General features: G+C 40.1%; 4 protein-coding genes and 1 pseudogene across 4 annotated transcripts; 4 read left to right on the top strand and 1 right to left on the bottom strand.

The window, feature by feature from the left end:
• The first annotated feature begins 2,815 nt into the window (after window positions 1–2,815).
• On the top strand, window positions 2,816–154,884 carry LOC135702523 (uncharacterized). The gene is made up of 8 exons (XM_065223600.1): window positions 2,816–2,967; window positions 38,434–38,613; window positions 53,520–53,932; window positions 136,081–136,657; window positions 152,493–153,525; window positions 153,589–153,778; window positions 153,844–154,080; window positions 154,149–154,884. Exons 3-8 carry the CDS (start codon window positions 53,836–53,838, stop codon window positions 154,196–154,198), a joined length of 2,184 nt encoding a protein of 727 aa, XP_065079672.1. The 5' UTR covers window positions 2,816–2,967; window positions 38,434–38,613; window positions 53,520–53,835; the 3' UTR covers window positions 154,199–154,884.
• Window positions 6,899–24,895, top strand: LOC135702561 (uncharacterized; annotated as a pseudogene).
• Window positions 154,885–158,110: 3,226 nt separating the features above from the next.
• On the top strand, window positions 158,111–163,928 carry ana1 (anastral spindle 1). The gene is made up of 5 exons (XM_065223591.1): window positions 158,111–158,356; window positions 158,422–159,617; window positions 159,680–159,812; window positions 159,873–162,002; window positions 162,066–163,928. Exons 1-5 carry the CDS (start codon window positions 158,231–158,233, stop codon window positions 163,452–163,454), a joined length of 4,974 nt encoding a protein of 1,657 aa, XP_065079663.1. The 5' UTR covers window positions 158,111–158,230; the 3' UTR covers window positions 163,455–163,928.
• Window positions 163,929–172,204: 8,276 nt separating this feature from the next.
• LOC135702450 (growth hormone-regulated TBC protein 1-A) lies at window positions 172,205–187,505 on the top strand. The gene is made up of 5 exons (XM_065223484.1): window positions 172,205–173,209; window positions 185,306–185,601; window positions 185,681–185,827; window positions 185,954–186,136; window positions 186,209–187,505. Exons 1-5 carry the CDS (start codon window positions 173,190–173,192, stop codon window positions 186,562–186,564), a joined length of 1,002 nt encoding a protein of 333 aa, XP_065079556.1. The 5' UTR covers window positions 172,205–173,189; the 3' UTR covers window positions 186,565–187,505.
• A 61,105-nt stretch (window positions 187,506–248,610) lies between these two features.
• Window positions 248,611–249,459, bottom strand: Ir67c (Ionotropic receptor 67c). Its single transcript, XM_065223652.1, has one exon. The coding sequence runs from the start codon at window positions 249,457–249,459 to the stop codon at window positions 248,611–248,613; it is 849 nt and encodes a 282-aa protein (XP_065079724.1).
• Between the last annotated feature and the right edge of the window lie 38,899 nt (window positions 249,460–288,358).

Here is a 288,358-nt window from a genome sequence, read left to right on the forward strand (position 1 = left end):
CCAACACGAGTCGATTCGACGTCACTAGAGTTGGAAGAGCATAAAGACTTTTTGTGAGGGTCATGGGCGATCTTGCCATATAACGATTCAACTGTTGTCGGGTCTCGTTGGACAGCACTGTTAGAGACGGAAAATTTGTTTTCCGGATCGTGTACAACACTGGGCGTTTCAATATCACTGGAGGGAGAAGAACTACAAAGTTTGTTGCGAGGATCGTGGGCGATCTTTTTACGTGGACCGTGCTCAACTCGAGGCAAATCTACGTCATCAGAGGTGGAAAACTTGATAGATTCGGTGCGAGGATCGTAGGCAATCTTTTCACATGACGATTGACTTGTCTTCTTGTCACGTGGGCCGGCTCCGGTGGATAACGAAGATTTGTTTTGCGGATCGTGCTCGACACGGGACGATTCGATATCAGAGGTAGATGAATTATAATACTTGTTGCGAGGATCGTGGGCGATCTTGTCACGATGGCCCTGCTCGACACCGACGGAATACCTGAACGATAAATACGGAAAAATTATTTTGGGGTCCGTGCTCGATGTTACTAGAGTTGGAAGAACAGAAATACTTGTTGCGAGGGTAATGGCCGATCTCATCACATGACGCTTGAACTGTCTTCGGGTCTCGTGAGCCGGATCTGATGGAAACGGATGATTTATTTTGCGGATCGTGCTCGACCCGGGACGATTCAAAATCACTATAGGTGAAAGAGCAGGAAGACTTATAGCGAGTATCTTGGCCGAGTTTGCCATGCAACGATTTGCAGGTTCTTAGATCTTGTGCAGCCAGTTCCTGACACTTTTGTGGCCATATTTTGTTGCTGGTAATGCTTTCCGTAGATTTTTGTTTACTCGTTGGACAGTACCTCAAATCAAGTGGCTCATGGTTTAGCAGCATTGGTTTCTTTGGAGTAGATGTATGTACCATTTTGAATGAAATGTCCTCCAAGGGTGTAGAATCTGGTTCATTAACTACAGACCAGGTCACAGATAAGTCGAGGGGACTTTCCTGAGGTGCACTGGTGCATACTTCTTCGTAACATCCTACCGACGGCATCGAATTAATTGGTGGGTTTGAGTCATTCCGAAGAGCTTCATCTTTGATGCATTGTGAGATATTTGTACATTCCGATACCAAAACAGCAGCATCTAACAAAATTTTAATTTTACTATCACGTTTCAATCTGTTTTTTTTTCTTACCGAGAAGCAGCTGGATTCCAGATAAATCCATGTTTTGTACTGTTTGTGTTACTTTTTTATGTCTCTCGAACAGTTAAGCAGTGGTTTCTTTTGATTATGATTTTTTAACAACCGGTAATTGCAAAAAATAGTAAAAATAACATCTTTCGCCTTGTTTTGAAAAAATATGACAGTTTCGCCCCAAATGTGTATACGCAACGAAGCGGGCGAAAGTGAAATCGCAATTTGTTAACAAAAAAACTTGTTTCCGCCCTTTTGTTTTTTACATATTTGAGGGATGTGTATTAATTTTCTCAAATTTTTTTCACATTGTATTATTGCATTTTAATAGTAATACAATGTGAAGCATTAATCTCAGTTTGTTTACATTTGCGACATTGGCCCTTATTCCAGCTCTATCTAGATATTTTTAACAAAATTTGAATAAATCTGGGACTTTTGTCCCCCTCGATTTTATATAATTACGACATAACTGACAACACTGTCTGCTTTGTGTTGTGCCCTACCCCTTAACTCAGAAATTTTTCTTCCGGATTTTGTTTTGATGCGTCCGTTCGCATTTTCCGTTTCGATGTTTGATTCCGCACACATCTCGCATACACGCAACCGAAAACAAACACAAACGAATAAAGCTGTCAAAAAATACCAAAATTCGTTCGCGAGCGCAGTGCAGAAGGGTCTTTTTTTCTTGTAGGATGTTGGGGAAGTGAAAAATTTACAGTTTTTCTCTGGTCGATGATCATTAATCACGGTTCGTGGCGGATATTAAATTTTGCGTGCGATCTTATCGCTGGCAGCAGTGATCTCTTTCTCTCTCTAGTCCGGTCTCCGCTTCGATCGTGGCAGTCGGAAGTCCGCAATAGTAGTGTTGTGTGTGCTGTGCGCTGGTGGTGGACCGTGTTTTGTGTGCTGCTTGCCTTCATACCTCCAGAAAAAAAAATAAAATAAAAATCTAACGGGAACGAGGTTCATTCCGCGAGTCGTCACCCACTTTTTTTTCCCCCAACTCGAAAACTGGTTTCGGTTTTTGGAACTTACGACTGACCGAGCGGTGGGTGTAGAGCAGTTTCGCGTCCGTTCTCAGGTTCGATTTTCGCTGGCATTTTGTTTGGCCATTTCCGGTGTGCATTATTTTATTTGTGGACGGTGATTTTCAGTGGTGTGTGGAAAAGCACCACCGAAGGTTTTTTTTTTTCATAGACGTTCACACGAAGGGGTCTCGCGCGCACCGCGGAAGGCGGAAGAGATTTTCGCGTTGCTGTTGAGGTGAACGAAACGAAATCCATAAAGGTACCCTTTAGCGCTGCCAAGTAGAGTGCGGTGGCGAAAAGCAGCAACATCGAGAGCAAAGGTGGAAAAGAAAAGCAACGGAAAAGGGAGCGAGGCGGGTGCTTCCGCGGAAAAAAAGTGGCCTCTTTATTTGGTAGTGGCAGTTTTTGATTTGCTACCGTTGGTTGCCTAGTCTACCTGGTGTGGCAAATTTACGCTGGTGATCTAAGCGGGAAGGAATTGCGAAAAACGAAAATCGACCCGAACTGTGTGCGGTGTGGATTGTGATCATCGTGATCGGCAGATAGAATTGAAAGAAGAGTAGATTCTCCGTGGGGTAGAGAGTACCTGCGGAGCGAATAGCGGGCGACCATCCGACGTCAAGCTGGATAATTCAATCGTAAACCGTTACCTTAGCGTGGCTGATGACGAGTTCGTCTGGGTGGTAGATCAGGACATTCGGGAGTTCATCGAGAAGGCGAACCAAAAAAGGTAAGCAAGAGAAGCTGCGAATGGCGAAGAACAGTGCCGCAGGGAAAGGGTTGTGGGAGTTAGCAGGCAACTGAAGGTGGCTCCACATTTCCGCTACATGAGCTTGTTGGAAGCCGGGTCCGTTCGGTTTTTGTTGTTGATTATAATGGCTGTTGTTGTAGTTTGGCCGCAACGGTTTGGTTTTGATGTGATTACTTTGGGGGAAATTGGGGTTCAGTGTTCACATGAGTTTGGTGTGGAAAAGAGTAACAACTGTTACGGGAGAATATTGCGTCAAAACAGATGCACATATTCGATGGACACAGAATTTGCGAACAAATTTAATTCAATGTCATTTAACTTCAGATAACTCTTGGGTCAACTTGAAAGGTTATTAAGGTGGTAGAGCACTAGTTCGTAGTCATCGCCTATTTTAGTTCTGTCGAGTTAAAAACATCAATAATATAAATGATTTCAAGGTGCACAAATCAACAATACGTATGTTTCTTACATCATCATACACATTCATTGTTCTCAAAAACAAAAGAAGCGCTCCTAGTGAATCCATTTGTTTGTACAAAACGTGTGCAACTACCCTACCCAAATACTCATATCAACACACAAGTGCCGCAAGCGTAGTGTTATCATGCCTACCGTTCTATTGTAAAGATTGCAAATAAATTCAATAGTTCGCATGCCTCTGCCATGGCAGGATGGCCCGATAAACGACCGTGTTTTATTTTCACCATCTATTCACACAACGTAGGGAAGTTCTGCCCGTGCGCGATCACCATTTTTTTTCTACCGTCATCCGTTTGACGAAGAAAATCTCCCCCTCCCCCTTTCGTGACGGTTTTTCCTATACCTAATGCATTGCTTGGCGCAAAATGAAAACCCCCTCCCCCCTTAGAGCGTGACATAATATGTGCATCACCCCTTACGTAACATTTTTTTTTTAATTTCACAACACCTTCCTCCCTTCATTGTAAGCTTTAGTAAGACTTAACACTTACTTACTTACTTAAGGGTCCTGTGCACCACCAGCGGTGCAAAGGGCCAACGTGAAAGACTTCCATCCTGGGCTGCTGCTCGCTTTTGCCTTGACCTGGTCCCAGGTCAGATTCCTATTGACTTGCTTAATTTCCTTGTTGAGGCTCCGCCTCCATGAGCCCCTGGGTCTGCCTCTGCTGCGATGTCCTGCCGGATTCCAATCCAGCACTTGCTTGCAAATTTCGTTTCCGCACCGTCGAAGTGTGTGGCCGACCCACCTCCACTTTCGCTCTCGAATTTCGGTTACTATCAACTTCTGATGACATCGACGATGGAGCTCGGCATTCGAGATCCAGCTGTGAGGCCACCAGGCTCGAATTATATACCGCAGGCATTGGTTGATGAAGACCTGCAGCTTTTGAGTGTTCTCCGCTGATACACACCACGTCTCGCTGGCGTATGACAACACAGACTTCACGTTCGAGTTGAAAATTCGGATTTTGGTGCGTTGACTTATCTGGTTGGATCTCCATACGTTTCGTAAACTCGCAAAGGCAGCCCTAGCCTTCTTGATTCGTGCACCTATGTCGCTCTTGGTCCCGCCGTCCGACGCTATTTGGCTGCCAAGATATTGGAAACTTTCGATCTTCTCCACTGCTTGCCCCGCTACCGTAAAGTTGGAAGGGTTGCCCGTGTTGATATCCAACGATTTGGTCTTGTTGACGTTGATGGTGAGACCCGCCGCAGAGGAGCGTTCGGCTAGGTCATTGAGCTTACTCTGCATATCAGAGCGCCGTTGTGCTAGTAGAGCAACATCATCAGCCAAATCGAAGTCGTTGAGATGCTCCATGGTGATAGGCTGCCAAAGCAGCCCACGGTTCGGTACACGGTCAATTGCACCTACCATGATCTCGTCGATTACGATGAGAAACAGTAGCGGTGATAGTATACATCCTTGTCTCACACCAGCGACTACCCGGATAGGGTCGGACAAGGCTCCGTTATTCAGAACTCTGCACGTGAAAGCCTAGCTTCGATGAGCTTGACGATTTTATCCGGGACTCCCTTGCGTCTCAGGGCGCCCCACAGATTCTCGTGATTGAGACGGTCGAAAGCTTTTTCGTAGTCAATGAATACCAAATAAAGTTAACGGCGCCGGTGGTGTAGTGGTAAGCGTGATTACCTCTCACCCCAGCAGGCCTGGGTTCAATACCAGTCGGCGCCGCCGGGATGTTCTGAGGCATAACATCTCTGATCACGCCTTCCTTCGGATGGGAAGTAAAGCCGTTGGTCCCCGGTTCATGAGTTGATGGGTCGATAGGTAGGGTCCAGGTGTGGGAGCTGCCTTCCTGGCACGTCGGTAGCATTGGTGCTCAGCACGGAAAACAAGACCAACGGAAAAAAAACCAAAGGAAAAAAAAAAAAAACCAAATAAAGAAACTCTTGGAATTCATTGTCCTGCTCCAGGATGATGCGGAGCGTGACAATATGGTCCACACAAGATCTTCCGGCACGGAATTCTGCCTGCTGCCGTCGGAGAGTCGCGTCGATCTTCTCCTGTATCCGATTCAGGATAACTTTGCACAGAACTTTGAGAACAATACACAGTAACATGATGCCTCGCCAATTGTCGCACATAGTCAGATCCCCCTTTTTTGGGACCTTCACTAAGATGCCCTGCATCCAGTCTGCCGGAAAAGTCGCGGTGCCCCAGATATTACAGAATAGTTGATGCAACATTTGTGCGGATGAGCATCTTTGCTGATATGCGATCGACCCCTGGAGCCTTGTTGGATTTCATGCCTCGGATAGCTGCTTCAATCTCCTGCAGTGATGGGGCCTGGGAATTGACGCGAGTGATGCGCCGCACCCTAGGCGGATCATGCCGAGATGTTGATGGCTGGTTGGCCGTCGAAACTTGAAGAAGTTGTTCGAAGTGCTCAAACCAGCGTTTCAGCTTGTCAGTGGCCTTGGTAAGCAATTGTCCAGTCGTTTCCTTCACTGGCATCCTCGGGTTCATCCTTGCTCCACTCAGGCGTCGTGAGATATCGTAGAGGAGGCGTATATCGCCAGTGTTTGCGGCTTTCTCCCCTTCGTCGGCCAGGGAGTTCACCCACGCTCGCTTGTCCCGTCTGCAAGAGCGCTTGACTTCCTTCTCTAGAGCCGAGTACCGTTAAAGGGCTTCGTTCTTGGCTCCTCTTGTTCTCGCCCGCTCTATCGCGGCTTTTGCTTCTCTACGCCCCTCAATCTTCCGCCAGGTTTCATCTGTGATCAACTCTTTCCTCTGGGTGCGCAGCTCACCCAAGTTGTTCTCGCTTGTTTCTATAAAGGCATTCTTGATGGCCGTCCATTGTTCTTCTACGCTGCCACCTTCTGGAACGTCCGCAGCTCGAGTCTAAAGTTCTTCAACAAAAGACCTTTTTACCGCTGGATCTTCAAGTCGGCGTGTGTTGAACCGCCGCCCGAGTCTCTCCTCCCGTCGCTGGATCCGCGCCATGCGTAGGTGGATTTCGCCAATTAGAAGGTGATGGTCAGTCGCGATGTCGGCGCTGCGTTTATTCCGGACATCTAGAAGGCTCCGTCTCCATTTTCGGCTGATGCAGATGTCTTCTTCTTTCCTTTATTTAACGTCGGTCTTTGTTCCACAATCTAGTGCCAATCACCGACGGACATCGATTGCCATCCATTGACGGCAATCGAATGTGCAGGAAGGCAGACTGATGCAGATGTGGTCGATCTAATTTTCGGTATGTCCATCACGGGAAACCCACGTGACTTTGTGGATCTATTGTGCGCCGGCTGTAACTAGCGTAAGTGTGCCTGCGATTTGCATTGAGTGTCCGAGATTGTAAGTAATCTGAAGGATGCCTCGCTGGATACGCCCAAGACTGGACGGGCAGTAGCTGGTGGCCTTGAACAGTTCCTGGGAAAGCACTAGATGCGACCCTCCTCCCAAATGACCATGGCAATACAGGAAGTATTACAACAAAGGTAATTGCTATTAGATATTTTGCAAACAGTGACAGATAGCGGACATGAAGAACCAGTGGAGGTGCCGGGCAAAGGTGTTTATCCTAGACAAATGGTAAGTTACAAATTCGCTGTTGTCGTTGTCGTAGGCGCCGTCGCAGTCGCTGTCGTAATCGCCGTCGTAGTCGTAGGCAGTACTGTTAGTATATTTAAAATTAACCACCAACCGCTGAAAATATGAATTATCGCGTATTTCTGTTGTTCATTACATGCCAAGTGAAATTCGAGAACGTAATTTCATTTGAATAGCTTGTTTAACCAGGTCTTAAACCATCGTCACGTCGGTCATAGCTTGTTATGATTGCCTGAATCATGCGTAAAGAGAAAATCGAAACATTTAACGTCGCGTGGTAGTGGATCTAAATGAAGGCCTCTTTCGTAGCTTTTAGTTTAAGAATTTCAAAGATCGTCGGTGGCAGTGGCTTAATTACTGAGCAGAAAAACGCGGTTCTTGGTCCTTTCATATTAAAAATGTATGGTAAGATCGCTTGTTTATCGTGTATTTTGTAAAACTTTTCGTTGTCGTCGGTGCCGGGTTTGAATAGTTATAAAATCTTGAGTAACGCTATAATGTGATATGAGGGGCTCGGTGGCCTTAGAACAACCGGTTTTGCTTACTGAGCAGAAGACCGTGGGTTCAATCCCAAGCTCCTTCGCGTTATATGATTGTTAGGACATCAATTCAGCTTATCGTTTACCAAAACGAACCCTGCTGCAAACCCAACCCTATTACCCAATATCATAGTGATTCCTCGTGGAAGTGCAGAGGTGTTCTCGGCTTCCATCAAAGCGAGTGTCACGTCAACACATTCCTACCCCTTCCTTTCTTGACCTGTGTTCGGGCGCGGCCGGCGCTGGTATTGCCTAGTTTGAGATCTCCAGTTTTAACACATTGAGGATGATTGCTAGTCCCAAGCATCGTCCATTGGTTCTCTGTGTAGCTGGTCTGGCAATAACAGAGTCGCAGCCGTGGGCGGTCAATCATGCTCATGCTCACGGGAAACCCACGTGACTTTGTGCACTGGCCGATGGGGGAAGAGCGAGCCCCCGATCACCATGTCGTTATTGCCACAAAATTCTGCAAACAGCTCACCGTTCTCGCTCATTTCGCCGAGACCATGGCGTCCCATGACACGCTCATAGTCCGTGTTGTCGGAGCCGATCTTCGCCAGTGTAGATCTTGATTTCACCCTTTGGAACCTTATCCACGACGGCATTCAGTTGGCTGTAAAAATTCTCCTTGTCCTGTAGCTCGGCAGCATCGGTTGGCGCATAACATTGGATTATGGTAAGGTTACGAACCCGTGTTCTAAATCTGGCAACGATTATCCTTTCATTAACAGGCTCCCACTTGATGAGCGCAGCACTTGTCAGGACGCTAAGTAGGAGACCAACTCCACGACGGCGGGGAGCGTTTTCACCTCGAATACCAGAGTATAGTAGTATCTGTCCCGACGGCAGTTTGTGTTCTCCAAAGTTTGGCCAACGAACTTCACTCAGTCCCAGGATTTCTAGCTTCATGCGTCGCGCCTCGTTGGCGAGTTGTGCCAGTTTACCCTGCTGGACTAACGTCAATACATTCCATGATCCAATTCGTGTCCGTTGTTGTGAGCTAAAAGTCGTTGCCGTTAAATCAGCTCGATGTCTTTCTCTGTTGGTTTCTGTAACAATTGTAAAGGTTTCAGAGACAGTAGGTGGTTGGCCTAAGGTCTCCTATCCGCCGTGATGGGGCTGCCATCTTAGGTGTAGCTTCCGGGGAAGAGCATTTCTTATTCAGCCGTTGGATGCCAGTCAGACGCTGTTTGAGCCGCACCTCCATGGTGAACAGACGCTCGGGTTGGCGAAGCATTTCCTCTAGCACCGTGCTATGGTTACCGCTCCAGTGTTCGCGTCGCAACCTCCTCACTCTGCTATTGTCGGATTGACAACATTACCCAGGCTACGCCAACCAGCTGTGTCCATGTTTCAGCTGGCAGTCTTTTGTGATCATATGACTCGTGGAGGCGTGAGGTAGGAACTTGTGAGGACCGGAGCTAGGTATATCGCTCCTTCCAGATTGTCACTCACCATTTTGTAGCCCAAAAACTCAACACCCATTCCCTAATTAATAAGATTTGATGTAGTCTGGGAAGCCTTTTCAAAGAATTCCTAAGGTATGATCGTAGATATTTTTGAGTCTAAGTATAGCGGAGAAAGTCCAGAGGAACACTCAGGAAGCTGGGCAACAAAACTCCAGACACTGTTGTTGAATGTCTTTCAGATAACAACTCTGTGGAATTGCTTATGTTGAGGGCAGGCGTAAATTTCAATCTGGGATGTAACTTCGAAAGCAATAGAAGATTTGTTCGTTTGCATTCTAGATACAACAAGTGCACATGACTCAGACCGTACCGCGTCGCATGTTATTAGATTCGTCTCATTTAAATTTGAAACAGCCCGCATTTGGCGCTGCTGCTGCTGCTGCCAGACGAATGGGCGTCACAACCAACCTTATTTGTCGGCGCCGCAAACAAAAAAACAAGGAAGAGCTGAGCATTTCTAACGATGTAATAATCACTGCACGTTATCGTATTGGCAATTGTAATTAGAGAAAAGAAAACGAAAACCCATTCGTGGGCTAATTTACATTGTATGCATTTTTTATCACTTTTGTGTGGGGTACAATCGGTAAATTCGTAACTAACTTCTAAATACTTTGTCTCCAAATCAAACCTTAGCTTAGTTTGAAAGCTGAATTTTAATCATTTTTTGTGAATTTGGACATCGGAGTTGAAACGAAAAAAAAAAACTACTGTCCGAATAGTTATGTCGTTAGCTCTGTGCCGATCGATATAATTAGATGTCGGAATTTAATTTCACTTTTCTTTGCTGTCGAAAGCAACAACAACAAAAATACTTTCTCGAGAGCTGACCAATTTTTTCATCATCATTTGAGTGGTGTATGTGTGTGTATATGTCTTTTACGTTCGGCTAATGAAAATAACAGAGTTTCGGAAGGAAATCATCTTCGAGATGAAGTGGCCGTATCCACTTGATACTTAAATCGGTCTTTATTGAGTTGAAAAAAAAAGACAAAAGACGATTATGATATTACCAGATGTTTGAACGCCCGTAATGTTTACTGATGGAAACTAGTTGCAGGAGATTTTTCAAAACCCATAATTAAATTAACGGCTTAGAATGAATGGACTGAAATTCGTTCATGATCTTACTATCCTCTTGCATCAACAATAACAGATGTGTGCAATAAGCACACCCAATCCTTTTTTTTAATGCGTTTATTTTTCCAGGCTCATTTGCCGTAGCTTTGCGGAGCCGATATTCATTGTTTAGGTTACAAAATTTCTTAAAATTAACGTTAGTAAAGCGTTGGCCGATTACTCGCGGCTATCTCGAGGTTATGGGTAACAAATTGTAACAAATGGATGCCAGGGTAGGGATTGAGAACACAAGGTTTGCAGAGCAATGTGCTCTTGATCTCGAACTAAGCGACCAACTGACGAAAAAGACAAACATGGGGGTACACCTATGGGCAGCTGACAACTTGGGGGAACACAAGATGACACTAACTACTAAATCCTCAGATCTATCCGTTTTAAAAACACATAAATTAAATTGCAATAGTCGAGATCTCGGCTCGCCAAGATGTCTCTTAGGTTGTTTTCCTCGGGCCCTGAGGGATGCGGATAACTCGGACCTAGCAACACAATGGAGGGTGCATGACCAAAGCACGTGGTCGATATCGTGATAGCCACTACCACAAGTGCACAAATTGCTGCCTGCGAGCTCGATTCGGAAGAAATGCGAGTCTAAGGAGTAGTGATTGGACATGAGCCTTGATATGACACGTATAAAGTCACGGCTCATGTCCAATCCTTTGAACCATGGCTTGTTCGATACCTGTGGGAGAATAGAATGTAACCATCTTCCCAGATCACTCTCATTCCATTTTTGTTGCCAGTTGGTGAGGACGTGCTGACGGGTAATTGAGAAAAATTCCGCAAAGGCGATTTGTCGATCAAAAATATCGCCTTCCATAGCGCCCACCTTAGCTAGCGAGTCCGCTTTCTCATTACCCGGAATTGAGCAATGAGATGGGACCCAAACTAAGGTGATAGTATAGGAGCAGTTAGATAAAGTACTCAATTTAGCTCGGATTTCGGTCAGGAAATACGAGGAGCGCTTCATCGGCCTCATTGATCGAATAGCCTCCAACGAGCTAAGGCTATCTGTAAAAATAAAATAGTGATCAGATGGTAGTGAGGCAATTTGCTCTACTGCGTAAAATATGGCTGCTAGTTCCGCAACGTATACGGAACAGGGTTTTTGCAGTTGATATGAGGCGCTATGAAATTCGTTGAATACTCCAAATCCAGTGGACGCGTTTATAGTTGACTCATCTGTGAAAAAACTCTTATTGTTACTAACATGGTGGTACTTGTTTGCAAAAATTAAGGGCACAACCATCGACCGATAGTGATCTGGTATTCCACGGATTTCTTGCAACATGGTCAGATCAAATTTACAGAGGAACTATAAAAGTCTTGGAGGCAAACACGAGAGGAATTTAATGAAAAAGGGCCAATCTCCAGCGTCATGTAATCGTAATAGAGACTCATGAATCTTGTTTGAGGATTTCTGTCGAGCAGCTTCTCAAAGTTTTCTATTACCAATGGGTTCATTACTTCACAACGGATAAGAAACCGAAAGGACAGCTCCGCGAAACGATCTGTCAGTGGGAGAACACCCGCGAGTACTTCGAGGCTCATCGTATGCGTCGAGTGCATACAGCCAAGCGCGATTCGGAGGCAACGGTATTGAACTCGTTGCAGCTTCAAGATATGTGTTTTCGCCGCGGATTGAAAGCAGAAGCTACCGTACTCTAGAACCGACAAGATGGTTGTTCGATACAACCTGATCAGATCTTCCGGGTGTGCTCCCCACCAAGTTCCAGTAATTGAACGAAGAAAATTGATTCTTTGTTGGCATTTTTATTTCACATACGCAATATCCAGAACAACATGTGAAAAGGGCATACAAGCTTTTTGTAAACAAACCTTCTTATGCCCTTTTCTTGCCACCCATATGACACCAACGCAAACCTTCAACATCACCGGGTAGGGGACACTTTCCCCTTCCCGATGATATTGCTGGTTTGCGTGGGCGACCCTCGGTTGGTGAAAAAAGGGCCTACAAAGGTTTGTTTACAAAAAGCTTGTATGCCCTTTTCACATGTTGTTCTGGATATGTTTTCGCCACGTGCTTTTGGAATCGAACCATACACCTAAATACTTGAAAGATATACTTTGAGTGATTGTTCTACCCTTTAGTTGAAGCTGTAACTGTGCAGGATGATGCTTCCTAGAAAAAATAACCAACTCAGTTTTCTCCGGAGAGAATTCGATTCCCAGCTTCAAAGCCCAAGTAGACAAGTTGTCTAAGGTATATTGCAATGGTCCTTGCAGGTCCGGTGCACTTGGCCCTATAACGGACACAACCCCGTCATCTGCAAGCTGCCTTAGCGAGCAATTTTCATCAAGACAACCATCAATGTATTTTACATAGAAATTATAAAGAAGGGGGCTTAAACATGAACCCTGGGGGAGACCCATGTAACTAATTCGTGAAGTTGTCGAGTTTCCATGAGAAAAGCTCATATATTTCTCAGACAACAAGTTGCTCAAATAGTTGTTCATAATTGGTGAAAGCCCACTATCGTGGAGTTTATCCGAAAGGACATCGATACAAACAGAGTCAAAAGCCCCCATAATGTCCAAGAAAACTGAACCCATTTGTTGTTTTTGCGCATAGGCCAGTTGAATTTCAGTTGAAAGCAACGCAAGACAGTCGCTCGTTCCCTTGCCTCTCCGAAATCCAAATTGCGTATCTGAAAGTAAACCATTCGACTCGACCCATTTGTCTAGACGAAAAAGAATCATTTTCTCCAACAATTTCCGTATACAGGACAGCATCGCGATGGGACGGTACGAGTTATAATCCGACGCGGGTTTTCCGGGTTTTCGAATGGCGATAACTCTTACTTGCCTCCAGTCATCCGGAACCATGTTGTGCTCCAGAAATTGATTGAATAAGTTCAACAAGCGTCTCTTCGCGACATCTGGGAGATTTTTAAGCAAGTTGAACTTGATTCTATCCATTCCTGGAGCTGAATTGTTACATGAAAGGAGAGCAAGTGAGAATTCCACCATCGAAAACGGGGAATCTATTTCGTTATTACCCGACGGACGATCACGAACGTTGGTTTGAACCGACACCGAATCCGGGCAAACTTTCCGCGCGAAGCTGAATATCCAACTGTCCGAGTACTCCTTGTCTTCGTTAATCGGTGATGACGCGTTTCGCATTCTCCTGCCGACATTCCAGAGTGTTCTCATGGAAGTCTCTCGCGACAAACCATCGACGAACCGACGCCAGTAACCGCGTTTTTTTGCTTTAATTAAGTCCTTAAAAGTTTTCTCGAGGTCGGTGCACCGCTCGAAATCCCCGACCTTGCCGTGTTTGCGGAAGCGTCTAAAAGCGGCGGACTTCTCGCTGTTCGCGTCGGTGCAATCCTTATCCCACCACGGGGTGGGAGGTCGCTTGCGAACGGAAACACCCGGAATACGTTTCGTCTGTGCTCGCAGCGTGCAATCGATGATGACACGCGCGAGAAAGGAGTACTCGTCCAGCGGAGGAAGTACGTCAACCGATTGACTGGCATCAAGAACCGAGGTCGCGAATTTTCGCCAGTCAATGTTTTTCGTAAGATCGTACGCGATGTCGACCGAGCGAGTAGAAGATGAACCATTGGTAATAGAAATTTTGATTGGCAAATGGTCACTACCGTAGGGATCTTGAATTACTTTCCACGAGCAATCCAACGATAGTGAACTCGAACAAAGTGAGAGGTCTAATCTGCTTATTTTTGCTGGAGGTTTGGCTACTCGTGTTGCTTCCCCGGTGTTCAGAATTGTCATTTTGAAGAAGTCGCACATGTCGTATATCAAGGTTGAGCGGTTGTCATCGTACAGTTCCCCCCAGCCTGTACCGTGAGAGTTAAAATCTCCCAAGATCAACCGTGGCTCCGGCATAGCCGTGCAGATATCCGAGAAACTTTGACGAGAAATCGCAGTTCTCGGTGGAAGATATACTGAGGCATTTACCTCGAATGTTAACCAGACATGCAACAACTTCAATGCCTGTCACCGAAGGCAGATCGATTCTGTAGAAGGAATGGAGCTTGTTGATCACCAGAAGCACCCCTCCATACGAATCTGCGCGGTCAAGGCGAATAATGTTGAAATCGTGGAAAGCAAGATCGTTGTCTGAAGAGAGCCATGTTTCACAAAGGGCAAATGCATCAGAAAGTGAGTTGTTAACTAAAAATTTAAATGTGTCAAGTTTTGGCATAAGACTTCTACAGTTCCACTGAAGAACAGAGATCATGTCCCCGACCTCATTCGGAGAATTATCCATCAAAGGATATGATCGAGCAAGGAAGGACCACCTAGAAGAGTTTTCACCATTGGCAGCACTAAATTAATAATGCTCCTCGTTGAGTCAGAGACATTGAATATACTGAAGAAGCTATCAACAATACCAGAACACGTGAACATGGGGGCATGTTCTTGCTGATTATTCAGCTGCTTTTTTGGCCGAAAAACTGGGACATCTGGGGTTTTAGATGCTCCTGGAAGTGACGGAAAGTTCTTGTCATAATTACAAGGTTGAAAACCCGGTGGAATGGGCTTCGGTGCATTTCCGTTACCTCTTGATTTTTCCAAGGTGGAAGGGTGGTCCGTACGAGTGGCCTTACGAGGCTTTTCGGTGGTGTGTTTTTTGCTCGTTTTCTCGTATTGCCTTTAAAGACAAACGGACTACCCTCACCGACCTCTGAGTCAGAGTCTAGATCATCAACTGGCAAAATGGAGAACGTGTTACTGCTTTTTGGTGTGGTCTGAGAAGATGAAGCGGTATTCTTCAAGAGTTCTGCTAGTGTTCTCTTGGAGCGAGCTTGCAGAGACCGCTTAAGTTTTTCTCCCTGCTGTTTATACCTCGGGCAGTCAGTCAGGGTATGTAGGCTTACCTTACAGTACACGCATTTTGGAGGAGCACCGCAAGGGCCCTCTTGATGTTGCTCGCCACACTGATCGCAGCGTGGTTTGTTCGAGCAGTAGTCCGATGTATGACCAAGTTGTTTATATTTCGAGCAGTTCATTACCCGAGGTACAAACAGACGTACAGGCAGCAGAACCTTGCCAATAGCGACGTAGTGAGGTAACGCTGAACCCGAAAAGGTCACACGAAACGAGTTTGACAAGGAATAAGTTTTTTTGGAGCCTACTACGGATACTGACTGCATTTGAAGGCAGTCCAATATCTTCACCTTCGGCAGAGCACGGTTTTTAAAGATTCCGAAGGAATCGGGACCCAAGAAATCATCACTAGTCAAACTCGCTTCGGTGACCACTCCTTCAATTTCTACCTCACTACTGGGTATGTAGACTCGGTATTCCAATGAAAAAAGCTCGCACGCAACAATTTGGTTAGCCTGCTTCCGGTCATCAACGGTAACGCGCAGTTTTATTGGTGTTACCTTGAAAATATCGGTAACGGCCGAAAAATGTGTTGTTAGATCCTTAGAGATCCTCGGAATGTTCAAAGGTTTTTGTTTGGGCCGGAAAAAAACAACCCATGGGCCTTTCGAGGCTTCTGGGTAAGCCTTTAGGCGGGGGAGCGCAGAGGTTTTTGGGGGCAATGGTGTGGGGGGTGCGGGTGGACGAGGAGGAGATGGTGGGGGAGAGGGTTGTGGGCGATACCTTTTCTTGGGATATGCTCCAGTATTTTTGCTGGAGAGCGAGTCAACTGGAACGGCAAGCGTTTCCATTTCCACAACTTCCTCGAGACTTTCGTGTGAGGTTGAATTGAGAGTTTCGTCGTCTGAGATGGAAACCGACCATCCCCCGCCTTTATCATTTTCATCCATTGCGGTTAAATATCGCCGCAATGGTGTTTTTGATAAATATTTTACAAATAATTACAGCAATTTCAAATAGTATAAAAAAATAAAATAAAAAATAAAATGCAAAAAAAAAAATAAAAAAATACAAAAAAAATTGATATAGTTTTACTCTACTAAAGAGTAACATGAAAGAAAGAAAAAAAAAACCAAGAAAAATGGCTCTACTTAAAAATAGTACGAAAAAAAATCAAGAAAAAAAAATAAAGATATATACTATTTACAAAATTTTGGATCACCCTAATTATGACCCAACCTAATCTAATATTGGACCATGCGGGGAGATGCGATACTGGTGAAAACAAAGCGACACGTTATACCTATTGCATTGAGGCGGCAGATGACTGGTGCGATGCTATTGGTATGCCTCGGTCGCCTCGGTAGGCAATTTAACGTGCTTTCGTTGTTGCTATCAATGGGATGATGTGATGATGCGATGATGATGAGTTAAAGCTGGACCGTAATCAAAGCGCTCGGCGTATGACTAACGGCTTCCTCACTCGCGCACTAGTTGTCTTAACACTATGCCAACTAACTTTGGCGAGAAAAAACCCTCGCGTGGGGAAAAACTCAAAAACTCAAATACGAGACCGATGCGACTTGACCGGCTCAGCGTGCGAGACGGAATGAAACACCCCCAATCCTGAATTATAAGATACTGTTACAGTTCAAGGATCATTTTTGAAAGGAACGTATCTGCTTTTGTAAACAAAGTTTCAAAAGTCAATTTGCCGAGACTCTTAGCTCTCCCAACACCCTTTCTGATGATAGCGTTAATTTGCGTGGGCGAGCTAAGAGTTTCGAAAAATTGACGTTTGAATATTATTGTTTACATAAAAATATACGTCCTTTTGAAAAATCATCCCTGAGTTTTATATAAAATAATCTGTGAAGAGCGGTGATTATTATGGAATGCGGTCCTCCGAAAACTTGTCAAATAATTCCACTGATAGGGGAAACGCTCCTATAGTTGTGTATGGAGTCTCCATACACAACTATAGGAACCTAACGCTTCTAACGTACCGCAACTATAGGAGCGTTTACCCTATATTGATTCTAGAAAAGTAATCTTGTGATATAATTTCGGACAAAAGTTGCTGGTTCGCTACATCCAATATACTACATTAGCAATATACTGCCCATAATCGCTGTCAAAGATCATTGCACACAAAATCAACTTTGTTCAAATCAAAACAAAAATACTAGCCCATCTGGTGGCTGATGACGCAAGCTTCTTGAGTTCGGACGCGCGTTCACAGCGTTCTTGTATATATTTTACCACTCAAACTTTATTTTATTTTTCATACCTTTTAATAACTGACCCGTGCGCGAGCCCCGCGTTAGCATTTTCAAGTAGCAAATCTTTACTTTTTTTTTATCACCCGACGCGAGTGCAATGAAGTGCGGTATCGTGAATTGCGTGCAAAATGACAATCGTTTCCTATGGCGCTGCCATGGTGCCTGCAATCGGACTTTCCACGCAGCTTGCGTAGGCGCACAGCGGAATCATGAAGAAATTTTGCGGACCTTCATGCTGCCTCTTTGCCAAGACTGTCAGGAAAAGTTCACCGCTGAACTTAACATGAAGGAACTGTCCAAGTCTTTCCAAAATATCACGGAAAACATCGGACATACATTGGCAGCAAACCACAAACTCCTCATGAATTTCAAAAGCCTAAGCGCGACTCATGACGAAACGCTCGACCACATTGAGAAAATGCTTGTCGACGTAAAACAAACCATTTCCAACCTCGCCAGCAGCAGCAAGACTAGTTCCACTCAGTGGCGTCGCGTAACCTCACTTTTTACCTGTTCAACAACTTTGAAAACGTTATTTAGGGTCATGTTTACATTCAAATCAGTTTCAAAAAGCATAGGGTCTTCTAGTTTCACTGATTTGTATCCATTGGAACCAATATTGTTTTGTTTGTTCACGGTTTAAGAGTTGTTGAACAGGTAGATTGAGGTTAGGGTGACGCCACTGGTTCCACTGAAATAAAAAGTAAACTGTTAGCACTTTTGGACACACCTCCAGCAGACGCCTGTATCGCTGTAGAAAAGGCGGTCAACTCGGCAGCAACAGCAGCAGTAGAAGCCATCACATCAACAACAACAGCAACAGTGCACTCAATTGACCTAATTCCACAATTAATTATGGAAATTAAGAACGACTTAGCGGACTTAAATGCTATTCTAGCTTCCTATGTAAAAGCACATATGGAAGAAATGGCAAAAACCTTTTCTAAAGCAATACATACTTGCAATCCAATTGCATGTAACAACATAGAAATTGAACTGCAGAACGTCGGTGACGAACCAGCCCCCAGCTGGCGAATGCTAGGAAATAAAAAAAATATGGAAACGCGACTGGACTGCATTTGACACCAAACAGCGTTCCCGTCGCCTTCAGGAAAAAGAAAAGGAAAAAGCCATACGTAGGCGAAAGCAACGAAAGGAACATCACCAGGAAAATTCATATGAGTACAACAACAAGAACAAAACAGACAACTACAACAATAACAACAACAGCAATAATAACACCACCAACAACAACAACAATCATAGCAATGGAATAAGAACGACGACACTTATTAACTCCACACATGCACATACGGCATTACCTCTAGACAAAGAGCTTTTGGCTGCTGCACATATACAATTTTCTCGTCCACCAAGCACAGACAATGGACTAAAATTCATTAACTTCGAAAAAGGGGAAACTATTCACCCTTATCGCGCCGAAAAGCCAACCGGACATGAACACCCTCCAATCCTGGACCCAATGCGTCCGCCTATAGTCAGACTCACGGAACAGTCTGCAATTGGCGACCGACGCTTTTTGAAGGCACGGCTGCGGGACCCCAACATTATGGACATTGTGCGGACTTATCTTTCATACTTGCACGACCAAGTGATCGCGGAATCACTAAAACTAGTGCAACTTTAATGCTGGCAGCAGAAGGACTACCAACGGAAACAGCCCTTTTACGCGAAATTTTCCTGGACGTTCACGAAGAACTCGGAATTCCACGCACCGACGCTTTGGCAGACCTGAATTCACACCGTGCGTTCCTGCTTAGTGAACGCACACAACGACTGCAGCAAACTAGGGAGGCCGCTCGCAAATTTTACAGTCCTCCAAATTTTCAACGGCACTGACGCACTCTACTAAAGGAAGTAACGACGGCTATTCCCATGCAAGGGAATTATTATTATCGAATGACGACACTCTACATGAGGTAGACCCTGCTAATGTAAGTAATACTGACCCTCCAAAAATCTCTTCACTTCCTCAACAGAATGCGATTGAAATTTTGGTGTATTGCCAAAATTTCAATCGCATGAAAAGCCCAGCTAAAATGAAAGAAATCCACCAGAACATTCTATCTTCTTCTTTTCAAATAATTCTTGGAACTGAAACAAGCTGGGACGAAAGCGTCAGAAGCGAAGAAATTTTTGGAAACAATTTTAATGTATTCCGGCACGACAGGAATTTTCAACTCTGTAATAAAAAGTCTGGTGGTGGAGTGCTCATTGCCATCAATGCTGACTTATTTACTTCTGAAGAAATCATAACAAATAAGTACAAGGAATTCGAAAATGTCTGGGTCAAAGCACTTATTGCCGGTGAAATACACATTTTTTCTTCTGTGTATTTTCCACATAAACATGCCCACAAGCAGTCTTTTGAACTATTTTTTTCAAATTAGAAACTATAATGTCAAATATGGAACCAGAAGTAAAACTGCATATTTATGGCGACTTCAATCAACGAAACGCAGACTTTATTACCGACATTGAAAATGAATCATTTTTACTCCCGGTCGTAGGTGAAGACGAAACATTACAATTATTATTCGACAAAATATCTTATTTTGGTCTTAATCAAATAAACCATGTAAAAAATCAACAAAACTCATATTTAGACCTTTTATTTACAAATTGTACTGAAGACTTCTGTGTGTGGATACATCATTAGCACCTTTATGGAAAAATGAAGTGTTTCACACAGCAATTGAATACTCAATCTTCGTTCAAAATTCTTCCTCCTCCAGCGACTGGGAATACGAGGAAGTGCCGGAATACCATAAAGCAAATTACGAAGAAGCCAAACGTAGACTATGTACAATAAATTGGCAAAATTTAATAAGTATTGAAGGAAATGTCGATACTGAAGTAGAAAAATTTCACTCAATTCTTCAAAGCCTAATTTTAGAAACTGTACCATCAAAAAAAAAAGAAGACGAACACAAAACAATAAACTACCCGCATGGTTAAATCTACAACTGAAAAATTTGAAGAATAAAAAACAGAAAGCTCATAAACTATACAAAAAAGAAAAAAACTGAAACCAATTTGCGAAACTATCACAGCTTATGCAACCAATTAAATACAGCCATCAACTCTGCATATGAGGACTATAACCGCAAAGTCGAAAATGAAGTCAAATCATGTCCTAAGAACTTTTTTAATTATGTAAACACGAAATTAAAAAGCAGCAATTTTCCTTCGCGAATGAATTTGGATGCAAATGTAGGTGAGAATTCTTCTGAAATTTGCAATCTCTTTGCAAATTTCTTCCAAGAAGTATACACCACATTTTCCGAAGAAGATCGTGACCGCGATTTCTTTGCATTCATTTCTGAAATTTCTAAAAACATCTCTGTCAACCAACTTTCTCAACATGAAGTCCTCAATGCACTAAAAAACTTAAACGCGCCGAAAGGGTCTGGACCTGACGGCATCGCACCCATATTTAAGAAAAACCTTTCTGAAGAACTCGCATTTCCTCTAGAGCGTCTTTTCAACATGTCTCTGAAAAATGGAAAATTCCCTGAAATTTGGAAATCATCTTATTTGGTACCTATTTTCAAATCAGGTGCAAAATCAGACATTCGAAATTATCGTGGAATTGCTATTATTTCGTGCATTCCAAAACTTTTTGAATCAATCGTAAACGGCAATATTTTTCAGCAGGTGAAAAATCTAATTACAAGTAAACAGCACGGCTTTTTTAAAGGTCGGTCAACTACCTCTAATCTTCTAGAATATGTATCTTTCATTATTAAAGCGTTGGACAGTGGCAAGCACGTTGAAGCGCTATACACCGACTTCAGTGAAGCATTTGACCGCAGCGACATACCATTATTAATCCTCAAATTGCCGAAAATAGGAATGGAGCCTGGACTTTTGAATTGGCTTCAATCATACCTAACACATCGTACACAAATAGTCCGCTTTCAAAATAAACTTTCAGAACCAATTTCAGTCACCTCTGGGGTACCCCAGGGTTCTCATTTAGGCCCACTTCTTTTTATTTTGTACATAAACGACATTTCCTACATACTGAAAAAATAAAATTGCTTGTATATGCAGACGACATGAAGCTCTTTATGGAAATAAGTAATTCTAGCGATGCAGAAGAATTTCAGAATGAAATCAATATATTCCACATCTGGTGTAGTAACTTGAACTGAACGTAAAAAAATGTACTGCAATAGCATTTAGCAGAAAAATTGAAACACCGCATATTGAAATATCATTAGGCAACCAAATAGTAGAAAAAAGCAAAATTGTAAGAGATCTAGGTGTAATCCTAGACTCCAAACTAACTTTTATAGAACATTATAATACTATCATTAGTAAAGCAAACAGAATGCTAGGCTTCATTAAAAGGTTCAGTCATAATTTCGAAGACCCATACACTATTAAGCTATTATATACCACATATGTAAGGCCAATTCTGGAATACTGCCACCTAGTATGGAATCCATACATTTCCATACACGAAGAACGCATAGAATCTGTCCAAAAACAATTCCTTTTATATGCTTTACGTAAATTGAATTGGCCTGCATTTCCATTACCATCTTATGAAGCGCGCTGCATGCTCATCAATATACAAACACTTAAGGAGCGTCGCCAATTTGCAATGCTTTTCTTCATCAACGACATTATTTCAATGCGCATAGATTCGGCAGAAATTCTCGCACAATTAAACTTTTACACACCTTGTCGATATCTTAGAACACTTAGAACACGGAATTTATTTTCAGAAAAATCGTACAGAACAAACTATGCAAAAAATAGCCCAATCAATCGAATGATGCGCCTATATAATTTGCATTGCGGAACTATTGACATCACTATGTCCAAGCAGCAAATAAAAACTAAGCTAAAACAGAATAGAATTAATGCATAGTATGTAAGTAAACATTGTAATACACTGGCTTGACGAAATGGAAATAAATTTCGAGAAATTCTATTACAGCAAACCACATTATGTTAATTCCTCCTTGAAAGTAGAATAAATTCCGAGAAGGTATAGGAAATTCCTCCAAGAAGTAGAAGAAATTCCTCCGAGAGGGTAGAATAAATTCCCTCGAGAGGGTTGATACAATGTCCACGGTGCTCCTCTGGCCGTTATTATAAAAAAATTAGTTCCATCAAATGTGAGTATACCAATCGATTAGTTAGATCATTCTGCATCTCTGAAACAAATAAAAAAATCGTAGGGCGCATTTTCGAGTTACGCCCTTTTAAAGGCGTAACTGCATAAATCTCACTAAAACAGGGAAATTCCATCACGTATTCTTATTTTACATGCACAAATCGCAACACTCGCTGTTTTTTTAGAGAACACAAGTAGGCATTGACAAACGTTATTGACAAACGTGCCTTTTGTAAGTTGCAGCGCGCTTTGTTTTGCTTGAAATTTTATAATGGATAATCACGCAATCAACAGAAGAAAAGTGTGCATTTTATGCCTTTCAAATCAAAAAAAACGTTAGACCGATCTCCAGTGCAATACGTCAAGTGATTAGGGATCATTACTTAAACGATATTTATGTTCGCGAGTGGTATCATCCGTCCTCAATATGTGCCAAGTGTCGGATTTATTGCAGCCTTGTAAATGGAAATAGCAGAAAAGTGGTCCTACATAAATACAAGTTTAACTATTCTAAGAGTACGAGAACAAATTCAAAGTGCACTTGTGAAGTTTGTGAGGCTACCCAGCTAAAGTATGATAAAAATCTACCGGGAACAGTTCCTAGAAAGGAAAACCAACGTAATTCAAAACCGAGCAATTTAAACATTACTAAAGTCATACGCGAGGTCATACGCATGTGTAATACTTGTCTAACGGAAATCGGACGAGGGAAGAATCACGTTTGTACTGTCACTGAGCGTTCAGAAAATTTAGCAAGAATTCTGAAAGAAAATAATTCTCCACCAAAGGCATCAGAAGCAGCTGTGTCAAAGTTTCTTGCCGAAAAAGTCTCAACTTCTGGTAAAACAGCAACTGATGTATTTCAGAATGTAGCTTTAACGTTTTATTTGATTCATACAGGTTCTGAAAACATTCGCTTATCAAATCGTCGAGGAAAACCATCCGTATTTCTAAAAGCTAATTCTACTGTATCTTTGAAAGAACGGAAGCGCATGCGGACGGAAGATATGTTCAAAGTGAAGACGGAGAATAACTTGAGCATGCGGAAGACTCTAATATTTTTTTTATGATTTGCCGAAGCTTTTGATTTGCTTATTGGTTAGTTGATTTACAGGCATCATGAAAGGTTTAAAACGAGGTGGAGTGAGCTTTGAAACTGGCTTAAAAAGAAAGCTTTCCAAGCTGAACTCACAGCTTGGAGATTTGTTTAGTATTGTAGAGCTAGGAGAAGTAGCCAAAGGTAAAACTCAAAATGGTACATATTTTAAAGAAATCTAAATTAAAATGCTCTTTTCTAGCTGAAAACGTCCATCTTGGTCAATGCGCTGATGTTCCAGTTATATTTTGTAATAATATACCTGAGTTGCTTCAACGAATCAAGAAAAGTAGACACGCCAGTGAGGAAGAACTTTTCATAAAGCTTGGTATCGACGGTGGAGGAAGATTTTTTAAGATCACTCTCTCTGTTGTATCCAAAACCCAAAATAATTCCGCAGATTATTTTAAAGACAGCGGCGTGAAACGCCTCCATATTTTGGCATTGGCTCCAAATCTTGCCGAAAATATGAATATATTTTTCTAATCTGGAATGGTCTTTTGAAGCTGAATCACTTGGAATCGATTATTGCCGGTGATTTAAAGATCATTAACGTGATTATTGAAATAATGGCGCATTCATCTACCCACCCCTGTCCATATTGTGTAACAGAAAAATCAAACCTTGCATTGCAAAGTGGAGTGCCCCGAACGATTGGAAACATTCGGGAAAATTCCAATAAAGACCCATGTTCCAAAAATCCTAAAAAAATATGCTAGCTGCATTAAACCACCGCTGGTTTTCGGCCAAGACAGCACTCCTGTTTTGCTGGTATGCCCTCCGCCTCCACTTCACGTGACACTTGGGTTTTTCAAGCAGTGGAGAAACAAAATCCAGACTGGGCAGATTTATGGATCGAAAAGGCTCATGTACGACATCAACAGCGAACAAAGGGTTTTACAGGACGAGCATGTCACAGTCTCCTTGATGCTGTCGATGTTCTCCGAGAAAACGAAGATTTGCTAAACTATGTTGATGTAAGGTACAGTTGTTTTTCGATCAGCAGGTATAAAACTAATGACTGTTACTTTTTATAGGTCCTGAAACACTTTCAAAATGCGTACAAGAAATGCTTCTCATTCGAACTTGTACCCGGATTTGAAGAAGATATTAATAAGTTTGTCGAATAGAAATGTTGCATCTACCAAAATCGTCCAAATACCATATAACCAAGTTTCACGTGAAAGAGTTTTGTAATGCAACTGGACAAGGTTTGGGTTGGCACAACGAACAGGCGTCCGAATCGGTTCACAGCGACTTTTTATTGACTTGGGAAAGATACAAGACCACGAAAACATCAATGATATACAAATCTCAACTTCTGCGTGCTGTCGTTGACTACAATAGTGGTTATTTGTGTTAAACCACTTTGAGATTCATTCATTATATTTAGGTTTATTAGTTTATAGTTAATTTAGGTTTATTAGTTTACAGTTAATTTAAATAAAACTTAACCTTAAATTAACGTACAAAACCCTTTTTAATTCCAAAAATTAGCAACCGTTACAAGTTATAACCATGCAATTAATATATAAACACTCTGCAATCGACATTTCATGTCATTTTTTTAAATTTGTTTCAGAGATGTAGAATGATCTAACGAATCGATTGGTATACTCACTTTTGATGGAACTAAATTTTTTATAATAACGGTCAGAGGAGCACAGTGATGTCCCGAGAGGGTTGATAAATTGCTCTCGATCCTCAATTAAGGAGAGTAGGAGAGGGGAAGAATGTAGTAGATAGAGTTAGTGTGGAATAGAAACCGTTCGTGAAACTTCTTCAAAGTTCTTTATACAGAAATAAAGATTTATGTCGGCAATTCTTTATTTTAAATTTTCTATGATTTCGATGTACACATTTAAAAATCTTTATTGATCGATACTTACATATAAGATTATTTCTTCATCGGTCATATGATAGTAATCTATAAAGGTGCCATACTAAATTTCTTTAAATTTCGATATGTCACATGGACTTTAGTATTCTTTACAAATATTCATCAATAAATATTTAAATACTGATATCATCGTAGCTTTGAACTTTGACAAAGAACAGCAAAGATTGCCTTCGATGCACATTTATAATCTCCTTGTTATCGATTTGCATCGCTGGTTAAAGAGAGTTCGAGACACACCAGGTGACAGATGGCAATGTTTATATTATTTATCGACATATTCGGCATTTCATCGGAAGAAGCAATCTGCCGGTAAATGAACGAGAAGACCGATGGCCGCGACGCACAGTGGCGTCACCCTAACCTCAATCTACCTGTTCAACAACTCTCAAAACGTGAACAAACAATACAATATTGGTTCCAATGGATACAAATCAGTGAAACTAGAAGACCCTATGCCTTTTGAAACTGATTTGAATGTAAACATGACCCTAAATAACGTTTTCAAAGTTGTTACACAGGTAAAAAGTGAGGTTACGCGACGCCAGCCCCGTAACGTGGGTAGATCACCTTTTTCGTGGTACGTTACGGGATGTAAGATCTACCACCGATTCCTAGTCCTGACTTCTTCAAACTAGGGGAACAGGTTTTTTTTTCAGTAATCAAAGGAACACATCTTAGTCCTTGTTACTTTTTATGCCTTGTTGATAGTGATAAGTCCTCGGGTTGCCTGAACCGAGGATGATCTTGAAACAAGGAAAAAATGAGTTAGTTAGTATTCACCTATGTATGTGATTCTTAATCTTCTATTCGTTATTCCCTAGTTTGAAGTGGTTAAGACTAGGGTTCTGATGCATGGTCATTATCGGTTTCATTGCTTGTTTTTGTTGTTAAGGAATCCAATTTTGACTGACAAAGGGGCGCGCCTTTGGCGGGTGTTTCAACACTCCGAAGGGTATAAATAGCGGAACCTTTCAGTTAGAATCGATTCCGTGCGATGAAGGCAAGAATGACAACTGTATCAAAACCGAATAGTTCATCATTTCTCAATAGTGATGGAGTAAAACGACATGTACTAAACTAAGGACACGGGATATACTACAATAGATCAAATTACTGGTCGCAGTGGTGTTATGTCCCGAACAGAGGAAAAAAAATACGCGACGCAGCAAATGTTTACCATTGTAGTTCTTCAAGTTTACGTCTATATATTTAATAACCCATGATAGCATGCGTGGTGGAATTCTCGGTATTTGGAACCCAATGAGGAAAATTGATACCTTTTTGATCTCTATTACACCGACATGGCTGACTGGTTGATGGTTATGACAAATAAATATTAAATTCATGTATGAAAAGATTTACAGAAATTTCAATAAACCACATACTAGAGTGTGTTTTCCTGTCGTTGAAGCTCATCAACAGCAGCCGGGGACCCGAGGATTAGCAACCAACAACGAAATCAGTACACCCCAGATGGCATGAGATCGAAACTAGAAATTATGCAGATAAAAAATCGCAAATAAAATCTGCAGTTGTGTATCGATATTTTGATTTTACAACAGCAATCGATATTTTAATCTGGCAACACAATCGATATTTTAACATTGGTAACGATTGGTAGCAATATTTTGAGAAAGATCTTTATAAACGATTCACGATTAGACTTTTAGCATCTTTACAATTATTCATGAAATGGTGACGATCGCTATCGATTTTTCTTATGAATGGCTTTGAAGATCGATGTATAGAAAATTAATGAAAATTAACGAAATGGTTGGTCGGGTAGTAGATAGAGTTAGTGTGGAATAGCAATGAGTGGAATCGAATTAGCGTGAAGCGTGATAGACCATATAGAGCTTTTTGACGTTTAATCGGCGCACACTACTGTACCATTTAAAGCGCACGAGTGCGAGCAAGAGGGAAACAGATTAGTGGGAAAACAAACCGTCCATTCATCCATGTGTGCTAGATAGAGAAAGATGATTAAACGTCTAAAAGGTCTATATAAACGGGATCTGATTGGCAGGGCTGTTACAACAGGCGCGGATTTCGCGATTTTCGTGGATTTGTGCGGATTTGAACTTTCAGTCGCGAAAATCGCGGAAACATTAAATGATGTCGCGAAAATCGCGAAGGGACTCATGTGCTGTCACAAAAATTGTGGAATTCATTGTGACCTTTCCGTCCCGGATAATTTTGCTCTCATCAATTGTGTTGTTCATTTGGCTCTCAATTTTTTACCGGTTCAAACCAAACACCCTGCACATAATCGAGAAATGATCTCAATTCCATAAGTCACACCGGATTTACACGGAAATTCCCTGGGTCTGTCCAATGTGAGACATTTTCATGGTTTTTTATTTCCAATATTTATCAACATTTTTCATTATAAAATCATAAACGAATCGTATATATGCGAGTAATCGCCATGTATACCAGATATTCCAGGTTCTCTAAATCGTCCTGGAGTTCAGTTGATTTGTTCTACTATATCAACCAGGACTGCAATACTGTCTGTAGTATCGAAATATGTCCAAAAAGATTCAAAGTGTCTATGTGGATCGTGTCCGACCTATTGCTACGTATACAAGATGTTATAGGTTTTGAAATCATTCTGGAGATCAGATTATTTTTCTACTAGATCACCCAAGACTAATTCAAAATCTGTAGTATCGAAATATACCCAAACTAATTTACAGTGTCTATGTGGATCATGCCAACCTATTTCCGTGTATGCCAAATGTTCTAGGATTTCCATATCAATATTTCGATACTACCAATATTATCCCAGTCTTTGTTGATCTAGTAAAACAGATCATCTGAACTGTAGGGCGATTTGGAAAACCTCGATCGTCTGGTATACGTGGAAATAATTAAACATTATCCGTATAGACACTATGAATCTGTTTGGATATATTTCGATACTACAGACTTGGTTGATCTAGTAGAATAAATCATCTGAACTCCAGAACGATTTGGAGTACCTAAAATATCTGGTATACATGGCAATAGTTCATGCATGATCCGCATAGACACTGTGCATCTGTCTGGAAATATTTTGATACTAAAGACATTGTCCCAATCTCGGTTGATATAGCAGATCAAATTATCAAAACTCCAGGACGATTTGAAGAACATAAATCATGCATGATCCACATAGATACTTTGAATCTGATTGGACATTTTTCGATACTACAGGCATTATTGCAGTCTTGGTTGATCTAGTAGATCAAATGATGTCCTGGATGATTTGGAAAATGTCTCACCATTAGACCCCAAGGAATATCCGTGTAAATACAGAACCACGACATGACCAACAAGTATGACATATGAAACTCTGGTAATTTCTCGATTATGTGCAGGGTGTTTGGTTTGAATCGGTAAAAAATTGAGAAAACTAGAGCCAAATTAACTACAACATTTAGGACAGCAAAATACGTCAGAGACGCAAAGGTGAATTTTCTCTCTGTCGAGTCGTTCGATAATTTATTCCGAACGTTTATTGAAAAATGCCCATCTTAATGAGCTCATCGCGGATCTAACGACGCTGGGCGTTAAAGCCGAATACAAGTTGGGCAGAGTCGGAACCAAGGTGGTGCTCCGTACCAAAGCGGAGTATGACTAGGTCGTCGCCCACCTGAGGACTTCCAAGGTGGAATTCTTCACCCACGACATTCCCGGTGAGGGGGGCGACCCCGGCGTAGCGGTTAACATCCATACCTATCACGCCAAAGTCACGAGTTCAAATCTCACCCCCGGACAAGTCACGAATGACCCAAGAGTGTTAAAGTGACTATAATGAAAAAAAAAAAAAAAAAAAAAAAATTCCCGGTGAGAAGCCATTTAAGGTCGTCATCAGGGGCCTACCAAACTTCGAATCGAAGTTTATCGAAGCTGAAATCAGCTGGCCCCAAGTGCCGTCTATCGGATGACAAGGAAGGATGAAAATGAAAAGGCGTATCCGGATTGCCTTTTCCTGGTACACTTCCAGAAGGGAACGGTGACGCTCAACGCGCTGAAAGCCATCCGCTCCATCAATTCCATCATCGTCCGCTGGAAGCCATACCGTGGCGGCCATTGTGATGTGACTCAGTGCCAACGGTGTCTGAACTTCGGACACGGCACCCGCAACTGCAACATGAAGCCACGCTGTGGCAATTGCGCTCAAGAACTCGCCACTTCCGACTGCCCTGCGGATGGAGCCGTGGCGTTAAAATGCGCCAACTGTGGTGGTGCTCGCCAAGGATCCAACAAGCAGTGCCCTAAACGCGAGGATTTCAAGCGCATCCGAAATCAGGCGTCCACCGACAATCAACCAGCACGAAGGAAGGAAAAGGCCCTGGATTTCAGGGCGGAGGACTTTCCGCCTCTTCATGGACAAGCGAATCCAAGGGTGCGAACCGCCCCCCTCAAGAAACGTCTGGATCTTCTGCTGGACAAAGCTCTCCATCCCCTTCTGGATTCTGGAGACAACCAACAGCTCAACCAAATAATCCCGATCTGTTCACAGCGGATGAATTGATGGAGATTTTCATCAACATGACCGGTGCTCTACGTAAGTGCCGCAACAAATCCAAGTGCTCGGTAAGTTCATCATCCAGTATGGTGTCTAAACCGCTAACCATCGCTACGTGGAACGCTTGCTCTGTAAGAGCAAAACAGATTGAGCTTGCCGACTTCCTCAGCAAGCATAGCATCGACGTGGGTCTTCTAACCGAGACCCACCTAAAGTCCGGTGACAGTTTCTGGTTGCCTGACCACAACATTATCCGGCTTGATCGCACCAGCTCCAGGGGGGGGGGGGGTGTAGCGGTCATCGTCAGAAACGGAATCAAGTTCTACACTCTGCCCCACATCCGCACTTCTATCATCGAGACCGTTAGTGTGGAGGTGGAATCACCAACTGGAGACGTCCGGTTTATCATTGTTTACTGCCCACGCCAGTGTACCACAAGCAATGGCCTAGACTTCCAATTCAAGAACGACCTGACCGCCATCACTCGCACTAGCTGCCGATTCATCGTTGGGGGCGACCTGAACGCCCGCCATGAAGCTTGGCGGAACTACCAGCGGAACCGGAACGGGTGTCTATTGTTCGACCACGCACTTTTTCCACGGACGAACCAACTTTCATCTCTTCGGCGGGAAATCCCTCCAGCCTGGACTTTTTCCTGTCCTTCCAACGTCCGGTCGATGTCATCTACGGAGTCGAGCGGTGGATTTTCATTGATGTTGCTGTGCACCATTCGTCCGTACTGCACCCAGTTGACATGGTGGTAATCTTTACGCAGGCAGCTTCTAGCAGGAACCACTTTGACACCGACATTAATTTTAGGATTACGATGAAGCAGTTGTTCGACCATCTTAAGGCTGCGCGACTCAACGATCATCTTAATAACCCGATGCTGGTACAGGAGTTGGTCGACCGACAAGTTACCACCGAGTTACAAACAAACAAGTTACCACGGGTGCGGTCCAAGCGAGGAAAGGAAGTTAGTCCGCTGAGGATGTTCACGGATTTCATGAAAAGAAGTGGAGAAGCAGAAACTCTGCGGAGTCTGCCTCAACAAACACGGTGGAAATCGATGCTTCTCTAAGATCCGATGTATGGTGCGGAATTGCCAAGGCAACCACCATTCTCTTTTGCATCGGGTTGAAGAATCGGTGCAATTGCAGAGAGCAAAATCAGATTGCACGGTGATTTTCCGGATGATGCCGGTGACGCTCCATGTCGGTAAGCGACAGTACGACACCGTCGCATTCCTGGACGAAGGATCGTCTGCTACGTTGGTGGATGATGGGGTGGCCACACGGCTGAAGGCAGAAGGGACTCTCGAGTCGCTGATAGTCACGTGGATCGGAAACATCAACCGGTATGAGAACGAATCCCGTAGTGTGGAAATGACGATGTCGGCGAAGGGATCTAAGGAGAAATTTCCGCTATTCAACACACGAACGGTGTCCGAGTTTCAGCTACCACAACAGGAAGTACGATATCATGACGTGGTGAACCGGTATTCGCATCTTACTGGAGTGCCAGTGAAGGATTTTCCGTCCGGACTGCCGACGATTCTGGTAGGTTTGGACAACCTCCATCTTTTCGCGCGGGTCACGGGTCACGGGTTGGGAAACCGAACGAACCCATCGCCGTGCGGTTGAAAATGGAATGGTCAATCTATGGTTCCGAGAAGCTGAAGCCTAGCGTGAAGACTTACCTGAACCTCCATTCTGTCACACCGGTAATCAATCAAGAGCTCCATGATTTGATGCGGGAGCAGTACGTGTTGGATGAGACGGCGATTACATCGTTTGCCGTACCAGAACCGGCGGAGAAGAAGCGGGCTCGAGAGATTCTCGAAACAACAACGAAACGAATTGGCGATCGTTTCGAGACGGGTCTGCTGTGGCGAGAAGACGTGCGGTGGTTTCCTGACAGCTATCCGATGGCCATGCGAAGAATGAAAGCACTTGAACGAAATCTAGAGAAGGATCCAGCGTTGAAACGAAATATGTGCTAACAAATTAAGGACTATCAGCTCAAGGGATACGCACATAAGATCAGCGCAGCAGAACTTGAAACACCAAGCTCGGCGGTTTGGTATCTGCCAGTAAATGTGGTGCGAAACCCAAAGAAACCTGAAAAGGTTCGCCTGGTGTGGGACGCTGCAGCATCGGTTGGAGGAGTCTCGTTGAACTCGCAGTTGTTGAAGGGGCCGGATATGTTAGTTCCTCTTCCGAAAGTTGTCAGCTGCTTTCGGGAGGGTCCGGTTGCATTTGGAGGAGACATCCAAGAAATCACCAAATGAAAATCCGAGCTGAGGACAAGCAAGCGCTCCGATTTTTGTTCGGAACAGACCCAAAAGGGGCACCGCAAGTGTACGTGATGGACGTGGCGCTACGTGCTGGCCTGCATCAGCGCAATTTGTAAAGAATCTGAACAATTTGCGGAAGAATTCCCTGAGACAGCAGCAGCGATTATAAAGAAGCACTATGTGGACGATTACTACGACAGTGTGGACACCGTCGAGGAAGCGATCCAAAGAGCCAAAGAGGTGAAACACATTCATTCGAAAGGAGGATTCCACATACGTAACTGAATGTTGAACTCGGAGAAGTTTCTATAGGAGCTTGGGGAGTGCACCGCAAACGCAGTAATTCACTTGATCCGGGATAAAGACTCGGAATACGAGCGTGTACTGGGGATCGTGTGGAATATGATCGAAGACGTCTTCTGTTTCGCAAAAGCTTCGAAATTAGAGCAGCTGAAAGTCCTCCGAGGAGAAGAACGTCTGACGAAGCGAATAGTACTCAGCATCGTGATGGCGCAGTTTGATCCGGTGGGTTTCCTCGCACCAGTCACCATCCTGGGAAAAATGTTAGTACAAGACCTGTGGCGGACTGGTTGCCAAAGGGATGACATCGTGGACGACGCATCGTTCAAGAAGTGGAAACGGTGGACGAACATCCTTATGGACACTCAAGCCTTCAAACTACCACGCAGCTACTTCGGCAGTGCGCGATCAGATGAGATCGATGACGTGCAGCTGCATATCTTTGCGGATGCAAGCGAGACGGCCTACAGATGCGTGGCGTTTTTCCGAGCCGTTGTACGAGGAGATGTGATGTGCGCAATGCTGATGAGTCGAGCGAAGGTAACACCATTGAAACAGCTGTCGATTCCGTGTTTGGAGCTCATGGCAGCGGTACTCGGTGTACGACTATCACAGACAGTGCGCGAAAACCATACCTTTTCCATTAGTCGAGTGGTCTTCTGGGTAGATACGGAGGTGGTGCTATCGTGGATTCGATCCGATCAGCGCCACTACAAGCAGTTTGTCGGTTTCCGTATCGGAGAGATCCTGAGTTCGACGAGGATTGAAGACTGGCGGTGGGTACGTGGCAGACCAGCTAACGAAGTGGGGCAAGGATCCGGAAATACAACCGAACAGCTCGTGCATAAAAGGACCGCAGTTTCTGTACAGCAGTAAGGAAGGGTGGCCGAAGAAGAATCTACCGCCGGCGAACACGACGGAGGAACTCCGGGTTCATCTCCTACTGCACGATGTGAAGGTGCCATCGAATCCGGTAGATGCAGACCGCTTCTTGAAGTGGACGGTGTTGGTTCGGACGATGGCGTGTGTATTTCGTTTCGTGTCGAACTGCAGGCGAAAGTTCAAAGGGCTGCCTATCGAGACATTGCGGGCGACGAGCGAGCAGATGAAGGTGCAAAAGTCAACCACGGTGGCGAGTAATCGCATACCGTTACAGCAGAACGAATACAAAAAAGCAGAGCGGTGCCTCCTAAAATCGGCGCAGTCGGAGAGTTTCATCAATGAATTGAAGGTGCTGTCGAGAAACAAGGAGCGTTCGGTGAATCAGTGGCTGCCAATCGAGAAGTCAAGTCCTCTGTATAAGCTGACTCCCATGGTCGATGAAGATGGGCTGATTCGAATGGAGGGTCGAGTGGAACGAGCAGAATTTTTACCGTTCGATCTGCGATTTCCAGTGATTCTGCCGAATGGCCATCGGATTACGAGATTGATGGTCCAGCACTACCACGAGAAGAGTGGCCACGGGTACCGCCAGGCGGTTAAGAACGAACTGAGGCAGCTGTATTATATTACACACATAGATGCAGTTGTCCGGAAGGTGTCAGCGTCCTGCGTGTGGTGTAAGGTGAATCGGTGTCGTCCTGAAGTTCCAATGATGGCCCCGCTGCCAGTACAGCGGGTCACACCGAATCTTTGAGCCTTTAGCTACGTCGGTGTCGATTACCTGGGACCATTTGATGTGACCATAGGACGCAGAACGGAGAAGAGGTGGATTGCGCTGTTTACGTGCATGGTAACACGTGCCGTGCATTTGGAGGTGGCACACGGGCTGACCACTCAGTCGTGTTTGATGGCGATTTACCGGTTTATGGGTCGCCGGGGCTGGATGATCGAATTCTTTTCGGACAACGGGACGAACTTGCGAGGAGCCAGTAAGGAAGTGCGGGAGGCTGTGCACGGCATTACAGACGACTGTGCAGACCAGTTAACAAACGCGAGAACGAAGTGGACGTTTAATCCTCCCGCTGCACCCCACATGGGAGGTGTTTGGGAGCGCCTGGTCCACTCTGTGAAGGAAGCGCTGACAGCACTCGACGATGGAAGGCGGCTAACGGACGAGATCCTGCAGACAGCAATCGTTGAAGCGGAGTCCAACGAAGTGGAAGCGCTCACCCCAAATCACTTCTTGAGTGGAGCGTCACCAAACCAACCAAGTGGCACTCTTCCACCTCCCCATCCTGCCGTGGCCCTTCGAGATGCGTTCCAGCGTTCGCAGCAATTGGTCAGCGTAATGTGGGAGCGGTGGATTAAGGAGTACGTGCCGTCGTTGAACCAGAGGACGAAGTGGTTCGGCGAGACACGACCATTGCGAGCAGGAGACCTGGTGTACGTCGTGGAGGGAGCAAATAGAAAGTGTTGGATCCGCGGAGTGGTGGAAGAGCCCATCGTATCCGGTGACGGTAGGATCCGTCAAGCGTGGGTGCGTACCAGCACCGGACGATACAAGCGAGCGACAGCGAAACTGGCCGTGATGGAGTTGGTTGAGGGTAACCCTGAGCCGGACGTGGCCCCTTGGACAGAGTTACGGGCCGGGGAATGTTCTGGCAACACGGACCGTTCCGCCTCGCGATCGGCCGATGAGGCGAGAAGCGGTTTGGCCGATGAGGCGTGACAAGGTGACAGGTGAAGTAGAAGTGACAGGTGAGAAAGAGATAGAAAAAATAGTTAGAAGTTGATCTGACAGAAGTCGTGCAGAGGAGAAGTAAACAAATAGAAAAGAAAGACTGAAGTTTAGTTTATTGTAGATTGAGATTTAGAGCGTATTTGTTGGAAAAAGTGAAGTTTCGGTGCGTTTTTTGAGAAGGTTAGTTCAACATACAAAAATTGAAACAAATTTAGAACGAAATAATTAAATAACAGTTTTTTACGACACATAGAGGAGGTTAGTCGATGATAGACGGATCGACAAGCTAGATTGGCAGACAGGTAAAACATGCAGAAACCGTTGAAAATAAATAATATTAATGGCGTGTGGATTGTGTGGAAGCGAGATTGGAAAGACAAGGAAAGTTTAGAGGAGGAAAACAAACTAAAATTGTGAGTAATACTAACACTAAAACTCGTGAAAATACTGTACTAATTTCAATGAATTTCTCATAAAATTGCAGTTTGATCTACCTGCAAGAAAAGGTTGATTCAAGAACGGTTTGTTTTATTCGATCTGAACAAGGATGTTATTGGAACAGTTAAAAGTAGCATATTTTATCACTTCCACAACATTGTGCATTACATCGGGGACATACCCCGTTCACATTACAGCGTATATCATGTGATATACGCTGTCTTACAATGAGCACTCATACATATATTTTTCACTGGAAATCCTATGTATGAGTGCTCATTGCAAGACAGCCTATATTACGTGATATAGGCTGTAATGTGAACGGGGTATTAGAGTGGTAGAATGCATCGTTTTTTTAAGGAAACGTTTTGAAAGTACGATTTTAAACTGTTTAATGAAAAACTAAACAATATATCTTTCAACAATATCATGAAAATGGATTGTTGGGAAACGGGAATTGAACGGTGTAGTGATCAACTTCTTCCCGTTCTACGATAATTATATTACGATGGAGATACTTAAACAGTTATGCATCCTATGGAACTCCCCTTATCGTAAACGTCCTCGTGGTAGAGATGAATTATGCGAAATGTCCTTGCAGAATGTCCATTGTGCCAAACGTCAATTATGCGAAATGTTCCGCCCCCACCTATAATTGTTTTTTTTGACGTAAGACTACGTCTGTGATTTCTAAAAGGGGGTACACTTTGTGAAAACGGAAAATGGAACATGTAACAAAATTATGAAAGATTTTGAACGTTAATAACTCAGCTGCCCCTGGACCAATTTCAATAATTTTATCACAAATCGATCAGAAATATTTCTACGCATCTGTTAAATCTAAGACATTATTATTTTTCAAAAATGTCACTATTGAAAATTGCACGGATTTTCAACTGTTGCTATGATAGTTAAAATTATCACCGATTGCCTGCGAAAAACGATTTCCCTAACAGAGATTTCAAAGTTGAATTCCATCCGGTCTCACTAAACGGTGTTTATTCAATCACCACGTGGTGAGTGGTGGTGTTCTCCAGTACACAACGAAAGGCTCCCCGCAAGCAGCTAGCTATCAAGGCTGGCCTCAACCGCTGATCGTATTCAGTTCCAATCACCGTGTGTGGTCGGCATCAACAGCATCAGCAGTACTTTCGGCACGTGGTATTGAACATTGTTCTCCAGTGCACAACGAAAGGCTGCCTGCAAGCAGCGAGCTGCAGCCCACTTGAGCATCCACAGAAGGCGGAAGAAGCCGCACCGCTATTGATCGGAATCAGTAGCTCTTCGTTTGCCGCTGTGGGCCATCTATGTCAAGCGCGTCATACTAAAGAGTATAAACAGAGAGAACCCCGCTCAAATTCCTATTCCTACACAAAACACAAGCTCCTGCTGCAGTTAACATTTATTATATAAGATCACGTAGTTCTACGTCACCATTGCGTACAACCCCATAGGGCTGTCCCTTGTAGTTTTTTGTAATTCAATATTACCAAAATAACAGAATATATCAATGTCGCACCGTACCCGCACTCAAGGCAGCTAACCGTTAATGAGAGCACGAACATGCGATTATCGAAGACACGCAGCGTCCCAACGACCAAACAAAACAAGTACTTAAGTGAGCCTGTTATGCTTCTGAACCGAATATCGTGACTTGGTCACGATCGAAATCACGGCAGCAGCTGTCTCTGATACAGAATCCGGTGCTAGCCACGCCATATTGTGTAACAGAAAAAAATAACACAAAATTACCCACTAGAAGAAAAATTCCTCAGCCGAAATTTGAAAACTTCAGTAGCAGCGGTCAACCATCCATCCCTGAAACGCCAGTTCAACAATCGTGGCGGAGTACGTGAGTTAATGTGTACTGTGGTGGTGGTGGTCAGTCATCGTGCTTAACGGGCAGCAGCAGTAAAAGATCCCGTTAGATTTGCTTGACCGACACACGTTTGTTCGTACTTTTCTTTTGTCTGCTTGCTTTGTGTTATTCTCGGCGAATGTGCACTGTTCTCGGAATAGCGAAACATGGGGTCAGGAGTTGTTTAAGTTTCAAAACTACATCCTTGAACTGGAATCTTCTCCATTACGGGAGAAATTTCTATCAGATTCTCCAATCCTCTGACCAAATTTCTGACATTCGTGTGCTGATTATCCCCATTAACGAAAGCCATTAATTGTAAAAATTCTCCTATTCAACATCGCTTTCCCGCTCGATTACATAATACCAGCAAAGCACTAATGTTTCATTAGTGACATTTTAATCGAACCGAAGATCAACCTACCAAGCATACACCCGTATCTCCACGCATTGATCACACAGTAAATGAAAAACCAGCCTTCCCCTGCACGCCACCTTTACTCTCCCTTTTTTCCCTGCTATCAGCCGACGCATTGAAAAACACGTACGTGTCTAATGTACATTAAATTGTTTGAAATTAATTTTACAGCGCACTCATTTCCTTGCGCCCGCCAATCTCGGCTGCACATGCGTATACGACTAGTACAGAAAAGTGCAGGACAGTGCTGGTAAAAAGTTTCCGAACCTACTGCCGGTAGCCAACGCACGAGACAGAATATCAACAACGCCGGCTGCCACCCCGTTGCTAAATCAATTGGTTTTACTGTGTAAACACCATTAAATAATCTGTGTTCCGTCAGCTCTGCCCCGGGGTAGCCATCGGCTGCGCGGAAATCCGCCCGCCCGACTCGGTTCGGTTGATTGTAAATTATTGCCCGCAAGGGCGCCTCTTTATCTCCATTAACGTCATCGTGCGTCATGGATTTTTGCACCTCATCTAATGATCTTTTCTTGTATTTCCATTTTGCAGCGTACTAATCTTCCCACCGGTGAACAACTATCGGCGGTTCCTGATCCACAAGGTGTGCGAGAGTCTCGCCGCGGACCATGAGCTGGTAACGTTCTCGATCGGTGTCGGCTGCGAACGGCGCACGGTGGTCTGCTATCGTCATCAGCTGCTGCGGGACGTCAAGGCGACTTCGAGCAAGAGGTGAGTCAGCGCCGCCCGCCAGTGGAATGTTTTGCTACTTTGAATACCCGCAAGTCGCAGCCGAAAAGTGTTGTCATCACCAATGAAATGTGCCATTCCTCGCTGGTAGTCGTTCGATAATTACGGCTAAACGGCTGTTTGTGTCTCATGTTTATGGCTCTGGCCATCAAAAATACTTTTCCAAGTTTAAAATTGAACCTCCCACCAGATATAGGCCGGCTCAATCGGTCTCCCCGAGAGCAACATATAGCTTGAGTCTCGCAGAATTACTAAAAATAGCGCACCATCATCGCACACATAAATAACCACCCGTGCGCGAGAAATCATTGGCATCTCACATTTCAATGACCTGTCGCTTGTCTTTCGTTGTTGGCAAACGATTTCTTATGACTCTATTACAATTTTTTTTCTCTACATTAGAGTATCACTTTTCTTGTGATTCGAAATTGACCCTCTCATCTCACAAATTGGTCAAAATGGCAATTAGTAATCGCTCTGATCTGGGTCAACTTTTTTTTTTTTTTGTGGTCGTTGCCGCATTCTGTCTAATTTTGTTACTTCTTTGGTCGAACTCCGATTGAACTACGGCATGGGACCAGCTGTGAAGGTAGTACCAAGCAGCAGCAGCAGCAGCACCGGGGTGTACTGAATTGCTCATTCCGCAGGCGTTTTTATTTCGTTCGCAAAGTATCTTTGTGTGAAGCCTGACCGGGCTAGGCTGGTTCGTTGGAATATTTTTCTCAAGCATTTTGAGTTAATTATTTGTTTGCACAGTTGATAATACACGGAACGAAAATGACACGTAAAAACCATTGGTTTTCATATAAAATTGCGTTATTGGAAAATCCTATAAAACGGATCTTTTTTTTCCAGGTGGCTACTGTTCTCCGCAATATGTCTTAAATGATGCTCATATGAAAATCATTGACACATAACTTTCATTTGTATTTTTGAAAGCGATATCTTCATTGGATATAATAGCTATTGAAGTTTTGCTTCAGTGTAGGTCTGCTTTTCTTACTTGCTTTTCTGTAAGCAAGCAGCAAAAAGCAAAAGTATGTTCTCATACTTTCTCCACCATATTACATATTTTCTTACACCAACTTATAGAAAGCTGCAGCATCTTACACTGAGGAAAATAGACTTAAGAATTTCATAAGGCTCGAATTATGAACGACACATATGAATTTCATAAGCACGACTTACGAAAAAATTTATTTCGTCTTACATGAGGTAGCTCTTCTATGCCATTAGTCATTTCATTTTCCCAAGCGATGACAGACTCGTAATCTCAACGTCCATGGTTCGGTTCCAGTCTGCTCAGTTTTATTATTTTTTTGTCGATATTATTTTTCATAAGGCAAATCAATGAAATTCATACCGATTTCTTGTAGCTAAAATTCATAAGTGGTTCTTATGGAATTCTTACGGTCTTTTGCCTCAGTGATACCAGCAAATGCAAAAAAAGCAAGTACACTGAACCAATATGACATATTCCTGTTATGTGGAAGTCTAATAAATTTGCGCTATAAGAAAATCCAATGAAAACGATATGATTGAAATTCTTTCAGGTCAATTTTATATCAATATCTGATACATTTACAATGGTAACTTTTATATGATCGTCATATGATAAATGAAAATTGGTCAACTTATAAGAATTAACTGAAATGGATTTGAAACCCATTAGCATAAGCTTTACTTTTCACCATAGTATCATATACATGTCATAAATCAATCTTATTAAAAATTATATGAAAATAACATGATATTTATTTCTTGTTTTGACACATATATTTTATCGGTTCTAAAAATAAATCGAAAAATAAACATCATGCAGTGGGAGGTGGTGCTTCGAGTGCTTTCACAGTTGCGCTTTATTTTATTTTATTGTAGCTGATTTGGGATTCGATCCAGGACTGTTGAGGTGTGTTGCTGTCGGTGTTTTCGGACGCTTTTTTTTTGGTTTTTTTTTTTAATTTCAATACATTCTCTTCTGGAACCCCTTATCTTATGGGACAATATCAAGTAAAGATTATAAGTACAGGGCTGGTAGCGAGTCACTTTTTTCAAGTCAGTCACTAAAAAGTCTCTTTTTTTTAAGGCCAAGTCACTAAAGTCACTTTTTCTTGAAATAAGTCACTATTTTCAACTTTTTTAGCGTTAATTTATTTCAAGATTGATTATTCTTTGCGTTGAGGCGTTTAATCGTCTTTCTCTATATACAGGATGTTTACTCATTTTTCTGGATAAAATTACCTGAGTTTTCCAAGCAAGTAAGTCTAAGATCTAAAAATATTCAATGTTTTGAAGTTTCGTATTCCATGTACAAGTTCAAGATATTGAAAAGATTCAAAGTGCCAGGATTAAGTAAGACAATAAATGATTTATTTCAAGTTCATAATTAACTTTATGAAAGATTAGAAATCTTCAATGCAGTCCCATTAACTGTACAACAATTGTAGGAACTTTGGAGAAGTTCTGAGGAATGAAAGGAAATGCTGAGAATATCAGTGAAGCTCTATAAACAAACTGCAGGAACATAAGGGAAGTTAAGGCCGGAACAAATCACAAGTTTTTTTCTTTTGTCACTCGATGCTCGCACCAGTCGAGGGGGGGGGGGGGGGGGTTTAAAAAATAACAAAAAAAAAAACATTTAAAATTCGTTTTACATTATATCTAAACCGTATATGGCAAACGCTAACATTTTTTCTTAGCCTCCGCTTTAGCCTTATACTTCTTTGAAGCCGTGATTTTTGACACTAAGGCCCCAAATGTTGACTTTATTATGTGTAACACTCGAGTTATCAACAAGATATTTCGCGCATAAGTTTTTGTATCCTTTCAAGAAAGAACATTGGTAATATTGTAGATGAATAGGATCAAAGCAATTGATTTTTAAGTATTGATAAATTCCGGATAAAACATCAAGAGGAATACCACAAACGTAACAGTTCTTATGAAAAAAACGATCTGTTTTCGATACTTCCTCCCTATCCAAATATAACTCAGTTTTCTCAACAATTGTTCGTGCTTCGAAAAATCTAACTAGACGGATTCAGGAAGTTCAAAGAAAGGAGCCAAAATCCATCTTGACTTAACATAAAAACCAAATTCTAATGAAAATACGAAGTTTTGTCAATTTAAACCTGGCTTTGGGTGTGCTTAAAAAAATAATCATCACATATAAATTCAGCAAGGTCAATTCTATAAAATCTAAGCATAACTTTCAAAGGACAGTATCAAAATCCAACGTAGCAGAAAAGGAAAACAAAAAAAAACCTTTTCGAATTACAAATCCGGTTCAACCTTCACGTATGGATTCAGCAAGGTCCATTCTAAAAAAATACAAGCCTATTTTTCAAAGATATGAGGCAAAATGCAATTTGGCAGAACCAAAAAACCAAACTTCTACGTACTTTTCAGAATTCAAACCCAGTTTTCTAAAAAAATTGTGCACGCTTCACCATGCATTACCATCACGTATGGATTCAGTTAAAATTTACCGTCACGTATGGATTCAGTAAAGTCCATTCTATAAAATTCAAGTCTATTTTCAAAGATCAGAGCCGAAATTCAACTTGGCAGAACAGAAAATCAAAGTTTTTATGAAAATACGTACTTTTGTGAATTACAACTCGGTATTCTCAAAAATTGAAGAAATTCAACCCTCACGTATGGATTCAGCAACTACTATTAAAATACAAGCCTATTTTTCAAAGATAGAAGCCAAAATTGAGTTAAAAAAACAGAAAAATTAATTTTTATGAAAATACCTTCTTTTGTGAATATTAACCAGGTTCGTCCTTCCGGTATTCAGCAAGTTCCATTCTATAAAATCCAAGCACAAATTTCAAAAGATTGAACCGAAATCCAACCTGGCTTCTAAAAAATCTAACATCACGTATGAACTCACAAAGGTCTATTCCATAACATCCAAGCCTGTTTTTCAAAGGACGGAGCCAAAATCCAACTTGGCTGATCAAGAAACCCAAATTTCTATAAAAATATGTACTTTTGTGGATGTAAACCCAGTTTTCTCAACAATTGTGCTTGCTTTAAAAAAAAATCAGATATGAACACACGAATCTACGTTAAAAGTTAGGTAAATCACTTCAGGAAAGCTCAGACTATCATTCAATATAATTCAATCACTCAACAGAAAAGTTTGGACTCCCTAAGGAAGGGTTTGAATCACTTCAGAAAAGGTTGGACACCATTTGGAAAATTTAAGCTCAAAAAATTGTCGGTTCACTTCGGAATACTTTCTACACTTTCACTAAGCAAGATTGTGTCCTTGCCAAATGCCAAAGCAGTTAACAAAAATCTGGAGCTCACTTAGGAAAATATCAAACCCGTTTTGACTAGTTTGGTTTCAGTTCGGAAAAAGTTAAATCAATGCAGGAAACCTTGGATTCAGTTAGGAAAAGGATTAATCAGCTAATGTTGCCTCACTTCAGAAAATGCGAAACCAATTCTTTAAAGATTGGATTTGGAATATGTTGTATCACTTCAGGATAGTTTTGACAACTTCAAAAAGGATTGAAAACATAACAGAAAAGTTTAAACTCAGTTAGAAAAATATTGATGATTTATTCGAAAGTTTAAACTCACTTCAAAAAAGTTCAGACTCAGTTTTGAATCTGCCTTGAAAAGTGTCACCTCAGTTAGGAATTTCCTGAATCGTTTCTGATTTGGTCTCACTTCTAAATTTTTTGAAAAGATTGGATTTAGCTCAGTTAGGAATTTCCTGAATCGTTTCTAATTTGGTCTCACTTCTAAAAATTTTAAACCAATTTTGAAAAGATTGGATTTAGCTCGGAAATTGTTGAACCACTGTAGAAAAGAAGTGAATCTTTAAGAATCATTTCAGAAGGTTTGTAAGTTAAGAAATGTAGATCGAATGTAAAAATCTGGCGACTACGGTGGGCTGGGCACATCGTAATGATGTCGGATAACGATCCACTGAAAATGGTTCTTAGTAGTGATCCGACTGGGACAAAATGAAGATGTGCGCAACGAACAAAAGGGATCGATCAGATTGAAGGTGGCTTACCTAGTGAGGTGCCAAACAAGATTAGGAATGATTTTCGATAAAACCTGTTTTCAACAACTGAAACCGGCTGTTCCGATTTAAAGGACCTGTTATGCCGTACGGGTCAAGTACCAATTTATGTGAAAATTCTTTGAAAGAACAAGGTAATTCAACAACAACAACAACATCAACAACAACAACAACATAATAAAATCTAGCAAAGCGAGTATCCATACCCAAATGAATTTGCGAAAAAGAAATATACACTGAAAGTTTTATTTTATTTCCCCCTTGGTGATATTCTAAAATTTTGAAGGCACACCCCCCCCCCCCCCCCGCCCCACCCATGCTTGATTATGTTCCGGCCTAACACGGTGAAATTATGGGAAACTTACTGGAAGCTGTAAGTACCTCAAAGCGGTTCTTTTAGCATCCGTGACTTTTCAGGAACTTTTATGAAGGTCCTAGAATTTCAGAGAAGTTCACAGGCGTGAAGCGAACTTGAGAAATATAGAAAACTTGAGGGGTATTGTGCAAATTTTTAAGAAGTTCTAAGCACCTCAGAAAAGCTAGATCTAGAGATCTTTGGGAATTTCAGATCTTAAGAGCAATTCCCGTAACTAAATCAATAATCGTAAATTTAGATAAATTCAAGATAGTTCCATGATGTGCAAGGAAATATTAGAAACCTTAAAGAAGTTTCGAAAAACTCAGTGAATCTCCAAAAACTTCAGAAAAGAGATAACTTCTGGAAATTTTATGAACATCCGGAAAACGTGAGAGTTTTTTAAGGGTGATGTTTCAAGAACTCAAAAAATGCGAAAATTTAGCTAAGTTGATTAGAGAACATCAACGAAGTTCCATTAATAAAAAAAAAAGCGAGAACTTTTAACAAGCAGCGATATCTTCAAAAAAATTCAGAGAACTAAATTTAGATATGCAGCGAAGTTCTGAGTGCTTCGAGGACGATCAGATAGCTTCAGAATAATCCCATTAACTTAAGCAAATTTGCAGCGACTTACAAGGAGTTTCGTGGAATTATAGGGTATTCCAAGAATTCTATGAATGATCCTTAAACGTCAGAAGCGTCAGAGAATTATGAATATATATCAGAAAATTTGCTGGATTATTTATAGAACTTCAGGTAAGCATAGATAAGTTCAGAGAAAATAAGCGAGTGTTAATAATGGCTATGATGCTTAAGGAACATTTTCGAAACTTCAAGGCAAGTTAATTGATTTCAGTAAAGTTGCGGGTTCTTAAAAATACTGATAAATTCTGGGCAGTCTAGAGAACTTTAAAGACATTCAGTAATCGTCTAGGCACCAGAAAAGTCTAGACTATTGAAGAAGTTTTAAATTAGTGTCGATAATTTAAGGGAAGTTTTATGAACTTCAGAACCTCATTGAAAATCTTAGAACTATATTAATTATTTCGTTCGAATTCCATGAAAATTGGGGGAGCACAAAAGTTCCAGAAGTTTAGAAAAAACTTCGAAAACTTTACAGAAGGACTTCTTCAGAAACATTACTTCATAGAAATCTATGGAGCTTAAGATGAGATCCGCGAACTTCAGGAAATTTTATGAACATTAGTAAATTGCGGGAGCATTTGAAAGAAGTTTAGTATTCTCCGAAAATTAGTTTCAGAGAATTAGTGGGGAATTTAAAGCAGTTCCCAGATTTTCAGACAACTTCAGAGACGTTAATAAGTTGTTTGAGGTCTTCGCATAAGTTCAGAAGTTCACTGAAGCTTAAACATTTGTAGGACGATTTAATTAAATTCAGCGCAGTACAATAAGCTTGATGAGAACTGCTATCACTTTAGAGAAGTTTTGAGAGTTTCAGAAAAAAAAACAGAGAACCTCAGAGCAGTTCCGTCAACATTAGAGAAGTCACATCCATTTTAAAGAAGTTTAGAGAACTTCAGTGAATTGAAGATCCATGATCGTTAAAACAATTGAGGAAACTTTAAGAAGCCCTATAAAGTTCCGAATTTGAGAAGAAGTATTGTGAGCATCAGGCTAGTTTATCAAACTACAAAAGAACTTCAAGGCAGTTTCATTAACTTCAGGAAAAAAATGAGAACTTTCAAGTGGTTCTGAAGACTTCAAAATAGTCCATTCCATGTTCAAAGGAGATTTCCTCAAAATCTCGATGAATCTATCGTCAGAATTAAATTTTCTTTCAGTTTTCCTCGGAATTACCTTGAAATTCTCCACAATTAGAAATCCTTTGGAAAGATTCTCCGAGTATTCATTGAATTCATTGAAATCTCACTCCTTCCCTTTGAATTCTACTTATATTGAAATTCTCATAAAAATTCATTGACTTTACTCCTCAGAAATTCCTTAGATTTCTTCTCATATTTTTTTTGGAAAACTCTCCTGAATTTATTTTCTGAACTCCTTTGAAGATGTTCTGGGGTTATTCTCACATTTAATTGTAATCCTCCTTTAAGAATTTTCAAAAAATGTCCAAGAACTTGTGCTCCGGATTCATTTTTCCCACAAACTTTATGAAATTATCCTCTGAATGCCATTGGAATTTTCCGGTGAAGTTCACAAGAGTTGTGCTCCTCAGAAATACCTAAGATTTTTCATTAAAATTTACTTTTAACTCAATTCAGGGTTTCTTTTTTTCGATCCGTCGATCTTGTTTTCCGTGCTGAGCACCAATGCTACCGACGTGCCAGGAAGGCAGCTCCCACACCTGGACCCTACCTATCGACCCATCAACTCATGAACCGGGGACCAACGGCTTTACTTCGCATCCGAAGGAAGGCGTGATCAGAGATGTTATGCCTCAGAACATCCCGGCGGCGCCGACTGGGATTGAACCCAGGCCTGCTGGGGTGAGAGGTAATCACGCTTACCACTACACCACCGACGCCGTTATTCAGGGTCTCTTGGAATTCTACTTAAAACTAAGGCTTCACATGAAATCTAAAATTCATAAGAAACAACCTCGAAAGCAGGTTGCATTTGATGTTTTTCTGAATGACTTTTTCCCAGAGCTCCCTTAGACTCATTCCTTAGAAATTATAATAAAATTCCTCGAGTCTTTAAAACTGTGAATGGAATTTGACTCAAGATTCTTGAAAATTTCTTGAAGTATAATAGCTTTTAATTCCAGAACTAGTTCAAATTTTTTTAGTAAATATGCATGTTCCAAAACCCAAAAAAAAAATATTAATTTTATTAAATTTTTTCGTAACTGAAGATTAATCCACTGGAATCTTTAAAGTTCAAAGTGTGAATGAAAATATTATTTTTTTTTAAATATTTTTTTTAAATTATTTGAGCCTTTTAGGTATTTTAAGGAAAAAAAAAATTTCCTGAAGATTCCCGGTTTTCCAGATTTTTGAAGCTAGTAGACTAATACCGTGGGTTTGGTTATAAACTTTCTATTGAATCTTTCGCTTTAAAAGTGCATATCGTGTTAATGAGATAATAATTGAATAAGTCTAAAACATCATATATTTATTTTATGTGGCTTCTCTTAGGTCACGTTTAATCACAATTTTTACAACTATAAGTCACTATTTGGTCACTTTTTTATTCAACATGGTCACTAAAAACACTATTTCTGACAGCAGTGATCGCTACCAGCCCTGTAAGTATGATTATAGTAAGCAGTATTTAGTTCGACTAAATACTGTTCAATAAGTACGATAACATCGTTGAAAATTATTTCAATAATTTGTACAGAACAATCATATAATGTGTATTTTATTGGGAGCAATATTAATCCTAACAACCATGTCACAACAAATGTTTGCTGTTGTATTCCTTAAAAGGCAAATCCATATGACTATTTAATGACTGGGATAGATCTGTCAACAATCTACAAACTTCAAAAATATAGCGGCGCCGGTGGTGTAGTGGTAAACGTGATTACCTCTCACCCCAGCAGGCCTGGGTTCAATCCCAGTCGGCGCCGCCGGGATGTTCTGATGCATAGCATCTCTGATCACGCCTTCCTTCGGAAGGGAAGTAAAGCCGTTGGTCCCCGGTTCATGAGTTGATGGGTCGATAGGTAGGGTCAGGGTGTGGGAGCTGCCTTGCTGGCGTCGGTAGCATTGGTGCTTAGCACGGAAAACAAGATCGATGGAAAACAAACCAAGGAAAAAAATCTTCAAAAATAGTCGGAAGCTATTCCAATGCGATATAAATGTTTTCCTATAATGCAAACTTAAATGAATGTCCAATAGTTTTTACATGTCTTTTTACACGCGACATATCAACAAATGTCAAAAATCGTTAAAAGCAACTCCAATCATATATACATGACTGTCATATAAGATATATCTTTAGTGAGCAATATTCATCACGAAAACAGGTTTGTTTTACTGGATTTTCTTAAAGTGCAAACTTATATGAATTTCCATTAGTTTCTAGATATCCGTTCCAACCCATGACATATCAATAGGGTTTCACTCAGAGGCGTCGCGTGCCTCATTTGTTTACCTGTGCACCTAGCTTTGTTCGCTATAGTTTACCACCACCATGAACTCGAGGGACATATTCTCAATTACTATATTAATCACTACCTAACGTAACATTTGAAGGGCCTATCATCTTGTGTAAACAAAACTTGTATGGCCCTTTTCGCGCTAACCGAAGCAGGAGGAATTGCAAAACCTAACTAATTCTCGTTTTTATCACAAGGCTAACTCTTTCGACTGAAGTGTAATGAAGAATATCCGTCAAACACTTCCGAAAACAATGTTTGATACAAAACCGTGTCAAAATCTAGAGAAAATTGATGTAGTCCCCTGGGTAGCAAACTTGAATTAATCAACTCTTTAGTCATCAAAACAACACTATCAGAATGAGCCAGGGGAAGCTCATAAGTTTTGACAGGCGCACGGCGCACCGGCGCAACCATCGGTAATTGAGAGATTTACAACTGTAAATAGAGTGAAAGCGAGCTTTTGCGCTCTCTTTCTCCATTACTCTCTTTGCCTGCAATCAGATATCCAAGTGCACTGCGAGAATTGCACACTTTAGGCACCCATACATCATAAATGTTCTTCTAATTTAAACTTACACATTCAAACCGGTCTGCAAGTATGATACACATCCAAAGCGTACCAGACCACTGTTTCCGTGTTGCTCCCGTTTGATGCGTGACTGCTGAAAATTTCAATTACAACTAGTGGTGCAAACCGCCATGTATCGTGGAAAATTTGTAGTATGTTTCAAGAGGTGATAGAAGGTCTGCTTGGCTTACATCAGGCATTTGACCATTCACAAACTTGCCACCCGCCACCCAAAAAATATCGCTTTTAGGTGCACTATTTGACGAGTTTTGTCATGGTAGTAATATCGACTATAAAATAGTGTATTCATGGTCATGGTCTGGAGCAGGCTTCCAAAAAGTACAGCCTCCTCGCGACAGTTGGTTTATACCTGAATTGACTGTTGCTTTGTGTGCTTTACTACCGCTTGCTACCGTACGTTCAGATCTGAATTCGAAGTGTATTGGTAACAGCGCACACACGAACGAATGAAAGCTGTATTAGAACAGTCGCATCTATACCCGCTTTGCTAAAATCATCGTGCTTGGAACGTAGTGAACCGAATGGGCTGTATTTATGCATTTCTTTATGACCAGGTTCTCAATGTTTCTGTCGTCATAACAGCCTTCACAAACCGACGACATCCCTCAGCTTACCCAAGTGGCTGTCACAAAAAGGCTGTCACGAGACATTATATACAATTGATATACGGCAGTGGAGTATAGAAGAAACCCAGAAGAATGATCCCGAACAGATATGTCGGCCCGATGTCGGATCAATGTAAGGTCAATTTATGGTCGACATCGGCCAAATGTCGGGTCGATGTCGGGTCAATTCTGTGTTTATATCGGGTCAATGTCGGGCCAACATCGGGTTGGGGTTTGGTAGAAGTCAGGTTGGTGTCGGGTAGGCTTATATTTTTCGCCGGAGACCGTGCGTTTTAAAAAAAAATATCGGATGAAAATTTTGCAATGGGCAGCACGAACGTGATAGCAACCGAATGAGCTCCGGCGCCACACTGGTAGTGTAGTAGCAGTCTTACGACACACAAACAAAATTTCAAAGACAGCAGCAACGAATCGGCAGTTTGACGGACTGCTTGTTGTATGTACGAGGAAAGTTACGAATGACCATCCGAGGCTGTCATAGCCGAACGAACAAAATACATGACTAAGAACAAGCTGTCGTGAGCAGCACAAGACGGCAACGTTGCATGTCGTATAACAGCCTCACTGTGGGCTGTCGCTTATAGCTCAATCTCAAGGCTGTCGTAGGGAAAAGAAAGCGACAGCCGTTGGAATACTGTCATGAGGCGGTACTTTTGGTATGCCTGGTCTGGAGTAAAGAAGTACATACAGCTATAATGGGACCATCAAATCTATAAAAATCTGAACGCATTTTTTTATTAAATTATTTACACCTGTGTCACGCACAGGTTGCACATGTGGACGCGACGCCACTGGTTTCACTATAAAATATATTAGACAATATTCATATACATCTTACCCATCGCTAACCACGTCCGAAGCAGGGGAATGTCATGTACTAAGTATGTGAAATTACGATAGAAATCATTCCATATCGCAGTCATAGTTTTCAAGTGATAATCCAATGGATTCTATCAATCATCACATAGAATGAATAAATCTTCTGACATCCTGGAAAAAAAAACATACAATTACCATACAATAAAATACAATTACAAGGAAATCTATTGCCAACAATCGATCTTATTGTGCGTATATAGATGTACAATAGACAATAGATGTAATAGATGTACAATACGTCCCATATAGCAAGAGTTTTCAACATTAGAACAACACTACAATTAATGGTAAACGGCTCAAGTTTGTTCGGGAAAAAGTGATATTTCTTATGGTTAATATACATAACGACCCCCTTGTTTTATTGTGTATTCCCCCATTTACCATAGATTCTATTGTAGAAACAATACATTCTAATGTAATTTTATCGTTGTGGAGAATACGATTAAACTCTATTGTATGGTTACAGTACATTTAATTGTACCTCTACGGTTCTTTTTTTGCGGGATTGCTATGTTATAAGAAGGATCCAATAAACCATACATGTCGATTTGTTTCAGTGTACGAGAACAGACCAAATATTATTACCTACACGGAGAAAAAAATGCTACCCAAAATTTGAGTTATTTTTACTTAATTTTGAGTTGAGCCTCTCGCTTGCACTCGTTATTGTTGTCAAAAAAGAAATGAGTAAATTGAATATTCTCAAATTTACGTGAATTAAACTTAATTTGGGTAGAATATACTTAAGAGTGAGTAATTTTTTTGTTGGTGATCAATTGAAACTACTGTACAGGGTGTTTGGTTCTGGGTTTTACATATTTTCAGAATAGATAGAGCTCCTAAAGTTATGAAAAAATCCCCATGAAACATATGGTCATAGGTTGAGTTATTCAACATTCTATGTTTTCTTTTATTTCCAACTTTGGATAGCTATATATTTTTAATCTTAATGTGGTTTTCTGATTTCAACATACCAAATGAAAGATTAAATTGTTAGCTATCAATGCTCTTAAAAAAAGAACTCGATTAAAGTTAATTATCATACATTAAAATTGAAAAGTATGTTGAAAGTACCAAAAAACTGGTGAAATATATGGTAATGAAAATTTTCAACTTAAAAACACTAAAATGTACGAAATTACACCAGTTTTTTTTGTACTTTCAACATACTTTTCAATTTTAATGTATGATAATTAACTTTAATCGAGTTCTTTTCTTAAGAGCGTTGATAGCTAACACTTTAATCTTTCATTTGGTATGTTTAAATCAGAAATCAGTTAATTTAGTTGTTCTACAGAACATTCTCGAAGCAGTTCCCTAGATTTGTGCTTTTGGTAGTAACCTAGTAGGCTTTACGATTTCCTCATAATTATTGATTTAAAACAGTCATAACAACTTGCGCCCTCCCCTTGGCTAGTTTTTTAACCTGGACGTTGGTGGGCGGGCCTAATCTTATGCTTCATAGTGGAGCGTTGGAGACGGTTGGTTTAGGTCCGGCATCGTTGGCTCATGCCGTGACAGAATAGCGTCATGAGCATGCGATGAGGATTACTGAGCTTCCCCTCTCTGATGAACCATTGCATAAGAGAACCAAAGTTCTAGCCTGAAGTGATAGTATCACACTTGTTACTCCTTTATTTGAAAGCCGCGTTGTAGTACGCTTACGTATAGACACTGACGTTGGGTGCGATACTGGCGGGTTTTGCCGCAAATCACTCTTATTTTATTTATTTTTACGCAGATAGATTATTTTGGGTTTGCAAGGGAATACTAATGAAATATTTCAGAAAGTGCCCAACAGTGATCCTTCTACTTGCGTGACAAGCTTTCGTTGTTGTTTTCATTGAGATATTACTCAGGAAACAATGTTAAACACCATTTTTGTACATGGTATTGCAATTAATCTTATATGTGCTTCATTTTGATTTGGGATAAGTGTTTGAACTATGGCTCGGGATTTCCACTGTGGCGTGCTTCTATTGTGACATAACCATCCGTATTTTTGTGGTGCGACATAGTGGAAACGTGTGAAACGTTGAAGCATATACCCTGTGTAATTTAGAAATCGGCTAGGAAACTAACTTCAAAGTGAAGCATTTGAGTCACTTGAAGGTGTCACCAGGGACGAACATATATATATTAAATATAGGTCAAAGTCAAAAACAACTTGAAACACGTTAAATTTTGGATTACATTCACAAGTGCAGGTACTTAATAAAGCATGGTAGGTAGATTAGAGATTTCAATTATTTATTAAATTAGACTAGAGATATCATAATCATCAAACGAACTTAAATAAGAAAATTTAGACAGCCTAGTAGCATTAAGTGGATTAACAGAAGAGTTAGGATGCGGAGGGTCCGCTTAGGGAGGCAACTAGCCTTTAAAGCAACTGGCAACTAGCCTTTTCATGTATTGTCTGTTTGTTTTGATTATTGCTTTAAAATATCAATTTGGTATATATGTGAAAGGATGAATCAGTGGGAGATGGATTTTCGGTTTCTTTACATTTAGCATCACTATGTGTCATTTCCTCAAAACCCCCCAATAACCGGCCTCTTCAATCCCTTCCTTTTCCCATGGCGTTCAAGTGGTCCGCATAGACTATTCAGCCATTACCCGTCCTTTATCCCCGGCTTTGGATTGACTTGCGCTCCCATTGCCCCACCAAACGCTGCAAAATGAAAATGAAAATGAAATGAAAACAGTCATAAAAACTTGTAACGTTTTCTTAAAATGCGCTATGGTCACCCTATAAGTTCGTACGTTTGGTTGAAAACATGAAAATTTGGTAGAATGTTATTGTAAATGTTGAGCAAATATCCAACATCTGTTTTAATCAAAAAAAAAGAACTCCGTTGTCATTTCACCGATCGAGAAAATAATTAAAAAAAAAAACACTATATCCACTTGTTCACATTTTCCTTTCCTTTTTGAACCTGCCTATCCACCCAGTGGCATTACGCTCTAAACACATCTGTGTGGGTGCGGTGCGTACTGTTGCAGAGCCTCACTATCCAATTGCCGAAAGTGCCGAAATAAGTGACCACCATCGCACCACCACGAAGCAATGTGGCACGCGTCTTGGCATGCCATTGACAGCGCAACGGAGCGACTTAGCCATTAGTCATTCATGAGACGATCGGATTCACCGCACGCACCTCACACGTTGTCCTTGAGAAAGCTGCCTCTGCGAGCGATTGGCAAATAGTTTGTGTACCATGTACCTATTCTCGATTCGGTTGAAATGTATTTTTAACTTAAACTAACTTTTGCCTTTACTTTCTGTGTCCAATTTGCAGTTTCGAAGAATCAACCGAAAGCGCTCACCAGAGCTGGCGAAGTACGACCGTCGGACCGGCGGTTGTAGCGACGAGTACCTGTTCTACGGCGGCGGCGGCAGCGACTGTCAGTGTTGCCAGTAGCTGTAACAATAGTAATTGTAGTGCTTCAACGAACAGTAACAGCGGTGGGGCTTCTATAGTGAGTGGTAGTAGTGTGAATAGTGGTACAGGTACAAGTGGCAAGAAACGTGCGAAACGTGACCCGACGACCTCGGTGGTTAATGCTGGAGGTACCGCCAGCAGCAGTGCTAGCAGCGGTGATAGCAATAGCAAAATGGGTGTAGAAGCGGCTGCCGTTAATCATCAGCTTCATCATCACAACAACCATGGTCATTATTTCGGTGCTGGCAATGACTACGGATCGCTCAAAGGTGAGTCTTAGATCGGTTGTCTCAAACCAAGTAAAAGAGGATTTCAACATTTGCTGATTCAATCAAATTGGAAATTGGTCCATGGGTGATAAAGGCTCTGTTGAAAGAGTAATTTTAAATTTCAAAAACACATCAACTAATAATACCTACTTCGATAGCTGCGCAAAAATTATAGTCAATATAGCACGCACGGGTTGTAAAACATTGTTGCGCACCCATCTACCAACCGGTCACCAATTACATCATGTGGAGTGGATTCATCCACCGTACACCGGTGCTGCAGCGTTGCGGCAAAGCCGAGAGTAAAAGTGCAGCCTCTAGTTTTTAGTAACTACAACTAAGCTTAGCTTATAAATCTTACGTGTGGGTGCGCACGTTCACCCATCGACGGAATCATAGTCTGGTCATGCTAGACTAGAGACCAGGCGTGAAGCTCAACTGCATCAAGCATGAGATGGCTAGTGTGCGTTAGAGTCGTCCACTGCTTCTAACGGAGGCACTGTGTCACGATTAAATTGGTACCCTAATGCCGGCGGTTGGCATTCGAGCAATGACGTGCTGGGGCAGGGGCAGAGCTCACGAAGTTTGCTGATCTATTAGGATCGCTAAAAATAATAACATTTTGAGAAACCTGAAACTACTGGATCTTCGAAAGGGAGTCAAAAGAGTTCCATTATAGGGGATTCCAAATAATTCCCAAATCTTTTTTGATGAAGCTCGGACAGATTCGGCAGATGCTGGGACTGTTTTGTAAGGAAGTACTGGGGTACCGTAAACCGGGGTGTCTTTGATAATGCGGGTAACTTTGATAGTAGAAAATAATGATTAAATTTACTCTCTGTACTATTTCCGAACTGGAAACATTGTTTCCATTTTGTAGCCTGGGGTATTACCTTTTATTGAATCGAATAAAGTTTAATATATTTTCCAAATATTTGAAAAAAAAATTCTTGTTTTTCGCCTGAAACAATCACTTATTAAATGTATTTCCGATATAGCCCGTACAAATTCAATGCTTATGATGTTTTTGGTTATATAATCATTCGAAGTTTCTTATTTCTTGAACTAAATTGTTTGAGATTTACGCATGTTTTTCTACATTCATCGAGTATTATCAAAGTAACCCCAAAACAAAAAAAGTGATATAAGAGAGAGAGAGAGAGAGAGAGAGAGAGAGAGAGAGAGAGAGAGAGAGAGAGAGAGAGAGAGAGAGAGAGAGAGAGAGAGAGAGAGAGAGAGAGAGAGAGAGAGAGAGAGAGAGAGAGAAGGATTATTAATTTCCATTTAATTCCACTACCTTATTTGCTTGTCCTTGACAGATACGCGTATTTCGTGTACAATGTGCAGACTTCTTCAGTGGCTTGAACTAATACTCGACTTAGTACAAGACACTGAAGAAGTCTGCATATTGTAGACGAAATACGCGTATCTGTCAAGGATAAGCAAATAAGGTAGTGGAATTAAATGGAAACTTCTAATCCTTCTCTCTCGTTTTATACAGGTATTCCACTAAGACGCCCACATTCATCAGGAAAAAAGTTATGTTCGGGCACAGATCTAAAAAAATGTGCATCTAGAACACTAAGTTGAGAGCACGCAATAAGCTAATATGCAATAAGCAATAAGCTTGAAATGCGAAGAAGAAGAAGAAGTTACTCATGTATACGTTTCAAATTTAACCCATTATGCAGGGCTAATAGCGGGTCATCTTTTAGTGACTTTGTCACTTTTTTTAAGGTGGTTACTAAAAAGTCCCTATTTTCGACAAAAAGTCACTAAAGTCACTTTTTTCGCCATTCCCGCTTGAATTGCAACGTAAAATTCGTTAAAATATTGTTACAGTACTACAGTATGCTAAAATGCCGGAAATTCGATGTCACCGGGATAAACTCATGAACTTCGATGCCAAAATGTGCTTCTTCCTGTCTTTAAAAAATCTCAAGACCCTTGGAACATACTAGATTTTCAGGATACAGTTACTTTGTACAACTATTAAAAGAACTTTTTTTCCAAAGCAGTTTTGAACAGATTTTAGAATAGATTCTAGAGATAACTTCAGACAAAAAGTTCTAGGGATTTTTTGGGATTAACTATACGAGGGATATGACTAGAGCTCGAAGTCAATTGTGTGAGATCAGTGTTTTTTTTAGTAGCCCTGTGAACACTTTCTTGGGTACAACTTGGACTAGGAACAGAAAGCATTTCCAGATAATTTTAAGGAGAACTCCATGTGAATTTTCAGTAGATCTTAGAGGACAACTCCAAGACAACTCAGAGGCGAACTGCATGGAAATTTCTAAGGAGGTGAAATCTTAAAAAAAGTTTATAATTCAAAGAGAATTTAAGGACGAATTTCAGGATTTTCTTAGTGTTCTGCAGATAATTTCTGCACTGTTATTAATAAAATTCAAGGCACTTCCAGAGATAAACTCGAATTTATTTTTGAAGAACTCTATGAAAAGAAATTATTTTGAAAGAAATAAGGGATATGGATGTAATGTCGGCCTGAATGCCCCTAATTTGGGCCAATACATAAATTCAGCATTAAATACAGCAAGTTGGAATAAAAATTGTTACCCATAACCAGGGCTGGTAGCGAGTACCTTTTTAGTGACTTGGTCACTTTTTTCAAGCCAGTCACTAAAAAGTCTCCTTTTATAAGGCCAAGTCACTAAAGCTACTTTTTCTTGTAAACAGTCTCTATTTTAAACTTTTTTTAACGTGCATTTAGTTCAAGATTGATCATTCTGCTTGCAGTGTGTAGGAAAGGCCTACATTTTGTTCTAATTTTTGAAAAGTTTGAAGTTGACGACCTTGTATAGAGTTTTTTTTTACGTTTAATCGTCTTTCTCTATCTACAGGGTGTCCACTCATTTGGCTGAATATAGTTCCCTCAGTTTTCCTAGATTTTCCATAACTTTGGCGGATAATTTCCAGATATCTAATAAAAATGCTATTTATGAATTGCGTTAAAAATATGATTTTTTTTGTAAAACAACAACAATTAACGCAAACGTTTTTAAGACATGACAATCAGTTTTAAAGAAACAGCTTTACTTCATTTTAGTAAGTCTCAGATCACAACATTTTTAATTTCTTGAAGTTTCGTACTAGGAAAAGTTTTATTTATCTCAGAAAAACTAGATCTAGAGATCATGGGGAATTCCAGAGATCTTAAGCGTAAGTCCCCGAAATTTTAGCCCAAACTATTGGATTGGCTAAAAAATCTATAACCGTGAGTTTAGACAAATTCAGAATAATTCCATGATGTGCTGAAATAAAATCGAGAAACCTTAAGATGTTCCGATAGATTCAGTACAGAGACCTTCAGAAAATTTATGAAAACTTCAGAAATATTTCAGAAATTTCACAGAAATCCAGAGAATTCCATGGAAGTTTAAAGGTGTTCGAGAGGAGTTTCTTGGTATTCTGGGATGTTCCGAGAATTCTATGATTGATCTGAAAACTGGAGAAGATTCAGGGAATTATAAATATGTAAACATTTGATAAATTTAGAGAAATTAAGGTAAACATTGAAAACTTCAGGGCTAGACATTCCAGGGAAAATTAGTGATTTAAGGCAAAGCTCCGTGAGCGTTTATATACTTTATAAAACTTAAAGAAAATTGTAGAACTCAAAAGCATTTCAATCAATTCCAGTAAATTTTGGGTTTTTTCAACAAAATACTAAGATATTCAGGGCAGTCTAGAGAATTTTAAGAAAATTGAGGAATATTATGGCCAGTTTTCAAAGCATCAGGAAACTTTAGACTATTGAAGAAGCTATGAATTAGTTTCGAAAATTGACAAATCTTGAGAACTTCAATGAAAATCATAGAACTTTAGAGATGTTAAGAAAATTATTGAGGTTTTCACATAAGACCAGAAGTTCACGGAAGCTTAAATATTTTTAGAATTAAGTTCAATTAAATTCAGGATAGTGCACAAGCTTCATGAGAGCTGTAAACACTTTAGAGAAGTTTAGAGAACTTTATAAAAGACATTGATCTCGCTAAAATGCTAAAAAATAACTTCAAGAAAGAACAGACATCCTCAGAGCAGAGATATTCCAAAGCAGCAAAATTACATAATTTTAAAGAAATTTAGAGAATTTCTGTGAATTTATAAAACTTTCGAGAAGATTCATGATCATTAGGAAAATTGTGGAAACTTTAGGAAGTCCGAACAAGTTTAGAGATGTTAAAAACAATGGCTAGTTTCTCAAACTACAAAAGAACTTCAGGAATATTTTGAGAACTTTCAAGTTGTTCTGAAGGCCTCCATTACACATTCAACGGAGATTTCGCATTAAAATTCGCTTGGAGTTCGCATCATCATTCGCTCGTATTCTCCCGAAACTCTCATCGAATTATTTCAGAAATTCACTTGGAACGTTTGTCTGAATTCTCTAAAAAATATCATAGGAATATAGTTAGAATACTTCTCGAAACTATGCTTTTAATTTTTCTAGGAACTGCCTTCAAATTCACCTCAGTAAGAAATCCTATGAAAAGCTTCTCAGAATTTGTATTGAATTCTTTTCAGATTTCTTTTTTAATCTCACTCCTTACCTTGGAATTCTACTCCTACTTGATACTTGATACTTGAAAGCTGCCTAAGAATTAAATTTCATTTCTCCTTACAAATTCCTTAGATTTCTCTCCTTAATTTGTTTGGAAATCTCTCCTGGAATTATTTTTCGAATTTTTTTGAAGATCTCCTGGAGTTATTCTCAGATTTAATTGTAATTCTCCTTTTAGCATCTCCTTACCCCCTTAGTGTTCACCAAAAAATTACGAGGACTTATGCTCCGATTTCAAATGTGTGAATGAAAATAACTAGGAATATTGAATGTTTTTTTTTTAAATACATTCTTTTCTTTGGAAATTAAATTTCCTGAGTAATGAAAAGATTCCCTGAGACTTCCAGGTATTTTCAGGAGAAATAAAATTCCCGATTTTCAGGATATTCCAGGCAGTAGACACTTGGAAGTTGAATCAAAAACTTTCTATTGAATCTTTCCTTTTTAAGGTTCCTATCGTACATATATAAGTGTTTACGAGATTTGTCTAAATCATCAAACATTTATTTGGTATGCCATCAGAACGAGTAATTTTCTTCCCTTATGTCACTTTTTAGTCTCTTTTTTACAACTATTAGTCACTATTTGGTCACTTATTTCTTCAACATGGTCACTAAAATCACTATTGTTGACAGCATTGATCGCTACCAGCCCTGCATTATGTGCACCTTTGTGAATTTTAAAACCTAAGGGTACCTCGTTTTTAGCGTGTGTATTTTGTGTTCATGATTAATATTCCGGTCACAACTCTGAATTCATTCTGATAAGATGTCTTTAATAGGTTTAAAAAAAAACCGCGGAGCACTAGAATCAGTTTCGTAAATTGACCACTCATTCGATGGACCATCCCGTGATCGCTAGGATCCATATTCCAGTCATAACTTCGAATTCATTCTGATACGACGTCTATGAGCTGTTTCTATAAAACCCAAATGGTCTAGGATCAGTTTAATTAACTAACCACTTTTACTGATGTTCCGGATCTTCCGGTGGACCATCCCGTGGTGTCTAGCGTCCATATTCTGGTCACTCCGAAAGAGATAAACTAGCCTAAGGCTAAAAATCTCTTTAATAAAGCTTAAAAAAAAAAATGGCCACTCCGAATTCATTATGATAAGACGTTTATGAGTGGATTCGAAAAATAAGTAGAGGTCGATGATCATTTTCATGAATTGACCACTTTTATGGATGTTTCGGATCTTCTAGTGGACCATCCTGTGGTCCCCAGCGTTCATTTTCAAGTCAGATCTCCGAATTCATTCTGATAAGCCGTCTACGAGTGGTTTTGAAAAAGAAGCCGTGTAGATTTCTTCACGGTTTAATGAATTGACCACCTTTACGGATGTTCCGGATCTTCCGATGGACCATTACGTGGCCCCCTAAGTCCGTAATCAGATCACAACTCCGAGTTCATTCTGATAAGACGTATCTGAGCGGTTTAAAAAAAAAGAACGTGGAGGTCGAGGATCAGTTTTAGAATTGACCACTTTTATGGATCCCCAGGGTCCATATTCCGGTCACGTCTCTGAATTCATTCTGATAAGCGGTAGATGAATTTACCACTTTTGAAGATGTTCCGGATCTTCCGGTGGACCATTACGTGGTCCCCTAAGTCCATATTCAGGTCACAAATCCAAATTAATTCTGATAAGCTGGGGAGCTAGCTGGGAGGCTAACATTGTCTTCCCTAGAACCTCTTCCTCTCAAGTATTTCGTCTTCGATGCGTTGATGGCAAGTCCAATCCGCCTAGCTTCAACCTTCAGTCTGGATGTACGTTTCCGCCATCGTCTCAAAGTTCCGTGCCATGATGTTGATGTCATCGGCGAAGCCAAGAAGTGCATTCAGTTAAAAAAAATATTAACAAATTGGCTCTAGGATCCACAGTACTTGTTTGAAAAAATTAATTGTTGTAAAAAACATTTAGAATATACTTCAAAAAACTATCAAAGTTACCCTGTCTTACGGTATCCCAGATACATGTATGTAGAATCTCTGGAGAAAGTTTTGTTCAACTGTAGAATAAATTTATGGGGAATTCTAAAACAGGATTCTGAAGACAAACCTGGAATTCTGGGAATCTTCAGGGAATTGATTTTTTTTTCTGGAATCAGCTGAAATTTTCTGAAATTTCATCATCACACGGGGAATTTCCAAATTCTTATAAATTCTTATTCTTGGGTTCAATCTCAGTCGGCGTCGCCGGGATTTTCTAAGGCATATACAATCTCTGATCACGCCTTCCTTGGGAAAGGAAGTAAAGCTGTTGGTCCCCCGGCCATGAGTTGATGGGTAGGGTCCAGGTATGGGAGCTGCCTTGGTAGTTAGCACGAAAAACAAGATCGACGGAAAACAAATCAAGGAAAAAAATATATCAATATTTTGACAGCATTTCAAGCAGTGGCGTCCCGTAACCTCACTTTGACATGTTCAACAACTTTGAAAACTCTATTTACGGTCATGTTTACATTCAAATCAGTTTCAAAAGGCTCAGAGTCTTCTAGTTTACAGCTTTGTAGGCACTGGAACCAATATTGTTTTTTTTTTGTGTTTTGAGAGTTGTTGAACAGGTAGATTGAGGTTAGGGTGACGTCACTGATTTCAAGAGGAGATTACTTAAGTAATGCTGAGAGAATTTCTGTGGTAAGTTATTTGTGGAATTCTCGCGTCACTTTTCAAAAGGTCCTAAGTAACAAATGTAAACAAATCGAGCTAAGCGATACAAACTATTGCTCTTCTATCATTGTATATGACGCAAAAACACCCATACAAACTTACTTTCATTTATTTAAGATTATCATTCGTCAAAAATTGTCCAATGTACAGTTTGAAATGATGGGTACATGATTGTTACTTCGGTCATTCGGACTGCCTAACATGATTGGTGCTCATTTTCTAAAGTTAGGTACTCTACTATGAAATCTGTGAATGAGAATCTAGTATCATGTAGATCAAATCGTCCAATGTAACGCTAATTGATTATGTCATTGAGAAAAATCGTCCAATGTAACATGTCCAATGTACAACTTGCCTAGTCAAAACGTTCTATGTTGTTTTTTTTTTAATTTATTGTAGCATCAAATTCTAAGCAAAATTGTGATTTTACCGAATTTTTAACGTTATTATTCACTGACTACGTTAAAAAAATAGTATTGCAAAATGTATTGTTTCTAAACAGGTAAAATAATAATATGTCGAACTTCAACTTCGATTTTCTCAAAATGGTGGATATGTTACATTGGTATATTTGAAAAGTGACGCGAGAATTGGTGGAAGATAGTTGTGGCTCAGAACTCATGACAAGTATTTTGTGTAGATTGTAAGGGAACTCAAAGTAGAACGGAATTTTAAAGAAAAATTTTCTGAAAATTTATGAAAAAGTTCTACGGAAGTTTGAGAATAATTCCAAGGAAATTCGGATGAGTATTCCTAGTGAATTCTAACAAGAATTCCAATCCAATTCTGTCATAAATACCAAAGTCATTCTGACAAGAATTCCAAGCGGATTCTGATAACAATTTAAACGGAATATAATCTGAGGATAGTCCCAAAGAAATTGTACAGTGAAGTCAAATTCTGAAGAAGATACCATGCAACCAGCAGGATAACATTAAAGAGCTTCTGGAAGCATTCGGATGAACTTTTGATGAAGAAAATTATTAAGAAATTTTCAAGATAAATGCAATTTCAAGATAAATGCAAAGATTTCTGATTCATTGATTTAAATATATTTTTTGTAGTGAATTTGATGTGAATTTTGGAAGAATACGTAGAGAATGCCAGGGATTGTTGATAGGGAATTTACAGGAGAATTTTGTGCAAAATTCCCAGATAATTTTGAGCAGAACACCAAAGGAATTGTGCAGAGAAGTACATGCTTATTCTGAGGAGCTTTCGCAAGGAATTCAGAGAAATTTTCCAAGGATGTATAAGAGTGAATTGCGGAGAAAAGATTAAGAAAATACCAGAGAAATTCTAATAGAAAGGCTGTGGATTTTGCGGTTGGCGCGGAATTTGCGTTTCGTGCGTTGAAGAAAATGAAACCATTGTTATGATTGTATTTTTCCACTATCAATTCACTATTTGTTCAAGTTCAGGGAGTGAGGAGGTGGCCAAAACGACCAACGCCAAAGGTGACATCTCAGAGGGGCATTCCAGCGGCAGGGCGCAAGGCAAATTTCCGCTCTTGAAGGGTGTATTCGATAAAAATGGCACAACCATAAACAGCTGTAATTTTTTAACTATTATACTATACAACTTTAAATTTGCAGAGAAGATTCTTTAGGGGGTACTGAAGAAGTAAAAAATATGTCATGATTCAAACAAATTTTAAGAAAAAAGTCCTAGAGCTCTCACTGGAGAATTTCTAAGGAACTCTAAGAAAATTTGAAAAGTAAATTCTGAGGATAATTCCATAGAAACAGTTAATGGAAATCCTAAGGGAATTTTAGCCCCAATTTCAAGAAAATTCTGACATGAATCCCAAAGGAATTTTGACATGAAATCCAACGGGTCTCTGTCGAAAAGTGCCCCTGCCTCTGCAGATGCCTAACTACGACCCTGTGTATCAGCATTATTTTCCCTGCTTGTTATTACTGCTCGTGCTTTTTCTTTCGACCAAACAGCCAAGAACGAGCGTGGCTTCCAAGCCTTAAATTTCCTTCGAACAGTCTAGAAGACTGCTTTCTAGTGACCAACATTAATTTGAAACCAATTTTATCGGTCTACACTGCAGTTTGCCCAACGTGTGCTACAACTACCACATGTATGTGTGCGCTGGTGCCAAGCAGGGAGAATAGCACGAGCGCGCACGTGGGTCTGCTCAACTGTGGAGAACCGGCTTTTCAAGATTAACTTACTTAAGATGGAAAGATCGAGAATAGGGTAGGTACCATGGTAGTAGTAATAGTTGGTATTGCATTTGGTTGGGGTACACAATTAATGATGCAATTGCGACGAACGTCTGACTGAAGAAAAATACTTTGCCGGAGATACTAATCAACGAGGGGTCCACCGATTTAGCTATAGCCATGCGGTTTCAAACCGATTTACCAATCCAAATCATCGATCGACCCCCAGTGCAAAACGCACAGTTTAAGGCATATCTTTCTCATTTACTTCTGTTCGTTTTGTTTCTTGTTCACATTTGGGGCTCGTCACCGTCGTCGTCGTCACTTTGGTACTACTGGCCCCGATTCACACCGTTTGCTTTACAGTAGGTATAGATATCCATACCGAAGGATTTTTTTTTTAGTACTAATACTACGACTCTGACTGGTGGCACCCCCCATTATGTCATTTATTAGCGGCGGTGGATTTTTTCCGCCAGTGTTTATTTTTCGATTTTAATTTTTTGCCAACACGATTTCAGCAAAACGCACAAGTCAACCGAAAACATTTCAGCTCAGGCACACGATCAGGCAACAACAGTGGCGGCGCACATGCCAATATTGAATTAGGTATTGTCTTTCGAGTCACTCAATGTGAGCTCACTCGCAGCTGTCGTTGTTGCTGTTGTTGCTGGTATGCGGTCGACGGTTGGTTAATAATTGGGCAATCTAAGCAATACTCTCTCTTTCTCACTCCGTGTTCGGTTGTTTGGCCTGCCATCGAGTAAGAACTCAACCGCCCAAACTCCTGCCTGCTGTTTGAATCGATTGGCTTGCATTCAGCGGTACAAAATAGTTGCAAAGAAAATTATGCAGAGACAAGAAAAGTGAACGAGAGCTTGCTGTTGCTTAAAGGCATTGATTGGATTATTATGGAAGGCAAACGAGCTGGATCGATGGTTTTGTTTTGACTATTAGCAATGACGGGAAATCCAATCAGTCCTTTTAAAACGTTGCAGCTTTGGTTTCGATGGCGCAGTTGTTAATGAGTATTTTTTTTTTCTTCTAGCGGTGTATTTAAAAGAAGATTTTTAGTGAGTTGCATTCGTTGGCATGGTAGGACTTGTTTTGAAATTTGTTAATTGCTTGCTTATGATGTACACGGTTATGACATGCATAGGCAATAGCGAGCGCTATACTCGTTACATCTTCCTACTATCTGCTAGAGTTCAGGGTGGCCAGCGAACCGGGAAAACCGGGCATACCGGGAAATATCCGGGAATTTGAAAAGTAACCTGGAAAACCCCGGGAATTCGATGAGAGAACCGAGAAAAATTAATTAACCACACCATAGGGATAAATTTTCACACCAGAAGTTCAGAATTAACTTTTAAAACGGAGTGATTCTTTACCAAATGAATGTCTTGCTCTAGTTGCTGCATAATTTTCTTCAGGGAAATTATTAAGATTTGAACCGGGAAAACCGGGAAATAATCGGGAATTTAAAAATAAAAAGTCACTGGCCACCCTGAGTGGTTAGTGTTAGAGAGTTATAGAAGAGGGATGCTAATAAACATTTAGTTTGATTGTATGTTTCTGCTGTTTTATATAAACTTAAATTTTACATAAGTTCTTATTTGTTTTACCATCATTATTGATTCATTTATATTTACGTATCTCTAAAAGATACTCTGGGATGTAATGCTAATAGTGATGTGATGTTTGGAATAGGGTCTCGGAGGGAGAGGGTGATGCTGGTGAAGCCGTTCGTCACTTTATATATTCAAGCACAATCTGGTTCTAATGATAGTTTCATAACATGTTAAATTGTTAGTCTTAATCCTACAGTTTGAGATGCTCATGGATGAACAAAAGCTGCTAAAAATGTTGATGATAATAAAAAATCGGTGTATCGGTGTTCAGCTTGACAGCTCAGTCCAACTAACGAAAGCATTTCACTAAGTCGGCTATGGACTTAGCCCAACAAGCGAAAGTTGACTGTATGTTTTCTTGTTTCGAGGTCTTCAAGAATTTTTCCTAAATCTCATTTTTAATCAAGTTCAAGATGGCTAACACTGCTTCTGAATTCAGTTGTTAATAATAAACCTCTCTATCTACTTACATTTTGATCAAGTGACCCATTGCGAGGCCAAACGACTCTTGTTTCTCAGTAAATTATAGGGCTTTAAAAATATGAGCTGATGAGCAGCTTAAAAAAGCGATACAAATTGATTTTTTCTAAGTATGACTGCACAATAAGGTGGGTCAAGTTTGTATGGTAGATCCCCACCTTCTATTCTCCACTGCTCTTCCGATGTGTATTGAGATCCCAAAAATGGAGTTAAATTTAAACGAATTTACTTATGATCTGGATTTGAGGGAGAATTTTAAATTTTGAATGGGAAAATGTACGAAGCTATTAATTTGCTTGTTAAAAATTCAAATACCTACTGCTCAAATTTCAGCACCATCTCGGAAATAGATTGGGAATATTATGCAGAACAACTTTGTCTAAGACTGCAAATCGATTATCAACAGGCGTATATATGAGCTTGCAGTGTGGAACACTTGGTCTTAAGTTAATGATAAGTAACTTTATGTACAAAGATAAAATTGAAAAGTAGTCTTCTACAAAGTTGTTTTGTATAGTATTTTCAATCTTAGTCCGAGATCTGATGAAAATTGAGCTATATTTGGTTTTTTGATAAATAAATTAATAGGATCATTCGGTTTCCCATAAATTTCCCGCATTAAAAGAGCAGTGGGGAGCAGGGGGTTGTAAAGTTGGTCCACCCTACTCGTACAACGTACATAAAACATGATCGTTAAGAGTAATGTTTTCTTTTTTTTTATATTTAAAGTGATCCATTTATTCAGCCTAAAAAATGCTTCCTGTAGTTTTACTAGGGTTACGGGATGTAATGTCAGCCTAGCCTTTTACTTCGGCCTATCAAGCTAATAACTAATTTATTCAGCAATAATACAGAATAGTAATGAAAAACTAGTATCGCATCTGCTGTGAAATTGTAATCCGTAAATGAATTGCACTAATGAAAATCTACACTGCGGTGGCCATCTAAAAACCTGAAAATTTCATAAATTTTTGTAACATGATAGCCTAATAAATCAATATCACAATTTTCACTTGTATTGTTAATTCAGAATATTTAACGCAAATTGCGCTTTAAAACAATGGGCCAAACTTTAGGGACGTCGTTTTTAGACGTGTTTCTAATTATGGCCCACGAAATTTATCTGATGGTATTGGTGAAACCATCGTCTACTCAGCGGGTCTGCAACTCTTTACTCCTGTAAGAAAATCTCATAATCAAATTTCAGTTTCGAGAACATAGCGAATGGTTTCTTTACCTTTTCACTCCACTGAAAAGTCCCGAAGGCAAAACGGGTCGAAACGGTACGTCAATTCGCGTCTACAAAGCTTCTGTAGCTCGGAAAACCGATAAACGAACGTCACTGGATGCGTAAAACATGGCGACTTTTTTCTTATTCGCTCGCTCTACTGAAAAATCCCGTAGCCAAGTCAATCTTTGCGTGAAAATTCCATGTCCGTAAGCGTACTAGTTTTCTAAAAGGGTGTATAACCGTACATGAAAAAAACAAATCTACTCAACAGTTTAGTTATTTTATATTAGTATTTAGAAATGCCTCTCATGTTAAGAAATTCAGAACAGCCGGTGACATTTATAACTAACACGAATGTTTTCATTCGTCATGCATGCAGCTGATCGAATCTTCCGTCCCGAGCTGGCGACACAATAAACAACATAACCAACTAATGTAAAAATTCATTGCAGTGGTTCCTGAATTGATTGAAATTTTGGTATTTGCTACAAACTAACTAAAAATTGTTAAAAAGCACTGTAGGAAGGGATCCAACGTTTGGCTAATTAACTGAAGTATGATTCGGTTCATAGGTTTTGGGGAGAAACAACACCATTTCACAATACGTTTCTGATGAACTGATTTTTTTTTTCAATTAATTAATGAACTTTCACATTTACCTACCCGCTGAGAAAATTAACAACAATATTATCAGTTATGTCAGGCTGCTGTCATCGCGTAAAATAAACTATACCTCATGACTATAATTCCTTGTGCCTCAACAAAATTTTAAAAGATTTAGAACTAATAGGTATGTTTTTTAAATATAATTTAACTTAGAATTTGAGTTATATTTGAGTTCCATTCACTCAAATTTGCAAAAAACGCAGGTAAAATGTTCCTTGGTTTTCCAGAAAAAAACGTTTCGAATATGAGGTTTCACTCAGTTTATTAGTATACTCTTAGACTAAGTAAAATGTTCGTCCATTTTCTTCATTTTAGAGCAGATTTACGAAGAAAAGCGAGGTATATATTACTCAGTCATAAGTGACCTACATTCTTGCTATTATGAGTGAAAAACCACTCGATTTTGAGTCGATCTCATCGGCCGTGCATTAAAATTCCGATTTAGGCCCTTCGGACTATTACTTCTAGAGCAACACGTCATAAAGTTCTATGAGCCGAATGTAAATAATGACTTCACACGATTGCTCATGAATCACAATACGTCCACGCAAACTAACTACAACATTTTATAGAGCAAACTTACTCTGCCAGATGCTGCTGTTGGTTTGCCTGAATGAGTCTTAATCCGCGAGAAATCGACGTTCTAAGCCATTGTTTACATTTGGAACATAGGCCCATTTCACATGTTGATCTAGAATTGACTTAACAGTTCGTTATATGTGTGGTCGTGAGACGATCGATTTGGCATCGTGGCTTATGTTATCTGCACCGAGATGAAAAACTACCCAAAATTAAGTACTTTTCCCTCAATTGACGGGTTCAGCGCACCCAAATTTGAGTAAATCGCATATAGTAGTATAATAGAGTTAAGGCCCAAACGCAATGTGGACGGAAGCGGAACGAAAACGGAAAGTTTGACAGTTGTCACAAATGATATCAAGATGCCTAACCAAAGTCGGTTTGGTTCCAAAAAGGTTTCAATCCGACAAGTTGGCTTACTCCGTTCGGGCTTTTCCGCTGCCGTTGCCGTTCCGCTTCCGCTGTCATTGCGCTTGGTGCCTTACTTAATATATAGAGGAAGAATATCGCTGGTGTCTTTGTTCTAGTGCGGAAACATGTTGCAGGGTGTCGACTACCTGGAAAAAACCTGGAAAATCAGGGAATATCAGGGAATTCCTTTTTGGACCTGGAAAATCAGGGATTGTCAGGGAATTTTATTCAAAGTCAGGGAAATATTTCTTTATGACAGAAACATATTAATAAGTATGGTTGACTTCGCTAGTCGCAAACAACTTAAATACTCGTTGTAGTTTGAGGATGGTTTTCAATTTCAAATTTGAAATATAGTTGCGAAAGTGTGGTTGTTCAACTCTTGATGTTGCAGTTTTGCAAGGGGAGCAAAATATACTGAAATAAAAGGGTATTTCGATGATTTTGAGCCTGTTATAAATTCAGTTCCCACTGGGTGTTGTCACATTCCTGAGTTGAGACAAGATAAAAATTCAGTTCCGTATAGATGCTAGACGTTGTTCGTTGTTGCAAAATTAAGCTGCTTATGGGAATGTGCGTCTCTTAAAAGATGTTATACCTAATTGCGTCTGACAAAATTTAACCTTCAAGCTGTGTCCAACAAAAATCAATCCCTTGAGCGCATTGGAGCGCTTTTGAGTAAATGCAAGAATGATTAAGAGCTAAGCTGGGCAAGTCATTGATCAACTCAGTTGAATTCAATTGGCTTGAAAAGTTGAGCCTGGTTTAACTTTTTTCAATTTAAGTCAGTTAATAAATGGCATAGTTTACACGCTCAACTCAGTTGAATTCAACTGAGTTGATCAATGGACTTGCCTTGTCTAAACCCAGCTTTAAGAGAAGATTATGATTTTTTTCTGAATCATTCTAGTTCTTGTTCTTTATTGTGTTCTTAACAGCTTGATTAACTCAGAGAACTAGCTAATGAGAATTTAGGATAATGGTCTTGCTTGGGAGTTTTTTTTTATTGCTTGGAGTAGCACTTTTATGATCGAATAATGATTCAATGATACGTAGACAAGCATTGCTTTGACAGCATAGAGTGGCAGTAGTAAGTATTCTAGGTCTTCATTGTAAACCTGGTTAGCTCGTAAAATAAGCTGCACAGTAAAGTTTTAGTATGGTAATGTTGCTGCTATTGCAATTAAGATGGAGTTAACATACATAATTTTGGAGGTGAGATCTTTACGATTTCCCACTGGAGGAATCCGCCCGCGAATTAGCTTTAGGTTAAACATATTATCCGGAATAATTTTCTTACGGAGCTGGGTCTCAAAATGTGCTCAAGCAATACAAATATAATGGGATTAAAAACAAGTGTTTCATATGTGAAATGCAGAGTGACCAGTGAACCGAGAATTCGAAGTTACCGGGAAAATCCCATGAAATTTGTTGACAAATCTTGAAAAATTATACCTCCTCCTCTCTTCGAAAACAATAAGATTTCAAGACCCTTGAACTGGTCTAGATTTTCAGGATAACTACAGTCACTTTGAAGAACAATGAAGTGATTTTTAGAATTTTTTCCAAAGCAAATTTGAGCTGATTTTAGAATCAATTCTAGAGATAACACCAAGGTATTTCAGAGAATATTTTCTAGATCTCCCAAGAGTTAGAGGATTCCAGGAATATTGAAAAATACCAAGGAACGCAAATTTTGAGGGTACAATTCCAAAATAATTATGCGAAGATCTATAAGGATAGTCCGAGTATATTCCAAGCGCATTTCGAAAGGAATTTCTAGAGAATGTTAATGAGAATTCCATGCAATGTTCAGAAGAATTTAGAGGAGCATTCCAATATAAATCCGAGCAATATTGGAAAACGATTCTCGGCGGGAAGGCAGGGAAGGGGGATTACAAGTTTTGCTCACAAAAGCTAATAGGCTCTTTTCAGTTGTTGGTCTGAGGTGAATTCTACGGAGAATTTCATGCAAATTAAAAAAAAATTGAAGCTGCAGTGAATTCTTAGAAAGACTTTAAAATTCGATGAATTTTAAGAATTGTTTTGAGTGTTCTACAGAGAATTTCTGTACTATTATATAAACAATTTTACGGCATTTCCAGAGAAAGAATTCTGGAGAGATCTCTGTGAAAGGAAATTAATCAAAAGGAAAGGCTTGAGAACAATCAAATAAAAGCCTGTAAAGTTTTGAACGAATTTATCGTACACAAATTGTGAAGACTTCGAACCTGTCGCAGATCCAAATTCAAGATGCAGCAAAGGTGCTGCTGTCTTAAAAATTACTCATTTAACCTTCGGTTTCATCGCTTTCAGTTTTGTGCTTAATTGAAATACCTAAACCGCGATAATTTCCAAAATTCCGGGAGAAAAACGGAAAAATTGCTAATCAAGATTTGCTGGTCACCATGAAGATTTGGATGAATTTATGCCCCTTGGGTAGAATGCTGATCCTTTCCGTTTTTGGCAACATGAGATTTCTGTCTTTTTTGCAATCTATGAAATGTATGGAACGCTTTATTTAATTTGAAGTTGTACTGGACCGCTCTTCATGGGTTAGAGGTTCGTGTAGTATTTTTGAAAAAATGTCCATAAAGCACTAATATATTCTGAGGAAAGTTATAGCTGATGGCGTTGTGTTGCCAAAATCGGGTAAATACTGCATCTGGAATTTTTTGGAAATTACTGGAAAATCAGGGAATATCAGGGAATTTTGTTTTCTTCGTTGAGTCAACACCCTGTGTTGGGTACAGAACTGTCAAACTTTGTGCTATTTTGGGTAGTTTTAATGCACCGTGTTGTTTTGATTTGAGGAGGAAAACAGGTTGCTAATTTTATTTCGATTCTCGTTTTGATTGTGGACTTCGGTTCGCGAGAAAATGGCCTTACAAGGTTTGTTTACAAAATGGAGTTAAGGCCATTTCAATTGATGGTCTTGAATTGTGAAATTTGTCACTATGAGTGCGAACTATTCACGAGAAACTAAACATAGAGCTTGAAAACAACATAAATAAATTGCCTGAGCTGTATTCAACGAAGGTTTGCTTTAAGTCGTTGGAAGATAAATTTATAGTGGATGGTAAGTTGGTAACGTAATATATAATAGAACACGTATCCGAGGATAATATTCCAACGTTCAAGCGGTTCCTTATCAGCGATGGTTTATTAGAAAGTCAACCATTGTCAACCGGCTGGAGTCTTTGGCGAGTGTCAAAGAGTTTGTCTGGAGTACCGAAGTGTATTCCTTGTTGTTCCAGAGGAACAAAAGCCTCTCGATTCAATGTGTTGGACATGTCTGGATGTGGAATATGCGATGTGCTGCGATGAATCAATTATATTCCAGAACAGTATCATCATATTCGATGTGACGTCCTGTGTTACGTGCAAAAATACTCTGTGACCTACGGGTACTTCATAAAGGAATTCATCACATAGCTATTCTATGTAAGCTCTGACGAGGGTTCTGCTATCAGGTGATAATACCTGATATAATCTGTGTTGGAGCGACGCGTTAAATCGTAAATCGTGTGTGCAATTTATAGCTTATTATTGTTTTACTTATAGGGTGAATCGTTCTACATAACTTGGCAATGTTATTGTAATATGTAAAGAACACCAGGGTGATAATTACGACGGAAAAAACTGCGATATTTCGATTGACTGAGCTATAATAAAAGAAGTTCACATACATCGGTCCAAGCGCACCAAGTTCTACATGAGTTGTTTGTTGTGTTTTCCTGAAATTGACTAAGGTCGTTTGTTCCTTAAGTTTTTTGGAATTGGCCTTTCAAGTAAATGAGATGCTCACCTTTGGAGTATTTAGTGTCTTTTGAATTTAATTACGACTGAAGATTTTTTGGTCCACCGATGAACCAAAAGTCCTCAATTTCAACTCTGTTCCTACGTCTAAAGGGTTTTCATATGAAAAGCCAAAGTGTAAGAGCACATAAAATTTGGACAATATGTCAAACGTAAACTCAGCTCCAAAAGGGCCGTCAGTAAAATCAAAGCAAAAACGAAGCCCACCGAGATTCATCACTGTGACTCCAAAGGCCTATAATCATGATCCATAAAGTTACTAATCACATTCTCCAAAAAATCTCATGCAATAACTAGACCACCAGCACCAAGACCACTTTTCATTCCTAGCAGCACCACCTTCCATCAGTCAGTTAACTTCGGTCAATAACAGCACGATCGACCTAACATCTGCATGGCTGCCATACATGCATTTATCAGACCGGGACCACTCTTACAGTACCTCGCTCGGTTCGTTGCCTACAACCGGCTCAATCTCTCACCTTATATAGTTAGGGTTTGCGAAATGGTGTTTTAAACAGCATGAGTCGAGTGAGCCTGGCCGTATCGGTTCGACGACGCTGGATTATCACACACTCTTTGAGTCTGATCGTGAATAGTGTGCATAGTGCTCAACACCCAACACCAAAGCACACCAACGCGCGAAGATTTCATAATTTTGTTTTGGTTCCATCGAAACCACACCGGCTCAGCGCTGGAGCTGAAGTCATCCGAGGTCGTTCGGTTGTACAGTGGATGAAAGCACTTTTGCGGCATTTACTTGAACGTGGAAGATTTTATTCGTGCATCTCACGAATGGCCATAGAACCGCGCGGAGATACAATTATGTCGAAAGAACTGATGAAATCTTAACAGCAGAAGATCCAAATGATTTCTTATGCTGTTTGTGCGTTTGTGTTAATTTTGATTGATTGCTGTTAGAGCTGCATAGTTGAGAAACTGTTTGTTCAATTACTGCACTGCTTGGCATGTTTACTTTTGAAATGTGTCTCATACCCCACAGTTGCATCACCGAGTTTTGCCTCTTGGCGCTATCTCGTTGGATAGGGCAGGACGAGGAACAGAGTGTTGGCATTTCGGCATCATCCCCATCTACCTAATATCTACCGCAGCGACCTGGCGCTTGTTTTGCATTTGAGTCCACAGCAGTGTGACCAATTTAAGCTGAACAGGCATCCAATCGATAGGCTACGGCTTTGTGAGCTTGTTTCACCATGTGAATGCAAAATTTCATAGTTCCCAACCGAGCAAAGAACGGCGATTTGAGCTAATACAATAGTGATGCTGCTGCTGCCAAGAGGCTTTTGAAGAAAATTACGCCCAATGAATTGTGACCATTTATGCCGAAGCAATCACGTCGACGATAGATAATTAAACCACATTGAACGCTGCGTTTGCATATGTGCTGTGCATGGGCCTCGCATTCGATGAATATGTGAAACACCTGAAAGTGAGATCATGTTCCCATGATTAAGTTGTTAGAAGGCACCACACCACCGTCCGGGAGGCTGAGCGAAGCTATTTTACCTGTCTGCTGTCTTATTATGATAAACGGTGTCGCACATCGGGCAGATAGAGGAGCGCGGTTGTGTGTTGCAATAGAATGCGGATTATAAGTAACCGGTCGTTGTTAGGAGACGGCTTCGCTTTTCAGGTTTGGCTGGTTCGTAACAGAATGCAGATGGAGGCAAGATTTACGAAGTGATTTATTAGGATACAATTTCATGCATTGAACAAGGCGAGAACAAGTTCTCTTATGAAAGGCAAAACAAGGTCTTTAATGCAGCTCCTTGTAAAATTATTAAAAAACTTTTTTTGAGCTCACTAGATGACGTTAATTAATGTGCATTAAACCAGACATGCTACATTAACAATATAGCTCACTCTTCGATCTTCAAAACATCACTTAGGAGACAGAAACGTCCTGTTCGACACACCACCTAACGACAGAAAAGGAAACCAACAATTACAGTCGAGGGGTCAGTTAGTTGCAATTATTTTACATGAAAGGCCAATTTAATTTAATTACAATCAGACAAAAAAGTTGTGCCCATTGCTTAGACCTGTAGAAAACCCTATAGGAACTAGAGATGGGCGAACGCTCGCGAGCCGCTTATATGAACCTATGAAATTGAGCCGCGGCGGTTAAATGAACGTTCGCTTTCAAAATTGATCGGCGGCTCACTACGAGAATGACGCGCAAACACGAACGAAGAACAGCTTTAGCAAATTGAGCCACTGCTGCTGTCAAATTTTCTATTGTTGTAGCTTTGAACCATCCCTCGTAATGTTTATAGACTACATTAGCTGCCTTTTCTGACGCCGTGTCTCCGAAAAGACAAACTGATACCATTAAATTTAAGTTTAAAGCATTCTGAATAATAAGACGATGTTAAAGTTGTTACTTTTGCATAACAATAATCTTAAAATTGATCTTACACTTCTAGTTCCAGTGCCAGTTTTGGCATCACTTATTTCGTAGGAGTGCTTCAGTTTTTGGCCGTAGTGATTATTTCAACCGAGAATCCATCCACGGCAAAGAAATCACGCTGATTTTTAAATAAATTCGGCTCATAAATTTATAGAATTACAAAAACACGAGTAACAGCAAAGATCATTCCAGTACTCAAGGTAACTACAATATTCATATTTCCGAAAGTTGGACAGCAATTTTTTTTATACTAGGTGTATAGCACCAATTTAGAAGATGCAGGGCCAAATTCTAGACAGGGGTTTTGAGAGCAAGTTTTTGGATGGTATAGATGGTTGAAATAAGCAGAAGTTTTGGACTGAATGTCTTTCAGACGCCGACCACGACGACCTTCCTTCTAGCGCCAGCGGGTTGATTCCGTTAGGATTTTGGTTCAGGCTGACCACTTAACCGGGAATCGTAATAACCAGGAATTCTGTTTTATTTACTTTGCTCAACCTGTGTATGCAAACTGATTTCAGGGTGGCCAGCAAACCGGGAAAACCGGGAATACCGGGAAATATCCGGGAATTTGAAAAGTAACCGGGAAAACCCCGGGCATTCGGCGAGAAAACTGGGAAAATAAATTAACCATACCATAGGAACAAACTTTTACACCAGAATTTACCAGAATAAACCATAAAAACAGTGATTTTGGTCGTCTCAATTTCAGATGTAAAGTGGTCCTTAAAAGAAAATATTGAAGATGCTGGACTTTGGAAACAAATATTTGTAAAAACCGGAACTGAATTATTCTTTTCCAGAGGTTTAATTTTTCTTTGTTCAAAATTCTCATGACATGAATTCCATAATTACTTTGAATTCTGCTCTGAATTATCTTGAATTTGTTCTGAAATAAACCAAAAAACAATCCGCGTAATAAATTACCGTTGAATTCTTTTTGGAATTTCCTTGCAGCCCCTTCTAAGAGTATCCGTATCCGTACTATGATTTATTTGAAAATCTTTTTTTAACTGTATTCAAACCAGCAGAAATCTTTCGAAATTTTATTTAGAAGCCCCTTGGAGTATTTTAAAGAATTTCTTTCTAATTATCAGGAAATTTTTTGCAATCAATTTTGTTGGAGTTCTGTGATGAATCTTTCGCACTAGGGTTGAAACTATGCCCAGAACATTCTAATAACTCTGTTTCTTGTTGAATCATGATCATAATTCTCTTGGTATTCTTCTTAAAATTCATCTGTTATTTTCGTCACGATCCCCATACTAATCTCCTCAGAATCACGTAGGAATTTTCCTCAAAGTTTTGTTTTTCACAACTTTTAAAATTACCTAACAATTTAATTGAGAACTTGCATTCTTTTCCACAGAAATCCCTCCAAATTCATCTAACAATTTTTAAGGATTTCTTGTCAGAATAATTTTGTAATTCTGCTCAGAACTTCTCTTTCAAAAACTGTGTGGGAATCCTTCTCAATATTTGTTTGAAATCGCTACTTTGAATTCTTTTAAATTTTACTAAAAAATCCAGGATTTGTCCGCTAGTTTCTACAGATTGTTATGTAATTTGTTATAACTCTTAAAATGCTTCCTAGTCTCAGAGCGTGACAATTATGACTCCACGACTCATAAGTAACATATTTTCGTTATTGTTCTTGAATTTTTTTTTCAAAATCTCACATTTTAATTATTTTTTCTCCAAATCTTGCATCACGAAGATTGTTATTAATCACAAATTTTTTTAAAAAAAGTTCTTGTTACAGACTTTACACAAACACGCAGAAAAAACGCTCTGTAATGAATCAACAAAATATTTTGTTGTTTTTTAATACAATGCTTTGGTTTGTTTCTGCTCATAAACAAATTTTAAATTAAAAGAGCGCTCCATTCACTTTAAATATATTAATTTGATTGAATTGCATCATTAATGCGATTGATTTAAATAAACGATATTTGGTTTGTAACAATTATATATTTTTTCAATCGAAATGGTTACTTTGATTGTTTTAACTGAATATTTTTTTAAGTGCACGCTTCAAACTGTCAGTCTATATCGGCATCGTTTGGCAAGTTCCTCCTGCCTTTGCCTCCGTTATTATTGCTCTTAAAATGTAAGCCATAATTTTATTTAGTTGTGTAGATTCTTTCAAATTATTATCAAATTAATTCATGTAATTACAATTTCAGCGGTGACGTGAAAAAAACGCAGTAAAAACGCAATACCATAAAATTGTTACAAATTTGGTTCGTTAACGTTTTCATATTTGAATGATATGATTGAATTTGATTCCGACTCGAAGAATGCTTCTTATGCGAGCAAGCGTATTGTTCGCAATTTTCTAAAAACCTAAATTGTCATAGAATAAATAAGGGAAAAAAATATTTATTGATTTACATAAATTTGATTTTGATACAATAAAAAAATATGAATCGCTACAACTAAAATTATTCGTTGCTCTAAAAAATGCTGCAGGTTGATTCAAGTAAACATTTTTTTGAATCAATAAAAATCGATGTTTAACTCAATAAAGCTGGTGGCATTATTTCAATTCAATATTTTTATTGGATTACTCTATGGATTTTATTGATCTATATTCTATTCAAAATTTTGTTTGAAATGAATCATGCTTTATTTGAATGTACTATGTTTTTTTCTGCGTGAATTTTAAAGCCCCAGAATCTTGCGAATCTTCTTAAATCACATTTTTATCTTTTCAGTAAATTCTTTTCAGAACGTTTTTAAAAATGCGTTCAATTTCGTTTTTTTTTTGTTGAATATTAACAACCGGGAAATTTTTAAGATTTAAACCGGGAAAACCGGGAATTTCGAAATGAAAATTCACTGGTCACCCTGTGATTTGTACTTTTCAGCGGTGAAACACTTATGGCGGTAAGCTACAACGCAGATTAACTTTTAATACCGACCCTGTTTGGATGATCTGCGAAATGTTTGCTTAGAGTCGTGTTTATTTACTCTGATGTCGACATTCAACCAGCCGTACATTTTTGATTGGGATTTAATCCGAGCATTAATGATTTAAAAGTCCTTAGTCCGGGATTGAAAGTCAAAACCCTAAAAATTCTAAAGCATTTTGGCACCTCAGACATTTTCAAAGTCCTGAGGTGGTTTTACCAACCAGACTTAAATGGGGTTCGTATCGTGTCAGACTTTCTCTTTTGAATAATTTGCTTTTTTGACGTAGACTTCGTCTTACGGGAAGACACAAGGGGTAAATCTAAAATCTAAATTTGCGACCGTCACGAATAGGCGTTAGGTTTTGAACGCATATAACTTTGTCATTTATTGATGAAATTATAATCCAAATACAATAATCGATCGGAAATAACTCTACGAATCTGCTGAAATAAATACTTTTCCAATTTTCCATCAAAAAGTTAAGAAAAATGTACAAATTAAAAGTGATAATTTTGTCACTGTTTTCATGAAATAAACATTTTCCCTAACCCAGGCGTCATAATCGAGTACCATTTGGTTGCGCATCGTTCTACTTGAACATGTAAAGTTATAAAAGAGCGCTGCTGTCGCGCCTCCGCTCATTTTCGCATCGGACTATGATGGTTACTATCAAAACATTTAACAGGTGAGAAACTTGTATACGAGATTTTGCTTTGATTTTGAAATTGAATAACTGAATCCCCCTAATTTTCAATTAATGTTGCTCTAAGAACCTACTTATTGGGAACCAATCGTTTGAAGTGAGAATAAACACTCCTACTTCTACGGTATTTTAAATAATCATCCAGAAAAATACACGAGAAGTTCACTAAACAGCTTAACGTTGTCTACGTCAACCATACGGTCGTGTCTTGTATACAACGCAAACATATTTTGTTGTTGGGGTTTTTAAATTACTGTGTCTATTGATTCGAACTTTCGTAAAGTAAGTTTGCTTAGACCTTAAATCTTGCTTGGGTCTTAATTTATTGGCTGTAAGTATGAAATCTTGTAGCAGGTACACGAAGTGTACGTAGATGTTGTTCATATTTAATTAGCCATATATAAATTAGGATGAAATAGATCTAATCATTACGCCAAAAACTATGCCAGTAGCGAAACGACACTGGCTGATTTACTTCAGAACTGGAATGTCTCGCGAGTAACGCCACTCGACCTTGCGTAGTTTCTCCCAAGGCCGAGTCCAGGGGGTTTCCCTGGGAAAGTTGGGGAAAGAGAGAGTGTGGCTACACCCGACTTTGAACGAAGGGCCAACGATCAGAAAAATTTCTCGCATTACCGATCTCGTTCGAAGAAGTTCGCGGGAAAATCGAACTTCCGTTAAGTTCGGCCGAGGTCGCTTCACTTTCGTCCGAACCGCAGATTGCAGTGGAAGTGCTCCGTTTTGTTCGCGTGATAGTTCGTTTTGTAAAGTGAGTTAAAGCAACGTGGTTGTACTTTTATACTAAAATTCTAATTTCTCCTCGTTGTTAGTTCTGTCCAGTTAGAATCCGGAATCACTTATTGTGTTGCAGCGGCACGGAAAGTGACCGCTGAAAGAATTATTTTACAGTGGTTTGTTTACCTAGGCGCCCACTTTCTGTGGTATAAATTTCACGGTGTTTCGTGCAGTGAGTCAAAAATTATTCCAGATGGAAGCCGAGAGGAGAGGAAAAATTCTGCACACCCACGTTGATAATCCAATGTGGTCCACAATAAAAATCGCAAAAACGTTAAAAATCGCCAAATCAACCGTGTATGATGTGCTCAAACGTTTCAGGGAGCGAAAGAGCGTGAATCGATTGCCTCAAGGTAAGCGTCGTAGTGGAACATATGACTGCAAGCTGAACCAGAAGGTGTTGAGAACCGTCAAAGCAAACCCTGGACTATCAGATAATGAAATCGCACAAAAATACGCTGCTGCTCGCAGTACCGTTCGAAGAATTCGTTTGCGAGCAGGATATCGTTCTTATCGAGCCAGCAAGCAACCAAACAGAACGTTGAAGCAAAGTTTCGTCACCAAAACTCAAGCTCGGAAATTTTACCAGCAGGTTTTGACGAAGTACCAAGGATGCCTGCTCATCGACGATGAAATCTACGTCAAAATGGATTTTGGACAGCTTCCCGGCCAAAAATTCTACATGGCACGGCACGAGGAGATGTTCCTGCGAAGTTTAAGTTTGCTTTTATGGACAAATTTGCCAAAAAACTGATGATTTGGCAAGGGATATGCAGCTGCGGAGCAAAGACAAAAGTGTTCGTGACGAATAAGACGATGGACTCGAAGCTGTACAAGGAAGAATGCCTCAAAAACCGCGTACTATCTTTCATTAAAGCCTATAAAGGTCCCGTGAAGTTTTGGCCAGATTTGGCGAGTTGCCACTACAGCCGGGAAGTCATCCAGTGGTACCGTGATAATAACGTAGATTTCATCTATAAAAACATAAATCCATCCAACTGCCCGCAGTTCCAGCCCATCGAGAGATTTTGGGCAATAATGAAGCGGAAGCTTAAGAAAAGTGGAAAAACGGCTCGGGACGCGATTCAGATGAGTAAAATGTAGAACAAATGTGCCAAGGAAGTTGACTCCGGAGGTGTGCAGCGTTTGATGGAAAGAATAAAGAAGAAAGTGCGAATTTTCATTAGAAACGAAGAGAAATGATTTGTATTGATATTTTTTTCTTAAAAGTACAGTGAATTACCTTTGTTTTGATGTATTAACCTTATTTGTACGTCAATCCGTTACCGAGATACAGATGATTTTATTATTCCGGTTTCTAAATGGACATAGCTTTAGTTACAGTTATAAATCTTACCGTAGTGTGCGTCTTAGGCTAGACTTTGTTTGTGCGAAAAACAAGCTAGACTAGGTAGTGTGCTCGTTAAAGGAAATCTGTGCATTGTGTTCTTTTCAATAGCCGACGGCTACGTGTAACTTCCAACGCCATCATCTACATCCCCGGGACGAATAATCCCGGCAACCGTCACCTTGCAAGCAAGCCGCATCTACATCGCTGAGCTTTAAGGTTAACAACTGCCACTGCTGTTGAGATCACGTTCGTCCACCCACGTGGAAATCGTTGGCCGTTCAACACCAACGGTCGAACGCGCATCGATTGGCTTTGACGGCACCGTCGAAAAATTTGCTCTTCCAGCAAATATAGACAGTTTCTTATGGGAATTTTCGGTGGAGTGAAAGGATAGTACAAGGTCCGCCATGTTTCACGCACAGTCTGACGTTTGCTTATGGATTTTCTCATAAGAGTAAAGAGTTACAGAGTCGCCGTCAACGCCAATTGAGTAGCATCGTCGTCGTGCCAGTAACAGCAGCGCAGCAATCAACAGCAGCTAAATCAACTGGTGAGTCCGTTCTGTTTTTTTCGTTGAATGTGGCGTCCGGCGAGGGCGCCACGGAGGACCTTTTTTGTCGACCATAAGGTCGAAGAGCATGAATTGCTATGATTTGGATAACTCGAATAATTGTAAGGTTGGGTGTCAGCAAGACAAACGTGCGCACGTATCGTCATACATGGATGCCCACCCGACCCATCAATGTTAGACACCCGGATGCCAAGCTTTGCCGTTCTCCGCTTGCTGCATCGTCGTGGGATACGTCAGGAAGAAACACAAGAACGCAGCACAGATAGAAGGTAGTTGGTACGGTATCTCGGTACGTACGCACACAATAATAGGACTAGATAGAGAAATAGAATAAAGAGGAGTAGAAAAATACAAGCAATGAAAATTTCGTAAAAGCATTTAGTTAATAATAAATCTCAACTTACCGTTTTCCGTTGTAAAATAAATGTTTGATTTGAAAGCGATGTAATGTTGTTAATCAGTCCTATAAAAAAATTAGAATGAGAAGACTAAAGTATCTTAACGTTGTTTCAGGTCCGTGTAATTATGTATTGTTGTCTTCCGCTTGGTCGGAATTTGACTGTTATGTTGCGTGCCTCTTTTGCTGCAGCTGCGCCCCTGGCGAAATTTAAGTGAAACTACCGATGAGGAGAACTTGACGTGGAACGTCGTTTAGGGTTTGTGTATTCTCTTACCGGGAGCTTTTTGAAATTATTTCGATGTTGTGAGAGATTATGCTGTTTCGCAATAGAGGTTTCTACTCGATCAAATTCGGTAGTAGTCAAGCTGGCTCGATCTTTTCTTTCTAGGAAGATTTTCACTTGGACTCGCCCTGAGGCAGTCTCATCCGGGCAAACTCAACGTGGCCTGCGGTCTCCTTTACCGGAGTGGCGCTTAAGCCACAGGCTTAACCGAGATCGGCCAGTGTCGGCTACAATCTTGAAACCTGTTTGAAGTCGCAGAGTTTTGAAAATTTTACCACGTGAATCTTGAATTTATGTGCCCGGGAACTTCTAATATTTTAAATTTCTGAATGAACTAGATCATTGTTTGACTTCTAGAAGATAGTTCTTCGTGGGATATATAGGGAATTTTCTCAAGAAATTCATTGGGTGTCATCATATGTCCTTAGAGGTGCCCTCAGGATTCCCCTGAATAATATTATGATTAGCGGGTCCTGCTCGGGAAATCAGGGAAAATCACGGGATCAGAAAAATCTCGAATCCCGGGATATCTGAAATCTTCCGGAATTTCCAGAAAATTGAGAATTTATAAAAAAAGACTGCAACAAACTGCAAAACACAAGATGCTAGAGCGATTTATCAATCTACAATGATTTAGTCAAGGCTGCACACAATAGGCTTTTTTAATGCACCACCAATATAGAGGGCGCCAGGCGAGTTGAGGGGAAACGTCAACCAAACCGTTTGTTTACATCAGAATGAGGATTTTTCACAACGCAAATTAAAGCATTTTTCATTGAGCTTTTTGCCAATTTTCATTGGTAATTGTCTTATTTTTCGATTTTCCACAGATCTGAACTGATTTTATACCTCAACTATTCACACTCAAGATATCCAGAAGATCATAACCACTATTCTATTCTATTCTATTTTAATTTTTCATTTTTCTCAACAAAAATGAACACCATGATCCTGATCCTTGCAAAAACGATCCAGGATATACAAATTCCACTATAGATCAAGTTTTGGATCATCTCAATTTGTCAAAAAAAAAGTGTTCGACTTCCTATGTCACACGGTAAAAATGTCTGCTCACAACACTCTTTTTGACGGCATCATATTCACCACCAGAGGTTGAATCGAGCGTTTAGTTTCTATTAAAAAGGTGCATTGGGAAATCAAAGTTGGCCTCGGTGGAGAATAGAAGAACTATGAAAGTGATAATGGTTTCAAAATTTTGCATGGTGAGGTATACGAGTGCAATCTTAAAATGTATTTATTTTGAAAATGGAGCATGGTTTTTTTTTTAAATCTGGTTGTTACTGCAGTGAGCATGAGCATGATTGACCGCGCGTGGATGCAACTCCGGATAGGGGGGGGGGATATCCCTCTCCAACGGGGGAATTTGGTAAAGAGAGATGATTATCCCGACTCGTACCTTACTCAAAGTTGTCGTTGCTAGCTTTCTACTCTCTGTATACAATTGTCACACTGCCGTACTCTAACGGAACTATCAACTCTATATTTTCATCTCCTCATCTTTAGATAGAGCTGGAACTAGGGCGTAACAGCTTTTGTAAACAATGATTTATTTTGATGATTTAGAAAGTTAAGGCTTGCCAACGCAAATCAACAACACCATCGGGTAGGAGAAGACTTCCCCTACACGACGGTTATGTTGGTTTGCGTGGGCCTGCCTTGAGTTAATAGAAATCATTGATAGAAGTCATTTTTTACAAAAGCTGTTACGCCCTAATTCCAGCTCTATCTAGATCTATCGTATAAAATGACCACTTTAAGTCTGTTATTTGAAACTTGGCATCTTCAACTATGTAAAACTCCGTTATTGTCAGATCATCTGTAATTACATAGAGAACCAATGACGTTGCTTGGGACTAGCAATCATCCTCCGCTTTAATGAAAGCCGAGAACACCTCTACACTTCCACGAGGATTCACTGGGATGTTGGATAAAAGGGTTGGGATTGCAGCAGGATTCGTTTTGGTAAACGATATGCTGAATTGATGTCCTAACGATTCAATATCGCGAAGGAGTTTGGGTTTGAATCCGCCACTAGGCCACCGAGCTCCACAAAACAATTACGACGCCGATGACAACTGCTTTTGAGAAGGATTTGATATGGATTTCCGACCAACACGTCTTTCCTTAAACTCAAATATTACTTCTTTTACGTACCCGGTCCTCCAACCGATTTTCGTTACGCATATTATGAATTTAAAGTACAACTCTATAATGTGAAGGAACTTTTTATTGAACCCATGATTTTCTGCTCAGTAAGCATAATCGGTCGCCACAAGGGCACCGAGCTCCTTATTTCACAAAACAATTACGACCAAGTTTCTGTTCAACGTTATGGCAGATGGGCCCGAATCATTCTCCACGATACTCACCGAAAAATCGACATGCTTTACCATAATTCCGGGCACATCCTCCTCCAACTATTCCAATCCTACAATAACTCTTAAATCTGGTTCCTGCTGCGATGATAGAAAAACTGAAATCTAAGAAAACAACTAAAAATCTGAAAAGAAATTAAGTAGCCGTTAAGTTTTCTACAGTCGTAGCATTAACCAGATTTTATTAAAATAATGTGTTCCCAAAACAAATCCATTTTAAGGTTTCACTTGTATACCTCACCAATTCTTGCCAATTCTTCTTCGGTGGTTTGAAGCCTATTTGATTCGCTCATGAAGTTGAGGGCGTCGAAATGCTTGGTTATTGACATCTGAAATACCACCTTCAGATGTCAAGCTTTTATTTTTGACAAAACAGAAGTCCTTCCAAATCCATCAACATTTTTATAATATGGTTTTGGAGTGAATAATAGAAACACACACTTTTAAATTAAATTGTTTTCACTTACTATATTTCTTTATAACAACTATATATCAAGTTTGGCGGAGTTACCTGATATTTAACAATGGATGGATTGGTTCTTTTTAAGTCACAAAAAACTGTCATAGTTGAGTTACGATAAACAAAAACGATAAGTTGCTAAAATGTGAACAAGAACAACATCAATTTGCCGACGACGAGTTATCCAACGACCTTCTGGGACTAGGTATTTATAAGCGATAGATCAAGTTCATTCAAAAGAGCTTTCTCTCTGTGAGTTGATTTGAGGCTTGGCTTGGTTTGGAATTCGTATAAACTATTCCTCGAACATTTCAGGGCGTACTTTGGTTCGCGTGTAAAGAGCCTTAGAAAGTTTGTTTACAAATGCTTTTGTGCCGTTATCAAATGTTATGCCTGATTTACCCTAAAATGACATCATCTCTCTCCGATAAAAGCAACAATCAATTTTGCATTTTAAAATCTTATTTTAAGAAAACTGGATGCTAAGACGGAAATATGTCCAATTTTTTACTAGTAAGTAAAGTACTAGTATGTTTTAAGCACTTTAAAAAATTTCCCGGAATCCCGATATTTCGAAAAATAAAATCCCTAATCCCGGGATTTTTTTCAAACCCGGAAAACAGTCCCTCTAATTATGATTCATTCTGGCATTCTGTTGAAGTTTTTGATCATGACACCCTTCGTAATTCTCTGCATACCATTTTCGGTATCGCCTTCAGGAAGCTCTTCCAATTTAATCTAAAATTATCTTAGTACTCGCAATAATTATCGCGAGCATTGCTGCAAAATATCGACCATACACGGCGATATTGACAAAACAGCTTTCGTCACTCACTCGAGCTAAATATCGTCTTCAAGGGAAATCATGTCAATTGTCAGTCAGTGATGAACATGTGCAGTTTTTGTTATCACCTAAATTTGTATCGAAATTAGATGAATTAAGCTACATACATTCATGGAGCCGTCAAAGTGAAGTAAAGGTTGAGCACGAACATCTTGTTGGGGTTTAAAAATGCGTTTCATTTTTCATAGTTCAATGTAACAGCTATGTTTTTGTTTTGTTTATTAATTTATTTGATAAGGCTCAACCGAATTAACTTTACAGAGCCGAGGATTCTTGGTCACTATACAATAGATCTTAAAACTATAGTCAAAAGGTACAACACAATAAACACTTTATCTTCCGCTATCCAAAAAGCCTCCTCCATCAGAACTGGTGCCGCTTCCAGTGGTTTTATTGTATGGCAAATTGTTGTACGCCAACGAGGGTCAGAGCGCGTCCATTGCAGCAATGGACGCAAAACGTGGTCAGCACTCACACACTCATCACGAAACGGTTGCTTTTCAAAGTCGACGACGCATCGACCGAAAGAACTGCTGATGAAGAACAATGAGGAGCACCACACAATGGTTGCTGCCGAGAAAACAGACGATCGCGTAGCACACATCGAGATTGGCCTGCTTTTGTCGACAGCCGAGTGAACACTGGATGTAACAGCTATACATTAGAAGGTATTTTGCCTATTGTAGAACCATTGTTTCAGTTTTCCTTCTTACCATAGGCCATTGCTAGAACTTTTCTTCGTTCACGGCCCATCATCGTTTGCATGAGCACTGTTCCCACTTGTTTGGCTGCCAAATTCCATTACCGCTTGAAATCCTTCAGGTTAATGGCAGTTCCACCCTTTTTCTTCAATGTACTTCACGATCGACCAGTATTCCGCAATTGGCCTCAGTTCCGGAGTATTGGCCGGATTAATCTCCTAGGGAACTACTGTGACGCCATTTTCGCTGTTCCACTGTTTGGTGGAATTTGAGTAGTGGTAGCGTGCCAAGTCCGGCCAGAATAGGCAATCTACCTCATGCTGCTCCAGAAAATGCAGTGTAGTCTCTTCCGTAGGCACTCCTCCTAGTAAATTGTCTGGTTCATGGTCCCAGAAGTAAAGAAAGTTTCGCTTTTCAGCCCACAACTGCAGATTGCTTGCCAGACAAATAACCTTTGGGGGAACTTCGACTTCTTTTTGATTTTACATTCTGCCCAGGAATTTGATCGAAAACTTCCAGGAGCGGATAGACCGGGATTTTCGTTTCGAGCGTGCAGGATCGAAACGCGACGTACTTTCTCCGGTGAAGCCATGATGTGAACAAATAAACTTATCCTGACAATCAATGCCTACTGTGATTCTCTACACTCTTAGCTTGATTCAGTGAAATTTTGAAAAAAAATTACTCGAAAAATTCTTTAATGGCAGTGTTTTTAATGTGTCCGGATTTTTTCGTGTTCAACCTTTAGCATTACGTTTGTAACTGTCTAGATAGCAATAATGTAAAAGAGATTGTTACGAGGTGCATCTTTGTCATTAACGAACAAATGAATAAATTTTCGACGAAAGTTTATGTGAGAGTCATCATCTTCCAGTAATTATGTCAATCAATCTAAGTAGAATCATCAATCTAAGTAGAATTATCTTTTAATTCTAGCCAAGGTTTTTTTTCAGGAAATTTGTTTGAAATTTAGGTTAAACTTAAACTCGTTTTAAATTCTAATCAGAGTTTATCTGAATTTCTTCTAAAAATTTCGTTGAGTTTCTTCTCAAAACTTGCCAAGGATTCTCCTAGGGATTTCTTAACAATTCCCTTGAAAACTGCATATTTTTTATCTCACAACTACAGACCGCATTATTTAGGACTAAAAGTCATCCGAAATAATAATCTCTGTCCCAAGTAACAGTTTTGACTTTATCATAATCATCGCTCTTGTAGAACCTCGATAAAACTTGCAATGTTACTTGGGGTGTTTAGCTGTTTCAATAAATCCGGGAAAACTATGCTAGTCAACCGGGAAAAACGGGAAATCAAATTCGTTAATCCAGTGGCTTCCCTGGGGAAAACGTCGCCGTACGATCCGTGGACTTACTTCTGGAGTCTTGTTGTGATTATCGGTAACACGTAGTTCAATGTGCACTGCGGATTGCACTTCTTACAGACATCCAACAGAGTGGTGTAGGACGAAGCCTCATAACGATAAGCCTGACTTTTATTCCATCGGCGACACAAGAAATAGTTTCCTTTCTTTGGTGATACCGTGATTTCTGAACTGGCTGGCTTAAAATTTAAGTGTTTTGGTTTGAAGAAACGGAAGTGTAGACTGACACTGTCAAAACTCAAAACCATCACTTTCAACTCTAGTGCCAATAAGCGAACACTATAATTAGATGCTCCAGTTTTTTGTCGCACTATTACATCATGAAATAACGCTGAAAATAGTAATATTTTGTATTTCGAGGTTATGAGTGAATTTTTAACTTCACGTTTGAGCATAAATAGCATCAACATTTTGCCTATAGGGGAAATGGATGTAATTTCGGCCTAGCCCCTAATTTGAGCCCATACATAAATTCAGCAATCGACTAAATTTTCATTAGCGACCAAAAATATCCATTACTACCGTCCCAATGACGCGTTCATGTAGATAAAATTGATAAATATCAGATATTTAGCGAAGGGCCTAGAGCCATAGGCCAACATTAGAGTCATTTCCCCTATTGGTTAAAGTATCGCAAAAAACAATGTCCGACTGTTAAAGTACGACTAAACAAGCGACCCACCTAGAGAAACACTAGTTGGAAACCAATTTAATGCTACTGAATTGAGGAATTTTGATCTGAATTTTTTGTATTTCAACTCAATAGATGTTGGTCTGCTAAAATACAGTCCAACATATCCATGATATCTTGTTATTAGCTACAATTGCCACGTAGGCCAAATACTGGAGCTACTGCCAAAATTGGATCATCTACCCTATTAAACATTATTTGAACTTCATAAATAAACATCGTGAAATGGTGATTGAGAATGCCGGCTCTTCTCCAGTTTTCATTAATGGAGAAGCATGGTTGCTATTAATCAATGAACTAATCGCGCACCTCCATGATTTCGTTCTGGTTTGTAGACGAACTATCATTTATTTTCGTTTATTATAATATGATCGATATTTTTATGCAACGTTGCCTTTGTTGTTCACTCTTCAACTCAAGAACTAAATCTACTGGTGGCTTTTTGCTGTCAAGCTGCTGCCAAGCAAAGCGCACATAGCAATTGCTTAACTGTGGCAGCAGCTTTCGTCAAAGTATGAGTTTCATTCATACAACCTTGTCCCGCAAACCACCAACGAACGAACCAAAAACCCACGAGCGATCAAAACATACGACGAACACCATGTGCTCTCGTCGTCGAACTCGAAGCGGGCTAGAAGAAGCTGCCCCACACAACGCCACCACCAATCGTCAAAACAACCATCAAGGGACATACCGAGTGAGAGAATATGCTGTTCAAAGCGTCGCTTCACGGTAACCTAAAGCGCCGCTTTGCTCGCGGCCGTCCGATTGAACTCATCGTGCCCATATCTTGTGGGGTGCACTCCGTGTGTTTCATGTTGTCGCATATACCTACCAAGCAACACAACCACATTTTCTACTACTACTACTACGACGACGACGACGACGAGTTCAAATCGAAGCCTCCATAGCAGCCGTCTACTAGCCGTCAGAATATATTTACGGCGACTCGCCCGCCACAGTCTGAACCGATGCGATATACCTACTACTGCACTGTGCATACGGGTGGCGGGGGTTGAATTCGATCGGCGGCTTGTTTTTTGTGTGTTATTTCTTACCACTTAGGTTGCGTTAGTTAGCAAGTGCTTGTCGGTCGGTTCGGTTCCAAAAAGGGTTCTTTTGAGCATATAATTATTGTTTTTTTTGTACTGTGAGGTAAATCGTAGAGTCTGCCCGATTGTCAAAAGCTACCGAGTAGTGGTGGTGGTTTGTTGTGTACTACTGATCAGACAGAGCTGCACTCATTGAAGTCACGAACAGCACATTCAGATTGGTTCTGCCCTCTGTGGTGTTCTGTACACTAGCGACCGAGTGTGTTTCTTTCGAATCTGATTTTTGTTTGTGATTGATTTTTCATCTCTTTAATTTGTATTCAATATTGATGCTTGTTCTAGTTTCACGTGGAAAGTTGTGATTCACAGCGGTCGTGTCGGGGTTCTAAAAATATTGGTGAAAATTATTTCCTGAAAGGTAGATAGATAATAGCAATGAGGTTGAAGACGCACAAAGGAAAAAAGTCTTCCGAACGATGTTGTGTTAGTGAAAAGAACGTTCGCTTTTGCGCGTTACTTCTGTGTACATCTGAGTGACGGTGTATTTTTAGATTATTTTTTTGTGTGTAGTGGAATTCAGTGCTTCAGTGTGTATTTTTCAGGTTTCAATCATCTGGTTGTCTGATTGGGAGGCAGTGTTCAATGTGATTGCATTTTGTTTCATTCTTTGTTTTCATTTTTTCAACATTTGAATTTAGTCACACGTGTTGCCAAGTGTGCCTTTTAATAACCAATAATCAAACCGGCAGCGGAAGACCTAGTGCTGGAAAATAGAGTGCTCAAAGCCTCTTCCCCCTCGTGAAAGGGAAAACTACCCAAAACAAAACACCGGCAAATTAATACATTGTGGTGGTTGTTATTGGTGCCGTCGTTATTGTTTTTTTTTTTTTTTATGTGCCAGCGAAAAGTGCATTGTGTACAGTCTAGCTGCTTTGAATTCAGTGAATCAGTGAGAATTTGAGGAACGGGAAAAATAAGGTGCAAACTGTTTCAGCGGAACCGTGCGCTACGACGATAGCGGCAAACGACGCACACCAACCGACCGGAATACATACATAAACAGTACTTCTGCTTTGTGTACATCAGCATAATTTGTTGCTCTTTCAGAAGGCGTTTCGTTGCGGTATCTTCTGCTGGGGTGCTGTAATTTGTAGCACGCGAAAAAAAAGGAAGCCCCACGTGTGGCGCTAAGGTAAACCAATGTTTATTTTTTTTTATTTATGTTAAGAACTGTTACCCACAGAGTGCCTACTACCGGGAATCCCAGAAATCTCCAGGAAATTTTATTTTACGTGGAATTCTCAAAGATTTTTCCAATCCCTTTTAAGAATAGAATATATTGAAGTACACCAGAGAACCTTCGCAGTAATTTTAAAATATCTCATAAAATAACCAACTGTTTCTTCCTCGTTAGTTACTCTTTTTTTTGTTTTTCCTTGTCGGGTATTTTCATCACTGCGACCATTTTTCTGATCTATTGTGATGTATTCTCCATTTTTTTTCTTTAGCTATATCAAGATGCCGTATCACGTTTATTAGGAGTGATCGCCATCGTTTGACTAATAGCATTATCCCAGCACGGCATTATACTTCGAGTAAAGTGCACTGCCGTACTGGGAGTTGTTCTCCAAATGTCAAAGGGTTCTATCAGCCCCTTGTCGAAGAATTTACGCCTTTTATTGAAAATTGCCGGACAGTGGCATAGCAAATGTTCCGAGTCTTCCTTTTCTATGCCACAGAAGTGACATACATCATCTTGAAGTTTTCCAATCAGCTTCAAGTGATAACGGGTCGGACAATGACCTGTTATAAGACCTGCATATATACTAAGATCTTTCTTAGAAAGTTCCAGGATTTTGTGGGTCACAGAAATGTTTGGATTAATGAATCGCTTCGACTGTCTAGCAATAGAAGTGTTCTTGCAGTTTTCCTTCACTTTTGAAGATTCCCACGCTTTTAGCTCCATTCTAAGAGATGCAGCCGATAAGCCACAAAAGGGCTCTGGCCCGATGAACTTATGAGAAGATCCGAGTCTTGCTAGTGCATCAGCTCTTCCATTTCCCTCAATCCCGCAATAACCAGGAACCCAATATAAGTTGACTTGATTATGACAAGACAATTTTTGAAGTGATTGAACACACTCCCAGACAAGTTTTGATGTACATGTCGCCGACTTTAAAGCATTTAGAGCAGCTTGACTGTCGGACATGACGCATATATTTGCACTCTTATAGTTTCTACGCAAACATATAATGGAACACTCTAAAATTGCTTGGATTTCAGCTTGGAACACAGTTGGCCATCTGCCCATAGGAACCGATATTTCTATCCCTGGGCCAGTAACTCCTGCTCCCACTTGATTGTTCAATCTTGAACCATCTGTATAAAAAACAATCGATCCTGGACGAAGAACCGGGCCACCAAATTGCCATGAATTACGCCCAGGGTCAACTACTTGAAAAAGTCGATTGAAATTGTATCTTTTCTCCATCCAGTCTTCGTTGTTCCTTACTAGAGAGTTGATACTTACGGTTTTTAGAATCCTAAGATGTCCTCTAAGGTCTCCTTCAAAGAGTTTCACTGACCTTGTAATCCTTAGAGCACACTTTTCGACTTCTAATTGTACAAATTGATGCAATGGTAGCATATAAAGCAAAGCATCCAATGCCTTCGATGGTGTACTTCTCATTGCACCTGTTATTGAGAGAGTTGCTAACCTTTGGAGTTTTTCTAACTTTCTCTGAGCAACACTCTCTTTTGTTTTTGGCCACCAGACCAATGCACCATAAGTAATCCTGGGTTTCACAATTGCCGAGTAAATCCAATGGATCATTTTCGGTTTCAGTCCCCACTGTTTACCGAATGTTCTTTTACATATCCATAGAATATTAGTAGCTTTGTTTATTGCCTGCTCTAGATGCATATTCCAATTAAGTTTACTATCAAGGACTACTCCAAGATATTTGACAGCTAGTTACTCTTACTCTTTGAACAAAATAATTCTGGAGACGATTTACCTCCTGTAACAACATACACTCTTATATAGGCTTGGATTGTTTTATTCAAGGTTCTGGGCATGGATTTCTACAGATTTTAAACTTAGACTATTTTTTTATTCTTGGACCTAATGAAATCAAACTTTGAGAAATTTTCAAGATTCTGGAACGAAAATAAATATTCAAGACTACGTACATAGAATAAATTCCAAGAATCCAGAAATCAAATAAATAAAAGGGCCTTCCAATAGTTTCAAAGCTTATGAACTTTAATGAATTAATAAATTAGATGAGAATTTCCAAGGATCTAAAGGAATAATTGCAAGGAAGTTCAGAGGATGATTTGTTTTAGGAAAGTGAAACCGAGGGTTCCTTTCAAATTAGTTCTGTGGATCTCCAGACTGCAGGTGGAGCGTAAGAAGAATTCCAAGTTTGTTCTTGGTATAATTCCAAGATAATCCTGATCCTTAGTAGGCTTCAAAGTAAGTTTATAAGGGAATTCTGTGGATCATTCCAAGGCAATTCCAAAGAGAATTCAAAGAGAGTTCTGACAAAAAATTCAAAGTAATTTTAAGGAGACTTTTAATGGGATTTGTATGTAGATCTGATAGTGAATTCTCCAACTCCAAGATACTTGTAAGTAGAATTCCATGTGGAGAATCGAAACAGAAGTTTGAAAATAATTTAATGAAAATTCTATGGATGATTTGAAAAGTATAGGCTTAGATATAATTTATTTTACTCGTGACGGAATCCATCTTTGACATAATGGATGAGACTTAAACAAACATGTCATCTAAAATTAAGTGCTCCGAGTCCTGCAGTCACTGTCGGACCTGGTCTCTGGCTCTCTACAATGTGACCATTTGGGTGCTGCCCATTTCACTTTCGATCGGTTTTGAGGTTCCCAATGACTGCGCCAAATTTAAACAAATTTGATTTCGATCTGCATTTGTAGTAGAACTTTAAAGCCTCCGGAAAAAGATGCGGTCAAAATTTGACAAAAAATTCCTTGTTTGGCCGGCAATCTGTGGATGTGGTAAAATGAGTCAGTGCTTCATCTCATCTGGCACCATAAACGAGCAAATTTATGATGAATGCCTCCAGAAGCGCCTCCTGCCCTTCCTGAAGTCCCACGGAGGTCGGACGCTGTTTTGGCATCTTGCCATTACACACGACAAGTCTGTTTCTGAAGAAAGAAGTCAAACACGCCGGAACTTCACCCAATCGAGAAATATTGGTCTATAATGAAGGTAATACTTCGCGAAACCCCAAACAATCGATAGAACTGTTTCCGCACATCGGCGATCATCTCTTTTGCCAGTGGTGGCGGGGGGAGATACCCCTCATCAGCCCTCCCCAACAGGAGAGTTTGGTAAAGGAGATGATCAAGCCGATTCGTGCCATCCTCAAAATTGACCTTTGCTCGCTTTCTACTTTCTATATACAATTTTCACACTGCCGTACTCCAACGGAACTATCAATTCTATACTTTCATTTCGTCATCTATCGTATAAAAACACACCCTCCATGGCAATCCACTGAGCTACGGCGACTGAAAACAGTGAAGCGTGTCGCCCTGAGGAAGTACACGAAGCACCGCACTCTCTCACTCAGGAAAAACTACGTGACTTACTTACATAAAGGTCCTGTGACCACCAGCGGTGCAAAGGGCCAACGTGAAAGACTTCCATCCTGGGCGGCTGCTCGCTTTTGCCTTCCGTTGGCGTTGTTTTGCGCTAAAAGTCGTTGCCGTTAAATCAGTTCGATGTCTTTCTCTGTTGGTTTCTGTAACAATTGTAAAGGTTTCAGAGACAGTAGGTGGTTGGCCTAAGGTCTCCTATCCGCCGTGATGGGGCTGTCACCTTAGGTGTAGCTTCCGGGGAAGAGCATTTCTTATTCAGCCGCTGGATGCCAGTCAGACGCTGTTTGAGCCGCACCTCCATGGTGAACAGACGCTCGGGTTGGCGAAGCATTTCCTCTATCACCGTGCTATGGTTACCGCGCCAGTGTTCGCGTCGCACCTCCTCACTCTGCTATTGTCGGATTGACAACATTGCCCAGGCTAAGCCAACCAGCTGTGTCCATGTTTCAGCTGGCAGTCTTTTGTGATCATATGACTCGTGGAGGCGTGAGGTAGGAACTTGTGAGGACCGGAGCTAGGTATATCGCTCCTTCCAGATTGTCACTCACCATTTTGTAGCCCAACCACTACGTGAGACTCAATAAAAAGTTTAAACAAATCAGTAAACGTTGCTATTCACGCTTTCAACGTAGTATCCAACGCAAACTCAAGTATAAACCAAAGTCATTTTGGAAGTACGTTAACGAGCAACGCAAGGAACTTGGTATTCCGTCTTCGTTGGTACTGGAAGGGGAAACGGCTACCGATCCGGGCGAAACTTGCCGTCTATTTTACGTCAAGTTCGCCAACGTATTCACAGATACAAATCTATCTGATGAGCACGTCTCTGCTGCTGCCAGTAACGTACCATTAATTTAGCTGGCTTAATTTAGCCCACAATCCGGGGCCAGACGGAATACCGTCCATTATCCTGAAGAACCATATCGAATGCTTGCTGTCACCACTTCGTCATTTGTTCCAGCTGTCGTTATCTAGTGGGATCTTTCCATCGTGTTGGAAATATGCGCATATGTTCCCCGTGTACAAAAAATGGCAGTAGGCACACAATATCGATAACTACCGTGGCATCATTTCTCTGTGTGCTGTTTGAAAATTGTTTGAGTTGGTCGTAATGGAGCCTTTATTTGCTCATTGTAAACAGTATTTGAGCGATGACCAACATGGTTTCGTACCCGGCCGTTCAACAACTACGAACTTGCTGTGTCTTACGTCGCACACCACTACGAGCATGGCAGAACTGACACAAACAGATGTTATTTATACTGATCTATCGGCAGCATTCGACAAGATTAACCATGGTATCACTATTGCAAAGCTACAGAGACTAGGAGTACTCACTTCTGGGATGGTTCAACTCCTATCTCCTGTTATTTTTGTTGTACTTCAACGACGTGAACCTAGTGCTGAAAGGGCCTCGCCTATTATTTGCCGATGATCTAAAGGTTTTTTATCGGATCCGCTCAATTGCTGATGCTCTTTTCTTGCAAAATCAACTACACTTCTTTACCGGATGGTGCAAACTGAAGCAAATGGTAGTCAACCCAAGCAAAAGGCTCAGTGATTTCATTCTCACGGAAAACAATTATACCCTCTCGGAAGTGGAAATCGAACGCGTCAGTCATGTTAAGGATCTTAGATTTATACTGGATACCCAACTTACCTTCAAGCAACACGTATCGTACATCGTTGATAAAGCATCAAGAACAATGGGCTTCATCACACGCATAGCTAAGAACTTCACCGACGTATACTGTTCAAAATCGCTGTACTACTCTTTAGTGCGCCCAATCCTAGAGTTCAGTTCTGCAGTATGGAATTCAGTATACCTCAATGGCTCAGAAAGGATCGAATCCGTACAACGAAGGTTCGTAAGATTTGCCTTGCGTAGGCTACCTTAGCGTGATCCTTATCATCTCCCCAGTTACGAGAGCCGCTGCCAGCTTATCAATCTGGAGGCCCTGCGGTCTAGACGAACCGTATCCAGAGCCTTGTTCGTAGCAGACATTATTCAGAACAGAATCGATTGCCCCGCCGTTCTGCAGGATATCGCCATAAATGTCCAGCCCAGAGCCCTACGAAACAATCATATGCTGTGCTTACGCCGGACAAATTATGGGATGCATACCGCTATCGATGGCATTCAAAGGACCTTCAATAAAGTCGCCTCGGTATTCGACTACGATATCCGTCGCCTTACGCTACGCCGCCGATTTACTGAGGTCTTTTCTGAAGCGACGAACAATTGAGGAAAACTCTAAGATCTTCTTTTTTATTATTATTATTATTATTATTAGTGAAACAACTTTTCAAAACAGTAATTATCGAAAAATCAACCATGCTCGAAACGAAATGATCGTAAACAAATTTGACAATCAAAACAGAAACATATTCTACTCATAGCATGACAGTCTATGTTAGTGTGCATAACATTCTAGTGTTCGTGAGATTAGGCTTGAGATGCCAAAACTTTCCGTACCAGAAACCAAAAAAATACTTAAGCAATTTTGGAATTTTGTGGGTTTAATTTCAAAGGAATTATGAGAAAAGTTTGCAGACAATTCTAAGGATTTCCGAGAAAAAATTCCAGTGAATTCATTGCATAAAATGAACTAATCAAATTTCAAACGAATTCAGAGGAAAACTCCAAGATAATTATAAGCAGAGCAACTGAGCTTTCTGAGGTGAATTTCATGGGAATTCTCAGAAGAGTGCAAGCTTATTTTAATTTGAATTAAATATTATTTCAACAAAATTTGCTGTAAATAAAATCGACTCATGGAGATTAAAATAATGTCTATAAACTGTTTACATTTGTATGGATAGTTTTTCGATAAACATTATTCAAAAACTATCGGAATCGATCAATCATAATTCGGTCACTAGAGATATAACTTCTTACTCATAATAATCAATATTCAGTTCCAACATAGGTATGGTGAAACTTCTAAATATTTTGAGTTGCTCTAAAACCGACTAAGTTTTTATTTTTTAAATATCGAACTTCCGCTAATGACTTAAAATCACAAACATTTCTTCATTGCTGTGAACTTATGGATTCGTTTTTATTTTTTTTAAATTGGTAACAAGGCAAAATTGTTGATCTCATTGCATCATTCGCCATTCTCTGAATCCCAATCAGGCTATGTACCATTTGAGCAGTTCCACGTCAAATTTCGAATCGATCAGACTCGAACCTACCCGATTTGCATGGAACTGTGCCTTATTGTTTGTTTACGGGTAATCATTCACATTTGTGCTAAAATTCGGCCTTTCTGAAACTTGCAATTTTTCACGGAAACGTATGTTCTGCTTCTTAAATTTCAATTCTATTTAGTTGACGTTCAACAGCATACAATATCAGCATTCATACAAAGGGCATTATATTGGGCTGCAACGATAGTTGTTATTAATATAAAAGTAGCTTTGTTGGCTAAACGATGGTATCAATGAAGCCGTATAATGTAACAAAGATCGGTAAAATGGTTTCATTATCAACAACGGCGAAGAAGCTCCATTCTCTCAGGACATTTGCCGTCTGTTCTCAACCAAGTTTGCGAGTGTATTCTCGGATGAGAACCTACCTGACGAGCACGTTTCTCTAGCAGCCAGTAATGTTCCAATGTCTGGTCAATCTTTGGCAGCTATCAACATCGACCTCGCTATGATAACTAGGGCGGTTTCGCAACTGAAGTCTTCATTTAAGCCTGGACCTGACGGAGTTCCTTCCGTCTTTCTCAAGCAACACATCGATAGCCTGGTGGCTCCTCTTTGCCTTCTGTTCGAAATGTCCCTCTCCAGTGGGGTGTTTCCTTCCTGCTGGAAATCAGCTGAGATTGTTACAGTACATAAGAAGGGATGCAAAAGAAACATCGACAACTATCGCGGCATCACATCGTTGTGTGCCATAACTGTTCGAGTTGGTCGTTATGGAACCATTAGTCTCTCACTTCAAGACCAGCATGGTTTCATGGCAGGGCGGTCGACTACTTCCAACCTTCTGTGCCTCACCTCGTACATTACGGAGAGTATGACAGACCATATGCCAGATGTCATCTATACTGAGCTATCAGCCGCCTTCGACAAGTTGAACCATCCTATAGCGATCGCCAAACTGGATAGGCACGGTATAAACGGTAGTCTCATACGATGGTTTGCATCCTATCTATCTGATCGTCAGTTGGAAGTTGCAATCGATGACTGCCGATCTCCTTCGTTCCCTGCCACTTCGGGTATTCCACAAGGTAGCCACCTCGGCCCGTTGATATTTCTTGTGTATCTCAACGACGTCCTCGACGGTCCACGACTGTCGTTCGCAGACGACATGAAAATCTATCTCCGAATCCGAGCCATTGCTGACTGCCACCTTCTCCAACTCCAATTTAACGCTTTTGCTAATTGGTGTCAACTGAACCGCATGGTTGTAAATCCAAAAAAATGTTCAGTAATCACGTTCTCACGGAAGAAACAATCAATTACATTCAGTTAAATCCTAGAAGGCGTTGACGTACATCAAGGATCTGGGAGTCATCTTAGATTGTCAATTTACATACAGCCAGCATATCTCGTACGTGATCGACAAGGCATCCAGAACGCTCGGCTTCATTTGCAGGACAGCTTAAAGTTTCACGGACATCTACTGTTTGAAGTCGCTTTACTGCTCCCTCGTCCGGTCGGTGTTAGAATACTGCTGCCCCGTATGGAATCCCAATTACCAAAACAGTGTACAAAGAGTAGAGTCTATTCAACGACGGTTCATCTGGTTTGCCCTTCGACGATTGCCTTGGAGGGATCCTCATCGCCTTCCAAGCTACGAAAGTCGGTGTCAGTTAATTCACCTGGATCCTTTGTGGAGTCGAAGAGATACGACAAGGGCCCTGTTTGTGGCAGACATTCTACAGGACAGAATCGATTGTCCTTCTATTTTACAACAAATCGACGTTAACGTTCAACCACGAGCACTTCCTTATTTGATTTTCACTTGGTACGCGAGACGCTGCGTCAGAGATTCCGTGATTTTTTTTTTTCTTTTATTATAGTCACTTTAACGCTCTTGGGTCATTCGTGACTTGTCCGGGGGTGAGATTTGAACTCGTGACTTTGGCGTGAGAGGTATGGATGCTAACCACTACGCCGGGGTCGCCCCCCGAGATTCCGTGATATATTTTTAAGAATTAGGAATTAAGTTGGACTTCACGGCCTTTGCAGCTTGTTAACTTTTTGACTATATTGTATTTATACTATGAAATGACTTAATCCATCATTAGGACTAAACCGAAGACAACAAATCAAGAAGACTGGCAACTCTTCCATTTTCTCATACAAACGCTATGAGACAGGTACAATCGCGTCATCTGCCGCTCAAAGGTAAATGCTTCGAACGAATTTGATAGCAAAGATTACATCCTCAGAAGAAGGGTTTGTGTATTTGCTCATTTTTCTATGCGTTGCTTCCACATTCACTCAAGTGCAGCGCTACTGTATCTGCCGCTTGGATTCTGGCAAAGTTGCCAGTCTTATTGATTTGTTGTCTTCGACTAAACCCAGTCTGTTGATGTAGAACCAAATAAACAAATAAACAAATTCAAGGATTCCCGTAAAATTTCATTTGATATTAAAGAAATTGCCTACATTTAGGCGCAACTGTGATTTTTATGACATTTATTTAAACAATTCTGCTTATAATACGACATAGATCTAATTTAGGGCCTACTAAGCACAACCGGCCCTTTGCTTCTATTTTTCAGACGAATTATTTTTTTACAAAATGGAATGTTTTTACTGCAGATGCCTTCTAAATGTATTTACCTCTCCGTACGTACAACAAGATTTGATGAAGAGTAACAAATTGTTGAGATATTGTTAAAAATCTAACATTGCTTCTTGACCCCAAACTCGGTCTAACGCATTAAAACGCAATTGAATTCGCTTCGGCCTATCGGATGAAGATAAAAATTAATTCGGTCGGAGTGCTTCTTCTGTTTTTGAGAATAATGGGTGCAACCATTCAGATCACGCGTTCTTATTACGTTCGTTCGGTAGCTTTTCAGCTGAAGTATCGTACCAAACGCATAATTGACTTATTAATGCCGAAATCATGGTTTTATTTGATGTTTTCTGCTCGATAGGCCCAAATTGGGCGATTAGACTGAAGTAGTTCTCTACCCTACACTTGGCACAAGGATTCTTACGTTTAATCTAGATCCAGGGAATTCAAATTCATAATGAATATTTACTATAAATTCACTGGGAAGCTATTTGAAGAGCTGATCAATTTAATCCACTATCTAAATTTTCAAATTTGAGATTTCTAAAATTTCCTAAAAATAAACAAAACATCCAATATGATAAGTTATCATGTAGACCGATATAGTACTCATAGCTACTGATTTCAATGCTGTTAGTTGGTCAGTGTCCTTTTGTGTGGAAATTTATTTCGATTTTCACGTTAAATAGTGATAAATTCCCCCTGGTTTACGGTACACCTAATTGCGTCTGACAACATTTAACCATAGAGGTAACTCTAAGACTAGAAGGTCCCGAAATAACGTGCTCAACTTTTTGGCTCAGCTCTGGTACTCTCTTCGGTCCCAAGCTAATCGATTCACCCCTCGAAACATAGGAAAAACCAATAACCCCTCATTTTATCCGTCAAACTTTCATAGCGAATCAAAATAAACATTGCGTAGTACTAGAATTTCGACTAGAATGGGGTACGTTAATCGTTTGCTTGGGACCAATAGGCTAATCAAGTAGTGAGCCAATTTCAAATCGTTAGTTTCATATTGATTGTTGATTTAACCTTTGAGTGGTGCCTCTGCTCGATCCAGCTGTGTCTAGCAAAAATCAATCCTTTGATCGCATTGCAGAACTTTTGAGTAAATGTAAGAATGGTAAAGAGTTAAGAGCAGGGGATATTTTTTTCTCTGAATAGTTACTTGTTCTTGTTCCTTATTGTGTTCTTAACAGCCTGATTAGCTCAGAGAATCAACTAAATGATAATTTATAATAATGGTCTTGCCTGGATAGATTTTTTTGATTGCTTGGAGTTGCACTTTTATGATTGAATAATGCTTCAAAGATACGTAGACAAGCAACAAGTAACATCTCTGATCACGCAAATCCGTTGGTCCCCGGTCTATAAGTTGATGGGTCGTTAGGTAGGGTCCAGGTGTGGGAGCTGCCTCCCTGGCGTCGGTAGCATTGGTGCTCAGCACGGAAAACAAGATCAACGGAAAACAAATCAAGGAAAAAAGTTGCTGCTCTTACAATTGAGATGGAATTAACTTACAGAATGACGATCCAGCCAATGGCTAAAAGCCTTTTTAATAAAGGAAAAATGAAACTTACAGAATGTTGGAGGCAAAGGCGATGTTTTTTACGATTTTCCATCGGAGGTATCTGGCCGTGAAATAACGTTTGGTTAAGTGTATCTGGAATAACTTTCTTGCTGTGCTGGGCCTCAAAATGTGCTCAAGGAAAAACAGTATAAAGGGAATAAGGACAAGTGGTTCATATGTAAAATGCAGGAGAACTGAAACAGTCAGAAAAGAACTTCTAAGGGTGAGAAAATTGCCATGCCAAGGACCGCTTCTCGTATCATGGCGTAAATCGAGGTAAGAAACAGATCATGAACTCGCTGAAAACTTAATGCGATTAAACAAGCCTTTTTTGTATAGAATGTGTGAATATCTGTCTAATAAGGAGTTTGGTGATGAACCACGTCCTTGTGGTCACCGGGAAAAGGAAGAATTGTTAGTTCGACAACGGAAGAGACCGAATACTCCTCTCCATCTCCACTGTCATCACGGGAAAGACTTTCCTGTTAGTAGGAAGGGTGAATTAGATCTGGCTTCACTTTGAAAAGTGCTGCGATGTTCTAAAGCATGGTAAGCCAATGGTACGATCCTATCAGCTATGTAATGTAAAAGGGCGTGAGATAGAACCCACCATCTTCTGCTCAGTAAGCAATAACGGTTGCTCTAAGTCCACCAAGCCCCTTACACTATAGTAAACCACTGCGAGTCCTCGGTCGGTTCGGTTCAAGCCCGGAAGCATGGTTGTATTAAAATGAAATGACGTCTTCTAAAGCGGACAATAATGTTTTCGAAACTTTTTTATCAGATAGAAAAAAAGCTATACGGCTTTTAATAGAAACTAAGCCACTGGTGATGAATACGAGAACGTCAAAAATAGTGTTGTGAGCAGAAATTTCTGCCGTGAGACATAGGAAGCGGAACACTTTTTCACTTTTCCTGATAAATTGATTTGACTGAGATCCTCCAAAACTTTATAGTTGAAAATTTTAATTCTGTATCGGTTTTGCATGGATCCTGTTGGTGTTCAGGAATATTTTTGTTGAGAAAAATGGCAAATTAGAATAGTGCCTTAGTGGTTATGATCTTCCGGATTTCTTGTATGTACATAGTTTGAGTGCAAATTATTTCAGATCAGTGGAAAATTATGCAATAAGGCAGTTACCGATGGAAATTGGCAAGATGTTGCATTGTGAATAATTCTTATTCTGATGTAAACAAACGGTTTGGTTGAGGTTTCCTCTTGAACTCGCGGGGCGTACTCTACGTTGGTGGTGTATTAAAAATCAACCAGCAGCCAAGATTTCATTAAAGATTTTGTTTCCATCTGATTTCATATAAGCACAGCTAATCGAGCGATTTATTGATACACTGTTGGGAAATTGGCTCTAATGTTGGCCAATGGATCTAAAATTAGGACCATCGCTAAAATCTGCTATTTATCAATTTTATCTAGATGAACACGTCATTGGAACGGTACTTCTGGATATTTTTGTTCGCTATTGAAAATTTAGTCAATTGCTGAATTTATGTATGAGCTCAAATTAGGGGTATTTAGGCCGACATTACATACATTTACCCTATATCGCTTCTTATGTTTTCATTCGACCCACAAATTAGAAAGTTTGTTTTTCAATCAATAGTTATGAAAATAGCCACTAATAAATGCTACTAGAAGTAATACATTGCGTCGACTTTAACTCCGCTTTAATAGATTTATTTCCGGTAAATAAAATTGTTTTCATATTACAAAGGTAATTTCAAACTTTGTAAGATTATTTTACCGAAATCTGTGAAATTTTACCGAAATCTCAACAGCTGGACGTTCGGTAAACAGTTCGGTGATTTTTCACAGATTTCCTGTAATTTTTAAACGAATATTTGTAAAAAATCACAGAAAATCTGTGAAAAAACCAAACTGTTTACCGAACGTTCAGCTGTTGAGATTTCGGTAAAATTTCACAGATTTCGGTAAAATAAGTTTAGTGTGTAGTTGTAGTTGCAGCTTTGTCAGTTTTTCAATTGACGTAAACCTCAATTAAAAGTAATAACAACACAGAAAGTAAGAAATGTAGATGAAAAATTGCGTTGAGTCATTTGCCAATGCATTTCAAAGATCAACAACAGAAGTATTCCTGCATGTAAATAATTTTGAATATTCTGTTTCGTTGCGCCAAATTTTACCTTGTAAATTTAGTTAGCGTATCGTTGCTGTTTTGTAATTTTCGTTTAATTTCGAATTAAACTTGCAAATGCCAATCCATAATATAAGTTTCATACCTCAAATACTTCTTCCTTACTTTACAAATTTATTCCAAGTGCATCTACTCAAATCAACAGTGGAAGTACCCACCTAAGAGGCAACAATAAGCCCCCACACCTCCGCCCAGTTTTTCAGCGCTTACAATTTCATTAGCGTTACAAATAACTTCCTTGGTTTGCCTCGATGCCAGCACCCGATCGGCGCAAATTATGATGAGTAACTTCAACCGTCTTCTTCTATTATTATTTTTCAATTTCCGGTAAACTCCACACTTCAAGCTGTACTCCTACGAAAAAAAAAGAGTCATTATCAACCATTTAGAGTTAAAACCCATTCACAGGCCGCTTCCATGCTTGCAAATTGCTCTTCATTTTGCGAGCACTACGGGCAGCATTTTTGGAAGGTGACCGCTCGAAAAGGGGTCCTGCCTTTGTTGTTTGCTTTTTGTTGTGGTCGCTATTTCGCGCACAATTGTTCGCAATGACCACCTCAGACTCGCGCTCTGGTTTGGCCATTTTAATGAGTCACGGCACGGGAGCCGCTCGAAATATCATCATCATCATTGTACGTTGACCTTCAACAAGAGGGTGAATACTGGCGTGCCGCCTTTTAATTTTTTTTTCGTTAAACAGTGGCAAGTAATGAACCGAATAATAGTTCAATTTATTGGTTGGATGGATCCGGTCGGAAGTGGCAAATTGGTGAGCATTTTATTTATGATAAAAAATATATATTACGCAACTGCCAGTCGGGTATGGAAGCGTACGTCAAGGTGAACAACAAAAGTCTATAAAAGACCATCCACAAATGACGTAGCATTTGAGGGGAGAGGGGTTTCAGAAGTGACAGAGCCATTTATTAGCTATAGCAAAATACGCTACAAATGGGTAGGGGTGTCTGAAATTGTCGAAAAATATGCTACGTCATTTATGGTCCCTAAGACTCACACAAAATGTCAACCACGATATATAGATGCCATCCCTTGCCTAATGCGCAGCTACAAAGCATGACCATGCTGGAGATAGCTGGGTTCGATTCCCAGTCCGGTCTAGGAATTTTTCGGATTGGGAAACTTCTGACTCCCCTGGTCAAATGTACTTGTCACACAATTGCACTAATGCAAATATGATACAAGCATTGATTGCTCTCAAATAGTGGCGTCACGTAACCTCACTTTTTACCTGTGCACCAACTTTCAAAACCAGATTTAATGCCATATTCATACTCAAATCGGTTGAAAACCACACTTAATCTTCTAGTTTACTCAATACCTATCTATTACAAGCAACATTTTGATAATTGTTTGTGTTTTGAGAGTTGGTGCACATGTAGATTGAGGTTAAGGAAACACCACTCTCAAATAATAACTGTGGAAGTGCATCTAGAACACGCAATAAGCTAATATGTGATAAGCAATATGCTTGAAATGCGAAGATTGCCATCCTTGCAGAATCCTCACCCATGGCATAGTATAGTTACCTGCAACTGAGCGTGCACAGGTGTTACGGAATTAATGCCACCTACAATAGATCAAATTACTGATCGTAGTGAATTTATGTCCCGAACAGAGTGAAAAAAATGCCACCTTCCAGCATGCTTCGTCAACTGCAACGCTCTTGTTTTGTGCCTACACAAATTTATTGTACTCCTACTTAGGTACATCATCCGTGGCCATTATGTAGTACGTAAACGATGATTGTTTTCTGTGCGTGCGTAAGACATGAATCGACGTTGGTGGTAACACGGGTTCGAGCAACTGCACTAAAAAATTGCCTGATTATCGTCACTCACGAATTGAAGATGATGCCGTTCGGATAGAGATGAAAACATTTTAGTAGGTGTATGCTCCGGCTGATACCGCTGTTGCTTCAAGGTAAATGGGTCTGAAAAACGATTGCAGTTATGACGTAAACCGTGGATCCGCTTATTTCTGAGTTGATTTATCACGAAGTGTAAACGGGAAAATTGCACTGTGTGGAAATATGATCGTTACGCGTATGTGCACAGTCAAGGAGTTACGAATCAATTTTGGATTGAGACGCAATGGAATCAATAAATCCTCTTTTTGATATTTATGTCTTCATCGGAAAGTAACTTGGGTTCCATTTTTTCACAAATTATTCTATGAATTAATACAACTATATTCCTATTCAGGCCCCTTGGTTCTGTTTGGTCATTAATGTCCTATCTTTACTTGCTTTCTTATTTATATTGTATAGTTATGCTTTTATGGGTAATAATAGTCATGTCTATTCTTCCTAGTCAACAAATTGTCCTTCGTCCATCAACAAATTAATAAATTAAAGTACGCACTTTTTCCTATTATAATGCATGTGATTGTGATACTTGAAGCTACCCCTTAGATAGGGGCTAATTTTTAAAGATATCTAGTTGGTATTTCCAAAGTGTAGCAAGTAGAGTTTTCTTTCTCCTCTCAAGCATCTACGAAGTTTATAAAATTTGTTGTCAGAGAGAATCGTCGAACATTGTTTGCACTTTTAAGGGAATTGTCCTTTCGTAGAGGCTACATAAATACCGCGTCAGTCACGGTAGTCACTCTAGGGTAGAGGGAAATTCATGGCAGGAAAGTCAATTAAAGATGGACGAAAAATATGTAACCGTGTGCACATCACACAGGAAATTTACTTGGGGAAATAAGAAGACCTATCCAAAGTAACCGGTAGAAACTTCCGGGAGAATTTCGTAAAAACATCATGTTTGATTTAGAGGATGCTTCCGGAGGGGAGCAGTTCTGGGCAACTCTGGAAAAACTTCTTGTGTAAATCGGAAAGATGAAGACAGTAGGACGTCTGGGGCAAGTCGCTGACGAAACCGGGAAAATTGAATAAAATTTCCGTGCGAAGTTGAAAGAAATTGTCAGAAGAAGAAGGGAGAACAATCCGAGGAAAGATGGAACAAACTACTTAGAAATGTCAGGAAAAACCAGAAGACTCTTTCCAAAGAGACCGGCAGAAACTTCTAGAGGAAGCCGGTACAAGTTTCCAGGGGAAGCTGACATAAACTTCTGGAGGAAGTGGGATGCAATCTTTGACAAAACTCTAGAAGCTGGAAGACACTTCCAGCCAAAGCCAGTAGAACTTATGGGGGAAGTCGAAAGAAGCTTCCTGAAGAAGTCAGTAGAATATTCCAGTAATAGTCAGAAGAAACTTGTGGGAGAAATCAAAGTATTAAAATTTATTGATTAAAAATAGTTGCGTCATGAATCGCTTGGCAGAAGTTGGAAAATGAATATTCGAATGAATAACTATCCAAAATGTAACGTATCCATGGTGGTCTAGGCCTGAAGACAACAGTGACAGTGCGACTACCGCGAAGAAGCTGCTCGACAACAATAGGTTCTCCGTTCTGAAGGACGGTGCAGAACCGGTGACGGTAACAACAGGATCGCCGCAAAAGGACAGAATGCCGCCCTTCTACGTGAAAGGCTTCCCTCCCGGACTACGGGAAAAAATAAACTTCTACATCACGAAGGGCGTCTGGTGCACCATCCAGCTGTGCACGGAAGGATATAAATTTATGGTTCCTGCGTTGAACCATTACAACGCGGTTCAGGCCATGCTGGACCAAGCACAGGTGGAGTATTTCTCCCACGACATCGAGGCTGTTAAGCCGTTCAAGGTGGTCCTGCGAGGACTATACGACATAGACACAGGCATCCTCTTGGAAGAGCTGGTGGCTAATGGACTAAAGCCGGTCCAAATTCAGAAGATGGCCCGCCACAACAAGGCCGTCAAGTACCGCGTCCACCTTGAGAAGAACTCAACAACTTTGATGGACCTCCAGGGCATCCGCGTCCTGTTCAACATAGTGGTGAAGTGGGAGCGGTACAAGCCGGTCAGTCGTGGAGTCACCCAATGCTCGAACTGCCTGCAGTTCGGGCATGGAACGAAGAATTGCTATATGGGCAGCCGCTGAATCAAGTGTGGCAAACAACACAAAACCGACGCCTGCGACAGACTCGATGAAGCCGATCCCATATACGCCAACTGCGATGCTGATCACAAAGCTACAAGCAAGGCCTGCCCGAAGCGCACCGAGTACATCGAGATCCGGAAAAAAGCATCGATGAGAAACCAGCCTGGCCGCAAGAAAGAGCCGGAAATTAATGACCAGAACTTTCCACCGATACCTCGTCGATCGATTACAGTGCTGCCGCCGCTGCCACTCAATCAACGATTGGCTGCTGCGGCGGCCGGCACCGCTCAAGTTCAAACTGCCAGAGTCCCTGCAAACCAAGAGTCGACCGCTGCTCCACAGCCGCATGATCTCCCCACAGCCCCTGGGCTAAACTGGCGTCAGGATGGACCGTCCCTACCGCAGCCCAAAATCAACGATGGTTCTTGGTTCACCGCAGCGGAACTAATGATCATCTTCCTCAAGATGCACGACATTGCCAATACACTGGGACGCTTGCTCGCTCAAGAGCAAGATCATCGAGTTGGTTGACTTCCTCAACAAACAAAACATCGACATTGCCGTTATCAACGAAACCTTCCTGACTTCCGGCTTCTAATACTTGATCGAACCAACTCCGGGGGAGGAGGAGTGGCCATTGCTGTAAGGAGAAACATCTGCTATCGGCTCCTGCCGAGCTTCCAGCTGAAAACCATCGAAGCTTTAGGGGTAGAAGTCTCCACTCCTGTCGGCCCTATCACCATCATTGCGACCTACTGCCCCAAGCAAGTCACCATCAGGGACGGGTCGGCAGCAGACCTGCGGAGGGACATCATCAAACTAACTCGACGGCGCGAAAAGTACATCATCGCTGGTGACCTGAACGCCAAACACCAGGCTTGGGACAACGGTCGATGCAACCAAAACGGCACCATCCTGAACGACGACCTGCAAGAGGCTCACTACACCATATAAGCGCCGGACTGTCCCACCCGGTTGAGCCGGTCTGGCGTTCACTCCACGATAGACATCTTCATCAGCAACATGGGAGACAACATTTCGCTACCTGTGACCCATCAGGAGCTGAGTTCGGACCACTATCCGGTGGTGGCCGAAGTAGGCTCATCCGTCAACCGAATCCAAGCTTCCCGAAGCAACTACTATCGTGTCAGCTGGGAGCAGTTCCAACACTGTGTCGACTCCACTGTCGACTACTGTGTCCTTCCGGTGACGCCCGAAGACGTTGACCGGTGTCTACGTACCATCGAGAAGGCGATATCCCGGGTCAGGGAACAACACGTGCCAGTATCCAGACAGGTGAGCAATACTCTGAACCTTGATAGAATTACCAAAGATCTCATCAGACTCCGTAACTCCATCCGAAGGCAATACCAGCGTTCTGGTTTACGTGTCTTGAAGACCCATTGCAATCGCCTTACAAAAACCATCCAAGCCAGAATGGTGGACCTCAGAATGTCTAGCCCGCGGGGGACTGTTAAGGATCCTAAGGATCTTGTTTTGGATCCTTTGGAGTTTGAGGTGATGGCATTTGGCGCAACTCTCGGAACAAGTCTGGGAGATTTTGAGTGTGGAAAGATGATGACCTGGGTCTTTTCCGCGTTGATACGGATCTTCCAGCTGTTGAAATATTGAGATAGGACGTACAGGCCTCTCTGAAGTTTGGCAGTCAGAGCTCCGATGACCCTACCCTTGTAGACGATGAATGTGTCATCTACGAACAGAGACAACCATCCACCATCAGGGAGAGTCGGCATATCGGAGGTGAACAGGTTGAATAGAATGGGGCCAAGGATGCTTCCTTGTGGAACCCCGGAACCGATGTTGAAAGCATCCGATGTGATGCTATTCAGATAGTCTCGGAACATCCTGTCTGATAGATAGTTGTTTATTATCTTCACTAGGAAGATTGCAAGACCGTACTGCTACAATTTGAACACCAGGACATCATGCCAGACATTGTCGAACGCTTTTTCAACGTCCAATAACGCCATGGCAGATGTTTTCGAAACAGACTTTCGGAGTTACGGAGAGCTGACTCCATCGCAAGGTTCAGAGATTGCTGTAGGTTAAGTTAGGTTAAGTAGGTAGAATAACAAATTAATACATTCAAACAACATACTTCACAAGAAGAAAATTGAAAAACATTACACAGTAAAAAACAACATGTACAACACAAAATCAAAAAGTCCACCAAATATGAAGAGCCCTTCTGGCTAACCTCTTGCACTGAATTAGCAATTGTAAACCACATAACAAATCAAAATAAAGAAGAATTTTACTACTACTGAAGACAGTAGGACCTCTGGGGCAAGTCACTGACGAAACCGGGAAAATTGAATAAAATTTCCGTGCGAAGTTAAAAGAAATTGCCAGAAGAAGAAGGGAGAACAATCCGGGGAAAGATGGAACAAACTACCTAGAAATGTCAGAAAAAACCAGAAGACTCTTTCCGAAGAGACCGGCTGACATTTCTAGAGGAAGCCGCTACCCGAGAAAAGTTCAGCATCAAAATGACAGCAAATCGAAATCAAGTTTTGATATCAACATCAAACTGAAATCATAATTTGATTTCAGTTTACGCAACTTTGATAAAAAAATTTTTTTTTCATTTTGCTGTACATTTGCTCTTCAAAAATATGTTATTGCGGGTTTGTTTTTGTTGCTTTAGCATAACATCAAATTGAATACTTGATTTGTTATCATCAGAAAAAATTACATCAAATTGAGTTTTCAGTTTGCTCTCACTGATAGCAGAAATAGTTTTCAATGTGATGTCATAAAGGGTGATACGGTCAAAATTTGGTCAAGGGAAAACGCGTGTAAATCGGTGAAATCGTTTATTTAAAAAATCAAATTAAATTTCTTTTTCAAGTTCAATTAGTATAAAATTCAGGAAAAATATTCAGTTAGGCTTCCGCTTTTCCAAATCCGAATTGCCGGGCCTTACGCTTGACCCCTGCCATCAGATTTTGTACAGCCACCTTGTCCACCTTCTTCGCCGCAGAAAGCCAGTTTGCCTTGAACTGCTGCTCGCCCTTAGCAGTTTTTTTGGTCTTCTTTAGGTTCCGCTTGACAATAGCCCAGTATTTCTCAATTGGGCGGAGCTCTGGCGTGTTGGGAGGGTTCTTGTCCTTGGGAACCACCTGCACGTTGTTGGCGGCGTACCACTCCATGGCCTTTTTACCGTAATGGCAAGATGCCAAATCCGGCCAAAACAGTACGGAACAACCGTGTTTCTTCAGGAAAGGCAGCAGACGTTTATTCAAACACTCTTTCACGTAAATTTCTTGGTTGACAGTCCCGGAAGCTATGAAAATGCTTTCAAGCCACAGGTACAGATGGCTTGCCAAACCAGATATTTCTTTGCGAACTTTGACAGTTTCATGTGCTTGAAAACATCTGCTACCTTTCCCCTTCCTTTTGCCGTATAAAACTCCTGTCCCGGAAGCTGCTTGTAGTCGGCTTTGACGTAGGTTTCGTCGTCCATTACCACGCAGTTAAACTTCGTCAGCATCGTCGTGTACAGCCTCCGAGATCGCGCTTTGGCCGTCGTATTTTGTTTATCATCGCGATTTGGAGTCACTACCTTCTTGTAAGTCGATAGTCCGGCTCGTTTTTTGGCTCGATGCACGGTTGTAGACGATACACCCAGCTTATTTGCGGCATCTCGGAGAGAGAGGTTAGGGTTTCGCTTGAAACTACCGGCAACTCTCTTTGTCGTCTCAGCGGCTTCCGGTTTTCGATTTCCCCCCGATCCAGACTTCCTGGCTGTCGACAAACGTTCCCCAAACACTTTAATTACATTTGTAACGGTTGATTTGGCAACTTTTAGCGATTTTGCCAACTTTGCGTGCGAGTAGCTCGGATTTTCGCGATGGGCGAGCAAAATTTTGATACGCTGCTCTTCTTGCTTGGACGGCATTTTGACAACTGAAGAGTGAATTCCAAAATCAAAATAGGAGGAACATTCTACACACACACACCTTCAAAATGAGGGGTGTTCAGGTTTTTTAAATGCAAAATTGAAAGAAATACATCAAGTTGATATTGACCAAATTTTGACCGTATCACCCTTTAGGAAGATTTTTTTGCTTTCAACTTTGATATGTTAACCGTTAAAACGACCAAAACGTAACCAACCTGAGTAATCATTATCAGCGAAATCACAACATCAAATTCAGTTTTCAATTTGATCTCAGACTTTGCTCGGGTACAAGCTTCCAGGGGAAGCTGACATAAACTTCTGAAGGAAGTTGGATGCAATCTTTGACAAAACTCTAGAAGCTGGAAGACACTTCCAGCCAAAGACAGTAGAACTTCTGGGGGAAGTCGAAAGAAGCTTCCTGAGGAAGTCAGAAACATCTGCCAGGAAAAATCAAAAGAAACTTGTGGGAGAAAACAATATTTCTTGCAGTGTAGATTTTTTGTTACTTTTCTATAGCACCAAAAATTCAGGTTCAGACCTAAAAAATAACGATATCACAGAGTCTAGGATTTTTAATATAATTTTAGAACCAACTGAATATGACATGTCAAAAATTTTAGAAACATTCTCGGTTTTTTTAAATTTTGAATACACGTTCGTAGAGGATTTTTCCAGAGTTTTTAATTTTAGTTTTGAATAGTTTTGTGTCCCGGGCGCGATAATTTGATTTGGATTTTTTTTTTTTATTATTATAGTCACTTTAACACTCTTGGGTCATTCGTGACTTGTCCGGGGATGAAATTTGAACTCGTGACTTTGGCGTGAGAGGTGTGGATGTTAACCACTACACCGGGGTCGCTCCCCAATTTGATTTGGAATGGTTTGTGCTTATGTTTTCCCTCCAGTTGCATAGGTGCCTGATGTGCTCTCGTTTCCCTTTGTTGCCGGTGTGACTCGACCGCGCTGATCTATTGTTAGGTTTTTGCGATGTGCATTGCTTTTGTGCACAGAGTGACTTGAAAAAGAAAAGCGAAGAAAAGTGATGTATAGTTATTGTGTGGTTGGAATCGCTGGAGGAGGAATTGTTTTAAAATGACTAGAGAAAAATATGCGTGGAAGCATCGCGAATGCGCTCCCGGGTGTAATGATTTGTTGAGTTCGTTCCAGTTGAAGATTATTGAAAAGTGTATTTGTGATGATGCAAATTATGGTTTTGATGACGCATGGCTTCATACATTTTGTATATCCAAATAAAACATATTACATACTAAATACCCACAGGGCATCGTCCGCTGACTATTGCCGCGGGTATATCGTTGGAGTCCCGGGTACCCGGTTCAAGCTTTAGTTGGCGGGGGTGGCTCTTCTTGACCTTCTACCCCCTGAGTAGTAAGTGTGAATAAAGGCGTTTATGTGATTTTTTGCTGTACCTGTTGTGGATATCTAGTGCATCCTGTTCCCTTAACTTGTTGAAGACACCCTGTCTTAAAAAGTTACCCTTTTTGAAGTATTAGTTTTCACAACATAAAGGGCACCATAACGGAGCATGAGAATTGATCAAATTATTCGTAGTTCTACTTGTCTAACGCCCCGGCTGGGTGAGGGATAGAGATGACACACACATACGTTCGTAGAGGATATTTCCAAGTTTGAGATCTCACAAACCTTACTGAAATTTCTTGCTCAATGTTTATATAAAATTTGTTTTCAATTATAGTTTCAGAATTTTTGACAATCCTTAATCTTAAATTTCTGTGCACGGAATCTTGAAAAAGTTCAGTACTGAATTATTTCATAGGAAGGCGCTCATCTTAAGATATCTTTGAAAATTAACTCATTTGTCATCCTCGTATCATTTTATTCTAGCCCATCAAGAGCCATGGATTTTTGTTTAAATCTGAGATCTTCAAAATACGCATCATTTGAAGTTAAAAATCTTGCAAAGTGCAAGAATGCGAAAACTTTTAATTTTGAGAAAAAAATCTGACTCCGAGTAAACTTGTTTTGTTTTTATATGACAAGTGGTCTTCGAATAATTTACATGTTTCTTACATACATTTCAAAGTTCCTTGTACATTTTCCAAATTCTGAATATTTATTTAATGTTTCCTCCAGTTTTCTGTTTGTCACACTTTGATGTGGATAGACGAGGGTAACATGCGATCTTTAGCCATACATACGAAGAACATTGTGATCATAACCAATTGTACTACCTTACATTTACATATATTAATTTAGTATAACCAAACTAATCAATTCTCTACAACTCGTGCTTAAATTCCATTTCGGTAGTTTTTTAGATACGTGTTTTTTTTTTCAAACGTAGTGCCAGTGAAAATACATACGTCCTTTCAAAATATGACGCATGAGCCAAAAATAGTCTAATCATCTAGGGGAATTTACGTATTCTCGGCAACCTAAGCAGCGACCTTCTTTCCATAGCCTTTTTCTCTATGGAACGCACACATATGCAGTATTGGTTTGTTTACAATCTTTTGCTGCCAGCTGCTCTAACAATTTCAGTCGAAAGAATTGTCAAAAACTGTTTTGAAACGCTTTTACAAAGCTCCAATCTTCTCTAGTGAGAGCGAGTATTGTCGGCAACCAGTTTTTCTTCGGCAACCGTTCCCTTTGAACTGCATGTAAACAAGGTTGCAAAGACTCATTTCAGCTAAAACAACGTTTTTCTAAATTATGAAATAATTAGATGCCATGATCAAATTTTGAATTGGTAGGATACAAGAAGAGGTTGCAAAGAATGTGTTTGACATATTAAACCTGTTTATTTCACTTCATGAGAGTCACAATCAGCGATTTTTCACAAACTCACTCACTCACTCACTCACTCACTCAGCGATCAGCAAATCGCTGATTGTGACTCATAGAAAGCAAAATTTACATGTTTTATGTTTCCAACGCATACTTTGTAACCTCTTCTTGTAAGTTACAAGTAAAACATGCCATCATACCATCTTTTGGTTTTATTATTCCGAAAAACATTATTTTAGCTGAAATGAGTCTTTGCAACCTTGCATGTAAATCTGCTGTTCTATTATCGGTAACTCGACATCAGCTACAATTTGTAGTGCGTGTGTTTCATTTCAAGAAAACCCTGCTAGATTGCTTTTTCTCAGTGGTAAAATATAGTCAAATTGAAGCTGAAAGCATAAAGAATCGTTTGCATGCATTCAGCGAAGTGTTTTCGTAAGAAAATCTAGTGAAAATAGTGTTTCAATTTGGGTTGCCGAAAATAGTCTGTCATGCCGAAGCCGTCATTTCCCCTATGTAAGATTCATATTTCCCGCTGTCAAAAACATAGAAAAATTTCAATTAAATCGGCTAGACTCAACTCTGGTCATTTATCTATTTTTCGTGGAACTGCTCTATAGGGTAATTGATTCTGGTTGGACCTATCCAAAAACTGATGATGGTTGGACCTATTTTTTCAATCGCTAGTTTAGTCAATCTTCGCTATTTTTTTATTTTCAAAGATCACTTTACTATCATAAAAACTCTTTTTCTTCAATTTGCATGGGTGTGTTATTGAAAAAACTTCAAAATTATTGAGTTTCAATATGTTTTCAAAACAGTTCACTTTCCACGCATTAGCTCGTCATCATGCCTTACTTTCAAACATACAAAAAAGGGATATTTTTTACATTTATTTTTATTTTCAAGCAGTAAAATACTGCTTTAAGGTGTAAACAACACGTTAGTACGTCATTTATCCATTGGTTTCACTAAAATGTTTGAATAATTGATGAAATTCGAATAGATAAATATGATCATGGTTGGACCTACGCATGATGATGGTTGGACCTATGTGTTTCCTAAGACGGCCGCTAGGTGCACTTCGGTTTTTCTACATCCTTCATGCGCAGCTGATTTGAAATTCGGTTTCGTTTTGGCCGAGTGACCAGTTTCTTCGATTGGAAAAATGGGTAAGAGACTGTTCTTTTAGTAAGAAATAAATCACTTACCGCGTATCAGGCAAAGAAAAGGTACAATATTCCGAAAACGAAACTTCACGCAAAAATTAAGGGAATCCACGGCAAGAAATATGGAAGGGAAATAGTGTTGAGTGTTGATTTGGAGAACCAGCTAGCGGATTGGGTTTGTATGTGCGCTGCTTCTGGCAGTCCCAAGACGGCCAAAAAGATCTTGGAAGCTGCTAAAGACCTTGCGTCACTAGTTGGGCGAAAATTTAAAGGAGGAATTCCATCGTCAGGTTGGCTGAAAGGGTAACCACCGATTTCCGAACTACCACGAAAGCGCTGAAAGAATCTGTTAATATGAATTTACATTAAGCACTTCTCATACACCTTCTGTGTGTGAATTAACTTGAAATAAAATGTTAACAAACTAAAAATTGCTAGCTGAAACTTATTTCCGAAAAAAAAACTCCTAGGAGAAAAAAAACTATGCAACTTTAAGCCCCTAAATTCCCCGGGGCACCCAGAACATGCCCGGAAGTGGTCAATGTGGTCCAAGGCACTCAATTTTGGTATTGATCTTGTTATCGAATTTGGAAGTAATGTGAAGTGTCGCATGATAGGTTTTATTCCTTCCATGTCAAAATTAGGTCCATGTTCCATATACCCTGGAACTTGTTCCGGCCATATCTCCGGAACCAGTTGACCGATTCCAAAAATATTCGATAGCTTTCAATGGGACCACAATACGTATAGTTTGACGTTAAAAAAAATCCAAATCGGGTCAATGATTTCCGAGAAAATGAGCCATGATGAATAGCTAATGCGTGGAAAGTGAACTTTTTTAAAAACTCAAATTTCTTGATTTTTTAAATAGCAAATTGATAAAAACTGTATAAAAAGGGTTTTTTCATGGTACCAATAAGCTCTAAACAAAGTTTTTGAACAAATATGGGCTAAACTAGCATTTGCAAAAATAGGTCCAACCATCATCATTTTTTAGGACCAACCAATCAGTATAGGTCCAACCAACATCATAATTCTTTGCTGAATAAAAACGTTTTATAAAATCATTTGTTCATAATATTTAACTTTTTATGTTATTATTAGAAACAAGAAAGGTAGACCTTTCCCCTAATCACGCATTTATCATAATTATATATTGAATTCATAAAAAAAAAAATACGACATGAATGTTGACGTCGTGTGAAACCGGCCTAAATAGGTCCAACCATCATCAGTTACCCTACTTATATATTCAAAGGTCATTAGATATTATTATCATCATTCATTTAGCAATTTACTAATTTATTTATTATTTTTCTTCTTTTTACAGGTATGCATATTCTATCGGACTATTGAGGTGGAGTAAGTTTTGTCTTAGCTTCATGCAAAATCATTCAATTACTTCAACGAAATTACCAGTTTCAATACAATCAACACCATCAAAAAAAAAATCGGCCTCCAAAGCTAGCCGTCCACAACCGTTCAACTGCAGCCATGCGACCAATGAACGCAAATTAGGTCACAATAAGCGCATTCATATTTCGTTTTTGCCTCTTCTCCTGCCACCCCATTGCTTCACCATCTTTTCCCACAAGCTCTGCTTGTTGCTGCTGCTGCTGTATTGTTGATGTTTCACATCACGTATTGTGGCATCTCACGCGCGCGAATGTTGCTCCGGTTGAACACTGTCCTTGACAGTTTCTTCAATAATTTTGTCTGTTGTGTTGGACCTATGGAGACGTAGACGGTCACTCACATACACACACACACCAATCACTTTCGCCGCACCAAGGCGACATTGACAACGACGGCAGCCGCTGTTCCCATCGGACAGGTCCAGTAGTTTAGTGTGTTGATGTGGTTGGCCTTAAAGCCTAGTACAGACCTACATATTTCGCTTTTACTTTCGTTTTGGTTGTATTTTTGCACCTTGATACGAAATGATTGCGAGTTTTGGGGACACATCATGGGGTGAGGGGTTTCCCATCACGCTAATTTATGGTGGTGACCGGTAGCCGCGGTTGTTGCCGATGGCAGTTGGAAGTATGGATCGTGTGGTTTTGTGGCGCCTTTGCTACTATGAGGTAACAAGTGGGAATATTAGCGAATAGTGTTTTGATTTTTTTTTTGAAGGACGCGGTTGATCCACTGATCAGGAATGCCAGCTGAGCTCCAATGGTTTCACACTGGCTCAGATGATCTACTTTCAGAAACCGGTATTCATAATTATGGGCACAAAAAAAATAAAGAAACTTAAAAGTATGCTGAAATATTTTGTTTATTACAGATAAAGTTTAGAGATGTTTTATTACAATATTAACAATAATCATAATGATAATAATACTTGTAATAATTGAAAATGTAAGTCGTGAAAATAAGGTAAACGGTTATGGGCAGACAAGTGAACCACAATTTGAAGCTTATTTTAATATAGTTTCAGATGCAACTAACTGCATCTGCACCTTCCAGCACCTAAAACAGATAGACATGCCGAAAATATAATGAAAACAGTGAAGAATTTATCAATAACTAATTTTATTGAAATGATGGAAGTATAGTATTTACGAGGAAATTGAGTGTTTTAGTTTTACAAACAAATTAGTAGAAATTATACATTTGGCTATAAAATCTGTTTTTAAGAGTCCATTAAAAAAATGTTTCTCTAATCTCTCAAATACAATGCAATACAGTACTATTTCGATTTTGGCAACAAAACTACAAAACCGTTCGTTTTCGGCACAGGGTTCGATTTTAGCACGGTGCCAAAATGCATGACGGCCCATCAACTCTAAATCCTCGTTAAAATAATTTTATTAATTAAGAGTATTGAAATAGACTTTAAATAAACCACTGTGTACTGTGCGCCATTCTTCCGCATCGTAATTGCTGACACAAACCCCTGCACAAAAGTCATTGGATTACAAATCCTCACCAGACGGTACTCAAGATGTCTCTTTCGCAGTGAATCGATAGAAATAATTTCTGCGCTTATTGACCGCCAGATTGCACTACTATTGTTTGTGACTACAGGACAGCGCAGTCAAAAAACCTAGAAATTCCTTTCACAGACTAAAAAAGGATACCTGACACGGAAAGCATGTCTGGTACCTCTGTAAATGTTTAAATAGATTCACAACCGAAGTCCCTCCTTTTAAGCATACGTACTACAAAAAATGCTTCGAGAGACCCGCCCCTTCGCCCACCCCAATAATAAAAAGCGGAAAATACTGCTAAGGGCGGGGCTTACGAAGCATTTTTTGTGTTGAGTATGTTTGAAAGGAACCTCTCTTAGCTAAGTCGGTAAAGACACAGCTACAAAGCAATACCATGCTGGAGGTGGCTGGGTTCGATTCCCGGTCCGGTCTAGGAATTTTTCGTGTTGGAATTTTTTTTTTGCTTCCCTGGGCATAGAGTATGTACTTTCTACACAATTATACTAAGGCAAAAATAGTACAGGCATCGAAAGCTCTCAATTGATAACTGTGGAAGTGCATCTAGAACACTTAGTTGAGAGCACGCAATAAGCTTGAAATGCGAGGAAAAAGAAGATGCTTGAAAGGAGGGACTTCGGTTGTGAATCTAAAACAGGGTGTCGATTACCTGTAACATCAGGGAATTTTCTTTAAATTCAGGGAAAGCTTTGTTCAATCCTTATTCATAACTGCAAAAAAACTGAAATGATATCATGTAGGAAAGTGAAATAATAATTTGTTTTGGAAGACTTAGAGTTGCACAATTTAAATCCAGGGAAAGTTCTTAGACATATTTTTTCAAATCCAGCGCTTGCTTGCAGATTTCTTTCCCGCCCTTTCATAGTGTGTGGCCGACCCAACTCCACCTACGTTCTCGAATTTCTGTTAATATCGGTTTCTGATGAAAGCGACGATCATTCGAGATCCAGTTGTGAGGCCACCAGGCACGAATTATATACCGCAGGCACCGATTGATGAAGACCTGCAGCTTTTGAGTATTCTACACTGATACACACCACGTTTTGCTGGTGTATAGCAACACAGATTTCACTTTCTAATTGAATATTAGAATTTTGGTACGTTGACTTATCTGATTAGATCATTTCGTAAACTCGCAGAAGCAGCCTTCTTGATTCGTGATATTGGAAACTTTCGACTTTCTCGACTGCTTGCCCCGTTACCGTGAAGTTGAAAGGATTGTTCGTGTCAACGATTTGGTCTTGTTGACGTTGATGGTGAGAACCGCCGCAGAGGAGCGTTTGGCTAGGTCGTTGAGCTTACTCTGCATATCAGAGATCCGTTGTGCTAATAGCACAACATCATCAGCCAAATCGAAGTCGTTGAGGTGCTCCATAGTGATGCCAAAGCAGCCCACGGTTTGGTACATGATCAATTGCACCTACCTCGATCTCTTCGATTAAGATCAGGAACAGTAGCGGTGATTATATTCAACCTTGCCTCACATCTGCGACTTCCCGGATAGGGTCGGACAAGGCTCCGTTATGCTGGACTCTACATGTGAAAGCCTACACTTCGATGAAGTTGACGGTTTTATCCGGGACTCCTTTGCGTCTCAGGGTGTCCCACAGATTTTCGTGATTGCGTCGGTCTACACAAGATCAGCCGGCGCAGCGGCGCCGGTGGTGTAGAGGTAAGCGTGATTACGTCTCACCCCAGCAGGCCTGGGTTCAATCCCAGTCGGCGCCGCCGGGAAGTTGATTGGTTGATAGGTAGGGTCCTGGTGTGGGAGCTGCCTCCCTGGCGTCGGTAGCATTGGTGCTCAGCACGGAAAACAAGATCGACGGAAAACAAATCAAGAAAAAAAAGATCTTCCGGCTCGAAATCCTGCCAACTGCTGCCTGAGGGTCACGTCGATCTTCTCCTGTATTCGATTTAGGATAACGGCACAGAACTAAGAGAACAACACACAGTAACAGGATGCCTTGCCAGTTGTCGCACAAATATTATAGAATATTTGATGCAACATTTGTGCGGATAGCATTGGGTCAGTTTTGAGGAACTCAGGAACATCATATTCTGCGAGCAAGACTTTAGCAACGAAGACGACCTGCGGTACGTTTCGTCGCTCAGCCAGGATATCCAAACCCAATAAACGACAGCGGTCAGCATACGGTGGTAAATTCAGCCAATCACTCCAAGGAAGATAGCGCAGTGCGTATTTGATGAAATTGCGATGAACAGTTTCGAATCGTGCAATCCATACTGCTTGGTAGGGATTCCAGACAACACACGCGAATTCCAGTAGTGAGCGTACCAATGAACAGTAAAGGGCTTTAAAACACAGAGGATCACGGAGTTCATTAGAGATCTTGAACACGAATCCACGCTGATGATTTGCTTTGTCGATCGTGGTTGAGAGTGTATGTGAGCTTTTCATCCAACATGACACCGAGGTTTTTAACGTGATCGTGTCGATTTTTCAACGTGTCGTTGAACTGCAGTCCCAACAACGTTGTAATCAAACAAAACGGCAGTCCTAGTTCGACGGAAACTAATTACGCAGCACTTTGAGACGCACAGGACCATGAAATTACGTTCACACCAATCAGTAAAGATTTCAAGAAGGTGTTGTAATACTAAACAGTCAGCATAGCCTCGAACAACTAGGTAAATCTAGAAGTCATCGGCGTAGTAGAATAAACGTTACATTGTTCACAAATAAAGAGAAGAGCAGTGGTCCCAACGTGCTACCCTGTGAACTCCTGATCTGTTCGAGAAAAAGTACGATGAGTAGTTTCCAATGCATACAGTAACTGTACGTTGCACGGGGTACGATCTAAGCAAGCTGCAGAAGGAAACAGAACATCCAATTTTTACAAGCTTTGCTAGCAGAACGTCGTGCACAACTCTATCTAACGCAGCTTTAAGATCAGTGTAGATGGCATCCACTTGAAGTTTCTTGTATACATTTTCCATACAGAACGACGTAAAGCTGACGAGATTCGTTTCCACGGAGCGGCCAGGAAAGAAGCCATATTGACATGTACTTATGTAATGCTTGCAGTAAGCAAAAAATCTCTCATTTATCAGCGACTCAAACACCTTAGATTCAACCCCGAGCGAGGTAATCCGACGGTAGTTTTCCACATTGCGTTTGTCTCCTTTCTTGAAAACAGGGAACATAGTAGAGCGTTTCCATTGCGCGGGAAATTTCTGCTGACGAAGTGACAGGTTGAAGAGCAAGGACAACGGAGCAGATATCGGAGTATTTTTTTAGGACACCACCACCGTGCGTTATGGACCTGGTAAAAATGATGATTTGGTTTTACTCATCACAGAGAGAACAAACCATTTGTGGAAAAGTTCAACTATTTGGGTTATTGTCCGTTTATGGTATTTGTTTATTAGGGTCCACACCTGGTAGGGTATCGCACCCATTCAAACACACATGGGCCGGGACTAACGGTGTTACTTCCCTTCCGAAGGAAGACGTGACCAGAGATTGTTTTGCCTCAGCAAAATCCCACCGACCTCGGTTGGGATTGAACCCAGACCCATTGGGGTGAGAAAGCAGTCACATTTACCACGACACCACCGGCGTCGGCGTTATAACAAGTATCATAAATTCATAGATATATTGGATATTGTTTCAACTGGAACTTACTCACCAAATAGATGTCCAGTGGTTCGAATTCAAGTTGCATCACTTTTGCATTCGTTTTATCCAAAAATGGCTATAATGATAACCATAAGTTTTTACTTATTTTTACGATATCCGGATTTTACCGGTTCTAAACTTCAATAAACGCATTCCGTGCATATTTTTGTCCAACCAATTCTAACAGCGCACATCAATAAGGTATGATTAGTTTTTCAATGGCTGACACTATTATCACCAATCCAATCAACCAAGAGCCAAGCTCAAATACATGATCGAACGTGTTTACCGTATCTATTATTTTTTTAACACTCCACGCTCGCGGGTACAAAAGCCTGGCTCATCACTCCAACTGAACAATAGATTACAGCAGAAAGCAATAGAAATTTAGGAATAGCGACAATGGTTTTTGCAATATCAAAACGATGAAATATTTCTTAAACCTTGCAAGAAAGCACTTTTCCAGTGTAGCTACTCAGATGTACTGTCCTGCCCGAGATTTTTTTTTATATAGAGGTTCGGAGCGACGGGCAAGTGCCTAGAATAAAGTATTAAAAGAAGATTCTAACGAAAAAGTTTCTCTAATAAGCTTTTAAAGAAGCTTCTTAAAAGCAAAAAGAAGATTCTAGAAGAAAATTCTAAAAGAACCTTTCAGGAGAAGACTATAAAAAAGCTTCCAGACAAAGCTTCCTAAGAGGAAATTCACCGAATCGAAAAAAAAAATTCGTTTGTATTTTGCTAAAAATATTGGAAAAATATATAAAAATCAAAAAAAAATTTTTTTTCATTTTCTAAAGAAATTTCAAGTGCAAAAAAAAGTTAGTCATCAGGTCACTCATTTGGACTCAACAAACCACAAAATATCGACATTTCGGTTTTGCTGAGTGTCAAATTTTTTTCATGATGAGATAGAAAATATATTTTTACATGTAAATTTCTTGGATTTTTGATAATTTTTCCCAACATTTTTAAAAAATAAAAACGTGCTGAAAAAACAGATTTACTTTCGGGTGGTAAACGTCCGCTTAAGGAAGCTCATTCTATACACATGGCCGTCGCCCGCTTCTTTTACTAAAAAAAAAACTCGGGCAAGACAGTAAATCTGAGTAGTAAAAGAACATTTTTTCCAAGGTTTAAGGAGCATTTCATCGTTTTAACATTACGTTCCCAAGCTGCCATTAGGAATCCAATCGCATTAAAGGCTAATCCAGTTATTCCATGGTTCAAGATATTCCTCATTGGTAAGCTACCGGAGTCTTGTCATTAAGGTGTCAAACGTATCAATCAGGGTGGCCAGCGAACCGGGAAAAGCGTGATGATCGTTTAAAGAAACTATATTGTTTAATTCGAATCCAAACATCTCAAATATATCTCAATAAACCTCTGAGATACTTTGAGGAATGATAGTCTATCTGATGTTCATTTTGAAAAACTAATAACATTTTGCGTTCACTTGCGCTTTTTGAGGAAAAGCATTTCGAAAATCACGTATTATTGTCATATTTCATGTTAATTTTTTTGTATTCTGAAAATAAAAGTTATAAACGTTTGAATGAATTTATAAAACTTAATACTAAAAACGTGATTTTCAGACTGCATATATTTCTGTTGTTTGAAGATATACAGCTTTTTATGTCTTGAGCGACTTTTCATAAGATTTTACGATCTACAATTTTGCCGAAGACAGAAAACCTCTAGCGACAGCTCGAAATAAAAAAGAATGGCATCGCTGCGCCATCTTTCCGTCAAACACTTGAACTATTTTCCTCCGCCAAACAATAGTCCTAACTAAACTTTACTGATGACGTCAACTCAATTGGATCTAATCCCAGAACGTTATTATTTTTGTCCTGCTGGATTTCATTCATGTCCCACTGTGCTTTAGCGGAATAAACTCAAGGCATATAGGGTGGGTGAGCCAGTAGTGGAGGTACTAAGCCAATTTATCAATTAAAAAATAAATATACGATGTACACACAATTGTTATACGTCAATCTATAGCTTTCAACAGGGTGTCGACTACCTGAAAAAACCAGGAAAGTCAGGGAATGTCAGGGAATTCTATTTATAATCGGGAAAGTCTGGGAATTTTTGTGTAGGTCAGGAAAAAAAAACTGTTGATCACATTGCAAAAAATCATGTGTGGGACACATAAAAACAATCTTTGAAATTTTATCAGTGCATGACGTCAAAGTTTTTGGGAAGATACCGGGCATCAGATCTACTAACTGCGTTTATGGACGCCCTTACCGGTATCTCTTCGAACAAGTTGCTGCAAGTGTCCATGGATGAGCCCAATGTGAATTGAAGCTAGAGGTACAAAAAGGTGGCGAGAAGCTGATATATCTGGGAAACTGTAGGCTGTATATTTTGCATAATGCATTCAAGGATAGTGTTCGAAGTATCAGTTGGGATGTTGTCAAATATTTGCGTGGTATCTACAATATCTTCAAAGATGTACCAGCAAGACGAGCGTTTATCACTATGTATTCTGGATCTACCATATTCCCGTTAAAGTTTTGCGGTCACCGATGGTTGGAAAATAGTGCTGCTGTTCAGAGGGCAATCAAAATTACTCCGCAAATACGAAAATTTATTCAAGGCGTCCAGAAAGACAAAATCGAACCAACGTCAGCTTCTTACCAAGATGTTAAAAACTGTTTGAATGACTCGCTGCTATAGTACGTTCAGACTACAGATTTATAACATGTTATAGCACTATCTTGATGGTGATTTCTGTGTTGCAATTATTTGACAACCGTTATAACATGTTATAACTCTGTAGTCTGAACGTGGTATTAAGCTAGCTTTCTTCAAGTCAGTTGCTGTCGAAGTTGAGCCATTTCTATGCGAATTTCAGACGGACAACCCTATGGTGCCTTTTTTGTGCAACGTGATGTCTCAAATGGTTAGAGGCATTATGAAAAGGTTAATTAATATTGATCATCTGAACAATATTGCACAGGTAAATGCACATTTGATCAATATGATCGCACGTTTTTTGGCACATGTTATTGGTCGGCGTATTCAGAACTATTGTTGGTTGTGAAAATGATTTGCTGCTTATCATATGGCAACGCCAATGCAGAGAGATTTTTTTCGGTAAATGCAGAATATCGGTTTCCGTTCCGCTTTCGCCCACATTGCGTTTGGGTCTTCAGTCGTAGCGCGACGTCAGATCTATGATGGTGTTACTCATGCAGGTGGGTTGGAAAACTTACAAATTTTGAGAATTGGTTGGAAATGCTATCTAATATGAAGCTTTAGTACGATAATTTATTAGCTAGAGAATGATCTTAGAAGAGGGTAGGCAGATAGTTCCGTTAGAGTACGGAAGTATGAAAATTGAATGGAAGTTGAAAATGAACGAAGGGCCATTAATGCGACAGTACAAAGTCGAACGCACACCTTTTGCTTAACCCGTACGATGTACGCGGAGATTTGAAGTATGTTTTCAAATCTACAGAATGAACTTATTCAGCGAGTTCGAAATTCGCATTCGCTTTCCATGTAGACAAGGATCGTCGTATGAAAGAAGCTCTCGATTCCGAGAAAGCGAAATTGTTGAAACGCCAGAGAGAAGCAGAAGCGAAACATCTCGAGAATAAGCGAAGAAAGTTATTGGAAGATGCCCAAAAAGAAGCCTAGAGTTTGCAGGAGAAAATTGTTCTGGTCAAATGATAAACATGTTTAAAACTAATCCGAACATAAACACATATTCAACTTGAAACTTCTCGTTGTAATGTGAACTCATTGAGAGAATAACATGTTAATGATAATTAAACTTAAATTATTTTGCCATGTCTGCGGTTGTCATATGGAGTTCCAGAGAGCAGGCATGGAAAATCATTTACATTCATTTCATGCATTCATTTACATTCATTTGCCCCTAACTTTTTTCATCAACAGAATTCCGCAAAATGATGTATCGAGCTTTTGTAGGTTTTATTATTAGCTACAACTTTTGGCAGTAACTCAAATCTGTATCTCTTATGCATCACGAATTAGAGCGGGCAGAACTCGTTACTATTTTTCAGTGAATGTAAAATACATTCACTGAAAAACAGTAGTGGATTCTGTTTGCTCTGGTTCGTCATGCATAACAGATACGGTTTTGAGTTTTTTCCAAAAGTTGTAGCTAATAATAAAACCTACAAAAGCTCCATACATCATTTTGCGGAATTCTGTTGATGAAAAAAGTTAGGGGCAAATGAATGTACATGAATGCACGAAATGAATGCAAATGATTTTCCATGCCTGCCAGAGAGTACGAAAACTTACTGACTTATGCATGAGCAGTGCATCCTCGGGTTCGGTTGCCAAAGCAAGAATAATCACTGCTCTGTTATTTTACAATAATTTATATGTTAAGAGAAAGGATCGGGTTGATTTTTATTTGGCTGTGAAATTATGAACACAAAGCGTGGTGACATTGATTAAATATTCCTATTATTACTTAGTAATGAATAGTGAGCCTAGTTGTGAGCAGTAGTTATTCATTATTATATTATAATATGTATTTATAGCCCTGGGCCTTTTAACATCTTTCGTAGGTAGTCGGTCAAATGTTCTGTAAAAATTGTATTAGTATCAAGTTCTGTTGTACGTGCCACGAAAACTTTCCCTGCTTCTCATTTTAAACTAACCTTAATTTGCATTACGCTATAAAAAAGCACATCACGTTGTAGCTTCTTAGGTTAAAATAACGGAGTTTTGTGGTCTGGAATTTTTCTAAAAAACCGACTGGAAAGTCAGGGAATTTTTTTTTCGACACCTGTTTCAACCTCTATTTTGATAGAAAAATATTACATTGTAATAAAATTGCATAAAATTTTAGATAGATCGTCCTCCATTAATACGAACACTGTTCCAGTAGTTGTGGTAGTTGCTAACTTTGGTTCCTATAATAGTGGAATGCGTTGGTTTCTTATGGGTTCCACTATTATGGAACACAATCGCAACTATAGGTGCAAATGAGTGAAAATCTTAAGAAGAATTAATTATTTTCCGTCACTTTTGGGCATATTTTAAGTTTGAAATATGAACATATGCTTTATTTTAGGAGAGGTACCGATGAAAAATAATCTTATACCGCAACTATAGGTACACCACTTTACTGGAACACCTACCATAAATAAGCTAAGTTAATTTAATTTAGTTTATTGAAAAGTCTTCTGACGATTACATGGCCGAATATGCGAAAGATACATTTTCTTTTGGTCAATAATTCCAAATCCAGTTTTTTTTGTCGCATTATTGCAGATTTTAATAAACCAGTTGTAATTCTATGCCTCCTGCTAGTTTACACAAGATGACGGCAGCTTGTTGCAATCTAAATTAACGCTTCGAAAATTAATGCTGGGTTTGAAATATTTAAAAAAGGACCAAAGGACATTGTACCTTAAGGTCAATCATACCTTAAGATTTGCGCCTCGAAATTTTACTATTTTTATTATTTTTACTATTTTGGTATTTCATTGCCGACTTTTGACTGAGCATCAAAATCTAGTGAATCCACCAAAGACTAACTGTTGTCCTATCGTGGAACCTCCAACGATGCTCTCTGGACTATCCTACAAAGTTTCTTGTACATGTTAGCGATATCCACCTGACCTTTCGCTAACAGTCCTCTGAGCTTCGCTATTAAGTCTATTGGACCGTCGTCGATTCTATCCGCATAGCCTTTTATGACCATAAGGTCACGAAACTTCAACATGTTCTTCATCTACAGTGGACCCTCTCTACACATTCCACGATCAAATTCCTCCCACCGTCATTAAATCTGAACTTGATCTACATCCATACAACCTACCTAATGGTTTCTTATTTACGACGTAAGACGTAAGGTGAATGCGAATGCTCGTACGACGACCATTAGGAATCGCCTCCACAACCTAATCGCTATGCAAATGGTCTCTCCGTTTGAACTTGATGTGTTACCTAAGCCTGAATGTCAAATCCGAACGGTCTCCACAAAGAAAATCATCGCCGAAAATCAAAATCAAAACAAAACTGTAACCCACATTTGCAGCGCGCGCGCGCCTCCACGTTCCTATGCCGTCGTCGTCGGCTGCACACCGATGGGGACCGATGACCGTTGGTGTTATTTAAATGTTGACCTTAAAACACTTTCGTTTCTCCTTTTTTTTTTTCCTTCTTTTTTCGGACCCCACAGTGAACGAACGATGCTGTGACGACATTCAATCTTCGATGTGATCACAAAAAGTGATTGTTGCTGGAAGCCCCCGGAGAGTGGGAATTCATTTTGGTGGATGCAACGAGTTTGCTTGGGTTGTACGTGTGTTTCTCAAGGCCTTCGCAATCGATCCCTGGTTCGTAGACGAAGACGAGAACACAATAAACTGAGATGCAAACAATAATGCAACACGTGGTGGTATTTCGACACCCAGTGCAGTTTGGCTCTCAATGCATTATTTTTCCAACGTGAGCCAACGCGTGGCAGCCTTCAGATAATGTCTTCTTCGCGTCAATAGCTAAGGTACACATAGGTTTCAGCACACGTTCAGCCATTAGACGTGTGGTTAGTGCGGACGTGATCTGAACAATGTAGACTTGGATGGTTGGTGGGTTGGTGGTTTGGGAAATGTAGCGCCACGCATGCGAAATTAGCCTCGTTTACAGCGCGGGGTAACATTTGTAATGGGATGCTATTGGAGTTAATGGCAATGGATTAATAGTAGACTCGTTAAAGTTATTGGCAGTTATGTTCGGATGTAAGCTTTGCATGCTTCATGAAATTACCTTCACATTTGAATGTTTAAATTTGATTTTAAAACAATGAAACTTACTTCGGAAGTATTTGGCTTAATACATTTTTTTAAATTTTGTATACTAAATGTTCACCTAAAGTTACAACATTTTCCAAAATTCACACTAAATAATCATAACTGATTTTCTCAAGATTGGGTCTGCCAAATTTTGAAATGAAAGTGGTATTAGAACCCTTATTCTATACACATCAAAGAACTTTAAGACGTTATGTTGTAGCATATAATTGACTCGTTAACGTCAAAATCATAGATGTATGTGATGCTCGGTAGGCCCAAAATAGACGATTAGGCCGAACTAAGTTTTTAACCCTAAATAATTTAAGAACCTGTTTTAAATTCATAATAAAGGTCAATGCAATAGATAAAGGTTTTGCTGAAGCCGTCATTTGTCCCAGAGTTTCGATAACTTGTTTTAGTTGGGTAAAATGGGGACATGATGCAGGGCTGGTAGCTGGTCCATTTTTAGTGGCTAGGTCACTATTTTCAACCCCGTCACTAAAATGTCACTTTTTACATTTAAAAAAAGCTACAAGGGACCGCCCTATGGGGTTGTACGCAATGGAGACGTAAGACTACGTGGTCTTATATAATAAATCTTATTTTTTAACTGCAGCAGGAGCTTTTGTTTTGTGTAGGAATAAGAATTTGAGCGGGGTTCTCTCTCTTTATACTCTTAAGTATGACGCACTTGACATAGATGGCCCACAGCGACTCACGAAGAGCTACTGATTCCGATCAATAGCGGTGCGGCTTCTTCCTCCTTCTATGGATGCTCATGTGGGCTGCTGCTCGCTGCTTGCAGGCAGCCTTTCGTTGTGAACTCCACCACTCACCACGCAGTGAGTGAATAAACACCGTATGGTGAGACCAGATAGAATTCAACTTTGAAATCTGTGTTAGGGAAATCGCTTTTAGCAGGCAATCGGTGATGATTTTAATTATCATTGCAACAGTTGCACATTCGTGCAATTTTCAACAGTAAAATTTTGAAAAATGATAAAGTCTTAAATTTAACAGATGCGTGGTAATATTTCTGATCGATTGGTAGAAAAAATATTGAAAATGGTCCAGGGGCAGCTGAGTTATTAACGTTCAAAATCGTTCATAATTTTGTTACATGTTCCATTTTCGGTTTTCACAAAGTTTACCCCCATATAGAAATCACAGACGTAGCTCTACGTCAAAAGTCACTGAAGTAACTAAAACTTAGTTACTAAAGTCACTTTTTTAGATCAATGTTGAGATTAAGAATTGGACTTTATAAACTCATATTATCACAGCTTGATTTGTTAACAAAGTTGTGTTCGAAAGATTCATTAAAAATCAGCGTGTCAATTCTTTACAAACTTCAAATAATTATCTAAATTATTTATCAGAATGTCATAATTTGTTGCGATCTTGAAACTTAATAAATTTAAAAAATTCGGAGAGTATAAAGAATATAATGCACTAGCGTTTTTTTTTCCCGTTTGTTGAAATCATTCATGCCGGTATTCCATTCTTACCATTGTTTATAAAAACCGGGGAAAATATGCGGGGCACCTGGAATTTACATTATTAAATTCTGTTCCCACCCTGCCCATGGCATTAAGCCCCGAATTACCTTGGATTTCTGATCAGAATTATCATGCAATTTTTCTTTGACTTACCAGGGAAACTCTACTGGTAATTACCTTGGAATTCCCTTGAAACTTTCCTAAGAATGTTCATGAAATCCTGCGAAGGAATCAATCCTTTTAAAATCTTTTCATTATTTTCTTTATAAATCCTAAGAATTGTCTTCTGAATTTTCCTTAAACATTCCACAAATGTTTTTGATAAAGTGTCCTACATTTTTTGAAGCTATCCTCAGACTACGATTCCTTTGGTATTTTTCACGAAATTTTCTGGTATTTTTTACGAAATTTCCTCAGTATTCTATGGAAATTATCTTCTTAACACTCTTTGAATTATGTTTGTATTTCTCGGTAGAACTCTCGGGATGTTCATTAAATTTTACCGGCTATTCTTCTTACGATAAAATTCTTCTCAGAATCAGCTGGCAATTGTCATTGTAGTTCTTTCCACAAATCCTTTTCTTCCTCCTAGTAATCTATTAGAATTTATGTAAGAATTCCATCGAACTTCATCTCAGAATTTTAATCAGAACTCCTTAAAATGTCGTAGGAATTCTCCTAAACACTTATTATTATTTTTTATTTTTAAAATTCCATAGGTATTCTCGTCAGAATGCTCTGAAAAATTCAGTAAATTGTTAGAATCCTAATGATTTCCCAAGGCCCGTAATATTTTTTTTTTAAATCTGGACCCAAGGATTTTTTAATTTCACATTCTAAGCCCCAGATTTTCTAAAAATAAATCCGTGTTTTTTTTTCTGATCCACATTCTATAAGATTTTTATAAATCATAAATCTCAAAAAAAAAAATCTTTCCGAAAAAATGTCCAGAATCTTCGAAAATTTGTTTCAAATGTTTCAAGATTTCGAAATGTTAAACAATTCTTGCTCCGAGATATCAAAAAAATTCACTAGATCACATTTGTATCAAACTCAAGATATCTAAAAAAATAATTCAATCCTCACTCTTTACAATTTGGTCTAATGACTCGTTCAGCCCCCACCTTCAAAAATCAACGAATTTCAGTTAAAGGGTGTTCCACATCAAATTGCATCACGAAAAAAAAGCTGTTGAAAATTATCTAGTTGACCGATCATTTTCAAACTTTCAGACAATAAAATATAACCCATTAGTAAGTGTTTGGCTTATTTATTTCACGCAACTTCAATACCATAGCCGTACCACTCATTAGGTTCTGTACAACATCTGGCTGCAGCTTCTTCTGTACGGAAACCCACTTTTTCTTCATGTCTTCCTCAGATTTGACCTCCTTGGGATGCTTCCGTAGTGCCTGCTTCATAATAGCCCAGTATTTTTCGATGGGCCTTAGTTCCGGTGCGTTGGGGGGGGGGGGGGGGGTTAATGTCCTTGGGTACGAAAATGACCCCATTGTCTTCATACCATTCCAGGACAACATCCAGCTCCTGATGCAGTTAACAAATAACATTTATTATATAAGACCACGTACACCATTGCGTACAACCCCATGAGACGGACGCGGTGATAAAAAAGTTCTTGAACAACGAGCACTCGGGTCTCATTTTCAAAAAAATGAAAAGCCTATGAATGTGGCGTGCTTTTGTTTACAGGATCATCAAAAGGACCAAGGAGACATTCCCGAGTAGGATTCATTACATTCCTGACTTAAATTCAAGACGTTCTCGACGGAGACTCCGGATGTTCCCGATGGATATTCCAAACGTTTTTGACGAGTGTTCCAGACTTTCTTGATAGAAATTCTCGAGACATTCTTGACTTTGATTCCAGTCGTCCCTGACTTACATTCTTGGCGATCCCGTTAGAGATTCCAGACGTTGACGACGGAAAATCCAGCCGTTTACAAAAGTTATTCCAGACGTTTTCGATGAAGATTTTTAACGTTTTCAACTTGCTTTCGAGGCGTTCTGAACGGAGATTCTAGACGTTGCCGATGCAAGGTTCAAACGTTCCAGACGGAGATTTCAACCCTTCTTTCCGGAGGTTCCAGACGATCCGATTCCATATCAGAAGATTACAATGATGATTCCTGACTCTCCCGACGGAAATTTCAAACGGTTTCGACAGGGATTCTACGCTTTTCCGACGGAGATTAGAGACGTTGCCATGTTGGATTCCAGATATGCGTGACTTTGATTTGAGACGTTACAAACGGAGATTCCTGGCGTTCCTGACTTGGATTGGAGACGCTCATGACGGAGATTTCAGATCTTCCAGAACTTGAGATTGAGATTGGAGACATTCTCGATGATCCAGATGGAGATTCCAGATCTTCCCGACAGAGGTTGCATACGCTCCGAAGATGATTCCAGACGATCCCAAAGATGATTCCAGACTTTGCCGAGGGTAACTCTGTACTTACGTACCGGAGATGATTACAGACAGAAACTCCAAACTTGTTCGACAGGGCTGCCAGATTTTCCTGACGGACATGTGAGATTAGATTCCAGACGTTCCCAACATGGATTTTAATATTCCTTACGGAGATTTCAAACCTTCTTCATACAGTTTCCAGATAATTTCAAGCTTTCTTGACGGAGATTCGAGATGTCCGTAGCTTTGATTCCAGTCGTTCCTGACTTAGATTCAATACGGTCCCGACGGAGATTCCAGACGTTCCCAGCTGAAATTTCAGACGTTCCTGTCTTGGATTCGAGATTACAGACCTTCCTTACGGTTCCTTCCCAGATGGTCCCGAAGGAGATTTCAGACGTTCCTGATATGCATTCAAGGCGCTCCAGACGGGGATGCCAGACCTTCTCAACGGCAGTTTTAGACGATCATAAAAATGATTCCAGACTTTCCTGACGGACAGGGATTCCAGAAATCCAAATCACAACTAAGATTTTAGACATTCCTGACCTGAATTCCAGACGCTCCAGACGAAAATTTAAAACGTTTCCAATGACGGTTCCAGACTGAGGGAGATTTAAGACGTTCTGAACAGACTAGTGTTTCCTACCCGGGCATCCCGGGAATTTCGCCAAAAAACTAGTTTTCCGAAACGCAGAAATAATTAATTGGTGTCAAATGGCATGCCAGACATACATGTTTACTAAGAAAAATAGACCACACCTACCGGAAAAAACGCTCCAGGGAAAAAAGTGAGATAATGTGAGAAAATCTTTCAAATGTTTCTGACGGAGCTTCCAAACTTCTCCCGATATAGGATCAAAATGTTTTCGGTGGGAATGGGAATTTTTTTTGGAGAAAGTTGTCAAACCAACTGTATAAGTAATGATTGGATAAGATCATTATGTGTTTAAATACGATGAAGCTACCTCTCACACAGCAAGCTAGATCACAGCTGATGCAGAGATAATTTGACCAACTTTTTGGTCAAATATAAATGCCCTCACAGTTCACCAGATCGGCATCCCTTGGATTAGTTCATGTGGTCATAAATACTATTGAAGGTAAACCAACACAGGGTATCTAATTTGATCCAATTCAAAGCCATAATCAATCGAATATGGGACGAAATGCCTATGAAAGTCGTGTGTGCCATCAGTGCACAGTGGTCCAGAATGCAGATTTAGGTGGAATGATATGTTTTGAGCCTGAAATTGAAACTTTAGACTAAAAGTCTCTTCTAAAAAGTTGTTCCTTATAGTTAGGCCCTCATTTTAATGACAATTCTAGGGTGGTTCCTATTATGATTAAAATCAAAAATCTAACTTTTTTGTTTGAATAAATTAAGGTATACATTCTTCGGCAAAGTTATAGCTGAGCTAATTTCAAGCAACTTTGTTGAAAATAACTTTTTGTTATCTCTTAAATTGGCCGATTTAGAGCTATTTTCTTGAATTGAGTTAAGGTGGCTCTTAAAAAAACAGTTGTTTTGCTCTAATTTTTTTTTTCGAATTTTCTCAGCAAAAGTGTTTTCAAATAACTTTTAGATCTTAAGAAGGCGCAAATTTTTGCCGCACAAAGTTTGTCAATATCTTTTGCCGATCAAGAGTTATTGATGTTTTTATACTAAAAATATGCACTTTTCAAATGTTAATATCTCTGGTTGGGGCAAACAAGTGTCTTCGAAGAAGTTTTTGTTCTTAAAAATTCCCTTCTTTTGGTGTTTGCAAACGTCAGGGTGGTCCTCAAATTAGGGAATTTTTAAAACTAACTTTTTTGTTTTACAAAATAAAAATTGCAAGCAACTTTGTCGAAGAAATTTTTTTTCTATCTCTTAACGTTCTCATTTTAGAGTAATTTTTCGGAGTTGACTTAGGGTGTTCCTGGAAAAAAATAGTTTTTTTTTTGCAATAACTTTTTTATTTCAAATTTCTCATGAAAGTCATCTTGTAGAGACTTTTAAAACTCTTTAAGACGAATGTTTTATAGCTGAATTTGTTGCCTGAATCTCTTCTAATAAAAAAGATATACCCAAATATAGTAAAAAATATGAATAAATTCAAATTGATTTTATACGAGTTTAAAAAATAACATACCTCCATTTTTTTCATATTATTGAGAATAACATACGCCCTTTCAAAAGCCGTAAAAAAACTTTTTTTTTTGTTTGCCCCAACCAGATATATTAACAAGCTTTGTGCAGCAATAATTTGCGCCTGCTTAAGATCTAAAAGTTATCTGAAGACACCTTTGCTGAGAAATTCGTAATAAGAAAACTAGAGCAAAAAAACTGTTTTTTTAAGAGCCACCCTAACTCAATTCAAGAAAATAGCTTTAAATCGGCCAATTTAAGAGATAAAAAAAAGTTATTTTCAACAAAGTTGCTTTAAATTAGCTCAGCTATAACTTTGCCGAAGAATGTATACCTTAATTTATTCAAACAAAAAAGTTAGATTTTTGATTTTAATGATAATAGGAACCACCCTAGAGTTCATTGTCATAAAAATGAGGGCCTAACTATAAGGAACAACTTTGTAGAAGAGACTTTTAGTCTAAAGTTTCAATTTCAGGCTCAAAACATATCATTCCACCTAAATCTGCATTCTGGACCACTGTGCAGTGACGTGTTTGAGAAACGTCTCAATCTGATCAAACAGGTTGAAGGCATGGTAATTCCAAAACATATGCTGTAATGGATCAATATTATATTGTTAATACTGGATTACTGATGCAAAAAAATCAGTTCGAATTTGAATGAGAATATATAAATCACGGTGTAGTTCATTGAACGTATTGGCATGATGTACTCAAATAATTTTTTCCATAACTAAAACTTTAAAAAAAAATGTCATAACGATTAAACGCTAGCATCAACTTTAGTTATCACTATATTTCATACCTTATTACGTGGTTTTTCCTTTCATTCTACTACTATTGTATCACTTAATCGCTTAAAAAAATAATAACAGATACGTATTTCGTTTACTACTTGCAAATTTCTTCAGTGTCTAGTCAAGTCTATGACTAGACACTGAAGAAGTTTGCAAGTAGTAAACGAAATACGTATCTGTTACTGTTTTTTTTAAGCGATAGTGAAAGTAAATTGTGAAAGTTAATAGCGAATTAGTGAAAGTGGAAATGATACAATAGTAGTAGAATTTAAAGGAAAAACCACGTAATAAGGTATAGAATTATTCTACTAAAACGCTCATCAATCAATTTAGAGTATGTTTCAGCCATACTACATATATAACCTTCAACATAGCATAAGTAGATTCGATGCGTTAATATTTAACGGATTTGCCAAGCATGGTTCCTTCGTACCTCCATAATGTTGCGAAAAAAAATATGTTTCATTCACTCGAAGAGATTTCAGCTTCTAAAAGATAACAAACGAATTTGTACATATTTATAACATCCTCCATTTTCACGTCCATGGCTGCTTGAAATAGGAAAACGAATGAAATCATCCTGTTCATTTATCGCACACGAGTAATCTTCACAAGTCAGTCAACCACATGATTGTAATCTCCACATTTTTACCTTTTTTTTTCCATCACAGGCTCGCCTTTGGCCTCATCACCACCATCGGCCGTTAAGTTTTCAACTGTAGGAATCTACCGGCCACCGGCCGCTCGAAAAGCGCTCAAATTTTCCGAGAGCGCCATCCAACTTGCACCGCCAGCAGCCGGTGATAATCCCAACGAATACAATCACTACCATCCTCATCCCACACCTCTTCCTGCTCCTGCTCCTCCTCCTCCTGCACAGCAGCATGTAAGTACAAAATCTGCTTCGGAGGAAACTGTTGTAGACCCGCCCCCCAAACCGCCTCCACCAGCGACAGGTGGATCAAAATCACCTTGTAAACCTACTGCCGGTAGCGTCGCAAGTAGGGCAACGCTAGGAGAAACAGGTTGCGATAGTCGTACTACACCAAAGCCAACAAAAGTGATAACAACTACTGGTCTAAGTAAATTGCCGGTAGCAGATGCAACTCCATCGCCAGTAGAAGCAACAGACAGTAACAACAACAGCAACAATACTGACAGTAGTAACGGCAACGAACAACCACTTGTTGCTGCGGCAGCAGCTAGTCAAGGAAATCAAACCGCAAGCAGTACTACCACTACAACTAGGTAAGTGAGATGAAGATGCAATAAACAGTAAATAAAACAAAACTGGTTGGTTTGCAATTGCGATAGCATATTACGCCATTGGCTCTTCGAAATAAGGTTAATGGTCTACTGAGAAGGTATAGCTAATACATGGCGGTGTAACTTGTCGGCGGTATGTATGGATGGAATCAGGTGGTGAGGCGTGGGAATGCCACACTGATAGCTTTTATGGGCAATGGAAGTCGACAAGGTCCCTTTGCAGGTTTTACTTTCAACGGAAAGCGCCCAATGGAGACCGATTCGAAGGTTCGAGAATGATAGCAAACCGGAATTTCGCACGCAACTTTTCAAACGGTGCTAAGTAACAAATGTAAACAAATCGAGTTAATCGATACAAACTATTACAAAAACACCCATCAAAATTTACTTTCATTTATTTCCATTGGTCAAAAATTGTCCAATGTACAGTTTGAAATGATGGGTACGTGATTGTTACTTCGGACATTTGGACTGCCTAACATGCTTACTGAAGGTACTGAAATCTGTGAAAGGGAATCTAGTATCATGTAGAATAAAACGTCCTATGTAACATGTTCGATTTACAACTTGACTAATTAAAAAGTCCTATGTGGTTTTTTCTATGTTGCAGCATTAAATTCAAAGTAAAATTTCGATTTTACGGTTTCTACTGAACTTTCAACGTTCTCATTCACTGACCACAGTGAAAATGGTATTGCAAAATTTATTGTTTCTAAACAGTTTAAACAATAATCTGTCGAACTTCAACTTCCATTTTCTCAAAATGACGGATATGTTACATTGGTTTATTAGAATGTCATTATTAGCGAAATGTCATATGACTCGCCGAAGACCGTCACGAATGTATGTATTTTAGTTTCTCTTATAATAAGAGCTGCTGATGTTGTGCTTGGCTTGTGCGAATTCTAAAAATTGCTAGCAACGATGTTCTAGTAGTAAAATTTCTGATTAGAAATTTCACACCAAATTGAGGAATTAGAACGAAATCACACATTTTTTTTTCCTTGAATTGTTTTTCGTCGATCTTGTTTTCCAATGCTACCGACGCCAGGGAGGCAGCTCCCACCCCTGGACCCTACCTATCGACCCATCAACTCATGAACCGGGAAACAACTTCCCTTTCGAAGGAAGGCGTGATCAGAGATGTTACACTCTGAAAAATCTTCACGTCCGATTGACGTGAAAATATAGGTGGTTTTCATCCACCCTGTTTTTCACGTAACTTTTACCGGAATTGCACGTAACCGATCAAAATTCAGCTTCAATTATCTACGTGATTAGTCAGGTAAGTAACACCTGATTTCCACGTACTGCTTACGTGAAATCGGGATGAATACTACTGGACATCTGGTACCTCTACGTGACATTCCTGTGAAGAATAAACTGAGGTACATTAAAGTTGCAAAAAATGTGCCTTCAGACATAGCGTGTGTGTATGAGTTTTCTTTTTATTTCTGACAAAACATTAACACCTGTTTGCAGACTCCAAATGCTGATGTCACCGCCTGAAATTATAAAACTAGAAAAAGGCTAATCATAAATAAATTAATGTAAAAGTATCTAATTACCGTCCAACATTTGCAGCAAGCTGCTGAGAAATTTTGAATCTTTGAGGAGTTCTTCCGCCACGCTCGGTGACGCCATATTGATTTTTTTGCGTACCTGAAAATCATGTAAATCTCGCGGAAATATCGAAGTCCCAAACACACAAACACAAATACACTAAATATGTTTACGTGAATATATGGTCAATTTCACGAACATTTTTGGTGGACATGACGTGTAATGCAGGTCAAAGCTACTAACGTCACGTAACAATTGAGATGTTCTAATTACAGACCATGTACGTGATATTTCACGTAAATCAAACGTGAACATTTTTTAGAGTGTATGCCTCAGAACATACCGGCGGTGCCGACTGGGATTGAACCCAGGCCTTACCACTGCACCGCTTAAAGAACAGTTAAAATGTCTAAAAATATTGAAATTGGCTGTGTTTCTGAACAATTGAGCTCTTTAATTTTGAAAAATGTATCGTTTTTTATAGGGTTACGGTATGTAATGTGGGTCTAGTCCTTTCATTCGGCCTATCACGCAAATAAATAATTAATTAAGGAATATTACACAAAAAATAAGGAAAATATTGATCACTGATGGTTGATAAATGTGTACCACACACAAATCAATTTATATCACAACATTTCAATACATTTTCAGCTCTCGTAAGTAATAAAACTGGTTGAGAATATCACAATGTTCGGAGTTTTTAGCCGCCATGACTTATAAGGTTAAGATGGGAAGGTTGACTGACGATCATCAAATGGCCTGATTATGGCATTTATTGATTGGAATTACCTGATAATACACACTAGACGTAAAACTTACAGTTGCTGTTTGAATATTTTATGTTTATTTTAATTGTTTAACAACGTTTTCACAAGTAAAACATGGACCCAACTTTAGGGACACATTTCTTTTCTATGTTCCTAACTATGGCCCATGAAATTCATTTGACAGCATATAGCAATAAGAGTAACGTCAACAATGTTGTTTTGCATTTGGATGATAAGGAACGAACAGGAAGGGAGATTTTTTCTGCCAAACCTGTATAATGAACATCACAATGTTCTGATTTAGATATTCTGCGGTCAAAAGACGATAAGCGAAATTTTTAATTTTTAATTTTTAAATTGAGTGATTTAATGTAGTTTTCGTAAAATTTTCTCTAAGAAATGTTTTGAGGAATGAAGAGCATTAAGTTAACAGTGATAGTGATAAAAAAAAATACATCAGAAAACGTTACCAAGAGCGTTTTTTTGAGGATCAAACAAGATAGGACGAAGTTGCATCCATAAATAGACCCAATTTGGGGACAATAGACCCATATTACATACATTTCCCTCGTGAGTTATTGTCTTAAAAAAAGTAAGTTTTTCAACTTTTCGTGGTTTCTGATAGCAAACGACATGATAAGCATATCTAAGCATACCATTTAGCAGTAGAATATCGTTTGCAGGTAAATTCATTGATGAGTTATGATTAAAAACGTAATCGATGGCTGCATATTAGACCGAGGTTAGGGACGTATACCCTACATCATCTGAAAGGGTTTCGTTTTCTGAGCACAGTGATATTTTTTAACACACTTTCATCTCGATTTTTAAATCAAGATATAAAGCAAAGTAATAAATTTACTGTTTGACACTAAACTAACAAACTGACAGCTCGCTCCCATAGAAAGTGACACCGAGGGGCGCTAATAAGGTGATTTTTGCAAATGTAATCGTACTTATTTGAAATAGTTCCAGTGTACCAAAATTGATGAAATTTTGGGTTTGGGTTCCATTTTAATGCAGATTATGAATATACATTTTCCTCAATACCCTTAAAGAAGTATTGTGAATTACCTAAATTACTTAATTTTTAATCTTTCTCGAGTTGCCGGTTTTCAAATAAAATGCTTGATGATGATGATGATGATGATGATGATGATGATGATGATGATGATGATGATGATGATGATGATGATGATGATGATGATGATGATGATGATGATGATGATGATGATGATGATGATGATGATGATGATGATGATGATGATGATGATGATGATGATGATGATGATGATGATGATGATGATGATGATGATGATGATGATGATGATGATGATGATGATGATGATGATGATGATGATGATGATGATGATGATGATGATGATGATGATGATGATGATGATGATGATGATGATGATGATGATGATGATGATGATGATGATGATGATGATGATGATGATGATGATGATGATGATGATGATGATGATGATGATGATGATGATGATGATGATGATGATGATGATGATGATGATGATGATGATGATGATGATGATGATGATGATGATGATGATGATGATGATGATGATGATGATGATGATGATAGTGGTCTACCACTCATTGCAGCACAGAAACTAGTCCGTAGCTGTTGTGGGCTCTCTGCACTGTTGAACTTGATCAAGCTTAATAACCTCTGATTGTCATCAGCAAATCGCTGTGTGAAGGGCCAAAACGAATGGATGGATTGATAGGTAATTCGCCTATTCATTTCCGTGGGACAGTTAAAAATCTCCTTTCAACAACTTGATCAGACGATTGGTCAGAAAACAAACCATCCAACAGGAAGATGCCTCAATGAATAGGGAGAAGAGCCCGCTTTTTACCCACTAAATGTTAGCAACAGGGAGTTGACATATTCACTTTTCCAATCCAAATCGCTTCAATTTGATGCCCCTCCTCATCCAGAATTTTTAAAATATATTAATATATAATATAATATTCAGATAATCAGAAGCAGAAGGTCCCTCCTCATCCAGAATTTTTGATATATAGTAGAAGCAGAACGTCTACAAAAATATGCGAGTCGATTGAAATCTGCCGAAAATAAATGAGGGCTGAGTTGATTTTTTAACATAGAAGCGTAGATGCATAGGTGAAGGATAAGAGAAAGGAGAGTTAAAGGTGTTGACATGCAAAATTATATATCGTCGAGATTGAATGTGTATGTTTAAATATCGTTGATCCCAGTTTTTTTTTTTTTTTTTTTTGTTTTTTTGGTTTGTTTTTTCCGTCGATCTTGTTTTCCGTGCTGAGCACCAATGCTACCGACGTGCCAGGAAGGCAGCTCCTACACCTGGACCCTACCTATCGACCCATCAACGCATGAACCGGGGACCAACGGCTTTACTGCCTCAGAACATCCCGGCGGCGCTGACTGGGATTGAACCCAGGCCTGCTGGTTCATTCGCTTCCTCCACGTTCCGTCATCCAAGGGCGCATTTGTCCTCCACGAGCATAGTCACGGTCTCGTGGCAGTAGACGACCACCGGTCTAATCAGCGTATTTTAGATAGTCAACTTCGTGGCGAATTTTATTCGACCGGAGCGTCTTCCGGAGTCCATAGTAGGCACGATTCCCTGCCATAATGCGTCTTTGAAATTCTCTGCTGGTATCATTTTCGAGGGTCACCAGTGAGCCCAAATACACGAACTCATCGACCACCTCGATTTCGTCACCGTCAATCTGAACTCGGGGTGGGAGGCTAACTTTGTCTTCCCTAGAACCTCTTCCTTTGTGTTTAATGCGTTGATGGCAAGTCCAATCCACCTAGCTTCAGCCTTCAGTCTGATGTACGTTTCGTGTACGTACGTGCCATAATGTCGATGTCATCGGTGAAGCCAAGAAGCTGTCTTGATACTCGTGTCTATCCCAACTCTTCTGATCACACCATCTAACGCGATGTTGAATAGCAGACACGAAAGTCCATCACCTTGCCGTAACCCCCTTCGAGATTCAAAGGGACTCGAGAGTGTCCCCGATACTCGAACAACGCACATCACTCGAACCATCGTTGCCTTGACCAATCGCGTCAGTTTATCTGGAAATCCGTACTCGTGCATAATCTGCCATAGCTGATCACGATCGATTGTGTCGTATGCGGATTTGAAATCGATGAACAAATGATGTGTAAGCAAGTTGTATTTGTGGCATTTCTGCAGAACCTGCCGAATCGCGAATATGAACCCATAAATTCCTGCTGGTATTGCCCAAGAAATCTCTTGCAAATGGTGACAGGCGGCGGCGTATAATTTGGGAGAGTACCTTGTAAGCGGCGCTCAGCAGTGTGATCTCGCGGCAGTTGCAGCAATCCAACTTGTCGCCCTTTTTGTAGATTGGGCATACAACACCTTGCTTCACTCCTTCGGTAATATCCCCTCCTCCCAAATCTTGGCAATTACCCAGTGCAGCGCTCTAGCCAGTGGTTCACCACCGTATTTTAATAGCTCACTTGGTTGTTGATCTACACCAGTTGCTTTGTTGTTCTTCAGTCGACCGATCTCCTCCTCAACTTCTTGAAGATCAGGGGCCAGTAGCCTGTCGTCTCCTGCAAGTGCTCCAAGGTCTGTTGCTGTGCCACCTTCGTTTTCTGCTGCATCACCGTTGAGGTGCTCGTCATAGTAATGCTTCCACCTCTCAATTTTATGGAGTGACCATTTTACGGATGTTGTTGATCTTCCGGACGACGGTCCCATGGCTATCTAAGTACATGTTTAAGTCACGATCACAAATTCATTCTTATATCACAGTTCCTAATGTTTTTGGAAAAAAACTGCGGAGCTCAAGGATCAGTTTCATTGATTAACCTCTTTTACGGATGTTCTGGACTTACCAGAGGATGGCCCCATGGTCATTTGGGTCCATGTTTATGTCATGACCCCAAAATATTTCTTATATCGCAGTTCCACATGCTTTCGAAAAGACCGTAGAACTCTAAGATCAGTTTTGAGGGTTGACCATTTTTAAAGATGTTCTAGATCTTGCGGAGGATGGTCCCATGGCCTTCTGAGTACATGTTTATGTCACGACTGCAAATTAATTTATATATAACAGTTCCAAGTGTTTAAAAAAAAACTGCGGAGCTCTAGGATCAGTTCCATGCATTGACCACTTTTACGGATTTTTCGGATGTTCCGGAGGACGTTCGGATGGCCATCTGGGTTCATGTTTATGTCACGATCCCAAAATCATTCTAATATCACAGTTCCTAACGTTTTCAAGAAAACCACGGAGCTCTCGGATCAGTTTCGAGAATTTTCCACTTTCACGGATGTTCCGGATCTTCCAAAGGACGGTCTCATGGCCATCAAGGTTCATGTTTATGTCACAAGCCTAAATTCTTTCTATTACAGTTCTTAATGTTTTCAAGAAAACCACGGAGCTCTAGGATCAGGATCGTGGATTGTCCACTTTTACGGATGTTCCGGATCTTCCGGAGGACGGTCCTATGGACATCCAGGTTCATGTTTATGTCACAAGCCCAAATTCTTTCTATCATCACAGTTCCTAATGTTTATAAAAAATTCGGAGCTCTAGGATCAGGATCGTGGATTTACCACTTTCACGAATGTTCCGGATCTTCCGCTGGACGCTCCGATGGCCATCTTGGTCCATGACCCAAATTCATTCTTATATCACAGATCCTAATGTTAAAAAAAAACGCGTAGCTCTAGGATCAGTTTCATGGATTGTCCACTTTTACGGATGTTCCGGATCTTCCGGAGGACGGTCCTATGGACATCCAGGTTCATGTTTATGTCACACGCCCAAATTCTTTCTATCATCACAGTTCCTAATGTTTTCAAGAAAACAACGGAGCTCTAGGATCAGGATCGTGGATTTACTACTCTTACGGATGTTCCGGATCTTCCGCTGGCAGTCCGATGGCCATCTTGGTCCATGACTCAAATTCATTCTTATATCACAGATCCTAATGTAAAAAAAAAACGCGTAGCTCTAGGATCAGTTTCAAAGATTGACCATTTTTAAAGATGTTCTAGATCTTGCGGAGGATGGTCCCATGGCCTTCTGGGTACATGTTTATGTCACGACTGCAAATTAATTTATATATAACAGTTCCAAGTGTTTAAAAAAAAACTGCGGAGCTCTAGGATCAGTTCCATGCATTGACCACTTTTACGGATTTTTCGGATCTTCCGGAGGACGTTCGAATGGCCATCTGGGTCCATGTTTATGTCACGATCCCAAAATCATTCTAATATCGCAGTTCCTAACGTTTTCACGAAAACCACGGAGCTCTCGGATCAGTTTCGTGAATTTTCCACTTTCACGGATGTTCCGGATGTTACCCATCAAGGTCCATGTTTATGTCACGACCCCAAATTCATTCTATCATCTCAGTTCTTAGTGTTTTTTCAAAAACTGTGGAGCTCTAGGATCAGTTTCATGAATTGATCACTTTTACGGATGTTCCGGATCTTCCGGAGGACGGTACTATGGACATCCAGGTTCATGTTTATGTCACAAGCCCAAATTCTTTTTATCATCACAGTTCCTAATGTTTATAAAAAAAAACGCGGAGCTCTAGGATCAGGATCGTGGATTTACTACTTTTACGGATGTTCCGGATCTTCCGGAGGACGGTCCCATGGCCATCTGGGTCCATGGCCCAAATCCATTCTTATATCACAGATCCTAATGTTAAAAAAACACGGAGCTCAAGGATCAGATTCATGGATTGTCCACTTTTACGGATGTTCCGGATCTTCCGGAGGACGGTCCCATGGCCATCCAGGTACATTTTATGTCACGACCCCAAATATTTGTTTATATCACAATTCCTAATGTTTTCAAAAAAACCGCAGAGCTTTAGGATCAGGATCATGGATTGACCATTTTTACGGATGTTCCGGATTTTTCGAGGACCTTTCCGTTGTCTCCAGGATCCATATATAGAAACTATGACTGTATTCTGGCTAATTGTGAACATTTGTGCCCATTAATCTAAATTACAGATCTTGCGCCACTTGCAAAACCCTACAAACACACCTTTCAAAAAAACGTGTAACAACTCTTTTCGGTTTTTAAAACAGTAGACGACTCTATTTTTGAGATTTTTGCAATCAAATCATCTAGAAACCCTAGGAATTCTAAAGGTACCACAATTTTTGAAATTCATTAAGAAATGGCTTAGTTGTGCCATTGCAAACTTGCCGTTACACGTTTCGGAGGCATCGTATTCGGAGTGTTAATGTCTTGACGTTTCGTACTATCAAAAATGTGGAAACTTTAAGGGGGTATTCCCGATCTTTTTTTTCAAAAAATCAAATTTTTTTTTTTCACGTTTTTTTGTACTTTAGACTATATACTTTCATCCCCCCAATCCGTTTTCCGATCAGCGAATTCGGTGTCCAGGCATAGCTGACTAATGGTAAGAACCCCCAAATGGTTTTAACTAAAGTCAAAACTTTAAACGCGTTTTTCTCGAAACCACATTTTTTTTATCGGGCGAAGATTTTTCTCAGAAACTATAAGAGATATTGACTTGAATCTTTGCGCATTTTGTTCCTTATTAAATTTTTTGGAGCTTCTCCCACTTTCAGCCAAAAATATTAACATTTAACATTGTTTGAAGCACCTTAAAGCTGCAAAAAAGCGGGCTAAAAATCGCCTGTTTTTTCATATGGCCGCCATTTTGTTAATTTGCTAGATTTTTTGCTGCCAACGGGAGAAGCTCCAGAGAATCTTATGCAGATTATTAATTTCATCACGAAATCTGTTTCAGATGAAGCCCTTCCAGAGAAAAGTCTTCGCCCGTCCAGGCGTTTGCGGCGAACAGGGGTCTGTTTGCCGCCATTTTGTGACGTCAATAATGTCTTTTTTATGTCGAAAAAAATTTATTTGTAAACTTTAATGTTCAATAAACAAGAATCCCAAAGAGTTAGGCGCATTACTATTCATTTTCCTTGAAAAAAAAAATAATTGAAAAACAGGCCGAAAAAAGGCAAAAGATTGGGAATACCCCCTTAATGAAGTTCTATTGATCTAAAAAAAAGCTAGATCTAGAGATCTTTGGGGTATTCCAGAGATCTTAAGGGGAAGTCCCCCAAACTTTAGCCCAGACTATTGAATTGGTTTAAAAATCAAATTCAGGATAGTTCCATGAGGTGCTGAAATAAAGAGAACCCTTAAGATGTTCCGAGAGATTCAGTAAAGAGACCTTCAGAAATATTTCAGGAAGTTCACAGAAATCCAGAGAATTCCAGGGAAATTTAAAGGTGTTATTTATTTTTATTTATTTATTTTAAAGCAGAACTGATATCTTCAATATAGTTGAAAGTTTTAGGGAAGCTCCGAGAACATGAAAACAGATCAGAGAATCAAAGGGCCGTTCAGAAAATTTCAAGGAAATTGCAGAAACCGGAATATCCGGAAAATTCGGTTTGCTCAGAGAAAATTTCTGGAAAGCAATAAAAATTATATTCCGGAAAATGTGAGAGTATTTCAAGGGTGTTATATCATGGAAATTTCAAGATCTATAGAAAATTCGAAAATTTAGCTAAGTTGATTAGAGAACATCAACGAAGTACCATTAATTAAAAAAGGCGAGTACTATTAGCAAACACCGATATTTTCAAGAAATTCCAGAGAACCTTATGGAATTTAAATATTTTTTATTGTTTCATTATATTCAGTGAAGTTCCGAATACACTCAGGTCTTTTTTTACACGGGGGATATGTACCGTGTAAAAAAACCGTGTAAAAAGACCGTGTAAAAAAAACTTACGAGATTTTAATTTTTCACATGCTTAAATGTTTTTAGAAAATCGGATTTTGATGCCATTTGAAATTATAGCATGCTATGGTCCATATAGACATATTTTAAAAATTTCTGTACTTACACCAAAAATTGTGATTTTTTTTTAAAGTATGCCATTCGATTACCTTGATAAGCTTGAAACGGGTAATGTGATTGGAATCAAGTCGATAGGTTGTATCGTTGTCGAGAAATCGATAAAAACGTACCGTGTAAATCGCGAAAAACCGTGTACAAAAAACGGCGTAAAAAACACCGTGTAAAAAAGACTTCAGTGTACTTCGAGGACGATTAGATAACATCAGAACAATCTCATTAACTTAAGGAAATTTGCAGCGACTTACAATGAGCTCCGTGGAATTATGGGATATTCCGAGAATTCTATGATTGATGCGAAAACTTTAGAAGCTTCAGGGAATTATAAATAAATATCAGAAAATTTACCGGAACATTTGATCAATTTAGAGAAATTAAAGTAAGCATTCTTCTTGCAGAGAAAATTAGTGATTTAAGGAAAAGTTCCGTGAACGTTTATAAACTTTATAAAACTTAAGAAAAATTGTAGAACTTAAAGGCAATTGAATCAATTCCATTAAAACGGTGGATTCCTTTAAAAAATACTAAGGCATGGCAGTCTAGAGAATTTTAAGGAAATTGAGAAAAATTTTGGACTGTTTTATAAACATCAGGAAACTCTAGACTATTATTTATTTATTTATTTATTTATTTGATCACCATCTTCGACTACGTCGTACAGACTCATTACTTAAAACCTAATTTAATCTAAACGCCTTATTCTAGCACTAAACACATGTTTGGTCAAAATAAAATCAAACTCGCTACAAACATCATTAAAGGAACGCAAACAAGAATTAAAACAATTATTGAATCCAAAGTTCGTTCTGTGAAATGGAATTGCAAGTAACGGGGAATTACGGAATCGTCGAGGAGGAGTATTCCATGGAATCAGTTCCAGAAGTTCAGGACAGTCCACGTTTCCTGTTATGAGGTCAAAGATAAACAGTCGTTGCAATTTGAGACGCCTGGCAGAGAGGGATTCCAAATCAATCAGCTTGCATCGGTCGGGATAACTTGGAAGATTGACTGGATCATTCCAGGGGAGCTGACGCAATGCAAACCTTATAAAACTTTTCTGAATCCTTTCAACCGCAAGGATATGCGTAACGTAAAATGGAGACCAAACCGGGGAAGCATATTCTAAAATGCTGCGAACCAGCGAGCAGAATAGCGTCTTGAGACAATAAACATCGGTGAAACCAGAAGCATGACGACGAATAAAACCAAGCACAGTATATGCTTTAGCAGTTACGATGTTTATGTGTTCGTTAAACCTTAGCTTCGAATCGATCGTAATACCTAGATCACAGATTGAAATTGCACGTTCTAGAGAATCCGGCCCCATGTAATATTGATGGTGAATAACGTTGTTGCAGCGAGTGAAGGATATTATTTTGCACTTTTTGCTGTTTACGCGCATGCCGTTGTCACCGCACCAGACTATCACACGATGTATATCTTCTTGCAACGCGACACAGTCAGTGGGAGAAACAATCACACGGAAAAATTTTAGATCATCGGCAAAAGAAAGTTTGGATGATGAGAGCATGTCACACAGGTCATTAACATAAATGATAAAAATAAGAGGACCGAGAACACTGCCTTGTGGCACGCCAGATGGTATGTTGAAAGTCCTGGAGCGTGCGGAATTCACCATCACGAAAGCATTGCGATTAGACAGGTATGAATAGAGCCATTCAGTGATCCATGTCGGAAATCCAATGTGGTTCATTTTGGCAGCGATGAGATTGTGCGGTACTGTATCAAACGCTTTCGCAAAATCAACATAAACCGAATCCACTTGTTGCTTCGATTCTAAGCTACGGGATATCGCTGATACATAACACATTAAGTTCGATGTTGTTGAACGATGCTTCATAAAGCCGTGCTGACTGTTGGAGATGATCGGTGCAGCAGCTCTGTACAAAACGGAGTGGATCAGTTTCTCAAATACCTTACTGAGACTACAAAGTATGGATACACCTCGATAATTGGTGACACACTTGTAGCTTCCGGATTTATGGATCGGTACTATGGACGCCATTTTCCATGCATTTGGGAACGTTCTGTCTTGGAGCGAACGGTTGAAAACAGCAGCGATGGGCGTCGCCAGCGTAGCGGCGCAGTTCTTCAAAAACACAGGAGGCAAGCTGTCTGTTCCGGGTCCTTTCTTTGAATCAAGCTCATCGAGAGCTTTCTGTACTTCGTCTGGAGAAAACTGTATACACGGTAGATTAATGTTATGGGACGGTATCTGTTCAAAACAGTTTTGACGTTGCACGGGTGATGCTTTACTAAACACGCTCTCGAAGAAAGTAGCAAAAAGATTGGCTGCTTCTGAGCTTGACCGAGAAGTAGTTCCATCGAAGTTGACGTTTCTTGATGAAGTCCCAGAAGCGTGAAGGATTTTGCTTGACGGTTGACTGAATACTGAGCAAATAGTTTTCATGTGTTGCAGAAAGAATGACTTTGTACTCCAACTCAAGCTCACGGAGTCTAGCTTTGTCAGACCCAGTTTTTGTAAGGAAATATCGGTTGCGCATCTTACGTACATTGTTACGAAGGTTACGTAGCTCAGGAGTCCACCACGGTTGGTTGAAAACAGATATCGATTTTTGTCTTTTTCGAGGTACATGACGGTTGATAACTTCTGAGAGAGATTCGTAAAAAGCTGATAGCATCTGATCTACCGTACCATTATTCGATAATCGTTCCCACTCAATATCCATAAAAGTAGAGTTCAACAAGTCAAAGTCGCATGCCGAATAGTCAAATTTGAAACAATGATCATGATCGTCAAGTAGTGTTGGTGCGTCACTCTCGTCAAGTAGTAAAATAACTGGTGTGTGATGGTTATCTATAGGCAACAGCGGAGAAGATGGTGCAATCAGGTCAAGATATTCCGGTAGATTGGTAAAAACAAGGTCCAGCAGTCTGCCATTTGTGTTGACGAAACTATTAATCTGTCTCAACCCGTTGGCAAACATTGCTTCTGTAAAGTTCAACTCAGTATCAGTATATTGAAGAAACTATGAATTAGTTTCGATGATTTCAACTTCAGACAGATCTTGAGAGCTTCAGTGAAAATCATAGAACTATATTAATTATTTCGCTGCGGAGTGCTTATCTAATTGTCTAATCTAATTGAATAAGTCTAAAACATCAAACATTTATTTGGTATGCCATCAAAACGACTAATTTTCTTCCCTTAGGTCACTTTCTAGTCACTTTTTTTTTACAACTTTATGTCACTATTTGGTCACTTATTTCTTCAAAATGGTCACTATTTTTGACAGCACTAGAATTATGCCATTGCTGAGATCCAGAGACCACGTCCGACCCGTGGACTGCATGTTGGGCAGCGCTGGTCTAGGCAAAACTTTGTGGAAAATTACCCAAATAAATCTACTCAGGATTTCGAGAAATCTTCTTCGCATTTCAAGCTTATTGCTAATCGCATATTAGCTTATTGAGTGCTCTCAACTTAGTGCTCTAGATACATTTCCACTTATATTAATTGAGAGCTTTCGATTCCTGTACTATTTTGCATTAGTATAATTGTGTGGCAACTACCATCATACCCTATGTCCAGGAAAGTCGAAAAAATTTCCAACCCAAAAAATTCCTACACCGGACCGGGAATCGAACCCAACCACCTCCTCCAGAATGACCTTACTTTGTAGCTGTGCCTTTACCGACTCCCCAATGTACAGATGTTTCTAACCTTAAAATCTTGAAATTTCCTAGTATGGGGTCTTAAAAATTTGCCGAAGGTCTGCAAATCATCCACCTCTTCCAAAGATGGTAAAGATTTATCAAATTCTGGGAGTAGCCTCCCAATATTTTAAAAATTGTCTCTAGCGTCAAATTTCGCAACTTTTTCCATGTCCAGCATCTTATTTTTCTTTTCGAAATTTAAGTGCTCAAACTTCAATGCGAAAGATTTTGGATTTTATTTTTTATGTTTTTTAACACGGAATTTATATCAGGGTGGCCAGCAAACCGGGAAAACCGGTTTATTTAGAAGCCCCTTGGAGTATTTTAAAGAATTTCTTTCTAATTATCAGGAAATTTTTTGCAATCAATTTTGTTGGAGTTCTGTGATGAGTCTTTCGCACTAGGGTTGAAATTATGCCCAGAACATTCTAATAACTCTGTTTCTTGTTGAATCCTGATCATAATTCTCTTGGTATTCTTCTTAAAATTCATCTGTTATTTTCGTCACGATCCCCATACAAATCTCCTCAGAATCACGTAGGAATTTTCCTCAAAGTTTTGTTTTTCACAACTTTTAAAATTACCTAACAATTTAATTGAGAACTTGCATTCTTTTCCACAGAAACCCCTCCAAATTCGTCTAACAATTTTTAAGGATTTCTTGTCAGAATAATTTTGTAATTCTGCTCAGAACTTCTCTTTCAAAAACTGTGTGGGAATCCTTCTCAATATTTGTTTGAAATCGCTACTTTGAATTCTTTTAAATTTTACTAAAAAATCCAGGATTTGTCCGCTAGTTTCTACAGATTGTTATGTAATTTGTTATAACTCTTAAAATGCTTCCTAGTCTCAGAGCGTGACAATTATGACTCCACGACTCATAAGTAACATATTTTTGTTATTGTTCTTGAATTTTTTTTCAAAATCTCACATTTTAATTATTTTTTCTCCTAATCTTGCATCACGAAGATTGTTATTAATCACAAATTTTTTTTAAAAAAAGTTCTTGTTACAGACTTTACACAAATAATTTTAAAGCCCCAGAATCTTGCGAATCTTCTTAAATCACATTTTTATCTTTTCAGTAAATTCTTTTCAGAACGTTTTTAAAAATGCGTTCAATTTCGTTTTTTTGTTGAATATTAACAACCGGGAAATTTTTAAGATTTAAACCGGGAAAACCGGGTAATAAACCGGTAATTTCGAAATGAAAATTCACTGGTCACCCTGATTATATATATGTTTCAATTTTGCCCTCATGCAGGATACAGCATTTTTAATACCCCTGATTTTTCTTTGATTTTATTTTATTTTTCAAACAAGTCGTATTAAACGAAAATCAGGGAATTTGGTTACTCGTCAAATCAATTTGTGACCAACCTTCTGGTCGTAAAAATATTGCTCCAAATCTGTCAAAATCAGCAAGTAAACTTTTTTTGTTTTGACACCTCTTATGGCAAAATAGTGATCTTTTCATTAACATTAATGGCAAATAACTCACCAACACTAGCAGACCGCGAGTTCTTGGCCACCTTTACATCTATCCATCTAGGGCCGCACCGTTATCCTTCTAGACCGAATATCCAGAGGTGTAGTCACTCAGCAAGAGGAGCGTAGCGAGTGGCATTCGAAAAATAATAATCAGATGCCCGTCTAAAAATGCTTCCAAACTATTCTTTTACGAGAGCTTCTAAATGTACCTTAAATTTTACAGTATTCGTTAATTATAGTTTTTGATTTCCCTTAGTGGCAGTTGTAGAGGCAGGCCAGTTATCAACAAAAAAAAAAAAAAAACACACAATCAATCGAAATCCACAGAACACAATCCCAACTAATCCACTCTTGAATGCCATTTCAGACCCGCCCGTCCGCCCCGAGAGCGACGACCGGACCGTGCCGTATACATTCCGCGCGCCCGTCGGAGTCTAACTACACCACCGGTAACCGTTCCCAGTCAGCAAACAATCACCAGTGCTTCCACTAACGCAACCAGTCCACCGATAGCCACTTCACCGCCGTCGGAGTCCACTACCGGTAGTCTTTCGGCCTTCGCTACCCCACTCAGTTCTCCGCCCAAGGCGGCGGCATCGTCCAGCTGCAAGAAAGAACGTTCCACCCAGCAAGCTTCCAGCGGCGAGAAAGAACGCAAACCAAAAGCAAAGGACAAGCCACCCCCGGACAACGGCACGAACGTCAACTCTGTGATAGAGAATCATCGAAAAACCATCAGCGATTCAGCTGCCCAAGTCGAATGCGCTTGTTCCGTAGGCTTCAAAAACCGTAGTCATAGCGTAGACGAAACTACACCGACAACCGGAACCAATCCGGAGACTGTAAAGCTCAAAAAGCAAAAATCTGAAGAAGTTCCTCGAGAGAACGTAGACGAAGACTGTGATTTCGTATCGAAAGCCGAGCGGAAGAAGGAGCGGAAGGAACCGCGCTCGAACGGTAGCATTTTAGCGGAACTGAACGGAAGTACAAATCCGAAAGCGGTGGACAACATGAACAAGTCCAACCGAAATCGTACCTCCAAGGGCAATGCGGCGGCATTGATTATCAACGATAAGGTGGTTCCAGATGTTTCGGATAAGATCGATAAAGATGAAAAAGAACTGCGAAGGGCCTCGCTGGAGATCAACAGAAGCAACCGAAGGCTTATCAAACAATCGTTCGCTTCTGATGTGCTGGAAATTGCCGAACAGGAATCTTCGACAGGGGAGAAGGTCAATGGTCAGACGAAGACAGACGCTGAGCGGCTAGTTAATCCCGAAGAGGATGATTGGGAAACGATGTACGACGACAATGGAGATTGCCTAAATCCGAAGCTGATGGAAGAGTTGACAACGGCGGTGGGGAAGGTATCGATCGAAATCCCTCGTTCGGATTATAAGGTGAGTGTTCAAGGCCATGTCCAGAAAGTACCTAATTAAAAATTCAACCACTGGTAATTTTAGCTATATCAATCGAAACAAGCCGCCCTGAACGAGGAAGAATTTCCACACGTGCTGGAAGTGTCCAACTTCCCGGTGGAATTTAAAACGCAGGATCTCATGATGCTATTCTCGCAGTACAAAGAGTCCGGTTTCGATATCAAATGGGTTGACGATACGCACGCCCTAGCGGTATTCAGTAGTTCCAAAATCGGTAAGTTTCGTCGGAATACTCAGCTTCCAGCAGGCTCATGTCAACCGTCACATTTTTTTCTCTAGCGGCCGAAGTTCTTGCCAATGGCCACGCCTTTGTCAAGCTAAAACCACTGGCCGAAGCGACAGTCGAATCCCGTACCAAGGCTCGCAAGTGCTCCAGTTCACTGCAACCGTACCGACCACGACCGGAGACCTGTGCTGCCCTGGCTCGGCGGCTCGTAACGACAGCCCTCGGTGTTCGGCTGAAAACTGCCCCCGAAGAACGTGAAAACGAAAAGCGTGTCCTTCGAGAAGCCAAGGGTAATCTTCCCCGTCCACTGGTCACTCATCCTGCGTCGGTATTCTAAACTGTCTTTATTCATTTCCAGAACGCAAACTACTTGCTGCCAAACAACGCGAAGAAATCTGGGAAAGCTAAAACAAAGGTCCACATTCACCGCACCATCCGAAGGACGGTGCATTCTTTCGATTGCATTCGCTGCCATAGTTATTGTGAGTTACCTGCCGCGATAGATCTCCAAAAATTGGGATCACAAAATAATCCAATTGGTGTACTCTGTGCTGCAAAGGCTTTTACCCGTGGTCGCGATTTTATAGGTTGTGCAACTGTCCAGCGGCAGTCACTATATAGGAGCATCTCAATGTCCTATTTGTGTTATGGAAGGAAGATAGGGGCTTAAGTGTAGAACCAGGAACCATTTCAACCAATCTCATGAAAGCAAATGAGAGAACAAAAAGCAGATAAGATTGAAAGTATATTTAATAATTATTGTACTGTGTAGATTGTAAACTTGTACAAGTGCAAGTGCGAACGTTGAGAATGTTTATTTACAGGATTTTATCATAACGCGATTCCTAATGTAAAAACAATATAGAGTGTAATTTTACTGTGGATAAAAAGTTTAAGGAAAACGTATGAGAACTGGAAAATAGAAAGTTTCCGCAGTTGATAACATTTGATTGATTTATCCGAAATTTACTGAAGCAGCAGGTGTATCTTTTAGGAAATTGTTTAAATTTTAGACTGACCAGAAATAGCAGTCCAAGTCAAAGACAGTGTAACATATTAATCAAACAACTATTATTGTAACATGGGGCAACCAATAAATAAATGAATTTTAGAACACAAGGGATCACATCATTCGAGAATTTTCTAATGACGTTTCCTAGCAAGGTCCAGCATCAAACAGCAAATCGATATCAAACTGTGTTGGGGCAGGTTCGTAGAAATTCAATATGCACTGTAATACCAACCGGTGGAAACTAACGATTTTAAATTGACTCACTGCTTGACTAGCCTATTGGTCCCAAGCAAATCGATTAACCTATCCCATTCTAGTCGATAAGTATTTGCTTAGAGTCGTTTTGATTAACAGCCGGACAGTCTTGATTGGGATTTAACCCGAGGATAATACCTGTTGGAGCTTACCACCATTAGAGTTACCTCTATCATAGAGGTAACTCTAAGACCAGAAGGTCCCGAAGATACGTGCTCAACTTTTTGGCTCAGCTCTGGTACTATCTTCGGTCCCAAGCTAATCGATGCACCCCTCGAAACATAAGAAAATCCATGAACCCCTCATTTTATCTGTCAAACTTTCATAGCAAATCAAAATATACATAGTGTAGTACTAGAATTTCGACTAGAATGGGGAACGTTAATCGTTTGCTTGGGACCAATAGGCTAGTCAAGTAGTGAGCCAATTTAAAATCGTTAGTTCCCACCCCTCACCATCCCTCTCCAAAGGGGGAGTTTGGTAAAGAGAGATGAAAAAACCGATTTGTACCTTCCTTAAAAGTTGTCCTAGCTCGCTATCTACTATCTATATGCAATTTTCACACTGCCGTATACTCTAACGGAACTATCAACTCTAGACTTTCATCTCCTCCATCTATCGTATAAAAATTACCACTTTAGTCTGTTATTTGAAATTAGCATCTTCAACTATGTAAATCGTTGACTTCACGCAGAAGTAATACCAACAATCAATACGAAACTAACGATTTTAAATTGGCTCACTGCTTGACTAGCCTTTTGGTCCCAAGCAAATCGATTAACGTATCCCATTCTAGTCAAAATTCTAGTACTACACAATGTTTGTTTTGATTCGCTATGAAAGTTTGACAGATAAAATGAGGGGTTATTGGATTTTTCTATGTTTCAACGGGTGATTCGACTAGCTTGGGACCGAAGATAGTACCAGTGGTGAGCCAAAAAGTTGAGCACGTTCCTTCGGGACCTACTTGTCTTAGAGTTACCTCTATGGTAATACCATAGAGGTAACTCTAAGACCAGAAGGTCCCGAAGATACGTGCTCAACTTTTTGGCTCAGCTCTGGTACTCTCTTCGGTCCCAAGTTAATCGATTCACCCCTTGAAACATAGGAAAAACCAATAACCCCTCATTTTAGCTGTCAAAGTTTCATCACAGACAAACAGACATAACACATTGAATATTTCTCAATATAAAACATCGTCGCTAAAACATTACCGCCATCTGTTGAGTACACTGTGGTGGGTAGTACGCTGAACAGATGGCGGTAGTGTGTAAACGTCAAACGCAAGGGAATTGACTATGCGCGCCACAGGTGGCGGTACTACCAACTACGATACTTTTGAATTGACCGTTAAATGCTTGTTCGATGATCAACTTGCGAGTGTTATGTCTGTTTGTCTGTGGTTTCATAGCGAATCATAACACATTGCGTAGTACTAGAATTTCGACTAGAATGGGATACGTTAATCGTTTGCTTGGGACCAATAGGCTAGTCAAGTAGTGAGCCAATTTAAAATCGTTAGTTTCGAATTGATTGTTGGTAATACTAAACATATAGTCAAAGTACCCAAAAGTAAGTTCTTTTCACTCACCTCGGGACTATAGTGCATGAACCCAATAGTAGGTAAAGCTGGCCAAAGTAGTTTTCATTTACTTGTGTGCAATTCGTATGGAATTTTCCACTAGCTGTCTATCCAAAAGCACAGAGAACAGACGTCCAAGTTCGGTCACAAACTTGTGTAAAGTTAAGTGGAAACGTCGCCGTTACGTAGCACTAGCATCTCCTGATTTCCTCTATAAATTTATCACTTTCGACCAATTTGGCGCTAGTATCGATAAATTATCTGTTGAAAATTGCCACTTGGCGCTACTAGCACTTAGTGTCTAGTGTAGTTTGTGCGACGCCAGCGCCATCATGTTGTCAAAGAGGGTTTTTAAGTGGAGAAGTCGCCGTTAGTGGCGCTTAAGTCGAATAGGAATCTTTACACAAGTTTTTAGAGAAATTTGGTTCGAGCCTCCATGTCTGTTCTCTGTGATTAGAAGGAGAAAAGGAGACAAACTAGTCGAAAGTAAGTAAAAGTGAACTGACCGTAGGGTACTTTTTTCTTACCGTGTGGGTGTAACAGTTTCGATGTAATATTCATTAATTCCGGTGTAACATTTGATAACGGCACAAAAGCTTTTGTAAACAAACTTTGTAAGGTCCTTTGCACGTGAACCAAACTACGCCCACGCAAACCACTTTCGGAAAGGTGAGAGTTGCCTCTACCCGATGATGTTGTTGGTTTGCATGGGCGTACTTTGGTTCGCGTGCAAAGGGCCTTACAAAGTTTGTTTACAAAAGCTTTTGTTCCGTTATAAAATGTTACGCCTGAATTGTTTTTCAAGCTTTTTTTTTGCTGTAAACCCCTTCCTTCTCGGATGTTGGTCTACATTAAATTCAGTGCCAACATTTCAAAGGGGCGTAATTGCTTTTGTAAACAATGGCTTTAGCCGTCGATTTCTCGCAAATAAAGGCTCACTTCTCCAAATTAACAACGCTAGCTGGTAAAGGAAACATCCCTCGACCTGTTGGTGTAATTAATTTTTATGGGCGATCTTTTAGTTGCGAGAAATTGACGGCTAAAGCCATTGTTTACAAATGCAATTACGCCCCTTTGAAATGTTGGCACTGAATTATTTATTTTTCTCCGGCGGAATCGCCCAATACAGGATTCTCTCAGGCGGTCAACAGTGCGCTCTATCGGATTTCTTTCGCATTACTTCGTCGATCCCCGTGGCATATTTCGTTCCACTTTTGTAGCATTCAAAATGTGCCACACAACTCTCCTACACGCGACACGCAACAGTTTGCCATGGAAACATTCCGTTACAAACAAACCAGCGATTCGCCGCCAGCATAAAAGTAGTGTTGCGAAGAAGGTCAACATAAAGGCGACGCATTTGAAAGGAAGAGCATAAAAAAAAAACGCATATGCAATGTTGTTACGAAACTGCCGTCCGTCTATTGAAGTGCCTTGAAAAAAAAAAAGATTGTTTTCTGTTTCGACGCTCAAAATTTGATATTGTTGGCCGCGATTGTTTTATATTTTGCTACCGAGGAGAGTAAAGTGTCAACGGACAAAAATAGTGATACGGGAAAATGCAAAGGAAATAACAATAGGTAAAGGGAGGATGTCCATCAACATAACGGTGCATAGCTCGCAGCCACCGTCCTCCAGCAGTAACAATCCGTTTGCGAGTCTCGAAAGCGTTCGGAAGGCCGAAAATGATAAGCTGCGAAAAACTCGGCTGGAGCAGGTATGTTCTTGATGGAAGGTATGTTCTTAATTTTGTAACAATATCGTTAATCCAAATGTTTACAGGTCCGGCAACAATCAAAACAGCTAGCGGCGAATGTTCGACGGAAAGTTGAAGCAGCCAAACAGAAGGAACTGGCCAATGTGGATAAGCTGAAGCAAGCGGAGTTGAAAAGCTGGAAACAGAAGCACATTACCAAACTGCAAGCGGACTACCAACACTGCTTGGAGGATGTCGGGGAAGCTCATAAAGCCGCGGAAGCGGCTGAGCAGTGCGAGATTTGGTTCCAGGAGAAGAAGGCTACCCAGCAAGCGACTGCTATTCAAAGAGGGAGACACGCTGAAGCTAAACTAGTTCAGGATCGAGAAAGTAGGAAACCGAAAAAGAGGAAAGAATATAAACCGACCAAGTCGATTGCGGTGCAAGTTTCTGTTCCGGCAGAGAAGCCAATGGAGGAGCAGAAGAAGGATGTTCCCATTCAGATAGATGACAGTAGTTCCTCTGTCAACACCATAAGCGCATTTGAGCAGTTCAAGAAATGTTCCAAGGCGAATTCGGTCCCGGATTTGCGCATGCAGGATCGACCGTTGTCTCCGGATTTCCTTTCGTCGGACGAAGAAGTGCCAACTGGCATAGGTAAAAACAAAGAAAACTTTCCCTATCACAACACGAAATCCAGCAAACGGGTAGACACTCTTTACTACAATCCCACATCGTTCACTTCACCGGACACGCTACAACAACACCTGCCTGCTGCTCCGCAGCTGAAACCTTTTACACAGGTGTCGGAATTTATAAAACGACGCCGCGAAGATCGTTCGCACAAATACGCGCATCCAACGGGGTCAGCGCCGAAAGACATTCCCACATATTCCTCTCAGAAGAATGTGCAATTTGACGATCTGAGTGAAAACACTCTCTCCTTTCCCACAAGCACAGCCATGGATCGTTCCATCTTGGAATCGCCGCGCAAACCGGTGCGAAAGCTGGTGGATCAACCCAGGGCACTCCCAATTAAGGCTCAGTCGAAAGGAAGTCATTCGAAGCAGTCGACTACGATTTCTAGTTCGGTTGGTAGCCTAACGGAGCCGGGAACTTCCAAGGTGCAGTACTACGACTACAATACCAAGTATCGGAAGGAATACGACCAACCGACATCGTTTGTGCAGCGTATCGACAAACCCAAGGATGGGGAACTGAATGCGATGCAAGAGGCCACTCGGTTGGTGCGACTGCAAAACGAAATGCTGAATGCGAGGAGGTAAGGACAGTCGGTGATTTGGGTTCGCAACAGAAGTTTCTTTCAACTTTGTCTTATTTCAGACAAGCTCCCGCGGGACCGGATCGCTCTAAGGTTGCTCTGGAAAAGCTACAGATTCGCAAGGATTATGAGAATTTACAGTTGGAACTTGATAAGCTAGTCAGAGCAGAATCTCAAGTCAAGGCATTGGATGTGGTGAGTGGTGGTTGACTTTCTCTAGAATGTAAGTAAATAGCTTAAAATTATCATTTTCAGACGACCAAACCACTGATGACGGAAACTCGCCAGCGCCAGCAATCGGAAGCACGCCAGAAACGAATGAACCAAGCCGTGGAGGATTTGCTCAAGCAACGGGTCTTGATCACCTGTCCTGTAGTGCGGGATCCACCCAAAGGAGTCCAGCTGGTCAATCGACCATCGCAGGTTAATGTTGCTGCGGAAGCTGGAAACGCTGTCCACCTACTGGGGGATGATTCCAACCTTAGAGCAGTGAGCAACAGTTCCGATAGTTGCAGTACAATCCTGCTGGGATACGAGCAAGGCAATGGACGGGCGGGAATTCCGCTTCCGGAAACGGACAAGGTTGGCAAACTGAAGGAACTGCTGGAACAAATCAACGAACAGAAGAAGTTGCTGACGGAGGAATTGAAGAAGGAGGAGGATATTGAGGAGGAACTGAAGGTTCCCCTTGTGAAGCTCAAATCGACGAAAACACAAACCGATAATGGAATAAAGAAGATGCAACAGCGACAACAGGATCTAGAGCAGCAACAGAAGAATCTGCACGAGAAAGAACGGGAAATCCGTGACCTGGAAAAACAGCTCAAGGAGAAACTGAATCGTTTGGAGAAGGAGAAATCTAAGCCCAAGGTTCCTATTCACGTTGAAGCGAAAGGATCGGCGAATACCGATATCCAAACCGTTCTTGATACCTCTTCCACGGGCTCCAACGACAGTATCCAATCCGGATCCGAGATTCCGGTGAAGATCGTTATCACTGTAAACGACAAATCCCAGAGGAAAGTCAAGAAGACACCGAAGAAAGCGGTCCCGGAAGCGAGGAAAAGGAAGAAAGCTAAAGACGTCCATGATCATCGTTCTGTAGAACCACCGAAAGCTATTCCCAAATCTCCTTCAAAGGCTAAGGAAATCACAGAAAAGACCATTCAAGCTCCGGAAGTCCTTGCAGAACCGGAAGCGTCTCCAATCAGTTCCACCACATCGACCATCTATCGGCAGCTACCGAACAAAATTGACAATCGGGTTGGTAAATTCTTGAACCAACTTATTCAATCGGAAGTTCCTAGAAGCACCAAACCACCACCACCACCACCACCACGCCGAGCGGAGTCTGCCCCGAAGCATCAACTGAAAAAGACCACTCCACCACCACCACCAGTCAGTCACCATCAGCAAGGTCAAAATCTCAACCCAAATCTTATGCAGTACATCGTTCGATTGCTGGGAATGTCCCGGCATTCCATCGAACAGCTCGGAGTCAGCTCCTCAACGACCGTTTCCACTCCGTGCGATTCCGTCGTCAACGTAAGCGGAAACCAGTCCAGCGTTGATGAGCAAACCAGTCGGGATCAATCCCGCATGGATAAACTCAGGCGCTTCATCAACGAAAATTACAACTTTCTCAATGAAATCGATGAAACGCTCAAGGAGCAGGAACTGAGCGGAACTGCCGATGAGAACATTAGCCGAGTGGAGGACGTTTGGATGAAGACACTAAGCCGGAAGGAGCGAGAGATTCGTCAGGGGAAAGCGAAATCTCCGCCACCTCCGCCCGTGGAACAATCGCCTCCGGTGAAGGAAAGTTCCCTGAAGTCCATTCTTAAATCACCGAAACAGACCCCGGCAAAGGTGGCCAAAATCATCACTCCCCAGGGGCACGTAGAGGTGATCAATCTGAGTGATCGCGACGAGCAAGAAGTGCTGGAAAAGTACTCACATCTAGCGGAAAGCTGTAGCAAACGAATCTCCGAGCTGTCAGACATGATCCAAAAGGTACGCCAGGAGAAGAAGAAGTTGATTGAAAACAGCCTGTCCTCCAGTGACCAGCCTGAATCATCGACTAAGTATATGGATTTTCCGAGGACTCAGCAGAAAGCTCCGGCCGTTGAGACGAGTCCCCAGTCGGCGAAGGATGATCCTGTAAGCGAGGAGATTAACAACATTTTTACCAATGCCAGGCAAATCGGGCTCAGCAAGGACAGTGGAATCGCCATGTCACGACCGGTGACATCGTCCGATTACCGAGACAGTCCTGACACTCGTCCACCAAATGCCGGTGCGCCTCAGTTTGAATCGTCGGAAGATCTGAGCTCCCGGGAGACTGTGCCGTTGGCATTCGAGCCATTGTTGAAGGACATTCCGAAGGTGAGTACCAATCTACCTACTCGCTCCACCTTATCACCTTAATAATCGTAAAATTTTTCACAGATTTCACCACGTCTCGCATCGATTGATGTACTCTCTCAGCCAACAGCAAGCAACAGTCAAACGCGTGATTCAAAGGAACCCCCACTGGCAAAGCGTACCAAACCTCCGGTGGCCATCACCCGATACAGTCCTCAGCTGGAGGAAGGCACCGCAGCGCACGAGCTTTCCACAATCCTAGAAGTGGAAACTCCCCTGGCATTGAAGGCCAACATCTCGATTCCGCCGAGCGAAATGCTAGACCCAGCCGAGCAGCTGCTCGTGGATGCCCGTGACAAGCTGCTGGAACACGCTCGCGCCCTCGGCTACGAAGGTTTTCCCAATTACCAACAATACGTCAGAGAGCAGAATCTGGAAGTCACTCGATACGATCCGGAAAAGACCTGCACCTCACGGTTGAACGAACTGCTAGAAGTTTCCGACAAGAGTGATCTGCGCTACCAGAAATTCCCGGTCCCGGCACCGGAGATGAATGTCACCGAAGAAACCCTCAAAGGAAGCGTCAACGGAAAGAAACCCGAACTAGAAAGTAACTCTAGCTCGAGCACATCTCTACCGGATGTGGTAGCCGAGCTGAAGCTCAGAAACATTATAGACAAATCGTTTGACAACTCCCTGGACGATTCCAACCGATCAACGCCTAATTCCGGTTCCCTCGAATTCCTCCATCCCCAACAGAAGACTAATAAATCTCCAACGAAAAAGAAACAGACCGATTTCCCGAAAACTCCGGATCGATCCGTTTCCGAAACAACTGCATCCCTCGAACGCGACCTCAATCAACTCGGACTCCGCTGGGCATCGACCATGCTGAAGAAAAACCAACAAGCACTGCTGCAGGACCATTCCAGCAGCTCATCGCTCTCCCAAGCCGAAGACATTCGTCGAGGCACGGGGAGGAAACCCAAACCACTACCATCCTTACCGAACGAACCGAACGATTCCTTAGCCGCGTCCGGTAGACCTCTGAACCTAAAGGAATTCATCGCCCGCGAACTGATGATCCGGACACATTCCGATCTGAACTCCCTCTCGGATTCGTCCAGTCCGTGCAGTTTGCTGTTGCGATCGTTGTTGGACATTAGCAACATCAACGCGTCCACACCGGAATTGCTAACGCAAACGACCACGGATAGAAACATCCAGAGGACTTCCACTCCGGTGGCTACGAAATCATCGTCGGGTACTCCGAGGGAGAACGAAGGAGGAGGCACCAAGGATGGAAGCCTTAACGCTACGAATGGACTGTTTTCCGGGGAATCGCGCATTTCGTCCGTTCATATGAGTTCGTCTTCGGGAGGCGAGAACAGGCTTACGGTTCCGAATGTGCGGCTCGACTTGGATAAGTATACCAAGGGAAAGGGAGATAACGGACACGATGGGAGGAACTAACAGCATTGTCGGATTTTATTTGATAGTTTTTTTTATGGAAGTCAATGGGGGGTCATGCATTAATTATGTCACGCTAAATTTAGGAAAAAATATTCCCCTCCCTTTCGTAACGTTTTTGCTAAACCTAATGCATTGCTTGTCACAAAATCTTACACCCCCTCTCTCGCTTAGAGCGTGACGTAATATATGCATCACCCTTTAGGATCTTAGAAAGTGCCTTGTACCAATGTTGTATTGAAATAAATATAAAATGTATTTGACGCTCAACGGAGAAAGAATCTGCTGCATTTAGTGTTAACTGCAAGTTCGGTGAACAGATAGGCTTTTATTTTAGGTTTTAGCTTTAGCTCAAGAATTATTGCTCATAGGCTTACTATAATTACGAATGTTAATTTGTACTACTTTCTAGAACGGCAACAATTATGCACTGTTGGACTTACGCATGAAAACATTTAATAAACGGGATTACTTTCATTAATTCTTGTTTTCAATCATTGCCTGTGACGAATAGAATGAATTCATGGATGACAATCTTTGAAGAGTGTATATGTTCCGTTGAAAAGGATGCTCGAAAACCTTGAGATCCTCAACATAATCTACGCGACCGATGAGATCAACTAAGAATATTGAGTCAGATTTCTCTCAAAATCGTAAACAGTGATGTTGAACGGCTTCGCCTCCCTCCATTAAAACTCACATAGATTCCAACCTCAGGAGAAAGGTTTGTGTAATATGCTCATTTTTCGGTGAATCGCTTCCACCTGCGCTCAAGAGCAGCGCTACTGTATCTGTCGCTTGGTTTCTGGCAAAGTTTCCAGTCTTCTTAATACTAGTACCAGTCTGAGAGAATCCAATATTTTCTTTTCTCATATTCGGGAATTTTTCCCTAGAAAAACACTGAGTTCCTGCACTTTTTGCTATTTATGATTAAACTGACCTCAAATTTGGAAAAACTTCTCGAATATGAGGAAAATCGACGAAAATCGGTTGTATGAAAAATTTATAAAAACTGCAGGTACTCAGCGCTGAGTTCCTGCAGTTTTTAGAAAATTCTCCACACCTCTGAGTACAAGTCACTCTCCCCCCTCTAAGTTATTCTCATTGACCATGTAAATGTTCCTCATTTACATTTGCCTACTCAAGTAAATTTGCCTACTGGTTTCCAGGTTTTTCCAGGAAAAAATCAAGATTATGAGAAAAGTAAAGATTGGATTCTCAGTCAGTCTATTGGTACTACTTCTAGACTGAGTAAAATTTTCGTCAATTTTCCTAATTTTACAGCTGATCTTTGCGGTTTTCAACAGGAAAACATGAGGCAAATGTACTAATCGCTGAGCTCCTGCACTTTTTGCGATTATGAGTAAACTAAACTCAAATTTGAGTTGATCTCATCAGCCGTGTAAATCTACGTGTACGATGAGATGTACATTGCATCCATTAGGAGTAAGCTGTGCGCATGGTAAGCGGTAGTAAACATTTAGGCAACATTGAACATTAATTTGTAAGGTTCCACTTTACCAAGCTCGTTTGGAGGTTTCCCCGGTTGTCGAGCTTCTTTTTGCTATAGGGTAGAGAACTACTTCGGCCTAATCGCCCATTTTGGGCCTATCGAGCAGAAAACTTCAAATAAATCCATGATTTCAGAGTTAACAAGACAATTATGCGTTTGGTACGATACTTATGTTAATAAGCAACCGAACAAAGTCAATGAGAACGCGTGGTATGAAGGTCTGCACCTATTATTCCCAAAAACAAAAGAAGCGCTCCGACCGAATCAATTTTCATCATCATCCGACAAGCAGAAGTGAATTCAGTTGCGTTTCAATGCGTTAGGCCGAGTTTAGAATCCGTAGGCCGAGTTTGGCGTCAAGAAGCAGTGTTAGACTTTGGACAATATCTCAACGATTGTTTTCTCTTTATCAATTCTTACGGTACATACGGAAAGGTAAATACATTTGGAAGCCATCAGTAATAATAACATTCCGTTTGGTGCTAAACTGCGTTACACTCAAAAAATTTATCACATATCTAATGGATGAAATGTGAAATTCAGATGAATTCCATTAATTTTGACTATGGATGAAAACCATGTGCATTTCCAATGGAATCTACATGCAAACTTTTTTCGGTGTAGATTAAGAAAGACTAAGTGCGGGTTGTGCTTAATACGCCGGAAATGGGGTAGTATATTTCAGTTCTACATGCTTCGAAAAATAACATATGAAAACATGTTGTACATAAGGCTAGGAAGTTTTCATCAAATACAATCAGTTATAAATGTGTTATAAACAAGTAATTGAGATTTGCCATGCCGAATTATTTCTTCAATATGTGATACAAGTAATGTTCCGACCGATGAAGCAAAATATAGAATGAAAAAAAAAAAATTCAGTTGACAAGTATGATAATCAAAAAAAGGTTGAAATTCTATTTGTTTTGCTCAAAATGTGATGTTTTCGAAATTGGTAAATTTTATACAGCTTTTTTTTGTGCAATTCAATTTATTGCAGAAAGCTTTATCTAAGAGTCAATGAGTTTTTTAGATGTAGAATGTAAAGATTCACCATAAATTTTCAACCGCACACAAGTTTTTGAGTACGGAATCTCAGTTTATACACTTTATTCGCACAATAAAATTAATAATGATGATGGAAAAATGAACAAATGCCATTCGTTGGAAGGATTGAATCCATTTAGAACATCTTCAAAATAGCAGTTGCGTTATAGTCATACATTAGTTGCGCAAGTCAATCATATATAACTTGACAAAGGGGAAATGAATGTAATGTCGGCCTAAATGCTCCTAATTTGGGCCCATACATAAATTCAGCAATCGACTAAATTTTCAATAGCGACCAAAAATATCGATTAGTACCGTCCCAATGACGCGTTCATCTAGATAAAATTGATAAATAGCTGATTTTTAGCGATGGGCCCAATATTAGATCCTGGCCTATGGCCCCTAATAAAAATCTTGAAAAATCCGAAATATTTTTTTTATTACTCATTGATATTTATTCATGAAAATAATGAAAAAAATCTGCAAAAATAATGTAAACAAATAAATTACAGAAAAAGTCTGCAATTATTTTACTGACTAAACGGTATTTTGACATTTCAGGGATATTTTTTTCCATTTTCCATAAACCAAAAACTGCTGAGTTAAGGGGGAGAGGTAGCTCATCGATTCTTCCGGTTCGCCTCCTAGCAACGTGCTATAAGGTACCAGGCGATAACCAGGGTAGTTGATCGATAGCTCGATGACGTCATTTCGTTGGCGTCTGCAATGGGAAATTCTCATAGCAGGCGTTGACGATGGGACGTTGTCGAGTTGTTGAATAGCAACTATCGTGGTAACTCACCGATTACCTGTCGATCTGCCAAATTTGGAAAGACGTCTGCATTGAATTGTCTCATATAATAATATTCCGCCCACTATATCACAAGAAATTGCGAGTAGCTGAGTGGAATGGAGATAAGTTAAGCATTGGGTACAGGACCAAGTCTCCCCTGGGTGGTGCCAAAAGATGAGCGCAATAGAATCATCAAGTTGCCATAAGGCACGGAATGAGACTATTGCATGGCTGGGTACCCAACAAACAATTGAGAGCTCTTATAAAACACCTGAGTTGATCAAACGTTGAATAATAGCTTCCAGAGTTGAACAAGAATGTAGTTGTATTGCCATTTGATTAAAAGTTTTAAAAGCTGTTGGAGCACTCTTAAATGATTGTTTACGTTCGACCAACCACCAACCACAATTTTGTTGCTAAAAATAGCACAAGTGATAGGCACGTTTATATGACCATAAGGCAATGATTATTCGACTGCAAGAGAAGTCACTCAAGATGAGCTTCATATACTTCTCTCATATGATCAAAATATGTATTCAAGAATAGAGCAGATGGAAACAGAAGCGGCTGGCAATCCGGGATCATGAGTTCGAATCTTGCTTCGAGAAACCCTCGGTGGAGTAGAGGTAAATTATATATAGGTGTTATTAATAAATGCAAACATTAATTTAAGACATATATCATATAATCAACGATAACATTTCTAGATAAATTCTCTCAATTAATGATTAGAGAGATTAATTGAAAGAATATCAATCAAAGATTAAACAGATGCTTGTTACTACTTCCTCCATGATCACAGAATGTAAATTAGGGCATAATTACATATTTTTTCAAAGTGCACAAATAAATTAAATTAATAAAAACTGTACAAGCAATTATTTTGGCGTACCACGACAATTGTTAAACTAATTTTAATCTGTGAATATTGTGAGTACTTACACAACGGTTATTAAGGAGTCATTGAAAAGTGCTATAAACGCTTTTCACCGCTTGCTGTATAGTGATTATTTAGGAGTCATAAAAGAGTGTAACAAACGCCTCTCAGGTTCAATCTCTAATACATTTCGAAGCAGCTGTTAGGAGGTTCCCTTTTTTTTTCCTTTGGTTTGTTTTTTCCGTCGATCTTGTTTTACGTGCTGAGCACCAATGCTACCGACGTGCCAGGAAGGCAGCTCCCACACCTGGACCCTACCTAACGACCCATCAACTCATGAACCGGGGACCAACGGCTTTACTTCCCATCCGAAGGAAGGCGTGATCAGAGATGTTATGCCTCAGAACATCCTGGCGGCGCCGACTGGGATTGAACCCAGGCCTGCTGGGGTGAGAGGTAATCACGCTTACCAATACACCACCGGCACCGTTGTCTGCTGTTAGGAGGTGTCTACAAACGTTGTATTAGAGCTTTCACGAAAACAATAAAGCTTGAGTTTAAATATCCGTGCCAACATTTCAAAGGGGCGTAATTGCTTTAGTAAACAATGGCTTTAGCTGTCGATTTCTCGCAACTGAAAGCTCACCTCTTCAAATTAACAATTCTAGATGGTAGAGGAAACATTCCCCTACTTGGTGGTGTAAATAACTTTCATGAGTGAGCTTTTATTCAAGAGAAATCGAAGGCTAAAGCCATTGTTTACAAATGCAATTACGCCCCTTTGAAATGTTGGCACTGATATGTATCTATAAACGTTGTATAAAAGTTGCTTCTATCCGGCTGTTAAGGAGTCATTGAAAAGTGCTATAAACGCTTTTCACCGCTTGCTGTACAATGATTATTTAGGAGTCATAAAAGAGTGCAACAAACGCCTCTCAGGTTTACTCTCTACTAAATTTCAAAGCAGCTGTCAAGAAGTGTCTACAAACGTTGTATAAGAGCTTTCACCAAAATAATAAAGCTTGAGTTTAAATATGTATCTATAAACGTTGTATAAAAGTTGCTTCTACTCCTATACCGCGTATACATATAATGCTGTAGTTGAACAGGTTCTCCAAACCAGTGTAAAAAAGAGTTTTACATAAGTTGTAATAAACAAATTGTACAGTTATTATTCAGCATGCAGTTGAATAAAATCACAATGGAAGCGTTTCTTCAACAAGAAATTGATTTTGGGTAACCGTCTTACTGAATACGTTAGACAACACCTTTGTGTTGCAGTTGTATAGGTTCTCCAAACCAGTGTAAACAAGGGTTTTATAAAAGTTGTGGTGAACACATTGTGCAATTATTATTCAACATGCAGCTGAAAAAAATCAAAACGAAAGCGTTTCTTCAACTGGAAATTGTTCCTTGGGTAGTCAAAGTCTTCCATTCGTTAGTCATTTCAGGTGGATTTGAACAGGTTTAGGTTTACGGTGGGCGTTGGCCAGATTTGGATTTTTCAGATGTAATCCTGGATAGGACCCTGTCATTGAACGTCGCGTGAAAGTGGAACTTAATGAAGGCCTAAGTACTTTTTCGTAGTTTTTAGTTTTCGGATTTGAAAGATCGTCGGTTACAGTGGCCTGCTTACTGAGCAGAAAGACGCGGTCCCAGGTCCTTACATATCAAAGAGATTTATGGTAAAATCGCTTGTGTATCGTGTATTTTGCGAAACTCGTTGTTGTCGTTGGTTCCGGGTTTGAATGGATACACAAATTTGAGCAATGGTATTATGTGATATGAGGGGCTCGGTGGCCTTAGAGCAACCGTTTTTGCTTACTGAGCAGAACATCATGAGTCTAATCTCAGGCCCCTCCACATTCAAGATTCGTCAATCGTTTTATTTGCTAATATGACTACATGGTAATAACAGCAACTCGGTGATTAACAAGGTGCTCGTCTGCCTAGTGGCAAACGTTTTTGCTTACTGAGCAGAAGACCGTGGGTTTAGTCCCAAGCTCCTTCGCGTTATATGATCGTTAGGACATCAATTCAGCTTATCGTTTACCAAAACGAACCCTGCTGCAAACCCAACCCTCTTATCCAACATCCCAGTGATTCATCGTGGAAGTGCAGAGGTGTTCTCGGCTTCCATCAAAGCGAGTGTCATGTCAACACAATCCTTCCCATTCCTTTCTTGACCTGTGTTCGGGCGCGGCCGGCGCTGGTATTGCCTAATTTAAGATCACCAGTTTTTACACATTGAGGATGATTGCTAGTCCCAAGCATCGTCTATTGGTTCTCTGTGTAATTACAGCTGATCTAGCAGTAACAGAGTAGCAACCGTGGGCGGTCAATCAAGCTCAAGCAAGCTCAAGCTCAAGCAAGCTCAAACCAAAAACTCCTGAGTTAATTGCTGAAAACTCAGCTGTTTAAAAACTCAGTAAAATTTTACCGACTTCGGTAATTTAAACTCTGTGTGAAGGTTATTCAGCGCATGAGTAACCTACGCTTTTCAAAGTGTAAGAGTAAAAGTGACGGACTCTCTGAGTAAGATTCGTTTTCAGTGTACAACGCAATGAACACTTCTGTATATAGGCATAGCAATATATATATATTGGGACGTTCTTCACCTGTATGTATATATATATGTAGCAGAATAATTACAATGTTGACATTATACCTATCTTCATTAGGTACAATTGATTATAGCAAACTTTTTTAAGTGTGAGTGTAAGAAGCCTCCACGGGGTGCCTTTTTATGTAGTTGTGATATCGCGGGATGAGCTCTTAAGGTACAATATGGTATACGTCAGAGAAGTACCTAGAGAATTTATCTCAGTTACAGGTTTAATAACATATTTGTTTACCTGTTTATGTTTTGAGCCTCTGTTATGACATACACAATTCTATCCAGGTATACAACTAATAGAGGACAGAAAAAAGGCACATGAGTGGGTTTGTTGATTATTTGGGTATATTTGACATTCATGGAAAAACATCTCGTTGCTGGACATCACGACTAACATTTGAAAATGGCCCAAAATGTAGAAAATTATTATAATTATTTTTTTAAATTGCATTAACTTGAGAACGGCTGGACTTAGGAAAAAAGTTTCTATATGCAAAGTTTTTGAAAATTATGCGTAGAATCCAAATAAATTACTATTTTACTAAAAAATATGCAATTTCACCAACTTGTAAAAACCAACAAAAATTTCAAAAATTATAGATTTTTTTTTTAAAAAGTTACCAGTAACCACTCTTCACCAAATATTAGGGCATTTTTTCAGTTTTCTTGAAAAAAAAAATTATAAATATCGAAGGGGGGGTGTTTTGAAATAATCATCGTTTTACGTTTTTTAAATACTAATTTACTAAGTTTTTCTTTCAGTGTTTTTTTCCGCAAAGATAATTTAACTACCTAAAACTTCTTCTGATATGTCATTTTGATCAGATCAATAGTTTTCAAGTTATGATTTTTTGAAAAAAAAAAATAATCCATTTTTTTATACGCCCTTTTCAAAAGTTACTCTGGAGAAAAAAATCATATTTAAATGAAAAATGCAACCATTAGTAGCAGCGAACACGTGAGAAATGTTTCATTCAAATCGGAAACACTCATGACCAACCGGTTTGCGTTTTGGGCTGGAAATGCTCTATACGGTGTTTCGCGAAAACCCATTAATGGGTATAAAAACACCCATTTCCGCTAAAAGTGCCCCTCCTCATTTAATGGGTAAACTATGGTTTATAAAGAGTTGAGTTATGAAATTCACTTTATCCCAAAACAATATCCGAAACAACAAACTAGAAAATTGGGTTGTTGAATTTTGAAAAACATGCCAGTTTTTATAGGGGAAAAGTTGTTGGCTTCGGCAATACATTAACCTATTATCGTCAGGGGGGTAAACAAAGTCCTAGAGCACTCAAATTTGGCTAATGGTTGCTCTGAAACACAATGTATCACCATGCCAAAATTGAGCTCTCAAAATTAATGAAATTGTGGATTTACGTTCCACTTTTAATGTAGATTTCAAATATGCAAAAACATCAATACTTCTAAACAACCCCATTAAACAAAAATTTCGTAGTCCTACGTCGTGTTTTGTACACCACCCTTCAACTTTTGTTTGTGTGGTATTTTTGATATACTATTGGCAACCCAAGCCAATAGTCGGTTACGTACTATAAAATAATATATTTACATCTATGTTTATTATGAATAAATCGTTGATGTGTTTCTATTGAAAATGTCCAATCCACCATTCTCAACGTCTATCATTCCGCCAAAGAAGATCACGTTTTGTCAAACCCTTCAGAAACTTCCCGCGCATGGCTGTTATATTATTTCGCTTCTTTCCTCCCATCCGTATTACATTTTCAGCTGTTTTATTAAGGTGCCTCTGACAGTAGGTATATCTTAAAACCAAAACAAATCAAACACCCCATCAATGCACTGCACAAAATTCATTCCCTCTCACTCACTCTCAGTATCCCAGTCCTACTACGATATTAACAGTACAGTACGGTTAGTACAGCGTACATGAATCTATTTGTCTGCATTGCCATTAAACCATTGAAGAGTTGATCATGTGTTTACACTGGTGAGGTCTTGGAACTCTGCTCTAGGTAGGTGTGGGAAAAATAGCAAGTAAGAAGAAATATCCACCCACTTCCATCGAACCGACAGTCAGACGTCGAGACGGGCCTATAAACGTTCTTCGATTTTCCTAAATAGTGCCTGCTTCTGCAGCTGTAGCAAGTGTGTTCGCTACTCGCAGCTCGCATAAATGACCAAACAGTTGTGATTCCGCTATTCTTATCTCGAATAATGCCGCAATCATAGCAGTGAAACTATTATAAACACCTTCATCAGTCGCTGCTGCGGGTTGGAATGGAATGGTAGCGAATGGTGTGATGTGATAAGCAAGCAATGTGAAAAAAGAAGAGTACGTACCTAAGCAAAGTGAGTTTGCATGTGCTGTATGAAAACTGAATTGATTAGTGAGTAAGGTGTTTTGCAACCGCGCAACCACTACGTCGACAACGACGACGATAGATGAAACAGGAAAAGTTCGGTTAGTTTGAAATCGCTCAAATTGGACAGTCGAATAAGAGTGGGACAATTTTCAGTAGGTTAGCAGTCAGCAGTAGTAGGCAGTGTGTATGAAGAGCATCAACTCTCTCCAGATTTAAATTTAAACTTGGGCGCGTAGAAAAAGTCAATCAAGAACGACGGCGGCGCACAAAGTCAAAGTGGATGGGTCGGGGTACTTAAGCCCAGTGTTGTTAGTGTAGTCAACCGGTGTGACAATGAGACATCGTCAGATGTAGTCAGTGAGCAGCAGCGCGACTCAGGAAAATTCGTGTGAAAGTAGCAGGCAGCGGCGGTGGGTGGCGTCAAAAACAGGGAGTGCGTCGTCCGCGTTCTTTCCAGCTCGGAGCCAGCCAGTAGGTGGGAGAATCGTCGTGTCATTAAATACATTACCGAAACAAACAAGAGACGTGCAGAGCAGCATGGCAGTTTCGAAATTCAGGTGAGTCATGTTGTTTTTTGTTCAGTTTATTGTATTAAATTGCAAAATTGGTTTCAATTTGAGTGTAAATTTTAATCGGTGCAAGTTTGCTGCCATTGTGAGTTAGTAGTGTAGGGCTTCCAGCTACTTTCGAATGGCTGGAAATTTATACTCAAATGATGAACGAGCCCGAAGTAGAATGGGCTCAGGGCGTGGATGGCATCTTATGTAATTTTGGAGGAGCCCATGTGCTTACGACTGGTTTTTACTGAGCCGGTATGTCCAGTTTAGTGATACGGAACGAGATTGGCGATACCGGCGATTGGGCAAATGTTCAAAGTATGTAATTAGAGATTGTAAGGGACCATGCATAAATGACGTAGATTTTTAGAGCGAGGAGGGAGTGTGGGTGTCGACAGCAGTTATGACCGGCCCAATAATAGGTATAGCTAAATACGCTACGAGGGGAAGGTGGTTTTACATTTTGGTCAAAAATATGCTACATTCACTCAGGGAAATAGGGAGGGGTCTTAAACGTCACAAATAATGTTCACATGGTCCGTGAATAGCCCCTTACTCGACAATTCAGTAACGTACGAATGTTTAATTAACGATAACAAAATTTGCTTATCAGTTAATGAATGCTTCATCGAGATGGAATTCCGCGTAAACATGCAAATGTATTCAACTTTTACAAGGTTATTGAGTAGCCAAGTGATCGTCACCGTAGTGATTAAAAGATACATAATGGTATTACAGGGTATTTACTACATGGAAAAAAAAAAACCTGGATCTTGAATTTTCAGGGAATTTAATTTTATCAGGTTAAACGTGGAATTTTTTTACCTTGATTTGTTTTCTATCGATCTTGTTTTCCTTGCTGAGCACCAATGCTACCGACGGCAGGGAGGCAGCTCCCACACCTGGACCCTACCTATCGACCCATCAACACATGAACCGGGGTCCAACGGCTTTACTTCCCTCAGAACATCCCGATGGCGCCGACTGGGATTGAACTCAGGCCTGCTGGGGTGCGAGGTAATCACGTTTACCACTACACCACCGGCGCCGCTGAAAAACGTGATGTTATCAGGGAATTTTCAAATTCCTTTATCAAGCATAGCATATATCCAGAAAACCTTTTCAGGAATTTTAAAATATGTTATTGTCGCGCTTATGTTAAATTCTCATTTGGTGACTGTCGAAGCGCACCGCTCATAAGCGCGCTGCAACCCCGCCCATAAGAATTATACACAGGTGTGTAACTTAGATAGTATTTTATGGCAGCGGCTTGAGAAGCAAATCCTGGATAACGAGCCGCAGTGTGTTAAATCAATGGGCGCAGTCGTACGGCTATAAACAGAGAACAGATGATATAATCCCATTTTGAGAAATTATCCTGCCACACACAATGTAATCAAGGAATCATAAATCAGTGTTCACTCGGCTGTTGACAGAAGCAGACCACTCTCAATGTGTGTCACGCGATTGTCTGTTTACTCGGCAGCAACCATTGTGTGGTATTCCTCATTGTTCTTCATCAGCAGTTCTTTCAGTCGATGCGTCGTCGACTTTGCAAAGCAACCGTATAATGATGAATGTGTGAATACTGACCACGTTTTGCGTCCATTGCTGCAATGAAAGTGCTCTGACCCCCGTTGGCGAATCTGCCATACAATGAAACCATTGGAAGCGGCTCCCGTTCTCATGGAAGAGGCTTATTGGATAGCGGAAGATAAAATGTTTATTGTGTTGTACCTTTTGACTATAGTTTTAAGATGTATTATACAGTGAACAAGAATCCTCGGCTCTGTAATGTTAATTCGGCCTTAGCAAATACATTTATAAACAAAAAGGAATCAAAAATATCTCAATATGACAAAATGACAAGCGATCAACGAGCCGAATGATAACGCTTCACGCAGGCAAAAGAACGTAAGAATTCTATAAGAAACACTTATGAATTTTAGCCATAAGAAATGAGTGTGAATTTCATTGATTTACCTTATGAAAAATAATGTTGACAAAAAATAATAAATCGGAGCAGACTAGAACCGGAAAATGGACGTTGACCACTTGTCTTTCAACGCTTGGGAAAATGAAATGGTTAAAGGCGTATAAGAGCTACCTCATGTTACCCGAAAATCATTCACCGAGGAGGCGATATCCCGGGCCAGGGAACAACACGTGTCAGCATCCAGACAGGGGAGCAATACTCTGAACCTTGATATAATTACCAAAAATCTCATTAGACTCCGTAACTCCATTCGAAGGCAATACCAGCGTTCTGGCTTGCCTGTCTTGAAGACCCACTGTAATCGCCTAACAAAAACCATCCAAGCCAGGATGGTGGACCTCAGAAATCAGAACTTTGCTAACAGGATCCGCTCTCTCCCAGATTGTGCAAAACCCTGAAGGCCCCAGGTCTCGACAACATCCTGAATCTGGAACTCAAACACTTGAGTTCCACATTCTACAACCATCTGGCACTGATTTTTAATCTGTGCCTCCGAATTGGCTACTTACCCTCGTGTTGGAAGTCAGCTAAAGTCATACCCATCCGAAAACCTGGGAAGGATCCGTCATCTTATTCAAGTTATCGACCAATCAGCCTTCTCTCAGGGTTATCAAAACTGTTCGAAATAGCAGTCTATCACCAGCTCCTAACATGTGCCGAAGAAAACAACTTGTTACTCGAGGAGCAGTTTTCGGAAAGGTCGTTCGACCGTCCACCAGCTGACTCGAGTAACAAACAATCTCAGACGGAATAAGTCTGTTTCATCGTTGTTGGACATTGAAAAAGCGTTCGCCAATGTCTGGCATGATGGCCTGGTGTTCAAATTGCAGCAGTACGGTCTTCCATTCTTCCTAGTGAAGATAATAAATAATTATCTATCGGAAAGGACGTTCCAAGTCGCTATGAATGGCATCACATCGGATGCTTTCAACATCGGCGCCGGAGTTCCACAAGGAAGCATCTTTGGCCCCATTCTATTCAACCTGTTCACCTCCGATATGCCGGCTCTCCCTGATGGCGGATCGTTGTCTCTGTTCGCAGATGACACATCCATCGTCTACAAGGGTAGGGTCATAGGAGCCCTGTCTGAATATTTCATCAGCTGTAAGATCCGTATCAACGTGGCAAACACCCAGGTCATCATCTTTCCACACTCTAAATCCACCAGACTTGTTCCGTCGGATAATAAGAAGAGCTGCCTGAACGGCACAGTGGTGGAATGGTCGAAAGAGGTAGTCTACCTCGGCTTAACACTATAGACAGCATGCTGATTTTCGGGTAGCACGTTGATAAAACGAAAACCAAGTGTAACATCCTGATAAGATCACTGTATCCACTCATCAACAGGAGGTCTACCCTGTCCCTGGAAAATAAGCTTGCTGTCTACAAACAAATCATCCTTCCCGTAATCGAGTACGGTATGCAAATCTGGGAGAGTTGCGCCAAATGCCATCACCTTACACTCCAAAGGATCCAGAACAAGATCCTTAGGATGATCCTAAACAGTCTCCCGCGAACTAGAAATTTTGAGATCCACCTCCTGGCTGGAATTCAGACATTAGAAGAACGGAGAGTTTTTATCCTGGAAAGGTTCAGACACATGTCTGAGATCAACTCATCAGATCATACATACGTGATCTAGCACGTTAGGCTAAGTTATACTCGTAGTTAGGTAGGTTATCACTTTTTTCAATTCATACATAACACACCCCCCAAGGGGTACTCTGTAGACTAGTAGAAAAACGTGAATACGTAAATTGAAATAACAAATTAAACAAAGATGAAGAGCCTGATGGGCTAATCAATTAGAATGTTATAACAATGTAAAAACACAAATAACAGAAATAAACGTAATTTTACTACTAATACCTCCCTTAGCTCAGTCGGTAATGGCGCAGCTACAAAGCAAGATCATTCTGGAGGTGGCTGGGTTCAATTCCCGGTCGGGTTGGAAAATTTCTCGACTTCCCTGGGCATAGAAGTATGATTGGACTTGCCACACAATCATATCAATGCAAAAATGGTACAGGCATCGAAAGCTCTCAATTAATAACTGTGGAAGTGCATCTAGAACACTAAGTTGAGAGCACGCAATAAGCTAATATGCGATATGCAATAAGCTTGAAATGCGAAGAAGAAGAAGACTACTAATACCCGAAAATCATTGATAAGCCATGCTTATGAAATTCATATATGTTGTTCATAAGTCGAGCCTTATGAGATTCTTAGGTCTATTTGCCTCAGTGTATGTTAGCAATGGAAAGCAGTAATGATATAATCTTCTTCCCTTTTTTTCATGACAAACGGCCTTTGCAATATAGCTCGCTCGGGTCAGTAGAAGGAAACGACCAAATTGTTGACAAGCCGCTTCACAAAGTAAAGCCGAAAATGATAGGCATGTGTTATAATGGGAATTTTGTTGATATGTCTTTTCTCGATTCCGATCAAGCTTTGTCCTCAACCGTGTATATTGCAATAAAGCAGGCAAGAAATATATCATTATCCTTCTACAACTCCGTTCGAGCTACATTACAGATAGGAGTTTATGTTGGTAGTAGTAGCAAGCGTTTTGTTTTTATCGTTGGTTGCTTTAGGTGTTTGGATTTGGATTGGTGTTTGGCTGGCTATAATACCACCGACAAACCGACATGAATGATCATAAAAATTACAAAGAAATTTCTGATCAAAGCACAAAACTGACATCTGCCGCCGTGTTCGCGAAAAATATTTATCCTAACCACGAACACGCGTATAAAATTTATGAGTTGGTTCGTGTCTAATCGTTTTCGGACAAATTATTTTTATCTAGATACAACATTTCTATGGTTTTGACCGATGGGAACGCTGCATATTTGAATCGGCCGTTATGGATTCCCGTTAATAAAAATGTGAATTTTTTCCTTCTTTCAAACATGAGCAGTACTTTGGAGTTGTGTTGTTCGGCATTCGGCCAAATGACCCGGAACCAATGCTTCAGGTGATGAGCTGAAGCGATTCTTCTTGCTACTTCGTTGCTTTGCATACCCAGGTATACAACGTTTTTCACATTAAGTGGCTGGATACATTTCACCTGTGAGATATCAAGCTGCAGTTCATTTTCTAGAAATCGTTTGATTGCCGAAATACACGGCCGCATGGGGAACAAAACTCACAAAAGAATTCCGAGAATGGTTTTATACGTCTGATCGATTAAGGAGAGCAACTGAGTAGATGTACCCAACAAATATGAATTTGTTTTTGCTGATGAGTTCGCTAAAAAAATTCTGATATGGCAAGCTAATTGCAGCTGAAGACAAAAAACTTAAGTTTTCGTTACAAATAAGTCTATGAACTCAAATTCCAACAAGGAAGAGTGCCTGAAAAAAAAGCATTCTACCATTCATCAAAGCAAACAAGGGCCGTGTAAAGTTTTGGCAAGATTTGGCTAGCTCCCACTACAGTGGTATCGTAACAACAGGGTAGATTTTTATCGAAAAAGACCTCAATCCACCCAATTGCCCTGAATTTCGCCCAATCGAGAAATATTGGGTAATTGTTAAGCGGAAGCTGAAAAAGACCGGAAAGTGACTCAGGATGCGACAGAAATGAAGAGATGGTGGAATAAAATGGCCGCTCTACTTGTCGCACAGTGTCCAAATGATGAGGCGAGGTATTTCAAGAAAAGTTCGTCATTTCCAGATATGGGAATTGTCGCGTTTGTCATTGACGCACGACAAGATACATTAAAAAATGGTCATCCTGGAAAATTCTTGTCAAACAACAATTTCTTGTCGCACGACAAGATCACCACGACAAAATCATGAATCCATTCAGTCGCGACTATCTATTCTAGTCATATGTCACTCATTCTGTTATTTGAGACAAAGTCTATATAGGTTGTTAAAAAAGGGGGATCACGAGTTCACGACAAGAAACCATCCATTCTAAAACGGAGGTTAGATTTTAAACAAGGCCGGAAATAATGTTAATTTCCTTCAATATTGGTATTTCCTATTTCAGAAAAAAAGTGGGAAATACAGCCAAATACCCTTCAATATGTATATTTTCAGAATCGGGATGACGTCTCGAGACCAAAAATCGATATCCAGCGCCATCTTGAAATCCAAGATGGCGGCTTCCAATTTCAGAAAAAGTGGGAAATATTGCTAAATACCCTTCAATATGGGTATTTCCGGAATCGTGATGACGTCTTGAGACCGAAAATCGATGTCCGACGCCATTGTTTAATCCAACATGGTGGCTCTCTGATTCTGAAAATTCTGTCATGTACTCTACAATATGTATGGGTATTTACGGAACGGTTTCGACGAAAATATACTTCTGACACTATTTTGTAATCCAATATGGTGGCTCTCAGATTCAGAAAAAACTATCAAATTTGGGTATTTTCGGAACAAGTACTACGCGTACATCCCAAAAATCGAGGTCTGACGCCAGTTTTGAATGCAAGATGGTGGCAAGTGACTTCAGAAAAAACTGTCAAATACCCTATAATATGGATATTTTCGGAACTGGGTTGACGTGTACATTCCGAAAATTGATGTCTGACGCCATTTTGGAATCCAAGATGGCGGCCGTTGTTTTCTGAAAAGTTGTCAAATTCTACGATATGGATATTTTCGGTACAGGACGCGTGTATGATGCCGAAAATCGATGTCCAATACCATTTTTGAAATCCAAGATGGTGGCTCTCAGATTCGGAAAAACTGCCAAATACCCTACATCATGGGTATTTTCGGAACAAAACTACAATTTATGTCCAACACTATTTTGTAATGCAAGATGACGGCCATTGACTTTAGAAAAACTGTCAAATACTGTTGAGATGACATGTAGATGCCGAATATAAATGTTCGATATCATTTTTAAATCCAGGATGGTGGCTTCTGGTTTCAGGAAAAAGATATAAATACAGTCAAATAACCATCAATACGAGTATTTTTGGAAAAGAAATGACGTCTAGATAATTACATCTAGAAATAGAAAATGAGTGACCTGCAATCCAAAATGGCAGCTACTGTCCGATGCCGTATTGAATTCCAAGATGGCAGCTTTTGGTTGCAAATAAACTGGATAGTAATGTTAAATACCCCCATAATATGGGTATATTTTGAATGGGGACGATATGTGGAGGCTCAAAATCTTTGTCTGACTGTCAAATACCCTTTACTAGACGGAAAATTGATGGCTGATGCCATTTCGGCATTCAAATTTTCGGCATCTGCACGTCATCTTTGAGCCGAAAATATCCATATTGTAAAGTATTTTACAGTTTTTCGCACTTTTTCTGAAATCGGCAGCCACCATCTTTGATTTCAAGATGGCGCAGGATATCGATATTTGGTCTCTAGAGGTCATCCCGATTCCAAAAATATACATATTGATGGGTATTTGGCAATATTTCCCACTTTTTCTGAAATTGGAAGCCGCCATCTTTGATTTCCAGATGGCGCTGGACATCGATTTTCGGTCTCTAGACGTCATCCCGATTCCGAAAATATACATATTGAAGGGTATTTGGCAGTATTTCCCACTTTTTTAAAAACCGGACGCCGCCATCTTGGATTCCAAACATCGATTTTCGGCAGCTTTCAGTTGTGTCCGTTCCAAAAATACCCATCACTGCAAACATGAAGTTCAGCGCCAAGATTCAAGCTACTTCGAGTCAGAGGTGAAATCACGTCAAAACAACACAATTCCAGTTATTTCTAGCTTGTTATGTCTCGCATCCAAAGCGACATCCGTTTATTAGAAAACGACCAGCGGCAGTTTTGTCGCGACAGAATGGAAGAATGACATGACAGACTTTTTCGTCAATAACCATGTCGGCAGTTTCCGTCAATCTTGTCGTCCGACGTACGTGAAACAACTAAGTCATTCTGGAAAACGTCACGCAACAGATGTTTCGTGGCCAAATGAGAGAAAGACAAGAATAGAAAATGTTTCGTCAAGAGACAGCCCAGTAGATCAGTCTTTCAAGCAGAATTTTGTTGCATCGTGCTTGTCGGATGAGCGTTGACTTTTTTTTGTTGTCGTTGTTACATAGTTTATCGTCATGAGGTTGACAATTCCCAAGCCTGGTCATTTCATCAAAACGAAATCGAAGTTGACTGTTGATACATTTTCCTGAAAGTGCAATAAAAAGCCTTTATTTGGACCGCTCAACTGTTTTATTTCATCAAAACAATCCCGAAATAGAGTTGATTTCTTGCGTCCCGATATTAAGTGAATCGAGCTTTAGGAGTATTTAAAAGAAGTTTTGAGAATAGTTCCAAGAAATTTCCAACGAAGTTTTGAGGTAAATTTCAAAGGAATACTATTGTTATAATACAAGGTTGTTAAAGAAGAGTTTTTTTTTTAACTATTTGGACAGTTTCAAAGAATTCGTGGAATCACTCTGAGCGGAAAAAAAGGGAAAAATTCTAAAAACTGAGCAAACAAAAAGATTTAAAAAAAAAGATTTTTTAAATCGACCCTCTCCGAATTGTATGGAACTTTGTGTAATTGTTTGCTATTGGAAATGATCCACATGTTTTGTTAAAATTCGGCCATTTTGCATCTTGTAAAATTTTCAAAATGGCATCCTTGAAATTTTCAAAAAATTGTGGGTACGGAAACGGCATTTCTAATCGAAATGACGTCTGAGACAAAGTAAACTGACAAAAATAAACAAGAGAACGAGTCAATTGAAAGTTTCCTAGGACCTAGGACCAAAGGTTTACCAAAGATTCACAACCCAGGAAACGAAATAAGGGAGATTATCTCGGCTGAAGGATCCCCCACTCATAAGCTTGTCAAATGACTAGTAAAGAGATTTCAAAATATGCCTAACCCCTTTGACACTCGCTCAGTTAACAGCACACATCATCTTCAGGCATCAGGAGCGATTCGCGAAAATGACGTCATGGTTTCATTTGATGTCACAGCACTTTTTCCGAGTGCACCAGTAAAGGAAGCCATCTACCTTTTAGAGCACTGGCTTCTGAAACAACGTGAGGATTCTACTTGGAAAAGCAAAGTTCGATCATATCTCAAGCTTATTCGTCGTTGTATGCAGGAAAATTATTTCATTTTCAGAGGAAATTTTTATAAACAAACTAAAGGTGCTCCTATGGGCAATCCGCTTTCCCCATTTTTGTGTGAATTGTTCATAGCTAACCTAGAAAATATTCTGGAGAATTGGAATTTGTTGCCCAAGTGTTGGTATAGGTCGGTGGTTGACATTTTTAGCATCGTCAAAAGGGAAGATTTTTTCAAAAATTTCACAAGGACATCAAATTTACTCACGAAGAAGACAAAAGGCGGCAAACTTTCCTTCTTAGATCTTCTCATCATCAGGGAACGTCTTTGTTCGATTTCGAAATCCAAAGGAAACCAACAAATACAAAGAGAGTAATACCAAGCTCTTCAAACCATTCTCATCAACACAAAATGGCCGCCTTTCACCATATGGTTCACAGGATGCAAACTCTTCCTCAGGCAAATCAAAGGAAATAGCTCACATTTTTAAAATCGCTAGATATCATAAAAGAACAAGGGATCATTTTAGGTGTACTTTGACAACTCTTACACCAGTAGCTGAGGGTTTAAAATGGGTAGCGGTGAATTTCGACGAAAACATTACCAAACCATTGAGTTAGAAGTTTAGAAGTTTTGGTCTAGATTTAGTATTCAGCAGCAGGACAAATCAGATAAAGTCATATATTAGCATCAACAAAAGATTCAATAAATGTATTAGGAAAAGCCAGTGTTCAGTTCTACAAAATTTCTCAAGATCTAAAAATGGCCGAATTTTAGCAAAAATTTGAATTGTCCATAACATTGTTTTATTCAAATCAGAGAAGGTCGAGCTTTTCCGATTCGTCATTTGGCGGGTTTTTTGTTTGTTTATAAGTTTATTTATTTGATAAAAATTCTACTCTAAATTTGAACTCACACAAGTGACTTGATGTTGAAGTCTAAAATCCCTAATACCGTCCCTGTTTGGATGATCTCCAAAATGTTTGCTTAGAGTCGTGCTGATTAACTCTCGTACCGCTGGCGATGATGATGCTATTGCTTGCTGCTGGTACCTTTAGCGGTCCGGTCACCACACCGTCTGATGCAAACATGAATGTAGGCACTACAGCAGCGCTGTTTTTAACTTTATAGGTTCAATCAGAACGATGCACAAACAAGTGGTACTCAATTATGAATACTGGGTTAGGGAAAACTTTGTTTCAATAAAACGGTGATAAAATTATCACACTCTTTTTGTACATTTGTCTAAAGTTTATTTATGAAAAATTGGAAAAGCATTTATTTCAGATTCGTAGATTTATTTCCTATCGATTGGTTTATTTGGATTTTAATTTCATCTATCAATGACAAAGTTATAAGCGTTCAAAACCCAACACTTTTTCGTGACGGTCGCAATTTTAGATTTTATATTTACCCCCTGTACGTTCGTGTAAGAGGTAGTCTACGTTAAACAATATTCAGAGAACATTCTTCCTTCTTCTTCTACCTTCTTCTTCTTCTTCTTCTTCTTCTTCTTCTTCTTCGCATTTCAAGCTTATTGATTAGCGCTTATTAGCTTGTTACGTGCTCTCAACTTAGTGTTCTAAATGCACTTCCTCAGTTATTAATTGAGAGCTTTCGATGCCAATACCAATGCATGAATTTGTATATTGTGTTGCAAGCTCAATGATACTCTATGCCCAGGGAAGTCGAGAAAATTTCCAACCCGAGCTTCCCCTGGTTCATTCTGATAGTGTTGTTCTGATGAATTAAGATTTGATTTGACTTCATGAATTTTCTCTAGATTTTGACACTGTTTTGTATCAAATAATGTTTACGGAAGTGTTTGACGGATTCTCTTCATTACACTTCGCGCGAATAGGACCATACAAGTTTTGTTTACACAAGATGATAGGCCCTTCAAATGTTACGTTAGGTAGTGATTAATATAGTAATTGAAAATATGTCCTTTGAATTAATGGAGTATTGAAAAATAAAACAAAAACAAATATGTGGTGTTAAACTATAATGATCAAAGTTTGGTGCACATGTAAACAAATGAGGCACGCGACGCCTCTGATCTGACCAACAATGCAAATCACACCTCTCAGGTATTCTTTCAAATAGCCAAAATCCAGTTGATCATAGATCTCCAAAAAATCCTCAAGATATTTGTTTTAGACTTCAGCTTGATCAAGTATCATTCTGAAGATATTCAACTGCCCAACAATTTAAATCACATCGAATGCCAAATTGCTCAGGAATTAATCCAAAGACCTCCAGGTGATCATTGATCTCCAAATATTTTTTCAAGACTTCAGTTTGATTCTGAAGATCTTAAACTTAAACTGCGCATCAATTCAAACCACATCTCCGAGCTATCGTCTCAAGATACCAGGTTGCTCTGAAATTATTCAAAAGACCTTGAGGTAATCATACATCTCCAAGAAATCTTCAAGATATCTATTAACGAATTTAGCATGATCAATGGTCATTATGAAAATCTTCAACTTCAACACTTCTCTTAGATATTCTCTAACTATAAAAGGTTGCTCAGAAAATATTCCAAAAACCATCAGGTGATCAAAGATTTTTATTTTCTAGGCTTTTGGTTGATCAAGTTTTGTACTGATAATCTTCAACCATGCAACAATTCAAATCAAATTTTTAACTAGCAATGAGTCACGTGTTATAGTCCGTGCCACCACCAATGTATTTTCCCTATGCTTCTTGTTTTTACTTACTCAAATAATACTCTAAAAAAATGGCTCCAATCGAACCCTCGGATTATTGAACCCCCCGATAATCGAGTATATACAATCTATATATATTTCTTTGGGAAATCTAAAATTTTTAATAAAAATATACATCCAGGGAAAGAATCATTTCAACAGTAATTCATTGAAATATTGAATTTTCCGGGCTTTGAAAAATTTCCACGGTTCTATATTCCAAAAAACAAATCAAGATTTTAGGTCATAGTTAATGACCCCTGAGCAGAATTAGCATAAGCTTAACATCTAGTTTCACGTCAACGGACATTCTTGTACTCGTTCTAATTGAAAATAATGATGCTTACCTAAATTTACAACCCATTACAGTGACGTGGACGAATATGGCTTCAAACGGGAACCGGACTTCGACTATCAGTCGTACGAGAACATCATGTCCAGCTACTACACGGTGCTGACGACCCGGAGCATAAAATGGCAAAAGTTCTCCAAAGATTCGGACATTCTGTCCAATCCTCGAAAGCTGAAACGCTTCGTCCGGAAGGGCATTCCGGGGCCACTGCGGGAGGAAGTGTGGATGAAATCGTCCGGAGCCCACCGGATGCAACAAAAGGAACCGAGCCTGTACCAGACCCTACTGCGGTACGAGTATGATCAGGAAATTTGTGAGTATTCCTAGCTTGATTAACCCCCCACCATCGGTATTTAACGGAAAGAAAAATCTAATTTTCATTTCACCACCAGCCGACCAAATCAAACTCGATCTACCACGAACCTTTCCGGACAATATACATTTTGAACAGTACAAACTTGGCCTGTACAACGTGCTCATAACGTATGCACATCACAACAAAGCGGTCGGATACTGCCAGGGACTGAATTACATTGCCGGTGAGTAATGATGTCCAACATAGCTATAGACGGACCAGACGACGACAACGACGAAACAAAGATCAAAATGTGAAAGTTTATAATGCGATTCCACACTCCCGCTTAATTTGTATTTGCTTCCTTCAGGTTTGATATTGATTGTGACAAAGAATGAGGAGTCATCGTTCTGGTTGCTCAAAGTGCTGGTCGAAAACATCGTTCCGCTCTACCACACCAAGAAGATGGATAACCTCATCACGGATATCGATGTGCTTAGCGAATTAATTAGAATACGCGTACCTGATGTGCATAAACATATCGAAGATCTTGGTGAGAGAGCCTTCTTGTACTGCTATATTAGGCGCAATTAGCTGGTTTACGATGTTTGATTTACGCTTTCAGGACTGCCATGGCCTGTGATAGCCACCAAGTGGCTGATCTGCCTCTACGCAGAGGTGGTACCAACGGAAACCGCGCTCCGGATATGGGACTGCGTGTTTCTGGAGGGGAACAAAATTCTGCTTCGTGTCGGTATCAGCATCGTGATAGGACTGCGACAGGAAATCCTCGCAACGGACGATATTTCCACACTGATAGGCCTGTTTCGGGCACTGGATAAAAATCCCACCCTCATGGATTGCCACCGATTTATGAACAGTATCTTCAAAGTGCCCGGAACTTTGAAACGTTCGCAACTCGACCGGATTCGGAGGGAACTGTACGAACAGAGGAAAGCCAGCAAACGGAAAGGTTCCTAGGGTTTGGAGGACTATATCCTTAAGAGATATAGGCTGAACTTGGTGTAGGGTGGGTACGCTTCCATCAAGGACTTACCCACATTCCAAACGGTGCTTCCGGGAAGCCATCTTTTCTAGTTTACATTTCAAATGCTAATTGAGTTTGTAGTTACTGGAATCTGTTTTCGAGAAGCATCGTTTGAAATGATAACATATGAGCTTCCGGTAAGCTCGGTGGTGGTTTGCTTCGTAGGAAATTTCGGAAAACCAGAGAATATAAATAGGACACACTTAGCAGAGACGTATTATGTTAAAATCACGTTGGCAGCTTCACTTCGTTGACTTGCTTACATATGTGAGATCGGATCCTTTAATTAGCTGTTATTTCACCGTCAACTCAGAACCACAATTCAAATATAGACAAACCAAAGTAGGCCCCATATATTCTGCCTACTAAAAAGATTAGCATCAGAAATGAGTTTTCCGTCGTCGTGTTGTGCTTCTTCGTCCTAGCTGTATTTTCTGGGCTCCGAATAGAAGCGGAAGGGGACTTTGGATGCATATTGCGTTCCGCGTGGGGAGTTTTCCGAGTGCGTGATGTTGTGCTAGTGTGTGTCTGTGTGTGTTTGTGTGTTTTCAGATAGAAATGCGAATCTTGTGGAATCAAGCAGTTTTAAATTTTCAACGCAAATATTACAATTTTCCTCGAGTGTCTACGTTACATGGGTGATGCCTTTGATAAACAGCGCATAAATAGCAGTGATCTATTTATTTAGTAATCCATTAAGACTCGTTATTATAGAAGCATTTCTCTGAGGAGTAATTAGGACAATAAGGAAGTTCAATCGGGATGTAGCGATGCAAACAGGAAGGGGATGAACAAATATTGATAAATGTAGTTTAGATGGTTGATCCTTGATGCCTAAGGCTTAATCGAAACCAGTGATGCCAGGGTTGCACACATTTATAAATGGAACAATCACTCATAATCTCGTTAGTAAACAAGTTTTTATTTAGAAAATAATATGAACGTGAATATGTGAACCCCTTGTAAATCAAATCATACTATATCAACTATGTTCATTTCCAATCTTATTTGAATTTATGTACCTATATTAACATATGTCTGTAAGTCTGGCATCGGTGATCGAAATCATCATATGGTTCAAGTTTAAAGGTTATGTTCCATTAAATATTGGATATTATTCATTTAGTGCGAATAGTCAACCAGGTTCGACCGAAATAATACAATAACATCAATATCCGTACTGCCTAATAAGAATTATGCTGCAGGTTTTCAATAATCTAAAACGTATCCGAAATGATCATTGTAGAATTTAAATATTGGTACAACTTCAATGAAAGCGATCCGTTTGATTAAATTTTTAGAGTTGGTTGGAAATGCTAACATGAAGCTTTAGTGTGATAATTTATTAGCTAGATAATGATCTTTAGAAGAGAGTAGGTGGATAGTTCCTTTAGAGTACAGCAATATGAAAATTGAATAGAAGTTGAAAATGAGCGAAGGGTCATAAATGTGACAGTTTTTAAAGTCAAACGCACATCTTTTGCCTAACCCGTACGATGTACGCGGAGTATGTCTTCAAGTCTACAGGCAAAAAATGTGCGTACTCCTTTTGCTCATAACTGACTGCGGCTGTGGAATAGTTCTAGTTTCACCACTACCTAAAGCCCCACGTTTGCGAGAGCATTTCCAGTCGATGGTGTGTTATAATGCAATTCTTCTTTACCCAACTATTGTGTTGCTCCTCTCGTCATGACCAACTTGCTCATCTCAGAGAGAAAGCAGTAGGGTGGTTGTTGCGTGCCGTACCATAATCAGCATTGTTGATGGCTACTCCCGCCTTGAGTTGTTACATTCAAAGTGTTTTTATGTTACTTCATACGCGTAATTAGTTCGCAATTTTACAACTTGTTTTAAATATCAGATCTCCAATAGACTCAATGTGAAGGCTCAATCGCGTTATCTTTACGGAGCCAATAATTCTTTGTTCATTGTTTGTAACAAAATTAACTGAATTCTATGTTTAGTAGGAGTTGGGGCAAACACTCGCGGCTTACCTGAAGTTAGGCGGGTACATTGTCGAATGATAGGTTGAGGGAAGAAGTTTGGGGGTGGTGTTTCATTGTATCATCAGAGCGTTGTCGCCAGTTTGAACCGTAAACCTTGAAGCAGTCCAGTCCGGTTTCGTCCAAATGTTTGTAACAGGTGGGCTACTCCCTGCCCAGCACTAATGAGACCCTCCTCTACACTGCCTCAGAGTCGGCATACAAGTGTGACTATCGCGGCCAAGAAAACACTCAAATACTTTTAACACACCCCGATGAACTTTCACACAGGTCCCTTTTATTTCCCTAAACTTTCCCATTTTCTTATCAGCTATCTTCTATCTTAGTCTTCACTAGTTCTTCCTTCGTCTTCCGTCGTCGATGGGGGGCCCCTTCTCTTCCGTTCCGCTACACCTTCAACTTCGCTTTCTCCTTTCTTTTGCTTCTGTCTCTCCTCTCCTCCTAATACCCCGTACAGACTATGGCTTATATCATGTAATATAGGCTGTCTTGCAATGAGCACTCATACATCTAGTTTTCACTGGAAATCCTATGTATTAGTGCTTATTGCAAGACAGCCTATATTACATGATATAAGCCATAGTCTGTACGGGGTATAAGGGTGGTCCCACGGTTAGGGCTGGTAAATGTAATTTTCAATAAAAGATCTCGCGCGATATTTAAAACATACTTATGTCACTATCATCCAATGAGAAAACAATGATAGAGATTATCTTCCACATCTCAATGACTTTTTTGTCATGACAGAACGTGGCAGTGTTGGGATCATTGGAATTACTAGCTCATTTATTGATATTACTATTATATGCACCACGACAAGCTTAAGCATATATTCACACAACAGATTACATATACGGTTGCTTGCCCAAATTCATCTAAATTAGCTTGAAATTTAGATGCCAAAACCGTATGGACATTATTCTTTCGTCTCGTGATATGTAGTGAGAGAACCTGTTTTCTCATTGTCACATGACGGCCGTGATATTTACCAGCTCTGCTCACGGTACCGTTTGCCGAGCCGTTCGCGAACGGTATAAAGAGTCCACGACGCTCAAGGCAGATCCAAAATGGTGATGAACACGGACTAGTGAACGCGACTGCTTCTAGGATGGATCGGAATACGGTTGTATTTGTACGGTAACTTTGGGGTTTGACCGCAGTAGGTCGAACACAACGAACACTACGGGGTCTGACCGCGCCGTAAATAAATGCTAACGGTAAACTACGGGGTCCTGGATATATTAGTAGGTTGGCTCCTCCTCCACTAGCGATCAAGTTTCACGCCTCAAGATTCGTGCAGACTAATCACTTTATTTCCCTTTTCGAATGACGATCTTTCACTATATATAGTGTATATATTTTGGGTTTTTTTTTAATAATCCATTTATTTGTCGAGGCTCAAATGCGTTAGCTTTGCGGAGCCGAATATTTTTTACATTATTGTGTGTGAATATCATTTTCTTACAATTAATGTCAGTAGAACGGGGGCCGATTACTCGCGGTTTAGTCGAGATTAGGGATTACATTTATTGATCATTTGGAGGGAGGACAAGGGAAAGCATTTTGAACTAATTTAAAACTTAAACGTAAAGGATGACTAAAACACAAAACATTAAACACATACATCAACAGTTTTAAGAAAGTCGTAAATAAGCTTCATAAAGACGATATCACGGCAAGCCAAGACGTCTCTAATTGGCTTAGAGGGTTGTTTTCCTCGGACCCTAAGGGAATTACACAGAACGGATCTCGCCGCATGATGCAAGGAGCAGGACCAAACAACATGCTCGATGTCGTGATAACCGTTTCCACAGGTGCACAAGTTGCTGTCGGCAAGCGTAATACGGAAGAGGTGGGCGTTTAACGAACAGTGATTGGACATGAGCCTGGACATTACACGAATAAAATCACGACTCATATCCAACCCTTTGAACCAAGGTTTGATCGACACCTGTGGGACAATAGAATGTTGCCATCTTCCCAGATCACCATCATTCTACTTTTGTTGCCAGTTGTCGAGGACTTGCTGACTAGAAATCGTGAAAAATTCGTGGTAGGCGATTTGTCGCTCGTAAATATCGCCTTCCATAGCGCCCACCTTGGCAGCGACTCGGCTTTCTCATTGCCCGGGATAGAGCAATGAGAAGGGACCCATACCAAGGTGATGACATGCGAGCTGTTTGATAAAGCACTCAATGACGATCGTATTTCCTGGAGGAAATACGCCGAGTGCTTCATCGGCCTCATTGAACGCATAGCCTCCAGGGAGCTTAGGGTATCCGTAAAAATGAAATAATGGTCAGGTGGAAGTGAGGCAATACGCTCTAACGTGTACGATATAGCTGCTAGTTCAGCAACGTATACCGAACACGGCTTTTGAAGCTTGTATGAGGCGCTATGAAGATCGTGGAATACTCCAAAACCAGTGGAAGCATTTATCACCGACCCATCTGTGAAAAATCTCTTCTTGGTGGGGACGTGGCGGTACTTGTTCGCAAAAAATAGTTGGGACAATCAGGGAACGGTGAGGCTCTGGAATTCCTTGTCTCTCCTGCCTCATTGTGAGATCGAATCTCACGGAAGAACAACTGAAATGATGGGAGACAGCGCGATTGGGGTTGAACAAGGAGAGGCCGATGTCCAGAGTCATGTACTCGTAGTACAAGCTCATGAATCGTGTTTGAGGATTCCGCTCTAGCAGTTTCTCAAAGTTTTCGATCACCAGCGGGTTCATGACTTCACAGCGGATGAGGAACCGGAACGATAAATCCGCAAAACGATTTGTTAAGGGGAGGACGCCCGCAAGAATTTCAAGACTCATGGTATGCGTCGATTGCATACAACCTAGCGCGATTCAAATGCAACGATATTGAATCCTTTGGAGGTTAAATATGTGCGTCCCCGCCGCCGATTGAAAGCAAAAGCTACCGTACTCCAAAATCGAGAGAATGGTGGCCTTGTAGAGTCTTATCAGATCTTCCGGATGGGCTCCCCATGAAGTGCCGGTAATGGAACGAAGGAAATTGATTTGCTGTTGGCATCTCTGCCTCAGATACGCTATGTGTTTTCCCCAAGTGCACTTGGAATCGAACCAGACACCTAAATACTTAAACGACATGCTGTGAGTGATTGTTCTACCCATAAGTTGAAGCTGAAACTGTGCTCGATAAAGCTTCCTAGAAAAAACAACCATCTCTGTTTTCTCCGGAGAGAATTCGATACCCAGATTCATTGCCCAAGTAGACAGGTCCGGTGCTGTTGGTCCAACCATGGAAACCACGCCGTCATCTGCAAGCTGCCTTAGCGTGCAATTTTCGGCCAGATCAATGTCTTTGACATAGAAATTGTACAGGAGGGGACTTAAACATGAGCCTTGTGGAAGACCCATGTAGCTGATTCGTGCAATTTCCGTGTTGCCATGAGAGAAGCTCATTCGTTTCTCGGACAACAAATTAAACAGGAAATTGTTGATAATCGGAGAAAGCCCACTCGCATGGAGTTTGTCCGAAAGGATGTCGATGCAAACAGAATTAAACGCCTCTTTAATGTCCAAGAAAACTGAACCCATCAGGCTAATTGGATTTCAGTTGAAACCAACGCAAGGCAGTCGTTCGTCCCTTTGCCCCATAAGGAATCCAAATTGCGTATCTGAGAGTAAGCCATTCGCCTCGACGCACTTGTCCAGACGAAGAAGAATCATTTTTTCTAACAGCTTCCGAATACACGACAGCATCGCGATGGGACGGTACGAATTATGATCCGACGCGGGTTTACCGGGCTTCTGGATGGCGATAACTCTCACTTGTCTCCAATCATCCGGAACAACGTTGAGCTCAAGGAATCGATTGAACAAGTTCAACCATCGCCTCTTTGTGACTTCTGGGAGGTTCTTGAGCAGGTTGAACTTGATTCGATCAATTCCCGGAGCCAAGTTATTGCATGAAAGAAGAGCAATTGAGAATTCTACCATCGAAAACGGGGAGTCCATGTCATCGTTTTCCAGCGGCGGATCGCTACACCCAACCGGTGGATGTAAGATTCGCTTACAATTATGTGGGATTCATCATCAGAGGATGTAAGTGGAGACCGCATGAACCGAGGATGCGATATACCTAGCTGCGGTCCAATGCAAGAAAATTGGAGACCGAAAAATGTAGAGTGTATTAGTGAGGTAAATTAATTATGTCGAAAAAAAATAGGAAAAAGTTTGCCGACTGGACTCGAACAACGAACGTTGCGATTATCAGACCTGTGCTTTCTCCACTGCTCTCTCCATGCTTCTGAATAAGGATTGCCTAAAAGCAAACAAGAAATGCTCATTTCCTCTCACACTCGACTTCGTATGCTTTTTCTGCTGGAGAGATTCGAGGCAAGGGTGTGCGTCGTTCTACCATGTTATACATAAAAATCAAGGCAAATGCTTGCTTGTGTAGGTGAAAGCACAGACAGAACACGAAATAAAAAAGGCAAAAAACCATTACATCGCCTGCAAGGTCAACTTCTAACATTCACTGTGATGTTCATGAACAGAGGATGATAGGAAATGGAACTAACATTCATTGTAATAGATTTTTGGTTTGCTACACGTGTTGCATCGAACCGGAACCGAATCGGGACAAACCTTACCTTAGTCGAAAATCCACTTGTTTTTTTTTTTTTCTTGATTTGTTTTTCGTCGATCTTGTTTTCTGTGCTGAGCACCAATGCTACCGACGCCAGGAAGGCAGCTCCCACACCTGGACCCTACCTATCGACCCATCAACTCATGAACCGGGGACCAACGGCTTTACTTCCCTTCCGAAGGAAGGCGTGATCAGAGATGTTATGCCTCAGAACATCCCGGCGGCGCCGACTGGGATTGAACCCAGGCCTGTTGGGGTGAGAGGTAATCACGCTTACCACTACACCACCGGCACCGCTAAAATCCACTTGTTAGAGTATACCGCTCAAAGTATTCGCGGGAACCGTATTTACGAAACTGTTTAAACGATGTAGACTTCTCGTTATTCACGTCGGTGCATTCCTGGTCCCACCACACAGTGGGAGGACGTTTGCGAATGGTAGTGCCAGGAACAGGCTTCGTTTGTGCTTGAAGCGCGCAATCCATTATGAGCCGCGATAGGAAGGAGTACTCATCCAACGGAGAGAGAACGTCGACCGATTCTGAGCCGTCACGGACCGCGTTCGCGTATTCTTCCCAATTGATGTTTCTCGTGGGATCGTACGCGATGTTGATTGGACACTGTGAAGATGAACCGTTGGAAATCGAAATTTTGATGGGCAAATGATCACTACCATAGGGGTCTTGGATTACCTCTCACATGCAATCCAATGATAGTGAATTCGAACAGAGTGACAAGGCTAGTCTGCTCTCTCTTGCTGGAGGTTTGGCTATTCGAGTTACTTCACCGGTGTTTAGAATGGTCATATTGAAATCGTCGCATGGGTCATAGATGATGGTTGAGCGGTTGTCATCGTACAGCTCTCCCCAGCCTGTACCGTGGGAATTAAAATCCCCTAAGATCAACCGCGGCTCAGGTAGCACTGAGCAGATGTCAGATAGCGCTCGTCGAGAAACAGCCGTTCTCGGAGGGATGTATAACGAGGCAATACTGAAGGTTTTACCTCTAATATTCACCTGGCATGCGACAATTTCAATACCTGACACTGGAGGAAGGTCGATTCTGTAGAATGAGTGTTGTTTGTTGACCCCTAGGAGCACCCCACCGTACGAATCTGCACGATCGAGACGGATAATGTTGTAGTCGTGAAGAGAAAGGTTAACATCTGGAGAGAGCCATGTTTCGCAGAGAACAAACGCATCACAGTGTATGTTATGCAGTAAAAATTTGAATATGTCTAGTTTTGGTAAAATGCTTCTACAATTCCATTGAAGATATTTTGGGTTTGTCTAGCTCGGTTTTCGACTGCAACTTTTGACTTATACCAAGCAATTCGCTAGCAACGATGGCGGGTGATTTCCTTGCGCTCTCGATAGTTGATCAATTTTCCTTCAGCCCAATTTCGCCCCATCATGGCCCTCTTTACACCACCTCCCGATGGCCTCCCAATCCTGCTGTCAGTGGCATCTGGCTGTGAGTGGCGGGACTTCGTGGTGTGGTTGCGTGCTGTCAGTGGGTGGTGGGCGGTGTTGGCACTAATATTTTAATCCTTTCCTTGCATTCATAACATTTAAATCGAAACTTTTAATTCGCGAAAATCTCAACAATCTTAGACAGACAGACACACCACTGATTACATGTTTATGTGCTCGTTTGTTGTGATAGTGTACGCGTTTTTAATTTCGCGGTCTTAAGCGAAACATCGTTCGATCCCAGCATGCGGTCGGCGAAAATTTGGTCCGTGGTAGGGATGAATACCAAACACCCTTTAAAACGTGCAGATCGTGTTGCAGTTTATTTTGTGACAGTTTTAGAACTGTCGAGTAGTTTTATACATATATAACTTTCAACTTAGCATATACAACTATATATAACATTCAACTTACATAAATAACTTTCAACTTAGCATGCTTTAATTCAAATCTCTCTCCCTGTACCTTTAATTACTAGCCAAATTTGTCACGAAAATGAACTACAGCTGGCACTTACGTTTTAGTTCCAGCACTTTTGGAGACCTGGCGATGCGACTAAGCTCTGATATTGAACAGATTTTCCACGCATGATTCCTTTTTACCTCTATAATGATGGGAAAAATAAATGTTACATTCTTTCGAAGAGATTTCAGTTTCAAAAAGAAAACACACAAATTTATACAGATTTGTGACATGTTCAATTTTAACGTCTAATCGTCTAATCGAAAACGAATGAAATTTCAAATCCTACTATCAATACAAGCTGATATTGGGGATACACATTAAAACAAAAATACTTGAACATATACCCATTTCACCCATTGGGAATTTCATATTTGTGAAATCCTTCTGTATAGAGCAGAAACATAGTTCTAGCATTGCCAAAGGAAGAACTAAGAAAATAATGTCATCTGTAAAGTTACTTGCAATAATTGTTTCCCTGGAAGCGCATGATGAACTTGCTTTGTCAGTTTATGGAGCTCAATATTGTTCTGGATGATTGGATGCAAATGAGAGTTATAGCCATTAAAAATCCTGGAAAACCCGCGTCAGATCATAACTCGTATCGTCCCATCGCGATGTTATCGTGCATTCGAAAATTGTTGGAGAAAATTATCCCTTTTCGCCTGGACAAATGGGTTGAGATGAACCACCTACTCTCAGATACTCAATTTGGTTTCCGTAGGGGCAACTGAACGAACGACTGTCTCGCGTTGCTTCCCACAGAAATTCAGTTGGATTCTGCTAAAAAAAAGAGCAAATGGCTTCTGTGTTCTTGGATATTAAGGGGGCTTTAGATTCAGTATCGGTTGAAGTCCTTTCAGACAAACTCCACGCTTATGGCCTTTCTCCATTAATTAATAACTTTTTGTTCAATTTGCTTTCAGAGAAACATATGAGCTTTTCTCATGGAAACTCTACAGCTTCTCGACTTAGCTAAATGGGTCTCCCCCAGGGCTCATTTTTAAGCCCCCTTTTGTATAATTTCTACGTCAGAGAAATTGACAATTGTCACGTTGAGACAACTGCACGTTGAGACAACTTGCAGATGACGGCGTAGTGTCTGTCCCAAAGGGGTCGACCTGAAAGGACCCTTACAGAATACCTTAAGCAGTTTGTCTACTTGGGCTATCCAGCTAGGTATCGAATTCCCCACGGAGAAAACTGAGTTGGTCGTTTTTTTCTAGGAAGCATAGCCCAGCACAACCTAAGCTTCAACTTTTGGGTAAACCGATCACTCATTCTATGTCTTTCAAATATCTTGGGGTCTGGTTCGATTCCAAATGCACCTGGCGATCCCACATTGAGTATCTGAGACGAAAATGCCAACAAAGGATCAATTTTCTCCGAACAATTACTGGAACATGGTGGGGAGCTCATCCACAAGATTTTCTTACGTTGTACCGGACAACGATTTTATCGGTTTTAGAATACGGTTGTTTTTGCTCCCAGTCGGCGGCTAAAACACATATCATCAAACTGGAACGTATCCAGTATCTTTGTCTTCATATCGCGTTAGGATGCATGCACCCGACTCATACGATGAGTCTTGAAGTGTTGGCGGGCATGTTGCCACTATCGGATCGGTTTTCGGAATTGTCCCTAAGGCTCCTCACCCGTTGTGAAGTTATGAACCCACTGGTAATCGAAAACTTTGATAAGCTTCTTGAGCTGAACTCTCAAACTCGTTTTATGTCATTGTACTACGTGTACATAACACTGGATGTCAGCCCTTCACAGCATAATCCTCATCGTGTATGCTTCTCCGACTTTGGCAATTCAGTTAGTTTTGATTTATCTATGACGCAAGAGATTCGCGGATTCCCAGAACATCATCGTTCCATGATTGTTCCGTCATTATACACTGCAAAGTTTGGCCAAGTTGATTCCGCAAGATCGTTCTTCACACTATATTTACTATACGCTAGAAACGATCGCCTCACTTCCACCAGATCAGTATTTTATTTTTACGGATAGTCTTAGTTCTGTCGAGGCTATTCGCTCTATGAGGCCGGTAAAGCACTCCTCGTATTTTCTCATGAAAATACGAGAGCTTCTAAGTGCTTTATCTTTAAGATCTTTTGTCATCACCTTTGCATGGGTCCCTTCTCACTTGCTAAGGTGGGCGCTATGGAAGGCGATATTTACGATCGAGAAATCGCCTACGATGAATTTTTCTTCATTTATCGTCAACAGTCACTCGTCAGCTGGCTGAATAAATGGAGCGAAGGGAGTTTGGGACGATGGCTATATTCGATCATTCCTAAGGTGTCGAAGAGTCCTTGGTTCAAGGGGTTGGAGGTGGGTCGAGACTTCATTCGTATGATGTCTCGCCTCATGTCCAATCACTACTCGTTAAACGCTCACTTGTTCCGTGTTAGACTGGGGGACAGCAATCTCTGTGAATGTGAACAAGGTTACCAGGACGCAGATCACATTATTTGGTCTTATGCTGAGCATCGTGTAGTCAAATCTTAGCTGTACGATTCCCTTCGGGCTCGAGGTAGACAACCTAATGTTCCAGTTCGGGATATTTTGGGTAGACGCGATCTGGAGTTTATGAAACTTATATATGTTTTCTTGAAGAATATTAACCTTAGATTGTAGGTTTGACTAAGCTTGCGTTTAGTTTGTACCTTGTTCGTGTATGTGTGTGTGTGTGTGTGTGTTTTTACCCTTCTTACAAAGAAGGGTATAGATATCACTTGAAAAACCGACTATTGATCCGAGGCCCGGAGGGCCGAGTGTCATATACTATTCGACTCAGCTCGACGAGATCGGAACATGTCTGTGTGTGTGTGTGTGTGTGTACGTGTGTATGTGTGTATGTGTGTGTGTATGTAACGAAATGAATGCGCTCACGTTTCTCAGCAACCGCTCAACCGATTTGGACAAACTCGGCGCCAAATGATAGGTCTTGGGGTCCCATTGAACGCTATTGAACGGTTTTGGAATCGGTAAACCGGTTCCGGAGATATGGCCGGAATAAGATCCGGTGAATATGGGCCTTCACGCTGGATTTAACGGAAAACGTATCAAAACCATCATGCGACACATCAAATTACTACAGAATTCAAAAATAAGATCAATGCAAGTCGTGTTAAGTGTTCCAGACCACATTGGACACACTTGGACATGTTCCGGGTACCCCGGGGAAGTTGCTTGAATATGAATTGAATTAAAACCCATTAAATCACATTAAAATACGATGATAAGGTGATTGGTAGCCTCACCAAATAGACTACACCCGGATATATTCCGGGTAGCCCCAGGCAGTGGCGTAGCGTCACTGGATGACACGGGGGTGGGGGCTTGGTCACTGATAATGACAATAAAATAAATAAACTTGAATAAGTAAGAAGGGTCTGATCACACCATAGGTGGATAAATTCGGGTTTTTTATGTTTGTTTCTGTAATAATGGTACAATTACACTGCGGATACCAAATTGAATAGGAATAAGTTCATGTTTTTGGAATAATGAAATATTTGTATCGTAAATCATACCTCAAACATCCTTCTCCCTCTCCCCATCCATAAAACTGTAAATCTCTACTAACGTCGAGACGACCGCGAATAATCGGTTCAATTCCTGTAACTCTAGATTTACGACATTGATTATGTATAACGCAAATGATAACTTGGCTCTGTAAAGTTTATTCGATTGAGCCTGTACAAATAAATTAATACAACAGTCGAAACTAGCCACTGGGGATATCTCGACAGCTAGGCAAAGTTTCAAACTTACATCAAACTCAAATGAAAAATGACACGTTGTTAGACTAATTATATTTATAAGCAGCATCATATTAGGAAATTATGATTGTAATATTCAATTAAATACTGATTTCCCTTGTTGCAGCATGGCAAAGAATCCAAGTGGCGAATCATGCCTGTCTAGCCATATTCCAGTGGGCACAAAGATCCAATGGAATCCTGTTTACGTGCAACCGTTAACTTAGCCAAAGCGGCCATTAAATTAGCAAGGTAACTTCGTATCTCACGCTATTCCCACAATACTCTGCAGTTAATTAACGAGAGTAAAGGCGTAAAGGTTACGCTCAACAAAAACAAAATCATAACGGTGAAAGCTCGAATGAGGTTTGGTCTCTTGACGGTTTCGTGACCTTTGGCCATGTTGGCAGTTAACTTGTGGCTACCATGTGTGTTTTCATTTTGTATTGGCTTGAACCTCTTGTCCATTATCGGAATGGAGCGGAATGACTTTAGACTTAGTAGTTCAAACATATTGAAAAAAAAAACACGCTATTAAAACCTTCAATCGTGTAGCTTACACCACACCAAATTATGGAGCACACATGTCCCTCTCAAAGGGCCCAATCCCTCGAGTCTAGGTAAAAATCCCCTCTTGAACATTTGCCCATTTGTGAACCTACCTAACAAGGTCATCTCTCAATTATTGAAGCAACTGACATCTGTCCATTTTGTAGACCACTTCAGCAAATAGCGCAGTATAGCGTGGCACTTTCAAGCACATTGAAATAACACACAATAGCTCCCCAAGTATCATCATCAACGTAATTTCCTGCAGGGGTGGCAGGCGGTCAATGGTGACCATCAAGTACCGTCCCTCCCAAGAGAGACAGAGGAGTCCCTTTATGTTGCAAACAAGCCAAATCGCACTTGTTCGCTCGTTTCAAACTCACTTCACCACCAATAAAGTCATCATAATTTCTGCAATTAAAATGTTCTACATCTATTCCGAATCCGTCCACGTGTCCGCCCTTGTGGTTTTGATTGTCGTTTTACATTGAGCCATTGGGACAAGTTCATTCGAATCAGAGTAGCAGAGCTTTACATATAGCCATATTGGCGTGTCCCAATAATGATTACGTCGTACGTCCGTGTTCGGAGGCGGATTTTATTGCTTCGGCTTCGAGGAGTGTTCGGTGTAGCCAGTCGTACGAGAATCGTACATACATTCATTGAATTCTGATAATGACCATTTGGCATGCATCACTGGCTACCGGACCGAAAGTAGAAAAGAACCGGATGATACGACAGACATATGTGGATGAGAAACGTCCCAGCAGCATCATATGTTTCCAATTAGCTTTTCCTCTCACCCTCAACTATCCGAGCCCATTTGGGGAAATAACGGCTTCGGCAATACCTTTATCTATTATCGTCAGTGCATGAGCGCTCAATTTTGTCCAAACGATGTTTTGAAACATAATGGACTAAGCCGTCATCTACCCTATATCCGGAACAGTTTCAGTGTCGTCATCATCGTCGTCGTCGGGACGCACTGTTCCCAAGTATGCAATAAAGCTCGGATTGTTTAAAATCGACTTTTCCTATATGTTGTAGAAGGGCAGAATTTTGTGTTTTCTATTGGAAACAGAGCAAAGACATGTGTGCTTGCCGTCGGACTGGCAGATGGGTTTGATGGAGATCTTTTTTCCTTTGGGGAATATTTTGAATGATGCTGTACTGTTTACATCTGAATTATCGAATCGAATTTGGTCCAGGGCAGAAGGTCTAGGCTCTTTAGACAGCTATCAAACGGAAGACCTTTGTGTCTTTACTTTGTTGAGGACGAAATCAATACGATGTCCGTTTTAGGCAACCGGTGGATTGTGAGGATATGGCACAGCACTGAACGCGAGATGAAAAAGTGGCGTAAACGATAGTTCGCATGTATATTTCAAGAGAATTCGGAGAAGTATCCCAAAGATATTCCGGTGACAGTTTGAGAGAATTCAAAGAAGCGCTCTAAGCGGTTTCTGAGGACAATTTCAGAACATTTATGGAATTTCTAGAATAGTTCCATGGAAACTTTGAGAGAATACAAACTGAACGCTGAGGAGAACTCATTGTGAATTTTCAGGAAAAATCTGCAGGATTATTCTGTGGTCTTCAGAAGTATTTGAAAGTTTTCCAAATTTCTCAAGAAGCTCCTCAAAGTTTGCAATCACCAGTGGGTTTATAAAATTTCACAACGGGCGAGGAGCCTGAGGGACAATTCCGAATACCAATCAGAGAGTGGCAACATGCCCGCCAACACTTCAAGACTCATCGTATGAGTCGAGTGCATGCATCCTAACGCGATACGAAGACAGCGATACTGGATCCGTTCCAGTTTGATGATGTGCGTTTTAGCCGCCGACTGGAAGCAGAAACTACCGTTACTCTAAAACCGATTAAAATCGTTGTCCGGTACAACGTAAGAAGATCTTGTGGATGATCTCCCCACCATGTTCCGGTAATTGTACGGAGAAAAATGATCCTTTGTTGGCATTTCTGCTTCAGATACTCAATGTGGGAGCTCCAGGTGCATTTTGAATCGAACCCAAGATATTTGAAAGACATAGAATGAGTGATCGGTTTACCCAAAAGATGAAGCTTAGGTTGTGCTGGGCTATGCTTCCTAGAAAAAAACGACCAACCCAGTTTTCTCCATGGATAATTCGATACCTAGCTGGATAGCCCAAGTAGACAAATTGTCTAAGGTATCCTGTAAGGGTCCTTGCAGGTCGACCCCTTTGGGCCCTGTCATAGACACTACTCCGTCATCTGCAAGTTGTCTCAACGTGCAGTTGTCACTTAGACAATTGTCAATTTCTCTGTCATAGAAATTATACAAAAGGGGGCTTAAACATGAGCCCTGGAGGAGATCCATGTAGCTAAATCGTGAAGCTGTAGAGTTTCCACGAGGAAAGCTCATATGTTTCTCTGACAGCAAATTGTACAAAAAGTTATTAATTAATGGAGAAAGGCCACAAGCGTGGAGTTTGTCTGAAAGGACTTCAACCGATACTGAATCAAAAGCCCCCTTAATATCCAAGAATGCAGAAGCCATTTGCTCTTTTTTTTTAGCAAAAGACAACTGAATTTCTGTGGAAAGCAACGCAAGACAGTCGTTCCACCTACGGAAACCAAATTGAGTATCTGAGAGTAGGTGGTTCAACTCAACCCATTTGTCCAGGCGAAACAGGATCATTTTCTCCAACAATTTTCGAATGCACGATAACATCGCGATGGGACGATACGAGTTGTGATCTGACGCTTTTTAATGGCTATAACTCTCACCCGCTTCCAATCATCCGGAACAATATTTAGCTCCAGGAACTGACCAAACAAGTTCATCATGCGCCTCTTAGCGACGTCTGGGAGATTCTTCAACAAGTTGAACTTGATTCTATCAGCCCCCGGAGCCGAATTGCCACACGAAAGGAGGCCGAATGAGAGCTCCAGCATTGGAAAAGGCTGGCTGATCTCGTCTACCGAATTCGTCGTTTCGCGAGGAATCATCTGTGCCGGCACAGAATCACGGCATACTTTTCGCACGAACTTGAGAATCCAACTATCCGAGTACTCCTCGCTCTCGTTGTTTGAAGACCGGCTACCGCCAGTATCCGCGTTTCTTGGCTTTGATGAGGCTCTTGAGTTCACGTTCAAGAGTCGAGTACGCTTCGAAATGTACGGGTGTTCCACGTTTCCGGAAAAGCTTAAACGCGTCGGACTTTTTACGATAAACCTCAGTGCATTGCTGGTCTCACCAAGGGGAAGGAGGTTTCCTGCGGAAAGACGTTCCTGGAACCGGCCGAGTTTGAGCTTGAAGTGCGCTGTCCAAGATCAGATTGGAGAGGAAGTTATAATCCTCCAACGATGTAAGCCCTTCTACCGACGTTAGGGCATCTTCTATCACATTCTTGAACTTTGTCCAATCGATATTACGGGTAAGATCGTACGCGACGTTAACGGGTTCCGACGGATTGAACCCACTGGCAACTGAAACTTTGATCGGCAAGTGATCACTACCGTGGGGATCTTGGAAAACATTCCACGTGCAATCCAACGATAATGAGTTAGAGCAAAGTGTGAGGTCTAATCTACTTCCATTCTAGGATGGGCCAGCCAAACGTGTTACTTCTCCATTGTTAAGAATTGTCATATTAAAGCTGTCGCAGAGGTCATATATCAAAGTAGAACGGTTGTCATCATACAGTTCCCCCCAGCCTGTACCGTGGGAATTCAAATCTCCCATAATCAACCGTGGAGCAGGAAGTACCGAACAGATATCTGAAAGTTTTTTTCGATTAACAACGGCTCTAGGAGGAATATAAACAGAAGCAATACAAAGGCTCTTACCTTTAGCCTGACATGCGACAACTTCAATACCTGGAAATTGTGGAAGATACACTCTATAGAAGGAATAGCACTTTTTGATCCCCAAAAGTACCCCTCCTCCACGCGAATCCTCTCGATCCAGTCGAATAATGTTAAAATCGTAAAAAGGAAGATCGATATCTGAAGAAAGCCAAGTTTCACAAAGAGCAAATGCATCACAATCATTATTGTTAACTAAAAACTTAAAAGAATATAATTTAGGAATGAGACTTCGACAATTCCACTGTAGAACAGCGATCAAATCCTGGATCTCGTTTGGAAAATTATCCATCGAAGGAAATGATTGCTGCAATGAGGGGCCACTTCAATGTCAATTGCTTCAAGGGGGTCTTCTAGTTTCTCCCCGCGTTGTTTGTACGCCAGGCACGACGGGAGAACATGAGGAGTTCCCTTACAGTACACGCATTTTGGTGCAGTGACTGTGCAAGCGGCATCCTCGTGCTTCTCCCCGCATTTGGAACAGCGTGCCTTGCTGCCACAGTGAGAGGCCGTATGTCCCAACTGTTTGCAGTTTTGGCAGTTCATGACCCGAGGAACAAACAAGCGCACAGGTAGCCGAAGTTTTCCCAAATCGATGTAGTGAGGAAGGGCTGAACCAGAAAAGGTCACCCGAAATGAGTCTGTGGGGGTAAAGCTCTTTTTACCCTCGCTGAAAGATACTGAGTTCAGCTTCTGGACTTCCAGTATCTCAACCGTGGAAAGCAAGGGGTTCTTGAAACGGCCAACCGCTTGCTTCGCCAAGATCTCGGGAGTCAGGCTCGCTTCGGTGACTACACCTTCGATCTCCACATTACGAGCTGGGATGTACACTCTTACTTGAGTGTAAAGAGCTGGGATGCAGCAATCTCGTTAGCTTGTTTCAGGTTAGAGACGACAACGCGAAGTTTATTGTACCTCACCTTCGAGATTTCGGTCACGGTTGAGAACCGCTTCGTCAGATCATTAGTAATTTGCATTACATTCAAAGGTTTCTTTTTGGGTTGAAAGTAAACAACCCATGGGCCAGTCGAGTCTTCTGGTTAGGCTCGCGATCGGGGGCTTATCTGTCCCTGTCCATTACCAGACTGAGATGACGAAGCAGGGATGGCATCATCTGATTTCTGGGATGACAGACGTTTTCAACCCTTCTTGCTACCGCGTGGCAAAGTGGTGTCATCTTCCGACAAAACGTCCATTTCGTCTTCCGACAAAATGTCCTTTTTGACTAGTGGGAGCAAAAAACGCTCTACCACTGCAAGGATAATCACAATTACTCGGAAACAATACACGAAAAAAAAATACTAACACAGAAACACAAACTTAAAATTTAACTGATGGGCGAAAGAAAGAAACAAGAACAAAAACTTATCTGATAATCCTAACATAACATATCATAACATAACATAACAATATTATTGTACCATCAGCATGAAGGAATTCACGAAAAAATAAAAATATATTAAATAGCATTGATTTTTCACCAGAAAAGCTTAAAACTACCTCTCACTCTTCTGGTCATATCTCAAAAACTATTTGTCCAAATAATTTGCCCTTGGAAACACATGAAGTACAAGAGTTTTCCAAAGTGTGATGAAAATTTGAGCCCAATATTAAGACATAAAAAATCCCGCCCATGGTGAAAATAGGCAAATTTTTGACAATATTAATACCTGCTGGTAATCAGCCTGCTTACTGTAGTAACTATAACAAAAACAAAATTTGGGTACACCTATAAGAATTAGCATTAAAAAAAAACTTCAAATTGACGTTCTAAGATCACGAATAGCTTATTTGGTTGTGGATTAATCTCTTCTGAAAGTTAAAATTTTTAAAAATCTCGAAAATACAGGGTTGTAGCCCAGAAGGATCTAGGCACTTTAGAGCAAAATAAAAAAGGCGTTTGTTCAGAATGCCAAAATAAGCGTTCTGGCCAAGTTTGGCTCAAATCGGTGACATCGACCACAGGTGGTGTACCCAGGTACTTGAGCTGGAATGACCCATATATATATATACTATATGTTGAATTCATAAAAAAAAATACGACATGAATTTTAACGTCGTGTGAAACCGGCCTTAATAGGTCCAACCATCATCAGTTACCCGAATCTAGAAGCATTTAAATAAATTGATATTTTTTTCCTGAGTAGAGGGGAGATGTGCAGTAAATAGTCATGAGCTTAAGAATGTGTGAAATGAGCTAGGCTTGCTTCCACTCACTTGCTATAAAAAAATGATTTTCGGTATTTTAAAATCATTAGATGTTAAAATGATATTTTGGTACTTGTTAGATACAAGAAGAGGTTGAAAGGCAAGTGTTTGACAAATTAAACCTGTCAAATTCGCTTTCAGATAGTCACAATCAGCCATTTTACGACTCGCGAGCGCTCACTCTGAGTGAACGCTCACGAATCATAAAATCGCTGATTGTGACACTCTGAAAGCAAAATTGACAGGTTTCGTGTGTCAAACATATACTTTACAACTTCTTCTTTTAACTTACAAGTACAACATATCCGTATAACATCTGATGATTTCAAAATTCCGTTAATCATTTTTTTATAGCAAGTGAGTGGAAGCAACCCTGGCTGTATTAATGATTTGGTAGAAATGTATATGGAACTCAAGTCGACATACACTCTATGTTGGCATGATCAAAGTAGGCTACGGTTCATGTACTTAAAAAAACCAAAGAGCTCCAAGAGGTAAGACATAGTTTAGCTGGCAGAAATTCCCAGTACTCGCATATTTACTGAAGTTAATTGATTAGCCTATATTTTTTCAATTTTCCTGAAGTTTTATATTTTTTTTCTGAACTTCTCTTGACTATCCTGAAGTTTTCTATGCTTCTCTGAGCTTCCATTAATATTCCCGATTCCCTTACGCTTATTAAGCTTACAGATCATTCATAGAATTCTAATTTCAAATTTACTTAATTTATGGATTGCTCTGAAGCTATCTGATCGTCCTCAATGTACTCGGGGCTTCACTGAATATCATGAAAATATTAAAAGTGTCCATATTTCTTTGAAAATCTCTGGAATTTCTTGATTTTTAGTTAAATTAGTTAAACTTTGTTGAATTTTCTCTTTTCTTTATCATATATCTTACTTATCATTGCGACAACCTTTTTTTTTCGTGAAACTTTTGAAAAGTGTAGAGAACAATCATAATACCACGTGTCTACCATGGAATCGGTTCCGGATGCTTCGGATTTTGCTTCCATATTGTCAGATTTATTATCTCAGATAACCATATCATGCGACACATAAAATCACATCTACTCCATGAAATATGACCAATGGCCATATGGCGACCGTAGAACCGGTTCCGGATATTCCAAACTATGGTTCCATATGGTAAAATTTGATATCTTTCATAACCATATCAAGCGACACATCTACTAATATGACCAATGACACTCAAAAAACAACCATGGAACCATATGGTCACCGTAGGACCAGTTTTGGATATTCCGGATCATGCCCAAGCAACATTGCAAGTTTTATAAGGGTTTTAAAGCATGCTACAAGTCCAAATCATGGTCTACAGACCTTCATAAAACCAAAATTGTTACTTGGGTGGTTCGACATGATCAAATTCGATATCTCTCATAACCATATCAAGCGACATATCAAATCAGGTCTACTCTACGAAATATGATAAGGGGCATGCAAAACGACATCCATAGAGTAATATGACCAGCGTTGAACCGGTTCCTGATGTTCCGGTTTATGGTATCACATGGTCAAATTTGACCAGAGATACCATGAACAAGAGATCGAAATTATCGCTGATGTGAGCAGAGAAAAGGTACTTTTCACCCGTACAGAGAATGAAAATTTAAAGCAAGAGCGAGAGAACTTTGTTCAAGCAAAGTAAATCTCTCGAGAAAAGTAGCCATGATAATTTCTTCTCACTCGATAGTGACAGACGATAATTTCGTTTCATTTTTGGCATTTTTTATCGGAGATTATGATTTTTCCTCCTTCCTGTGAACCCGATTTAAGCTGTCTTCAGACAAAACCAAGCTTGTGTCGTACAGGACTAGATTTGCGGTGGTATGAGAGAGATAACTAGTATTCAATGACGCCACATACACATATACATAGTTATGTTTCGAGTACCATCCAAACCATTTTTGGAACTGTTCTATCATTTGGATTATCGTTGCTTGTGAAAGAAACCAGCGACTTCTTCTTTTTCTCTTGTTTTGGTCCTTATTTGGCTCAAACCAATAGAGCATTTTATGAGACGTTTTTGATTAACAGGTTTTTCAATTTATTGCATGGTGACCAGTAAATCTCGATTAGCACTTTCCCGGTATTTTCTCGATTTTTTTTCCCGGAATTTTGGAAATTTTGTCGGTTGTGCAATATACATTAAAAGTAAACATAAAACCAAAACCGGGATCACTAGGTTAAATGGGGTAGACAGCAGGATCATTCCTGGGTCAAATTTGTTCCATCATTCCTGGGTCTTAAAAAATTGTGTTTGTGGTTTAACTACCTTGAAAATTCACTCAAAACTCTACAGGATTTTTTCAATTCATTAAGAATCATTTCCTTTCACTGATTTCATTTCAGAATTCTTCTAAAATAAGTTTGAGATTCTCGTTGGGTGTCTCCTTTTTTCTTCTATATAATAGTCCAGAAAATCTCTGCATATCAATCCAAAGCAATCATAAAATTAATTCTTAGATCTTTATCGATTTTTTTTTTCGAAATTCACTGAAGCTTCCTTGCATAATTCTATTCTCAAATCACTTAAATTCTCTTCAGAATTGCCAGGAAATTCACATCACAATTGTCTTAAAATTGTTGTTCAGAAACATGTAATACTCCTCTAAATTCATCTGGAATTTTTCTTAAGTTTTTTTTTTATATTATTCAGAAATTATCTTCAATATGCCTTTGGAATGATCCTCGGAATTCCCTTAAAATTGTTCTCAGGATTCCGATGACTTCGAATTCCCGGCTTCTTCCCCGTTTTCCCAATTTACCGGTTCACTGGTCACTCTGATTTATGAATGAAGTTTGACAGCAGACAGTAACCTAACGACTCACAGTGGACACCGTCCATGCAAATCTCGGACAAAAATCCAAAAGTTGTCTGAATTTGATGGAAATTTCATTTTATAGTGGTTTTAGGATGCTGCGTCCGTTTTTGGTGTTTTTACTTTAAGTGGCGATTCATAGAGTACGTCACGCTATATTGAGGGAAAATCATCCCTCCTCTCCCCCTTTCAATGCATTTTGCCTAGACTTAATACATTATTTGTCACCGATTCTTCATGTCCCCTTCCACCCTTAGGGTGTGACGTACTTAATGGACGCCCCCTCATCACCTTACTCGAAACCGCTTGAAAAACGGTTTTTCGACCCGAAACGCGCAAGTTCGAGTGTCATATACAATACTATACGGTCTATACTAATACACCGAGTGAACCATCTTCCGATTTTCCACATATTCGAGAAGTTTTTCCTGGAAAAGCCAGGAAAATTCTTACTTAAAAGTGAGCAGATCCACTTTCGACAAAAGTGAATAACGTTCGCATGGTCGAAAACAGCTTTTTGCCATCTAATCCGTGCACATTACTGAACCATTTAATCACAAATATGTGAGCAAGAAAGATACAGATTAGTGGGTAAACAAAGAATCGATTTATCCCCATGTGCTAGACAGAGAGAGACGATTAAACGTCAAAATGGTCTATGAGGAGTGAGTAGCTTTTACTCACCTGGTGAGTAGCTTTTTTTTGTCCGTGAAGAGTACAGCCCAAGTAACAATTTGGGTTTTATGAGGGTTTTGTAGACCATGATTTAAAACCTCAATAAAACTTGCAATGTTGCTTGGGATTGCTGCCTTTTTGAAAAATGTGGCGATTCTGATAAGCTTCTTCGAAAATCAAAACATGTATGTTTTCCGGTGTGTTGCATCCGCTAACCGGATTTAGATATAACATTAAAGTATTGATTGAATTTAAAACTACTGAAAATGGATTCCCAAGCAACAAGGTAAAAAGTCATGATTTGAAACTATATTTGGAAACACAATAGTTAAACTTTTTTCATTGTTATATGGTGGTAGATTGTCCACACTTTTCGAAACAGAAATAATTTCTTCGGCTCAAAAGGGTTGCACGCGTTTTCACCTCTATGTGAAATGGGATCTGGGAATGGGATCTGGGAATGGGATCCGAAAAGCTCTGATGCTCATGTAGTGTTATCATCAATGGTTCCACTGAGATTATTCGGAGAGGAATGTTTGATTTGGGACAACAATTTTCCTCAACTCGGTATTGCCGTCCAATCGCGATATATTTGGTCAAGGAAACTCCAGAGAAAACAACGCAAGAGTATGAGCGCATGATTGGCGCAATCAAACAGCTCAAAGCAATGGAATTGAAAGTGGGAGAATACGTGATTATTATCGAATATAAACTCTCAATGACTATGATTGACACTAAAACCATTAATGTGCAAAGCTAAATTTCAATGATAATAAAAACATTGTGAAAAAACCTATTGAAACTGTCTACTTAAAATTCTGAATCATTAGTCTACACTGCTGGATTCGTTGCTTTGAATGTTTATTGCATATTGCCTAAAGGCTCAGCTTTTGCAAGAGGATAAAATCAGGTCATATGGATGAATAAACTACCCACATGGTTCAATCCACAACTGAAAAATTTAAAGAATAAAAAACAGAAAGCTCATAAACTATACAAAAAAGAAAAAACTGAAACCAATTTGCGAAACTATCACAACTTATGCAACCAATTAAATACAGCCATCAACTCTGCATATGAGGACTATAACCGCAAAGTCGAAAATGAAGTCAAATCATGTCCTAAGAACTTTTTTAATTATGTAAACACGAAATTAAAAAGCAGCAATTTTCCTTCGCGAATGAATTTGGATGCAAATGTAGGTGAGAATTCTTCTGAAATTTGCAATCTCTTTGCAAATTTCTTCCAAGAAGTATACACCACATTTTCCGAAGAAGATCGTGACCGCGATTTCTTTGCATTCATTTCTGAAATTTCTAAAAACATCTCGGTCAACCAACTTTCTCAACATGAAGTCCTCAATGCACTAAAAAACTTAAACGCGTCGTAAGGGTCAGGACCTGACGGCATCGCACCCATATTTTAGAAAAACCTTTCTGAAGAACTCGCATTTCCTCTAGAGCGTCTTTTCAACATGTATCTGAAAAATGGAAAATTCCCTGAAATTTGGAAATCATCTTATTTGGTACCTATTTTCAAATCAGGTGCAAAATCAGACATTCGAAATTATCGTGGAATTGCTATTATTTCTTGCATTCCAAAACTTTTTGAATCAATCGTAAACGGCAATATTTTTCAGCAGGTGAAAAATCTAATTACAAGTAAACAGCACGGCTTTTTTAAAGGTCGCTCAACTACCTCTAATCTTCTAGAATATGTATCTTTCATTATTAAAGCGTTGGACAGTGGCAAGCACGTTGAAGCGCTATACACCGACTTCAGTAAAGCATTTGACCGCATCGACATACCATTATTAATCCACAAATTGCAGAAAATAGGAATGGAGCCTGGACTTTTGAATTGGCTTCAATCATACCTAACACATCGTAAACAAATAGTCCGCTTTCAAAATAAACTTTCAGAACCAATTTCAGTCACCTCTGGGGTACCCCAGGGTTCTCATTTAGGCCCACTTCTTTTTATTTTGTACATAAACGACATTTCCTACATACTGAAAAAATAAAATTGCTTGTATATGCAGACGACATGAAGCTCTTTATGGAAATAAGTAATTCTAGCGATGCAGAAGAATTCCAGAATGAAATCAATATATTCCACACCTGGTGTAGTAAAAGTCTACTTCAACTGAACGTAAAAAAATGTACTGCAATAGCATTTAGCAGAAAAATTGAAACATCGCATATTGAATTATCATTAGGCAACCAAATAGTAGAAAAAAGCAAAATTGTAAGAGATCTAGGTGTAATCCTAGACTCCAAACTAACTTTTATAGAACATTATAATACTATCATTAGTAAAGCAAACAGAATGCTAGGCTTCATCAAAAGGTTCAGTCATAATTTCGAAGACCCATACACTATTAAGCTTCTATATACCACATATGTAAGGCCAATTCTGGAATACTGCCACCTAGTATGGAATCCATACATTTCCATACACGAAGAACGCATAGAATCTGTCCAAAAACAATTCCTTTTATATGCTTTACGTAAATTGAATTGGACTGCATTTCCATTACCATCTTATGAAGCGCGCTGCATGCTCATCAATATACAAACACTTAAGGAGCGCCGCCAATTTGCAATGCTTTTCTTCATCAACGACATTATTTCAATGCGCATAGATTCGGCAGAAATTCTCGCACAATTAAATTTTTACACACCTTGTCGATATCTTAGAACACGGAATTTATTTTCAGAAAAATCGTACAGAACAAACTATGCAAAAAATAGCCCAATCAATCGAATGATGCGCCTATATAATTTGCATTGCGGAACTATTGACATCACTATGTCCAAGCAGCAAATAAAAACTAAGCTAAAACAGAATAGAATTAATGCATAGTATGTAAGTAAACATTGTAATTATCATTGTATGTAGTCTACACTGGCTTGACGAAATGGAAATAAATAGACCCGAACTCGTCAGGTACGGGTATGGGTTGAGTTTTGGGTAAAAAAAAAAAAAAAAAAAAAAATATAATCGCAACAAGAATCGCATTCAGACAGAGTTCTTCAGTAAACTTGGCCTGCACGTTGATATACCTCATCCTGGTTTTGGCACAAGCAATACTGGCAACACCGCCAGGCGTTTTTTTAATGCGGTAATATCTTCGGCAATAACCCATATCGACTTGAATTTGATAATAAGATTGCGGACCCTGTCTAAAGCTTTTCTAGAGGAGAATCCATTGATTCTGAAAAGTTTTCGAAATACGCCACAAACACGGCTCGTCTGTACGTCCAACTCTATGACTGGTACCACATGCCGACATCGGTCCATAAGTTGCTGATTCACGGACATTCGATAATTCACGAAGCATCAGTACCGATTGGAAAGCTTTCAGAGGAAGCTCAAAAAATTATGAATAAGAAGCTTCTGAGAATGCGCAATGACAATGTCTGGAAAGCATCACGAGAAAAAACGCTACGAAGTCGTTATAAATTTTTGATGAGATAAATTATAGTAAGCCTGAATTCGAGGCCAGCGATGAGAGCGATGACAGTTGAATGACGATGAATGAAGCAAATCAATATGGTTTGAGAGTAAATAAACGTATTTGAGGATAATAACTCTCTCTTTTTATCTAAGATATATCTGATTCATCTTGAGGTAATACGAAATTTTCATCGTCAAACATCATCTCTATGAAAAATGGACTAACAAAAATCAAAGCATCGCAAAATCCTTTTATGTTGCAAACTACCATGCGTCTCCACTGTTTTTTTTTTTTGAAAAATCGTCTCCAAAGTTTTTTTTTTTATCATATCTTGGGGCAAAACGGGGCAAAACGGGGCAAAACAACATGTACATTTCCAAAAAGTTCAATAATTTTCCATCATTGTGCACTACAAGCGATCTTTTCGAACTGTTTCAAAAAAATTTACAAGCACCTTAAACAATAAGATTTGCAATTTTCTGCATGCCTTATCAATTATTATCGAATGTAGGAAAGAGAAGGAATACTTGTATTGGATAAATCGAATGGCAAAAATAAGCTGGATGGAAACCCTTCATATTTAAACCATTTTGACCCAGATCGGAAATATATTTGAAAAGATATATTAACATCAATGACAGAGGATTGCTCTTGTTTTTTTATGCAAATTCTCACAGAATTTCCCGACCTCCTCACCTTTGAATAGCTGCTAAAAAAATAATTTCCTTTATAATGTTGTGATATTGTGGAAAAACTTTATTCAATATGTTTATAAAAATAAAAAAAATCAAACCATTGAAAACCAAAAAATTTTTTTTTATTAAAGTCCAGCTTGGCGCCATAGTGCGACTGTGAGAAGCAACATCAATATCATCAAATTCTATCAAGCTTTTCATTGCGTAAAATGGACTATGATGTGATGTTCTATCAACGTTCTCCCGCTGTTTAAATGGTTGACGGAGTTAAACTGCAGGCGAACAAAAGTGCCGACAAATTCATATTTGCAGCACTTCTCCTCGGACTCCAGCAACCCACTATCGAATATTTTCGGTGTCCAATGGGAAATGAAAAAGTGTTCTCACCGATTTTGAGAGAGCGATATTTTCGTGGTTTGGAAGCGAGAGGAAAATGACAAATCGTCGATGAATGAGAGATGAAAATATTGTCGATTCTCAGCTCTGCGAAACGCAGCTTTAGTGATGCGTCGCATATCACCTGCTGAGCGAAAATTTCGATCTCTGCTTATAACCATTCACAGGAAAAAAAAAAAAATCTATTTTCATGAATAAAAAATCAGGAAATCAAAAAACTTGCCATCCCGTGAAATCATAACAATGGTTCATGATTTCGTTATGGGAATTCATGATTTAATAATGCAGCGGACCGCTTCAAGCGTTACCTGGAAAACCGTGATATAGGAAAACATAGATATCTATTATGCGCCTTTTGCCTTCCATCTTATACACGCACTGATAGTCTAGTGGTCCAAGTATGAGTTTAATCATCGTTAGGTTCTTGGTTCGAATCCAGTCTGTAGCTTTATTTTATTTTTTTTTACATGTTTTGGTTTAAAAACTAAAAGTTAAATTCATGAAATTAGTTCATGATTTTAACTCGGATGATTCATGATTTCGGGAATCTTGGGTGCGTTACGTAAACATAGGTCATAATAGATCCATATGGCCTCCTTAGAAGTGCTTCCGGATATTCCAGATCATGGTTCAGCATTGTCAAACAATCCACTATAAAAGTGGCTCTGGATATTTTGGATTGTTGTTCCATATGGTAGAAATGTCATGGTTATGGCAAGTGAAGTATCAAATCACATCTTCATGATATATGACCAATTACACTCAGAAACTAACGATGTTAAATTGGCTCACTACTTGACTAGCCTATTAGTTCCAAGTACAACTATAAGCGTACTCCATTCTAGTCAAAATTATAGTACTACGCTATGTTTGTTTTTATTCGCTTTGAAAGTTTGACAGATAAAATGAGGGGTCGGGGATTTTCATATGTTTCGAAGGGTGCATCAATTATATAGGAACCGAAGATAGTACCAGAGCTGAACTAAAAAGTTGAGCTCGTTTCTTCGGGACCTTCTGGTCTTAGAGTTACCTAGTCTTAGAGTTAGAGTTAGAGAGGCAGTTGAAACATGAATTGAGTTAATCGACACCTTACAATAGGTTTCTGATGATCAAGGTAATGAGTTTACATTCTGAAAATTCATGATCAATCATTATCATATAATATCTACTCGGCAAAATACTTATCACCAGTTTGGGACTTTACGCCAGTTTTAAACTTTGTTTTTTTTTGGCGCTTCCATAATTTTTCCAACCCGAATAATTCATAAACAGAAATCGAACCCAGCCATCTTCAGCATAGTCTGTGGCTTGACCGAGTCAGCTAAGTCAATGACATTCAAATAAAAAATCATTAATCAAAATGGACTCCGTGATGATGGCTTCAAATGTTAAAAAAAATCGTTTGGATACAGGCAAATCCGTTGTCTATTATTTTTTGGATTTTCAGGAGTTGCAAAGCATTTAAAATATGTATGAAAAATGTATTCACGGGTAAGGTGTTTCTAAATTCTCGCGAAGTCCATGGACAGTTCCAAAGCAACTGTCAGTCCATCAGCCAGTTTCATGTATTCGATTAGAGGAAATATTCATGTTAGGCACTATCTACATTCCACAAGACAAGTTTTTGAGAGCTTTTAAACCTTACCTTGCTCCTGCATACAAAATCATCCATGCAAATATATTACATTTTGCATGTACTGTGGGTATTCGTCAACTTCCCTTTCCCAATAATCCACCTAGTTAATTCGCCAAATTCCCTTCCCCATATAAACATGAAATATTTCCACCCTGTGTGGATACTTGTTTTTACTTTGACCTGGGCCCTGGTCCAAATTCTATCGACTAGCTTGACGTTCTTGTTGAGGCTCTTCCCTCAGCTCCACTGCCATGACTGCTGCCTCAGCTGTGATATCTTGCCTGGTTCTAATTAATTCAGCCTGAACATACTCATTACAGCTAAAATACTACTTTTCGAAAATAGGAAACTATTAGATATTATAATAATAATTTTTATAAGTAAGATGCATGAAGAGGAAGTAAAATTTGTGTATGACACATAAACCAGATAACCCAAGTACCATTGCAGGTTTTATCGCGGTTTTATAGCATTCTACAAGTCTAAATCATGGTCTCCAGAACCCTCATATAACCAAAATAGTTGCTTGGGAATTTTGCTTTTATAGAGTCACAATTAGTTATTTTAGCTGTAATGAGTAACCGTCATGAATGAGTACTATTCGTTATAGCTAATCGCTAATTGTGACACTCTGGAAGCGAAATTGACAGATGGAAATGCTCTCGCAACGTGGGGCTTTAGGTAGTGATGAAAACGTTGCTAGAACTATTCCACAGCCGCAGTCAGTTTATGAGCAAAAGAGGGACGCACATTTTTGCCTGTAGACTTGGAGACATACTTCAAGTCTCCGCGTACATCGTACGGGTTAGGCAAAGATGTGCGTCTATCTTTAAAAACTGTCGCATTAATGGCCCTTCGCTCATTTTCAACTTCTATTCAATTTTCATACTGCCGTACTCTAACGGAACTATCCACCTACCCTCTTCTAAAAAAAGATCATTCTCTAGTTAATCAATTATCACACTAAAGCTTCATGTTAGCATTTTCCAACCAACTCAGATTTTATGTGTCATACACAAACTTCATCTCCTCTACTTGCATCTTACACATACAAATTTTTATTATAATATCTCATACTTTCATAATTTCGAAAAGTAGTATTTTCACTGTAATGAGTATGTCCAGGCCTGCATTCAGCACTTGCTTTTGTTTCCGCCCCTCCATAGTGTATCGTCGATCACTTCCACTTATGTTTCTGAAATTCTGTTGATCTGTCGGATTCAGTCCAGCTATATTATGCCATATATATTCGGTATATCTAAAATCGGCTTTAAGGTCACCATGTGGCTCTATCATTGTTGTTTTGAGTGACATTGGCCATATTTCGTTGAGTAGATGAGATTTTATATGGCAATGATAGATAACGAATTTGACCATGTGGAGCCATAATTCGGAATATCCGGAACCGGTTCTACGGCGGCCATAAGGCTCTGTTACTAATTGTTAGAGCTATGGGTCCTGTTTTGTAGAGTAGATGAGATTTGACATGTCGCTTGATATGCTTAAGATAAATAACAAATTTACCCATTTCTAACCATGATACTGAATATCTGAAACCTGCTCTATGATGGCCATATGGCACTATGGTTATTACATGAGTGCCATTGGTCATATTTCGTCGAATAGATGTGCTTTGATATGTCACTTGATATGATTCCAAAAGATAACAAATTTTACCGTACGGAACCATAATCCGGAATATCCGGAACCAATCGTCTATGGTTCCCTTTTCAAGGCCGTTGGTTATATTTCGTCGAATAGATGTGACTTGATATGTCATTTGATATGGTTATCAGAGATATCCAATTTGACCAAACGGAGCCATAATCCGTAATATCCGAAACCAGTTCTACGGTGGCTATATGGCTGGTTTTTGTTTTAAAAGCCATTGATCATATTTCGTTGAGTAGATGTGATTTAATATGTCACTTTATATGGTTATGCACAGAGCTCGTCTCTACCGAACTTCATCCAAACTCTTTGCCAGTCCAGCAAATTCCATTTGGCTTTTCTTATCAGCCACAGTTATGCAGCTGTACACTGGGACGCACCGAAGTTGGCCTCATGGAAGCCCTTGTACCTCCCACCACAGTCGAGCCATTCCAGCCAGCGTTCAGCAGTCGTCCCGGCCCTGCGTGTGGGAGTAGTGCAGGGGTCTTCCAACTCGACAGCATAGGCAAGTCAACTTCTGTTATCAATTCAACGACTCCTGATCCGCTCATTACTTCCAGCCAATATTTGCCTGCACCATCAAGGCATCCTTCGCAAGTTGCTCAGACTCTAGGACGTATTGAAACTATACCTGCTCCTTCAGACTTGCTGCTGTATTATCAGAACGTCGGTGGTATCAACTGTGATGTCGACGATTTTCGCGTAGCTACCTCGGATCTTTGCTACGACATCATTATTCTCACGGAGACATGGTTGGATTCACGCACGCTCTCTCGTCAGGTGTTCGGCGACGATTATGAAGTTTTCCGTTGCGATAGGAATGCTGCTAATAGTTGGAAAGTTAGAGGTGGAGGTGTTTTAGTGGCTATAAATTCTAGGTTTAAAGCGAGGTTACTAGAAAATAATGCTTGGACATGCTTAGAGCAGGTGTGGACGTCGATTAAACTGGGCGATCGTACCTTGTTTCTCTGTGCGGTTTACTTTCTTCCCGACCGTATACGGGAGCGTGACCTCATCGAAACCCATTGCCAATCGGTCTTCTCTGTTCTGGATACCGCCAAAGCAACCGATGAAGTTATTTTGTTTGGTAACTTCAATCTCCCGGGGATTTCATGGAAAAAAAAACTCGCAACGGCTTCCTCTATCCTGACATGGATCACTCTGTCATCCATTCCTACGCTTCGCTCCTTCTGGACAATTACAGCTCAGCCACTCTTTCTCAAATCAACCATTATTAACCAGAACAACCGCAGATTGGATCTTTGTTTTGTAAGCGCCCAGGACATGGCTCCTTTCTTATGCGAGGCGCCCACTCCTCTGGTGAGACTGGATCGTCACCACCCGCCGTAACCGGTGAAGTTAAGTACTAAGCTGATGCATGATTTTAATATTTCACCTGCCACCGTTTCCTACGATTTTCGCAACGCCGAGCATGGTAGTATCGCCGAGTTACTCTCCAATTTAGATTGGGACGACTTATTGGACACCGTTGACATTGAGTCCGCCGCTCAATCTATTTCCAATGTCTTGGCATATATCATTGACAGAAACGTTCCGAAAAAGATTCATCATCATACGACCCATCCACCATGGCATACGAGCGAATTTCGTCGACTGAAATCCAGAAAGAGAGCCGCTCTTAGGAAGTTCACCAAGCACCGCACACTAAATATCCCTTCAACGTCACTATATCCGGATCAATCACGCATACAAACGAGTTGCGAAACGGTGCTTTCTTCAGTATCGACGTGGATTGCAGAGAAAGCTTAAGTCACGTCCCAAGCAGTTTTGGAAGTTTGTCAACGAACAACGTCATGAAGCTGGTCTGCCGTTGTCTATGACACATAATGGTAACGTGGCCTCATCTACGCAAGATATCTGTCAGCTGTTCTCTGAAAAAATTGCTAGTGTCTTCACGGACGAGAGACTGAGTGACGACCATGCCCGACTGGCTGCCAGTTACGTACCACTCTCTGGCCAAACCATGAGCAGAATTGACATCAATCCCGAGATGTTTTTCAGGGCTTCCTCGAAACTCAAGTCGTCGTACAATCCGGGTCCTGACGGAATTCCATCGACGTTCCTCAAAACGCACTTGGACAGTTTGTTGTCTCCACTGCTGCACGTTTTTCAACGGTCTGTGGACGTCGGTGTTTTCCCATCCTGTTGGAAGCTAGCGCACATGTTTCCAGTACATAAAAAAGGCAACAAACAGGACGTTGGCAACTACCGTGGCATTACTTCGCTTAGCGCTGTTGCTAAATTGTTCGAACTCGTTGTTATGGAACCGTTACTCGCTCACTGTAAGCCGTATATTAGTATCGACCAGCATGGTTTCATGGCTGGTCGCTCCACTGCCACTAACTTGCTGTGCCTTACTTCCTACATCTCTAATGTCGGATCGTGCTCAGACGGATGTCATTTATACTGACTTATTGCTGCCTTCGATAAATTGAATCACCGCATATCAATCGCTAAACTGGACAGGCTTGGTATCCACAGCTGCCTTTTGCAATGGTTTCAGTCGTACCTCACCGATCGCTATCTTACTGTTGTCATTGGTGATCACCAGTCCCGTACGTTTGCTGCCACATCCGGCATACCCCAGGGTAGTCACCTGGGACCGCTGATTTTCCTGATTTATTTCAACGACGTGAATCTGGTAATTGAGGGACCACGATTATCTTACGCAGATGACCTTGAACTCTACCTCCGAATTCACTCAATTGAAGACTGTTGCTTCCTTCAACGTCAGCTGAATGCTTTTGCTGATTGGTGTATTCTGAATCGTATGGAGGTTAACCCGTCCAAATGCTCGGTTATCTCTTTTTTCGCGCAAGAAAGAGACTATTATGTTCAAGTATGTTTTGTTAGGCACTGAAATTGAGCGCGTCAGCCAAATTAAGGATCTAGGCGTGATTCTGGATACAAAATTCTCTTTTAAGCAGCACATCTCGCACGCCGTCGACAAAGCTTCCAGAATTCTAGGGTTTATCTTCAGGATTGCCAAAGACTTCACGGATATCTACTGCCTTGAATCGTTGGACTGCTCCTTGTCTCGCTCCATATTAGAATACTGCTCGGTTGTCTGGACTCCTCACTACAACAACGGTGTCGAAAGAGTTGAGTCTGTTCAGCGACGGTTCCTGAGATATGCGCTGCGTAAACTGCCGTTGACGGATCCCTTCCGATTGCCTAGCTACGAAAGTCGTTTGCAACTGATCCATCTGGAGCGCCTGTCGGTCCGAAGAGATACGGCAAGGGCATTGCTAATTGCGGATATTTTGCAAGGACGCACCGATTGCCCTGTCCTCCTTGAGCAAATTGACATCAATGTTCAACCCCGAGCCCTACGGAATAATTCAATGCTGCGCCTGCAAATACAGCGAACTAATTATAGCATGTTCGGTGCAATCGGTGGTTTACAGAGACTCTTCAATAGGGTCTCCGCACTGTTTGATTTTGACCTGCTTCGCCGGAGGTTTAGTTCGTTTTTTTCTAGATCAGTTTAGTTTGTTTAGTAATGTTCCTTTTTTTTACGACATGACTATCTATGTACTTATTGATGTTAGGTTTTAGCAGGGGGAACGACACTTCAGGATTATCCCATTTTTACCCAAACCGCTCATATAATTTTCAACGTGCACAAAATTTCAATCCATCCTATCTATTCTTTCTATTCCCAACTTATCCCTTCTGCATGCACACAAATTGTCAAGCAAGCCGTGCAGTTTCTCGAAGTTTTCAGGTCGACCGCGAAGCACTCTGCCATACTCACTGTCAGTTTACAACACTCTCCACAACAAACACCAGGTATGTCAGCTGACCATGCCGGTAAAAAATCGGTGCGAAAACTAAAAAAAGATGACGGACCATTCGTCTATAATCGGTCTCGGGGGCAAAAAACCGAGCAAAAAACATCAAGTGCATCACGGAGGAGACGGCAACGCACATCCATTTCCCGGACTCAAACCGATCGAATTCGACGGATAAGAGCCCGGGTCTCTGTGTGTTGTAGCATGGAAGTTACCGAACAGGCGCGAAGCAACTGTTGATTTCGTTCGAACTGCTGATTCTAGCCCCGGAAAAGCCTTACCAATGAAACCCCCTACGACAAGCAGGTGGAAAAGGAATTCAGGTCGTTTTTTCCACTCGGCCCAAGTTTTACTCGTCTCTGCTGCTGGTCAAGGGTTCGGATAAGAAAGAGCTAATGGTGAAGTAAGACACCCACCGGGTGATGTATTTCTGTGCGAGAATATTGCGGATCAAATTCCCATCCAAATACAGCTGGGAATATTAACTGGAACCTTGTAATCCATCGCCATCACCCGTTCATCCTACTGTGCAGTTTCGACCTTTTCGGTGCGGAACCGTTTTCTGCACTTGAGCTGTGAGCTTTGATTATTATAGTTGGGCGGTGTCCCGAGCGGTGTCCATTAATTCCGTTTCGCTAAAAATCAATATGTTTGACCCCCCCCCCTTTGGAACAAAACGGTACACTGAAAATGACCCCCCTCTATTTATTACGCAACGCTCTATAAACCCCCCTCCCTCGCCTTTTCATTTAATTAATGTATGATTTCGTTTTGTATTTTTTTATTTTTAGGTAATTAATTATATTATTAATATTCAAAACAAAAACAAAAGATCAGCGTACCATCGTGTACCTCCTTTTCAAAAGTTCAAGATAGCAAAAATCTCAATTTATAAAATTAAAACAGATCCATTTTGTAAAGCAAGATTTAGTGATGATAGCCTTCGTTGTCGAAAATACCTGTATTTTCAAACTTTACATCAAGAAACGAAAAAAAAACAAAATGTTCTCTTTTTTACGCAACGCAAAGCTTTACTACTCCTCCCCTATGTATAATTCGTAACGATATAGGTGACTCCCTCTCCCCCTATAAGCGTTACGTAATTCATGGACGCTTCATTGCAGCAAATTTTTCTTCTTTTTACGCCTATCCTCTTCGCGTTCAGACTCGTATCCCTCTGAAATTTTTTAACATCCCTCACATCACATCAATTGCCTGATCTATTCCCATCTATTTTTTCTATCCCTGCTCTATTTTCGTCAACACGACACACTCAAAAAAATCCCATCAATTATGTTTTTCCCCGAAAATCCCAAGTAATTACTAGACTGAAAAAATACATCCAAATGAGTGTCGTTCCCCCTGGGTTTTAGTACTTTTCATGTTTAGTTTAAGTTACATCATTGGGGCCAATAACGCCTGTTGATGTTCAGTCATATAAATAAATAAATAAATAATTAAATAAATATCAAATTTGACCATGTGGAACCATAAACCGGAACATCAGGAACAGGTTCAACGTTGGCCATATGACTCTAAGGATGTCGTTTTGCATGCCCCTTATCATATTTCGTAGAGTAGACCTGATTTGATATGTCCCTTGATATGGTTATGAGAGATATCAAATTTGATCATTTCGAACCATGATCCGGAATATTCAGAACTGGTCCTACGGTATTATGGTTCCATGGTTGTTGTTTTGAGTGTCATTGGGTATATTTTACCGAGTAGATGTGATTTAATATGTCGCTTGATATGGTTATGAAAGATATAAAATTTGACAATAGGGAACCATAATCCGGAATATCCGGAACCGGTTCTATGGTCGCCATATGGCTCTATGGTTATCATTTTGAGTGCCATTGGTCATATATCATCGAGTAGATGTGATTTGATATGTCGCATGATATGGTTATCTGAGATAATAAATTTGACCATATGGAACCATAATCCGGAACATCCGGAACCGATTCCATGGTAGGCATTTTCGGAAGTTTCACGAAAAAAATAAAATGTTGTCGCAATGATATGATATGATATGATATTATATCATATCTGTCCTTCATAAGTCGAGCCTTATGAAATTCTTACGTTTATTTGCCAGTTGTTCAACTGGAAAAATACTTTAAATGCTCGACAGTCAAAACGTTTTATGAAGCCAAATACTTTTCATACACACAAGTTTTTTTCTTCGATTTAATCACATACAAACTAAAACATTGATGTATTTTGAGTTCCTCGTAACTTCAATTGACGTCAACATAATTCTCATGATAATCCTCTTCCAAAAAGCGTGATGCACTTCGCATCAATATTTCCGTTCAACTATCCAAAACTGAGGTTAATAAGCTTAAGAATCTTATAAGAATCACTTATGATTTTTCGCCACAAGGATTTATTACGAAAATTATAAATTTGACCTATGACCGAACGTCACCCCTAGCAACCTAAGTTTTCTTAAATAAACAACGGTGAAAAACTTTTCATTCCTGTTCAAGACTCCACTCAAGCTAGTCGTTAAATAAAATCCATTCTACTTTTAAACTTTGCTGTTCCGGTTCTTTCTAACCATCAAGAGGTTATGGGCGACTCACGCAAGGATTTGGTCCACGGGATCCCGCAGTTCTCGGGCACCGGTTTCGACAATTGGCAATTTCGAGTGGAGAAGTATCTGAAGTCCGTGAAGCTGTTGGATATCATCAAGAAGGATCCTCCGATGGAAGCGGCCGAGCTCACGAAGTTCCAGGAAGATGACGGTAAGGCGGCGTTCCTGCTGACGTCATTTGTTCATGACGATTTGCTGCATTTGGTGCGGGACAAGGAGACGTCCAAGGAGATGTGGATGAGCCTTGAATCCGCCTACGCCAAGAAGTCCGTCTCGTCGCAGACATTCGTCAGGAAGCAACTTGCGAAGCTACGAATGATGGAAGGTTTGTCTGTGAAAGATCACCTGAAAACCTTCGAAGAGCTGATCCGACAACTGAAGCTGGCCGGAGCGAAGCTTGAAGAGAACGATATTGTGTTCCAGCTGTTTGCTACCCTTCCCGAGTCGTTCGATCCGTTGGTTACGGCACTGGAAAATCTAGGTGAGGAAAACCTAAAACTGGATGTTGTTCGCGAGCGCCTTCTTGCCGAGGAGCTCAAGAAAACCGACCGGGCAGCGGATTCCTGCCAAGAGAAACCTGCAGCATTCCAAGGATCGAAGCAGAAGCCTGGTAAGTTCACCGGAAAGTGTAACCGTTGCCAGAAGAAGGGGCACAAGGCCAAGGACTGTCGTGTGAAGTTGAAGACAGATGGGCGCGCTGAAGCTAACGCTGCTGCTGGAGGTAAGGCGGTGGCTTTTATGACCGGGAGATGCTCCCAAACAAAGGACGAGGGAGCAGTTTCCTTTAAGCTGGATTCCGGAGCCTCGGACCACCTTGTGAATGTGAAGCACTGTTTCGCCGACCTCACGAAGCTGAAGCACCCTGTCGTCATAAACGTGGCGAAGGATGATCAATCCCTGATTTCCCGGCACAGTGGCACGATCAACGGCGTCAACAAGGAAGGTAACTATATCAGCTTGAAGAACGTCCTCTTCGTACCAGATCTTCGAGCGAACTTGCTATCTGTGAAGAAGATGGCAAAAGCGGATCTTGATGTCGGTGGCGGCCAACATGTGTGGAGCTGTGACTGGTAACCTGTGGCATCGTCGACTGGCTCATTTGGGGAGCAAGAGTTTGCAGACACTCGCGAAGCATGGCATGGTAACAGGTATTCCCGAGAAACCAGATAAATTGGATTTTTGTGATGTTTGTGTTCTCGGAAAGCAGTGCCGAGAACCATTCACGGGTACTAGAGTCCGTGCTACAAGACCTCTAGAACGAGTGCACTCCGATGTGTGCGGTCCAATTACACCAGCGGCTTGGGATGATTCTCGGTACTTCGTCACCTTTATTGATGATTACACGCACTTTGCAGTAGTATATCCCATCAAGAAGAAGTCCGAGGTGTTCCAGAAGTTTCGAGAGTACGAGGCCATGGCGAGTGCCGCTCTGGGACATTCAATTTCGAAGCTGACTGTCGACCAAGGGCGCGAGTATTGCTCCAATGACCAGCGTGATTGGTACGTTTCCAAGGGGATCCAAGTCGAGCCAACCGCAGCGTACACACCACAGCAGAATGGAGTGTCCGAACGGTTCAATCGGACAATCGTCGAAAAGGTGCGTGCGATGCTGATTGAAGCCCAAACTCCGAATAATCTGTGGAATGAAGCGGTTCTAGCGGCGGTATACCTGACGAACAGAAGTCCAACCACCGCGGTATCTGATTGGAAGACTCCTGCGGAAATGTGGACTGGTCACAAGCCGGACGTTAGTAAACTACGTGTGTTCGGCTGTAAAGCATTTGCTTGGGTGTCCACGGCACAGAGGAAGAAACTGGATCCGAAAAGCAAGCCTGCTGTGATGATCGGCTATGCGCCGAACGCCTACCGCCTGTGGAACAAAGAGAAGAAGCAGTTATTCCTAGCCAGAGATGTCAAGTTCGATGAAAACAGTTTTCCGTTTGCCACCCAGATCCGTGACGAAACTCCTTTGGTTGTTGCTCCGTACGAGTTCGAGGATCAAGATGAGGAAGACGTGCAAACCCCAATGGAGAAAGGCTGTTTCCTGCCACCACAAGCTGCGAATCCTGTGTCGCATCCATACCGTCAATTGCTGGGCAGCCTGATGTATACGATGCTGTGTGTTCGACCGGACATATGCTACGCTGTTGGATACCTAGGGCGCTTCCAAGTTCAACCTGATGAGGCCCACTGGCAAGCCCTGAAGAGAGTGGTCCGTTACGTGAAGGGAACGAAGAACTTGAAGCTCCAGTACAAGCAAAACGACGACGCCGAGGCACTTGTCGGGTACGCAGACGCTGACTGGGCATCGGATGCTGAGGATAGGAAATCCGTTAGTGGCTTCGTCTTTAAGGTCTTTGGGAACACCGTGTCTTGGGCAAGCCGCAAGCAACAAACCGTTGCACTGTCGTCGTGTGAAGCCGAGTATGCAGCTTTAAGTGCCGCGGCCTCCGAAGGGCTGTGGCTGCACGGAATTTTTGAAGACCTGAAGCAAGTTCGACCGGACACGGCATTCAAGGTGTACGAAGACAACCGTGGGTGCATTGCAATGGCCACAAACACCGAAAGCAAGCGTGTCAAGCACATCGATGTAAAGCACCATTTTTTGCGCGACCATGTGGCACAAGGAAGACTTCAAATCGAAGCAATTGATACAGCAAACCAAATAGCGGACACGTTCACCAAGCCCCTGGAACCTGGACGTTTCCGCGAACTGAGGACCCTCCTAGGACTGACCGATTCAGGGGGGGTGTTGGAGTAAATCGGTAACGCAGTGTGCTGATCACCTCCTTGGAGACCGAACGTCACCCCTAGCAACCTAAGTTTTCTTAAATAAACAACGGTGAAAAACTTTTCATTCCTGTTCAAGACTCCACTCAAGCTAGTCGTTAAATAAAATCCATTCTACTTTTAAACTTTGCTGTTCCGGTTCTTTCTAACCATCAAGAAAATATAATTCATTAGTTAAAACAATGAAATTCATAACTCAGTATATGAAACATAAAATAGTATTATAAAGTGGAACAGACCGGATTCGAACCTTGAGCGTTCAGATTATTCATTGAGTCCGTGATTTTCGCTCACATCTAACGCTTTGGAAATAGAAAATGCTATAGATGTATAAGAGCCACCTCATGTAGCACGATAATCATTCATAAGTCGCGCTTATGGAGTTCATAAGTGTCTTATTAAATCAAAATTGTACAGGAATTTTTAAGAGTACTTGCCTCAGTGTAGAGCGTAAAAGGCTGATTCGTGTAATTCACTTGTATCAAATTAACAAAGAATGTTACACGCATTCACCTGACAGCATAGCGGAATCCGTTTGCCTCGATCCGACTCATTATACAATTTGTACGGTTTGTAACCGGGTGAAACCTGCCACCTACCTACCGTGAGCACCACCATGAGCTGATGGATGGAGATTGGAAAATTACTAAACCACATGCATGCATGTTAATATTTACCTACTCCCGGCGCATAGTCAGGACACGGTTGTGCGCTCTTGAACCTGCTGTGCAAAAGTTTTTAATTACATTTTAACTCGTAACTTTTCGGCGAGTAATTTGCCAGACTTTCACGAGTGTTGCTTGCATGAACAATAGCCGGAGAGCGGCGTGTATTTTGGTTCATTTACTTGAGGTCCAAATTTGATGCAATGGAACAGGAAGTACAGAAGAAAGTAAAAACCGTGTCAGAAAAATAGAGTAACTCATTTGCATAATGGTTCTAGTGCATAGTTTTCTGCTGGGATTTTGTTGGAAGAAAAGTACTAAGTCTTCTGCTAGCAAGATGGATGTACGTCATACGTTAAAGCTCCGGTGGCTGCTTATGAATGATTCAATACAGGCTTGTGGAGAAAAAGAAAGGCCGGCATGATTTTCACCGCCTTTATAAAAACATTACTTATTCGGCTTTTTTCACTGTCAAGCCGTTGCTGCTCAAGTGAAGAAAAAAAGAACCTTGGGTGGGGCCTCGTCGCATGTTCATTCGGAAGGAATTACCACTGAACACGAAAGATTATAACTTAACTGCTCACTCTGCCGCGCTTGGAGTCAAGCTTTGAAAGGTTTGCCAAAACTTTGCCCGTGGTGGCGGATTTTGGTCGCCTGAACAAACACGTGAACCTAATAATAATAGGATGGATAGCTTTCAAACGGTGACTTACTTGGTCAGCCGATGCGGTTATAGATGCTTGACATCATCATAATAGCGATGCCCACGAGCCAAGTTTATACTCACCCCGAGGGTTGTTTGTTATGCGGTTGACCAAAGGCATTCTAACTCGAGGGGTTTTCAATGATTGACGTCATGTTTAACCTTCAACTGCATCGGGAGTTTGAAGCGGTACAGAGTGAATACTCATCAAGCAGTAAATAGCTTGAAGGTTGTAGGATGCTTTACCTTAAGGTAGGGCTTTTTGTCAGGACGCTAGAAAAAAGCAAAAAAAAAATGAGGTGCACAATGCTGTCACCGCTGCGGCACAATATCCCAATTTGCTTGCCTAATAAAATCCTATTCGCATGAGCATTGACGACCATATATTTCAGTAGTTGCTACTCCGTGATTGTCCAGATTTAGCGAAATTTGCACAAAGAACCATTTGAATTGGACTTGGGACTAGCAATCCATTCTCAGTGTACAAAATCCGGAGAATCCATATGTTTAAAGTCAACCCACGCCGGCCACGTCCTTACGGTCATCGGGGAGGGAAAGGTATGTTATCTCAACAACCGTTGCTACTAGAGACCGAGTATACCCCTGCATCTCCACGGTTGTCACGGGAAGGACGTTTTTGTTAGTGGGAAGGGAACATTTGATCTGGATTCACATTGGAAAGTGATACGATCTTTTAAAAGCTGTTAAGCAAATGACGCGACCCTATCAAGTCAGTAATGTAAAGAGGTTTGGGTTTTAAAGCACGATCTTCTGCTCAGTAAGCAAAAACGGTCGCTCTAAGGCCACCGTGCCCCTTACATCACAACAAGCTACGACCGACGATCGTTCATTATCGGTTACAATAAGCTATTATAATAAAATGAAATCATCCAAAGTAGATAACAAGGTCTTCCGAACCGATTCAGGCATACGTCACATTTGTCTAAATATACTTATTAATTTTCTGAATCGTTCCTCCAATTTCTGTTATTAACGATTTTCTACAAGGATATATTAACTTAGTAATGTAATGAGGCTTGGGTTTTAACCCATGATCTTCTACTCATTAAGCAAAAACAGTTGCTCCATAGACACCGTGTCCCTTACATTACCACAATCTACGACCGACTCAACAAACAGTTATTCAAATTAAGCAACGTCTCTGAAAGCAGCCAACAATGTCTTCCAAACTGCATCACGCATACACCCTTTCCGAAATTCATGGTTTAAGCTATCCAACTTTTGGTTATTAACTGCGCTTTATGCTCTTGGAACCCAACGATGGTGCACACTTAAAAAAAATCATGTAAATTTAGGTGCTCTGAGAGTGACATATACGAGCGTCAATTTTGACATAAAATTGAGTCATAATAGACGCGAAATTCAGCTCAATCAAACGTACTTTCGAACTTTTCAGTCTCGGAGCACTTAATTTTACATGACATGTTAGTTTACGTCTCATCCTTTATGTCAAAGATGGATTTCGTCATGTGTAAGATTGGGTATTTCTAAATGTCTGGTTTCTGTTGTGGGAGAGCTTGGGATTACACCCATGATATTCTGCTCATTAAGCAAAACCGATCCCTCCAGGGTTATCGAGCATCTCAAAACCACAACACTCCACGACAATATATGATTAAGTTTTCACTTGGTATGTAATGAACAACAGAGATACGGGATAATTAATATAGTTGCTGATGGTTAATTTTAAATATACTACACACTTAGAAAAAATAATGTAAATTTAGGTGCTCTGAGAGAGACATATACGAGCGTCAATTTTGACGTAAATTTGAGTCATAACAGCCGCGAAATATAGCTAAATCAAACGTACTTTTCATCGAGCAACGAATTTTTAAGTCTCGGAGCACTTAATATTACATGACATGTTTGTTTACGTCTCATCTTTTATGTCAAAGACGGATTCCGTCACGTGTAAAATTAGTTATTTCTAAGTGTGTAACGGTACTCCTTGCCTAATCAAATCCTATTCGTAAAATAAATGCTATAATAGGGGAAATGTTGGCTTCGGCAATACCTTAACAAAGTTCTAGAGCACTCAAATTTGGCCAATAGTTGCTCTGAAACACAATGTATCCACATGCCAAAATTGAGCTCTCAAGGACGTTGTTTACCCCCCTGACGTTAATAGGTTAAGGTATTGCCGAAGCCAACTTTTCCCCTAGTTTGTTACAGTGTTGGGAAAATATAAAAAAAAAAAATCAAATCTCACCAATGCCTAAGATCACGCTTGATTCTCCTAGACTAAAATAAACAAGCAAACAACTGCAACCGCCCCACTTAGAGACCTGGACGGAGTTCCAATTGATCCCTGGAGGCACCCAATTCCTCAGGTTGATCTATACCCGAAACCTACACCCACGTGTTTAGAGACAAAACCCCGTGAAAGGTCCTACCGACGGGAAGCACCGGAAGCTGCACGCCATACTGTATAACGTGATAATGTTTGTACCATCGCACAAATAAGGTTCCCGTTTCACCTGTGCATACAATGCCTTAGTTTTCTTTGCATGTACGTAACCTATAGCTCATACCGTAGTAGGCTGTGTATAAAAGAAAATGGTTTACTTAGTTTGACAGTTGCACCATGACGAAGTGACAGCGTATTCGTGATTTGTCCCACGCGCAAATGTCGCAAAAAGACATTTCAATCGCCGTGGGAGTGTCCCGGTGGACCGTCAAAAGGGTTTTAGACCGAGAAAAGAAAGGACAACTATCCGCGAAGGTGGCCACTGGTCGTCCGAGGTCAGCTCGGGTTCCGAGGGTTATCGCTGCTATCAAAAGGAAGATTCGGGTGAATCCAGTGTGTTCAATAAGGAAAATGGCAAAGAAACACGGGATCATACGGCACGGAAGATCGTAAAGGAAGATTACGGGCCGAAGTCGAGGGCACGGAAAAAAACTCACATGATTACCAACCGCATCCGGGAGCTACGAGTCGAACTATGCAAGAAATTCTTGAACTTCCTTAAGCGAAAAAATCCGGTAATCCTGTTCACCGACGAGAGCATGTTTACCGTCGATCCCGTATCAAATTCCAGAACCGACCGGTATATTAGTTCTCTTCCGGTAAAAGACGTGGCCGACGAGCACAAGAACGTGTATCTGATCAACCATCCTGCTAGCGTTATGGTGTTTGAATTGGTGGCTTCCGATGGCAAAAAAAATGGACCCGGTGTTCATTCCAGAAGGCGACAAGGTCAACACGGAGGTCTACATCGGGATTTTAAGTAAGTATGTTCTTGCGTGGATCAAAGAACAGTACGGTCCGAAGCCAAATGTTGTATTTCAACAAAATGGGGCTCCGTGCCACACCTCGAACCGCACTCAGAAGTGGTTGCAGGAACATCTTCCGTTCTGGGCGATGGGATGTGTGGCCGCCATCCAGCGCCGATCTTAATCCGCTGGATTACTCAATATGGCGCATCATGAAGGCCAAGGCCTGTTTTAAACGCCACCCGAGTACAGCAAGCCTCAGACAAACATTGACCCGTACCTGGAGAGAAATGGATCCAGACTACATTATTAGAACCTGCCGTGCATTCCGGAAGCGTGTGGAGGCCGTAATTTCAGCAAGTGGAAACTCGATCGATGATTAACATAGTTTAAGACTCTGAGAAACATCCCCCTTTAAATAAATAAAAAAAACTCGAAAACGAAATTTATGAGATTTTTTTTTTAAATTTTGACATTGCTCACCATTGCAAACATTATCACGCATACGGTAGGGTAAACGCTCCTATAGTTGCGGTACGTTAGAAGCGTTAGGTTCCTATAGTTGTGTATGGAGACTCCGTACACAACTATAGGAGCCTAACGCTACTAACGTACCGCAACTATAGGAGCGTTTCCCCTACATGATTGGAGCTTAAATGTGTGTTGGAGTCGAGGTTGGAGTAGCAGCACCGATGATTTCGGCAGCGTCAAGAACTGAATCTCACTGCAGGGTGTTGATTTCAAGACCGCAAGAATTCCGAAGCTATTTTCGTATACGATAAGCCCCGCTCCAATACATGTCAATGTGGGAATCTTTAATAAAGTACTGGAACTTTCAATCAAGCTGTATTGCTTGATTGACGCGTATTTAATGAGTTGGAAATGTTTGTAGTATCACTAATACTAGAACTAGTACACGAAAATTAAGTATGAAAATATTATAAAGGACAAAATGAAACGAACTCACCAAATCTGGCCAAGTGAAATCAACAAGCGGCCTGATGCATTAGAGGGGAAGTTGCAATTTTAGACGGTTCGCTTCACGGGGTAATCCGGTTTGTGGTAGAGCTTACACGGAATGTCCCGAATGTAGTCTTGAAACACCTCTTGGCCGTCCGACACAATCCGCACACTGTGGAACTCGATTCAGGAAATTCAAGTATCCGTTCATCACCAATATCACTTTACCGTTAAAAAAAATCCGGAACAACGCAAAATCAAAAAAAAATCGTTTAAACGGTAGAAGGAGGAAGAGTGTGACGTCAAACTCCGCCATTCATTTAATCAGCCGGATAACGAAAGGGACGAAAAATTTACTAGGCCTCACCTGTTTGCGATCATTGATTTTCCATATGTGAATTTGGTTCCAAACATCAATAAACCATCGTTGCTTATGGCTTTGTTGCCGTTTGGAACCAGTTATGCGAGGTAGGCGACGATTATTCGTATTTGACAGTCAACTTCCCCCCCTAGGTTCCTAAATCTGTTAGGTGGCACTTCGTTGAGGTGCTCGTCATAGTAAGGGAGAACAGTCTATAATGCACCCCTGGGGTAAAATGCCCACATATAGAGAAACAACGATAACTTTAAAACCATGTCATGAACACCAAAATTAATTAAGTGGAATTAAATGGAAGATAACCTTTTTTTGGCTGTTTTATTTAAACATTCCGCTAACAACCAAATTTCATTACTTCATCATAATGATAACTTTTCCTCAGATGAATTTTCCGTCGAGCCAAGTCGGCCAAGTCGAGAGAGACGATCTCCACATGTTGATCGTTGTCCATGACTTCACCTAAGATTTGGCCGAGTGCAGAAAAATAGGTACTAGTTCCATGCCCCGGTCGAAATGCGTGCTGGCGATGATCGAGATAGCAGTTTTCTTCGAGGAAATGAACCAGGCGACGGTGAGCTATATAGGACGGTAATTGGAAGGCTCTGCGGAAACACCGTTCTTTGGAAAGGGAACTTCAAGGCTGTATCTCCATTCTAATGGGAAGGTATTGTTCAGCCAGATCATATTCAGCAGCCTAAGGAAGGCTGTTTTGCCGCTCGGTGAGAGCTGTTTTAGAGTTGGGTATCCAATATCATCTGGACAGGCGGAGTTTTCTTTGTCATTAGCTAGTGCGTGGTTTAGTTCTGCCATGGAGAACGGCTGATTGATGGCTGTCGAACAGGAGTCGTTTGGGATCGTGAAATTTTCCAGCGACTCCATTAATACATGTTTACGTACGAAGGTGCTGTTAAATCCTCGAAGTATTCCGCGAGGGACCTAACACTACTGCGACCAGTAAATTGATCTATTGTAGTATATCCCGTGTCCTTAGTTTAGTGCATGTCGTATTACTCCATCACTATTGAGAAATGATGAAGTATTCGATTTTTTTACGCTTGCCACTCTTGCATTTATCGCAAGGATCCGACTCTAATTGAAAGGTCCCGCTATTTATACCCATCGGAGTGTTGAAACACCCTCCGAAGGCGCGCCCCTTTGTCAGTCAAAGATGAATTCCTTAGCAACAAAATTAAGGTATGACACCGATAATGACCATGCATCAGAACCCTAGTCTTAACCACTTCAAACTAGGGAACAACGAATAGAAGATTAGGAATCACATAGATGAAGACAACTAACTCATTTTTTCCTAGTTTCAAATCATCCTCGGTAGACAAAGCCGAGTCTTGTCACTATCAACAAGGCATTAAAAGTAACAAGGACTAAAGGGTGATACGGTCAAAATTTGGTCAATATCAACTTGACGTATTTCTTTCAATTTTGCATTTAAAAAACCTGAACACCCCTCATTTTGAAGGTGTGTGTGTGTAGAATGTTGCTCCTATTTTGATTTTGGAATTCACTCTTCAGTTGTCAAAATGCCGTCCAAGCAAGAAGAGCAGCGTATCAAAATTTTGCTCGCGCATCGCGAAAATCCGAGCTACTCGCACGCAAAGTTGGCAAAATCGCTAAAAGTTGCCAAATCAACCGTTACAAATGTAATTAAAGTGTTTGGGGAACGTTTGTCGACAGCCAGGAAGTCTGGATCGGGGGGAAATCGAAAACCGGAAGCCGCTGAGACGACAAAGAGAGTTGCCGGTAGTTTCAAGCCCTAACCCTAACCTCTCTCTCCGAGATGCCGCAAATAAGCTGGGTGTATCGTCTACAACCGTGCATCGAGCCAAAAAACGAGCCGGACTATCGACTTACAAGAAGGTAGTGACTCCAAATCGCGATGATAAACAAAATACGACGGCCAAAGCGGTACACGACGATGCTGACGAAGTTTGACTGCGTGGTAATGGACGACGAAACCTACGTCAAAGCCGACTACAAGCAGCTTCCGGGACAAGAGTTTTATACGGCAAAAGGAAGGGGAAAGGTAGCAGATGTTTTCAAGCACATGAAACTGTCAAAGTTCGCAAAGCAATATCTGGTTTGGCAAGCCATCTGTACCAGTGGCTTGAAAAGCAGCATTTTCATAGCTCCGGGACTGTCAACCAAGAAATTTACGTGAAAGAGTGTTTGAATAAACGTCTGCTGCCTTTCCTGAAGAAACACGGTTGTTCCGTACTGTTTTGGCCGGATTTGGCATCTTGCCATTACGGTAAAAAGGCCATGGAGTGGTACGCCGCCAACAACGTGCAGGTGGTTCCCAAGGACAAGAACCCTCCCAACACGCCAGAGCTCCGCCCAATTGAGAAATACTGGGCTATTGTCAAGCGGAACCTAAAGAAGACCAAAAAAACTGCTAAGGGCGAGCAGCAGTTCAAGGCAAACTGGCTTTCTGCGGCGAAGAAGGTGGACAAGGTGGCTGTACAAAATCTGATGGCAGGGGTCAAGCGTAAGGCCCGGCAATTCGGATTTGGAAAAGCGGAAGCCTAACTGAATATTTTTCCTGAATTTTATACTAATTGAACTTGAAAAAGAAATTTAATTTGATTTTTTAAATAAACGATTTCACCGATTTACACGCGTTTTCCCTTGACCAAATTTTGACCGTATCACCCTTTAAGATGTGTTCCTTGGATTACTGAAAAATCCTGTTCCCCTAGTTTGAAGTAGTCAGGACTAGGAATCGGTGGTAGATCTTACATCCCGTAACGTACCACGAAAAGGTGATCTACCCACGTTACGGGGCATTCCGCGAGGTTGTTCGCGACTATGCTGGGGTCCCTCGTTATCACGCTCGCATTTTGAATAGCGATGCCAACGGATCTTCTCTTGCCATTCAGTGCGTTCACTCTCGCCCAGATTTCAGCAGGGCTCTGATTCGAATTGATGCCGTCGAGGAAGGATTCCCACGATTCTTGCTTTGCCCGTCGAATTGTCTGTCTACATTCATTTCTTTTCATACAATAATGTTTGATTGCTGCTTCCTTATCCGGATGTCCTGATGGTAGACGTTTGACCGCGCGAACGGCCTTTTGCCTTGCTTTCACCGCGTTTTTGGTGTCGGGTGACCACCAGTGTAACGCTCCGGGTTTCGAGTTTGTTTTGGGTATGGCTTCAGTGGCTGCTTCGTGTATAATGCTCAGGAGCTCCGTGACATCACTGCGTTCTTCTGCATTCAATCTCCCATCTATTATACTTTGGAAACGGTTCCAGTTGCCCTCAGCATACTTCCAACGTGATCTCCGAGATGTTTCTGGAGGAGGCTCGCTAAGATCAGTACCGGGTAGTGGTCGCTACCCATGGGTTCACTGGCTGTTCTCCAGCGGACTCTACTGGCTAGGCCGGAACTGAACATAGACTGATGCAAATTTTGACATTTTTGCTCCACAGTGCTCAAACGGTTCCAAATTGGGTCCTGATTAGTCTCCCAAAATTTGAACTCATTTGATAAGAAACTGCCTTTGCACAAACCATTTGCAGTTTATATGGAAATTACTATGGGAAATCCAAACTTTTTGTTCATTGTTTTCTTACCTTTTTTCATATTCCACTGTTCAAAAATTCAAAAGCTATACTTATGGAAAATTTTCTCAGCTTCAACTTAGCAGACTATAGTTGTTGAGCCAAACATCAAATAAAAGAGCTTGATAATCTTATGACATGATCAAGCAGCTGTTTTGTGAGCAACACTGTATCTTGCAGTGTGACATAGTAGCCATGCTTTTTGTGCTCTATTCGAAGCGCCAGAAACACTAATGTTGCCTGCTGAACAGTTGATTGAGCATAATCATAAGACATTAGTGGCGTGAGTTATTGATACCTTTTGATGCTTACATTATATTGAAAAGTGGTTTTGGACAAAGTTGTAGCTGAGAAAATTTTCTACGAGCTCAAATATCATTTTTAAAGCAGAGCGATATGGTAAATTGTTAGATGAATATGAACAAAACATCTGGTTTTCCCATAGTCATTTCCATATAAACTTCAAATGGTTTGTATCATGTCAGTTTCTTGTCGAATGAGTTCAAATTTTGGAAGACTAATCAGGACCCAATTTGGAACCATTTGAGCACTTTGGAGCGAAAATGTCAAAATTTGTATCAGTCTACTGACCATGGACACATCAATTGAAGTGTTTTGTTGACCTCGTGTGAACGTATGGGATCCGTCATTCATGGTGGTTAGGTCGCATGTTTCAGCTACTTCGGCTAGTATTAAACCTCTCGTGTTGTTGGTTGGGCTTCCCCAAGTGGAATGGTGCCCATTGATATCGCCAAGAAACACCACCAGTTTTTGGATACAATTTATAATTTGCAGGAGCCGATTTCGGAGGTTTGGAATCTTCCCACTATTGAAAATTGATAAAGTGTTCATTTTATCAGATTTGTAGAAACAATTTCCAATCGATTGGCTTGTTAATAATTAAAATCCATCCGCTATTGACAGAGTTAGAAGTGGTCTAAGCCTGTCCACTTTTCGTAACGTGGTTGGTTTCGCTTTTTGAAAATTGCACCCCCCATATGTTGCCGAAAGACGTAATCCTGCGTAAAAAAAAAGATTGTGCTGTGCGTAATTAGTCTTCTGCATTCAATTTTTTTGAGAGCAAGAGCCCAGAGAGAGCACTAAAACATTTGAGAGACGTGCAATGTGGTAGATAGCTCAAAATAAGCACAAGATAAACTAATTCCAATATAAGTCGTTCCAAAATCAATGTAAACATAAGCAACATTTTGGATTTGGAGAAGACAACTTGTCTCAGACATCATTTCGATTAGAAGGTACGGTTTTGCTGCTACGATCGATTGAAAAATGGTCGAATTATTGCATAAATGTTAATGATTGCTCATAACATACAATTATGCAAAGTTTCATGCATATCGGAGAAGGTCGAGCCTAAAAAAGTGTTTATACCGTTTGATGGGTCGATATTTTCAATAATTATCTAAATTTGTATTGGCATGATTTTTAACTTGCTTCACTCACTAGTGTTCAAGACATATACCGCTGACAACGCAGAGAGCCTACAATCAGAACTGGTAAATATCACGGCCGTCATGTGACAATGAGAAAACAGATCCTCTCACTATCACGAGACGAAACTACCTATCATTAGCTTTCATGTCATTTTCCAGTGATCAAGCACTCAAGAGGATAATTCTTATGCGTTTTTTACATCTACATTTCTTACTGATTTAGATTAATTCTAGCAAGTAACCGTATGTAATCGGTAGAGTGATTATATTATTTCGATTTTCTCGGTACAAGTAACTTTAATTTTTTTTTAACTTCTTGTAATTACGATGATCACAACACTGTCACGTATTGTCATGACGAAAAATTCGATGAGATTTTGAAGAAAATCTCTATCATCGTTTTCTCATCCGATGATAGTGACAGAAATATCTCTGTAAATATCGCTTGATATCTTTCATTGAAAATGACATTTGCCAGCCCTGCCCACAATACTCACTCACCTTTCGTACTGCTTGCTTTCCAAAGAGAGTGCTTTCTTTCAAAGAATAAATTTTCCAAGCCACAGCAACCTTCAATTTTCATATTTAATTTATTTTCTATTTTCTCCATTTCTCCTTCACCCCTTTGACTTCGCATTTTTATTTATAATTCTCATTTATATATAATTATTCTTTTCTTTATACAAAAAATAAACATATGAAAAATAACGACTTATTCTTCCTCTTCTTCTCCTCTTTCTACTGCACATGCGGGTTACTATGGTATTTCTTGTCATTTTTTGTTTGTTTGTGTCTGGTGTGTATGTGTCTATGCGTCACTATATGTTTGTGATTTTTTGTTTACTTTTTAGCCATAACATGTGTGTTTTCATTTATTTTTTTTTCATTATTTTCATGGGTTTTAACTAACTGGTTAAGTACTTTACTGGCTTTGCGCAGCTATATTTGCTCTCTTTTGCCGTTCGCGCACTTGGCAAGTTTGCTTGTTTATTTTCTCTGCTACTTAAATTCTACGTTTTTTTTTATTCACGTAATTTCTTCTTCGCGCTGTTTCGCTGCCATCCTATTCACTATCATATATTGATAAACCCGCTAAAGATTGCGCAGTGGTGTATGCTGCCATGTCTGCACACTGCTCGTTTTTTTTGATTATTTCTTCTTTTTTTACACATACATATATATGAACTCCATCGTGCGTGAACGAATCGAAAACTGGCAACACTACATGTTTGTCGCACAGCAGCCGGTCAACTGTCAATTTAGCTTCTTTCTTTCAGCGCAAATGTGTCACCCTAACCACTTCAAGCTACTGGTAATCTACACATAGAATCATCAATGTCCTCTACTTTAGCAACACCAAAACCGATTCTTATTCCACTTTCTATTTGGACCATTTCATTTCCCCAGTTGTCTGTTTTCCCAACACGGCTTTCTTCCCCCTCGCTTTGCTTAATTAATACTACATTAACAAAACTCAAAAAATGCCATCGATTTCCTTTGGTACAGTAGTGGTGTAACAGTTTTCTTTCTCCTATATAGTAGTTGTTGTTGTTCAACTTTTAGGCTGACAAGTTTCGTCATCTTCCGAGATGAGCTCACCTAAGTCTATAGCGATTATAATTTCCATTTCTGTTTTCTATGCTCACCTACCCTGGCTTAGAAATCAGTTATTTTTTTTGTTTGTTTGTGCGTCGATTTGCCCAACCAGCTTCTACGTGTTTTTTTTTTCGTTTCGATTCTCGTAGAAGGAAAACTTTGCTTCGTGTTTGCTTGAATTTGCGAGTTTTGTCTTCTTTCCTTTCGTCTAGTGTTGCGTTAGTGTGTGTGTGTATTACAAATTCAATTCGCTGTGCTTGTATGTGTGTATGTTTGTGTTATTTTCCTTAAGTAGTTGTTTTTACCCTCAACTACGGTTTTTTTTTCGTGTTCTAATCCTAAAGTGTATACAAATTGTTCGTATTACGCCACCCCGCTTGTTTTGCTCTGCAGTGCTGCTCTATTTAATAGTATTTCCGAGAGAAGAAAAAAATCTGTGGGATGCTCAAACACGTGACTAACAAAAGCGTTTCCAATGTTTACATACCTATTACATTGTGTTTCCAATTATTTTGGGTGTTTTAATTTTTTTTATATAATTTTATCTAAGGCCAATTTTGATTTTTCAACGTTTATCTTATCTTCATCTTTAATGGGACTTTACTAAAATGATGCAGAAATGTTCGGTTAAAATGAGTTGAAAAAATTGCACTTTTATGTTCAAAGAGTTAAAATTTGGAATGTGTCTATAAATCAGTGGGACTTTAGTTTCTCTCTGTGGTGTCTTGCTTCTTATTTTCACGATAACTCCGAGCTACAGTGAAGTACTTACTTAAATGTACGTGAGTGTGTGTGTGTGGGTTTTGTTTTTAAATAACGTTGTTATTTCTAAAGGTAAAGTTGTCGAAAAGGTAGGTGAACTTCGATGGAGCGTGGATTTTTTTTGTAATGACATAAACCGTTTAATTTTCTTTTTTCAGTGGGATTAAGAAGATTTTCGAGTCAATTCAACCGAAATCAGGAGAGAAAGAAGTAAAAACCAATCTTAGTTGTCGATGGAGATGCAGGGTAATTTGTTCTTCTCATCACCTACAAAAGCCAGTGTCCGACCAATATGTGTTTGAATTTGTTTGAGGATTGGCAGAGGCAAATTGGAATCACTACGGTGGTGGAATGGATTGTCTGCACGCAAGTACCGTTTTGGTCTGAACACGTGCTCATGCCTATGCCTACACTCATTTAATCCATGGGCTCGTCATGAGCTAGGCGAAGCGACAAACTACTACCGGTTAATGCGTCGTCAAGTCAGTCGAGCTGAAAAGGTCCTCCACGTGTCAGTGAATGGTTGTAGACAATTAGCTGGAAGTCATGCTGTCTCATCGAAAGGACCTTTTCTTGAACGAAGTTAAACATGAGTACACGTTGTTGTAAACGCGATACGACTCCGGTCATTGAAATTTGTTTACTCTGTTTACCGATGTAATTGAGGGGATTTGAACCTCGTTTGATGGTACTCCCTCACTCAATAGGGACGTTCAATGCAATTCAAATAACACGCAGAGTTAACAGACACTTACTCAATGTTCACTAACTCAATGAAAATTCGGGATACTGTGGATAAGACCTATCTATTACATTTAAACTATCAAAAGTCGATTAGCACCGGATAGTGCTATTTGATCAGGTATTCGGCATGTACACAAAAATTTCAACTGCTATTCGGCCATTTCCCACCTAACAAGTGGAAAACAAGGTGGCCGAATGTTCGGTTCATCTTTAATTAAAAATCATATCGATAGTATTATTAGTTATAAACAACATTTATCCATTCTTAGGAGGAAAAAGGGTCTCGAAAGTGTATCGATCATATGTTGCATAGGAGGGGGAGGCTAAAATTCGTCAAAAATACGGATAGGTAATTTAGGGGCAAATTGTACCGATAGCGTACCGATTCTAAATTGGTAGGGCTTTACAACAAAGGGGTAAGATGCACCATAATGATGAGGCAAAATGCACCCCAACAATGCACAGTGGTGCAAAAGGCCAAATCCATGAACTTTGCGGAGGACAAAATTACACTATATCCAACGCAAACTCGTTTTTGTTTTTATTTATACAGCCATTCCATAGCAAAACGATATAGTGGTTCTCAGAATTTCATAACAATGGGCAGTTTTATTCCTTATCTAAAAGTATTAGACCCGTATTTTTTTATTTTCTTGTTAGGGTGGTCCAAAAAATCGATTTTTTTCTATTTTTTGCCAAAAATGGCATTTTTTTTTAAATCATAACTTTTGAACCATTGAACCAATTTGAATGATCAAAATATCAAATGAAAGGTCATTAAAAATACTTTTCAGAAAAATATTTTTTTTTTGAAATTTGGAGTTTTGTATAGAAGAACTTTGGTTGTATTTGTTTTTTATGGTTTTCATGGTTTGTAAACAATGGGCGTAACACGTTTTTATATTTTTTTTTTAATTTAGGCTTTTCTACACAACATTTAAAAAAATCAGCGATGTATTCGTCTTCGTTTTTGAGTTACGATTTTTTGAAATTATCATGTTTAGAAATTTCGCTCATTACTCCAACTAGATTACCCTGCGTCTCCATTGGTACATAGCTGACATAGTCACATAATCCATATCAATTTTCTGCTTCTGCTTTTATAGGCTTGTTTATTCAAAGTGAATACTCATACGGAAAACTTGGTAGGTAAGGTGTTCGTTCGTAGGTACAAGGCATGGTGGTATATTTAAGGATGAACTTAGAAGTGAAATAATCAGTAAGGAAACAAAAGCTCTGTTAATCCAAAGGTATTCTGTACAGCCAGTGTTTTATAAACGATGAATTTTAAGTGTTCTTGTTGTTGTTTGTGGGTAACAAATGCTTTATAGAGGAATCTTACCCAAGCTCTTCAAGTTCATGCGGTGAAGAAAAAAGTGAAATTAGATGGCAGTTCCTTCATATGCAGAAATTGCAACCTCAAACTGTATAAACCCGCACCCGAAGAGCCCACCGCTGGACCATCCGGAGCTCCTGCTGTCAACAGCCAAGATGAATATTGTATTTAAAAAATGTATTTACATTGGTAGCCATGAGTCAAACGAGCATGACGTCACATTATGGCATTCTGAAAACTTTGTAACGTCAGGCTCGAATGTAGTGTAGTGTTTACAGTAATGTCAACTATGTTTTTTAACTTCATTTTCAGAGTCACTAGAAGCACCCAGTTTACAATCGATCAGAAGTACTGACAGTGTGCCTACTACAAACGATGATGAAATCATTCAGCAACTCAAGGAAAAGTTTCTAGAAACAAATGATAATAATGAGAAGTATCGCATACTCACGACTTTACCTAGAAGTTGGTCAGCATATAAATAACGAAAGAATTCGGTGTTTCTCAATATATGGCGGATCGGACCAAAACACTACAGGAGGACAAGGGGATAATGACGACACCAGGAAGAAAGCTGAGCAGGGCGTCTTTAGCAGAAGAAACTTTATCACTCGTGCGTGATTTCTATACCAGTGACGAAATAAGCCGAGCCTGTCCAGGAAAACGCGACTATGTTATTACAAAAAATGTTGATGATAAGGTTTATATACAACGAAGATTAGTATTGTGTAATTTGCAAGAAGTTTATGCCATTTTCAAGGATCAATATCTCGCAACTAAAATATGGTTTTCAATGTTTGCAAGCAACCGCCCTAAGCGTTGCATTCTGGCAGGAACGAGTGGCACACATACTGTTTGTGTGTGTGTTTACCACCAAAATGTTAAATTAATTTTCAAAACTCTTCAAGATAGAAAGTCACTTCCAGCTGATGTGAAATCATACCATGACTTGATTTTTTAAATTATTTGCACCAACCCCACAGAACAGTGTTGGTTAAAAATGTGTGAACATTGCCCAGGTATACAAAATTTGGCTTCAGAAATGGTTACTATCCTGACCGATGGAAATGTGGAATCCTTAAAATTTAAACAATGGCGTCAAGCTGACCGTTGTATCATGGATTTAGTGGAGTTGGAAACTCAAGAGTTTATAGACATGTTTTTGGAAAAGTTATCTGATTTATCACCACATAATTTCATAGCTGAACAACAAGGTAAATACTTGAAATATGTCAAAAGTAACTTGAAAGTAACGGAATGTATAATAATAGGGGAATTTACGTATTCTTGGCAACCTAAGCAGCGACCTTCTTTCTATAGCCTTTTTCTCTATGGAACGCACACATATGCAGTATTGGTTTGTTTACAATCTTTTGTTGCCAGCTGCTCTAACAATTTCAGTCAAAAGAATTGTCAAAAACTGTTTTGAAACGCTTTTACAAAGCTTCAATCTTCTCTAGTGAGAGCGAGTATTGTCGGCAACCAGTTTTTCTTCGGCAACCGTTCCATTTGAACTGCATGTAAATCTGCTGTTCTATTATCGGCAACTTGAAATCAGCTACAATTTGTAGTGCATGTGTTTCATTTCAAGAAAACCCTGCTAGATTGCTTTTTCTCAGTGGTAATATATAGTTTAATAAAAATATAGTCAAATTGAAGCATATATAAAAATATAGTCAAATTGAAGCTGAAAGCGATGGCTGATGGCGAAAAATACGTGTTGTATTTATTCCGAAAGCTAACAAGAAAGATAAGACTTCACCTAAATCGTTTAGTCCAATAAGCTTATCATCCGTAATGCTAAAAATCATGGAAAAGCTTATAGATCAACACATAAAATCAAAATTTTTGAAAAGTAATTCTTTGAGCAGCCATCAGTTTGCTTATCAATCAGGAAAATCAACTATAACAGCGTTACACACACTTGTTTCAAAAATTGAAAAATCGTTTGAATCAAAAGAAATTTTGCTTGCAATTGAGGGAGCATTTGACAACGCATCACACACTTACGTATCATAAGCTGGATTAGTGAAATGCTTTCAAAACGTGAAATTCCGGCTGAGCTCGGTAGCTCATCTATTTCAGTAAGAGCTGTTAAAGGATGCCCACAAGGGGGTGTTTTGTCTCCACTTCTGTGGTAATTAGTAGTAGACGATTTACTAACAATTCTAGAATCACAGCGTTTTGAGATAATTGGGTTTGCAGATGATATTGTAATAATTGTTCGGGGAAAATATGACGATGTCATTACAAACAGGATGCAACAAGCCATAAATTACACCATTGCGTGGTGCAAGTCAGAAGGATTGAGCATAAATCCTCAAAAAACACATATTATCCCATTCACAAAAAGAAGATACATAAAAATAACTGGTCTTCACATGGAAAGGACATCAATGAAACTTTCACCTGAAGTCAAATATCTAAGAGTTACAATTGATTATAAACTTAACTGGAACCAACACTTAAACCAAATCATAGGTAAAGCAACAAATGCACTATGGATAAGTAAAAGAACCTTTGGAAATAAATGGGGACTAAGGCCAGCAATGATCCATTGGATATACACGGCTATAATACGACCCAGAATTACATATGCCTCATTAGTATGGTGGCCAAAAACTAAGGAAAAGGGTTCAATAAACAAACTAGAAAAATTGCAAAGACTGGCTACGGTATCTACAACAGGCGCGATGCGTAGCACACCTACGAAAGCCTTAGATGCGATACTAAATCTTCTTCCACTACACCAATTTGTGCAATTAGATGCTGAAAAGATCGCACTAAGACTTAAGCGAACTAAAACCATGTTTGAAGGGAACATTAAGGGACACCTACATATATTAAAACAAATACGAATCAATCCATTAGTTACAGTCAGTAATGATTGGATGGAGACAAAATTCAATTTTAGTCGACTGTTCAATGTGGTACAACCAGACCGCTCTCTCTGGAGCGCGGGAGGACCACAAATCCACCCAAGATCAGTTGTATTCTTTACTGATGGATCAAAACAAAATGATAAAGTGGGAGCTGGTGTGACAAGTCCTGGTGTTAATATTTCAGTTTCTATGGGTGGATGGCCAACCGTTTTTCAGGCTGAAATTCAAGCCATACTAGAGTGTACTATTGTGTGTTTAAAGCGAAAATATAAACATGCAAATCTATGCATTTTTTCTGATAGCCAAGCAGCTTTGAATGCTTTAAAATCATTTACATGAACTTCCAAGTTAGTATGGGAATGCATTCAGTTACTTCAACAGTTGTCTAATAACAATACAGTAAATCTCTACTGGGTGCCAGGACACTGTGGAGTAGAAGGTAATGAAAAGGCTGATGAACTAGCCAGGCAAGGAGCATCTAAACATTTTCTAGGACCTGAACCATTCTGTGGGGTCTCTCCAAGCTCCATCAAGATGGAATTAAGGAGCTGGACAAAGATGATGATAGATTGTAATTGGAATAATACTATCACAGCCCGACAATCAAGAAAGTTTGTGATGCCAAATGCATCAAACACACAAATACTCCTTAGCCTCTCAAAGAAAGACCTATGTACTTACATAGGACTAATTACAGGGCACTGTCCAGCCAAATATCATATCAGACTAATTAAAAAAGTTGATGATGATATTTGTCGGTTTTGTAACGAGGAATCAGAAACCTCCGAACATTTATTGTGCAACTGTGCAGCACTTCTTAACAGAAGGGTAAAGTTTTTTGATAAGGGACTACTACAGCCCTTTGAAATATGGTGTTCATCTCCTAGTAAGGTAGTGCGTTTCATACGACACATAATTCCTTGCTGGGAATAAACCTAAAGTTAGGCGTGGATGGTTACTTCTAATAGTAGTTTTTCACCCTAATAAGGTTAACAAAAAACCGGGGAATATACTACAATAGATCAAATAAATGGTCGCAGTGGTAATGTACCCAACAAGAAAAAAAAAAGACATCTCTCGGGCTTCTCGCGGAAAATAAGCTTGCTCGCTAACTCGCAAACAATATTGCATAAAAGTTCTATAGCAGGTATAGAAACGTCAAAGTAATCCGATGCCAGCGCTGCGGCGAGTAGTTCGCGGAACTGATAATATTCAAATCAACCGTTAAATGCGTGAACGAAGATACACAATGAAGAGTTACGTCTGGTTGTCTGTGTAAGATACCCACCCTTAAGAAAATTCACTTTTTCTCAGATGGATCAGGCAGTCAGTACAAAAATATGATGACAGCTTTTAATTTGTGCCACTTGAAAAAGGATTTTGGTATAGATGCGGAGTGGAACTTTTTCGCCACATGCCACGGTAAAGGTCCATGTGATGCTTTGGGAGGAGTCTTGAAACGAAATGCTGCTAAAGCAAGTTTGCAGGGGCATCTCAATACAACTGCTAAAGAGCTTTATACATGGGCAATTTCTAAAATCGATTCAAAAATGCACTATGGCTTTTTTCAGACGCAGATCATAAAGCGATGGAAAGAAAACTTAAAACTCGTTATAATCGTGTCAAACAAATTTCCGGAACACAGTCATATCATAGTTTTAGGCCAGAAAATGAAAATTATGTTATTGTGAAACGATTCTCGTTCTCAGAAGAAGAACATTCTGTGAAACTTTGAAAGTATCTTTAAGCATGTTTTATGTCTACAAATAAAAAATTCATGAATTTTATTTCAAACCAGCCATGTGCATAGTTGGAAACCATAAGATTGTCTTATCAAAGCATTGATTCTAGTCCAAATATGGACTAGATATGGAGTTCCAAGCAGTCCGTGAAAGATGTACTATCCAAATTTTATATAAATATATTCTATTTGAATTCCTATGCTATGAACCACTGTAGTAATTATTATTTACACATAACGCAAAAGCAATCAATAAATTTGATTCAAGTTTCTATGAATGTCATGGTAGTCTAGGATCAGAAATTGAAATAAGTAAGTAATGTAACCATGTTACATTCGATATGTATCAATGGAGACGCAGGTAGTCGTATTGGAGTAATTAGCGAAATTTCTAAACATGATAATTTCAAAGAATCGTTACTCAAAAACGAAGACAAAAACATCGCTGATTTTTTGATATGTTGTGTAGAAAAGCCTAATTTAAAAAAAATATAAAAACGTGTTACGCCCATTGTCTACAAACCATGAAAACCATAAAAACAAATAACCTTTTATTTGATATTTTGTTCATTCAAATCGGTTCAATGGTTCAAAAGTTATGATTTTTTTTAAAATGCCATTTTTGGAAAAAATAGAAAAAAATCGATTTTTTGGACCACCCTAACAGGAAAATGGTCAACCTAATGAGAAAATATAAAAATACGGGTCATGAATGGAGCGTCATATATCATACAAGTTTAGATTAAAGATCGTGTAAATTTATGAGACATGTCACGCAATATTCCATATATTGTATGCAACTGTCCACTATTGTTTGCAACATTTCTTGCAAGCTGCTAGTTTACGTGAAAAGGAAGTTTACATGTATGAATGTTTGCATGCATGGATGTTTACATCGCCAGTAAAATTCAGAATTTGTTGGTGTGTAGCTGCCAAATTGCTACGGTGTCCACAGCAAACATACATTCTACTTGTAGGGTAACTATTTTGTTGTAAAAATTTATTTTCGGCTTAAAACGAGGGAAGTGCATCTTGCCCCAACACGGTGCATGTTACCCTGGGTACCCTTACAGTGTAAAAAAATATCGATTTGTTCCTGGATTAGTTATTAATCAAGTAATAAAAAGAATATCGGGGCATTACTGATTTTTGATGTGATTGTTTTGATGAAAAAAAATGCGCAAAACATCAACTCTACCGAGGAGGCAGCATAAGCAATAAGGTATTCAAGGGGGATAAAAGGGACCGTGAAAAAGGACACAAAATTGGAATGTTTTTTTTCTCACGACTGTTTCATCTTTGGTCTTACCCCGCACTGTTATAAGTAGGGTTTTTGATCTAATTTCCGTCCTACTAAGCACAACCCGCACTTAATCTCTCTTTTCTGAACGAGTTTAAACAAAAAAAATGTAATATTTCTGTCACAGATGACTTCTAAATTTATTCACCTTTCCATACGTACCGTTGGATTTGATAAAGAGTGACAAATTTTTGAGATATTGTTTAAAATCTAATACTGCTTCTTGATTCTAAATTCGTTCTACGAGTTTCAATGCCGTCCTAACGCATTGAAACGCCATTAGATTTTCTTCGTCCAACGGATACACGTAGAAAAAATGAATTCGCTAGGAGCGCTTCTTTTGTTTTGAGCACAATGAGCGTAAATATTCATACAATGCGCTCTAACAGGATTTATGATGTAGCTAATGAACTAACGCATCGCAACAAGCCTTTTATTGATTTGTGCACAGTGAAATCATTGATATTATTGATCTTTTCTTATCGATAGAACGGAAATGGGCGATTACGGCGAAGTAGCACCCTACGTAAATTTGTGTCACTTTTTTGTAATAAACAGTTATTAACAAGATAACCTATTCAAACCTTGCAACCACACAATTTCTATTCAAAACTGTCTAGACATGGACTCTGAATGGGAAGGATATCCAAATTAGCTCTCTATTATTTTAAAATAGTCTTATTGCATACCCTTACAGCCCAGCCCCACTACTCATTCTCTTGCATTTTGAAACTTCTTATACGAGCATTTTGCCTGCTCTACACGAAACGAAAATCTATTATTTAATTCATGTGTTTCACTTAACCATTTTTGCCAAAGCATCAGCCTTATACATTCCATAAGACAAACCACATAGGTCCTATAAGAATGCATAAAAGGTATGTGTGACCGCTTATACATTTCATTTGACTTTATTAACTTTTTGCAAGGCGTCTGCTTATTAGTTGACTTATACATTTTATGAATTTTTCTATCCGTGTAAACTTGGCATTCTTTGAGCACACACATTAAGGCAAGCACAATTATACTCCTGTGCCCAGGGAAGTCGAGAAAATTTACAACCAGATGCATATTCCAAGCGGAACCGGTGCGGCAGTTAAAATCTCCATCCCATCTCGTTTCTAGCGATTCCATTGTATGACTGCTTCCACAAAAAGGACAACTCCACTCACCGTCAATCCTATGCCATACATCACCCACAGCGGAACGAAGTCCGCAAACTTGAGAGTTGTCCCTGTTCCACACTGCACATTTTGGTCGCAATCACCAATATCCGCAATCCATGCGCTACCGAGAACATTTTTCCACTTGTTCAGAATTCCGGCTTCGAACAGTCTCGTCTGAGAACTTCGAAACAACTCCACGAACGGGCTCCGATACGGCATCCAATAGATAGCTAAACGCGTTCCTAGTGTCTCACGCAAGATGGCATAATTGGGTCGCTGTCGGTCAAAGTTGTAGTTGACGGACAAGGCCATTAAGGCCTCCGCTAGCTGCCGTTCCAGAAGATATGCTCGAGTTCTGTTTAGTTTCGAGTAGGAAAGAGAATTGTGCACAATCAGGGGCCCTAGAATCCTGTGTTTTGGCATATCCGCGTTGGACCGCACGTCAATTTCTATCGCAATACCTTGATCTACCAAGTCTTGAAACGATTCAGCAGTCTCGGCCGACGGTTTCTCTATCATCAGAGCAATGAACTTCGATTCGTATGCATTGGTAATGAAGAAGCAGAGTACTATCAATGTGAACAGTATCCACTTCTCGTGACGTCCAACGCGATGTAGACTGTAGCGTTCGAAGCCACACAGGGCCAGCAATATGGGGTCATTTTTCAACCATGGTATGAATATCTTCAATATCTCAGCCGACAGTACGACGAGCAATAGAACGAGCCAAACCTCCCAGGTAAACGGCCGAATGTACATTTCGGTCACGTTCAACAATCTACCTTCCGGCACCAGGACAATCATTGTGTCCGGAACCACTCGAAACAACGCTCGATTGAAAGCGGGGTGTAGGTCGCCCATAAGGAAAGGGGTCAGCACGATATCAATACCTCTGTCTACAATAAAATTTATAAAGCATTTGTCCCAGGTCCTGGTAAAATTGGTGCAAGGATTGAACCGAACGTCTAGGGTTGCATTCAAATGACGAGCCGTTTCCCTTAGCCATTGGATATGGGCTCCAAATATAAGATTCGATCTAAGTACGGCGGTTGCCGTTATGCTACGTCCTTGCATGTTTCGTAGGGAATCCTGAAACAGTGCCTGAGGATGAGGTAGTTTGTATTGAATCGACACCTGTCCACTGTCATACGGATGCAGCAGTCGGGAGCGTGACTCACCAATGTAGGCCACTTTGTTGAACCCGAATAAATTCAATAACAAATGCATTACCACTACGTAGAAGTCATTGTGATCGTTCACTATCACCAACACTTTTGTGTTCGGGTCGAAAGTTTTCAGTGTGTTGATTTCAGCTCTCGAATTCATTTCGATGATCCGTTTGCCCAGGTGGACGACCATCAGGTCCGGTTTTATGGGTAAGTTTTCCGGAGGGTTATCCATGCTCATGTGAAATGAAACGTTGAGAACAAACTTTGCCACGCGATCCAAGCGTGGTGAGGTGAGAATTTCTCCAAGCACGTTGTCATATGGATGAGGGCTTCGAAGCAGATCGTAGAAAACGCAATTGGAAATACCCTCGTTTAGGGACGAATGCTCAAGAATTACGGAGACGCTGTAGTCAATTAGGTTTTGATTTGATGAAATGGTGGTTGGTTTCAATGCGATGGAATAACCGAACCAAGCCACCGATAGAAGAAGAAAGCGTAATGCAGGTACCATGGTTAGATCACTACTAAGCTCGTGGTGTGGCACGTTTGATTTATTTTTCGATCGGATTTTCCACTTTAATTACGTTGATGTGTATGAAAAACACTCATATAAATGAAAAATAGATAAATCTCTTACATGGTTATTTGATTCTTGATACCTGATGGGCTACTATCCGTAATATCACTTCCAGTTGCCATCAAGATTATGCGACCTATTGTTGAAATTAGCTGAAAAAGGCCATCCAGGTTGACTACTGAATACTATCTCCACTTGTCGCTTTCGGCATTCGTGATACATATCATGCCCACCATAGCATGCCATGCTTTATAAAAGCTTCACAGCTAGGGGCAAGCCAGCTGTACTAAGTGTTTATATTTTTGCACCGAGTAAATTTGAGCAACTCATAATTACTCAACAATGATCAAAGTAGTCATATGACCTAACGTTTATCAACAAATACAAACTAATTACAGTGTGAATAAATGTAATGTGACAGAGTGATCGTTTTGTTATTATTTTATTATATTCATGTTACAAATCGTTAGTAAATCAATTAAATTACAGCATGAATTACCCTGATAAGGGGAACTCAAGAACTTTGCTATAAATGGAAAACAGGTAGAAAATGCCATATCCAGAGAAGGACCAACATGGAAAATATGTAACGCCCAGCAAGACGTTCTTTATAAGAATTTGCCAAATGTGTTCAGCAAATCAGAGGTTCTATAATGGATCACATTCCTACCACTCGAACTTTGGCGTGGAGTAGAATTTTGAAAAAAAAAAATCTTCTAGAACCACGAGAAAATAGGGTCTTATTTATGATTGTAGTCAAAGTGGACCAAAGATACCGAACCAACTGTTGAAATGAGTTGATGAAATGAACTGATGAACACAATGAAGATGTCAAACTGTTAGAATATGTTCCTATCTAGAGCGTATGAAATAAACAGCAAATACCACAGAAGACGGTTAGAATGACTCATTTATTGAATTTGCAAATGCTATGGTCATTTTCCACCGATAACAGGCTGCATTAGATTCGGATGAAAAGACCTACAAATAATTGGTATGATGGTCATGGGATTGAAGGATGATGATCCAGAATAAACCAATATAGTACGTTCAGACTATAGCTGACTATCTTGATATCAAAAGTCATACTTACGATTTTCGGTTAAGATTTGACGTATGAGTGCTCTTTGAAAGACAGCCTATATTGCATGATATCAGCCATAGACTGAACGTACTTTCACACTAGTCACTTAATCACAAAGAAACAGCTTGCTGTGTTACCGTGCGTAGCATACTCAAAATTAACTCAAACATTACTCATGATCAAAAGCTGTCTTGCCCTCAGCTTCACAGTATATTTTCCGTTGATACACGGAAAGAAATAAGTACCTAATATCGTGCGCCAACTTAATTTTGAGTTAACACGCTCAAAGTTGTTTTCATTTACTCGCATGTAAACAGACTACTTACTTTTAAGTTGTTTTCACAAGATCGCGTGGAATCTATTCTCTTGGTGCTTTGCTTTGCCGATCAGTGATTTTTTATGATAAAAATAAATTGGAAACAGAGAACTTCTGCGTATTTCGTGGAATTTAAACGATTTTCAGAAAAGTTTTGTTAGCTTCAGAAAAGTTTTGTTAGCTTCAGAAAAGTTTCATATCTTTCCTCTTTATACATCGTGCTTCAGAGTACTTCGGGTAAGTGCTAAGATAAACAAAAAAGTTGTATGAACTAGATCTTTGATCAACTAAAGGCCTTTGGAATAACTCCTGATCTACTATCTTGACATAATATCTGAGATACATCATTTGAATAACTGGATATATCTAGATATTCAGAATAATATGCTATCATTCTGAATTATGTTATTATCAAAAGAAAATTTATGGAGTTGTTGATCAATTTAAGGTCTCTGAAATAACTCTTGATCAATCTGCGATCTTTAGAGAATATTTTGAATCATCATCTTAGTTATTGAACAATAGAGATCTTCAGAATATTGTCTGATCAACATGAAGTCTTGCCTACCATAATATCTAGAGGGCTTTATAATCAAAAGTAGGTCTGTGCAAAAACTGAACAGTATGAGATCTTCAGAACAATTCCTGATCAACCTGATGTCGTAACAAAACTTCCAAAGGACTTTGTGTAAGTATTTGGTCAATTGAAGGATTTAGAAATAATTCCTGATTTGCCTGCTATCTTGCGATACTATCTAAGAGGCATGATTTGATATGTTGAATAATTCAAGATCTTCAAAATAAAACATGATCACTCCAAAGTCTTCACAATATATGCAGGTCTTTGATCAATTAAAAGTCTGTGAAAAGATTGATGAACCAGCAATCCTGTGAAATTGTATGAGATAAATGGTTTGAACTATTGACTAGTTATAGTTTTTCAGAATAATACCTGGTCATTGTCTTGACAATATATCCAAAGTACTTTACGCTGGTCTTTGAAAAATTTAAGGTTTTTGGAATAATTTCTGACTATCCTGCTATTTTGAAAAAATATCACAGAGACATTATTTGATCAATTTAACAATTTGAGATCTTCAGAATAATTTCTTATCAGCCTGAAGTCTTGTGAAATGATCCAGATAACAATATGAAGAACTTTGATCTACTGAAGATTTTGGAATATATCCTTATCATCCTTCAATACAGAATATCTAATAAATATGCATTAATTTATTGAACAATTGGAGATCTCCAGAATAATACCAGATCAACGATAAGTCTTGACAAAATATCCAAAGCACTTTTCGGAGATCAATGATTAACTGAAGTTCTTTGAAATAATTCCTGATCAACCTGATGTCTTGAAAAAATATCCAGCAGACTTTATGCAGTTCTTTGATCAATTAAAGGTTTTTAGAATAATTCCGGATCAACCTGCTATCTAAAGCAATTTGGGTGAAAACTACAACGCTGTTGTTCCCACATCGGTGCCAATGTTAAAAGTGGTGGGCATGAGCGATCAGTATTCCTCCGATGTCTTCATTGACTTCTTAAAAAGTCAAAATGAAGACATCGCAATTAATGATGTAAAAGTAGTTAACATGTTTGAAAATCCACGCTTCACTTACAACAAGTTTAGTGTTGTGATTGAAGTCGATATCGAGACGTATAAATGTTTGTTATGTGCGAAAAAAGTAAATGTAGGGTTTGATCGGTGCTCGATAGTTCCCGCGATTAATGTTTTGCGATGCTTGGAGAGAATTTGGGCACAAAAGCACGGATTGCAAAAATTGCGAACGATGCTCTAGATGCAGCAAACAACATAGCACCTCTAAGTGTACGTCAACTGTATTGAAATGCGTTAATTGTTTAAAAACTAATAAGGAGCGTAAATTAAATCTGGACGTCAACCACGCAGCATTTAGTTCTAGTTGTTTTGTGTATAAAAAACTATATGATCAGAAAAAAAGCAGCTTACATTTCAATAAATAGCAACCAAGTTCCAGTAGTAATGTGAGTAAATTAGAGATTTTATATTTGAATATTGCGGGGTTATCTACAAACTACGTAACATTACGTCAGATTGTAGAAGAAAATCGTCCACTTTTGGTTTTGTTAGCAGAAACACATATTGTAGAAATTGAATCTTTTGATCAGTATAGCATTCCGGGATATAAAGCTGCTGCTTGTTTGTCACATTCGAGGCACACTGGCGGTGTTGCTATTTATGTCAAAGAATCAGTTCAATTCAATATTCGCCAAAACGAAGTTATTGATGGCAATTGGTTCTTAGGCATTACAGTTGAACGTGGCATGAAGATGGGTAATTATGGTGTTTTGTATCATTCTCCCAGTTCAAGTAATCAGCGTTTTATTGAAATTTTAGAGAACTGGTTCGAGACATTTTTAGATTCTAGTAAATTAAATATACTTGCGGGTGATTTTAACATTAATTGGCATGATACTAGCAACTCGAACCATCTGAAGCAATTAGCTGATTTCTTTAATTTAAAACAATTAGTAAGTGAATGCACGCGTATTTCCCGGCACAGTAGAACTTTGATTGACCATGTTTATTCTAATTTTGATTCTGTCAGTTCAGTTACTCAAGCTGATTTGAAAATAACCGATCATGCAACTTTAGTAATTAATGTCTTAGACAGTGTTAACGATAACGATAATTTTGTAAAATTGAAGTGCTGGAGGAAATATTCGAAGCAAACTGTTTCGAATCTTGTTGAGAGAAGCGTGGATTTTCCATTAGTTACCGGAACTTTAGATGAAGATGCAGCTGTTCTTACTAACGTTTTGAAAACTTGTACCAATAAATTAGTTGAACAGAAGTTTGTTTCTTTGAAAAACTCGAACAGCTGGTACAATTTGGATCTTTTGCGTCTTAAACGTAAGAGGGACAAATGGTACAAAAAGTTTTGTAGATCTAATAGTGATAATCATTGGAATAGGTACACGGTCGTGCGTAATAAATATTCACAATCGATTAAGAAAACTCGATGTGAATATATTCAGAGGAAAATTGATCAGCATCAAAACAACAGCAAAGAGTTATGGAAAATTTTGAAATCTTTGATGAAGCCTAGTAATTGTAAATCGCGGACCATAACTTTTGATGGCATATTAGAACAGTCAGAACAAGTAATTGCTTCTAAGTTTAATGACTATTTCGTCGAGAGCGTTTCACTGATCAATCAATCTATTGAACTGATCAATGAACCGGACGAAATAAAACAGCCGATTAATAGTTATTGTAGATTTAATGGTTTTCACCCAATTACATTAGATGAACTTAAAAATATTTGCTTTTCATTAGGAAAAACGGCTGGAGTAGATAATGTTAATGCTAGAGTTATTCAAGATTGCTTTCATGTCATTCGACACACTCTGCGGGACCTTATTAATCAATCATTGCAATCTGGGCACGTGCCGCATATTTGGAAAGAATCTTTAGTTGTTCCTATACAAAAAGTTGCTGGGACGATTAAAGCCGAAGAGTTTCGTCCCATCAACATGTTGCACACATTAGAGAAAATTTTAGAACTTGTTGTAAAAGGCCAGCTGTTAGACTATTTAAATAGTAACTGTTTGTTGATACCGGAACAATCGGGATACCGGGAAGGCCATTCTTGTGAAACCGCGTTAAACTTAGTGTTAGCTAAATGGAAAGAAAATTTGGAGCATAAAGAAACGATTGTTGCTGTGTTTTTGGATCTAAAACGCGCTTTTGAGACAATTTCTAGGCCCTTATTGTTGAGAACAATCAAGCGCTTTGGAATTTCGGGTTCTGCATACAAATGGTTTGAAAGCTATTTATCTGACAGAACACAAAGGACTGTTTTTAATGATTTTGTATCTTGTCCCGTTGACAATGACCTTGGAGTGCCTCAGGGAAGTGTATTAGGGCCCCTTTTATTTATTATGTATATTAATGACATGCGACGAGTTTTACGGTTTTGTGATATTAATCTTTTTGCTGACGATACTGTGTTATTCATTGCAGCTAAAGATTTAGAAGAAGCCGTTTCACGCTTGAATGAAGATTTGCGTTCTCTAAGTAGATGGTTGAAGTATAAACAATTGAAATTGAATATAAGTAAAACTAAATTCATGGTAATTTCGCGGAATCGTGTAGATGATGATGTCTCTGTTGTTATTGATGATGAGACACTTGATCGCGTTCAGGAAATTAAATATCTTGGCGTGATTATTGATGACAAACTCAAGTTCAATTCTCATATTGACAATGTCATCAAGAAAATTGCCAAGAAGTATGGAATCCTATGTCGCTTGAAAAACGATTTAACTATTGGTAGTAAAATACAGTTATACAAATCAATCATCTCCCCTCATCTAGACTTTTGCCCTTCCATTTTATTTTTGGCCAATGAAACACAATATCGAGATTACAGCGTTTGCAGAATAAAGTAATGCGTTTGATTTTAAGATGTAATAGATTCACTTCCTCAACTTTTATGCTGGACGCTTTGCAATGGCTGTCAGTGAAGCAAAGAATTGTGTTTTTGACTATGGTGTTCATTTTTAAAGTAGTTAACGGTTTGCTGCCTCGATATTTGTGTGATCGGATTGAAAGAGGAAGTGATTTTCATAGATATAACACTAGAAACGCGGATGAAGTAAGAACACCACATCTTTTGAATAATGCTTCACAAAATTCATTATTTTTCAAAGGTATAAATGTTTTCAATTCGATGCCTAGACACATCAAGCGTGCAACTACACTTACAGAATTCAAGAGACGCTGCATTTCACATGTAAAAGCTGTTTATTGAGCAGTTAAATTTTTATGAATGGATAAATCATGTATCTTGACAAAGTTATCTCTAACGGATTATTTTGTATGGAGACTGTCATAAAGACATTTTAGTAATTGGTGTAGCATATACAAAAAACTACATTGTTTGCCTCGATGGTGATGATGGATTTTTAGTTTTTTGATTTTGTAGTAGTAACAGTAAAAATAGCTTTGAGTAGTCTACGATGGTTTGAGCCTCGCGCGCGGAATACAGGTATAAATGACTAATACGTGGAAATTGTGGCAAAAGCCTTGAATTAGTAAAGGGTTGGCTGGAAGTCGTTTCCTTGGATATAGTCCTGGCACTGCGGAAGCTTAAACGTGTAAATCCCAGGTCACGTGTAAATGGAAGTATTGTCGAGGACTATACTTGGACTTTTGATAACTAGTTACACCTTTGAATGTTTTTGGTTGATGCCTATAGCATATTTAACAGAACATTTATATCTGTAATTGTAACCAGCTCGATTTTGTTTGCAAACCTGGTTAAAATGTTTATATTTAATTATCTTAAAGATAACTCGTCCAGCTCAAACCTTTGTAGGGGTAAGAGGTGGGACCATCATCATCATCATCTTGCAAGTATATCTAAAAGACATGACAAGATACTCATTAATCAACCAGAAGAATTTTCAAAATATCCAGAGATCGTTATGCAAGTATTTGAACTAAAGGACATTAGAATAATTCCTGTTCAACCTGCTTTCTGAAAAAAATATCTGAGATTTGAATTACCAGACAGTTGGAAACCTCCAGAATAAAATCTGATCGACCTCAAGTCTTGACAAAATACACAGAGAACATGATGCAGGTCATTGATCATCTGATGGTATCTTGAATAATTCGTGGTCAACCTGCTATGATACGAGAATATCTAACAGGCATGATTTATTGAACAGTTCTTATTAACCGTATGATTGATCACCTGAAGGTCTTTGGAATAATTACAGATCAACCTACTTTCTTGAGAGAATATCTTAGAGACATAGCGGCACCGGTGGTGTAGTGGTAAGCGTGATTACCTTTCACGCCAGCAGGCCTGGTTTCAATCCCAGTCGGCGCCGCCGGGATGTTCTGAGGCATAACATCTCTGATCACGGGAAGTAAAGTCGTTGGTCCCCGGTTCATGAATGGATGGATCGATTGGTAGGGTCCAGGTATGGGAGCTGCCTTCCTGGCGTCAGTAGCATTAGTGTTCAGCACGAAAAACAAGATTGACGAAAAACAAATCAAGGAAAAAAATCTTAGAGACATGATTTGTTTTACTAAACAATTAGAGATTTTCAGAATAAAGGCATAATATTCAGAATGTTTTCTGAGCCATAATTGCACGAGAGAATATACAAGAGGTGTAAGGTTTATGGTTAATAACTGAGTATGGGACCGTTCTCATAAATGATGTTAAGTGTTTTATTCAACTACCTATCCAATTGTACACGCATGCATAGCGACCTATTTGGAGCAACCTGGAAGCGTGATCGTGCGATAGGAACAAAGTACAAATAAATACCATAACTTCTTACAAAGCATATGTACAGTTAGCGACCACAGTGCTTTGCCCTCATGATACGGTGATATTTGATTTGTTTGTTTTATCGAATATGCATCGCAGTATTCAGGTAATGGCCGTGTTGTTAGATTTGAGGAATGCACTACAGACGCGTTAATTTAAATGTTGGACAATTGACGATCTTCAGAATAATACCTGATCATCCTGAAAACTTCCAGCGGTCTTAATCAATGTCTTTGAGCACCTGAAGGTCTTTGGGATAATTTATGAGCAATTTAGAATCATAACATAAAATCTTAGAGACGTGAATTGCATTGTTGGACAGATGAAGATCGTCGAAATAATACCTGATCATCCTGAAGTCTTGAAACATATCCAGCGATCCTCATCAATATCCTCTATCGCTCTATTACTTGAAGGCCTTTGGAATGATTTCTGAATTAGCTGGTATCATATGGGACAATATCAGAGATTTGATTGATGTGATGGATAGCAAGATATGCAAGATATGAGAATATCTGAAGTGTGATTTTAGTTGTTGGAAAGTCGTAAATCTTCAGAATAATACCAGAATATCAAGGTATTTGGAATAATTTGGTCATATGCCAAGTACCTACAACATGTCAACAACGGGTGCAACTTTGATCAAAGTAGCCGATTGCGTTCAGAAATAACGTCAAATGGAACTCGAAAGAAGACAAAATATTGTGCACAAACACCTGAAAAATCCGGAGTGGTCCGGTTCCAAGCTGGCCAAAGTGCTGAAGATGCCGAAAACAACGGTTTGTCGAGTGCTCAAAACCTACAAGTGTGGAAAGGAATCAGCGGACCTACGAAAAAAAAAAATCTGGAACCAGGGATCGTCAGCTGCAAGGTGTTGCGGTGCATTAAAGCCAACCGCTGTCTTTCGATCCGAGATGAGGCCAGATGGTACAACGCCAACTTTCAAACGGTGCGGAACATCCTTGCCAGGGAAGGTTACAAGTCGTACAAAGCCAGTAGATATAAAAACAGGCACATGAAGCAGAATTCCGTGGCCAAAAAGCGTGCAAGGCTCTTGTACGACCGTGTTTTGACGAAATACAAGGGCTGCACTTTGATCGATGACGAAACATACGTCAAACTCGATTTTAAGCAGCTTCCCGGTCAAAAGCAAGGGACAAGACAGCTCCTAATCGTGAACAATTTTACAGTTGCTTTTTAGGCCCCTCGAGTAACTCACATTGCTCTGTGGACAAGATCACTGTCATTTGCTTTCTCACTTTTCGCATCACAACAACATTTGATAGTCCACCTTCAGGCGAATCTGAGAGGCTGTTGACAAAACAATAATAACTCAGCGAAACTCGAAGACCCTTAATTTTTTTTATATCTTTATTAAGGAGACTTTCAGCCCTGGGCTGGTTCGTCTCCACCCTTAAATTGATTGATTTGATTATCCTGCATCATCTCAGTTTAATAACCTTCGTTCAACCATTACCAATTGTGAACGTAAACGGAACCGGTTGCAGCCTTACGTTTATCAAGGGCGAATGCTTGTCCGTCTTGATATGGTGGAAAAACTCTGCCTGACCAAATACTCAAAATCCGGAAAATTACGTACCCCGCACGTACTACGATACTCGTCGAAGTAATCCCGTTCCCATCGCTTGACCGACGGTGGAAATCCATCCTTCCGCTTCAGATGTCTCTGCTGTGCCTTCCGGATCATCGTGATAAGGTCCCGTTTCTGCCAAGTGCTGTGACCGTCGACGGAAGTCTCATTTGAAGCAGAACTTCACTACGTACGTTCTTCGGTTTCTCGTTGACTAAGTCCATAGCGGACCAAGTGTAGAATGTGTTGTTCGTTTCCATCTGTTTTATGGTCAGCTGTGACGATAACGTGTGATTGGTAGCGATCTTGTGAACTTGATCACGTCTCATGATGATCCTGTACCTGGTCTTAACATGGCTGTTAGAATTCAAAGAGAAAGTCGACGAAGATAATCTTTCAGCTTGATTTGTTGTTCGTTTTCCTCACCGGTTTTCACTTCGATTTCGTCCAGTATATCGTTGATGGGTTTGTAGTCCAGACGAGGACCGCAGTCACCGGAAACATTGGCAGCGTTTACTTAATGGTCTTCCTCCTCATCGGCTTCGGAAGTGGGTGCGGCTGCACAGATGCTCTGGCTGAACATTCCGTGGAGGTAATGGTTGATAGAGATGTTTTCGGAGCTTTAATTGGGTGTTAATCGGTTGTTCCTCCACCGGGAAGATATTTTATATACGAAATACTATGGTGGCGGACGGACCACGGAATATTGCTCACTCACTTTGATTTGCTGTGATGTAATCGTCATACGGTAGCTAACTTGCATCGTGCCAACGAGAATGTAAGTCGGAAGGAAATTGCCCAAGTAACATTTTAAGTTTTATGAAATACTACAAAGCAACTATAAAACAACATTCATAAAACCCTGGTCAAGGCTATTTTGTCATTAATGCATCCACCAAAACCTCATTAAGACTAGAATATGGCTAGTTGACCCACCCTGGAGAAGGTTCTGAAGGGTGTATTCTCAAAGCTCTTCAAGATTGATTTACTGCAAAAGGTTGTATGACGAACGCATTGAGAACCATTTGAAAGCTAAAATTTATGAATCCGATCTTATCAAAATAATTCAAATAGAAACTGATGGTATAAAAATCTTGTTGACTATCCAAATTTATTACAATAGTTCTCATTAAGTGGCCTAGTTTCAAGTGCCATATTAAATGTTATGAGAATTGTACGTGAAAACATCGAAAGAATTAAGTCCACCCTCGTAAAACGTCGATTTGACTAATTATTTAACATTGAAAAATAAAATATATTCTTCAGATCGAGCTTGACCAAGACTTTTTCTTTATTATTTTCGCATTTAAATGTTTGCTCATTGCTAAATTTACCAAAACATAGGTGTATCTAAGGAAATATAGATTGAAAATCGAATATTGTAAAAAACAAGCTAACTAATTGTAACATGGTGGTGGCATAAAAGTTGATTTTCTTGGGTCATTTGTGAAAAAGTTGTTTTGCTTTCAAGAATTCCTTAACAAAATTAATAAGGTTTTAAAATGGCTTTTATGAAGAAAACTTGCAGGCTGAATTGTATTTATCTAAAGCCATTTTGCTTGATCCTAACCCGTTCAGATTTATGGCAGTATTTAGGAGGCAAAGTTGTCTGCAAAAAGTTAAACGTCAAAGTTTGTTTATCTTTCGATAGTTGCGCTGTGGGATCCAGGGTTCTTCCAGGTGGTTTTCTCCCGATAGATTGGGAGCAGTTACTCAGACAGTTTGCGATACTGTTTTACAACATTTCGCATTTCGAACAGCTGAAAGCGCAATCGTTCCCGAAAAAGATCCCCTTCTTCCGGATGGTTACAGAAGTGCACCATCCAACGATGCAGGGATGTACGCTTGAATGAAATTTTCGAAGAGTTGATTCTTTCGCCGAATAAAATCACTGCTATGGATCGGAAACCAGCTAATCTCCTCTAACTAACAGTTTCAGTGGTTTGCTGTCGGTTGTCATCTTTTCGCATGATCTGGAGAAGGCTGGTTGTTTTTTAAACTTTCGATAATGTTTTATGAATTTCGAGGGCCCCGCTCAGTTGCTCTTCTCCGCCAGATGGTCAGTCGTTCATGGTGTGCTGGTTCTTTTAGAGAAGTAAATTTTGCTGAAATCGACTTGAATTTTTCATCCTACTTCGTCTATCCTTCGAGATTTCCTTGTCATAAATTTCCAATGAGAAACCAATTTTTTTAAGCTCAATTTGTCAACAGAGTGATTGGGGAGTTAATAATGCACTTTAAAAAGCCTGAACAGCAACAATAAATGCTTTTTGCTCTAATGCAAAAACCTAATGGTTTTCTGGTTGCTTTTATAATGATAGAACACGTTTATAAAGTATTTTATCAAGACATTAATAAACAATTGTTAATGACGTTTATGCTTGAATTTCAGAACAGTTTTAAGGAGGGATTGATAACTGTTTTAAATTTATTTTTAAAACAAGACAGTTTTTGACTTTCTTTTAAAAACAACAAAAAGCTGAATTACTAAGCAGGAATGTATTATTCTTTGAAATGCTATATTTAAACTAAATGGATTGTTCATTTCCGTTATAAAACCATCATAAATCAGAGTGGATGCTAAATGGTTACTGAATTGTTACTTGGGCGTCTTTTCCAATGGGACTGCTGTTACGACTACAGGATCAATCGAAGCTGATGGGATCGTGACAACTGGGACTAGTTGCTGAGGAGAAAGAACAACTGCTCAAAGCTGGTTAGAAGTGTAGGTTGTTGTTGGTAGTAAGCAGGTACCGGCACAGTTTCTTCCATAATATTCAAGCTATTAAAAAGCCTCAGGGTACACTTGGACTTACTTTGTTTACAAACAAAACTGACGTCTAATATGAGACGCATATTCTTAAAGGTAGTAAACGGAGTAAGTAGAGAAAAAAAAATCGATGAACATCTATTAAATATTAAGGTACATTGAGTTACTCGCGAGTTACTCGGTGCAAAAAAGCAACTCAGAGTAAACCTGTCTCCCCCGTTGGTCAAAAGTTTTTCATCATGGCTGTACGTGGGAATGTGCCGGGAAGATTCAAATTCGTGCTTGCCGACAAGTTCACGAAGAAGGCCATGATTTGGCAAGCGATTTGCAGTTGTGGCCTGAAAACGGAACCATTCGTCACATGCTCGACGATGACATCCCATGTTTTCATCGAAGAATGCCTGAAAAAGCGTGTATTGCCGATCATCCACAAGCATATGGGCAAAATCATCTTTTTGGCCGGTTTGGCCAGCTGCCACTACAGTGGTTCTGGAGTGGTATGCTGCCAACAAGATCGATTTTGTCCCCAAGCTAATGAATCCTCCGAACTGTCCGGAAGTTCGACCAATCGAAAAATACTGGGCAATTTCAAAGCACCGGCTTTGACGAAGTGGTGGGGCTGTCAAGGATATCTAGCAAATGTGGGCACTGTGCGGACGCTGATGAGCTCCATCATAATGCTGTAACTTTGAAGTCTTAATAAAAGTAATACCTAATATCAATTGACATTTTTGCCACTCATATCAATGTTTATATTCCCATCTTAGTTCCAGTATTATTAGTTCACAGAAATCTTAGCATTCATAATTTTCAGAAATAAGAAGAAGATACAACCGTAGCTGTCATTCATACCAAACACTGACACAAAAACATATTATTAAATGAATTTTAAATTAAGATCTAGTCAAAATAAGTTTTTTTGAGAAACGTTCTGGCACAAGTTCTGGCTTTACAGAGATGAACTAGCCTACGGCTAAAAATCTCCTAAATAAAGAAGAGAGAAAAAACAAGTTCTGGCAGATTTGACTTAACTAATCACAACCGAATCAATTATGTCTGATTCTTAAACCTCATGTCCTGCCCTAATTTTTTGAGATAATGCGGATATCTAAGACCTCTGTTTGTCCCGAATATCAAGCATTTTACCTAAAATTATGTTTTGGAAATTTTAGAGCAACAAATATCGTTTATTAATGGAACTTTTATGGACAAAATTGACTGTTTTGCGCACCCGCCAGACTTGGTTGACGGTTTCAAACATGATGAATATAGCTGGATCGCTATAAAATTTTATTCGACTTACTTAATTGAACTGGATTGCATACTAGAATGCAGAATAAACTTCCGGTATATTTGTAGGCATAATTGGTAGGTTGAATGGCCGGCGGCTGGATTGCCAGCTCGATTATCACTTTGTTTTAAAAAAGTTTTACGGATTATTTTCTTCAATCTAAATGTAACAACAACTGTAATGCTATTAAGCCGTACAAACTTAATTTGTCTTCGATTTTGATTCCGAACTTTTATTTGTTTTATTATTGTTTTGTGATGCTTTTTGGGTTATCATGAGGACATGGCCTTCTGCAAATAGTTTTGGTTCAGTGCTTTAAATTTCCATTAGCATTGACTGTCAGTGAAGATTGTCAATTTCGGTTGTCAAATCTGACGCCAAATGCTAATTTTTCTCTGAATTGGCAATAATGCAAAAAACGAGTACACCTCACAGCAAGCCTTTGTCAAATCATATCTGATTGTTTAACATATGCCAAAGTATTTTTCGTGTGTCAACCGTCAAAAGGGCAAAAGTCATTGATAATAACTCACCGGTTACCGCGCCAACTGTTCATCCACCCTACGGGCATCCGAATTTAAGTTTGTTTTTGTAAGCCAGGTACGTACGTAGTAGGTATGTACACACAACCGTTTTGCCCTTTGATGGTTGATTGTATCAATAATTAATGTCGTACTACCAGCCGAGCGTAGACTCCAGTAGTTTCCTGGTGACGGGGAATGAAAGGGCAAGCAAGAATATAGGGGCAATGACGACTGTTGACAAAGCAATGAAATTGTTGAAACACTTCTCTAAAGGGTAATAACTTTTAGGAATGTGGAGCAGGGGTTGAAATGTGCTTCCAGCGTAATGAGTAAATTGTGGAAGGATACATAAGTCACAAATTATTTCGGAATAAACGTTTCATTCAACACACAAACAACCGTGTGTCGCACGAACGGCATTCAAGGAAAAGAGCGTAGGCCAACGCAAATTATGGTCCGTCAGTCGCTTATATAAATTCATGGAGACAAGAAAATGGACCAACTAAACAAAGCGGAAGGCAAATTGCCTTTTAAACAACGTTGCAACATTTATATGGTAATACAAAACAGGAAGTGGGGCTTTCTGTGTACCGTGTCCTATCATCGTGGTACAACCGTGTGTCGTATGCGGAGCGCAGCAAGAGGCTTCTTCCTGTCAAATCTGAGAACGAACCTTCGTATACCACTCCGGTCCTGTAGCCATTATTCGGTAATTTGAATTTGAAGACCAAATATGTTACGGAATAGAAGAGCAACGTTGCGATAGTGGAAGAGTCGGGTCAACAGAGTTGTCGTCTTCGTTTGGTTTGCATGCGGAAGCCTGCATGTTTCAAAGTGAAATTTAAATAAATATCTTTTGACGTACTAATCCAGCTGCTGCCAGAGCAACCCCAGCTGGTCACTTGTATAGGAAGGCTTTTTTTTTAAACCGAAGATGTCAATTGTACACACGAGTGCGTGAATAAACACACAGAAAGCTGTTAGGCATCCTACAGATGGAAAAAGCAGTCAGCAATCAATCAACGCCGGTATGGGATAAATCTCGCCTTAAATCATCTTTCCCATTCTGTATTGCTTCAATAGGAATTATGCTATATGATAGTCTTTTTGCCCTTCCCGCTTGTTCATCTGTAGATTATCCTTCCCATGCCACAGCTTGTGAAAGTTTGAGCTTATACGATTCAAACTTAGATTAAAACAAATGGGGGAAATGGCCCTAATGTTGGTCTATGGATCTAAGATTGGGCCCATCGCTAAAAAGCTGCTATTTATCAATTTTATCTAGATGAACGCATCATTGGGACGATAGTTATGGATATTTTTAGTTGCTATTGAAAATTTAGTCGATTGCTGAATTTTTGTATGGGCTCAAATTAGGGGCATTTAGGCCGACATTACATCCATTTCCCCTATATACAAAATTTACTACTCAGCAGTTATTGAGTTTACTTCATCATCGATCATATCGATCACTGCATGCTACCACTCTGCTCTCTCTCTCTCTCTCTTACTAAATTGGAAGAACATCAATATGACTCAGTCATCTACTAAATCTTGCTTATACTGAGGTAGGGCAAAAGTTCAACCTTAAATGAAAAAAAAAATGAAATTTCTCAAAACTGCTAGGATTTGGAATCAAACTAATTTCATAAACAGAGACAACATCCCTCGTTCAAGGTAATACAGCAGCATGACGTACAGCCAGTATCCCTTGGGGGATGAGATGCAGTTCTCGCAGGGCTTCTTCTGCATAGATGGTCTGCTTCCTTTTGAAATGGATAACCACATTATTGGACATCTTCGGAAATGTTAACCGGATTAATAACCTAATAAGCATAAAAAAACTCCGAGGAAAAAAATCGAACGTCATGTTCGTTCACACGCGCAGCCTACTCTGATTTCACATTGGAACCAATAAAGTCAAATTCTATATGGACATGTAACGTTTTCCTCGCAATGAAATGGCCATTATGATATGTAGCAAAAATTAAATTGTTCATATGTTTAAATTACCAAATTTAATTTTAAAACCTTGCATTCTTATGAAGTTTAGTAAAAACCAAAATCAAAATTGATAAAAACGGGTTATATTACGTTCCTATCATAGGTCGCTGGATCTACAACAGAGCGTTCTCCAGGGCCAAATATGTTTATATCTATCAAAATGTGATACTAGAACAGAGATGCTGACGTTTTTCTTCCATACTAGTACTGCTTTGATACACTAAATACATCATGACGATAAATCCAACAGAATTTCCGTATATTAAGTGTAACTTGAGATCAATTTAAGTCCGTAATATATCGATTCCTAGACCATCGTCGTACATCACGAATGAGAAAGATCAGATGTCATCGCATGTGGATTAATGCAGCTGTTTTTTTTTCGTTTTATGTTAACACGGTAGCCGTACCACGAATCAGCTGCTGAACTTGATATTTCCCGCACGATAAAATATTGATCCATCCGGTGAATACCAACCACACGAAATCGTGTGTAAGAGCCAGCGACGTCATTCATTCCTGCTACCGTCAAACGACCATTCTACCTACCTAGATTACACGGACCATGCACGTCGTCGCCACTGTCGGCGTTATTCGGAACCACAAAGGACCCCATTGGGACAGGGCAAGCTCCACGTAGGCAGGAGCAAATTGGAAAATTACCAACGGGATCCAGGATGGGCATTTGGCATCAATAAGCTTTCCACTTGGACCTGTTAGGAACATTAAGTCAATCAAGCATTGCTTGTGGTAGGAAGGTACATGCGTGTGTCTATATATTGCACACCAATCATCAATCGATTGGTGCTGGTCAGGTTTCTTATTTTTATACATTGATATCATAAATCGGTGCTTTCTTCCCCCAAAGGAGGGCAGAACAGCTCGAGGTGGTGCTAAATTTATCCGCTCGTTTCGAGCATGGCAGTTGTACAACTCGGTTGCACTTTCGATATTGGAGCTTATTATAGCAATATTGTTTTAGCATCTAAATATAGCCGAATCTCCTGTCGGTTGGGGAATTATGCCACACGAACAACAATTACCGGTTCGCATAACTGTAGCTAAATCGAGACCATCCGGATTTGGGGCGACTATTTCCGTTTGTAACTAGCATTGAACTCGGGCCAAGATCAACGGCCGGGGATTGTTGAGTATTTCACTGTTTGCAAGGTTTTTTTTGAGTCAGGTTCGAATAAAATTTAACCCACGGTAAGCATTTTCAAGGACTTCAACTGCAACTATTTACACCTCAACCAGGAGAAAGGTTACCGATAAAGACCTGACAAATTGTTGAGAAAAGTTCCGTGGCATTTTTTGTCCTCCCCAAGGCTCGAACGTACAAGCACAAGCTTCTCCCCACCATCCCATCGGTAGAGGCAGTCTGATTCGTCAATCAATTATTCACCCAGGGGTTGAGTCGTTTGCAACTACACTCTACACTCAGTCAATATTGTTGCCACGGCTTATGTAAGTATACCTTACAAAGTTTTCAAAAGTAAACCAGAGATTCAGATTGATGTGGAAAAAGTTATAGATTCTTCGATAATGACGTTCTACAACGTTTTCCCTCTTTCTGAATCACCGCCGACCGACGTAATAACACATTACGTAATAATAATCACACAAACTGTTTGATGACCTGGTCAAACGGAACATGACACGGTGCTTGCCATGTGGGTCAATGTAAGACACTGCACCTTGTCACGCACGGCTTCATTACTTTTTTGCAGCAATGGGCTGATATCCGAGAACAACCATGCGGTTCCATCGTTAGTTTGACTTCCGAATCTTTTGATCAACTCGTCGTTCAAAGGGAAATTGTTGCAGCCAAAGCAAAGCGTTGCCTCCCATCCGAATGGCTCAATTGTGTTTAATTCTATCAAATATTCATAAATGCTTGAATGAATGATTTATTGAACCCTCTGTCGTTTAAAGGGTAAGTGGACCCACTCTATGGGCATCGGTTTATTTTCTTTCAAAGAAGTGCTTATGTTCTGATTGTATATCAAATAATTCAATCGATTCCATTTGGAAATAAATAAATGCACATACATGTAGAGTGAGGCATTCATCTTTATAAAATTTTACATGATTCAATAATCAGAGTACACGACGTTGGGTATAAAGACGATGGGCACAATGGATGGTTGGCATAATGGATGTTAGGCATAATGAACGAAAGGCATGATCCATATTTAAATGAAACATCTAAAAAAATCAATTTTTTCCCTCATGAGCTGTTCTTTGAGAACAATCTTAATCTTCTTTGGCAAAACCAACATGTCCAAACAAAGGATGAGAGACTAAAAATTAGCTAGTTTTCGATATGGAATATATCGTATTTTTCGTGAGACCAATCTTCCAGCGCTGTGATGGTAAATTTATAACTGGTTACTCACTGATTTTTTAGATGTGCGCGCTCCGCTCACCTCAAGTACATGTGCCCCCTTTCAAGATCACCCATTATTGTGATATAGGACTGCATGTACACACCATTAAGTTCCCTCACTGGGGTATGGGAGGAACTGGCAATCAGCTCGCAACAAGTCTTCAAAATACTAACAGGGAAGAGCGGTATTCGTAAAATACGATCAATTTACTTTGTTAAAAAAAGAGTTTTCCGTGTATACAGATTCGTGAATGCTTTATTTTTATTGTTGACAAACATTCAGCTTTTTTTCGTGGCCTTAGAGCGACCGTTTTTGCTTACTGAGCCGAACATCATGAGTCTAATCTCAGGCCCATCCACATTCAAGATTCTTGAATTGTTTTATTTGATAATGTGACTACATGGTAATAACAGCAACTCGATGATTAAAAAGGAGCTCGTTTGCCTAGTGGCAAACGTTTTTGCTTACTGAGCAGAAGACCGTGGGTTCAATCCCAAGCTCCTGCGCGTTATATTATCGTTAGGACATCAATTCAGCTTATCGTTTGCCAAAACGAACCCTTCTGAAAACCCTACCCTCTTACCCAATATCCCAGTGAGTTGTGAGTGCAGAGGTGTTCTCGGCTTCCATCAACACATTCCTACCCATTCCTTGCTTGACCTGTGTTTGGGTGCGGCCGGCGCTGGTATTGCCTAGTTTGAGATCACCAGTTTTTACACATTGAGGATGATGGCTAGTCCCAAGCATCGTCTATTGATTTTCTGTGTAATTACAGCCGATCTGGCAATAACAGAGTAGCAACCATGGGCGGTCAATCATGCTCATGCTTCCCCTTCTGTTCTGTGCCCAGACCTTTGGCTTGATAAGCCAAATCCCTGATCACTAATCTACCCAACCAGGCTTGTTTCACTGTCTTCGTTCACAAATAATAATTGGGAAGCGATAATAATGAAACTCTTCGCAGCATTACAGTGAATTTCCTTAAAAATCTTTAAACTTTCGTGGATTTCTCAAGACTTCCCTGAAATTCTCTACTCAAAGATCGCACAATTTTCTTGGATTTAGTAGAATTTCCTTTAAGTTCTTTCGAAGTATTCAAATCTACCCTGATGCCCATTGAACTTTCCTTAAAATCTTTGTACTTCCCTGAACTTCTCTAAAGTTCCCTAAATTTTTCTAATGGATCTTCTCTGAAGTCTCCGATTTTTTGGAATTCTACACTCAAAAAATCCGTTCTGATCATGAACAATTGGAACATGGAACAATGAACATGAAATTGACTCGGTAAAACTTTTTTGCCGAGATTCTCACAGTGTGTAGGTTGGATTGCTACCAGTTCCTCTTCCACCGCCCACTTTGCTCTCGTTCTAATAAGAATTTATTTATTTATTTATTTATTTATTTACATCAACAGGCTGGATGAAGCCCCAATGATTTAAACCTTATCAACTATGGTAAAAAAAAAAAAAAAAAATACATTCAAGCATGGTCATAACATAAAAAAAAAACATTAAAAAACGTATATCTTATAGTCAATATCTTAACTCCTGCCGGCGAAAAACAGAAGAAAACTTTCGACGAAGCGCATCACGGGAGAGATGAAAGTCGAAAACAGATGCAACTCTGTTGAATGTTCTCTGCAGTCCGCAAATCGCACCGTACGCTCCATAATTTGTACGACGTAGAGGCAGTCTTAGCATAAGGTTATTACGAAGCGGTCGGGGTTGAACATTCAGGTCAATTTGCCTCAGGATAGCCTCACAATCTGTCCTTCCTTGTAGGATATCGGCCACGGTAAGGGCTCTGTTTGTGTCTCTTCTAGTCCGGAGAAATTCTAGGTCGATAAGTTGACAACGGCTTTCGTAGCTTGGTAATCGAAACGGATCGTTCCAAGGCAATCTACGCAACGCAAAACGAAGAAAGCGACGTTGAACAGATTCAATTCTCTCGGCACCGTTGTTGTAGTTTGGGTTCCAAACCGCTGAACAATACTCAAGCGTCGATCGAACAAGCGAACAATAGAGAGATTTTAGACAGTAGATATCAGAGAAGTTTTTAGCTATCCTAAAAATGAACCCTAAAGTTCTTGACGCCTTATCAACAACATATGCAATGTGTTGCTTGAAAGAAAGCTGCGAATCCAAGATCACACCCAAGTCTTTCACCTGATTCACGCGTTCGATTGTCGAGCCAAGCAGGTCATAGCTAAATATTATCGGTTGTTGTTTTCGTGAGAACGTAATAGCGGAGCATTTGGCTGGGTTCACTACCATTCTGTTTAACCTGCACCAACTAGCGAATACATTCAGTTGACGTTGAAGAAAGTGACAGTCAGCAATGGAGCAGATTCGTAGGAAGATTTTGAGGTCATCTGCATATGATAACCGAGGAGCTTCGATGACCAGATGCACGTCGTTGAAGTACAGTATAAAAATTAACGGTCCCATGTGGCTTCCCTGAGGTATACCTGATGTGGCGAAGAAGCTAGCTGATCTGCAATCTCCTATGGCGACTTTTAGTTGCCGACCGGTAAGATATGATCGAAACCAACTCAGAAGATTACCGCATACACCGAGCCTGCCGAGTTTAGCAATTGCAATAGCATGGTTCAACTTGTCGAATGCTGCGGATAGGTCTGAATAAATAACGTCCGTTTGAACCCGATCCGACATGCTTTCGGTTATATACGATGTGAGACACAGCAGATTGGTAGTTGTAGAGCGGCCGACAGTAAACCCATGTTGATCAGCACTCAAATACTGCTTGCAATGGGACAGCAACGGTTCCATAATCACTAGCTCGAATAGCTTCGAAACGGCACTTAACGATGTAATTCCTCGATAGTTATCCACAGCTCGTTTCCTTCCTTTTTTGTGGACGGGAAACATGTGCGCAAATTTCCAGCAAGATGGAAATATGCCACCTGAGAGAGACATTCGGAACAGGCGAAGAAGCGGAATTAACAAGCTAGCAATATGTCTCTTCAAAAATACAGATGGAACTCCATCAGGTCCAGGATTGAAGGATGACTTGAGCAGAGTCGCGGCCTTAGAAATCATTTCTGCATTAACATCAATTGCACCCAGCGTTTGATCGTTTACTGGAACGTTCCTGGCAGCCAGGTTAATATGGTCGTCAGTTAGTGTCTCATTAGTGAATACACTGGAAAACTTTTCGGAAAAAAGGTGGCATATATCCTGAACAGTGGCAGCAACTTCTCCGTTGAATTCCATAGACGATGGGAGGCCGGATTCCCTGCGTTGCTCGTTCACGTAGTTCCAAAAGGATTTCGGGTGTAGCTTAAGTTTGCGCTGGATGCCTCGTTGGAAACTTGAAAAGCATTCACGACTGACTCGCTGGTACATGTGATTCAGCCTCACATAATGTAGTTTCAGAGGAAGCGTGCGATACTTCGTAAATCTTCTCAATGCTGCTCTCTTGATTGACTTCAACCTACGTAGCTCTCTCGTTTGCCAGGGAGGGTGAGACACTTTGTGGTGAGTTCTTTTCGGGACGTGTCTGTCAATGACATATGCCAAGACATGTGAAAAGGTTTGCGCTGCAGCCTCAACGTCATCTGGATCAAGGATGTTCTCCCATACCATGCTAGACAATACATCTATGATGCTACGGTGGTCAGCTTTACGGAAGTCATAAGAAACCGTAGCAGTATAGTCGCCAAAATCACGCACGAGTTTGTCCTCAACAGTGACAATTAGAGGAGGGTGATGTGGAACTGGCTTAGTTAGTGCACAAGGAGCCGAGGAAATTGATGGAGCCCTGTCCTGTGTGCTCACGAAGCAGAGGTCCAAACTACGACCATTTTCATTAACTACATGGTTAATTTGAGAAAGCGTCGCTGCGCTGTAGTTGTCGAGAAGGCTAATAGCTCCTGCGTGAAATGTAGAGCTATCAGGATCTGGATACAGGAATCCGCTATGAGATGGACTCCACGAAACGCCTGGCAGATTGAAGTCACCAAAAATGAATATCTCATCAACTGGAGTGGAACTTTCGACAACTGTGAAAACTGACCGACAGTGAGTATCGATGAGTTCATTGTCGCGGACTCGATCAGGTGGAATGTACAGAGCGCATAGAAATAGTGTGCGATCACCCAGATTGATGGCTGTCCAAACCTGCTCCACATTGTTCCATGAATCGTTCTCGATGGCCTTTGCCTCCAACCCGCTACGGACATGCTTAATGTTTTCCGTGAACCATGGCCATGAATAAGAGAAATTAAAAATGTAAGCACAATCACAAAAGTCTAACTGGAGAGTTGCCAAACTCATGGGATATTCACACCTTGATTGATCCACTTCGGCCTACTTCGGAACGATCGGCACAACGCTTCGCACAGCTTTCGGCACTGCTTGGCACAGATTAAGGTGTGCAGAGTTGAATACCCCTTGTCGAAACAATGTCCCACACGATAGCATAGTTCTAGAAAAGAACTTTAATACAAAGGAAGTGCAAGGGATCAGGTGAAATGCATTCTAAAGTGTTTTATAAGCATCCTTTTCGTCGGAACCGTTATTAGGCGATTGGCAGGCTGGCCCGATTATTCTGATTGGAGGCGGATTGTGCAAGAGATTTTTGAAGATCCGATGGAATACTGTAAAATGTTGAGCTAGAACTAGGAGATGCAACTGTCTTTAAAATTTTTGATTCATGGGAAAACCATCGTTCATTTGGTGAGTTTCTTCCTGCAACTTTGTCTTAGACATCGTGCTGTGATTCGTTGAGAAGTGTCGAGCGCGCTATTATCAAAGGTTGGGAACGAGTGTGAATGACCAAGTTCCAGCAAAGATTTGCTCATTGATTCTCATCCGGCTAGAGAGTCGTTGTAGTGTTTTTTTTTGTTTTTGATTTTAGGCGATTTTTAGAACTTTCAAGTAGACAGCAATACTTGAAAGTTCAATTTGTTGTGATCATGCTGGGTGTGAAGAGTTTTTGAACTAGTTTGTAAATAGCCCGGAAAAGTCTTAGAATAGCCTTTGTTGTTGTTTAACAGTAGAACACCCGAGCAAAGTCCAGCATCAAAATGACAGCAAATTTAAATCAAGTTCAGATATCAACATCAAACTGAAATCATAATTTGATTTCAGTTTACACAATTGACAAATTTGATATAGGTATTAGGATTTTGTTTTCATTTTGCTGTACATTTGCTCTTCAGAAATTTGTTGTTGCGGGTTTGTTTTCATTGCCTTAGCATAACATCAAATTGAATACTTGTTTTGTTATCAACAGAAAAAATGGATATCAAATTTTGTTTTCAGTTTGCTCTCACTGATAGCAGAAATAGTTTTCAATGTGATCTCACAGGAAGATTTTTTTGCTCTCAATTTTGATATTTTAACCGTTAAAACGACCAAAACGACAGCAACCTGAGTAATCATTTTCAGCGAAATCACAACATCAAATTTAGATTTCAATTTGATCTCAGACTTTGCTCGGGCAGCGGGACAGAAGGAGTACAAAATTATGTAATTGGATGAGATCTTTCCTTTATTTTTATTTGTATTATAATGTATTCTCGTTCTATTTTTTTCCTTTGGTTTGTTTTCCGTGCTGAGCACCAATGCTACCGACGCCAGAGAGGCAGCTCCCACACCTGGACCCTACCTATCGACCATTCCGAAAGGAAGGCGTGATCAGAGATGTTATGCCTCAGAACATCCCGGCGGCGCCGACTGGGATTGAACCCAGGCCTGCTAGGGTAAGAGGTAATCACGCTTACCACTACACCACTGGCGCCACTTCTCATTCTATTTCTTTATATTGAAATATAGTGTTCACCTCTTCGTGTTTATCGTGCGTTTATGCAGCTCACAAAAGGAAAAGTTCGCGAGCCATTGTGAGTATTTGCGATATTTTTTTTTCTGTAGAATGATTAGAGATCCGCTTCTCTCATTTTTCATACAAGAATTAGGGTTCCTCTTCCTTTCCTTTCTCCTACCTTTTCTTCCATTCATATGGCGCTATAACCATATAAGACATATAGGGCTAGGACAAGAGTAAGTGCTCATGTAACACCACTAGAGGCAAATGGAGCACCACTTTTTAGACTAGATGCTCCCAACGACCAATCTATATCCAAATCCAATTATCAATTTGATCTAGATGAACGCGTCATTGGGACGGTACTAATGGACATTTTTGGTCGCTATTGAAAATTTAGTTGACTGCTGAATTTATGTACGGGCCCAAATAAGGGGCATTTAATCCGACATTACCTCCATTTCCCCTATATATATAAATGAATTTCTGTCTGTCTGTCTGATACTTATAGACTCGGAAACTACTGAACCGATCGTCGTGAAAATTTGTATGCATGGGGTTTTGGGGCCAGGTTCTTATGATGGTTCGAGTCCCCCATACAAACGAAACAGAAAAATATAGTATGTTTTTTTGAATCGGCGCATAAACTCAAGCTAATATTGAATCTCGAGCAAGGCCGGGCACACGCAGCAAGTCATTTATAAATAACAATACAACGAAACGTACGGTACGAGATGTCCACGTCTCATACATTTATTGGATTCTTAAGCTTCGATCTTACCCCTTAAATGTTGCACAGTAGACCTGACCATTTTTATATAATTTGCGCATCTCTGATTTGCAACATATAGGGTAAATGTTGGCTTCGGCACCTATTGACTGTACTCGGCGATTCAAATTTAAATGATGATTTCACTATGTTTTCCCATCAACACACTTCCCTGAATGTTTCCAGTTAGTCTTTCAGCTTCAATCTGATTATATTTATACGACCGAGCAATCCTGTTATGTCAGATTTTTCTTCAAATGAAGCATACGCATTACAAAATGGGGCTGATTTCGAGTTTCCGATAATAGAACAGCTGGTTAACACGTAGTTCTAATGGGAAGGTTGCCGAAGAAAAAGAGGCTGCCGACAATAGTCACACTCACCTGAGAAGTTTGGAGTGTTGTAAAAACGATTTCAAATAGTTTTGAAGAATTCTGTCGAATGGAATGGAGAGGCAAGCAGTAGATGAATGTAAAGAAACAGACACGTCATATATGTTCTTGACGGTGAGAATATGCTAGTAGAAGTGCGGACGCTGCTTAGATTGACGAGAATACGTAAATTCCCCTACCAAATAGACATGAAAAAATATTTAAAAAATATATAATTTTCCAGGATGCTTTCATGATCTGGTGTTAGATTAGATTAGATTAGATTAGACTAGACGTAAAGCCGTTGGTCAAGGCCCATGTGTTGATGGGTTCGATTCTTAAGATCCTGGTATTGAGTCACCTTCCTGACGTCGGTGATTGGCACGCAAGTGACGAAAAATAATGAAGTGACCAAATTTAAAAGTATTACAAAAATTTGCCATAAATGACTCATCTTACCTTTAATTTGGCATCGAATTGGTCCAACATGAGCTGAGAGACAGTAAATATGACAAAGAATACTGTAATGGATTAAAACAAAAAAAAAAACTGAGCTACTTAAAACCTATTTTCATTTCATTACCTCTCGATTTCTATAGGAAACGCCTCTCTTCACTTCATTCATTCGCATTTATAGTTGTAGATTGTAGCACGCGACAGGAGGCAGACAGACAAAGCCATCCGTTTCCCCGTGGTCGGAGCACCCAAGCGACCGGCAATTTAATTAAATTTCCCGCAAAATTATGTTGACATCGTGAAAAATGCACGGCAATCGTACCGCATTCCCCCTAGTTGCATTCACATATTCACGATGCACCCATACCTTCACCATCTGTGCATTCTTCAGTCAGCCTTCCGACGGTGCTCTGGCAGCCTTGGTATGGAGTATGTGTGCCGCAACTGCTTAAATGAAAAATATATTCTATTATGAAACGACTTCCGGCTCTGACTTCGTTCGTTTTAAAGGCGGTTGGATATTTTCAGCAATGTATAGTTTTTGACGTGACTGCAACTAGGACGCTGCACTGTGGGTATTCAGTGGCCAATAAGAAGAAGATTGACTTTCTCCGTTCTCCGCGATTCGTGTTTATCCATCGGTAGTAAACTATTCAACGTACTGGTACATAGTTCAATAATTCATTGAATATGTAGAACTTCAAGATCTGAACTCCACACAGTGGTTTGGAATGTTTTAAATATCTTATTCATACCATTCGATGATGTGCAAGGCTCTCTTGAATATCATGGACTCATAAAACATTTCAGGACATTGTTCTGTATAACTTCAAGATCTGTACTCCAGAATAGTTTGAAGAGCATTGAATATCTTATTTATACCATTCCATAATGTGAATGTTATCAAAGGACTCTCTTGAGCTTCAGTACATTGTTTAAGACTTGATTGAGTCTGTTGAACTTCATGATCTAAACTCCAGAATGGTTTGGAAAGCATTAAATATCTTATTGATACCATTCGATAATGTGCATGTTGTCAAAAGGCTCTCTTGAATTTCAAGGTGCCATAGCAATTTTCAGGACACTGTTCCAGATTTCTTTGAGTCTGTAGAACTACAAGATCTGAAATCTTTATGGACTGATAAATATTTTCAGGACATTGTTCAAGACTATATTGAGTGTGCGGAGCTTCAAGATAATAGCTCCAGAATAGTTTGGAGAGCATTTAATATATTATTGTTACCATTCTATGATGTGCATATTATCATGAAGATGTGTTGAAATGTACCAAATCACATTGAGTCTATAGAATATCAAGATCTGAACGTCAAGATATTTTGAAGATCCTAGAAGACTTCAGGATTTCAAAATGATGTTTGGTGATTGATGTAGGCACTTACGAATCCAAAATTTGTCAAATAATGCAGAATAAGCAAGACAATATGTTTGGCCACCTTCTTGTATGGAGATATCCCATTGTGCGATGGTGTGATAAATGGAGGGGATGAAGGGGGAAGGGGTTGGTTCAGAGAATGTGTGGAAAATGTAGGCAACGGGGCCAATGAATGTGAAGGACACGATTTGTTGCATTTGTTTGCACAGCCATGTGCGGAGAGAGAGGGTATGTGGCATGCACTTATACATCCATACATAGCTGTTTTTTTTTTGTTATTGAAGTTGATTTTTTTTTATAATAGTAGGCACCTACACTCGATGTTCATTGTTTGTTCGTCTAGCAGCCTACCGGTGTGGGGATGAATTTACGTGAATGCTTGTCGGTGTTCTTTTTAAATATGGAAAAGAAAGAAGCTTTCAAAAGGTTAAATTACTGCTGGGGAAACGAAATTGTTGGAAAATTTATCATGCGAATCGACTTAGAGCAACTCAAACTCCACTTGTAACCTGAATCTTTACAACCCAATGTATTTATCATATGTGTAACAGAACTGTTCTTTTTAAATCGATGAACAGCAAAATCGGAACTAGGTTGATGAAATGACGATCTCTCTAAAGATCATCATAAATTTCCTTTAAACGTCGTATTCGAATAAATGGAGTGCTGCACTCCGTTTAGCAAGAATGATCTTTTTCCCATCAAACTGAAGCCAAATATTCCAAAAAATTGCCACAAGTACACTAAATTTCAATCCAACAATCCTATTCGTACTTCATTTAACTGCCACTAGGTACCTACTCCAATCACATGACAACTTTTAAGGGTCTACATTTCCTGTAAACCTACAAAAACCGTATCACCCGACTAACCCCGAGCGAACGCGGAACCTTTTCACGCTTATTTTACTGTTTGTTTAATGTTATTCATCCCCTTAATGAACCGCCTCTCCATCCACTCATCGTCCTCATCATCATCATCATGAAAATCATCGTAAACATATAATTCGCCTCATTCAACTGCTGCTGTAAGTGCCTACCTTTCCCGCTCGTCGTATGGGCCACCCTCCTCCACCACATACCGACTGAGCGGAAAAATCGGCCGACTGAAAGAAAGTTCAATGGAAATTGTAGCATTGTACCAAGAGGTTTCCTTCCTACCGTGGACGAAAAGTACGAACCACCGTGCTTCTCCATCATCGCCGCCCAAATAAATATTGATTCACCATCAATTCCACGCGTATGGTTTCACAATTATTGACGGCGCCTACTATGATGAAAATTAGAAAACACTCAAAGCGAAACAGAGGGTCGGTTTTTGAATTGACTCGATTGGATCGTGTAAATCGATGTTCGAAGCATTACCGAAAAAAAAACCGAGCATCAAGGTAAATGGGAAGTTTGCGATTCTCGTTTTCCCGCACAACCAACAACGGCCAAATGGACTGGAACACAAACAATAAAAACGTGTTTTGTAAATTGGAAAACAGGTAGAAAATGCTGCCGATTGCACGTCCGCATATACAACTTGGCAAAATACAAAATCATCTAATCTGGGTAACCCTATTGGTAATGCCTATTCTATTTTTTGCTCCTTATCAAACCACTCACCTGGACTCGTGAATTTAGGTACTTCATGAGTTCTAGAGTGCTACCTGGTAGGCCTGCGAGTGATTTTCTGTATACTAGTATACCTGCCTCAGTGTTTCATCTCACCCAACAACAACAATAACAACTTCAACGCATATTTTTAACCTAGCTTGATGTTACTTTTGTTTCGTTTTATTTACCACCACAACATTGTTCAACTATTTTAATTGGTTTGGTTGGTGGCCTGAGTGGCGTGTGGTAGCAAAAGTTTGGATTTATAGGCCCAAGTTCCGCTTCGCTTCGGCCGGATTTACAGCTCTGTGCGGTTGTGTCTGTGTTGGTTTCAATGTGGTAAATGAGTTTTATTTCGGTTTGCCTCTGTTGTTATTGTTGACGATGTTGTGGTTTTCTAACTCACATGGCTTAGCTGCTGCTAGATTCTATCGCTTTACACTGGCTGGCATGATTTCAATAGCGGCCCGGTTGCGTTCGCAGCTTCTAATGACTTCAGATTCCAAAAGGGGTGGATGAACGATTTCGTGAAGTTATAGCATGGGAAAATGATTTCGCATTTTGTGCATTTTAAGTTTCACGATTCCTACATAGCAAAAATCATTACAATTGGGTTCTTTATGGCTATTGAGGTAATTGCATATTCGTAATCTTCATTACAAATGGCACCGAAATCCAAGATTTAATTAATTTTTAAGCATTGGAACTACTCTAAATAAGCGAGCTGTCATTTTGTTAGTTTTGTGTCAACCAGAGTGATTATTTTGCTTTTAATCATGATTTTAAAATCGAGATAGAAGTATGTACCTAAATGGGGTCGAACAAAATATCGTTGTGTTCAGAAAGCGAAGCTCTTTCAGATGATTTATAGTAACCGATATATTTTTCAAAATTAAAGAGCCGAATTCAGGATGATGTATTCAATATTGATGTAAATGCAAAAGGTAGACACAATAGCTATGCATAATGAGCGGAACAGATCTTCTGCGATCTCCTTATTGGCGTTCATTCAGACGATTCAATCTAGTTCGTGTTGCTTTTGCTGTTCATTTAGTGTGAGTTAGTTCTGCCAGGTTGAACTCGGTAGATATTTTGACATAAGACCACGTGGAGTTTATAAAAGAACAAGAAGTAACGAATCTACATCTCATTGATGTTTTTCATAGTCAAACATAAAGAAAATTGAAAATCAGAGAAGGTGTTCATTGAGACAAGCAAATCGAACAAGGTCGTATTCGGTCGAGGTAGATTTGACAGAAAACCCCGAGTAAGTACAGGCAAGTTCATTTAGCTTTCCGAAAAATAATCCAATTTTTAATTACCCGGATGCATTTGACGGAAAATTTATAGCAGTTTGAATAAATAAATTGAAAATTTGTGGTGGACCTGGACAGTGGTCACCGGAGATGTTCCAAATTTTGGAGGATATGTCAAAAACTGATTTTTTCTGATATTCAAATTTACTTGAGTTCATATTTTTTTCTGATACTGTAGAACGTAAAATTTTATGAAAATTTGCCCAAGACATAAAAGCTCTACATCTTCAAACAACTGAGGTATACGACCGTTTATAAAATATGTTTGAAATTCACAAAACATTTTGAACAATCGCTTAAAATAATATTTTTATTTTCCTCGATCGGTCCTGGCCATTTTGAAAACGTGTCGATCATCAGGAAGCAGTAGAAACCTTCAATCTGACCACCATAATCTATGTGGACTTTATCCCATGGCTTTGATGGAATGGGCCACGATTCCAGGTTGGTTTTGCGTGGTGATTTAGCAGTTTCAGCATAAAACTTACAGTATCGAACAAAATCTTTGACGTTTCTAACGAAACTTCGTGCGAGGGACTTCATTCGGTCCATTCCCGGATAACATCGAAGTATTTGCTAGAGAATGCGTCTTCGAAAGCGCACCGGAGCTACGACTCTATCGCCGAACATGATGCAATTCTGCACAACTTGAAAACTTCCTCGGCGATTGAAGAATTGTTGATCGCCTTGGAATGAGGATCTCTTGAGGTTTCAGCAGCAATCGTTTCAGACGTCATGGGGAGACTTGAAGTACACAGTTCGAAAAAAAAATAGTGTAAATTTCTGTTCAATATGATGCACATAAATGGAGCGTCACATATTATATACGTTTACATTATATATCAAGTAAAGTTCTGACACATTACATGCAATGTAGCAAATATGTAAACAACATTGTTTACAAGTTGCTCGGTTGCGTGAGATGAAATACAAGTTTACGTAAATGAATGTTTACATCACAATTAAAATTCAGAATTTTTATCTGTGCGTACAATCGCTGAGAACGCCTTTGATATATGCTTCCATTTGTACAGAAGCAATCACATATTCCTCATCGGTTCTTACATGGAATTTGATTAGCCGTGAAAGGAGGTAAGCGTGTCAAAATTCCTCAGTCAGCACAAACTGGACGTCAATGTTGTATAGCATCAATGTGAGAGCCTAGAGTTGTAGTCGGTTGGTTGTGTAAACCAGATTCCCTGAAATGCTTCCGAATACCTTTAAGAGTGGCTTGTGGTCGGTCTGAACTGAACAACATCTTGTGGAATTGTGTTACAGCGAAAACAGAGCAAAGGCTTCTTACTCGATTTGACCGTAGCTCTGCTCTGAAGCAGTCAGTGATCTTGATACATGCGCGATAGCCTTCACTGATCCATTAGAGAAGTGATGTATAATAACAGCGCCAACCCCATCTTTGGATGCGTCACCTGCTACAATGATCAAAGTGGGTCAAAGTGTGTTAGCAACACGCCAGAAGTGAGTAGAGTTTTGAACTTCTCGAATGACTTTTGGCAGCTGGCAGTCCATTTCCACGTCACGTTTTTCTTCAGCAAGTTGTCCATGGGTGCCCTAAGTTCCTTCATTTGCTTGACAAAACGTCCATAATAATTGAAGTTTCGACACGTTCTTCGGGGGTGGCATCTGCGAAATTGCGTTTGTCTGAATCTGGTCGTACATATGTCATATTTGTCGATGATGTGGCCTAGGAACATGATTTGCGATAGACCAAAACGGCCCTTGTCGAATCTCAGGTGGAGACCGTACGCCTTGATTCATTACAGGACTTCATTGAGGCTTCGGACATGCTCTTCCTTCGTCCTACCGGCAACCATGATATCGTCGAGATATGGTTTAACTCCAGGAATTACTCCAACCAACAATCCTTTGGAACGCGCCAGGGGCTGACTTGATTCCAGGTGGCAGACGGTTGTATTTAAACAATCCTCGATGCGTGTTAATTGTAAGGTACATTTGTGATTCCTCCTCAACAGCTCCTAAAGTCCTTGCAGGTAGGCATCAGACAGGTCGAGTTGGGAGAAATACCAGCAGCCAGCCAGGTCTGCAAAAATATCTGGATGTGAAAGAACATTCAAATCAGAGTTTGATGACACGTAGGCAACTCCTGTATTCTTCACACCTCGGATGGTTGATTCTGCAGAGAACTCACAATGCTGATCTAGTCTCCAGAAGTAGTGATTGCCGTCTCCAGAAGTGCAGTTTACTTGATGCTTGGTCTTCCGATTGCTTCCCACGTTTGTGTTGATATAAACGTGACATCGGAAGCGCAGTCCAGCTGAAAAGTTGCATCGTTGCCATCGATTCCAACAGAAACGTATATTCTCTTGCCTTGAAGATCAATCGGCTTTGTTTTTTCGAACTTCTTTCCAGGTTTCGATTTTGATTCGGCAGTTGAGTAATACCCTTCTTTGTGCCCCTTGAGTTTGCACTTGTTGCAGTTGTGGTCTTGATATGGACATTCCTCCATAAAATGCAGATCACCGCAGAACCAGCATGGGGACTTCGGCTTCTTTTTCTTGAGAGGCTTCATTGAAACGGCGTTAACGACGGATTTCTCCGGAACGGGTTTCTCTATCATTTTGGTGTCCTGATTCAAGTTGTTGAGTTGATGGCACTCTTAGACGAGACTTTCCAAGGTGAGCTTCGAACCTTCCGCCGGTGGAGCATTCTCTCCAGCTTCCAACTTACCAATTATTCGGGTGCGGATGTCTGCATCTCGCGGAGATTGGAAACCCCAAACAAAGCGTAGTGCTTTGAACTGGTCGTCGGATAACTTGGAGAGCTGGAACGCTTCACAGTGTTTATTCACGGAGGCAGCCAAGCTTGGACAATCGTCAGCATCGTTCTTCATTTATTGAAGACACAGGAACCGATCAATGCAAAGGGAGCTTCTTGAGTTTCTTCTCCAGGACAAAATCGCATGGATGATTTGGCAGGATACTATTAACGTACCGTTCATGGAACTGGATGACAATTTACCTCAAGAGTCCAGTCCTTTTTGCCAGATGTTATAGACTCCAATAAAAGACTGGTTGTTGGTTAATTAGGTCAATATACTTCGGAGGTCATAACATTAATAATAGTACGTTTAGACATATATGTAATATAGGTCTGTATAATGCCATTTGAATCAGTTGAAGATTAGATCTAATTGCCGATAGACGTTTTGTTCGATCGCTGCGTTGTTTTTTTCGGTTGCTTTTGATAGCTATACAGTACGGTGAAATGTCGAGTGTAGTAGCCGTCACGAATACCATTGCTTTCATATTTCCGAATAATGCTGCCCAGCCAACTCTACCGGAGATGGTCCGCTTCGTGAAAGGCCTCACCGGTGTTCAGGGAAAAATGGACACGGCGTATAAGAATGCTGAGGAGAGGACGGTATTCATTAAATACAAGTCTGAGGAAGGCATGAGGGAAGCCCTCTCTTGTAACGATGAAAGACAAACGTTCCATTATTCTAATGGAACACAAGTGGAGGTTTGCATGTCGGTAGCGGGTTGTAACATCCAGTACGAGTGTTTGACCTACCGCCGGAGGTATCCGATCGTGATCTTGCTGCTGAACTAATCAAATTTGGGAAGATTAAGCGCTGTGTGCGGGAAAAGTATCCACCCGAATATCAACTGGATTTGTTCACTGGTGTCCGCGGAATTTACATGGATGTGGAGAAAGAAATTCCACCAGCGCTCTACTTCCTTAGCAAAAGAGGAAGAATTTTCTAAGATGGAAATAAATTGAAATGCTTTGCTTGTGGACAAGAGGAACATCAAAAAAAGTCTTGCGGAAGGAGAGGAGCGTAAAAATAACAAGAGACACAGGAGCAGGTGTCAAAAAAAAAAAGAAGACGGGAAAAACACATTCGCTGCCGTTCTCGCAGGAACGAGTTCGTCAGACAATGTCGAGAAGCAGGTAATAGATTTGGAAATAGAGATGCTGGAGGATGAGGAAGAAGAAGAAGAAATCGGTACAACACTGGAAGCTGAATTGGATCACGGAAAACAGCAGAACAATCAACACAACCAGCAGCAGCAGAAGCAACCGCAAAAGCAGCAAAAGATTGGAAACTGGACTGAGCACGTTCAACTACATACAAAGCTACTGAAGCAACAGCAGAAACAACAGAAGTATGCCAATGATAGTTCACCGCCCAGGAAGACCTTACGTCCCAGCTCTTCACGTTCGGGCACCGGATCAGATTAGTTTTAATAATTCAAATGAATTGTAATTGTTCATTCTCTTGACTCTTGGCTCCGTAGAGTTTTAATTAACAGTTAAGCCTTACAAATAAATTAAAAGGATAAAAAAAAATGCCATTTGAAGTTTGACAAAATTTGAATGTCCCGATCATTTTGTCAATCCTCTGTACACCATGAATACAAATCATGTAATCGTAAACATTGTTCCACAAAATAATCGTAATGTCTCCGTTACGATGCACCGGGCACCAGTAATGGCAACAGGAGTCATAGAAACGTGGACTCTGTTTTGAAAATCATGATTTTCAGTTCTGGTAAACGTAATTTAAGTTCATGAGTTGTGCTTGACATCTGGAACATAGTTCATTGGGCCCAAATCACCTGCACTGGAGCCGGCTCTGCTGTCCACTCCAAAATTGCTGCTTTACCTGTTTGATTGGCGAATTCAGCACTCGTTGGTTTAAGAACGGTTTACACTTATGCTATTTCACTAGCTCAACCAGCTATCACGAATTTCAGTTGTTCCTGAAATTTTATGCTGGTATATGCTGAAGTCCTGTTTACATTATGCTGGTAACTTTTTAGTACAGTTGTAGTACAGCAGCGCTAGCAAATATGCACAGATGTAAACACCACATAACAAATCAACTGCCACCCCACCGCTCGCTGCCGTCACCACCGGAATAGTTCATATATGCAATCATAACTTGTCAAAAGGACGTAAGTCGCTAAAATAAACAAATGGATGTTTTGCTTCAAGCTGATTATACAATACATGCTTTTTCTACGAGTTAATGAAAAACAAGCCCTATGTGGTCTTCTTTCATTGTTTTTAAAATGGTTTTGATACACTCTTTTGTTGTCAACATGACTTAACTGTCAAAATTTGATGATAACACAAAAACTGCAGATACGCTCACAGTGAAACGTCATATGTGAAAAAACAATCATTTTCAATCAGCAGATACGTCAAGTTATTTCTATATAGGGGAATTTACGTATTCTCGTCAATCTAAGCAGCGTCCGCACTTCTATTAGCATTTTCACAGCGTCACGCACATATATGACGTGTCTGTTTGTTTTAATTCATCTGCTGCTTGCTTCTCTATCCATTCCTATCGACAGAATTCTTTAAAACTGTTTGAAAGCGTTTTTACAACGCTCTAAACTTCTCAGGTGAGTGTGACTATTGTCGGCAGCCTCTTTTTCTTCGGCAACCTTCCCATTAGAACTGCGTGTTAACCAGCTGTTCTATTATCGGCAACTCGAAATCAGCCCCATTTTGTATTACGTATGCTTCATTTGAAGAAAAATCTGGCATAACAGGATTGCTCGGTCCTACAAATATAATCAGATTGAAGCTGAAAGACTAAAGAATCATTTGGATACATTCAGGGAAGTGTGTTGATGGTAAAACATAGTGAAATTAACGTTTAAATTTTGATTGCCGAAAACAGTCAATGGGTGCCGAAGCCGACATTTACCCTATATGCGAAATGAATTTTAAGGTATGTTTAAAAACATAAGTGTTATAATTTAGATGCAGCAATTAGATGTTGCTATCCAATGTTTCTAATTTCCTATCAAAGATTACATACGTCCTTTTGAAAAGTTATGCCTTATAAAGTTGATATAAATGAACTTGCAGCTTGCCTAATAAACAACGACCGAAAAGGACAGATACAGCACTACTCGTGATTCAAGTTCACGGAAGCAAGAACGAAATGGTTCACAAAATCATTATTTTATTTTGAATATTATAAAGTGTTACGATTTTTTTGGTTGCACTGAGCAGGCGTGGTCATGGATTTGTGATTACATTCTTGAAGATCCGTATTAAGTGATCACGTTTACGGGAACAATGTCATGAATTCAGATGAACTAGCATTTCACGAAATCATGATTTTTTGTTCACGAATAACGAAACGGGTTTTTTTTTTTGGTGCAGGATCCCAGGATTTGAATATTTATTTCCCGAGTTTTGGAAATCCAGGGAAACGTATAATTCCTCGGGACATTCCGGGATGGAAGCTCTACTACTACTATCAACAATTATTTTGATTTTTCCGGTTTATTCCAAATGCGTTATACCTGCAACTCAATTGTAATTGAAACTGATGTAATGCACATAATTCCTACGAAGGCGTTCATCATCAACCTTTCTAGAATCCGAATATTCTGCCATCCAGTGTACTTGTTGTGTTGTTTACATCGTTGCTCTGAGCTTTAGGGTCTATTTGTTCTCACTCGCTATCCGATCACGCGCTCTATCTCACTCACTCATCCGAATCCACCACGCTCACGCCCTCTCGGAAATCACTCGCTTTTATAACTATAGTTTAATTGTTTACAGTTATAGCTTTGCCTTTTTCACTATTTATTTCACCTTAATAACCTACAGTTAGTATTTGATTTCAATATTGTCATGCACAAATTATTTATTCCTTCGACTAGAAAAACGATAATCGTAATTCATTTCGCTATCGTCGCACACACATACCTACACCGCGCTGCTGTTAGCTGGTGTTGTCGTTGTTCGGGGTTTTCCCGGTTTTCCCCGATTCGCCTCCTCGAAGCCCCCCCCCCCCCTTCTGACTGGCGGCTGTGGCGTGCTGGAAGAAGCATGGGGCTTGTCTGTAGGCCTACACTACATTTGGTTTTCGGATTTTCGCACATGGGCATTTTTGTTGCTTTTGCTGCGGTGCAAGGTTATATGCTGCATTGTGTTCATGCTTGTTGGGGGTGTGTATGCTCAGGCGGTAATTTTGTATGACAAGTTTCGCGAGGGCGCTATTTATTATTATTTCCTGTTTGGTTTTTCGGTTTGCCACCAACCTACCTTACGACACACCACACCACAAGTATGGTTGTCCGTCGTGTATCAACCGCTGTATCCGGCAGATAATTTTCGGTTCGCCACTACGAGGTCATTTCAGAAATGCTTTTTTTTTAGCAACATTAAACGATCTAATCAAATTTGGAAGCATTCGAATCGTTTTTCAGATGGTTGTTTTTACGGTTACGAGACCCTTTTATCACGATTAGCCACCCGAGCGAGAAGAAAATAAAACATAAAACGGATTCATGACACTCCATCAAAATTACCAATTGACGCCAGTCAGTGCCTGCAATTAGTATCAAGAAACAACATCTACATCAACAATAATAGCAACAAAACAAACCTCGCTGCCTATTTCACTGTGGCCCTGCACGGGATTAACATTTTACGGCTCTGGTTTCTTCCATGAAGAACGGTGTTTGGACTAATTATCGTGTTGATGAAAAGACTATTTCAAATTCGACCTGCCTGTTTTCGCTTCCCTTCCCCCCGTGGTGGCAAGATATGTAGAATAAAATCGCAACCGACAGCCAGTTTGGGTATTAGCGGCGCCGGTGGTGTAGTGGTAAGCGTGGTTACCTCTCACCCCAGCAGGCCTGGGTTCAATCCCAGTCGGCGCCGCCGGGATGTTCTGAGGCATAACATCTCTGATCACGCCTTCCTTCGGATGGGAAGTAAAGCCGTTGGTCCCCGGTTCATGAGTTGATGGGTCGATATGTAGGGTCCAGGTGTGGGAGCTGCCTTCCTGGCGTCGGTAGCATTGGTGCTCAGCACGGAAAACAAGATCGACGGAAAACAAATCAAAGAAAAAAAAAGCCAGTTTGGGTGGAGCGGAGTGGGGTAGGATCGTTCGAAAATTTGACTGCTTCCACTAAACAAAGGGGTTGGTAGGCA

This window comes from Ochlerotatus camptorhynchus, unplaced genomic scaffold (assembly GCF_037179485.1).
Source record: "Ochlerotatus camptorhynchus isolate MF236.1 unplaced genomic scaffold, CSIRO-AGI_Acam_v1.1 ptg000193l, whole genome shotgun sequence".
In the NCBI taxonomy this organism is placed as follows: Eukaryota; Metazoa; Arthropoda; class Insecta; order Diptera; family Culicidae; genus Ochlerotatus; species Ochlerotatus camptorhynchus.

Coding starts and splice junctions, on each gene's coding strand:
- LOC135702523 (XM_065223600.1), top strand. CDS start 53,836: ATGGGTGTAGAAGCGGCTGCCGTTAATCATCAGCTTCATCATCACAAC. Junction 136,658..152,492: donor AGTACTACCACTACAACTAG/GTAAGTGAGATG, acceptor ATGCCATTTCAG/ACCCGCCCGTCCGCCCCGAG. Junction 153,779..153,843: donor ATTCAGTAGTTCCAAAATCG/GTAAGTTTCGTC, acceptor TTTTTTCTCTAG/CGGCCGAAGTTCTTGCCAAT.
- ana1 (XM_065223591.1), top strand. CDS start 158,231: ATGTCCATCAACATAACGGTGCATAGCTCGCAGCCACCGTCCTCCAGC. Junction 159,618..159,679: donor GAAATGCTGAATGCGAGGAG/GTAAGGACAGTC, acceptor GTCTTATTTCAG/ACAAGCTCCCGCGGGACCGG. Junction 162,003..162,065: donor TGTTGAAGGACATTCCGAAG/GTGAGTACCAAT, acceptor AATTTTTCACAG/ATTTCACCACGTCTCGCATC.
- LOC135702450 (XM_065223484.1), top strand. CDS start 173,190: ATGGCAGTTTCGAAATTCAG. Junction 185,828..185,953: donor GGGACTGAATTACATTGCCG/GTGAGTAATGAT, acceptor TGCTTCCTTCAG/GTTTGATATTGATTGTGACA. Junction 186,137..186,208: donor TAAACATATCGAAGATCTTG/GTGAGAGAGCCT, acceptor TTACGCTTTCAG/GACTGCCATGGCCTGTGATA.
- Ir67c (XM_065223652.1), bottom strand. CDS start 249,459: ATGATTGTCCTGGTGCCGGAAGGTAGATTGTTGAACGTGACCGAAATG.